The 288358-nt window shown below is 42.2% G+C and overlaps 2 protein-coding genes and 1 pseudogene across 2 annotated transcripts; 2 read left to right on the top strand and 1 right to left on the bottom strand.

The window, feature by feature from the left end:
- Positions 1–55047: 55047 nt before the first annotated feature.
- LOC127187002 (40S ribosomal protein S9-like) lies at positions 55048–55592 on the bottom strand (annotated as a pseudogene).
- A 31188-nt stretch (positions 55593–86780) lies between these two features.
- Exoc2 (exocyst complex component 2) lies at positions 86781–254027 on the top strand. The gene is made up of 28 exons (XM_051169545.1): positions 86781–86860; positions 121307–121467; positions 124003–124179; positions 127206–127332; positions 134929–135042; positions 136523–136647; positions 151136–151216; positions 157192–157337; positions 157465–157546; positions 158292–158394; positions 163144–163262; positions 178749–178874; positions 180669–180793; positions 189690–189755; positions 189905–190062; positions 190475–190596; positions 192038–192099; positions 195758–195838; positions 196479–196538; positions 197219–197280; positions 198857–198923; positions 202001–202117; positions 214066–214207; positions 243435–243490; positions 245880–246002; positions 248666–248727; positions 251288–251347; positions 253867–254027. The coding sequence occupies exons 2-28, from the start codon at positions 121350–121352 to the stop codon at positions 253958–253960; spliced, it is 2775 nt and encodes a 924-aa protein (XP_051025502.1). The 5' UTR covers positions 86781–86860; positions 121307–121349; the 3' UTR covers positions 253961–254027.
- Positions 110611–111603, top strand: Hus1b (HUS1 checkpoint clamp component B). The gene has a single exon (XM_051169497.1). It carries the CDS (start codon positions 110744–110746, stop codon positions 111572–111574), a length of 831 nt encoding a protein of 276 aa, XP_051025454.1. The 5' UTR covers positions 110611–110743; the 3' UTR covers positions 111575–111603.
- Positions 254028–288358: the final 34331 nt, after the last annotated feature.

The raw sequence follows: 288358 nt of genomic DNA, 5'->3' as shown, positions 1-288358 counted from the left end.
CGGTGCTCAGTGTGATTCAATTTTCCTTGCTGATCTTGGCAACAACAGAGTTCACCCACCTGTAAATTGCTGCCATTTGTTTTCTATTGCTTTTATTCCAATGGTTAAGAAATTCTCCCAAACATCTCTTATCTAATATTCCTTTGTAAAATGTCCCAGCTGTGGGGACTATGGCAATTCCTTTGTGTTCTGTGTGATCTACGTATGGCATTTTTGCCTCTCTGGGTTAGTTCTGGAATTTTTACTGTGTATTCAAGTTGCAGTAGACAAAATTCCACAAAATTCCACAGTTGCTGAGTCACCCGCAAGAGTATCTATCTTCTCAAGTGTTGGAGTTTTATAGGGTTGTCCCCAGCCACCATTTTCCTCCTTTCTTTCTGACATTGTCTGTGTTTTGTTTGGTTTGTTGTTGTTTGTTTGTGTTTTCCACTTGCTTTGGTTCTTGGAGACAGAGTTGTGGCATGCAGCTGGCCAGGCTGACTTTGAACTTCTGATCCTCCTATCTCAGGCTCTAGAGTACTGGGCTGTAGTCATAATGCGATGCTTTTAATGAGAATAGCCCACATAGCATCATACATATATTGACTGCTTGGTCCCTAGTTGGTGGGACTGTTTTGGGGAAGGAATCAGAGGCATGCTTTTGTTGGAGGAGGTGGGCTTTGGCGGTACAAAAGCCCAGGTCAGGCAGAATCTCTCACTCTCAATCTCCCCTTTCTTCCTCCCTCCCCAACTCCCACCCTTCCTGCTTGCAGATCTCCTATGCACTCTCAGCAAATTTTCCAGCATCATGCCTTCCCGTCTGCTGCCATGCCACAATCCATAATGCCCATGGACTCACCCTCTGAAACTGTAAGCAAGCCCCTCAATTAAACAAATTGCCTTGACCATGGTGTCTTGTCACAGCAATGGATCAGTAACTCGTAATCAGGTGGGACCATGCTCAGCTCATCTCCGCTGGCACTGAGCCATGAGTTGTACTACCAAACAGTTCAAACATCATATTCTGGGAACAAACTACTCTGTTTCTTCTTCCTTTTCTTTATTCTTTCCTTTTGATGGTGTTAGTGTTTGGCTCAAAGACCAAGAGCCTGCTAGGCAATTTTTAAAAACGTATTAATTCTTTGTGAGTTTCACTTTATGGCCCCCAGTCCCATTCATCTTCTTGTCCCCTCATATCTACCTTTGCCCTTGCAAACTACCCCCCCCAAACCCACCATACATACAAACAAACAAAAGGCACAAAGTATAAAAAAAAACCAACTCATTGTGGAAGGTGTTGTATGTCACAGTGTGTCCCACAGCATATCCTTCTGTTCACACATCTTCACTTGGAAATGTTCATTGCAATGAGTCATCAGTTTGGTTTGAGACCTCTGGCTTCTGTGACACCATTGATCTTGGATCCTCACTGGGATTCTGCCAGGTTATACTGTTGTTTTCCTGTATCATGGAGGTCCTGATGCGGGACTGGCCCTTTCACAAGTCTCAACCATTCATAGATGATACAGATTTTGGGCTGGGCCAACTCAGAGCCCTGGATCTGGACCTAGTGGTAGCTGAGCTGGTTAGCAAGCTGGCTCTCCCTTATCTGCAAAACCAGGGTGAGCTCTCCAGCACTGCTCCAGCTAGGCTGTCCAGTGCCACCATCAACAAGAGGTAGAGTCAGCTCTCCCTTCCTTACACCTTGAAGATACAGTGATGTGAACTTTCTACTTTGTTTTTCCAAGAAATACACATCTGTGTTTATGATCACTGGTTTCATGTACCTGTTTTTATATGGTACAGAACTCAACCTGCCCCTAATATTGTAGAAATAATTGGGTTAAAAAAAGCGATCATTTCATTTCATAACTTTTAAGCTTATTGAATATGAAACTTATTGTTCTTAGCATTCCTAATTTAAGATGTGTGTGCGTGTGCATGTGTGAATGTGTGTGTGTGTGTGTGTAAATCTTTTCGGTAACTTTTTAAATTTACAACTCTGCAGTTAATATGTAGGGACCATTGCCTACCTGCCTATGTTCTCTCCCTGCCCCTCCTACCAACTACTGCTTCTTTTAAAGAAAAATAAAGTGGGAACAAGTTCATATCTTAGCCAAGCCTAGATAAGGCACAGCCTTAAAACATGGAGACTAATAGAAAACAAAAACAACAACAAAAACCCAGATCTCTTTCTGTTTGTTTAGCCTGCTTAGAGATTTTCTTAAGATACAATGTAGAAAAAAAAATCGTTTGACTCAAATGCATGAGAAATTCGGTAATTTCTTACAAACAAGTTGAATGGCTATGTTCCTGCTTTTCCATATATCTCATCCCGACCCTCGCCCCCGCCCACATCTCCACTTTCCACATTAGCCAATCAGGAGTAGAGGAACGGACAAGTTCCTCCTGCTTTAAGGATAAAGACAGAGGCCACTTTGGCCATGCGTACTTACTAGCCCCGTCTGAATCCTGGCCTATCCTTTGTGCAAAAAGGAATTCCTTGCCAGGTTACTTTCACAGTGCACTTGTGTTTCTTTGTGCTGCACCAAGATTATCAATTTACAACAATGACATTAGAAATATAATGTGGATTCTGCTCTTTTTTTGCAGTGTATCAGGGATAACTTATCTCTGTGCCTTCAGTTTAAAGGGTGCTAAAGTAATTTCAGTACATGCTCAAAGTGATTAACATCTTTACTTAAAAAATGAACATCTCACCCTAAAATAGAGTAGATGAGAACAGGATAGAGACAGAAATTCTACACTTTCATCCTGCTTTTGGTTGACATGTGTATGTAAATGAGAATATCTGTCTTCTAAAAGTGCACTTGTGCGTGTGTGTGTGTGTGTTGCTGTGTTTGTGTTTGAATACAAATGCGCACGTGAACAAGAAGAGGTTCTAAGAGTCTATAATAATAAGACTTAAACCTTTAATGTCTATCTAAATGTCATCTAAATTTGTTATGAAACCATGAGACAATAGCACCATTTGCCTTATTTATAACTATCAGATATTTAATAGACAAGATAAAATAAGCTTTCTAAGTTTTATAAAGCAAAATAAGACCGAAAAATCAAGTAAGAAAAATATATAAATATAGTATAAAATGGGTTTTTTGGTAAAGAAAATTAAAGAAAGGGGATATGTTTTTTGTTAAGGAAGTATTTTTGTACTGTAAAATAAAATTTTGTCCTATGATTAAAGAATTTTTAAAATGGAAAATAAAAGATTTCCCCCATTCATAGCAAGGTGCCGTTCTTGGACTTTGTCTCATAGCATGGAAACTAGGGCAGAACTGTGTGGTGATGGCCAGGGCTATGGTGACTGTAGTGACGCCATATAGAGAGCCTCTCCGGACACCCTCCACCAAGACCTTACCTATTAGTCTCTCTCCCAACTGCAAACATCTAGGGAAATGTTGAACTATGAAGAGAGGTGAAACGTTAATTAAAAATGGGCCTGTATGAGGCAGCTTCCATGAGGCCAACATCTGTGGATGCTTCAGGCTTTCTGTACAGAGAGATGGCACACCAAGTTTCTTCCACGAGGAGCAGTTTTATTATACACGGACACAGTCTTAGCAAGAATTTTCCCAGAGGCTGAGCCCTAAATACAGTGGGGCTATGTCTTTCCTACAGTTTTGGCCTCTGTGTTTCCCATATATGGTGACATTTAATCTGTTTGGAGCATTCTAAATTATTGGGTTGTGACAGTAAGAATGTCCAGAATGAGAAGGGTGGAAATTCTCTGGAGTGTGGCACAGATGCACGGATGCACACTGACACTGGCTAGACCTCATTGCTACCAATGGCTACACAATATCGCTGGGTGTTTTTTCCTCTCTCTGTCTGCCTCCCCCGACACACACACCCAAAATCCTCACTAACTGTCACAGTGGAACTTTTCAGTGATCAGCTGTTTGGAGATCGGTTACACCCCTACAAGTAACGCTCATGTGTGCTCTGGCATGAAGCCCAATAAAATCATTGTTCGCACCAAACTGAACTTTGATGACACCTCACATGGTGTCCGTAAGATAAGACATTTGCTCCAGTCTCCCCCGAAAAGTTAACAGAAGCTTGTGAAGGTTAAAACATACAGAAGAATGATGGCATAGATAGGAGTAGGTTGGCTATGCTTTAAGGTTATTAGAAACACCTAAGGGCAGGGCTGGGAAGGTGGTTCCGTCAGTGAGAGCACTTATTTTGCAAGTATGAGGACCAAAGTTAAATTCCCAGCACCCACATTAGAAGAACAATTTGGAGTTAACTGGGACCCATCTCCAGGGTATTTGAGCCTACAGTACAACAGCATGGATACAGCCCAATTATGTCAGCGCATAACGGAAAAATAAAAGGCATATGATCAGGTTGGTTTCTTCTACTAATACTGAAAACACATCCTTGAGGAGCTCCACAATCCCTTTAATGTGCTCTAACATTCGTCTGTTTTTCTTGGGCTTAGTGGCTACTGTGATCTCCCTTCTCATCCTGACAGTCGGATGCTCTGTGCTGCACTGTACTGCCCCTGGGCTGAGCATGACGAGCCATCCTGAACATCTAGGAAACTTTAAGTACAAGTAAATGTATTAGTCACAAATAGGAGTTATAATAATGTATAGATTAGACGTGTCTTTCATGCATTTTCAGGTAAATAGATGGAAATGGGCAAATTATGCTGAGTGAGACCTCCCAGATGCACATGTTTCGTCTCATTTGGATTCTAACTCTAAATTTTTGCTTTGTATATTTAAACTGGAATACATGGAAAAGACAGGAAACTAGAAATGAGTCACTGAGGTAGGTGGCTTCATTAAAGAAAGGGATACAGTAAACAAAATATGAGTAAAATAATAACAAAGAGTGGAAATGCAGGACTAGGGATGGGGCTCTAGAAAGGATGAAATGGAGTGAGGAGACAGTGAGAAAGTGGGAAATGGAATAGTGAGTGTGCGGTGGAAGGCTTGGCTAAAATGAAGGCTGTGTGGAAAAACTAAATAGAAACCTATGATCTTCCAAACCAAGAAAAAATAATTAACCTATGTGGATAATAGAACACAGGTGACATGATATGAGGTCGGGGAGAATATTCAGGTTAAACATTTAAGTAAAGGCGGGAGGATTGGGGAGAGAAGAAAAGAGAGGGTGAGTTAATGGAACTAAGGATATATGAAGAAAGTTTATGCAAATTCACCAGTTGTAAGCTATTTAAGTATATACAGAAAAGAGTTTTAACTAAAGCATCTTGCATTGGGTGGACAATGTCCCTTCCAGAAGACATGGGTTATTAAAAGAAAATATCAGTGCAAGGCATAGAAAACCTCCCTACCAGTTATTGGTGAGTAATATAGCAAAGGCACTCAAAAGACCACACGCAATTGCCATTGTCCTTCTTTACCCACAGTAATTACATGTTAAGACCCTAGCTCACTTTGGACGAAAGACAAAGAAATCAATATCAAACTGACCAGAAAACCCTCTCCTTGTGGGCCAGCTTATATAGTACCAGAGAGTGCTATACAGGCTGCTGAGGAAGAAAAACATCAAAGGTCTCTTACCCAGAGCTGAATGCTACAGGCTGTAACACTGACTTGTCAGAAAAGATGTGCCTTCTGTTGTAATAGTGGTATAGCAGTTATGGAAGTAACCAACCATCTTCTGATTGCATGTAAAGCCTCCACCACAGGAGGAGGGATTTCAAAGCCAGTACTATAAACCTGGCCTGAAGCCCACGGATAAAGAAGTCATCGACCCTAGGGAGGAATATATTGTTTCTAAATGGGCATGCTGTTAACTTGTCTTCTAAATATTTCTGTTTATATTCCGTAGACCTAGACTGTTCTCAACTTTGGTCAGAGAAGCTTCTTTTCGTAGTTGGTAGTGGCTAATGCCCAGACTCATAAATGGTCACAGTACCAAGTAAAAGTAACTGTGAATGCTCAGCTATATAAATGGATCATGTTTATCAATCTCTCCTTGCCAAGACTTAGGGACCATCACAGAAGATGGGGTGGAAAGAACATAAGAACTGATAGACTGGGAAGAGAGGCATAAAATGCTGTCTTCTGGATGTGACACAGCTGTTACATACAACTCATTGCCCAAGATTAAGCCACCCAAAATCACAGCATAGTTAGGGAGTTCCCTAAGGTCTCACCCCAAATGGAGGAACTATTTGGCAGCTGATGGCTGCTAAGGAAGGCAAAGACACACTCCTTTGGAGATGTGGCCGCTGATAGATTGTCCATGTTTTAGTGGAAAGTCCCACACTCATGTGCATACAGGCAGCATGATTAGAGTCAAGAGGTTATTAATAACAGTATCAAAAAAGAGGCCATTGAGGGAGAGAGAGGTTGCTCAGCATTTAAGAGCATTTGGCTTTGTTCCTAGGACTCACATGGTAGCTCACAGCCATCCACAACTCCAGTTCCAAGGGATCTGAGGCCCTCTTCTGATTCCTGAGGTACATATGGTACACATGCAAAATACTCATATACACAAAATAAAACTAAAAATTTAAAGACCTTATGTTTGGAGGGAAACAAGATAGAAATTTACCACAGGGAACTGGAAGGAGGAAGTTTCAAATGAATAGTTCCCATAAATTCTTTGCATAAATGGATAAAATTTCAAAGAATAATTTTGAAAAATGTTTTTTAAAGAATTTGACATTTCTCATGAGGCTGTAGATAGAAAAATCAAACATGATGCAAAAAATTAAAAGAGAAATAATTTTAAAAACTCTAAATATCAAATAAATTTGTCATAGAAAAAAATTAACTCTAAACACAGGGCAAATGTGCAACCAACTAAGGATTATAATTTTTAGGGGTTGAAAAGATGGCTCAGTGTTTGAAAGCACTTGCTGCTCTACAGGGCCACAGGTCAGTTTTCAGCACCTATGTCAGGTGGGTTACAACTGCTTATAACACCAGCTCCAAGAGATCTGATTCTCTCTTCTTGCCTGCACAGGCACCCATACACAGGTGGTGTACATTCACACAAACAATGTGGCGGTTTGGATAGGAATGGCTTGGGCAGGAGAGGTGATGGCTTGGTGATTAATAGCACTGGCTGCTCTCCCAAAGACCCAGGTTCAATTCCTAGCACCAACATAGCAGCTCACAACCATCTGTAACTCCAGTTCTAGAGAATCTGATACCCTCACATACATGGAGGAAAAACACCTATGCACATAGAAAATAAAATAAAATAAAAAAAAGAATGGCCCCCAAAGGCTTATATTTTGAATGCTTAGTTGCCAGGAAGTGGGATTGTTTGAAAGGATTTGAAGGATAGGGGGTGTGGCCCTGTTGGAGACATGTCACTGTGGAGGGTGAGCTTTGAGGTTTCAAAAGCCCATGCCAGGTCTACTTTCTCTCTGTCTGCCTACAAATCAGGATGTAGAACTCTCAGCTCGTTTCCCAGCACCATGTCTGCCTACATGCCGCCATGCTCCCTGCCCTGATGATAATGGACTAAAGCTCTGAACCTTTACGCAAAGCCTGAATTAAATGCTTTCTTTTAGAAGAATTGCCTTTATCATGTTGTCTTTTCACAGCAGTAGAGCAGTGGCTAAGACATACATAAATAAAATAAATACAAATGTTTTTAAGAATATAAATTTTAGTTAGTTAATTTGCCTTTTTTCCTCGTCTGTTGCCTTTTCTTCTTTATAAGATAAAAGTTCTAGATTGTTTTAACTTTATATATTGTTTTAACTTTATATACTTACATATCTTTTACCAAGTATTTCTCTCCTTGAAGACTATTTCCTGTCCACCCAGCATCATTTATGCCAGGTCCTGCCAATGAGATTTCTCAGCATCCTAGGATATAAACCCCATAGTTGACATCTGCCTATGTAAAGATGTCTGTCCAGTTGGGGGGGAACTGTTGACTGAAGTCCAAGAAGAAGATGTAGCTATGTAAGGTGTCTACAGGTTGACTAATTCGAAATTCCTTGATTGCACCCAGCTACAATGTCTCTGATGCCCAACTCCAGTTACCATGTGCTATCTGCAGCCCTCTTACTAGCCGCCTGACAGGTAGTCTTGTAAATCCCTTGGAGATGTACAAGCAGACGCTTATCTTTACCAACCTAAAAGCCAAAACTGTCAACAGATAGCATCAGTGACCTATACCAGAGAGCCTCCTCCTTTGCTGTATAACTCTCTCACTTAATAGTCCCATCATTATATTTTTAAAGTCACTTGATTCATAATTTTCTCTAATACCATAAAACCTCGTAAAATTATCACCGCATTGAAATATGGTTATTTGTGAGAAGCCAAATCTGTGTTTCGAGGCTGTGGCCAATCATAATGGCATCAGAATAAACTCTTTTCGTCCCTTTGAGCTGACATCTGTATTTTTGAATCAGCAAAGGGTTAAGGAAACTGACAGTGGCTGGTGATAAGAGGAGGCTTAGGAGAACCTTCCCCCAGAAGCTAATTAAAGTAAATCTTTCCATGAAGGGGAGTGGAGGTGTCAAATATTGCTAACAGCAAAGTACTGTAAGGTTTGAATGTGGCCTGTGGCTTGGCAGCATTGGCCTTTAGTGACCTTAATAACAAGGTTGAAGTAGAAAATAGACCTTCATAGGAATACAAGGTTCTGAACCTTTTACCTCATAACCTGTCACCCACCAACACCCAGAGGAGGAAGTGGAGGCTAAAAAGAGAAAAAAAGCAAGAAAAAAAGCAATATGAAGAAGTTGGGGTAGGTAAGCATGAGTGGACCAGGATGTGAGAAGATCCACTGTACATCTTATGGTCCACTGGAGACCAGCAGACATAAATTCAAATGAGACACATCCACCTGATTGAGTGTACTCCAGCTATTGTGAGCTCAAAGGTGCATGGTATGTTGGAGTTGCTCTAGCCAGATAACGCTGCTTGAAGAATGACAAGAGGAGCAGAAGAAACATGTGAGGGATGAAGTGTGGCAAGGCACAAATTTGGTGCCATTCACTGGCTACCCTTCAGTGTGTGGGGGCGAGGGAGTGAGGGGCATGTACTTTCAGCATTACTTTCCCTTTCCTGGGAGAAAAGCCCAGACAAAGGAAGGGTAAATGAACACCAGGCAGGCTGAGGCCTCACTTCCTTAACTTCATGATAAATCCACCTCTCATTTCTAGAGGAAATGGACAAAAGGCTTGCAGAGAGAAGAGAGACCATGGGCAGGGACATCTCTATGAGAAGCTGGAGATCTAGGACAAGGTAGGCTCCTGGGAGGATATGACTCCAGCTGAGTGACTCTAGCTGAGACTCCAAGTAGCAAGGGTCATGGAGACTGAAGAAAACTCTAATTAGACAGGACTCCTAGTGGAAAGAGGGGAACACCAACCCACCCACAAAAACCTTGACCCAAAATATACCCTGCCTACAAGATGAGCAAGGATAAAGATAGAGCAGAGATTGAGGGAAGGTCTAAGCAATGCCTGGCCCAACCTGAGACCTACCCCATGGGAGAGAGACAACCCCTGACACCATTAATAATACTCTGCTATGCTTGCAGATGGGAGCCTAACATCGCTGTCTTCTTAGAGGCTTCGGACCCAGCAGCAGATGTAACAGATGCTGAGACTCAAAGCCAAAGATTGGGCAGAGTGCAAGGAGTCTTGTGGAAGAGTGAGGATAATAATTGAAGGACCTGGAGGGGACAGGAGCTCTACAGGAGGACCAACAGAGCCAACTAACCTGGGCCCTGGGGGATTTACAGAGATTGAAACACCAACCAAGGACCATGCATGGACTTGACATGGGCCCCTTACACATACATAGCCAATGAGTAGCTTGGTCTTCATTTGGGTCTCCTAGAAAAAGAAGAGGGGGCTGTCTCTGACATGGACTCTGTTGCCTGATTTTTGATCACTCCCCCCCTGGTGAGGCTGCCTCATCATGCCACAGAGGAAGAAGATGCACTCAGTCCTGATGCAACTTGATGTGCTGGTGGGTATTGGTGGGGGCGGGTGTGCTCACTTTACCTGAGAAGTAGGGGAAAGGGGAAAGAAGAAAGGAGGTGGGACCAGAAGGAAAGGGGTGAGGAGTGAAGAAAGAAAGAAAGAAAGAAAGAAAGAAAGAAAGAAAGAAGAAAGAAAGAAAGAAAGAAAGAAGCAAAGAAAAAAGAAACTATATACCAAAATTAACTAGACCCAAAGACTATACAACTCAACGAAAATTTAGAGCAGCCATTCAGATGGAAGCTGTACAAGTTCACACTGAATTTTGTATTTTCACTATTGGATATGTTTTTATATACTTGCCTACCACCAAACCAAAAAAAAAAAAAAAAAAAAAAAAAAAAAAATCCATGATGGAGTTACAACTAGAAAATCAATTAGCTTTGTTTCCTTCTTCATAACTCATGTCTGTTACCTGCATGCATTTCCTAATATTTAGCATTTCTTGTTCTTTTTCTACATATTATGCTGTACTCAATTGTGCATTCCAGTCCTTTTCATTTTATTTTGAGACGAAGTCTACCTAGGGAGCTGAGGCTGGCATCAAACTTGTAATCCTCCTGTCTCAACCTCCCAAAGCTTAGGTCCCAAGCTGTTTTGTATTTTACTATGGTGTTAGGCACCTTTACATGCATGTGCACACGTTAGTTATTTTGTACCTTCTCAGAGAACATTCTATTCAAATCCTTTGCTAATTATCAAACTGCCTTGTCTCCCCCACCCACCCCCACCTTGGATTTAGACTTTCTTATGAGTTCCAAATACTAGACTCAAAACTGTCATTTACTTTTTAAAGACTATATCTCCTTATGTTTCCAGGCTGGTCTTGAACTCACAATCTTCCAGATTCAGCCTCCCACGTTCTGGGATTATAGACATGTACCAGCAATGCCATGGCCAGCTCTCACTTGCGTGATAATGTTCTTTGAAAGTCTGTTTTCTTTACATTTTAAGGAGTCCAGGTTATCTAGGTTTGGCTCAGTTTTCTATGCTTTAACTCTTGTAGGCACCGATTAACACCAATTTCCAGTAGTGTCTAAGAAGCTAGGCTGAACTACATGATGATTACTAGGCTCCGTTTGTAAAAGGCAGAGATGCAGTACAACACACACACACACACACACACACACACACACACACACACACACACACACGCACATGCACACATGCACAAATCTTCTGAAATGGCTGAAGTACGGATATGAAAATGAAAAATGCATACTGTCGTACAGGGAAAAAGTAGAATTTATCATGGAGACATGTTCCAGTTTGATTACTGATGTTTTATTAAGTTATGAGAATCATGAATAGTTCCTTCCAAAACCCAAGCAGAAACAGAAAAACCTTCAAAAGGGAAAATTCCTTTTAGGTTCACCTATACACTGGATGTCATTTGAATGGGTCTCCAAAAGTTCGAAGCTTGGTCCTCAGCACAGCCATTCAGGGAGGTGGGGGCTTTAGGCAGCTGAGAGCAAGCTAGTTAAGTCATAAGAACACTGCTTTCAGAAGAATCCAAAGACAGTTTGGCAAGTGAGTTGGCTCTCTGGGGAGCAGATTGTTACACAAAGTAAATCCAACCTCCTTTCTCCTGTCTAGCTTACTGGAGCCATCTATGATCCACCACACCCATCCCAACACACACACATACACACACATACACACACGCACATATACAAACCCTCCTGTGATCCCCTACACCCACCCTAACACACACACATACTCCTGTGATCCACCACACCCATCCCAACACACACACACACACACACACACACACACACACACACACACACACTCCTGTGACCCACCACACCCATCCCAACACACATACACACATGCTATTTTGCTATTACAATGGAAATTTGACAAATTAGGCTTGGGCTTTTCTAAGTGACAATGTGTAGAAATACAGAAGAAAGCGTATGACACTCTGTAAGGAAGAAAATTTGACTATACATTCACACACATATATGTACAATTTATATGTGTGTATGCGTATGTAGGTATATACACACAGTCAGTCACCTTGTCGGTGAAGTTTAAAAGTGACAATAAAATGAGGCATGGAGGCTTATGCCTATAGATTGAACACTCAGGGCCCTAAGGCAAGAGGATTGCTATGATAGGCCAGTCTGGCCTGCTTGGGAAGATATTTTGTTTTTCAAAACTAGGTGGAAGAAAGGGAGTCTGGGTGAGTTCCTTCCCTCATTCCTCCCATGTGGCTTCATGAGTGGAACAGGCATCTTCTCCTCCCAAGTCTCATCCAATCTCAGATTGGGACTGAACATTGTTCTGTGAGGTCCGAGTCCCACAGTGGGGAAACGCTGGGAATCGTGTTCAGAGACTCTGTCCCATGGCTTAGAATCAGCTCTTGAAGACCAGCCACATCAATTTCATTTCCTGTCTCTTGTGGCTGTGAGAACAAAAATACCTATTTCTTGAACAGCTGAGTTTCTCATGGAAAGTCTGTCAAGTGGCACTCTCCCCTACTTCAAAGACATTCTTCCGGTCAAGTTTAACACAAACTCAAACTCAAAGCTCAAACGCAGTGCTGCCGACCCTGGCTCCATCTCATTGACTTTCCCCATGGCTTTGATACCAGCTCCACTGGAGATGTGTCTATGGCTTGGATTAGGTCATACATGGTCTTCACTGTCCCCCTCCCCTGTGGCTTCTGTGTTTATCTCTATGGCTAGCTCTTTATCTTAGATTAGCCCCTGCAGGTTGGATTCTTTGAGTCTGCAGATCCTACACAGTTCTCACCAGTGACTTGTGCAGAACCCATAAGAGAGCAATGAAGGGAGGGCTGCCACTTTCCTCATCTTGGTATATGCATGGTGTATATAAGGTGTAATCTGAAGTTAATCTTTTCCATCTATTACAGTCACTTTCTGAATTGTCAGTGATTTTATAAGTTTAAAATAATAGAAATAAAAAAGATTCTCCAATAAATATTTTGTTTTCATGGTAGATTCTTAGAATATGGGACAATTATGCCCTTTCTTGGAAAGGCATAACTTCTATCTCATGTGGAGAGGCCTATCCAATGAGAGATCTCTCTTTCTGTTTCTCCATGTACAGCTAATTAAAATTCTGACTGGGTTTAGGATCAAAGAACCCAGATCCATTGCCTTCTCACATTCTTTCTTCCTCTTTCAATGTCTTCCAAGATCTATTTTAAACTGGAAGTGTCGTGTACTTTTCAGCAGACCTTTGACCTGTTCCCATTAAATCAAAAGGGGGAAGAAGGTCTCAGCCATCACCTAACAGCCAATCAGGGTATGTCAAAGGTTTGCATAAGTTTCTCTGCATCCATGCCACATCCTGGGAAACTGTGTGCTTCCTTGCCAGGCAGGCGAAACAGTTGCTTGGTAATTCAAATCCACTTTAGCGGGTAATTTGGGGATTAAACTATTCGGGGGTGAGATGACAAAAAGAATGACATTAGCAGAGAAGTGCGAGAGGTACAGTCCCTGAGAGGTTGCTCCAAGGTGTTCACAGTGAGCTGGAAAAGCACAGAAGAAAATGCAACACCAAGGATGTTTTCCACTTCTCACCCCAGTGCACTTGGCAGCTCCCATGATACTTTGACTTTCCAAATATTGGAAAGAAAAGCAGCCAAGGATTTCTGCAAGAATGAGAAGTGCCTGGAGCACTTCAATTTCCGGGTGGTTAAACAAAAAGAGGACACACACCAAGAAAAGCCACTCTAAATGAGTGCAGAGGAGCCTGACCAAAGAGAGAGGCATTTAACTGGAGGAGAGAAAAAAAAAAAAAACAGAAATGATTATCTCATTATTTGTATATGGAAGGGTTGCTATGAGGTAGGCTTGCACAGATTCCTTGCACTTCTCATGTCGATAAGGCCCATAGTTCCTCAAAATTTTAACTACAACTTGGGAGTGATATTAATCATGAAACACCTTCACCACATAGGAAAGGTTATTTCTGTTATTTCTTTCCAGTGCTGGGACTGAATCCAGGGCCTTAAACTACTTGGTGATTTTTCTGCCACTGAGCCACATCCCAGCCCCAGGTAAAGTTATTCTTAATATACACACAGGGGCAACTCATCAGGATGTGGTCACATCTCTTGACAAAACCATAGTAACTGAAAATAATCTGACCTACCAGCCATCCCAGATGCCCAGTTTGGTGGTAAGACAGGCAGAGATGTGCTCCCTTATGAGTGATAGGTCTACAAGGAGCCCTATTCATCATTGTGAGAGAGAATCAGAGTACGCGATCATATTGTTAGCCTGAGAAATTATCCAAATACCAAATTCTAGATTCTGATTCTGCAGAATACATATCACTTTTCCACCATGTTAAGCCAAGTCTTCAAGACCAGAGACTGCAGAACATGTGTCTACTCATTGGCTTAAATAAGCATTAGCATAGGCGTGTCCTAATTCCTCAGGACACCTTGGACCTAGAACCCTGGATATGGCTTCTTCATGGGCATCCATGGCCTCAGGCAGCCCTGCCTTCACTTCAGGCAGAGCTACCAACAGATACAAACACTGTCAACAACTATTCTAAAGTAACCCAGGGTTGGAAGGAAAAAGAAATCATCTGGCCTTCCCCAATGTGCTTAGGCACCAGATTCTTTGTCCCTTTACCTACTGTGCTATCACTGTCCTGTTCATGAGTTGTCACAATTCATTGTGTCTGCTAAAATTTTGATCAAGAGCAATGGTTCTTGATTTGCGGGTTGTGACCACTTTGGGGGCCCCATATCAGTCATCCTGCAAATCAGATTTATAACAACAGCAAAATTACAGTTACGAAATAGCAATAAAATAAATTTATGGTTATGGGTCATCACGGCTGTATGAAAGGGTTGCAGCATTAGGAAGGTTGAGAAACACTGGGCTAAAATGTCCTGAGAGGGCCAAGTGCCAAAATGCTTGTCCCGGTCTTAGCACTGATAGAAGATGGTTGAAACGATGAGAGGTAGGATCTAAGCTAGGGTTGGTGACACATGATTGCAATCCCGCCACTCCAAAGGCTAAATTAGAAGACTCACAAGTTCAAGGCCAAGCTGAGCTACATGGCAAGACTCCAAATACAAGTAACCAAAACAACATGGGAAGTAGAATAGGTTTGAGAAAACTGGAGACAAGCCCTTGAAGAGAACTGTAGCCTTATCATGTCTTTCTCTTCTTATTCATTGCTCTCCAATACTTCTGCTATTCTTCCGTGCACTTCTGTCTTTTTGGCATAGACCTGAAGCAATGGGTCCAGCAGATCACGCAAGCCAAGGCAGACTTTTCCTTTAATAAAACGGTTTGTCTTGGCCTAGAGAGATAGCTCAGCCTTTTAAGAGCATTGACTGCACTTCTAGAGGATCTAGGTTCAACTCCAGCACCCACATGCTGATCTCAGTACATAATGTCAGAGTGTTAGGTCCAGAGAAAAATGTGTCTCTAAGCCCAGAGAAATTTTGATTAACAGGTCAAGGGGGCATATACACATTTGTCCTGTGGATTTTGTGGGGAAAGTGCAAGTACAAAATATATTACTTTTCAAGCGATTGGGGCTTGTTCCTAGACTAGATGGTACTGGTTACACAGCTCAACCGCAACAGGAAATCTGCCTGGAGAATAAATAGCACCACACTATGCACCCCAAGTGGAAAGACGCGGTACAAAGGGAGATTTTGCAACAGAAAGGCTTTTCTTCAAAATATTTACCTCGTTTTAGAGGCAAATGTCTCCAAGTGTTTCTTCAATTGGGTTATTATTATTATTACTATTACTACTACTACTACTGCTACTATTATTATTATTATTATTATTATATTTGTTGTTATTTTTATTGATTTTCCATCATTCTCATCAGACCTAATCCTTCCAGTTTTGATACCATAAAGGAACATCAGCTATATCCGGGCCTCTCAGCCCAGCACCACTATGGATGCTGAAGTGTCTAAGCCGAGAAACACAAGCACAAAGGAGTTTGGTGATCTTGTCAATGTTTTTTTCTTTGTTTGTTTATTTTGTTTTGCTTTAATGCCTCAGATATTTACTGAGAACAGTTTTTCAGAGAAAGCAAAATGTAATAACTGCACACACCAAAAAAAAGCTTTCAAATCCCAGCCCAATGGGACAACAGTAAGGGCCAGGCTGATGATGCAAATGGCTTGCCATGCCTCCTGAGACCATGGTGATGTCCAGCTCTGAGCTGCTGCTGAGGCCATGGTGATGTCTAGACCCGAGCTGCTGCTGACGCCACGTCTGAAGCCAAATGTCCTACTGCATCCAGTCTGTGCTGGCTTCCTAGGCCTGTATTACCACCAAAGGCCATTAGGATGTCCCACCTGAAGACATGCTGATCTCCGTGGGCCCACTGTAGTCAGCAACTACTGTGTTCGTGGTCTGTGCTGTCTCCAGAATCCATGCGGAAGCCTGTGACCCATGCTTCCGCTGACTGTAAAAAGCAAAGACGCTATTTTTACAATGATGTTGATGATTGCACAGTTGAGAAAGAAGGACGTGGAAGGCTTCTGAGACAACCTCTACCTCCACCCTCCTCAAAAAGTAGTAGGCTTTAAAAGGAAGCCGTCAAAGATGACAACTAAAAAGTATGCTAAGGATGCTGGAGTGTAGCTCTCCACAATTGATGGCTCCTGGCAGGGGTACAGGAGGGGAAGGACTCAGTTCTATTTAAGGGGCAGAGCACTGAGAGTTTGACCATGCTCCAGTCAGTATATAAATCGGACTTGGGTTTTTTTTTTTCTGGTAAGATTTTCTTACTTTTAATTTTAATTTTTGTGCGGGGTCACCAGGGTAGAAAGTAGACATGGAAGAACTGGGAAACGAGTGTGATGGGGCGCATGATGTAAAATTGGCCCCTCAAAATGAATACAAATATTATGTTTTTTAAAAGTTGGAAAAGAATAATAATTTTTAAAAAGGGAGGGAAAGTTGGAAAGGATAGGTCCAGGGCTCAGAAGCATGTCGTAGCCTAAGGCAAGACTCTAAGCCTACTTCAAACCTAAGACTAACCAACCTTAGCCTAATGCCAATCTTAATCCTAACCTTACCTTTAATTTTAACCACAGTCCTACTCCTAACACTAACCCCAAACCCAAACCCACCCCTAGCCCAAATCATAACCACAGCCCTAGCCCCCTGCCATATGGCAACCACATCCCTAGCCTAGCCCTGTCCATGGTCATCTGTGTAACCTGCATGGCAGCTAGAGTTCAGCCTCTCATGGGCTGGCATGACCATGATGTGAACATTGAAGGCTTTTCATGTAATCCTTGAACTTGGACATAAATACATCCAAGGTTAGGAAGGCTCCCAATAGGCTATAAGAGCAAAACTGGGATTTGCTTATGATAGCACCCTCAAGCTAAGCTCTGAGGGGAGCCTTCATTTTCAAATTCAGAGTCACAAGACTCAAGACTCATGGAGAAATGTTCACAAATATTTGAAACCAAGGTGGTTTTGTGAAAGCAATGAAGGGCATCAGCCTGTGAGAACTTCATAATTTAAAAAGAAAAATCTCATTTAACTTGCTGCAAATAGACCCATTCAGCTCCCCTGTAAAGAGAGTTTATGGAGCATATGGAGGTTTCTAGCTTCTAGGGATATCACAAAGATGTCCTAATGATGGAGAATGCTCTGCACTTTCCCCTAGTTCCTGCCTCAAATGTATTATTTTCTCCTTTTAAAACATTTTCTTCAGAAAGTAAATGCGGATCAAGCCAAAACCTCAATCTTTATGGATTTTACTCAAGAACATATTGTAAGTAGACACTTGAAAATAAATGTTGAAGCACTTGTTCTCTTTTAATCCATATAAAGAATTTGAAATAAACTTGCCGAGACATTTATCAATTTCAATATGTGCAAAAATAAAAGTTCTTCAAACAAATGAAATCTCACGTTAAGCAGCAGATTATTTATACGACCAAACAAAACAGGCAGTGTATTTATTGTTCAGCATTCTGGCACTTTTCAGATGAAGTGCATTTGAATCCAAAGCAAAGATCCGATCCTATTTTTAATCTGAATCAAATTTGCAATGGAAGTCCTACAAAGCATCAAAAGATGCTTGATATGTGGGAAATTGTAAATCTAGTGTACATTTTTTTTTGTAAAGATTGAGCCCATTGCTTTTAAATTTACTTGCTTTGCCTTTAAAAAGCGCCTGTAAGTTGAAGAAAAACATATTAAGTATATTACTTGACAATTTAACTAATAAACTATTTGAAATAAGTTTATCCCCTGTTTCCAGACTTTTCAGACAGCGTGTATATTATTTTGGCTCAGATAGCTTTTTACATACTAAATGGTTACATATGGGTTGCAAGAGCTGAACACATGAAGATCCCGCCTCCATGGAGGGAAAAAATAGATAAGGGGGAGGAACAGAGTCTCTCTGACCCTTCACATTAAAAACAACAACCACAACAAACCTTAAACAGAAACTACAGGCAGACCTCATTTCTAGTAGGCTCAGCTATTGAAGTCCGGGAGTGCTCACCACTGGTCTGCTTTGTGCACTCATGGCCGGACCCAAGTCAGTTATTTGTTCATCTATTCCACATATACATACTGAGTACCTATCCTGCAAACGAGTGCCTGCCTACCCTGTTGCTGAGGGCCTGCCCTGCTCCTCAGGGCCTATCCTGCTGCCAGGGGCCTGCCCTAAGGCTGAGTAACTGCTCTGATGCTACTGAGTGCTTGTCTTAATGTCTACACTGTCTCTGGGTACCTGCCCTACCTTGCCAGTTTTCCAAGCCCTGGAGAAGGCTGTTCATTGTAGGGAAGGACTTAGCCCTTGATAAAGTGGAGCTGACCTTGTTATAGTAACTTCCCCTGCTTGGGCTGAATCCTGTAGGAAAGTGTGCCCACTGGGCAGAGGAGCACGGGTTCCTCTGCAGGGCACAGGCCCCCTCCTGGTCCTTTTGAGATACCTGTGGGCAGCTTCTGTCTTTAGCTGACCTGAGACTTTGTTTTCTGTTTAGGAGGCAGATAGATGATACTGTTTGTTTCCTCCAGCTGAGAAGTAAGCCCCCAGGACAGCCACCCCACTTTTCTTAAACTGTAAATTCAAATTAAGCAGTAAGCATTCCAACATTACCCAGATTCAATTTATATTGGAGTTTAATTTCTGATTGGCTATATTGTATAAATCTGGACTTTTTTTAAAACCTAATTAGACCGTAAATGGATTCTATATCAACTTATAAATTGCCAAATATCAGCTTATTCAATTTAATATGATTTCTTCTGTAATCCTACCAAAGCACTCCAGTTCAATTTTTTTTCTACACTATATATCTTTCTGTAGCCAGGCATTAAAATTACCATTTGAATATGAATACGAAAACCTTAGGTTGTACTAACTCAAGGTCACATCTCGTTTAAATTTCTTATGTATTTTCATGGGAATTTGTGTCAAGCATTTTCCCTTGGGTTCTGTTACATTTACCTCAGACCCTGGACCCCATTCCCTGTGCCACAATCATATGCTCACTTACTGTACCCTTCCATTTTCTCACAGAAACTCTTGTCTCCGTGATATTGGTTTGTAAATACCAAACTAAGTCTAAAAACAAACCCTAGTCTGAGGATTAAATAAAATCATGAAAATTCTCATCATAGCAAAAGACCACCAATCATGGTATCCCCTGTGTGACCCACACAGGCCCGAGTCCTTCCAGCTTCAAGTTTGAATAGTATAACCAGATTAATTGTCCTTAACCTCATCATAGAATGCAGATGTAGCATTGTGGACAAAGATTCAAAAGAACAATCTGTTGTTCCATCATATAAATAGACACTAGGGGCTCAGGCTATCTGCATGCCCAAACCCACATCAGTTGAGAGGGAAGAGGTGAGAGATGGAGGGAGAAAGAAGAGAGCTCCTCCTGTGAAAATCCAAAGGGCTAGAGAGTTAATGTGCCCTGGAGCAGTCTGTACCAAGTGATGGATGCAAATGGGATGACAACACCCACGTCCCTCAGCCTCAGACAAACAGATTCACCATACTGTCTCCAGCACAGTGGAAGCCAACATTAGCCACCCTTTTTCTCTTCCTGACTCACTTCTTTCAGTCTCTGTCCTGGTTCCTCGAATCAGCCTATTAGACTAGCTGTCCTCAAAGCCCTGACTTGGTGTCTGCTTCTTAGGGAAACTGAACTCAGGCTTCTGGGGGAAAAAAAAGCAGAACTAATAGGACAGAGGGACAAAGGGAATGAGTGGGGCAGGATTAACTGTAAGGAACTGACTCCTGTGATTATAGAAGCTGCAAAGGCCTCTCTGCTATCAACAGGCTGGATGCCCAGGAGAGCCAAAGTGTTGTTATGGTCAAAGTCAGAAGGCTTACACACCAGAAGAGCTAAAGGAAAGAGTTCTAGAGTGGAAAGGCCCAAGATCGAGCCACCTCTGGGTCTCAACAATGACTGCACAGAGAGTAAACAGTTCCTTTCTTTAGTTTTTCACCCTCCCAGGCTCTCTAAGAAGTGGCTAATGCCCACCCACCTTGTGGGAGAAAGTCTTCTGGACCCCCTGCTACCAATTTGAATGTTAATCTCATCCACAAACACCCTCAGAGGAATATCTGTAGAAGAATTGTCCATATGGCTGAGTCCCTATGGTCTAGTGAAGTGGACACTGAAACCAGCCATCACTATGCTCAAACATCAATGTCTGTCCTCCCCACAACCATGGCATCCTAAACCACATGGATGCCTCCATCTCATGAGGCACATCTTGGTACCTGGTACTGAGTAGGCATTTAGGAAAGGTTGGCGAGCTGTTAGAACTGTGTCTGGTTTTTGCCTTCTGTTCTACAGTCAGTGTAGTAATTTATTTCCACACTCAAATTGCTGAGAGCCTTGTAAGGTGCATTCCAGGCAGGTACCAGCTTTGTCAAGGGCTACCTATGGTCATGCAGTGCAAAAGAGGTTTCCCATCAGGCCATTAAAGCGGCAGAAGAGTTGGCTTAAATACTTTGTCAGCTTTGTGCTAAGCTTTGTTTACTTTTCTATTAAATGAACTTGCTAATTTGCTGCTATAACATTCACAGGGAACATGAAGATCCCCAGCTCGCTGTTCTCTCAAATGTTTACCAGTCTCCACTGTACCATTTGTGGCTTCGTTTCAGCTCTATGCTGCATTTAAAGCAGCCATGATAGCCCGGAATCCGGGTCTCATCCCCGGCCTTCTCTCCTTGCCTGTGTGCCTTGGTTCTACATCCCCCATCCGGAGAGAGCAGCTTATAAAAGAGATAAATGTTTCCATGGGGCAGCGAGGTAGGAGCTGCATGCTGTTTGGATTTGCACTGTATCATTTTTGTTGTCTCCTCGGGTCATTTATAAAATTTATAAAATTTTGCAGTTGTGTGTGGGCGTGTAGGTAGAAGATTTCCAAGCATCTTGAATTCTATAAAATCCAGGGGAAACTTTGCCAAATCTATTCCCTTCTTGCTCTTTAAACTCATATACCTTTAAAAGGATATTCAATACTTTTGTTTTTGCCTCGGTTACTCATGGCCCATTAAAGTGTTGTCTTTTAAAAGCTATTTGCCATTCAAGGAGTCTCAGGAGTCCATTTACAAACCTTCTTAAATCTTTTTTTTTTCCTCTGAAACAGGAAGTTTCTTTTGCCAAGGGTAAACACAACTCTGAGCCGAGACATCAGACAGGCTCTGAGGACAGCCAGGGCACTGTGGCGACCTCAGCAGGGAAAGCTTGTGTGAGACAACGCAAGTCTAAGAGCACAAGCTTACATGCCCAACCAGGAACTGGACTTCCTTCTGCGTCTGAGACTACAGGTGACTAGAGTGTTCTCAAAATCTGAAGTATGGTCATATTCAGAACAGCTATCACAGCTATCTGTGCGCCCCAGCATTCGGGAAGTCACATAGCACACAGTCATCGCTTAACACCTGACTTTCCTACTCTGAGAATCTCACTTTGTGTCTAACTGACAAGCAAAGGTGAGACATCTCAGATACACGGGCTGAATAACTGTGTTACCCACCCCCACCCCCAGTTCTGGAGGGTAGAAATCCCAAATCAGGGTTGCTGCTGGGTCCTGCTCCCTGTTAAAAGAATGCTGCCCCGCATCATCTTCCCGATGCTGTTTGCCAGCAGTGTTTGCTGTTTTCCGGCTAGCGAATTCATTAGTTCCAACTCTGCTTTTATTATCATGTGAGCATCTTCTCCCTGAGACTCTATCCTTTTATGGGGGGGCACCAGGTATGTTAAGCTTAGTACCTACTCTAATCTGACATTACTACTAATTACAGCAGCATATTCCCCGTTTCCAAAGAGGCTTGTCTTACAAGATGTCAACAGACATGAATCTGGGGAAGAATCTCTTTCAGCATTAGCCTGTGTACTGTCAGAGGGGGGAGAAAAAGATGGACAAGGAACCAAGTGACCCCCACAACAGTACAGATTTAATGGGGGAGGGGGTATGATCTGGGTCAGGCAAGGGTGATCATAGGAGGGAAAAGAGGAGCAGATGGAAGGAGATTGAAAAGTTTTCCATTGGGGCCCATGCTTATCTGTTGCAGGGGGAAATCAATGGTTAGTAAAAGAATGTTAGGGAGGTAGGATTAAAGGCGTGCACCACCACTGCCCAACACTCAGGAGGCAGAGGCAGAGGCAGAGGCAGAGGCAGAGGCAGAGGCAGAGGCAGAGGCAGAGGCAGAAAAAGAGGCAGGCAGATCTCTGTGAGTTCGAGGCCAGCCTGGTCTACAGAGTGAGTTCTAGGACAGTCAAGGCTACACGAGAAACCCTGTCTCTAAAAATAAACAAAAAAGAAGAGGAAGAAGAGGAGGAGGAGAAAGAGAACCAGGAGAAAGAAAAGAACTTTAGATGGTTCATAAGCAACTCTCCAGGACACCTTTGTGTGTGTGTGTGTGGGGGGGGGGGGGTCCATAGGAAAGGAAGGGCAAGAATCTAGAGGAATGGGTCACTTTACTTCTAGAAACCACATGCTGTGCTTTCTTCAATGTTCTGGACTCTTCAGTGTTCAACCAAAATAGAGGGTTTTTTTTTTTTTTTAATAAAGCAGTCATCCTGCTGTCCCCATAACGCACTTTTGTCCCACATGCAATATTTACTTATCCACCCCAGCTTACACTCCCTCCTAAGTCCACCTGATGAGCCGTCAGTACCCTTGATTTCTTTGCCTTGCACAGGCTCTTCTCTACATTTAAAGTCAGCTCTAGATCTGTAAAATGTACATTTTTCAAGCCGTCAGGCATCTGCTTGTAATCCCCGCTCTCGGAGGGTGGAAGCAGGAAGAGCCAGAACTCAAAGTCAACTTGAGTTGAGTTGAGTTGAGTTGAGTTGAGTTGAAGGCCAGCCTGAGGTCATGAGACTCAACAAATAAGTAAATACATAAATGTATGTGAAAAAGCAATATGGATATGAAATTTCTGCCACGGAAGCAAGAAGTACGCTCCACTTGATGTAATTATTCTTGTGTTTTTTGGGTTTCATTAGAGTGTTCATAACTGCACACGACACATAATTTTGTCCGCAGGTCCTGCTGTTAACCTATGTCTATGATCTGATATAACTCTTCTGTATATTTTTTTATATGTGAGGCTACTATAGAAATTTTTATTACTCAATCTAATTATTTAGTTAATTTTACTGCTTCTAAGAAACAAGTTTCTTGTATCCTTACCATACAAACAATAAGAGTTAATTTTTCAACTGGCTTGGGGCTGAGAGAAAATGCAGAAGAGAACTAGTTTAAAATTTAAACAATGATAATGTTTTCTTACAACCACCATAATGATAGAAGGGTTCAGAGTTTAACCAAATAAACAGGTGATCTTAAGTAACATCATTCTGATACAAGTTAAGATTAGCACTGCTTTTTAAATGGTCAGTGTGTTTTACTTTGTTTTATGACTGAGTTTTTGCATAAAGCTTGTATCATCTTGGTTTAGTAGTATATATCTTTCTCTATGCCACCTTTAGATATGCGTAAAATTGTATGTTTATATGATTAAAATTATCCCCCTGAAAGGATTCAAACTGGGTTGTAAGTATGCATGTGAACTTAGTTCAAAGACATTTAATTCACAAGACTTAAACAAACCTAATAAATTAATGATTTAAAGTTTATTAGCAAAAAATAAATAATTAAAACACCTCCAAGACTTTCTGTTATCATTGTTAGATATTTAAGATATTGTCCATGTTTTCTGTGTTGAAAATGCAGCTTCTTGGGCTTTCAATAAAATGCCACATTAGTGATTTCTTTATGGTGATAGTTCTTGTTTCCTGCTGTTTGGCTTTTAATTCAAGAAACAAGTCATAAGAGAACCAAGATTTATTTAAAGATGCTTTGTTAAGCTTTATCTAAGTGTCTTACCTATTCTTCCAGGCTGGGGTAACTGGCCCCTGGGTACTCAGCAGCCTTGCTTGGAGGCCAAAGCCAATGAAGCCAGAGGAGGTGAGAGGACAGGCAATATGTTGGCCCCTCTCCTGGGTTGGCCAGGTACTAGGGGACAATGGACACCTCAAGCAGGGTTCTACAACTCTGGTAAGTCACCTAAACCTCTTGATCAGAAAGGGTGTAGATATCCCAGAGGCTAAAACCTATCCAACATACATTTTGAAAAGAGGAGTGTTCTTTAGCACAGGAACACATCCTCAGTGTTTGCACAGAGAAACCACATAGTGCAAGACCATCCAAGAGATGATATAAATAAGTAGAAAGTGGAAATGAAAGGAGCCAAGGGGTCCTCTAAGTCCCTGAAAGTATTCCTAAAATACTCAAGCTGACCACCTGTATGATCTTAAATGCCCAGTAGGAAAGTATAATTTAAAAGTAAAATAATTAGTAATATTACAAAGTGATTTTTTTCCAGCCCCTGACAGGATTTTCACCCTGACTGAGTTCAGCTAAGAGACCTGATGCTCTGTAGACAAAGATAAGCAGCTTTCACCAATTTAAAAAGGACTCTACCAGGCCTTATTAAATACCCCAATGGCTATCAACTCCAGGAAATTGCTAACTGGGGTCACCTTCCTCTAATACTATTTTCCAAAAAGGTTTCAAGATAAAAATATGAGAGACCCAATTAGACTCATGCATTCTCTTGAAAGGGGGCCTCAAAGGCCAATCTCAAACCAGCACTTCTGTAAACCAGGACTCACAGCCCCTGCTCCTTCTGTGGAATTTTCCTCATGGGAAATACTCTGATGACGCTCGCGTGTGTCATCTTTCCTTTCCCATGCCCCATCAGACACTTCTTTCCTGACTACTATTAAAATCCTTTCAGGCCATATTAGTCTTTCTCTAACTCTAAGTAAACACAAGGCGACTGTTTGCTACATCCTTTATTATTATTGAAGGAAAGCGTCATCTGAGCTGGGTCTGTTGTACGCATGCTCCAAGCGTCATCTGAGCTGGGTCTGTTGTGCGCATGCTCCAAGCATCATCTGAGCTGGGTCTGTTGTACGCATGCTCCAAGCGTCATCTGAGCTGGGTCTGTTGTACGCATGCTCCAGCTTGAACTACATGATCTGTACTTTAGAATATGTCCTTAATTTCTTATGCTTCTCACTACGGTGGACCTCCAGGTCGTCACCAGAGAAACTAGCCCATGCTAATTAGCCAGATCTAAACTGGTCTCCTAGCTTGATTCTCTCCAATTTCACACAGCCAAACTGCAATGGCAGAATGACATGGCAAGGGTGCTGTCAATCAAAATTAACTGCAACTGGGTACCACAGGGCTGCGCCCCTGTCAACCTGGCCACTATGTAGAATCAAAAGCTGACTGGTGAGGGCCACTTTTGTTTGTATTTCTGGAATTGTGTGCTGGACTATCCTAACTAAAAGAGGATAATAGGTCCTAAGTAAAAGCCATCACTGTCCATCATCCAGTCTAGGCAGCCTTGTTATTCTCCTGACAGTTGTACTCAACCATTACACCTTCTTCCTCTGGTCTGATGAGTGAATTCTTTCACTGCCTACCAATCCCTCGCCACAACAAGCAAGTTCAAACTCAGCTGGGCTGTTTTGACTAGGTTTCACAGCCTGAGACTAGAACTGTGTGGTTCTCCTGTGACTAACTGTAGGCTGTGGGTATCTTAGCAGATGTCTTGTCAGCATTACTGTCTGGACACATGTTTTCTTCTTGTGGGACTTTAGAAGCCTGCCAGCATTCCTTCACCTCACCCCCTCCTCACCTTCCAGCTGAGCTGGCCATGTTCAAGCTGACACACTATATTTGAAATCTTTATTGACCATCAGATCACCCAGAACAGTAGATAGAAGGAGAAACCACAAAACAACTCTACTGTATTCCTCCCTTTGCCTAGAGGGTTGAGTAGCTTTATGAGTTACAGGTCTTTTCTTCTCAACAGATGTGAGATCACCTCCAACTTCAGCCCCTTTTGAAAAGCATCCTGCGCATCTTTGGCAATATAAACAAGGTGAGAATTTTCCAGCTCATTCAATGCTAGTTTCTTCCATCTTGCTGTGCTCAGGATGGAGCCCAAGACTCACACATGCTGGACTGGCATTCTACCACTAAACCACAGCCCAGCTTCAAGAATGTTCTTTTCCTCACTTCCTTCCCTGGAATACATTTGGAGGAACACTAAGCTCTAGGTGGAGGGTTCCATGGTGAATAAGACCAGCTGAGTGCTGAACTGCTTGCATATTGCCTCGGAGAGATCCCCAACGAAATGGCATTACTTAGCCAGCATTTTCCAAGCATGTGCAATCATAGAACCAAGAGCCTTACAGCTTCAACATTTAGTGTAGAAAGCTGGTTTTGGTTTGTGCACAATGAGAAGGGCAGGGTAGAGTTTTAGCTTAATCTTTCTTTTATACTTCACTATTTTAATGGCCAATTCTTTACAATCCACTTGGTTCGTCATACAGCTTGTACTGACCTGCTATAATGACAGAAACTAGAGACAGAGGTAATCCAAAACAGCAGACTGTGGGCCACTAACAGAACTGGCTTTGGAGGGAGCCGAACTCACAGTATCATATACTAAAGTATGTCAGAACAGAGCACAAAGTAACAAACACACATCCATGCGACCTAAAGGTCTGTGAGTAAGCATGAGAGATGGATGGAAGGTGTCTTGTCATTTCATGGCCTCACATACAAGTCTGCCAGGACTCTTTATTCCAGGAATTCAAGCTGAATAGTAAAACCTTGCTATGAAGGTATCATTCAGACCAAACAGAAAAATATTCCTTCATTTCCCTACATTAAAATTTAGTACCATCATTCTTTTAATTCTGTTTTTCCTACTGGAGATGGAACTCATGGCCTGCAAAGCACTCTGCCACTGAGCTTTTAAAAGGACTGGAGTGCCCTAAGTCTGTGTGCCTTTTAAGAGAGAACCAATGCATTCCTACCATGTTCAGAAATTGCATTGACTCTCTCTCTCTCTCTTCTAAAGACCAGAGGATCTTGAGTTCAAAGCTAGCTTAGCATGGGACTAAGACTGCTTCAAACCCTGGCCTCAAAGCTGCATCTCAGCATGGTGCCTCTACAACACAGAGCGTCTCTTCTTTGCTCTTCACCACCCACAATGCCTTTCTTTCTCCTTCCCGAATAAGTATAATGGTTTCCTTTTCTGACATAATAGATCATCTTAAGCATAACAACTTATAAATATACAAGTGTATTTTCTTATAGCTCATTGAGAAAGAAATCTGGCCAAGGTCTCATTGGTTAAAGTCAAAGTATTGGCAGAGTTGCTTTTCTTTCTGAAGACTCTGGTAAAGAACTCATTTTACCATTGTTTCCAGCTTATAGGGGCCACCGACTCGTTTGGTTCATGGTTCTTTTCCTCCTTCCCAGCTGGAAATGTAGCTCTTGACCAGCCTTCTGAATGTGCCCTTCCTTCTGATTCTTTTTTTTTTTTTATTAATTTATTCATATTACATCTCAATTGTTAGCCCATCCCTTGTATCCTCCCATTCCTCCCTCCCTCCCATTTTCCCCCTACTCCTCTCCCCTATGTCTGTGACTGAGGGGGTACCTCCTCCCCCTGTGTATGCTCTTAGGGTATCGAGTCTCTTCTTGGTAACTTGCTATCCTTCCTCTGAGTGCCACTAGGCCTCCCCATCCAGGGAATGTGGTCAGAAATGGGGCAACAGAGTTCATGTGAAAGTTAGATCTCACTCTCCACTCAACGGTTGAGAATGTCCTGTCCATTGGCTCGTCTAGGTAGGGGTTCAAAGTTTACTGCCTATATTTTCCTTGGCTGGTGCCATAGTTTGAGAAGGACCCCAGGACCCAGATCCGCCTGTCATAAAGTTCCTCTTGTAGGTTTCCAGGACCCTCTGGATCCTTCTATTTCCCCATTCTCCCATGCTTCTCTCACCTAAAGTCTCAATAGAATGTCCTCACCTCTGACCCACTTTCCTGGTAAGTAAAGTATTTCATGGGACGTACCCCTTGGACTAGTGTCTCGATATAAGTGAGTATATACCATTTAACTCTTTTTGCTTCTGGGTGAACTCATTCATTATGATAATTTCTAGTTCAATCCATTTGTCCACAGATTTCGGGTATTCCTTGTTTTTAATAGCTGAGTAGTATTCCATAGTGTAAATGTACCACAGTTTCTTTATCTATTCTTCTACTGAGGGACACTTAGGCTGTTTCCATGTTCTGGCTATTATGAATAAGGCTGCTATGAACATGGTTGAGCATATGCCCCTGTTGAGCCTTCTGATTCTTTTTAATTCATTTCTCTTCTGTTTTTAAGGACTGTAATGACTGGAGCCCATCCACATAGCTGATGATAGTCTCCCTACCTTAGTGCCAATTGATTAGCAGAGTAAATTCCAGTTCCTCTTTGTCTTGTGGAAGAACACATCTACATCCAAGGATATTCCACATCCAAGATGTGTAAACCTTTGGTAGTGGACATGTTCTTGAAGTTCCTGTGCCCTCATCTCTTTTGTGTTTGCTAGCATCACACTTTTCACCACACATTGATTTATATTATTATTTGCTCATTTCATTACAAATTCATCAGGACAAGAGCTATTATTCTTTTATTCCTCCAAGGCAGATAGATGAATAATGGGACTAATGCTATAATAAGCCATATCCTATGTGATGGCTTGAACACCCAGTCACCAGGTTTATGAAGCAAGAGGGGATCAGGAACCACTCTCTATAACCACATCATTATGTCTCCTGATATCAGGCCCTGCCGTGTTTGCCACATTAGCATTTTCCTTAATATTCTCTATTATTTTCTCAGTCATTTTAGGGTCATTTGGCACTCCATAGCCAAACCAAAATGACTGATGTTCATAATGCCTTTAATGAGGAGAGCAATAAGTAACTTACATTTTCAAGAGATCAAATCATGATCCTTATACTATTTCTTCATAAAGGAAACCAATGATTTTTCCCAGGCCAATAACTTCAGACCAATTTTCTAAGTCAGGTTAACTTCAGATCCACAGTAGAATATTTTTATACTTTTTCTAAAAGTCTTTTTATAGGTATAAAGACTGACTACAATAGTACAGTGCCTGTTTAGCAAACCTAAGGTCATGTATTCAATCTGCAGGATCTCAAAGGAAAAGAAAATTATAAGTATGTGACAAAATCCAGAAATAAGCCAGATGTGGTGACGCATACCTTTAATGCCAGATTCTCAAGAGTCTGAAGCCAATCACCTGAGCCCAGAACTCATGATCAGCCTGGAAAATATATTCAAACTCTCATCTTGGAAGAAAGAAAGAAAGAAAGAAAGAAAGAAAGAAAGAAAGAAAAGGAAAGGAGAAAGATGAAAGGATCTCTGTTCTAAAACACCCAGTGGAGAAGGAAAGGTTACTGAAGAGAACACTCACAAATGTGTGGGGACCATTTTGCGAGTAGCATCAAGAGGTAAGGTGCTACTTCCTGATCTTGAGGCTAATGATAGCCAAGACTTCAGTTTCCTACCCTTCCCTCTGAAGACAATGGGAATGTGGTGGTTAATTTTGCCAACAAGAGTCATGCTCCTAGGCAGGGCTGTGCAGGCATCACCAAAAGCATGCAGACCAAATCGCAACATGTCTAAGGAAGATCAGTGTTGCTTGCTTCCCTGTCTTTATGTCTTCCTGGTGAGTCCCTCTGTCACTTCTGCTGCTGCCACTACCACTACCACCACCGCCACCACCAGCAGCCTAAAGTAATAATCAAACCCTAAATTCTTCGGGTTCCCATGAGAACTCAAGATTCGTGACTCGCCAAGAACCATCCAAGCCTTCCGTGACAGACTGGGACTACTTGTGCATCCAGCTTTGTGGTATCTATTGCTGGTCTGCCATTCAGCTAAAGTTGTGGAAGCTTGTCCCCTGGTAGTATGTACTGGATCCTATGAAGGGAGAGGAGAGGAGGTCTGAGAGCACTGAAGCAAATCATCTTCCAGGAAAGAGATTTATTAACAACAGCAGCAGTACAGTGGGGGTCTGAAATAGAATTTAAATACCCTCACCTGAGGCAAAGCAGGGTGTTGTCTTTACTAACGTTCCTTAGAAGGAGATAGGAAAAGCCTGGTTCGTGTGTCCTGTGTTACATGACAGGGGAAGAGGAGTGGGCCATAGACAGCCTGTGATGACAGTGGCCATTGTTTGGGTGGGGAAGTTGACCTTGGTTACTATGTAACTAATTTTATATGATAGGTGTCTCTTGTTCAGCCAGTAGTCAGTTGGCCACTTAGATTTACTTAGATGGAAAGCCTGTTTCTGGGAGGGGCAAGCTTCCCTGTGGCATGATGCTCACATTTCTAGCATTCCTGTCCATATAAAAGGAGAAGGAAAAGATGCAGAAGACCTACAAGTTCGGGGCACTGCAAAATTGTTATGGCTGTTCTCTGTAAAATTGGAACATTTTTAGGAGCCTCTCCTGGTTGGGTGGTGAGAACTCAGGTGGTAGTTTCTGGATCAGAGGTTAGCATCTAAATTCACACGTTAGGGGGATACTATGTAGCCTGTTGGATGGAGGTTTGGATAGATTGAGTTAGCAGACAGACCAAACTGGGACCTGTAGATGTAAAAATAAAAAAGATCATTACAGGTGTGATAACAGGTATGGGCCAGGAGGTCCAGGATAAGCTCTGAAGCCATTTGCCCCATTTTGATGTCCACTGTTAGGTGTGTTAAGTGTGGTCAGCTAGCATTTTGCTACATGTCTTATGACAACGGGCTGACAGAAGCAGCATCTCCCTTCAAGAGGCAAAGTCCCTTTTTGACATCAGGAATTCAGGCTTCGCCTAGCTTGTTGAGTGACCACTATCGAGGCTGTCATCTGAACTGAATTCTATTAAGCTTTGAGGGATTTCATCAAGGTGTGTGTGCGCGCACATGCTCGTGTGTGTGTGTGTGTGTGTGTGTGTGTGTGTGTGTGTGTGTTTTGAGACTATGAGTGGTAGGTATGAAAAACATTTAAAAGCCAGGTGGTGGTAGCACATACCTTTCATTCCAGCACTCGAGAGACAGAGGCAGGAGGATTTCTGAGTTTGAGGCCAGGCTGGTCTACAGAGAGAGTTCCCGGGCAACCAGTGATACATAGAGAAACCCTGTCTCAAAAAACAAAAACAAACAAACCAAAACAAAAAACAAGGAAGAAAGAAAGAAAGAAAGAAAGAAAGAAAGAAAGAAAGAAAGAAAGGGAGTATGTTCCTGGTGTGGCTAAGGCCCCTATCCCTATAATTAGTACTTGCTATTATCCCCAAGGCCTAAGGAGGAGTATAAGAGAGGTGATTTGGGGGAGTGTGAGGTTAGCCAACAGGACAGGAATACGGGATGACTGGCCTTAAATATTCAATTAAAGCTGAATGTGCCTCTCCTATACCCTAAAGCAATGAGGTAAGCCTACTGTACCCACAACATTTACCCTTGGTTGAGCTTTAGTGATGGTGAAAGTGATGGGAACTTCTGAATCCAGGCACCACTGGTCTTCATTGGCCAAGAAGTCATCTGAGAATCCCAACTCAGAGTTAGGACTTGGAACTCTTACCCTTTGCCCAAAGTCTTGAGAATCATTCAACTTCTAATGCCCTTTCACTTTATACAATGGGCAGAACCCCAGTGGCCATTCATGGATTGGGCAGATATTGACCCAATGCCCCTTTTGGCCACACTTCAAGCAAGGTCCTGGTGGCATTATGTCAATGGAAAAGACTTTGTTTGGCTATCCTGCATAGTAGCTGCAAAAGGCAGTTTACAAGTCCAGGACACCTTGAATGAAAAGAATGCCAAGCCTTTTCAGAAAGGACTTGCCACAATACCAAAAAATTTTATTATTGTTATTTTTCTCATATTCGCCAAAGGGGCCTGTGGTCTTTATCTGGGGTAACTGTACCCTGGGAGAAAGGAAATAATCAGACCTTTGGGGACCTAGTGGACAATTTAACTGGCTCTGAATTGACATCAATTTCAGGAGATCCCAAAGAGCACTGTAGTCTTCCAATTAAAGTAGAGGTGTACAGAAGTCATGACCAGTAAGGTTTTAGTAAAAGTCTGACTCATGGTGGGTCCAGTGGGTTTCAGAATTCATTGTGTGGTTCTGTAATGCATAGTTGAGACAGATGTACTTAAATGTTGGCAGAATCCTCACATTGGTTCCCTGAGCTGTAGAGTGAGAGCTATTGTGGTTGGAAAGTGGTTGGTGGTGATTTTAAAGAGAAAGCACACTCCTCCAGCATCTGCCTTTGCCAGAGAAAATAATGAAGCAAAACCAATATTCCTATCCCTGAAAGGACTGCAGAGCTCAGTGTCACTGTAAAGGTTCTATTTGGCCTGTGCAAAAAGAAGATGGTCAGACCATAGAGAATGACAGGTGACTGCTACAAACTTACTCTAGTAGAAGCTGTAATTGTATCTGCTGTAGTGGATGTAGTTTTCTTACTGAAACAGATTAACTCATTTCCTGGTCCTTTGTATGCACCTGTTGATCTCACAAATTCTGTTTTGTCCATACCTGCCCATAAGGGTCACTGGAAGGAATTCACTTGCAGTTAGCAAGGCCAGCTGTACACCTTTGCTGTTCTGCTTAGTGTTATGTTAATTCTCCAGTCTTTGTGTTGTAACTTAGTTCACAGGGACCTTGATTGCTTCTTCTACAAAGCATCACACTGGCCCAGTATATTAATGATATTCTATTGACTGAACCAAGGGAGCAGGAGGGTAGCAATCACTCTGAACTTACTGGTAAACCATATGCAAGTCAGAGATTATAAAATATACCCAACCAAAATTTATGTCCCTCTACCTCAGTAAAATTTCTAGGAATCCAGTGGTATGGAGCATGAAGGTATATTCCTTTTGAGTTGAAAGATAAGTTGTTGCACTTGTCCCACCCTCTCATGCTACCAAGTAATCAGTGAGTCTCCTTAAATTTTGAGGCACACATTTCTCACTTGGGCATGTTATTTTGTCCCATATACCAAGTGACTAAAAATGTTGCTAGTTGGGAGTGGGTCTCAAAACAGGATAAGACTATTGCAAAGGTCTAATCAGTGGTGAGGGCTGCTCTGCCACTTGTACCAGACGATCTATAAGATCCAATGCACTTGAGGTTTCAGTGGCAGATAGGGATACTGTTTGGAACTTTTGGCAAACTATGGCACCAGCCAAGGAAAATATAGGCAGTAAACTTCAAATCCCTACCCTGACAAGCCGATGGACAGGACATTCTCCATCATTGAGTGGAGAGTGAGATCTGACTTTCACACGAACTCTGTTGCCCCATTTCTGACCACGTCCCCTGGATGGGGAGGCCTGGTGGCACTCAGAGGAAGGATAGCAGGTTACCAAGAAGAGACTCGATACCCTATGAGCCTTTATAGGGGAAGGAGGTCCCCCTCAGTCACAGACATAGGGGAGGGGAGTAGGGAAGAAGCGGGGGGGAGGGAGGAATGGGAGGATACAAGGGATGGGCTAACAATTGAGATATAATATAAATAAATTAATAAAATAAAATTTAAAAAAATAAAGTAAATAAAGTAAAAAGAAAAAAAAAAGTAAGGCGTTTTGAGAATGGTCAATGACTGAAGATACTTGTGTCTTGTGTAAATACTCACCAAAAAGAGCAGAGAAAGACAGTCAGGAAGATAAGATGGCTCATTCTGTGGATAGTAGTTAACTTGTTTTCTTGGCCAAACAGTGCTCAATCTGGTCATTAACAAAGTGTTCAGAATGCTAAGGGTAGTGGTTATGTGTGGGCTCGACAACATGACCTTTTACCCACTAAGGATAACCTGTATATAGCCACTGATAAGTACAAAGCCTGCCAACAACAGAGAAGAAAACTGTGTCTTCAATATAGCACCATTCTCCTGGTGACCAGTGATCAACCTGGTGGCCAGTTGACTAAATTGGACCACTTTCATCATGGAAAAGGCAAATGTTGCCCTTAGTTCCATAGGTTCTTATTCTTGACATGGATTTGCCTTTCTTACATATAGTGCTTCTGCCAAAACCATGAACTTACAAAAACTGCTTTGGCCTCTATCCTGATGTTACCTACACCATTGCCTCTGACCTAGGAATTCACTTCACAACCAGAGAAATAGAACAGTGGACTCCTCCTTGAGGAAGTCACTGGTCTTATGTCTGTCACCTTGAAGCAGCTGGCTTGATAGAATTATGGAATGGCCACTTAAAGATGACCTTGAAGTGCCAACAAGGTGGCAATAAGGTAGCAACAAAGAAGCCTGAGGCAGAGTTGTCTGGAAGGTGTCTATTTTCTCAACCAGCATTCTATATGCAGTCCTCTTTCTCCCTTAGTCAGGATTCACCGATTAAAGAACCAATGGTGGAAATAGAAATAGCATCATTGATGATCATCCCTAGCAACCCACTAGCAAACTCTTTGCTTCCTGTTCCTGCAACCTTTTGCCCTATGTGTTTATTGAACTATCCATCTCCTATCGTGTGAAGCAGTCTATTAATTTTCCTTTTATAATATATATTCACTCTCTTAGTTCTGCTCCTCTAGAGAACCATGACTACTCTAGAGGAATGACTCAAGGGAGAACAACTTGCTAGAACACGAAGGATGTCTGGCAGGAGCTGTGGGAAGGACTACAAGCCTCCTTGCTGCCCATCAGTGATCATGATGCTTCCTAGGAGCTCCCAGTCAGCTGAGAAAACAAATGATACAAAGAAGTAACAGAAAGTATTAAAGCAACGGAGAAAAATTGGCGAAAACAAAGTGGATTGAGAGGCTCAGCAAAACCCATTAACCTCTAGCCAAACTGAACAAGAGAGGTTCCATGGGGAGCGAGCTAGCATGGGAAGTAGTGAGAATCCCCAAACATCCCAATGAGGCAAGTAGGACAATATGAGACTATTATGAACAATCTGCGTATGTTTGAGCATATATTCTAACAGCTTTTCCAGCTTCTCCTTTTCCCTGTCTTTGTTGTCTAGTGAAGCAGACACTGCCAACTGACAGCACAGTCCTTATTATTCTATCCAGTTTTCAAAGCAGTACTGTGACCCCATGACATGCTGTTCATAATAATGACTCTACAGTGTTAAATGACTGAGGAAGAAAATGTGTCGTCCTGAAACACACAAATCATCAAAACCCACTCCAGAGAGGGCACCTTGTCAGTCTTGTAGCTCGGGGAGGATAACTCTGTCTTCCTGGCGTGCAGAAAAGAGGGACCAGATTGAAGAAGGCAGCTGAGGATACTGTCCATGCCAGATCCAGCACAACCCTCCTGTTTCCTGGGAAGTGGAGTCTGGAAGTTCCAGTGATTTAAACCTGGAGGCTAAGTCACATGACCCTAGGCTTCACAGGCCAGCCCAGTAGACTAATGCCAAACACAACAAATTCTGTATCTTGAGTACATGCTCCCATGCAAGTACCTACACCCCAACTCATCCTTCTATCTCATTTTTACTGATACCATACACCATGTCCTACTTAGAATTACTGTTGCTGTGATGAAACACCATGAAAGAAACATGGGAGGGAAATGGTTTACCTGGCTTACATTTCCATAGCATTGTTCATCACTGAAGGAAGTCAAGACAGGAACTCAAACAGGCCAGCATCCTGGAGACACAAGCTGATGTAGAATCCATGGAGGGGTTCTGGTTATGAGCTAGCTTCTCACAGCTTGCTCATCCTGCTTTCTGGAAATCAGGACCACCAGCCCAGGGATGGCACCACCCACAATGGGCTGGGCCCTCCCCCATCAATCACTAATTAAGGAAACGCCTCACAGCTGGAGGCATTTTCTCAATTGAGGTTCCCTCCCTTCAGATAACTCTAGTGTTACGTCAAGTTGACACAAGATGAGCCAGCACACCTCATAATGCTCTCCAACTTCTGACAGATCAAATTGGTGAGACTCTATCATCCTTGCAGAAAGATTATCTCTTTTGAAATGAACTTTGTATTCATCCGTATGGGCTCTGCTGTAATGTTTCTCATCAGAGGCATGGAAGTAATTAGAGTTGGCTAGGGCTTACAGCTGAGGAGAATCAGTACCCTTCTCTGGGCAAATTTCCTGGGTATATGCCCTGAAGCACTTGTGCATCTGAGAAGCGGCGGGGGGAGGGGGGTGTCTTTGGGTATATGCATCAGAGAGTACTTACACCAGCTGGAGAGGTTACCTGGGAGCAGGAGTTTCAGGGTACCCAGGGGCCTGAGCATCTCAGGTTCTTTCATGTCTCCCCAAATCGCCTCACTTTGTATTTCAATCTCCTGCTCCTTTGCCCTCTGCCCTTTGCCTCAAAGCAAAGCTCTGTTTTCATTGGGCCTAGAACCCTACCATCCACAAGGCAGCCCTGGGCCTGAGTCTGGGCCTCATCCATATCTGCAAAGCAACAACTTCAGGAAGAGAGCATTTCTTCTAGAAATCTGGCTTTCTCACTTTATGTTTGAGTGTATGTCTAACTTACAGCCTCTCCTTTCCTGTGTGTGTGTTGCCTAGTGAAGGAGAGACAGACAGCTGACTGCACTGCCCCTATTACCCTATCCAGCTTTCAAAGAGACCCTTTGACCACATCCCTAATCTTCTCTCTCCAGGAGTGACTCATATCACCATGTGCAGCACCTCAGAGAGTCTCACTTCTTCCCGGCAAAGCCACCTATATAATCTTCTACTGCCTGAACAGCCCACAGTCAGAATTCCATAGCAACAGCTTCTTTCCTGAACTGTTTTTTGCATCCATTTCTGTGTCAATATAAAGACACACCCAAGTGAAGAAATTGAGAGAATCAATAAATAATCATTTTTAAAGATCTTAGATAAAGATAAATAGATAAGGGAAACACACACACACACACACACATACACACACACACACACACACACAGAGAGAGAGAGAGAGAGAGAGAGAGAGAGAGAGAGAGAGAGAGAGAGAGAGAGAGAGAGAGAGAATGGCAGATTTATGATATATAGAAAAGTAGAAGATAGATGATGATAGTTAGCTAGCTAGAAGATAGATATGAATAATAAAGATAATAGATGATAAATAGACAAATTACAAATAGAATGACAATTGACAGGTAATTGATAGCTGATAGCTAGATATTGATAAATGATAGAAAACAGATAAATAATAACTAGACAACAAACAGAAGATAGATGACACAAAAAGAAAAGGATGTAAATCTTTGTAAATAACAAATATGTAAGTGATATATAGATGAAAGACACATGGTAATGATACAGTAGATAGACCATTGACAGATAATAAATAAATGTTGAGAAGAGAGTCAATAGGCAGCTAGTAGGTGAACAGTGAGTAGATAAATAGACAAATGGATGTTAAATAGAACGATGATAGATACACGATTGCCAAATGGGTAGAGAACAGAAGTGTAAATGAGTAAGTAGGTAGGTGGGTATCAGGCAGATGAGAGAGGCTCACCAATCAATTAGACACCAAGCAAGTGTTAGTTAAGTGCTGTTACTGCATTGGTAAAAGCACTGATGCTAATGATAAATTCTCCCAGCACTCCTTCTGATGTTCATTGTCCTGTAAATAAGCAAAGACACTGGGAAGGGGGTGACTTGACTACCTAATTAGTGGCAGTTTAACCCTCTCTTCTGTTCCGGCTGCCTCAGACAGAAGACTCAGTTGAAGCTGTAGGTAGAGAAACACGACAAGGGAGGCAAAGAAATGGATACAAATAAGAAAGCAAGAAATCAAAATGCTCTCAATTGAAGATGGTATGATTGTGTACATAAGCAACTCTGAAGAGTCCACTAGAGGGCCTGGAGAGAGGGCCTTGGCAGTGAAGAACTCAGACTGCTCTGACAGATTGGTTCCCAGAATTCATGTGACACAGCTCACGGCCACTCTAATTCCAGTTTCTGGGAAACTCAACACCTCTGGCCTCTTTCAACATCTGCACTTATATGAATATAACACACACACACACACACACACACACACAAAATAAATAAATAAATACATAGATAAATAAATAAAATATTTTTCAAATTCCATCAGAACACTTTTATAAGTGATAAACACTTTTATCCAAGTGGCTGCATACAAAATTAACATGTAAAAAATGGCCTTTCTATAAACTGACGGAAATTACACTGAGCAAGACACAAGGAAAGTAATGTGTTATGGCTAAAGATGATCCATTTTATGCTAGACATCCATCTTGGTACCCATCAGCCGTTTGTCTCTGACTCCAGTCCCTGGAAGATATGTTCCCAGTAACCCTGACTCAGTGTTATACACTCAGAAATGTACAGCCCTGACCATCTACTTGTTATGATATGACTAACTGCTTTTTTTTTTTTTTTTTTTTTTTTTTTTTTTTTTTTGCTTCTGTAACTTACTTACATAGATCCCCAAAGATTGCTTTGAGTTGCCGTAATCACTTACTTAACTTGGCAGAACAGAACAACTTTTGCTTGCTGGCATAGATATTGGAGGTCTTGGTGTGGTTTTCCCCTTTAAAAGTCCTTCCTCATGCTGTCTCTGAAGAGGACTTTCTTGCATGCTTTTTGATCACTTCCTTCTGGCGGGACTGTCTTGCCAGGCCACTGTGAGAGAGCATGCACTCAACCCTGATGTGACTTCACATGCTGGGATGTGTAGGTGGAAGGGGGATCCCCTTTTCTGAGGAGTAGGGGATGGGGTACACAAAAAAGAGGGAGGGAGGGTAGGACCTGGAGAAGAAGGAGGAGGCTACAATTGGGATGGAAACTGAATAAATAATTAATTTAAAAATTTGGGGACAAAAAAAAGTCCTTCCCACACCACTCTTTCACAGCAATCTCAATTTTGCTCAGAGATTGTTTGCCCTGCTAGCAGCTAATCAGTATATCTTTTAATTATAATTGGACTGAGTCTATGGTCTTTTCCCAAGAGTCACAAACTCCATAACAATAAACACATCAACAATTGGCTCAAAAAATTGAGTTCATTTAAATAAACTTAATGAAGGAAGTAGAGGACTTCTACAATGAAACAGTAAGGTACTCAAGAAATAGCTGAGGACACTTGAAAATAGAAAGATATCCCATTCATGCTCAATGACTAGAAGACTAGAAGAATCACAATTGAAAACAGCCATTTACCAAAAGCAGCCTACAGACTTGATGCAACCTTCATCAAACAAAATTCTAGTGCCACTCATCATAGAAGTAAAAAAAAAAAATCTTAAAAGTAATTTCAAAATACAAAAGACCTCAAATAGGCAAAATAATTCTGAACAATAGAGAGGAGGAGGAGTGAAAAATAGAAAACAAGCAAGAGGAATCATCATTTCAAACTACGTTACAGAGCCATAGAAAAAGCATGGGACCAGCCCAAAAACAGGCATGTAGCTCTTCCAATCGCAGCAGGCGATCTGCGTGTAAACCCATGCAGCTACGGCCTCTTTAATGACGTACACTGGGGAGGGGACTAGATGTCTATGTGTTGAAGAATGAAAGTAGATCCATGCCGCTCATGCTGTACAAAAATCAACTCCAAATGGAGCAAAGGCCTTATTATATGTCCTGAATCCCTGAAGCCATAAGAGGAAAACACATCGAGTTGCAGGGAGAGAGGAGCATTGTCTGACTAGGTCTCCAGTTGCCCAGAAAAGAAGGCCAACAATCAACAAATTGGATCCAGGGAAATTAAAAGGCTTCCCATGCAGCAAAAGAAGCAGGTAACTGAGTACAGAGACAGCATGCAGAGCTGGAGAAAACTTTTACTACATCTGTATCTGACACAGGATTAGCATCTAGAACAGCGGTTCTCGGCCTGTGGGTCACAGCCCTACGGGCAAACTCCTGTCTCAAAATAAATAAATAAATAAATAAATCCACATCACGCTTCATAACAGCAGCAAATTACAGTTACGAAGTAGCACTGGAAATAATTCTATGGTTGGGGTCACCACAGCATGAGGGACTGTAGTAAAGGGTGTCAGCATCAGGAAGGTTGAGGACCATTGGTCTAGATGATGCAAAGGACTCAACAAACTACAAGAAAACAAAGAACTCATCCAAAATTGGGTATAGAACTCAACAGAGAGTTCTCAAAAAAATAAGTTCAAGTTGCCAGGATTTATCTTTAAATGTGTTTAGCATCCTTAGCAACCAAGGAAGTACAGATTAAAACTACATTGAGAGGCCATCTCAATGGAGATGTTCTCAGTGGAGAACAAAATGAGTAATGCACCAGAGTTATCATCATCCTGATTTCAATGGGACCACAGAGCCATAGTAATAAAAACAGCATGATACTGGCACAGAAAGAGACACATAGATCAAAGGTATAGAATAGAAGACCCCAACAGAAGTCCGAACAACTACAATTACTCGATCTTTGATGTATACACTGGAGAAAAGACACCATCTTCAGAAAAAAAAATAGTGCTGGGAAAACTGTATGTTTCCATGCAGATATATAAAACTAAGTTCTTATCTCTCACCTTACGTAAAACTCAACTCTAAATAGATGGGGGACCTCAGTGTAACACTGCATCCTGAAACTGGCAGAGGGAAAAATAAGGAGTATTTTTATAGGTGCAGGTAAGGAGTTTCTGGGTTATGAAACTCAGAATTTTTGTATAGCAAAGGAGAACATAAAGCGACTGAATGAACAGCGCACTGAATGGTGAGAAATCTTTGCCAGCTATTTATCCACCCTAGTTTGCTTTCTGTTTCTGTTTCTATGGAAAAAAGGACCAAAGGCAGCTTGGGAAGGAAGCGTTTATTTGGATTGTACACCTCAATCATAGTTGGTCACTGACACAAGTCAGGGCAGGAACTTGAGCTCCAACAGAGGCAACAGCCATGGGGGAAAAAAAAGCTATTTTCCAAGTTTTCTCCCAGGATCACTGTCAGCTACCTTTCTTATATCTGCCAGGACCACCTGCTCAAGGGTGGGACCACCCACTGTGAGCTGGGCCCTCCCACTTCCATCTCCAATCAAGAAAATGCTCCACAGACATGCCCACAGGCCAATATGATGGAGTGGTTCCTCGGATGAGATTTCCTCTGCCCAGATATGGCTAGGTTTGTATCAAGCTGACAAAAACTAATACACAAAGAACTCAAAAAGAGTAAACATTAAGAAAATAAACAACACAATTCTTTAAAAGATAGGCTGCGAAAAATGAACAGAAAACTCTCAAAAGAAGAAAAGCAAATGGATAGTAAAGAGTGTTTAAAGCGCCTAACATCCTATAGGGCATCAAAGAAATGCAGATTTAAATCACTTTCGTATCCCGTCTCATCCTAGTCAGATGGCCATCATCAAGAGCACAAATAACAAACGCTGGCATGGATGTGGCAATGCAGAACTCTTATGCACTGTGTGCAAGGGGGGTAAACTAGTACCACCTTGGAAATCAATCTTTAAAAAAACTAGAAACAAGAGTGCCATATGACCCAGTTTTATCATGAAAGGATTAGATCCTGATACTTAGATACTTGCACAGCACTGTTCTTTGCTGCTCTAGTCGCAATAACTAGGAAATAGAATCAACCTAGACGTTTATCAACAGGTGAATGGACATGAAAACTGCACTACCTGTATACACAGTGGAGTACTACTCAGATGTAAGGAAAAATAAATCATTAAATTTGCAGGTAAGTAGATGGAACAGGAAAAATTCAAGTGAGTGAGGTAACTCAGGCCCAGAAAGACAAAGGCCACATGCCCTTTCCCATAGGCAGATCCTAGGGTCAAATTTTTAGTTTTGAGTGATTAGCTTACAGGACAAGTAGAATCCAGGAAACCAGAAAGGGCTCTTGGGATCTATGCATTAAGGGGTGGGAGGAAGTAAATTATACTTAGAGCAAAAGGAGAAAGGTGGGATATGGGGGCAAAGTGGCTTAAGCAGAAGAGGGCACGCGAGTATGGCGAAGAAAAGGGGGCTTGGGGTGGACTCGCCTAAAGGAATGGTAGATGAAAAAACCGTATGGAAGCCTATCTCTTACCACCAATTAAAACTATATGATTGGAGAGATTGCAGAATACATGTGATATGGAACAAGAAGGAAAACTACTGAGGATTAAAGGATTGAGTGGGTATGGAGGAGTGCGAGCAGGAGGGGAAGGGGGAGTGCTGCATGACCTAACCAAATTGACAGAACAAACGAAAAGACTCAGATTTTTAAAAACGCACTATGTAGTCAGAGCGGGGGCAATAGAAGGAAGAAGCCACAGAGGACCAAATAGGAAATAGGAGGCACCCATGCCTGTTTGTAATTGCTGTGCTTCTGCTAAACATTGACAACTCCGTCTTCAAAGACCATCACAATAAAAACATCCTACAGACAGAGTAGTTGTTCAATTCCCCGTGTTCTTCACTTTTTCCTACTCTCTGCTTTTGACACAAACCACAAACTCTGATTATGATTTTCTTTTCTTTTCTTTCTTTTTTTTTTTTAAGTGCACCTCAGCTAAACCTTAAATCACCCAAGAGCTCTGAAAATGCCCAACCAATAAAATCAGAATCCTTGGAGGATCTGAAGGCTAGATCACTTCTGAGGGTAATTCTCCATAACTGGCAGATGTGCCTCTCCTGCGTCATATGATAATGAAAGGATGGTGGCAATGATAAGAATATTAACTAATGCATATGCTGTGCTTATCATGTAACAGGAGACCCACAAATAGACACTGGCTTCTTCAAATAGAGCCTCATTCTCAGCATCCTCATGTATGATCCTTCTCTTGTTGTTTGTTGGTAACATAAATCTGCTCAATAAGTAATGTTTAATTTCCAAGTCATTAAAGTCCACATGGGAAAAAGGCTTCAGTAGGGTAGAAGGCTGTCAGTGCGGTTTCTGCCAGTGGCCTGAAACCTAAATTAGGAGAACCTTCAACACAGAAAGGAAATATGTATTTTATTTTTGTTTAGTTTGAATTAACAAATACTCATTGTTTGGGTTCATGGGGTGCAGTGGGTGTTTTGATCAATTACAGGTGAGTAACACAGAAAGAAGTCAGTCAAGCTAATAAACTGATCTGGCCTAACACCTCACCAACTTGTCTTTATTTTTTTGTTTTCTTTCTAGTTCTGAGGTATACCTCAAGACCCCCAGTTAATCTTTTTTTTTTTTTAATGAAATCATTACTTTTATTGAATTTTCCTTGTTTTAACTCTAATGTGCCTTATTTAACACAGTAGATTTTTATTTATTTAATTATTTTTACTCATACATTATTTTATTACACAAATACTAAATAAACTACAAAGAGCAAGAACCGAGAAACAATCAGGAATTGTATATATGTGTGTGCGTGTGTGTGTGTGTGTGTGTGTGTGTGTGTGTGTTACATTCATAGTGTTTTGGCTATTTGTATTTGGCAACATTGAAGAAAACATTTTTCTATCTTAGTGAGTCTAAAATTCTGAATGTAAATCAGTATCTATCATATCTCATCTCTATCAACTTAAAACATCTATCTAGACCTAAAAACATCTCAACCCCTAAACAACTAAGCTTAATTGTGAAACTAACCTATTTTCTGAATACTCTACCACTGTGTTATACCTCAAGATCCCCCAGTTAATCTTTTTTTTTAATGTGGCTAGAATATTAAAATCTGGCTTTAGTTATTTTGAAATGTATAATACATTGTCATGTAACATGTTCTCCACTCAGTTCTGTGAATGCAACCCTCTAGTCCTACTGCAGCCTTAAACCTTTGCTCTACAGCTCCCTTTCCTAATCCATCCCTGCCGTAAGATGTCAAAAGACATCTTCCCTTCCATCACAGTAGCAGGGCAAGACCCTGAAGCCCATCTGCTGCATCTTTAGACTACCTGTTATCTGTGCTTATAGTATTTGAGTTTACTGTGACAAAATACCAGAGGTATATTTTATACAACTAGAGGCGGTAAAAAAGAGAGTGAGGGAGAAGACGTATTGGTTTCGTGGTTTTGGTCCATGGAGGTTGTTCCACTTCGGGGGACCTGTGGGGAGAGGAAAGTGACCAATGAATGATGCTGACCCTGTGATAGTAGGAGGGAAAGGCGGCAAGCAGAAGGCCAGTATTCCAGAGTCCCTTTCATGGGCACCGCCTCCCCCGGGGCTTAACCCCTTCCCTCTAAGGCCCACCTCCTAAATGCTCTCCCACCTCTCACTAGCATCACAGGCTGGAGACCAAGTCTTGAATTTACAAGACTTGGGCCAACACTCCAGACCCAAATGTAACTCTCTCCATGACTTACTTATGATCTGTATGAAAGCACACCCACTACTGGGCACCTTAGCCAAAATCCTATGCCAGCTTTAAACTACACTCAGACTTCTGATCTTCAAAACGACCCACTCACAACAGCCAAGAATGAACCATATTCTTCTCTGGGATTTTTGAGTAAAAGGTTACACAGCCCTCAGAAGAACAGTGAAGTCTCTCCTCACATTCTCAGTGTTAGGAGTGGACCCAGAACCCAGTGCATGCTGAGCGACAACCTTAGCCCACTTAGAGTTTCATTTAAGTCATTCCATTATTCAAGGTTTCTTTTTTTCCCTGAAACTACTTCAACTCCCCTCTTCACTGTGGCATGCAAAAATTCCTTCCAGCAAATCCATGTATCAAACATGACGCAGTCCATGGAACAGAGCCCCACTAGCAATAGCTGGAGAATCTGTTACTGTCTGTGGCCCTCTCCTCTCCCAGGACAAATGGCCTATCAGAGCACATTTCCAGTAAAAAAAAAAAAATTCCAATAGAAACAAGTCTAAATTCTGCTTCAAAGAAAGTAGAATTTCCCATTCTGTGTGCACAATGAATGACACTTGTTTCAAAAAGTTTCCTAGAAATCACATATATTCATTGCATGTATGACTCTACAACTTTCTCTCCACTTACAGGTGTAGAGGAAAGTGTACTCTAAAGAGCTGATCCATATGGAAGAGGGAATGACGGTGAAGCTCGCCCAGCCTTCCCATAAAGACAAGTAAAAACCAGCCTTCCATTAAGGCTTGCACGTGGTCCTTCATCTCTATTTTCTTATCCATAAACTAAAACTTTGCCTTATCCTCGAAAACTCAAGTGGCTTCTTCAAGGACACGTGCTATGAATGTATGCCCACTCCGTGTCCCTTAGATGAAATAGACCTAATCAGTGCGAGGTGCTATTCTAATGAAGATCTGACTTCTGACCTCAGAGATATGTCAATGTCTGATGTCATGTATTTCAAAGCGGGCTGAGGTTCGACATTGTCAGGGTAAATCAGGCATGTGAATTAACTGAGCCATAAAAATAAAATAAAATAAAATAAAATAAAAACTTTTTTGAAAGAAAGTGAAAAGGAGGAGGACTTTGGCAACTTGATTAAAATAGGGAATGACCTAAGTGCTTCAGTGTGTTGGTGCTGCTGACTGCTGACAGGCCTGGGAAGGGCTGGGGACTCTTTTGTGGATTTATAAACTTTTTTTTTTTAAAGACCTATGCATAAGACTGCTCATTATTCTCTGAAACGCTGTAAGCACCCAGAAGAGAAACTTGACTCTATCACCGGAGGCCAAGTAGATAACCCATCCCACCTCTAGTGTGTACCTATCGGCACCAAGCCGCAGTCGAAGGCATGGCCATTAAGTCATCTTCCCGTAACAAGACTGGCTCTACTCCCCAAGAGAAGGACGACATCTCAAAACACGGACGACAGTTGGCGAATGGAATGGCATTAATTTCATGCCCAGAAATCTGAATTTGAAAACACGTTTGAAATATATTTGTCTGGTACAGGGGCGAGATTGGCATTAAGGTAAACAACTAGCAAATTGTTCAGAGCGATGGATTTGTGCAGTGGCTTTTCGTTCCAAACTTTAGAAATTAGAGACTGCTCACCAGATGTTGGAATTTAAAAAAAAAAAAAAAAAAAACTAATTTAACTACTAAATTGCTAAAAGGTCCACTCTGGTAAGTCTTCTGTAAGTTTAAAATGTCTGTCTCTGGTTAAACATTTATTGAATAGTGTAATTATGTTGCTTTTGCTGTTAAATGATATTGACATTCTCAAATAAGAAAGACTTTTATTCAGACAAGATGAAATGTGAACATCTGGCAGAAACCTTACGTGTAACATGGAAACAAACAGCAAGCGTGGCCAGCGGGGTTTCTTTTTCTTTTCCTCGTTCCCAAGTCCTCTGGATGTGACTCAACATCAGAAAACACTCAAGCATGAGGACTTCGTCACTTGTCATTGAAATGTTCAAAGCAAATCCTTGGCAAAGCTGGTGGCTGCTGAATTTGAAGTCAACTTAGCCATGAAACAGCCACTCCTCAACCCCTGAGCCCGCTGCTTGATCCACTTCAAATTATTGTGATAGTAAAAGGGAGAAAGATGTTAAAATTATCATAACAACAACAATGATACCATTTGCTATTTATGTTACACAAACTGAAATTTTTGAATAGTAAGTTTTGGTGAACTGTAAGACAGCACAAATAAATAAATTGATTTCTGGACAGCCATGTCAGTTTTCTGTGTCTTTTTCCCCCTCTCTCTACACAGAATGTTTCCGTTTTAAGAATCACTTAATTTTATCTGCTGTGTGGTTGAAAGGTCGGCAAAGCGGCTGCAGTTAGCCCTCAGAAACAATCCCAGTGGGGCGGGCTTGCTGCACCCCTCCCCAGTACAATTCTTTCTTCTCCTTCCAGTTTCCCAGTGGGGAACAGGGGATGACAGACAGTTGGCACTCAGCACACTGACAACCTTTCATTAATTTAAAAGCAATAATTTGATGTGTACACACACACACACACACACACACACACACACACACACACACACACACTAGCATATATCCCTGAATGTTCCACAAAGAATCTTGGAGGTAGACTTTTGTGTTCTTTTAGGTTTCCCTGCCAAAAAGCAGAGTGAGACATCCAAGTCAATCAAATATACTCAGATTCAAATGCCTAAAAAAAAAGGGACAGTGACACACAGCAAAGCAGCAACTGACAAACCAGTGCCCCTAATTTGCATCCGCATGGGAAGGCTTTTTCTGTCTCCTCCTATATTCACATGGGTACCAGAAATGCCCAGGCTACCTCACTTCTCAGCCTCCTGTTTGCTCTAGTTACCTGTGTACCCATATCATAACCAAACCGAAACAAGTGATCTTATCCCTTCTTCTGCTCATCCATGCCACTGTAGGATGCTCCTAAGTAGAAAAAAAACTGTCTAATTGTCTCGACTGCTGTTGGGAGAGCTTGAGTTTGGCAGGAGAGGCTGGGTGTGGTGGCACACGCTTTTAATCCCAGCACTCAGGAGGCTGAGGCAGGCAAATCTCTGTGAGTTCGAGGCCAGCCTGGTCTACAAAGTGAGTCCAAGAGAGCCAAGGCTACACAGGGAAACCCTGTCTCAATAAAAACAAAAAAGAAAGAAAGAAAATGTCAAGAGAACGATAGACATGTAAGTTGGGGGAAGTTGTGAAAATATAATATCCAACAGACCCCCCACCTTAGCCAGAGTTTTTCTTTATGTAGTTGTTCTGTTACCTGGTCTGCAATCTGAAGATCCTAAATGAAAAGTTCCAGACTTAAATACTCTCCAGTGTTTAAGTTGCCCATGATTCTGAGTAGTTTGCTGACACACTGTCCTGTTCCATCCCACGCAGGACATAAACAATTCTTGTGTCAGTGAGTCCATGCTATATGCACTACCCTCCGATTACTCTCTTAGCAGCCATCTCACTTACAGACTCAACTGTCAGTTTTCACAACAGTATAGCACTTATATGAAAATAATCATTAAGTAATTGCCCCAAAGCATTAGGGTGGATATGCTAGTAATTCTATTGCAATATGTTTTTAAGTTTTTATTTTATTATTAATTATTAATTTAATCTCTTGGAATGCCTAGTCCATAAAACTCATCATGAATGTGTGTATGAATGCATATATATTCAAAATGTATATTTCATATATATACATACACACACATACATGTATGTGCACGCATGCGCGCGCGCGCGCACACACACACACACACACACACACACACACACACACACACACCATATGCTCCAAGACTCTGGTGCATATCTAAAAGTCTGGATTTGCTTTTAGGTGTGTTCAAACTGTGACCAACAGACTGCATGCATCTCAGCATAACCACAAATGTTGCCCACACATTTGCAGGTAACAGTACCAGTAACTAATCCATTGACTAAATTTTGTTTTAAAATTGTACTATAATCTGCTCCCTGCTCTCGTTTGCTAACCATACAAATCCATCACATTTCTCTGTATGCTTCAGTCATTTTTCTCTGCTGTGTGATATTTTGTTGTAACAGAGGTTTTTAAGAATGTGTTCATCCACTTTTCTAGAATGGCTATTTCTTATTCTGGACCTCAAAATTCTTCTTTGTAATAATATCTAGTTTAAATAGTCTCCCATGGAGATATATATATCACATATGTGTGTATAACATAGTAAATATATAAAAAATTTGCTTTATTGCTATGTCTTGGTCATGTCTGATTGGCCACCTCCAACACAGTGTGTTTGGGGATCATGTTCCCTCACTTCCTACTCCCAGGACATTCCTCAATAGTAATGAATGCTTGCTAAGTAAAGAAGTTAATGAAAAATTAAAGAAGAAATTGAAATGTCCATGGTTTGATGTATATATCCTAAATGATTCCTGCCAAAAATCTCAATGGAATAATTCTTAAATTTATGTGGAGTAATAAAAGACTAAGTAAAGTACTCCTGAGGAAGAAAAAGAACTAAAGGCAATTGATACACTATACATCTAAAATCAATACAGAGCTACTGAAACTAAGAAAGCATAATTTTGACATAAAGATATAAAAGTGGACAAAAAAAAGCAGAAACTAGAAACTGGGAAAGACCTGAGCATTTGTTGTGAAGGTGACACTGAAGGTTTGTCAGTGGGAAAATTAGAAGCAAATCAATAAGTGACTACAGGACAATTAGCTATCAATAAAAAAAAATGAAAATAGATTTTCCTCTAACCTGTGGTACTCAGAGAACAACTTGTAGGCCTTGGCTTTCTCCTTCCATCCCATGGGCCCAAGGCATCAAACTCATATTATACTGTCAGGCTTGCCAGCCATTCAAATGAAATATTTTAAAGAGTAATATGTCTAGAAACTAGGAAGATTATTTATTACAAACATAACTGACTAATGACTCATATGCAGAATACATAAAGCTTAAATACGAACCAAAATTTAAGGAAGTACTAATAAAACTTAAAGGCAAGTGCCTAACAGAAGAAACATTTGATGATGTTCTCAGCCTTGGAAACTACAGAACTGTGAATTAAGACCACAAGGAGACAAAAAGGGTGGCGGGAATGAAGGAATCTGACAGTTTAATGCAGGAATGCCTGCAGAAATCACAGAACTGTGCGGATCAGCACCCGCCTTGCATAAGGACCTGAGTTCATTTCCCTAAATGCTGTATGCATGCATGGTGGAATGCTCTTGGAATCTCAGCCGTAGGGAGATGAGGCACAGCAGTCTCTGGGGCTCATTGGCCAGCCAGTCTAGCCTAATTGGCTCTCTTCAGGCCAATGATAGACCCTGTCTAAAAGGAAGTGGGCAGCATTCTTGAGAATGATACTCGAGGTTGCACTCTGACACACACACACACACACACACACAGATATGCACACTCATGTACATGCAGGCACACACACATACATGCACACATTTTTTTAAAATTAAAACTTAAAACAGCCAAAATATTCAATGATAAGAAAACAGATGCACTGGTATTTTTCTATTTATACAATGGGCTATTGAACAACAATTCAAAACAAATGAATTATACATGACTGGAGAAATTTGTAGAAATATAATAATGATTATGGAAAGGAAATCCCAAATTCTTTGCTAAATTAAATTTAAAAACTGGGCTCACAAAATAAGCCAGGCCGTGGTGGCATACACCTTTAATCCCAGCATTCCAGAGGCAGAGGTAGGTGGATCTCAGTGAGTTCAAGGCCATCCTGGTCTATGGATCAAGTTCTAGGACAGTCAAGGCTATGAAGTGAAACTCTGTCTTAAAGACAGACAAATTTTAAAGAAATATATTAATGATCCTAGAAAGGACATCTCAGAGACCTTCTTCGCTAAATCAAATTAAGACTAAGGCTCACTAAATAGATTCTAACTGAATGCAGTATTTAGATCACATGTGACAGTCACCAAGCATGATGGTTCTCCAGCTGGCTCCATGGAGAAGCAATGGCCCAGCTCTGGTGAGCCCCTCCCTCTCATCCTCAGCACATGAAACAAGAGAAGAGCAGAGGGGGAAAGCAAGCCTCACTGAGATGTACAAGCTACAGATCTATTTTAAAACAATAAAGCTATTGAATTGGTAGGTTCACTAACTTGTTTTCAGAGGCAGGGTCAAACTACATTACCAGGCTAGCCTTGAACTCCTGGCCTCAAAGTGTCCTCCAGCCTCTGCCCGATGAGTAACTAGGATTCCCAACATCACCACAGCTCTGGGTTTAGACTTACTGGAGAGCTAACAGGAGGTGGAAAATTGGCACAAATAGAGAGAAAAAACATTACCACTAGAAGAGTCCGTAGACTCTATTTGTTATATCAAAAAAAAAAAAAAAAAAAAAAAAGCAAATAATTGAGTACTCTGCTTTGATGTTGTCATTAAATTGGCACCAGAAAAAAAAAAAAAAAACCACATGTTACTTTAAAATAGTTTTCTTTCAGTGTGCTTAAGCACTCTCTCTCGTTTGCCACACCCTAACATTATTAAAAGCCTCTTGTTTCTCCTCAGTACAGAACAAGAGCATAGGACTGACCCGGACGCTCTGTAGCTGCTGGCCTTCCGCTCTCCTGAAATAGCTGGAGTCATGTAGTCTAAGAAAGTATGCGCCGAATAAGAAGCCAGAGCTGTTACGAGATTTTTCTTTCAGAACTGGTTATTATTCCTAAGGCGTGTGATTTGAAAATCTAATATAAAGTAGAATAAACTAGACGGTTGGAGAAACCATTTCTGGGACGTTACAAAGGAAAATGCAGAAGGGGAGGGAAACCGAGTACCAAGTATGACTGAGCTGGCAGAAAGGGCAGAATTCCTCAGGAGCCAGAACAGGAAAGTACCTCTCCGTCCCTTAAGGAACCAGGCTCTGAGACTGAGTTTGCCAGGAACTGCACGCCCCATCCTGGAGGCCTGGTTCCTGGATTTTAAAGGAGAAAAGGCAAAGCCCAGATCTTACCGCTGTAGATCAGAGTCTGGAAACACAAGCTGGGGGGCACGGGTTACTTTCTGTCAGGAGGAATGTAATGAGGAAGAAAGGCACACGAAGCCACAGAGGTGATACTCAGACTCCCTCACTAAACTGGGTAGTGGGCACATATGGGCTCACTGTAATTTTGTGCTTTAAATTATGCATGAATTCTTTCAATAAAATTCTTTGTTTTAATATCAAATAACTGCTGATGTCAAAACTATGCTGAAATATGAAGAATAATTCCAGTCCAGAAAATAATCTTCATTTCCCATTTAAAACACACACACACACACACACACACACACACACACACACACACACACACACACACACACACTTAATGCTGTGCTGGATAGTTAATGTCAACCTGACACAAGCTAAAGCCATCTGAGAAGAGGGAATCTCAATTAAGAAAATGTCTCCATAAGATCCAGCTGTAGGCAAGCTGCTAGTGCATCTTCTTAATTAGCTGGTAGAGAGGCAGCCTATTGTGGGTGGTGCCATCCCTGGGCTGGTGGTCCTGAGTTCTATAAGAAAGCAGGCTGAGTAAGCCATGAGAAGCAACTTAGTAAGCAGCATCCCTCCATAGCCTCTGTACCAGGTCCCCAGGTTCCGGCCCTGCTTGAATTCCTGCCCTAACTTCCTCCAATGATGAGCAACGATAGGGAAGCATAAGCCAAACAAAGTCTTTCCTTTCCCCCCTCCCCCCTCCCCTTAGAGCTATTTTGGTCAATGGTGTTTCATCGCATCCATAGTAACCCTAACTAAGACATATCTGACGTAGCTGTAATTAGAAGGTCATTATGAAGGATGTGCATTAATGCCACTTCCGTGACCTCCTTCGCCTCATCACCTTTGAGGGAATAAATTAGAGAAAATGCTTAGCCACAGGTTATTGGAATAGATAAAAGGCTCTGGTCTATCGATGCACTCTGTACCCATGTCAGTTTCAACCAGTGGCTCTCTGTCACCATGGGGCCAACTGGAAACAGCTCAGGAGCTCAAATTCAAACACTCAAAGCCAAAGAATGTTGCAAAACTTTCTGTCTTTCTTTCTTCTTCCTTTCTTTTCTTTTTTTCCTTTCCTTTTCTTTTCTTTTTCTTTTTCTTTCTTTCTTTCTTTCTTTCTTCCTTCCTTCCTTTCTTTTTTTTTGTGGGGGGGAGAGGGACAGGGTTTCTTTATGTAGCCTTGGCTATACTGGAGTCACTTTGTAGACCAGGCTGGCCTGGAACTCACAGAAATCTGCCTGCCTCTGCCTCCCGAGTGCTGGGATTAAAGGTGTGGGCCACCGTGTCTGGCAAGATGCAAAACTTTTAATGTTCCAGTCTTTGAAAACAATTCCAAGCTAGGAAATTCAAAATATTTCCAGCAATAGTTCTTTACCAAAGTATGTATTTTACTTCCCCAACAACAACCCTGAAGAGATCAACAGTTATTCAAATATCAAAAGCTTGTATATTTTTTAAAGGTTGGTTTCAATTTATATTACACCCAAATGGTGCTTTATTGATGAAGAATTCTTTCTGACAACCCGCACACTGGTATGGAAAGTAACAGCTTTGAAATATGAGAGTCAGTACTTTCTCCTTCAAGTAGAGAAAACAAAATAGATGTTGCAATTTACTTGACTTAAAATGTGGTCTGTGGCTAAGCCAGATGGGTCAGCACTCGCCACCAAGCCTAAGGTGTTGACCTCCATCCCTGGGACTCACACGGTAGAAGGAAAGAATCCACTCCCACAGGTTGATTTCCAACATACACATGCACACGTGTGCACACGCGCGCACACACACACACACAGAGAGAGAGAGAGACAGACAGACAGACAGACAGACAGACAGACAGACAGACAGAGATGGGGGGCAGAGAGAGAGAGAGAGGAGGAGGAGGAAGAGGAGGAGGAGGAGGAACCCCACTTGGTGCTATTAATTAAAGCAAGAACCCCTACTCCATTATATTAGCTTTTTCTTTTTCATTAGGCATATTTCTTCCTCTGGGTCTTGGCATCTGCTGTTTCCTCTGTATTGCATACCCTGTAGCCTCGTGTCCAAATGGCAGACCCAATCAGCTCCTGGGATACACCTTTTCCAGTAAGTTTTCTCCTACTCCCATTTAACCTCCGGCCTTCCTTTTTCCTCTATTTTTCCACATATCTCTCACATCTCACTCACATAATGTACTCTTGAAAATGGAGGTTGTGGGAGATATCTACCTACTAGAATATAAGGCCTGCGGGCATAAAGATTGTGTCATTTTGTTCATTCAACGACCACTCCCAGCTATGGAGGAGCACCTGACACAAGTCTAGCATCCCTAAACACACTTGAATGAATAAACAGGTGAGCAAAAAGATGCTGCCTCCCTTCATCTACTTAAGTAACTGGAAGAAATATGTGTTCTGACTTTCCAAACCAGGCATTCAATAGCTACAATTGTCAGTGTGGTCCCAGTGCTGCAGGAATACCCTGGCCCACAACCTCCCTGTATGTAAGGTGTTCTCCATCAAACAAGCTGTATGGCCGGGTGTGGTGGCGCACGCCTTTAATCCCAGCACTCGGGAGGCAGAGGCAGGCGGATTGCTGTGAGTTCGAGGGCAGCCTGTTCTACAAAGTGAGTCTAGGATAGCCAGGGCTACACAGAGAAACCCTGTCTCGAAAAACCAAAAAACAAACAAACAAACAAACAAACAAAAACTGTATGGGTGACCGTAACTTTCAGTGAGTCTTTTCTAAACCTCCTGAAAAATAGATATTTCAACCCCAATTCCAGAAGAGCCTTACCCGGATGAGAAATTGAATTGTGATATTTTGAAGGACCCATTATCAGTGCTGGAACAACAGAGGCTGGACCAAGAATGTGTCGCTGGTAAAAAAATTACTTACTTACTTAATTAATTAAAATGCAGCTGTGCCTCATAACCAAGGCAGAGATTCCAGCCCCATGATCTGGAACAGCCTGATCGGCTCCATGGCTGTAAGGTAGCTTAGGATCTGCCCCATCCCCTCACTGAAAGAGCACACAGTTTGCTGTTTCATGTGATCTTCCTGGATAAAGTAAAACCTTGTAACATGTGTAGCCTCAAGGTGTCTCAGGGGGTAGAGATGATGGCTGGCAGCCTGTCGACCTAAGCTGAACCCTCAAGGTGGATGGAGAAAAACAACGCCCACAAATTGCCTTCTGCCTTCTGAATTCCATGTGTGTGTGCACCCCACCCCACTGTCTATGCGCAATAGTTTTATGTCGACTTGACTCAAGCCAAAGTCAGGCTGAGAGGAAGGAACCTCAATTGAGAAAATGCTTCTATTAGATCAGGCTATATAGGCTGGCCTGCAGGGCATTTTCTTTTTCTTTTTTTCCTTTTCTCTTTTTCCTTTTTCCAAGTGTTAACTTTGATTTATTAGTCAACTAGAAAACTAGACAATCCTCAGTCCAGGGCGGTGTTAATTTAGTCCTTGTCCTCATCATCACTAGCCCCAGCGTCACCATGGCCCTTCCTAACGTTCTTCCTCTTTCTGGCCTGGGTACCCAGCACCATCAGGAGAACAGAGGGAGAAGTCAATGTGCTTCTGGGAGCCCAGACAGACAATGAAGGGTGGGTGTTCACCACTTGCTTGCAGACCCTGATATGACACTTGCAAGCATGGTGAATAGATTTGGCCAGGCCCAGTTTAAAGACCTGGGTCTGCAGCTGCCCCTCCAAGAAACCCTCAGTGTTCAGGCCAAGGATGTAATCCAGTTTCGTCTTGCCCTCATCCAGCACCCCAACGCGAACAAGTAGCCTCAGAAGAGCCTTCAGAACGTCTCCTAGTGTCCTCTTCATCCAGAGTAAACACCTCCCAGGTGGCCTTGCCAGTCTTGGCCAGGATAAATCTGACTCAGCTCTGTTCCAGAGCCCTTACTCTCCGATCAGCTTCAAGTCCTGGTCAAGACACAAGTTCTCCAAGGGTCTCTGTGGGTTTTACAACAAATCCAGCTTCTGGCAACTGGCATGTTGACTTCCCTGGGACTGAGGTGCCTTTGAACTCATGCTTACGACCCAGCATTTTCTTAGTGATTGACAGGAGACGGCCCGGCCCACTGAGGGTGGTGCCATCTCTGGACTGGTGGCCCTGGGTTCTACTAGAAAGCAGGCTGAGTAAGCCAGGAGAAGCAAGCCAGTAAGCAGCACACCTCCATGGCTTCTGCATCAGTAACCGTCTCCAGGTCCCAGCCCTGCTTGAGTTCCTATCCTGACTTCCTCCAACGATGGACTGTGATGCAAAAGCATAAGCCAGGTAAATTCTTTCTTCCTCACGTTGTTTTGGTCATCGTGTTTCATCACAGCAATAGTAACCCTAACTAGGACACCACCACCCACTCCATAGACACAAATAAATAATGGATTTTTTTTAATTTAAAAAAATGATGAAAAGGTTAATTTGTATACACAGTGAAAAACACACTAGTTACCCCAGGACTGGGCAGCTGAGGCAGGAGGATCTTCAGTTCAAGACCTACCTGGATTATGCAGTAAAACTCTGCCAGGCAGGGGTGACATATACCTTTAATCCCACTCTGGTTCCAGGCCAGCCTAGTCTACAGAGTGAGTTTCAGGACAGCCAGGGCTGCAGAGAGAAACCCTATCTCCAAAGAAACAGACAGACAGACAGGATAAAGTAAGTCCACTGAGCATGTGGCTCAGTGATGCTGCGCATACCCATCATGCAGTGCCAGAACTCAATCCCCACAGGGACACAATGTTAAAAGTTAAAAACTAAGAAGGGCATGTAATCTCAGCACTCAGGGAGGCAGAGGCAGGCGGATCTCTGTGAGTTCAAGGCCAGCCTGGTCTACAAAGTGAGTCCAGGACAGCCAAGGCTGCATGGGGAAACCCTGTCTCAAAAACAAACAAACAAATAAACAAACAAAACACAAAGCAAAAAGTTAAAAACTATCATTAGCAAGCTTTCCCTGCTTGTGCAACTTTAAAAAATAAACTGTGTGGGTGGCTGTTTCATACTGAAAGTATTTCCCTGCACTCTAGCTTTAATCAAAACTCAGCCTTTATGGCTGGCTTGACCAGGAGCAGAAAGAGTACAGATGAACATGCCTTCTCTGTGGGCACACTGGCTTCACAGCTGTCCCCTCCAGCTGCTACTCCAACACAATGCCTTGAACTCATGGCAGCTGGCAGCGTGCAGGTATTGGGTGATAGACACTGCGGGGTGGGAAGATAAGGATGCTGCTGGATAACTGGAGTCAGCTGCCAAGGCAGACAGAGGCAGGAAACAACAATATCCATATGTGATGGTCAGTGTCATTTGTCCTGTAGCGCTCAGAAGACAGCATAATGCATCTAAGGCTGTAGTGACATGCAGGAACAAAGCCACAAACCGAACCCCAAGGAAAGCCCAGCATCAATAAGGGCAGGGCTTGTCTTTAAAGGACCAGGATCATTTTTTTTTTGTACAAATCTTGCTCATTGTGTAAAGTATTCAGATGATGCTATCCCTTTGCTTTTAACTATGTATGGAAAAGGGACATAGTATACAATGTATTATATGTCCACAGGAGACTTTCTTATATGCTTTTTTTTTTTTTTTTTAATTTCTGCTGGGAATTGAACTCAGGACCTTTGGAAGAACATCCAGTACTCTTAACCTCTGAGCCATCTCTCCAGCCTCATTTTTCATTTCTTTATGAGACTTTTCCATCACTTTTCTTCTATCTCAAAATTCATATTATTGTTAATTATATTACCTTATATGCAATAAAACACCACAATGTTATCCAGGCATGGTGGCACACGTCTGTAATCCTAGCACTCAGGGAGAGAGCGAAGCAGGCAGATCGCTGTCCAGACGCTAGTCCAGTAGTTCAGACTTGGACTTCGGGACTAGACGCTTGGGGTTAAGCCCAGCTTACTTAATTCATTGACGGGATAACCTTTTACAAGTTACCCCATCTTTCACAGTTTCTGGTTCTTTGTCCAGATAATGAGAGTGGTGTCTGCTCGTTCTCTCTCAGAATGAGAGAGGTGTATGCCCCAGCTAAGTGCCCAGTGGATAAGAAATAATCACTACTGTCCTAGCTAGCTGGAATTGTCAACTCAACCCAGCCTAGGGTCATCTGACAGGAAAGCCTCAGTTGAGGAATTGCTTGGATCAGATTGGCATATGTAGGGAGAATCATCTTGATGGCTAGTTGTTGCAGGAGGGCAATGCCAGACCTAGGCAGCTGGCCCTGGGCTGTGTAAGAAGGCTCCCTGAACATGGGCAGGCAAGCAACCCACAGAGTGAGATAGGAAGCAGACTTCCTCCATGCTTTCTGTTTCAGATGCCTATCTTGAGTGCCTGCCTGCCTTCCATCAGTAACAGATGATGGCCTGTGCCCTGGAAGTGTGAGCCAAATTAACCCCTTCCTTCCCAAGTTGCTTTGGTCATACTGTTATCAGCACAACAGAGGTCAAACTAAGACACAGCATGTATCTGGAGCAACAAACCTAACTGGATGGAACAGCTCCTGTTGCAGCTTTTCATGGTAGCCACACTAGCATTATGTTTACCTAGTAAGCTTTTGCTTATTTATTGACATTTATTCTCTTGGTTTTGTGCCTGGGGTTGGGGGGAGTGTTGTCTGGTGGGGGGGTGCGGAACCCATGGTTGCCTCCTGGAAGCAGTTACATGCTATAGCTCCGTTTAGTTATTGTCAGTTACTGCTGTTATTTTCCCATCTCCTCTTTTTCTTTGGAAACTCAAAGACCAGGATGAGTATAATGTTAGATTTCAGGAGCCCCGTTTTTTTTTTTTTTTTTTCATGTGCTCCCACAGGTGAAAAAACAGCAGGAACTCCTGGAGCTTGCGCGTGAAGGGCCTGCATGCAATGTGGTCAGGCTAGCCCAGGTGTCCCTGCATGCTGACCAAAGGTAAACAGAAACACATGTTGGGAAGATGCATAAGACCCTGCTTCTTAGGCTGTGACCCATGAAACCTGCCCTAGCTTTGTTTTGCAAATTGCCATAACACCTAGCTGTTGGAACCCAAGCCCCAGTGCACCTGGATTCCCTTATCTCCTTTATTATTATTATCTGCACCAAAACACCTCGTGAGGCTTAAAGGAAGGAGCAGATTGTGACCTCTCCTCAGAGTGCGGTCCCACCAGGAGACCGAATGATTTTTAAAAGTTCCTCTACTTACATGCTCTGCCTTAATTGATATTTCTCTTTTTAAAACATCTTGCCTCGGGAGGGACGCCCCAGAGAGGATATTAGGGATTATGTTGGAATAAAAACAGGAACTTGTTTTCCTATTCCTCTTTGGTCTCCCGGTCCCCCAGCTAAGGGAAAAAAAAATCTTCTTGGAATGTGGAAAAGAAATGAGTTTAAAGATGCTAATTTTAAATACCACATTGCTGCTCTTCCTCGGCCAAAAATCAGCCCAATAACAAAAACTTCTTAGTCTTGTGGTAAGAGACAGAGGGGTGGCCTGGGTGATATGGCTGTCCTGAACCAGGAAGGGCATATGAGCACATACATAGACCCTTAAGCAAACTTCTCAGAGAAGGAGACAAACTTCTTTGAGGAGGCCCGGATGACCCCTCCCACCCTCCTGACCATAGTTCTAACCCTAATAGAAGTTTCTGCCTCCCAGGGATTTCACTCAGTAGTAACAAATACAGGGGTGCCCTGAGCGCTTCTACCTGGATGCTTACTCATCGGCTATCTGAAAATGATCTCCCATGATTCTATTCCATTGTCCTCCAACCTCTGAAAGAAAGGGGAACTTCTGCAAAAAAGACAAAAGATTGGACTTCAGAACAGAGCCAAGCCACACACAGCAAGGCCTACAACTAAGTTGCCAAGCTCAACCACCTGTGACCACCTCCAATACGGTTCCTTCATTTTAGGCCAAAGGTGCATTAGTGCAAAGTGAGTGTGTACTTTCACAGTGTGTAGCCCTGCAGAGCTAGAGCAAGGCCAACCTAGACTCGTGACAGTGAAAACCCAAGGGAACTACAAGGGACAGTGAACATTGGCCCCACCTACCAGTCCACTATGCCCCAGTGGCATGAATACACCAAAAACTCAGGACCACTTTGGGGACTGGTAAAGGCTAGGCTCCTCCACCTGCAGTATTTCCTCATATAGACTCTTATACTAAGCAAATCATTCTACATATTAAAAAATGTAATATGGCCCAATTTATGAAGAACTTTATAGCCAGAATGTAAAAATAGCATATCCAGACCATTTTATGAAAGAGCCAAAAGACACAGTAAATTAAGATTGATTTGCATGAAACTTTGCAGACACCAACATAATATACTTTTTATAAAAAAGGAAACACACTTTGTTTGAACTCTGTAGTGTTGCATTAGATCGCTCCCCTGTCTGTAGTCTACTCCTGTTGCCAATTTAGCACCTGTAAACTGCCATGGAAATTGTACATAAAACGTATGTTTCATATTGAAAAAGTAGGAAGCTTGCTCTAAGTGAGGCTCGGTGTTTTATTATAAATTATTGAGCTCACACCTTGCAATCCTTTCAGGGTCTTTTTGTTTCTTGCTTGCAAAATTTGTAGTTGTCAACTGAGTCAGTCAGGGGAGCCCGGAGGCCTGAGCAGAGTCAGGGAGCGTGGCAATGAGGTTGATAGAATGAGTTTGGGACCCAGTCTTCTGATTGAAGTTCTTTAATTTCTCCTACTTACGGTTTCCCCCAATGTTTCTGTTAAACAAATGGGAAAAGCAGAGCAGACCATGGCGGTGGCAGCAGTGACTCTGAACCCTGGGGCGGCAGCTGGCTGGGCCTCATGCAGATGAGCTGGGCACATGAGTATGGGAGGTTATTGTCTGAGGCTTTCTTCTTTACCACCAATGGGGCTTACTGACTTACTGCCAAAGGATCTGAAAGCTAAGGGGCCACTAAGTCGCAGAAATACTGGCATACTGAAGTTCATGGCCACACCGTTCAAGTTAGCTAAACTATGAAGCCAACCTAAATGTCCACTGACAGAAGGCTAGATAAATAAAATGTGTCACATATGCACAGTGGAACTTTTCAGCCGTAATGTGCCGTTTTCAGGAAAACAGATGCAACTGAAGATATTAAGTGAATTAAGCCAATCTCCAAAAAGACAAATGCTGTGTGTTATCTCTCATATGTGATTTGCACGTTTTATATGGATTCATAAAAATGTGTCTGTACATGGCATTGCAGCGGAAGGGAAACTGTCTAAGAAAACAATTGGGGACCAAAGGCAGGAGAAGAGGTGAGGAAATGGAGTAGGAGAGAGCAGAAGATACGTGGACATACATGAATACATGTATATGAAACACTATACCATGTGTGATGGATATATACAGTGAAAATATTTATAAAGGAAAGAAAAAAGAAGTCATGCTTGCCAGTGCCAACTCATCTGGCACTTTGGTCTTTACTTTCAAAATCTTTTTCTGCCTTTGTCTCTGTCTCCCTCCCTATATCTGCTCCTCTGCTTCTGTCTCTCTCTCCTTTGGTTTACTTGGCATGTAAGGGGATCTAGAGTCCTTCAGAGGTCTGTCGTAGTGTGCCTAGCAGGCATGGCAGCAGAGCACTTGATGGTAGCCCCGAGCTGCTGGAGCACACACTTTAAACTTTTTTTTTTAATGTTCATTTATTGTGTATGTGCTTACATGCATATGCACACTCGATATAGAATTACAATGCATATGTGGCAGTCAGAAGACAACTTGTAGGAGTTGGTTCAGACCTTTTACTATATGGTTTTGAGGGCTCAAACTCAGATCACCAGGCTTGGCAGCAAGTGCCTTGGCTTGTTGAGTCATCTCATGGGCCCAGGAGCCCACATTTTAGCCAGCCCATGTCTGCCCACCTGTTCTTGAGTCCTGTGTCTCAGGCTCTGTGGCATAGGGAGTAACACCTGAAGAGTCACTGCCACACTCCAGAGTACACTGCCTCCATTCAATAAATGTGCCCCAATTACCCAGGATTTATACCTTGGTGAAACAGTGAGAGGGTATCTCCTAAGCACGCATGCCCGGCAAGATGTACCCTTTCCAACAGGACTCAAATTCATCTTCCACTCTGATTCCCTGGGTCTTTCTACTTGTCTCTAGAAGATTAGTGAAAAGAGTAGCATGTCATTGACAAGAGTGAGTTTTAAAGACTCTAAAGTACCCCAAAAACGTTATCACCACTACGAAAAGTTCCTGAGGGAAAAGTTACAATGCCCTTTCCCCTCAGGTATAGTCCAGGTCTGTTGCTCAGTTACTCTGATGCGCATGACATCAATAGGCAGGTGGCCGACAAGGAGTCAGATAGCTGTGTTTTTCATGAGACTCCAGATGGCCAACTTCTAGATGAAATCCTGCCCCTCAGATATGAATTTCTCATTCTTTATTTCTCACTTTAAAAAAAAAATTACTAGTTAAATAGAAAAACGCCAAGTTTAACCACTCAGGTGACTTATGAAATGAAATGAAAGTGGAAAGCCTGGCTTGCTTTTATCTTTTTCCCATTTGGGGCGGGGGAGGGGGGACTGGCACACCTCTGAATCTGTTTGAGCTCCCTAGAAGCAGCTTTCTCATGAATCAAGCCACTGTGTCTTAGCAGCTGTGGACTGGTTAAAGGCTTTTCCCACCTCACACTTCCCAGCTGGAGGATCCTAGGTGCCTGAGCATGTGTGGACTAGAACTTGGTGAAGTCACTCTGAAGCTAAAAACAAAACAAAACAAAACAAAAACAAAACAACCCCCCCCCTCACTTTTTGGCTGGGGAGATGAGTCAGTGGGCAAAACTCTTGCTGAATAATGTGGAGACCAGAGCCTTCATCCCCAGAATCCTTGGAAAACTCACAGCAGTGGGCATCTATAGGCCCACTGCTCAGTCCTGCCTCAAACACAGAAGGCAACAACTGACACTCAGGGCTGTTCTCTCGCTTCCACACACCAGCAATAGCATGCAAACACATGCAGGCACACACACACACATGACACACTTCTCCACTATTCTTCTGAGTTACTTGACCTTTCCAAGTAGCTGTAAGCGACTTGATTTGGGTGACTTCAATTTATCAGCTAAGTTTATCAATTTAACTGCGAAAGGCAGCCTGAATTCATAAATTACTTACCAAAACAAAAATCTACAAGCTAGACTGTAAGTCAGTGGCAGAGTGCTTATACAATGGCTGGAGGCTCTTGGGTTCACACCCAGTAAAGGAAAAAATAAAAAAAAAATAAAAATAAAAAGCCCAAAAGCAATGCAGACAACTAGATAAGTCCTTAGGACAAATCTTTATGCTCATCTGCCCATTTTATCACACCATCCATTAGTAGGTGGTCATTTCCAAACTCTCGTCTTTCCATGCATCTCCCCCTACAAATAGTGCAGCATGGCACAACTTCAGGACACAAAATCCAAGTGGAGCATAGACATCTACTTATAAATTATAATTTCTCCTGATGTGTGTGTAAGAAAATATTCAAGACTTATGTAATTCACATTCTCAGAAATGAAAACAACTTATTTTTTTTTTACCCCACTTTCTCAAATTGCTTGAAGGTTTAAAAAAAAAAAAAATGTTAAACGGATAATATCCTTCAACACTGCATTGATTTCCCAGCTTAATTTAAGCATAGAAATGATGTGCCAGATGGCATGGTCAACATGTCCTGCTGAAAGACTGCAATTTTATTCTTGTAAGAAAAAAACCAAAATAAGCATTTTCCTACGTGGTCTACTCGGCAGGGAAGAGCGTTTGTACAGGCTCACTCTAACAAGGCCATCTTTGACAAGGGAAGGACAATATCTCTGAAAGTAGTAACTGAACCAGTTTGAAAGCCCAAGCGCGCTTGGTTCATCCCGCCATATGTACCACATAGGCTCCATGGCTAGAGACTAGAAACAGAAATATGAATGGCCATGAATCTAGTAACAGTTATCCTTCGCACAGTTGGACAGTTACATATTTTCTGAAACACGTTTCATTTCCAAACATGAGATAGCTGTCTGCATTTCACTCAACGTCCCGAGCCATGGTGCTGTAAAAAACCTGAATATGTTCTCTGTTCCCTGCTCCCAGGGAGGTCACGAAGAGATTTATCTGTCTTGAGGGAGGTGAGAGCGGCCTGCTTTAGCAACTCATATCATTTTTATGTGACATTTGTATTCCCTGCACTTCCATAACACATTTGACAAAGAACTTCATCAGGAGTGAAATAGGAAAGCATGATGTTTACAAGAGGGAAGACGAGTCCACACAGCTAACTAATACGAGCATCTGAACACAGAGGATATCATGGAGAGAGGGAGGGGCAGGGGAAAGGAGGAAGTTATAGAGAAAGAAGCAAACCTACAAACCAAATGGGGGGGGGGAGATATTTTCCCCCAAAAGTATTGATTAGTGACCTTATTTCTGAAAAACAAAGGCGGCCTTTACTATGACAGGAGAATCTCAGACTCAGAAATTGAGAGATTTCTGATTATTATATGTGCTTTAATTGAGTATTAAGATAGACACTTCCAGTGCAATGGCATAGTCTAAAAACTTAAAACAACTCAACCTAGTAACTTTAAAAACAAAATGAGAGCAATGTTTTCTTCAGCTCGAGGTTGGAGTTATTTCCTCTTGTATTTAAAAAAAATCTGTATTTTGATTATTAGGTATTTCTAGGATAAAAATACAGCCCACTTGGCAGTAATATGTTAGAATAGATTTTTAAATATCCTTATATAGAAATATCATTAAAGATGTGTCTATTTATACTATCCAATAGAATGCGGGACAGTATTACGTGTGATTGTATGAATACTCTAAAGCTCACATCTGAAGTGTCAAACGTTCTCTCCATCATGTTTCTCATGACTAAATGCGTTTTGCTACAGTTTCCTACCCAGGATGCTGCTGTGTGCCCATCTTCCCAGCAACTTACTGAAGGTCAAACAGACCAGTCCGTATGTGGTCCAAAATGACAAGTGACACTGGCCGGCACACTGACCACATACTGTGCAGTTTAGGGATTGTAAAGAGAGAGCTATGATGCATATGTGGAATCAGGGGTGAGTTTCCTAGCTGTTATGGTTTAGGTCCAAAATACCCTCCTTACAAGCTCTTGTATTTGAACATTTGGTCCTCATCTGGTGGCACTGTTTGGGAACCATGAGAAGGTGTACCTAGCTAGCAGAGGTGATTATAAAGATCATAAGCACTTCCTGTTTAGCCCACCACCAGAATGTGACATGCTGCTGTCACGCATTGTACTCCCACCACAATGGCCAAAGCCTCTGCTGCAGCCAGTTCCTTCCCACCACAAAGGACCGAACCCTCTCAGTCGATGGACGTAGTCATCTCTACTCCTTTTAGTTGCTTCCAGCAGGTACTTTTGTCATGGGGATGAACAAACTCACACACACCAGGTGTCTCAGATCCTGGCTCTGCCCTGAAACAAATGGAATCAGCATGGGTAAGGGGATTTTATTTTTAAATGGTGTGTCTCTTGATGTTTATTTTAAAATAAGGCAACTTCAGATAAATAGCCCAGATTAGTGGGATGTGGAGTAAAAATAGTATTTATAGACAAAATGAACAGACAAACCTCAGAGGGCTTTAGCAAAAGGTTGAAGAATGGAAAAGAAGGAAGATACGAGCAACATCCTTACAGACCATGGGTTTTGCTGTCAGCCGGTATGTGTGACTAGTTGTCATCTGGCCCAGTGGTATTGCAATGATTGTGTTCAAAGTAACTCTTTTTCAACTTTGGTTCGTTTGTTGGTTTGTTTGATTGTTTGTTGTGTGTGCACCTACAGATGCCACTGGCTATGTGTCTTCTTTCCTTCTACCATCTGGGTTTCCGGGTGGAACTTGGAACTCAGTTCTCAGGTCTGATTGTAAGTGCCACCCGCTTAGCCTTCCCTCTTGTCCTCAAGTTACTTTTCCTTTACTCAGTATGGCCTCAGAGGGATGGACGTGGTGTGCATGCTCGCTAGTACAGCACTCAGGAGCCAATACAGATGGCTTACAAGCTTTCAAGAATAGCCTGGGATGAGCTGTGGGTTCCAGGCCTGCCTAATCTACATAGCGAGACCAAACCCACAAAACAAAATAAATAAAGATTACAGTTATAAAGATGGCCCCCCCAAAAAATACAAGAGTAGTTAAGACTGGAAATTCAGATATGCTAAAGAGAAACTGTGAAGTGCTTTACTGAAGACATTTTTATAAACAAAAAGTTGTTGATTTGGTGAGGAAAGGAAAGAAAAAATATGTGGGGGTTGGACTTTACCACAAGCTATTGATGACCTCTTACTATACCTAATTTATGAAGTAAGCTTCATAATAGGTTTATGAAATCATAATATCTCTAGGGCCAACACTACCCATGGTCTAAGGTATCCACTGGATGTCCTGGGATATACATGCACAGGCAAGGGGTTATCACCCTAGGCAAAGGCAGTAGACATAAAAACTCAAAGAAGGCCAAGCCCTCATTTTCACTATCTTCTTTCTCAGTGGGCATGCTTGTAAAGAATATTCATGAGCTGGGCAGGTACCAACCTTTAGTAGCATTAATAAAAACTGACCTAAGGTACTTCCAGAAAAACAGGAACATGTGCAGCACCAGATAGGAGTGACTTAAGGATCTAGATGTAAAGCATGGTGCCTACTGTGTCTCTGAATATCCCAGAGGACCCTGGCTAAACTTCTAATTGTCAGGATCAGTTTTGTGGTTCTGAAGTGACCTGTGGTTTCACATGAGAAATGCCCACAGCTGCAGAGGAAACCACAGAGGTCTGGAAGCTGCAGGCAGAAGCAAACAGGACCACGGTGTATTCTACCACAATCTTGAAAGACCACAGAAAGCCACTGGAGGGAAGGAAAACATGTTCCATAGCTGGGCGCTTACTGAGTGTTCAAAGTCAGGGGACAGACTGGTGAGAGAAAGAAGGTGACCTCCTTGGATGTATTTCTACACAGAAATGGAAGAGACTACGTACTCACTTCCCACTGTGGCTGGTTAATTACAGGAGGAAACAGAGGGGTTGAATTCATAATGTTTCATTTCATTTGAAAATTTTTATTTCATTTTTTAACCTCTACAGATTTCATAAACATATGTCTTTGTAAAACTTTTAAAATGTTCAATATTTGAGGGACTGGGGAGGTGGCTCAGTGGTTAAGAGCACTGGATGCTCTTTCAAAGGACCTGGGTTCAGTTCTCAGAACCCATAGAGCAGCCCACAACCATTTATAATTTCAGTTCCAGGGCAATCCAACACTCTCACACAGACATACGTGCAGTCAAAACACGAATGCACATTAAAAATAAAAGTAAATAGATGATTTTAGAGAAGAGAAAAATCCAATATTTCTAATCCAATGTCTTTAAAGAGAAATATTCAAATAAAGAGAAAATGTTGACTTGAGTTTTATTTATTTGTTTGTTTATTTATTGCTATAAATTCCCCCCCCCAGGAGTTAAGTAGTTACCAAGAACAATAATTGTTTTTAAAGAAAGCTTTCTTTTTAAAAAATGTTTTTAACGAGTTTCTTCTAAGGAAATTTGAAAGTTTCTCTCCCTTTTATGCAAAGGCCTTTGCAAGCTCCCTCTACTGTACAAAGCTTGAAGCTCAGGAGAAACTGGCATTCCAAACACTGCGCAGGAGTGCTGGGAGGAGCTGATTGGTAGAGCCAGTTGCTGGGCAACGTGAAAGAGTCAACCACAGGTTTAAGGGAGGCCTGGCAATGTACCTGTAATCCCAGGCCAGGGAGACTGTGGCAAACAAGTCCTGAGTTCAAGGCTAGCTGGACACACACATCTGTGTCATAGAATTTAGTGCTAAATTTCAAGCACTGAAATTGGTCTATTGCTGTTGCCTAAAGAAAAAAAAAATATATATATATATACATACATATATATATATATGTTGTCCTTTTTCTCTACCTTTCTTTTTCTCCTTTATTCTTTACTGCTTTTTTTTTCTCTCTCTCTCTTAATTTTTGACATAGGGTCTCAGTTCATTGTCCAAACTGCCTTCAAACCCCTGGACTCAAACCAACGCCCTTCTGCCTCAGCTTTCAAAGTGGCCGTGCTACAAATGTGTACTGGGGCCTTTTTATTCAGCCTGTCAGATACATACCAAATACATTGCCACTTTAGTAAATTTATAGTATAATATCTGTAGCCACAAAATTGTTCTTTTAAATTATAACTAGGATAATAATGCTTACAACCTAAGTCACTTATATTTTGTCACTTAATGGAATATATGTTTAATAGCTTACATGTATAGACAAAATAGTTTTGTTTATTTGAAATAAGGTCTCCTGCAGCCCAAGCTGTCTCAGTTTACTTATTATTTTACACACATTATGATCACTGAGGAAGGCAGGAAGGCCTCTGTCACTCAAAGACCATCATTTATTTTTGGCCATAGGCACAGGCTCCTTGGCTTTCAAGCTGCACTCACAAATGCTTTGTGCCAATGTGTGCACATATAGGCGTGTGTCAGTCAGCGTTTGTACTGTCAGAATCCCACCCTTCTCTGGAAGGCCTGGGATGACTGAGAATCCTGTGAGACTTAGTACAGCACTGACACGGAAGTAAGGGTCTGTGGAGCCCGAGTTTACCACACTGAGAAGATGGCAAGAAACTGGAGTCTAGGCTGGCAGTTACCGTTTCAGGTCCTCCCTGCACTCTTGTTGTCCTGTTTCTTCATGAGTCACCACACAGGCTTGTGGTCTCACTCAACGCTGAAACCTGCCCTCCCCCCTTCCCTCATCACATTCCACTATCCAACATCAAAACCCACTGATGGCTTCTCAGAGGATGGAGCAGAGAAGATTACACCCCCTTCTCAACAGTTCCTCAGTACTAAATCATCTTCTGGGACCCGGCTTTGAAGAACGAATTTATATCCTAGTCTTGGCTTTTCCCAGGACCTCCAGATTTTAGGCCCAGTTCAGTTCTTCAGCTTAGAAGTCTTAAAAGTCTGAAAACTAATTTTCTGATATTTTCCTTAAACTCCTGCTCTAGCCTTTCTCATCTCAAATAAATGAAACCAAATTTACCATTACTTTTTATACGTTGGCCATAATTACCAATATGCAAGTGTTTAAATACATTATACATGTGTTGTATATTGGTACATCCAATACTGATAGCATAAAGTACCTGAAGCTGAGTGTTTTATAAAGAAAAGAGGTTTATGTATCTCACAGGTTTGGAGATTCAAACTCACAATGTTGGCATCAGCTCCATTGGTGGAAGAGAAAATAACAGGAGGAACTGAGAGACCAGACAACGACCTGGGACCCAGACTCACTCTTTGTAACTAATTCTCACCAGAAGTAACTCAGGGTCCCATGAGAACCCAAACCACAGCATATGAAGACACATATCTAACCTCACCATGTCCAGTCGAAAGGCAACCCGTTGCCGTCTCCATTTTCCAAACAAGTGCAGACAGTTAAATAGTACTCCCAGTTTTATGCTAAATAGTACTCCCAGTTTTATTCAGCAAGGAAGGAGCAGAGGCAGGAATGGGGTGAATGCGCACTGGTCCCAAGCCTCCTGCAGAGCACCATACTGTGACATCTCACCATTTGCCTTCCATCCCCTTGAGCTCTTCACCAGCAAGACCCCCAGTTATCCCTGTAATAAAGCCACGTCTCCACATCCCGTCTACCCAGGCCATCATAAAGCCTTCAGATCATTGTCCCTGGTGATCCTTGGACCCTGTGATGCAAGAATTAGTATTCATAGACATGGTCCGTGGTGCCACTCTCCTTCCTTACCCCCTTCAGGTTTCCAGACTTTCTTCTGCAGACCCATCAGCAGAGCCCAGCCTGTCCCTCCATGCATGCCTCCCTGAACGAAACACACACTCTGACAAGTCTCCTGTGGTGGTTGCCATGGAGGCTGCGTTGTTCTTCTTTGGCCATGGATGGTTGTATTTCAGGGCCTTTGTAGCTCCTGCTTTCTGTTTAGACTTCTCCCTTGAAGTCCTCACAGCTCACTCACTTCATTCAGGTCTTCTCTTTAGTGTAAGTCCTTGAAGAGGTCTCTCTTATCCCTCTGTGTGAAATAGGCTCCCGTTCCCTTCCATTTTTCATCTTCTTGGCTCATTTTCAGTTATCTAAGTCAAATGGATCAGACTCAGGTCTTGTGTTAAATAGGTGCCTGTTGGTTGTGGCTACATCTCTCAGATGTTTGCACTACACGGCAAGGAAAGAATTTCGCCTTGTCTGTGGGTTTATCCATGGTCTGGAACCAAGTCAAACACATAACTAGAAGTCAAATGCTTATTACATGAATGAATGAATGAATGAATATTTGCACTCAGATAAATGGCTTACTCCTGAAGATTTCATGATTTCTTTGTGGACTTTAGTTTTTGCATTTTTTTTTTCTTAGGAAGGCTCCCTTTATTTAGTGAAGAAGCATGTTCAAGTTGAGCCCAACTGCCCACAATTCCCATCCCTCTGGGTTAAACTATGGGAGCTGGAGTGCTGTCTTGGGCCTTGCTGGTACCTTAGTTACCTTCCCCTAATGCCTACTCTGCTTTGTGTAGTGAGAACTGGCCGATGATAAACACCATGGCTATTTTACAACTAGGCCAAAGACACTGCCGTTCAACGTTATGACAGGCTAAATGAGTAACAAGTAGAACCAACCACAAGAAAGTACATTAGCCAAAAACCATAGCAAAACCCCTAAGGCAACAATGGTTCAAGCTGGCTCTACAGCGCTCCTCACTATGGCTTATGTCACTGCCTCTCAGCCACAAAAAGACACGCTGAAAGAGGCCACCCGTCCGAGCAGTCAAGAGCGCTGCAAGTGCTGTGAACATACTTTTTTGCCCCAGATGCTGGTGGCCATCGCTCGCTGAACGGCCGGGGCCTGCGGTTCCATTGCATAAGCAATCCTGGGGCTGGGTAAACATGCCTGACTGATTAATGATAACAGCTCTTAAAACACCGCAGACGTTTCCAGCGCCCAGAAATGTTTATTTTTTTATACTAAATTAAATTCATTTTCCCTCTCATTCCCTCTAAGGAGAATGGTGACAAATTTAAATTCAGAGTGGACGGCTATATTGAAGATGGCCATGTGCCACAACCTCTAAATAGGTTATGGTTTGGTGTGTATTTCATCAGGAGGGTGGTAGGTGGGAGGATATCCAGAAGTGGAAGGAGAAAAGAAAGTGCTGGATGGGGCCCCCAGTCTCTGGACAATTAGCACCGAGCCCTCTGCCTTGTGCGCAGTGAGGGGCTGCAGATCTCCTCACTTGCTAAATACGGCAATAATCCAAAGCAGCGGTGATTACCACATCGGGGAGCGCAGCAGATACTCATTTACCACGGGAAAAGAGCAGGAAACAAATGCTTAATGGAGCCTTGCTGAGTCAAGCCCCACAATGCCAGCAAGTAGAACATGCTGTGTTGGTTCCGCACAGCAGACAACAAACGCAGTGATACTGTGCATCTGCCCAGAGCGCTGCTAGCAGGGTGGGATAAACCAATATATCATCAGGGGTGGTTCCCCAGCCTGTTTGCTGTTCAGCACTGCCTCTAGTGATGAGAGCAAGAGATACCTGTTACACATAGTGTCTATTGTTTTGTTGTGGTTGTTCATGTGCCCTTTTGGGTACATTTAACCTAGAAAGTCAGGTAGCTCCTAATATAATTATCTTGGGTTAGGCAGACATGTTATCCTGAGTGATGTGTTTCCTGTGTTACCATGATGCTGGCAATTTCCTTGTGGAAAGAACTACTGAGGAGCAGGCCCCTTACTGGACAATTGTCCCCAGTGTCTAAGGGGCATAGTCCATGACTGTTGAACTTCCAAAGACCTCTGCAGGAAAGAAAGATCAAATGCATATTGTTATGGGTATCAGTGTAGAGCATAAAGCTGAAATAAGCGGTGGTTTATAAGGCAACTTCGTACTATCCACTGTTTTTATCTAATTTTTAAAATATTTAGCCATCGGTGCTCATATGGTTACATGTACAAGTGGAAGATGCATAGTCCAGCTGAGAACGATGACTTTTAAAAAGGCATTTGACTTGCTTGTCAGCAAAAGTCCTCCTTATGTCTTGGGCAAATTTTGAGAAGAATTTCCTGCCTGTTAAAAGCAAGAATATAATCCCTTCAGGATGTAAAATGGCCACATTTTCTACATATGAAGAAGGGGGAAACCCAATGATATTATTCATTTATCCATCAATAGGTATTTGTTACATGCTTGTTTGTGTTAGGAACTTGCCAGGTCTCAGGATAAGCGTGTGACCAGCAAAGCTCTCTGCCTGCCGTGGACAGTCTCCATGGTCAGGGTGGAGAACACACATAGATGCCAAGGGACCATCTTAACAGCTCCCACACACCAGCAACATTGTAAGAGATCCAACAGAAGACACTTGCAGACCACTCAGAGCTGCTTCCTCCTGCATAACATTTTGGTTAAGGTGTTGTTTTTTTTTTATTAAAGGGCATGTTCCTGGAAGGAGCCATAAGAACTCAGTGAACTTCCAGCCATTTGTAGGGCTTTTTAAAAATAGCACTGGGGACTGAACCCAGGGTCTTGCACACACAGAACAATGCTTCTAGCACCGAGTTGCTTCCTAGGCTACCATCAGGGCTTTTCCAGCACAAAGCCTCTGATCGCCACACATACACTGCAAAGGGCCATTTCCTAAGATCCAAGAATGTCCCAAGAGAGAAAACACATCTTCTTTCCATTCTTTCTGGAGACTCTGTCCCTCTTAGACATCTAACGCTGGGATGGACCCATCTGTTGAGCTGTGTCCTGTTGCAATAACCACTGTAACATCTCAGGGGGCTGTTCCAGCAGCTTCTCTCTTAATCTAGTTACATCCACTGCTGTGACTTCATCTCCTGTGTGCTCTATCACAGACGCTAGCTAGTCAGAAAAAGTAGCCTTTATCTGAGGCATTGAAATGTCCCGAAGAAGGGGAAACAATGGCAGATGGCACGGACCGTTTCTCTTCCTATTCCACTGTTGAAATAAGCCACAAATAAGCTGTCTTGGGTAGAAGGAAGGTGTAATTCTCTCAGAGGGAGAAGGCTCTGGGAGAGGACATATTTGAACGGTTTTACCTACTATCTTATACAAGGATGATTTGCATAGTGCATAATCCGGAAAGGGCTCTAGGTGGACCAGAAGGTCATGTCAATTGGCTTATCCTCAGCCTTAACTTTCACATCTATGATCCAGGGTTTGGTTTACAGGGTGTTGAGGTCTCTTCTAGCTATGATATATGGAGACCAAACATTTGCATTGTGGTTACTTGGGTGGTGGAGGAGGATTAGCACCAGTATAGTGTCTATATTTCTGAGACCTCAGCAAGCATGGTGCTTAGACACATTTGCTGGATAAATAAGTTAAATCCTATGAATAAAACTTAGACTTGTTGCTTATTTGTTAGATAACTTCCCGGAAATCAGTTCAATAATATTGGGTGATGGTGAAAAGAGACAACAGGACACACAAAGAGAGGCTGTGTGGGTAGGCAGGCCAGAGAGACAAGGCTAGGAAGGCTGCCCCTGGCAGGCTCTCAGACAGCTTTGCAGCAGAGCTCCTGGTTTAATGCAGCATACTAATCTGAGGCTCCAGACTCTACAACCTGCTTCATCTAAAGGCATGCATGTTTTGAAACTGTGTAAACGGGGAAGGCTTCCCCCCCTTCCTTATTTTGTAAAGAACACACTTTAAAAGCACTAGAATTCAATTAGAGGAAGTGCTGCCACATTGCACAAAGATGAAATTCCGGATTTTACTGTGAAAAGGAAATGATAGCCACTCTGACCTAACAAAATAGTTGACCTGCCAAGAAAAGGCCATGAACTAAAAGAAGCCAGCTAAGAAGAAATGCGCAGCGAGGCTCTTGTTTTCACCAGTCATTGTGAGGGAACACCATCTTTTCAAAGGCTCTCCTGCCATTACCACAAACTCACAGCACCGAGACTCACGTAATTACAAAAGCACAATGTGAATTTCGTACTTGACATTCAGCTGAAACGGGGCTTGTTCGTCTTCTGTGTGCTTCTTTTCTGCCCCACACAACAACGGGCACGAAATTACTAGCAGATTTTCTTTAACCGCAGGAGGGACTCAATGAGTTCATTTCTTGATTTAAAAAAGTGAGGGGGGGAACCCCAGACTGTGTTGATTCGCTCTTTGTTTATCAATTCACTACGAAAGAGGATTTTAAAAAAACCTTTAGTCTAGTTCTAGGTTTAAAAACAGTTATCCCCACATCACTGGTAGGATCCATCCGGAATACTAAGTGCCCTGTGGAAGCATCACCACATCACTGAAAATCCATCCGTTTCCCTCCTCTCCTGACCAACTCCAACTTGATGAGTTGGAAATTCCAAACTGTGGTGAAGCGCTGAGAAGCGAACAGAAAGCAGGTCTCCCCCCCCCCCCCCCGCCCCTCAACCCCCCTCACACACCCCCCCCCCCGCCACCCCGGATGGAGAAGCAGAACTCTGGAGGGCCTGGGAAGAATCCGTGCCTTCAGAGCAGAGATGTGAACATTTCAGACAAATGTCGTCAAGGAGAGGACTTCTCGCTTTTGGCATGGATGTCAAACACCCTCCATCCCCTTCTGACTGCCGAGGTCTGGAGACGCTGAGTGTTGCACCAGTCCTGCACCCGGTCCTGCACCCCTCAGCGTAAAGACAGTGGCCTCCCGGGTTGCTTGTGGCATTGGGCAAGCAGTAGCCTGCCTGCCAGGAAGAAACAACCAGATTTTAAAATCTGATACCTGGAATCAAAAGCTCTTTTACAATTTTTATCAACTGTCAGGAGCGTTGCTGTTCCAGGCAGCTAACGTGCCACGCTCGTACTCTGTTGATGCTAAGAAAGAGGAAGTTCAGGTGCCGCTTCCCAGGAAGCCAGGCAGTGCGAGCCAGGGTGAAAAGACTCTGTCACAGCCTCCCGCCCCCTCCTGTCCCCACTGCCCCTCCAACGGCCTAGGGCGCCTTGGACGGATTGCATGCCATTTCCTGCATGCGGCTGCGGCACTAATTGAAAATTTGGGTGGCCTTGCTTATTTATTTTCCTGGAATGCGGCGGGTTATATTTTCATGGCATTTTCTCAGCAGTGCAGCGGTTCAGTTTCAAACTACACCAAGAAGAAAAGTCAGTCCCTCATCAGCTACGGGCGAAGGAGGCAGGCTCTGCGTTAGTCCTGCTTCTGTTTCCGTTGAGACTAAGGAGACCTCGCTCCAGTTCGCGCAGACACCTCTCAGCCCGCCCTGGGATAAGGCAACAGGCTCCTCGCCCTGCCAAACGCCAGCCAGAGAAGGAGCTGCCACCACATAACAGCTCTTCATAAAACGCGCTGGCTCTGATTTTTCTTTTAAAATGAAAAAGCAGGGCACATTTCAGCATCTTGTCGCACTGAGGTTGGTAAAGGTCATGGCAGTGCACATGTTCTACAAGCATTTTTATTTAGGGATACGAAAGCTAACGGTGAAATTTTAATTTTCTGGAGCTGCCAAGCCACGTTGTTCTAATAATCTACCATTTTGTGGATCTTGTATTGCCTGACAGTCAAAAAGTCTCGGTGGAATTGTATAAAAACACCATTCTGGCAAAATTAAATTTACACACGTAGCTTAGAGAATTTACACTTCACAGTTGACTTTCGATTTCATCCCGTGAATGTGCACCCTTGGTTTCTAAGCTAAAACTACGAAGACAGAGTAAGCTTTAAACATTTTGCATATATCTATTAAAAGAGATCCTTAAAGTGGTTAGATTTGGTTATTGGAGGTGACTACTTTAATTCAGCTCTCCAAAAGAGTGCCGACTGAAGGGCGAGTCGGTTTCCACTGTTTTTTGTCTTCAAAAGCAAACTGGATTAGATCCCTCTCTTAATCGGGAGAGCTTCTTTCTCTGCTTGCTTCAGACCTATTTCCGACACTAGGTATTTGACTGGTTTACAACGCATGCGGATTCACCTCAAAGACGAAAATAAGATCATTCTGTGAAGCAAAGATCTCTTTGGGAGTTAAAAGTAAAGTCTTGAAAACGTTGGCTCTTTTTAATTTTGGCTGATTATGAGAGGTTAAAAAAAACTTCATCTGCATATTTTAATAAAAAAATGGTGTGAAATGAGGTACTTTTTATAGAAATAGTCCTAAACTGTCAAAAACCATACCATTAGATAAAAGAATGAAGATATAAAAATACCTGAATTGTTGACTGAAAAAGCTTATTAATGCCTTACTCTAATCCATAAATAGGATTTGCTTTAAATGTAAACTTTTTCTTTTTTCTTCTTTTGTGCTGAGCTCAAACCCTGTTTTCCTTTTCTTACAGTTAAAGAAGTTCATGAGGAGGAATCTTGGTTGTGCAAATATTGCCTAGAAAAAAAGCTCTAACTATGAATATACATATGCAGGCAGAATAATAATCAGTTTCACACAATATTAGTTATTATATATTTGAAACTCAATACCTAAAATATGCCCTTCATATAATAATGGCAATACTTTTTGTTTATATGGCTTTTCATAGACTATAAAGACCATTACCCAATATATCGCATTGAAATTCATACTTCTCTGAGGCGGATCTGCTTAAAAGATGTATTAAATTCAGTAAGGAAAAAAAAAACAGAAAGGAAAATGAGTCTATTATTTCTTGAAGGTAAATACTTTCAGAGTAGAATCAGCATGCAGCACAGGAAATGTGTATATTTAACCTTCCATGGCTATTCAAAATAGTTAATCTAGTGAAGAATAAAACCATCAAATTCCTCCACTTTTAGTAAATAATGATTTTAGGAAAAACTCATTAACCATGTAAGCATGAATGAGGTTGACTTATCAGACTTCCATTGTGATCTTTTACAGAGAAAATGTTTTTTTTTTTAAGAGTAAATATAGTTGTAAATACAGTGATTTTCCTTTCTTTCTTTCTTTTTATTAATTGCCCCTTTTCCCCCTCTCTTTGCTGTAGCGTGCTAAGCTATGGTCCATCTATATTGTTATGTCATATTGTATTTATAAAAGAAATAGCACCTAAGATGTAATCTATTTAGAAGCCTGGGCTCTTGCAGATAAGTCTGAACAGATAGGGCTTTTTACAGTGCTTACTATTTTTACAAAATGCCAAAAAGTAAAATTAGATTCTTTGTAATATTTTCTACTATAATATCTACTTTCCTATTATTAACAATAAATTTTAGAATGTCTAAGGGGGTTCTCCTGGTATCAAATAACAAATCTAAAGTGTTTTTCAAAGAAATGTATTTCAGAGCATGAATAAAAACCTTTTGTGACTTACCCTCTCCAGGGTGGGGCCCAGCGCCACCATTTCATTTTAACAGAGATGTGTTGCCTCACAGTGTGTTTTATAATTTGCAGACTCAACTCACAGCTGAATTTAGGCATTACCCAAAAGAAATTAATTCCTAGAATTTCAAAGCTCTGCCTCCTATAGACACAAGGAGGGCTTACAGGACCAAGGGTAGGCTGTCGGCTGCAATGCGCCTGGGACAGGCAGGGCTCCTGAGTGGTTCTGTGAGACAAAACAACAGAACCTAAGTATGAATCTCCCTCTAGTCTTTGCTCTCTCCTGAAACCCAATGGCTTAGGCAGAAATATTTGGAACATTCGCTCATTGTTGGATTCTACAACTACTGGATCTTTCTACATCTGACATCCAACTGTAAACGACTTACAACTCACCTGATTCGAATTAGTTTATCTAAAGTGCAAGGCAAAATAAACCAGGGTTCCTTCACAAGCCTTTTTCATAAGAGAGGAGGCAAGAGTTAAGAGAGCAGCGGGCCAGCGGGCCTACAAACTGGCCAATGCAAGTTGTCAACTCCCTTTCAGACTGAAAATGTCTGTGGCCAGGAAGCCTAAACCTTCCCAAACACAATTCTCTAGTTATGTACTCTTCAAGTGATCTGAAGAGCTGTTGAAAGCAAAACCATTGAACAATCTTCTTGTGATGAACCACAAAAAGAAGTATGCTAATTAGAGATTTAAAAAAAAAAATTGGAACCCCAGTGTCAGGATTCTTTGCACATGGGATTGTGCTGAAGAGCCAAGAACAGGAGGGAATAAATATTGAAATTATGACTGATGAGCCAGGGGGATGAAAGGTAGACTAAAACGTGGCTAAGTAAACAGAATCTAAACACCCAAAAGGCTCTGAGACACCACAGTTCCTGAACTTATTTCCAGTGGGATCTGCCTCTGTTTACCCACTGAGCTCTTCATAGGAGTTTTTATTTCCAAATTCTGCTTAAGTTTTCCTCTTTTCAAGTGCATGCACGCCGTGTGTGTGTGTGTGTGTGTGTGTGTGTGTGTGTGTGTGTACCTGAATATGTGTGTGACTGTGTATATGCATTGTGTATACCTGTGGTTATGAGTAATCCTATGTACACATGGGTCGGTTACAAGTGCACACAAGAAAGTACACATGTGCACATGAACATGGGCATATGCATGTGGGATGTGTACTTATATAGTATACATGGGTGTATGTGTGTGCATGTTGGTGTGTGTGTGCATGTGAGTATGTGTATGTGTGTGTGCCCATTCACTCACAAATGCTACGAGCAGTCACGGACGCCAGTTTCTATTTGAAAAAGAATTTCTGATCTCAGGAAAATTGGTTCTCTTTAAAATAAGAAAAGGAAGGAGGTCAGGAAAGAGGAAGAAAGGAGAAGAGAGGAGAGGAGAGGGCAGTGGAGGGGGAGAAAAGGAAAAGGGAGGGGAGGGGAGGGGGAGGAGAGGAGAGGTGAAGGAGAAAATTAAAACTTCCTTCTATGCTCACTTGCCATCTTTTCCTCCATCCCTCCTTCCCGCTCTCTTGGTAAGCAGTAATTCAAGCTTGTATACTGCCAGCTATTTTGAGTTTGTAATGGCTTTTCTCTCCCTAATATTGAAACGACAACCACTGGAAATAAAAGGCACAAGAGTAATTCTCAGTCTTTATGATGTAGAGATGAATTTCTTATGCAGAAAGAATAGGAGGTTGATGTTTCCCATCCTCCCAAAGGTCAAAATGCTTGCTTTGCCTTTGTAGAATATTCTGGTGGCCACCAGCAAGGACAGCCCCATGGGCACTCCTAGACTGGCCACTAGGGTGTGCAGTATGTTTACCAGGACCTGAAACAGACACAAGGATGCCCTATGCTGAGATTTTAACACTTGGGACTCTACACTCTGGTGTACATTGAAAAGGTATTTAGCTCTGTTTCTTGGGAACAGAAAGCCTTTGCCAATCACAACTACCAGAAGCAATGTTATAATTAGCAGCAATATTAACGATATGGTTAGAGACACTGTGGCAGCATAAGCATAAGTTCATTGTTCCCCATAGCTTTATATTTAGTTTTTTCATGCCAAACTAAGCAGGTTGTGAAAACTTTGGTGAAGAATAGTTCATTAAATGATGTGTTTTTACTTCCTAAAATGCTGCTACATTCAGAAACATTCTGATATCTATTTAAGAATGTTAAGGACTCTTGGGGCTTATGAAAGTTAATTTGATGTTTCTATTAGTTTACATGCCAAGAAAATACTGGGTAAAGGTAGAAGGTCTCACTTCTGGGAAAGAACTTGATTTCTCTAAAGAAATGTATCCTTTTATATAGGTTCTTTAAATATCATGAAGTACTTAACATTTCTGATAAATTTAAGCCAGTTAATATGAAATTCTTAATCTTTTTGTTTTGTTTCTTGAGGCAGGGTCTTACTTGGATGCCAAAACTGACCTGGAAATCTGTATCCCACACTGGCCTTGAACTCATGGTAATTCTCCTGCCTCAGTATTTCAGTTTCTCAAGTGCTAAGATTGCAAGCACAAACCAACCGACTGGACAGTTTATTAGAGTTCTAGCATCTACATGCAGTTAAAAATATATTTGAATAACTTGTTGTCATTTTACAACAATAGTCATTATAGTGTATATTTAACAGTATAATGATTTTCATGTGATGAAGGAAATTTTTTTTTTTTTTTTTTTTTTTTTTGTAGTGCTGAGACTGGAATCACAGGTATGGACTGTGCTCCCAATACTGAACAACATCTACACCTACCCCTCAAATATCTATCTTTTTTTAAATTTCAGCCTCAATAAGGAATACGCAAGCCATGTAAGTTATTATATTTTCCAATGTGAATAAATTCACGTTAAAATCTTGAAGACTGGTGGCTATGAGACATTCAACATTTTAAAGTATCAAGAGACCCACTGTAAAGAGATTACTTGTGCATGAAATAAATTCCACCTTCAAATTTTTCTTATGTAATCAAATTTTCACATGAACTTAGCCAACAGTGTAGTCCTTTGTTTGGTCTCACACAAAATTTTCTAACTTAAACATGCCTGAAAAACAAGCAGATGGTTCAGTGTTTTGGTGGCTATTATCTTAATTGTTAAAGACTTTCCTCTAAACCTTTTCATAAGGCAAACCGAATTATATCAGCCAACCCCAATTGTAAACACTGACCAAACAACAAAATCTGGTCATAAACAAACAAACAAGATTTGCCATTTGTCTTCTCCATCTCCTGATACCCCGGATTTCATTCTGGAGAACTAGTGTATTATAGTTACTGTTTGTAGTTCTCTGTCTTGATGGCAGATTGGCTTAATGTACAGAGAGTAAGAGCCAATGTACAGAAAATAAAAATGTCGTGTGTAGAAGAAGTCAAAGGGCCAGATGGTGGTGGCACACGCTTTTAATTCCAGCACTTGGGAGGCAGAGGCAGGTCCTCTGAGTTTCAGGACAGCCTGGTCTTCAGGGTTAGTTTCCAGGACAACCAGGACTACACAGAGAAGCCCTGTCTCAAAAAAAAAAAAAAAAAAAAAAAAAAAAGAAAGAAAGAAAGAAAGAAAAGAAAAGTCTAAGTCAATATTCCTGGGAGTGAGCAGAGTTCCATTTGAATCGCTGTGATGACGTGAATGTACTGAAGATCTCTCTGAATCAGCCTCTGGAAAATTGACAGTTCGTGCCAAAAGCAAATCTTTTTGGGGGGGATGGGGGGTGGGGCGGGCAGGGTGGGAGGTAAAGTGCTTCCTGGACTTGCCTCTAGAATCAGCTGGAAGCAGGTTTCTTGGACACTTTTAAAGGGAAAGATTATTGTGTTGTGAATCATTAAGGAAAATAATGTGGAAATTCTGAGAAGGTAGCCCATCAGATAAATGTGTTAAAGGTCCCCCTGTCTGTGTGACGTGCAAAGCTGACTCATCTCAGGCTGGAGAAGCAACATGCATACTTGGTATTTTATTTCTCTTAAAACATGTCAAGACCCATTTGGAGGGATGGGCAGATAGAGCACGGCACTTAGTGCCTTTTTGCCTTTGACTCATATTCTACTTGACTTACCGAGTTTCTGGCTTGAGATAATATTTACTGGAAAAAAAATCATCTCAAGCTGCCAAATGTAGAGTTAGCAGTTATCAGCCTATTTCTGTAAAGCCAGTGCCTAGGAAGCTGCATGGTGTTTGATAGTTTTTTCCTGGATATTTATCAACATGATGACTTGTTGTATCATGGCTAGTCATTTTTCCATTAGGCAGTTCAAGAGAATTGGCACTTTAAAGCAAGCCAGAAATTTCTGTTCAAACCTGATTTTCCTTAAAAAAAAAAAAAAAAATGAAAGCTTCCTTCCAAATGTGTTTTTAACAAATGCATGCTTGTGAATTGGAGCCAATTAGCAGCAGTAACAATTATATTTAAATGGATCTAAACCACAAAATATTATGATGGAGCAAGTAGCAATCATTGACATCTATTTTTTTTCCCCTAAAAAGAAGTTTTCAAAAGGCTTATCAGCTACCAAGGGTCTATCATTTGCAGATGTATAACTTTAATCATCTTTGTTCTTAAGTGACACTTTGTAAGAATGCTCACTGTCTATAGGGTCTGGGAAAGCTATTGTTTATCTGAAGGAAGCATAGCATTCATGTCTGTGCCTTCATCTACATTTCTAACCTGTCAATGGGATTGGTATGCATCACACTGGATAGAAAGAAAACATAAACACACAACCCATACATCCAGGGTCTGAAGAATGTGGTCAAGCTCAGGAAGAATACTCAATGGAAAAAGCAGAAATTCAATAAAAATAAAAAATTGAAAACACGGGGGCTGGAGAGATGGCTCAGTGGTTAAGAGCCCTGTCTGCTCTTCCAAAGGTCCCGAGTTCAATTCCCAGCAACCACATGGTGGCTCACAACCACCTACACTGAGATCTGGTGCCTTCTTCTGGTGTGCAAGCTTACAATGCAGGTACAACGCTGTATAAATAATAAATAAATAAACTTTTAAAAAGAATTGAAAGCACAGCTCACATATTTATCATTATATTATTTTCTTTTTTTTTATTACTTTACTTCACCGCCTGCAGAATGCCTTTCGATGATTGTACCTTAGCACAGTAATTACTACAGGGTGGGAGGCTAACAGGGAGGTGTGGAAGTGATTGGGGACCAGGGAGCAAATGCTTATAGAAACAGAAAGTGGAGGGAGCCGCCTCCAAGTTCTGCTTAAAATGGATTGTTTTATAGGTAAGCTAGTCACAGAACAGAGCCTTCAGGGAAAGCCCACCTTCAGTTGAACAGCAGAATAATTAGAGCGATCCACTACCATGGCATACAGAATTATTTGGAAAAACTGCACTAACACCACCCATATGCCCCATTTCACCCAGATGCCCAGACAGAGGTGCCAGATGAAAGAGTCTTGAGGCTCTGCCAAAACTCCTTCAGAGAGTTGTTGCTGAAATCTACTTATGAGATTTCAGGGCTTAAAGCACTCCAGGCTTTCTCCTATTCAACAACTTATTTCTTTTTATTTCTTTTTTATTTTTTTAATTTTTTTTATTTATTTTTATTTATTTTATTTTTTTTAACCTATTTCTTTTTTTAAAAAATTGAAATAACTAGAATTTTTCAAAGGTCAAAGACTCAGGGGTCACATCATGTAGGAACCAGAATGTTGGGTTTGGATTTTCCGTGTAATTTTTCTTTTAATCAGTAGTGCTATAGTCAGTTTTTTTGATTCTTTCAGTGTTATGGATGTGTTTGTTTCCCATAGTGATTTGCTGTTGAACACTTGGAGTGTTTCTTACTAGGAGTGAAAAATGAAGTATGTCTCCATTCTACTGGCTAAGTGTCTTTGTACAAGGGCGTGGTTAGGAAGAACAGAGGTTTCACGTGGCCAAAGTGGAAAGCATATGTGGATTGAAAGCATTCTCTACCATTTATTTGTGCTTCTAATGCCTTAAGGTCCAAGAAATGTAAGAGCACGCTGAAAATGGGCCGCTTCCAGAATATAGGATGGATACTTACGGACGAAGACATCCTGAGTGGTCAAGACTCAGCTACATTCTTACATAGTTTCTTACATGCTGAGCAACAGTGCTAGTGTCCTGCCCTTGTCTTGAGAAGCTGAGGTCAGTTCCTGTGAGAGATGCTCTTCTGAGCCTTACAGTTGAGGGGAGTCCTGCTGAACACAGACTGGAAGGACTGGGATAAAAGTTTTGTCATATTGGAATTTTAAAAAAATGCGATCTGAAGACAAATAGGCAAATTGTACGTAAGCTGACACCCTGGACAGCAGGCAGCCTTCCCAAAGGACAGAAGCAAGACTCAAGTCTTGTACACAGCATAACACCACAGCTGATACTGCTGGTCCCAGTAGAAGAATAGACTTTGGCAACTGAGTTACAAAGTGGAAGCCAGTCACTCTGGCCAGAACCTTCATCTTCACAAGGTGCCACCACACCCATGGGTAAACTGAGAAAATGATGCTATTTTCTATGTCAGTCCTATGATCACTGACACTGTACATGTTTATTTTGTTTAAACTGAACCAGGTATACCTGTTTCCAAATAGAAAAAAAATCCAAACTACCTAATGTCTCATACAGACAGACACAGACAGACTCCGACACAGACACAGACAGACTCAGACACAGACACACACACACAGACACACAGACACACAGACACACAGACAAACACACACACACACACACACACACACACACACACACACACACAGAGAGAGAGAGAGAGAGAGAGAGAGAGAGAGAGAGAGAGAGAGAGAGAGAGACCTATGCTAAATTAAAAGCTGGATGTGGCAGGACATCCCTGTAGTCTCAGCACTTGTGAGGCAGAGGAAGGGGCATTTCAAGCCAGTCTGGGCAACACAGTGAGACTCGTTCAAAAACAATAACAGCAAAAACAACAAATTAAGAACTGAAAGTAAGTAAAACTAAATCATAAATTTAGTTAGAAATCTTCTATTTAGGACACAAAGAAAACTTAATTCCTATTCACACATTTGGTTACTTCTGCTCTCTGAGGACCAAGCAGGGACTGGAGAGCACCCTCCTTGGATGGTAACTGAACCTTTTCCACATTCTGACCCAGCTCTTTTATTTCCAGGTTATGTGGCTTGCATATATCTTTGGCACAAAGAGCCTTTCCTCAATCTCTTCACTCCCTCGTGGACCACCTACGGACATAACCTACCGCCAGAGACGCCCAGATGTAAACACAGGTGTTCCGCACATCTGCACTATCGCACCGGATGGCAGTAAGAGCCATATGGTTGGGGTAACAGTAACACCATGTTTCTTCTTTAGAGGCAAGTTTATTTACAATTTTTAAATTGAAATATGCAAATTCCAAGTAAATAAAAAGCCCTCAGGGCTCCCTTTCACTGTAAAATTGATCAGAGACATATGACTTTTCACACTGAGACTTGAAGCCAGTGAGAAAGGAAGGTAACTAACCCTGTTTAAAGGCAATTGCTAGGAGCATGCATAGTTAAAATGAAGGTGAAAAGAATATGAGTCAAAGGGTTTCCTAAACCAAGAACCATGGCTAAGGAATTTTTATAATAGCTGGGTGCTATGACAACCTTGCAGGGTCTCAAATCCTCTCTGTAGCTTTAAACAGAAAGGATGTCAAAGCTGGCAGTATTTGCTAACGCATGCCAGCCATCACTATATTGTCAAGCTTTATTTATTAAGTATTGCTTTTTTTTTTCTTTTTGCATGGCCATTTAGTATTTTTTTTTTTTTTAAAGCAGCCAGCTCTGGTGTTACCGTAACGAACATGTGAACTTCAAATTTTCATCCAACATCTAGTTTCTGAAGCACACAGAATCCCTTCTCTCAAGGAGCTCAGGAGTAGGACAAGAGAGTCAACGAGACAGTACTCTGTTGACAGAACATGCTGCTGGTCTTGTGGCTGCTAGCCTGGTGGACTGAACAGCTGTCACAGCGGCTCTCTGGTATATGCTATGATGATGAATACGGCAGGAATACCCCAGCAAGGACCTTGGAGTCTGTCAGGTAGATGACTAATTGACAGCTTCTGCTAAAAACGAGCATTTGGAGACGGCACATTAGGAGCTGTGTTGAAGGTTAGGTTGGGCACTAACTATGTTCCCTTTCCAACTGACATGCCATGCAGTCCTGAGGACTTAGGGTGTTGGTGTAAGGCAAAACAGATACATAAATTACCCAAGGAGCAGAGCAATGGCATCTCCTTGTGTTTCCAATGACTATTTTGAAGAGACCAGGGAGGACTGAGTCCTTCTTTTTAGCTATAATGAAATCTGAAACAGTGTTGAAAACATAAACCCATACAATGAGTTATAATTGCCCCAGCAGCTACTATAGCAATTTTAGATTTAACAATTTTATTTTCTGTCAACTTCTGCACCAATGTTTGCTAGTTGGCTTCAGGGATAGGAGCAGAAGAGGAGGAAGGGAAGAAAGAAAATTGTACCAAGGTTCTTTATAGTAACAAAAGACTCTCTTTCCTTTGCTGAGTGTTTCTGTTTCACTAGCATGGCATATTTATTGTTATTTTTTTGATCCAGGAAAACCCTGTGAGTTCTCAAGAGCCATCATTCTGGCTTTGATGGCAGGATAGCCTAACCTGAGAAATGGCGTGTCACTGAGACTCAAAGGGTTTGGTTTCACTGTGAAAGGATGTATGAGCGCCAGAGAGTTCTTACAGTATTTCCCAGGACCTCTGCTGCCAAGTCTCTCCCACACATATAAAAAAGTGTTCCCTCGACTTCAAAATGGATGGTTCTGGAAACACTTTGACATATCGCCTCACATAAAGGAGAGAATAGCCACACTGTATCTCTTAATTCACAATATCTCGGTGGTTCTCAACCTGTGGGCCTTGAGCTTTCAGGGGCTGAATGACCTTTTCACAGGGTTGTCGAAGACCATCGGAAAACACAGCTATTTACATTACGACTCATAACAGTCGCAAAATTACAGTTACGAAATAACCAAAATAAAATAGGGTTGGGGGTGACCACGACCTGAGGAACCGTGTTCAAAGGTTGTAGCAGCATTAGGAAGGTTGAGAACCTCCGGCTTAGGCTGTTGTTGGTCTTAGACAATGGCGCTCTTGAGCAGCGCACTATAGCTATTTCTCTCCACAGCCATGGCAGCACAGCCCCAAGTAGATCTCTGATCTCTGCCTCTGCCATTGTCGTCTGCGCCGGACCACAGTCCTTCGTTGCCTGGACCTCTGCGGTGGAAGGCACAGGGGGACAGCCTGCTTCAGGTCAGCCGGCCATCTCCAGAGCTAGAGGCCAGCTCACAGGAGGACACACTCAAAGCTTAGGACTTCTGGGCTGTAGATGGAAGCCATTTCTATAATTTTGGGGTCTCATGAAGTTGCAAGTCATTTCGCCTCTCAGGCCCTTGGAACCGCAAAGCTCTGATCTGTGGGGTTCCTTAATTTTGGTGGCCACTTCTTGCTACTTGCCGTCCATTGGCTGAGGTTTGCCTCCTGCCCTGGTTGGTGCTTGACCAACATCTACTGTGACCCTAACCTACTGTACTTCCGTTACTCCTCCCCTCTTTTTCCTTTCTTAATTCAACCTTTCCGTTTTCCCTGTGTCCTTTCTGCTTCCCTTCTCCTTTTTCTACCAATTCCTCTTCTCCTTTCCACTCCGTACCCTCCTCTCCTTCACACTTCCTTTCCTCCTCTTCCCTCCCTCTCCATTTCCATCCTGTCTATCCCCCTTCCTTCCCACTTCCCTTCTCCTTCCTCCTGTCCTTTTTCTTCCCCTCTTTAAGAGGCGGTCCATCCAGGGCTCGGCGCTCGGCTAGGCGGCGGATCGACGCGCTCGGCGCTCGCGGCTTGCGGAAGTGCGGCCCTACGGCTAGCTGCATCGCCCCGGAGTTGGGGGTAGATCGGCCGGGACCTGACGCCGGCTGCTGGCAGTGGAAGCTAGAGGTGAGTGTCGCGTGCTGCCGGAGGATGCCCGGGGGCCCGCGGGGAGCTGCGCGGAATGGGACCATCGGGCCTGGGCGACCTGGGAAGGCGCGGTGAGGGACCCGGGGCGCGGTGCTGCTTGTACGGGGCGCGGGGTGAGTCTGCCGCCTGCCGCGCGCTCGCCTCCGCTCAGGCCGCCGAGCTGGACCCCGGGAGGTGCTGTCGAAATGGAGGGGTCGGTTTTCAGTTCGCTGAAGGCCTCCGTGCTGACGCTGATGCTAAGCTTGAGTTGGTATCTTTAGGACTCTGTGAGCTGAGTTAGTGAAAGCAGCAAGTGCGTGTTTCTAAGTCAGCCACACCTCCATTAGGCCATTTAGGTGCCCAGTTCTCTTTCTGCTAATGCATAGTACGACTTTGTTTATAAAGCTCAGGCTTGGTAACAGATTCTGTCGGTGGTAAGGAACTGAAAGTTAAAACAAGGATGACCTAAGTTTGAAAAATAAGCGATTCGCAAGGTGATAGGTAAAGACTCTGCGGACTGGCTCCTTACAGTGGTCTCTGGTTTTACTCAGTAGACAGTATTTTTAAGAAGGGAAACAGAATGGTTAGTCTCTCATCTGCTGGGAACAGCTCTTGCAATCATTAGAGAGCGCTTTTTTTTTCTTGTAAATCATTTAACTTTTTTTGTGCCAGACATTTTGAACTATCACCTTTCAAAAGGTGATACAAAACCTTATAGATTACGTGCAAAACATTTGTAAAGGCTGTATGCTAGTATGGGGCTTCTTCAACTTTTGCCAACTTAAAACTTTTCAAAGAATTTCCATGACCTCACCTATGTTAAGTTTATAAAATAGGTAGACAATGTATTTATTCACTATCCATAAATAACAAAGCATTTTATTTTAAAACAATTTTCTTGTATATATGTAATTTTACCATTTATTAAAGATGAAAGCATAGAGCTGGATGACTCATTACTTTTTACATAAATAACTAAGTCTCAGTTAGATATTTGATACTATAAGACACTGAGCATCTTCAAGGCTTTTTAGGATTGATTGTTATTTTAATTTTATAATCGCCAGTACTAAGAACATTGCTCCATATAAATGCATAGTACAAAATGACAGAAGTACAATCAGGAGTATTTTGGAAATTGTTGAAAATTTGCCCTTACTCCCAAGCAAAATTCACTGGTTGATCTTTTAGAACGTCAAGTCAGTAACTCAAACAGCCATTCTTCAAATTAAAATTCTCACATAACACCATTCAAAGACCCCCCTCATTTGATGATTGCATGCTGAGGCATGCCACCAGGGAAGTGTGTATAGTCTTTGCTTTGTGTAATCAAACCATTTTCCAAACACAACAGTGTGTGTGTGTGTGTGTGTGTGTGTGTGTGTGTGTGTGTGTATGTGTATTACTTTTTTCTTTGCTGTAACCAACTACCTGCTCGGCAACTGAAGAGAGGAAGGGCTTACTCTGGCCGATAGTTAGTAATTGTACAGCCTGTGCTGGTGAGGCAGCACCATGGTGACAGGGCTCCATGGTGGCCCTGGGACTCCTCACCTCTTGGTGGCACAGGAAGCAGACAGAAGTCAGGATGTGGGGCTGGCTTTCTAAAACCTCAAGTTCCCACCCCTAGTGACTCTCTTTCACATCCCAAAGCTTTCAAAACTACCCAAACCAGGCTTCAGAGACTTTGAGGCTATAGGGGATGTTTTGTATCTTTATAGTAACATACAGTGAACGCACGGCTATTTATAACATACAGTAATTTGACTTTGCATTGAAGTGTTTGAGTTTGACACTCTAGGTTAGTTCATGGCATGTCAGTATGAACTAACTAGCTAACTAACTAATTAACTAACAGCATGAGCTAACTCACTCAGGGAGAGACTTTCAGAACCACGGCTGTGATGATGAGGCTGGGCTGAGCACGGCTGGCGACACCTTGAATTCACTCTGGGGTTGATTTTTGAATTCATTTTTGATCCTGTGTGTTCCCGAAAACTTCCGTTTTTTTTCCTTTTCTTTTTTCCTTATTGCTCCCTCTGCATTCAGTTACATGACCCTATATAACCTACAGGATTGCCACCCACAGTTTAAGACTCTGCATTCTGGTAAAGGACTTTGTATTGAATATCATCTCTAAGCGTGTAGCATCAGCAGGATCTGGCCACATGGGAACTGCGAGCTGTAAACTTCTTTCTCAGTTACCCTTTCACATATTTTCTGGTTTACTCTTATTTATTTACCCCTCTTGAGATGGTCTCTCTGTGCTCAGGTTGATCTTGAACTCCTTGGTGCAAGTAATCCTCATGCCACAGTTGCCCTGGGGCTGGGGGACACACCAGTATGCCTGGCTTTTCTTTACTCACCTTCTTCAAGGCCATGTTCCTAATAGTGATTATTGTATAGTACACATAGCGTGTTTTTAAATATTCATCTCGTGGGTGGGTTTTAGGCAATTTTGAGATCAATTGGAGTGGGAAATACCATTGATTACTAAGTGGTGCGAGGAAGTGTAGAGTGATAAAATCTGGGAAGTGTATGTGTGCCCCCCCCCGCCTGCCTGTGGAGCTGCAATGGTACGGCTGGAATCACTTCACAGTGTGTTTATGTTGATTAGAGGGTGATTGCTATTGGTTCAAACAGGCAAATGTGAAATAATTATTGTGACATTGGGAAGTTTGAAGCTGTGAATATGCACATAGGCCTTTTTGGTCTCAATTTGGAAATTAGAGTCAAAATTATTTTGGTGGAGGAGTTAAAGCAACCATTCACTTCTCCATGTGCTCCCACCAGCCAGCTGCATGATAACAGCTCATTACTCAGCGTCTCTGGGCCTTAGTTTCCCTTTTGTGTATATTCAGAGACTATATAATAACTCCGCCATGTGTAGTGGTGGACCTCTGTATTCCCAGCCCTGGGGAGGCTAATGCAGGAGGATGCTGAGGAAGAGAGCAGCCTGAGCTACAAATGGTACTCTGTCTCAAAGCAAAAACAAATAGAACTTCGGTAAACAAAACAAACAAGAACAACAAGAAACATCTCCAACTAAATTATCTCAATCTTTGGACATTAACAGTTTCCACACCCATGAGTCAGGTTATCACTTAACACATGTCTTATTTCTGAGCATTAGGGGCTGCAATTATCCAGAAAACTCAACCCATATGAGGAGGGGTTCTGGTCATCCCTGCATCACCCAATTTTAGCATATGACATAGGTATTCAAAACAGCAGCCTGGATTCAGAAGGGGTATTTTTGTTCTCTGAAAAAATAGCTACCAAACTGTAGTAATGGGTGTTTGGAGAAGAAAGGGTCTGATGGGATAGAGTGGGGGCCTCTGAGGAGCCCCCAAAGACAGGGAAGGCCTGTGAGCATGAGCGTCATTTGGGCTGCCTCTGAGTGGCCAGTGAGCAAGCATGGGCAAGTGCTCTCTGGGTTACTGAGTGCCTTTGGTCAGGCATGGCGTTTGGAACAGACTTGTAAGACATCCATCTCCTCGCAGTTACATTTGGTCATTGAAAAAGCTTCCTGAACATTCTTAAACTCAATAGTGTTGGTGGTATTTAGAACTGAGGTGGAACATTCATTTTGTTTGTGTTTTTAGAGTATAATTTGTTCTTCTGGACCTAAGGAGCCTAGATTTTAATTGATAATCAAACCGGCTGCCCAGGGTGGATCTAAGAAGTACTCAGAATTATATACAATGTTGAAGGCGCTCCCTTGTGCTGCTAATGGTTCCTCTGGAAGCTTTAATGGCTTGCGCTCTCTCTCTCTCTTGCTTTCTAAAGGTCATTTTCAGTTTTAAGTTCTGTGACTTTGGAAGTTACATGATTGCACTCATTATATTATCATTTTACTGCGCGAGAAAGCCAGACAAATAGCCTGAGTTATTTGCCTGTGGTTTCATCATAATGGAAGCCCCATGTGAGTGACAAGATGTATGTGTGTGTAAGTTAGGGGCTCTGCAGGGAACAGAATCCATGCCAGATGGTTCAAATGAGACTTGAATGAAGGAACTATTTGGGAACTGTGGCTATCTAAAAGATGGTAAGGCTCAAAGAGAAGCGAAAAGCTGGAAGATACAGAGGGAGGAAGTAGATGCTGTTGAGGGTAGGAGGCAAGGAATAGTTCGGGGGGGGGGTGTCCTCTTAAATCCATCACAACTCAAACACCAGATCAGTGCCAGTAACAAAGACTTATTGAAATCAAGCCGCTACCAATCCGATCCATCATCGATCAAAGCCCTGGAGCAGACTCAGGAACTGAACTGGGACCCTGAACGGACTTTGTACAGCATATTTAAAGAATGCAACCATAAAGCGAGGGGGAGCCGGGTGGGTTGTAGCACTGTCCAGTCACAGTTTGACATAAGGGGTTGAGCAAGGGAGTTTCCATCAATCAGGATAGGAGTAGGCTCCTGGGCCTGGGAACATGAACTGGAGTGACCCTGCCAGCAAGATGGAGAAGTTGTCCTTGAAATGACTGCACTCAGACAACTGTCTCCTTACAAGTTGTCCCTGAGAAGGCTGGACTCAGACAACTGTCTCCTTACAACAGAAGCTGTTTCGCTGTTGGGAAGTCCCCAGCTCCCCTGGGGCCTGGGACCTTGAACTTAGTTTCTCCCTGTGATTAAGTGGGGGCTGCAAACTAAGTGGTAGCACTTATAGCAAGTTTCTCTTGCTTATTCCCAACAGTAGTGTCTTTCAAAGGGCCCATCAAGGGGTCTTCTAGATTATCACCCACTTCCCGACCTATGCAAAGTCTGTTGGAGCATTTTCATCCTTTTCAAATTGTTCCTCCATTCACATGTACTCATCTTGCCACCTGCTCTAGAAAAAAACAGACCTGAACAGAATCCTGTAGTCCTTGTAACAAGACAGTTTCTTCTCCAGTTTGGAATAGAGATGCATGTCTCTCTGTACCTGGCCGGGGAGCTCATCTGCTTCTGCCTCTGACGGTCATGCTTGTCTTGCTAACCCTAACAGCTCTTTTTTTTGTGTGTGTAGCTCAGAGGCAGCAGCAAGAAAGGCACCTGCAGGAATACAACCCTCTCTTGATCGCAGAATCTTTTTTGGTTTTGTGAGACAGGGTTTCTCTGTGTAGCCTTGGCTGTCCTGGACTTGCTTTGTAGACCAGGCTGGCCTCGAACTCACAGCGATCCGCCTGTCTCTGCTGTTATTTAATTTTTTTCTATACTTCTTTCCTTCCCGGTCATATTTAAAAAAAATAAATGTTGATGACTCTTCTGAAGGCAGTGGTCAGTCTTGGCCTTCTGATGTTACTCCTGTCCACTGTGACACCTGGGGACACAGCGAGCCCTTAATGAGTGCTTTGATTTGATAAATCTTTTCACAGACCTACTTAAACCTTTAGCACCCTTCCTGTTCTAGGTATTGGGGGCCAACCTGTTGAGATTCCAGGTGATCTTTTTCTTTTTAGCCTAAATTGTCTCAGTGGCCTAATCAATGGTTTTATTTGCTAGTGACCTTTTCAGTCTTTTGTAGATGGTTTGTCTTTTAGGAGTGACATCTGAACTTTTTTTCCTTGAAAAGTACAATTTCTGATACACCAAGAATTTTTGTTGTTCCATGTGGATCTACGAAGGGATTGTTGTGTATACAGGATACAATTCGCAGAATGTTTTTGAGTGAGTGATGCTGTTTTCATGCGAAGCCACCCTGCCTTTTTCCTATCCGTCAGTAGTGTGACCTCAGCACTGACAGTTTGTCAGTGTGCAGTGGGTTGAGGACCAGCCAGCTTTAGACTCCAGCCTTGGGCTGTGCGCTATGGGAAGATGGGGTCTGCTGTGATGCTAGTTCTGGGGAGTGGGGTGGGGGAGGGGGAGGGCATGGGGGGGTGGGGACTCAAAGCAGCTCTTCTTGGTGAGTCCATCCTTGTTTTATGAGGCTAGCTGCACAATCCAGGAGGTAATATAGTAGATAAATTGTGCAGGAGCATCGGAGGCCTGTTGTCAGGCTTTGTGTGCTTTCTCGGTCTGGTTAGTATTCTTCCTGATGGCCTCCAAATGCCTTCTCTTCCTCTAATCCCATTTGTCCAAGTGCACTATGAGGAGTAATTTTTTTCCTCAACCATAAACAAAGAGACATGAGATAAAATTGAAAAATAAATAGATGTTATGTGCCATTCATTTATTGTCAACTTCAATTACTATATTTTTCCTCCCAACAGACTAAAATGTAAACCTTCGTATTTTCATTAATAATCAAAGATAACATATTTCAGTTACATTTCATTTGTGGTGGTAAAGAAAGAATGGACTTTTAAAGACATGGTGGGGCAGGCCAGGCAGGAAGCTTTACCCACTCAGCTTGCTTTTCTGCCGCCCGGCCGAGACCTGCGTCTCTGAGCAGGCCCTGCTGCAGAATAGTTTGGATTCTCTGGCTTCTTTCAGGTTTGTGTTTGTTAGCTATGGTTTTGCACTGAGGCCCGAGAAAAACATTACTCACTGAGCATTATTTATTTAATGTTTATTTATTTATTCAATCCTAGAACTCCTTCTTGGCTATAATTTCACTCTCTGACTTTTCCCTAATATTATTTTTACCAGTTAATTTTAAAATGTACTTTTAACCCAATATTCTATAAAAGGCAATAGCAATTTACTTTGATTTTTTTTTCTACTAATAAATATTTTGGAAAATTTAAATTTATGACTCAGTACAATAAGGGAAAATTGTGAAATTAACTTTCTGACTTCAAGGCTGGGAAGCTGGCTTAGTGAGTCAGGTGCTTGCTGTGTTTACGTGAGGACCTGAGTTTGGGTCTCCAGCACCCTGGCATCTCTTATTCCAGGACTGAGGGCTGGAGACAGGCAGATCCCTGGAGTTAGCCCCCAGCCTGGCAGAATGGGGAGCTCCACCTGCAGTGCTGGAGAGACTGGAAGGCTGGAGAGCAATAGGAGATGATACCTGACTGACCTCTGATCCCCACATTTGTATGCATGCACACATGCACACAGGCATATAACACCTCCTTAATTCCTTGTTGATCTCTGTGGCAAAAACTCTTTAATGTATGTCATTAACGGTGAGAAGAGAGAATGTATAGCCTAATATAAATCCATAAAGAAAATGCAGTTATTATAAGAAAAGATGGCCTTTTGGCTTTATTTTAATGAGATACTTTTATAGTAGTGATTTTCTGTTTTGACCTGTGATGGATAGGAGGTTAATTGATGTTAAATGGATGCTTTGTTAATCCTTCATCAGCTGCTAAATTGGTTTCGGGGAGTCCAGGTCAAGACTGCACAGGGCCATGGCCAGATTGTTTTTTCAAGGAGGGTTATAGATTCTACCCTCCCCGTCTCCCCCAAAGCCACCACTCTCCAGCTGTCTGTGCAGGGACCTCTTCCATCTCCTTTCCTGCTCTCCTCCCCTCCCTTCTTCCCTCTAGCTGCCCCCTCTAGCCCCCCTTCTTTTGCTCCCCCCATCTGCAGAGTGACAGCTTATAGATGTTGCGTGCGAGTGAGCCGGACTGGCGCTGTGTGGTCCGAGTGTGTGGTCTCCGGCTCTGCGGAGAGGCTGCTAACAGGGTGGATGAGAGAGAGCAATACTGTTTACTTTAATTTATTTCGGATGCCGGAATTGTGCTCATGGTTTCCCCTAAGCTTGACTGCACTGCTAGCAGCTCCAGTCTCTCACAGCTGCAGTGCAGGCTGAACTGCCCTGGCCTCTCAGACAGGCACTTTCCTCAGCATCTGCCTGTTTAATCCCCTGTGGCTCAGAAATGTTAATGGCACCGCTGAGTGCTGTGATTATTTCCTTTCACTATGTCAGGATATATGGCCTTGAAGAAATTTCTTTTGAGATGGAGCTAGACAAATAAAGCAGAAATTGTAAGATAGCAACAATGTCGGTGTATTTTTAGAAATTGGGAAAGCTATTATTTAAAATTCGGATCGAATTAATCCAACTGTGGTTAAGTAAAAGGATCTGGGAGTTAACTGACATCTGCCATGTTTGACCATTTTAAAAACATAAACCAATTTAAGCTGATGGTTGATTCCTTGACCTTCTGTGGAGACGCCATGGATTTTGGCATGCCTGTTTACTGTTGTTTTGTCAGCAGGGAATATTACATTATTTCTTCTTGAATGCCTGACAAGTAGAGACAGATGAAACTTTGTTTTTGTATCGTCCTGTACACTGGGACAGTCTCTTCCCCTTATGCTTGGATTATCACTGTCTCAGGAATGTTTCTTTGGTTTTATTTCCGAACATTTTTTGTTGAGGTGCTTGAGTGCATTGTTATTTGAATAAATAGCTGTGGACTTTTAACATTCCTTGGGATTTGTGCATTGTTTAGTTTTTCTTTCCTGTCTTCCTGGCAGTCTTGCTGGGCTGGGATTGTTTTGTGGACAGTGAGGACAAGGAAGTCTAGGCCAATGGCACCCCATCCCACCTGCCTTTAGTCCTGAGTTGTAGCATGTGGGCTCACTTGGCATCTGTGAGGGGGAAACCTGCCCTTCTTCCTGTGTCTCTTCATTGGGGACATGGCTCTCCTTAGCCTCCAAGTCTACATCTGAAGACTTCAAGTATGTGGCAGTAGTGTTGGACACTTTAAAACTTTTTTTTTTTAATACTACCATCTTGATATTTCCTCTGGCATTCTGCCTTCTTGGACTTGCGTATTTATGGTGCTAATGATGTAACTCTAATGTAAGAATTATGAAGCACAGCTAGTTTGTACTCAAAATTGGATGGCTGTCACCACAGACTCCAGAATAATTTGTTTACCACAGATGAAATCCCCAGACTCATCGTCAGCTCTTTTACGTTCTTCACTCTGGTAACTACCACTAATCAATTTTATTTTCAAAATGTGTGTTTCGCTTTTACATGTATGTCGGGGGGGGGGCGCTCACGTGCCACAGACCATATTTAGGGATCAGAGGACAATTTGGAGGGGAGTCTGTTCTCTCCTTCCACTGCAGGAGGCCCCTGCTGCTGTGACTGAGCAGCTTATATAAGCCACTCGGAGTGCTATGTGTTCTTGAAGTTGCACAGTCCAGCCACTCTTCCCTGGGGGTCTGGCTGGGAGGAGGAATAGGAATTTGTATGAGCATCATAGCATGTTGCTGAGAAAACTCCATGGTCATACCTCACAGGAGAAATGAACAAGTGTAGGGCAGATTGTTCAAGGGGATGACCTCATGTAGTCATCTTCTTCCATTGTATGGGATCCAGGGATCGAACTCTGGGTGTCAGACTTGGCTGCAAGTACCCTTACCTGATGAGCCATCTGATAGGCCCCACCATTGTCCTTTCTGTTTGTTTGAGTTTACTTGTTTTGAACTTTCTGATAACGTGACTGTTAATTATGGTAAAGTAAATGAATAGTATTAGTGATGACCTGTGACATTTAGCTAAGAAGTAAACATTGTCTTTATGTAGAAAGAAAAAGAAAATACCTACAAATGATGGCTAAGTCAAACAGTGATAACCAAAATGGAACTTGTGTTTTGGGAACATGATGGTCTCAGTCTTACAGATGACTGAAGTGCGGTGGGTGTGTTGTCTGTTAGTTGCCCACCACCCACAGCAGCAGTTAGCTGTACAGGTGCCTCTTAAAAATCTTCCTTGTGCTTATTGGTTGCAGATAGGGAACTCTAAAAGGAGGTCCCTGCTTGACTGAGCCCCACTGTTTCTTATTTAGCTGTTTCTAGATTGCTCCTTGAGGAATGAACTGTCCAGGAAAGGGACCCCTGGAGCTGTCCTCAGAGCAGGCTGGCTAAGGGACATAGATGAGGTGCCTGCTGAGTGTGAAACTTGGCAGCGTGGCAGACAGCATTTCAGGCCCATTTCCGTGGAAGACAGTTCCTTTCTGAACCTAAGGAACTTACTACTTTTATTTGGATTTTTCATGATTTAGAACTGAAAGTTTGTTTGCATTTTATATAGTGTCAGCAGCATCTCTTCCTCTTTCATGTATCCATGTTTTAAATTGAAAACAAACAAACTATAGTTTTCCTTCTTTTGTGATCCTGGTGCAATCACTAGGGTCTCTGCTGTGCTGAGCAGGTGGGCTCCTGCAGAGCTGTGTCCTGGCCCTCTTTTTACTTTTTGTTTTGAGACTGGGCCATAGTAAGTTGCTCAGGGTAGTCTGGAAGTCTCTCTGTAGCCGGTGAGACCCTAAGGGACCCTCCTGCTTCAGCCTCTTGAGTAGCTGCTTGTGTCACCAGGTTGGAGTGAAACAAATTGTTTTTTGTTATCAAGATTGGTGAAGGATTCATTTCAGTAAAATAATTAAGAAAAAGTTTTAGACCTACAAATTTGAATCTTTGGTTCTTTAGATAATTCTCTATAGAAACAGTAAAATGTCAGTATTTGTACCTTTATGTCCTAGGAAAGGATGCTCAGCTCAGATCTTGCCAGCTAAGTGGAATCCATCTCATTTTCCCTGTGGCGTGTTTCTGTTTTGATGATCAAGAGCAGAGACCACAACGGGTTGATGGATCGCCAGCATAGGATGTAATTAGCAAACTCAGCCTCTATGGTAGTTTTTGGTGATTGTTCTTATGCAAAGATTTATTGGTTTAGCATTGGCAAAAGGGCTCAGTGGAAAAAGGCACTTAGCATGCAGGCCTGACAATAGAGTACAAGCCCCAGAACCTAACCTACATAAAAGTAGAAGGGAAAAGGGACTCCACAGAGTTATCCTCTGATCTACATATGCAAGTGCAGACACATATACACCATGGCTTTTTAACTCTCTAGAAACTTAATGTAATCAGGAAAATTATGATGCACACTGCAATTGAAGTATTTCTGAGTTGAAGTTAGTATTCAAGGATGCGCTCATCTGGATCGTCCCTGTCAAGGTGTGGTTCCACCCACTGTCACTGTCTGTGCTTCCCTCTCATCTTGTTAGACTGAGGGAAATCTCTCTGGAAACTAACTCCCTCTCTGGCTGATGCCTTTTCTTTCTCTCAGCATGAGATTCCCCATTTCTTTGGAGTTCCTTGTTTTTATAGTTTGATAGTCAGATTGAGAGACCCAAGTGTCTCTTTAGAATATCTTCATTTTCTAGAAGGCCTGTCACTGAGCTCTGCCCTCTAGCTGGAAAAGAATTTTAAATAAAACCTAGAGCTACTGTTATTCGTGGAAATATACCTCAGGTGCCAACTCTGTAGTAGGCATGAAGACTTCAACCTACTAATTAAGGAGTCGAGGTCTCTCATCTGCTGTGTCCCACTCACCCATTTCTCTTAGGACACAGGCAGGACTTTGGAGAAATCAGGAATCAGATATTCTGGATCTTCTACTGTCACTACTCAGTGAAGAGTTTTAAAATATATCTTCCAAATAACACAGCTGTCACCTCAAAGGGATTAAGAGAGAGTTTATTCTAAGCCAAATATGAATGACCATGGCCAAGGAATGACATGTTCCAGCATTGACATTGTCATGCCAATTTTTTGGGGGGGTGGTGTAGGGTGGGGTTTGAGACGGGGTTTCTCTGTGTGCCTTGGCAGACCTGGAACTCACTCTGTAGACCAGGCTGGCCTAGAATTCAGAGATCTACCTGTCTCTGCCTCCCAAGAGTGCTGGGATTAAAGGCGTGCACCACCATTGCCTGGCTTGTCATGTGAACTTTATACAGTCACAGAACAAAACCATGAAGGAAGGCATAGACTAAATGTAGTGGTGGGGCTGGCAGGTAGGGGTGGGAGTAAAGCAGGGGCGACTGTGTGGTAGGGTCTCAGGAGCTGTCTGATTTCTGCAGGCTCTTATTTATGCCTCTTAAGGAGTTATGCGGAAACTCATGAATAGTTATGGGAAGGAGATAGTTTAGGAGAGAGAGACAGGTGAGCTTGGAGTTGCATGTCAGGCCCGCACCTGGGTGGTCTAGCTCCAGCAGAGGAAGAGGCAGGGGCCCTTATGACCTTTTTTGATTTATTTATTATATACTGTGCAGTTTTCTGCTGTTCCTACATGGAGCCCACAGCCCAGGCTTCCAGTACCCCTTTGCTGTGCCTTCTTTTCACATGGCAGTCTCTGCACTCCCTGTCTCCACCCTCTCCTAGCTTTTTGTTGCTTGGACCTAGGTCTCTACTAACGTTTTACCTACTGATGACAAAGGTGTTAGGTTAGATCTAGAAGGGAGACAGTGAATGGCTATTAAATGGACTAAGGATAGGTATTATAATTTTGCCTTGAATTTGTAACAGTTCAGTTCACAAGAACCAGGAAGTTCTTACCGGTGAGCCTTGTAAAATCTTCAGAATACAGCATGTTTCTTTATGGGAATTTCATAATTGCTGGCTTTTTGTCCCTTTCCCTCATTTCCTCTGACTTTGAGACCCTCTGTGGTTCAGGGAAAGTATGGATGGGAACATTTTAAATGTTCATTTATTAAATGAAATACATTTATTCAAAAATTTAATGGAAAATTCATTTTATAAATGTAAGTGACCGTAGACAAATGTGATCACAGGCAAATCATATATAGGATAACCTGCTTCATTTTGGCACATTCATACATGCAAATAGAACACTCCACCATCCCTGCTCCTCTCTTTGTTCTCCTGTTTCCCTCTCCTCATTCCTGGCCCTCTTCTGTAGCCCAGCTGGCTTCTAGTGTGCTGGGTCACAGGCTTGTATCTCTGAGTCACTCAGTATAGTCTGCTGTAAGAGACTTTTCAGTGGAGGTCTTATTGTGCACATATTATGAGACCAGTGGAACAGGAGAGGGTAATTATTGCAAAGGTAGTTGATTGCTAGTGATTCCTGAGAGGAGGCAGGGCTATGCCAGTCCAGTCCACCCAGGAAGCACTTGGGTAAATCAGCAGGCAGAAGGAGCCAGGGGAAGCCCAGGCCAAAGCCTTTAACAGAGAGAATGGCGCAAGCAAGGGCAGGTCACATTAGCAAGCTTGGGATTTCGTAGTTTGCACTATTCTTGTGTGCCTCTGCCTCGTGGTGGTCTTGTTGTCTGTTACCCAGGATGCTTCAGGGAAGTTGTGTTTGTTACCCAGGATCTTCAGGGAGGTTCTAGTGTCCTGACTATGGGCTGCTGAATTAAAGGCGACTTGGACTCCAGATTGCTTTGTTTGCATATCAAAGGTGTGTTCTCAGTTGTGATGTTTTCTGTCCATAGCCTTCTGTTTAACTGCCATGAATCGCTGAAAAGAAAACATAATTCTCATACAAGGAGGACTTTAATTTATATATATATATATATATATATATATATATATATATATATAATTTTATTTTATTTTTTACAGGTGTTTTGCCTGCATGTGTATGGTGGTGCACATGAGGTCAGACAAGGGCATCAAATCCCCTGGAACTGGAGTTAAGGGTGGTTATGAACTGATGAGGAGAGATGGTTCAGGGGCTCCATCTCTCCAGACCCCATCATGCTGGGAAGACTTTGAACAGCAGCTTTAGGGTTTAGCAGCATGTAGAGAGAATGGAGGTATAGGGACCAACAAGGTGTGCCTTAGCCTGGGGGAGTGTGAGCTCAGGTGGCCTCACAGCCACTGCTGCTCCCAGTCACACCGGAAGTTTTGTTTTGTGGATTTTCTTTTCTCTTTGGGCCAGGTGCTTTAAGAAGTTTAAATATTATGCAAGGTGATTTTTTTAAAAAGTATTTTGTGAACTCTTCCAGGGAAACATGACCTAAATTCTAGTTGTTATCAAAACAAAACAACTCTCACCTCAAAGACATTAAGAGTCAGATTATTCTGGAGCCACATGAGTGACGCTGGCCTGGGAGCACAGGTTGCATGCCTCAGTGTGTTAAGAGTTTGAGGAAGTTTATAGTGACAGAGCAAAGTCCATAGATCATACATCAAGACATCCTCTCAATCACTGGTGGGAACTTTAGGTACGAGGCTTGAGTCAGCAGGGAATCTGTTGCAGGCCTCAGACTGTAGCTGAAGACATTTGCCTCCTGGTTGGTAGAAGTGTGTGGTCTATTGTGTTAATAGATTCCTAAAGTTTTACTTGTTAGGTACAAGGATGTTAAGTCTGCAAGGACTGGCTACTGTGGCGGCTGAATGTAACATGACTATGCTCTGGGCCTTCGCATTCCAGCCTGTCCCCCAGTGCTGAGCTTCCCATCAGCCACTAGACCTCGCAGGAGGCTCCATGGAAGGTTCAGTTCTAGCCAAGAACTTTTGCTCACATGGCCGTTGCCTAAGAGGATGTAATAAGCTACTTCCAAGGCTAAGCAAATGCTGTAAGAAGTTGCTTTTACAAAGTTATGGAGGGAAATGGAGTGATCACATAGAAATCTTGATTACTTATTTTGAACTGTTGTCCCACAACTGTCACAGCAGTAAAAGCTGGCTTTGTTGGAGCACAGTATTGGGACCACTGTGCAGTCTGCTCTGTACGGTGTTTGCCCTTCATTCTACAGGAAGGAGCACACATTGCTAAAGGTTTTGCTTGCTCTGAACTGATCTTAGATTGAAGTGTTATCCAGAGGATTGGTTTGGGAGGCATGAAATGTCCTTGGCACTGAGAAGTCTTTCTGCTACACAGAGGAGATTCAGAGTAACGTACCAACACCACAGATCTTAGGGGTAAGTCTAAGCACCTGACCAGAGGGACAAAACTAAACCCAAAATGATTGGCTGCCTTTGTTTCCCCTTTTTGTTTAAACTGTGACTAAAGATGAGGTGAAGAGCCATAGGATGTTAATGCACTGTCTTTTCAGGTTTCTGTCTCCCTCCATAAAACACACCTGAAAGATTCAATTTTTGTTTTTTTCTTGTGTATCTGGCAGCAGGGCAACTCATAGGTTTGATGTATGGATCCATTTAGTTAGTTTTAATGGTTCAAACTTAGCTAGTTGTGTTAAAGTAGCCTTGGGGGCCATTGCGGATATATGGGCTCTGTTGAGGTCCTTTAAAGGGAAGCTGTTTCCTCCTGGTCAAAAGAATGGCATCTATCTTACCCTGGAATGGGAATTTGACATTCTGATCTCCAAAGATTAGAATATTGCATACTATTGTCTCTTCCCTTGAGAGCTGGGTCTGTCCGTCACCTGGTCAAGAGACCACCCGAACCCAAGCCAAGGAGGTAGGAATAATTACCCCCTTCAATGGGATACTTTATTTATCCTTCCAAGAGACTTTTCCTTTTTGCGATCATTTGCATAGCTTCCATCATCTAGCATAGATGCCTGTTGAATATTTTTGTTTGCTCAGAAAAGTGTTACCTTTAACCTTTTCTTCTTTGGGTCTTTTTGTTTTCTTTAGTTTTGATTCCTTTTGGGTATTTGCCAAAGCTTGGGCACGCTTCCTGTACACTCTGTACTTTCTCATTTTCTCCTCAGCCGCCACACTCCCCCTGCCATAGCTGCTTGCTGTTCTCCATTACCCAAGCTGCCTGCTTTCGTAAGGCGTGACTTTCTTCCTTTTCTCCCTCCTCCTCCTACTGACACCTGCTGAGATTTTCAGCCTCCTGGACCTGTTATTTTCTGTCTCTCAAACTCTTAATAAAACTGGCTTTGGGCTTTCTTCCAAGTCTGTTCTAAATTCTATCATTAATGCGTCTAAGAAGTTAACGTGTGAACCTTGATTTCCCAGGAACAATTGTATGTGAATTATGACTAATTTAACATTTTTGGCTTAATTTCTTATTTAGAATTTGTTAGTTCTTTTAGGCTCTCCAATAGCAGTATAAAACTTAATTAAATGTAGATTCTGCTAGTTCTTAGTTTGCCCTTTTTGGATCATGCGAAGTATTCAACTTCCTGTTTAATTAAGTAAGTCACAAGCAATACTTTTGGGCATCATGTCTCTCTGTCAAGAGCCTAGTGGCTAAAACTGATATAGAGTAGATGTCATCACAGCAGTAGCGCTTTCCCATTGTCTCCTTGTTCCTTTTTAGACAGGGATCTGAAGGTACTCTCTATGGAGCTTAGAGTCTGGGCCTGTAGGATGATCAGGGGTAGGTTCCTTCTGCGACCAAAGAAAACATAAAGAAGATGTAATTTCAGAAAGATCATGACGTTACCATAAGGTTGGAATTTGAGTGGCAGTGCTATGCTGTGACTCTGATGGTCTGTGTCTGGATGTTTGGTCTTCAGCTGTGATTTAGTGTCGTTTTTGTTGCTGTGACAAAATACTCTGACAGAAAACAACTTAGAGGAGAAAGGTTTATTTTAGTTCACTGTTCTTTTTAAGTCTTATTGTGGGGAAGTCAAGGCAGCAGGGACTTAAAGCATATAGTTGCATTACAACTATAGCCAAGAGCAGAGAGAAGTGAATGCGGGCATGCTGCTTGCTTCTGTGTTCAGCTTGATTTCTCCCCTCTTGCACAGTCCATGCTGCTGAGCTACTGGCATAAAGCATAGAGACCAACTATGCTGCCCAACATCATGCCATACACAAAGCAGTCTTTACTACAAAGATTGATCCTGCCCACACTTTGATTATTGCTAAAGTAGAGGGCTCTGGTCTGGGATGAGAAGCACAAGGTACTCTGGGTCTTCTGACCTGAGAGAGGCCTAAGAGACATTTGAGCATCATAAACATCATCAGAGCTCCCATCCTGGACTGGAGAGAATGGCCATCAGGCAGGGAGTGCAGAAGTTTAGAGATTTGGAAGTAGTTGACTGGTACCCTGGTTTTAATAATCAGTAAGAGTCTGACAGACATCAAGTAAGACTATAAAAAACAAGCTTATTAAACACTGCAGTCTGAAGCAGTAATCTAGGAACATGCCCAGAACAGTCATTAATGTTCATGGTAACTAAAAAATTATGGTAACTTCTGTGATGATTTTTTATTTCTTGCTGTGCTGGAGATTAAAACCAGGGCTTTGCCTCTGGTAGACAAATACTCTACTACTGAGCCACATTTCCAGCCTAGAATTATTAAAGGTGCATTCTCTCCCATGTAATACTGGAAAGGCAAATGCAGAGTAGAAACATCTTGGCCAAAATACTTGAAAATTACACATACATTTTTAAAGTATAAAGCCTTTATGGAGAACATTTCATTATTAATGACCTGTAGTAAGTGAAACCTTGTTAACATTTTCAAAAATCCTCATTATTATTGACCTCTTGTAAGCCTATAAGTCTTATTATATCATACTTTATGTTTGAAAACAGTTTCAAAAACTATTAAAAAGTTTCTGTTTCTCCTCATCCCAGGGGTTTGTGGTCTTAGACTCTTTTCTACTAGATAGGAAAAGAACTTCATTTTCCATTATTACTGTGTGTGTGTGTGTGTGTGTGTGTGTGTGTGTGTGTGTGTGTGTGTATGCCCTAGAGTTGACATCACACACCTTTCTTTTGTTTCCACCTTTACTTTCTGAGACAGCTTCCACTCCAAGGCCATGTTACAAGACACTACCATGGCCTGCCTTTTACAAGGGTCTAAGTATCAGGACTCAGGCCTCATGCTAAGCCGAGCCGTCTCCCACTCCTCGACTCTTACTTGCTTTTCATTTGTTATGAAAAAACACCATGACCAAGGCAACATAGAGAAGAAAGAGTTTATTGATGATTATAGCTTAAAGGGTGAGCTGGGAGCATGTGGGCAAGCAGGCAGGCATAGCACTGGAGCAGACACAGCCATGAGATAGGGAGGAAGACAGGCCGGGAGGAAGAGCACACACTAAACTGGGGGTGGTGTGGGCTTTTGAAACCTCAAAGCTTAGCCCCATTAACACATCTTCTTCAAGGTCGCACTTACCAGTCCTTCCCAAATAGTTCACCAACTGGGGACCAAGTATTCAAATAGATGGGTCTGCAGAGGCCATTCTCACTCAAACCACTGTACCTCATCTGTAATTTTTGAATAGCTGAAAATATTACCATACAACCCTGTAATTTACAGCTTACTTGCTGTGTTGGCCAAAGCTTCACTTGATGGTACTGCTTTAAATGGAACTTACCAACAAAAATACATGCAGAAGTATGGTATTTCTTTCTAACCTTTCTTTCATAAATATGAATTTTAAAACAGTGCATATACTTATGGTTTCACCTTTAATTTAGTGCATATATATTCCATTGATATACACTGTTTTTAAAAAATAGCTCCAACAACAACAACAACAACAATCTTTAGATTTAAAAGTTTTTTACTATGAAAATCCCCAATTTATCTCCTTCATATATTTTCCATAGGGCGGACTGCTGCCCTATTTGTACTGAGACAAATGGGCAGATACAGCTGTCAGCATAGCAGTCTCTTCTCTGGCTGCTCAGTGTTGGCTTAATGAGCATACCACATGCAGCCATTTGGAGAAAAAAGAAACATTACAATCATACTTAGGTATGGGATGGGTATGAGAATTAACAGCTTACAACACTACACACACACACACACACACACACACACACACACACACACACACCAAGGGCTTTAATGGAAATAGTCTTAATAAGTAATGTAACTAGACAGATGGGACAGTTAGGAAAAGTAGTAGAGATAAACACTGACAAATGGAGCATGCCTTTGATGCTCTCATCAATAGATTGACTTTGTCTGAGAAAAGCATCCATGAACCTCAAATCTCAATACAAACATAAACTATACTGGAAAGAGGAAAATCACCACAGAATATGGAATAGGATATCCAAGAATTGTGAAAAAAGCGTCATATATGCATGATAGGAATTCTAGAAAGAGAAGACAAGGAACATTGACTGAGAGTTGTTCAACATTAGTGTTAGATAGCACACCCCAGACCCAGTAAGCTTGGGTAACAGGAACAGGCATTACCCAGAATTATACAAAGGTACATTCAAACTACAGACAGATCAAAAGCAGTGACAGCCTAGAGAGAAGCGATGATCTAGAGAGAAGCCGAGGGTCCAGGGAACAGCTTACAGGAAGGAACACTGCATAAGGCTTTCCTTTAGGGACCATTTAAGTAGGTAAAGAGCAAACCCACCAATCTGGAGTTCCCTAGTGGAGGTGCCAGGCATGGCAGGATGGAGGCCCAGCTCCACACTCACCTGCAGCCTCTTAAAGATCTTCCTTAACCCTTTAGGTTCTCCTGCTGTGGTGAAATAGAATGCTTTGCTTTGCTACAAGAACAGAGTTTCAGAAAGAGCTGCTGTGAAGCTGAGTTGGACTTTATTAACTATACACTCTGATGCCTATCTTAATTAGTTCCAAGCATTAAGAGGAATAGAGGCACTCGGGGAAAGTAAGGCTCACACCAAGAGCATGACTATGGATTTGTCAAGCAAGGGTCCCACTTTCTTGTCTCAGTGGTGACTATCTAGGAATTTGGAAGATTTCGAAATTTTGTTTTGCCAGCTTTCAAGGCACGGTCCCCTCCTCTGTCACTATCGTCTTAGTTACTTCTCTATTTCTGTGAAGAGCCACCATGACCAAAACAACCCAGAAAAGAAAACACCGAATTGACAGCAGACGGATATCATAGGCTGCGGGCTCACATATCCACAGGTATCAGGTAGAGAAAACTGACTAGGAGTGACATGGCCTTTGGAAACCTCAAAGCCCGCTCCCAGTGGCACATTGCATCCAACAAGGCCACACCTCCTAATCCTTCCCAAACAGTTCCACCATTGGGGCCAATATGACCCGATGGGGCCATTCTCATTCAAACACCTATTACATCTGTTCCCCCTTTATTTTATTAATTGGGATTATGAGATGATGCTGGAGACATGGATGGGTTTACAATCTGATTTGATAAAACTAGTGTTGTACAAGGGAATTAGGACACATCCATTTACTGTAAAAGGGATTTTTGATGTGGTTTCTAGGAATTGCAGGTTTATAGCTGGGAGGGGAGAAAAAATTGTGCTGGAATTTTTGGTTGTCTGCTGTTATGAGGCTTCGGCCTGCAAGTTTTCATGTCTGTCTTTTCCACCTCTTTAAACGTGAATAAGACATTATTTCTTAGGTTACCAGGGAATTTGCTGCCAGTAGAAGCATTTTAAATGTTAAAAAGTTAAGATTTACCAAATGCTTCAAGTTCTTTGATGGTAAGAGAAAGATACTGGCTAGAAACTTGGTTCTACCTGTTGCCGTTTGTTGTTGTTGTTAGTTTGTTGTTCTTGTGCCATGTGAGGTGTAAGTGACTGGCATCCTAATTCCTACTGCTGAGGAAGTGGCATGCTTGCAACCCAGGACTCATTTTATGGAATAATATGAACTGCATCTTAATTGATGTTGACTTTTCAAAAAAAAAAAAAAAAAAATGAAGCTCAGATGTGGCTGCCCTGTAATCCTAGCATGGGAGAAGCAGAGGCTAGAGGGATTACAAACTTGGGCCAGCTTGGGCTATGTAACCAGACCTTGTCTCAAAACAAAAACAAAAACAAAAAATAAACAACAAAACAAAACAAATACCCCTCCCCAAACAATAACAACAACAAAAAACCCAGCAAAACAACAACAAACCCCAACACCAGAAAAAGAAGACTTAACTTTCTTAGGCCAAGGCTGTGACATCTGTGTTTAAAGATGCCATAATGGATATAGTGAGTTTCTGTTTCACACAAGGGAACAGTCTACTCCCAACAGTACCCAACTGTAAATAAGAAATCAAAACGCGGTCACGGTTACAGCTGTATCTCTCCCTGCTTTATAAATGTTGATAATGTCTTGTGTATCTTATGTAACATTTTCTTACAGCATTGTAATGTCAATTAAGTTGTGGAAGCATTTTGAGAAAATCAGTTAGATGTTAAAAAGACGTGAATATTTTAAGTGTACATCATGAATTCTTTAAAAGCCAAAAATTGTTAAAATTTCAAATTGTAAGTTAAAAGGCTACTACAAGATCTTAGAGGTTTACCGTTTTACTTCAGACATTGATTATTTTACTCTACACAGATAGAGAGCCCTTTGGGTCCCCTTCCTTTAAAAGAGGGTGGGATTGATGCTGAGGTCTGGAATATTAATAAGTCCGGTGAGAGAAATGGTCTGGGTCAGCATGTGACTTCCGGCCTGAGTGTGGTGGGGCTTTGTCACTCTAGGGAACAGTTACTCTAATTGTCTCCCATTTGATTGCAGTATCCCATCCATCACATCTGGTCCCATTACAGTGTTGCTTCCCATGTCATCCTGACATTCCATCTTATGTAATTCTATCCCATTATTTCATCTATCTTATCCCACCCATCCCTTCCTGCCTTCCCACCTCAACATCCCATCCTACTCCATCTTGGTCCTTTCTATCTCATTCTGTCACTCAATTTCATTCCAGTGCTGCAGCTCATCCCTTTACTTTCCATGCCATCCCATCTTATTTATCCTGTTCCGTCCCACATTTCATTCCATTGCATCCCTACATCCCATTCCACCCCAGCATTCTGTATCATCCCATCCTAGTCCATAGTCCATCCTAAAGTTCTATCCTATTCCAAAAGTCCTTTTCATACCATCAACCTGTCCTTTCATCTGTGTTGGTTAGCTTCTGTCACTATAATGATATATCTGAGACAATTATAAAGATGACAGGTTTATTTTAGGCAACATGCTATTGCAGGTGTATATGGAGAAGCAACACCACTGCTCTCATGTTCCAGGGAGTAGAGAGAAATAGAACAGAGGCAAGGACCCACATTCTCTTTGAAAGCATACCCCAATGGCCTGAGGGCTAGGCCCACATTCTCAAGGTTCACTGCATCTCCCAGTAGCACCATTGTGGAATGAAACATTTAACTTGTTGACTTTTGTGGAACACTTTATGTCCAAGCTATAGTAGATGCTAACCTGAATATCCATCTCAGACTGACATCTGCAGTGAGCTCAGTTCTAGAAACAGGATAGGTACCATATTCTGTAGTCCCCCTCCTCAGGGACCAAAAGTACAAGGGCCTCATGGTAGACATGGCAGGTCTGGGAGTCATCCCCTATATGGTGATCACTGAGTCCCTGTTTTTTAATGGATAGAACACTGTATAAGTACAGAAGCAGACAGAGGATTGTAATATATTCCTTTGTGTCTGTGGCATATGAGAACTTGAAATAGCCGATCCCCAACAATCTGATCATCAGAGAGATGGGCATGTTAGAGGAACTCCTGAGGGTATCCATTGGCAAATGCAGCTTATGAAGAGTGTGATGGTTTGAATGAGAGTGGCCCCCATAGGCTCATGTACGTATGCTTAATTTTTACTTAATGAACTGTTTGGGAAGGATTAGGAGATATAGCCTAGTTGGCGTGGGGTGTGTCAGTGCTGGTAGGCTTTGAGGTTTAAAAAGCCCCTGCCAGGCCCAGTGTTCCTCTATCTGCTGCCTGTGGATTAAGGATGTAAAGCTCTTAGCCTACTGCCTTACCACCATGTCTGTCTGCTTCTCACCATGAAGTAAATGAACTAACCCTCAAACTGTTAGCAAGCACCCAATAAATGCTTCCTTTTAAAAGAGTTGCCTTGGTCATATTGTCTCTTCACAGCAATGGAGCAGTAACTAAGACAAAGAAGAACTGAAAGTTGACATAGAGCCACTAATTGCTGTGACCTCCTAGCTGAGATACTGCTGTTTATGGGCTAAGAATGGGATGAGATTCAGGACTTATTTTGGGTCAGGAGTAAGATGAAGCAGCAGCCAGTCAGATCTCAGTCTCTGCAACACCTTATGGTACCCCTTCCTAGTTGAAAGGACAGGAACTGAGCAAACATTCTGCTGTAATAGAATGGAATAGAAGGTTGAGCTGCCTACTCTGTATTTCACATGATCAGGACTCTAGGAGGTACAGAGGAAAGACAAATACATTTAACAAAGGAAGATTCATTGTTTTATCACATGCAGAGAGTACCGTAAACAGTATGGAAGCCAAAGACTAATCTGAGCAATGTTCACAGGGACAGAGATTTTATTCTTTTGTTACTCATTTATTTATTTGAAATAAAATCTTGCTATATAGCTTAGACTGGCCTTGGAATGTAACCCTAGCTTTCCTTAAACTTGTGATCCTTTCTTCTTGCCTTGGCTCCCAGTGTTGGAATTATTGGCATGTGTCACCAGCCTGGCCTTACTAGAGATCTTAAAAGTCAAGCAGCAAACTCCATAAAAAGTCATGAATGTAAAATTCACGTATATACATTGCAAGTTGAAGCCATTTTATTCTACCTATCACATCACAATAGATTATTATACGATGCTGCTGATAGGAAGGTATATTGATAGATTTTTCTCTGGGACAATTTGGTAACACAGATTTTTATATGTACGTGCTATGACCAAGAGTTCCCCTTTAAATTTAATGCAAGTAAATATTGACAAAAGTAAAAGTATTTTGTATAACAGATGTTCATTTTTGTCCTAGTAACAGGTAAAAATTGGATCATATGAATTCCTCTTGTGGAATAATTATTTTATCAATATAATGAAAAACCAAGCAGCCATGAAAATGATATAGACTTGTTAGAGTTTAATAGTATGGAATGATGCCCATTATCTATGTATTTTAGGTGCAAATACCAGGTTGTAAAATGCAAGTCTACTATATCACATTGTTTGTAAGTCACGTGTAGTGACATCTGCAAGCAATGTCTGGATTGAACAAGACTGTATATATTTTATGTATGTACCCAAATGTTTTAATGGTTAGTTATCTCAGTGGTTCTTTTAATTGTGGTCACACTATGTAAAGTGTTTTTCTTATGAGCAGACCAGAATCAGTGACACATTGAAATAGGGCAGGAAGGTGAGGATGGGTCCAGAGACGGCTCTTAGTGCCCTCCCATAGCGTCTGCCCTAGGTTGCCTCAGGTGGAAGTAAGGCATACAGGCATATGGAACCCAAGTGCAGGCAGTGCTGGGGTTGGAGGGACGGGCGGGCGGCAGGGTACACTCCAGCCTGGGTAGGTGAGCCGGCTGTGCCCCAGGCCGGATGGGTAAGCAGGCTGCACTTCACGCCGGAAAGGTGAACCAACTGTCTTCCCTGGCTGCGTTCTTCTCACAGAACCATGAAGTTTCGGGCTAGGATCTCCAGCAAGCGTTTTCTAGAGCTCTTTATCCAGGTCAGCGGCACCGTAGCAAGGCTGGCAAAGGTCTGTGTCCTCCGCGTGTGCCCTGACAGGCTGTGCTTCTGCCCCACTGGGCTGCTGGGGGAGGCCCAGCTGTGGGGTGAGGTGAGGCAGGAAGCCTTCCACCGCTTCTGCATGGAGGGTGTTTCGGAGGAGTTCAATGAGATCTATCTAGAGCTCATGGCTGAGCATCTGGCCAGAGCGGTGAGGAATGCAGGCAACGCTTCATCCCTGAAGCTCCAGCTCACCAACAAGCAGCGCCCCTGCCTGACTGTGGCGGTGGAGCTGGCGTCCTGCCCCGGCCACACCCGCGCCATGGTCCACGATCTGCCTGTGAGGGTGCTTCCCCGGAGGTGGTGGAAAGCGTGCACCGCGCCCCGGGTTCGGGCCTCTGATGTGAGTGTTTATCTGCCAGCCTTGAAGACCCTGAAGAACATCGTGGAGAAGATGGCAAACGTGGGAGATCGTGTGCTGGTGGAAGCAAATCTAAACGGCAAAATGAACTTGAGCGTAGAAACTGATACAGTGACTATTAAAAGCTATTTTAAAAATCTTGGAATTCCTCCCAAATCCGTTCTGGGTCTGTCTCAAGGCAAAGACCCGGAGAACATGGTGCAAGTGCGGGTAAATAACAGGAAGCTCCTACAGTTTTTCGACGGACAGCAGATAAACCCCACAGTGGCCTTGTGTAATATTTTGAGCAATACTCTGCTTCATCTTGTTTTGGTTCATGAAGACACCTCTCTTCAGTATTTTATTCCTGCTTCATAAATACTCAAGCAGCCCCGATTTTCATTTTTAAAGAAATTTTAATTTCAGATCTTTCTAGAACTGAGACTCTTTGAGTTATTTGCGTTAAAAGCCCGCACCCCCATGGATTATATAGGGTGTTTATTTTGTTGAGTGCTTCCTTTTATTATGTTAAGAAATAATTGGATTGTTCATGTGTTTGCTTTTTGGCTTTGACAGTTAAATTGTATTCAACTTAGTAGTTTTGGAAAAAAAGGATTGTAATAAAGTAAAATAACTGAATCTTGAAACAGTTGAATTATTTTCTTATGAAATGCTATTGTGAAGAATGAGAAATTTTTCCTTTTAGAATAAACATACATTATTTTGAGAGACTTAATTTAATGAGCTCAATCTCTCTGAAAGGAATACGATGGATTTTGTGCTTGGGTGTATATCACATATTTGTTAAAATGTGTTTGGTCTGGGTTCCAGTTTTGAGGGACCATTTTGAGAAAATTCCAAGATCTTCAGGTTTTTGCTGTCCTGTTACAGTATACATTTGGCTATTGAACAACATGGATTTTAATTGCTTTGGTCCACTGATAGGCATATTGTTATTTGTGTGTGCACATTCCTAACAATTTTTTTTTAATCCAGAGGAGCCCTGCAGCATAAAATATTTTTAAATTAATAAAAATATATAAATATATGTAGATGATAGTATTGACATTCAGTACTATAAAATATATAAATTTAAATAGTTAAAATTTATCACCTAGTGGTGGTGGCACACGGCTTTGATCCTAGCACTTGGGAGGGAGAGGCAGGTGGATATCTTTGAGTTCAAGGCCAGTCTGGTCTGTAGACAGCCAGGGCTATATATTAGAGCTTAAGTATACAGACTAAACATGGTGCCATTCACAATGGAGATAAAAGTAAAGGTGTAATATGGCCACATAGCTATGGTACATACTGTACTGCTGTAAATTAATAGCCACCTTCTTTTGGTGTTGTGGGAAGTGAGGTTATTTGCAAACTTCGTGCTTCATAAAGTTGGTACCCATAACCTCTAGCTGTTCAAGGTAAACTGTACGGCTTTGGATTGATCATATACAAAGGTTGAGTTGGCTGTTTTTCTTGTATTTACTTAAGGGGCTGTTATGACTTTACTTGAGGAGACATAATTATCTGCTTGCTACAGATAGAGAGGATATCTAAAAGCCTAAGGAGAGTCAATCCAAGTATAGCTTAGAGAACCTGTGAGTATTTTGGGGTCTTAGAAGCATGATGATGATACAAAGGCATCTGTATCACTTAAAAGCCCACTCTATTATGGTTGCTAACTCAAGAAAGCTGAATCCCTGGAGCTCCCTGCTCATCTTAAGCCATGACATTGCTTATGAGTAATTTTTGAGTAAACCAAGCTTCCATTTTTAAAACACTTTTCCTTTTGCCCATGGTGTTCTACATGTACATATACATATACATATACATATGGGTGTGTGTGTGTGTGCACATGCATGTTCCTACGTAGTGTGTGCTGAGACCAGAGGGTATGTCCCTCAGGAGCTTGTCTTTAGAGCCATGGTCTCTCATGGCCCTGGAGCTTGTCAAGTAGGCTAGGCTGATTAGCTGATGATCTCCAAGAATCTACCTGCCTTTGCCTCCCCATTACAAGTGTGTGCCACCACACTCTTGTTTGCTTTATTGTTTTTCAACATTGGTTCTGCAGGCTGAATTGGATCCTCATGCTTGAGCAATAAGCACTTGAGTATTTGCTGCCCTAAAAGTCATTGCATATCTTTGGGGTACAGTTTGTTCAGATGAGGGACTTGATGGTATTCATCAGATCGATCAAATTTCTTCTTTTTTAACTTTGTCAATATCAGCACATCCCTTTCTGCTGACCAAAGTCACCATTCTCAAGACTACCAACAGGAACTTCTGTTAGCCATTTTTCCCCTGTAATGTCAATGGTACTTACTTTCATTATGTTGTCATGCTACTGTTTTTCTGGCAACAAGGAGAGCAGAGCACTTGTACTTTCAAATCTAGTTTATTATGTGAACTAGACTAGATTCTGAAAGTAGTTCAAAGAAGCTACATCCTTACCCAATTTAGGCTGTAATTTCACGGTTATAGCTCAATAGTGTTGGTAAGATACCTCAGGATACCCAATTTTCCATGCCAATTAAAGGAAGGTTTACCTTTGTCAAGAATCGGTTACTGGATATTGATCCATGAGACAAATCAATTATTTAACCTTTCCTTTTCTATTTTCCATGCAATAAATGTTGTAGCATCCTTGAGACAACATTATTTGCTAAAAGAATTGTTAACCCCCCACCCACAGTATATGTCTTTGTAGGTCCTTAAATTTTTATTAATACATTACCAGGCTAAATTCCATGTTATAGTTTCTGGGCATATACATATGTATTTGAGACACTATTACATCTTCTAGAGGACCAGCCAAAGAAAGCTATAGTTATCCCTTTAAAAGAATAATTATTTGTAAAATGCTATTTTTATATAAAATTAACTATTTACTATTAGCCTACTGATTATCTCTATTATTTAAAATCAGTTTATTGGTTGCTTAATTTTGCATTTTATCAATGTTAGGTATATATACATATCATGTTTTTTAATTAGTGAGCTGAATGGGATGTTAATCTGTTGCATTTGTGTTTTAATTAAAAATGATATCAAAACGTTATTTTTGATAACTTTGAGATAATTTCAAAATTAAAAAAAACTTTTAAGGCCAGGTGGTGCGCTCCTTTAATCCCAGCACCCTGGGAGGCAGAGGCAGGTGTATCTCTGAGGCCAGCCTGGTCTATAAAACAAGTCCAGGATAGCCAAGGCTACACAGAGAAACCCTGTCTCAAACAAACAAAAACCCCAAACCAAAACTTTGAAGAATATTAAAAATGCCGGGTGGTGGTGGTGCACGCCTTTAATCCCAGCACTTGAGAGGCAGAGGCCAGTGGGTCACTGTGAGTTCAAGGGCAGCCAAAGCTAGTCCAGGATAGTCAAGGCTAAACAGAGAAACCCTGTCTCAAAAAAAAAAGGAAATAACAGTTCCTGCCAAGTCCCGTAGCCAGATCATCAAATACATTTTGGCCCATTTTCTTTATCCTTTCCATTTACCTGTTGACTTTGTCTGATTATATTTGAAAAATAAAGAACAGCACTTCCTAAAATCTTGAATATCCAGTTGCTAAGCATAGGGCTCCTATGCACAGTGCAGTTATATCAAGTACACTACTTCTAAATATTTCAGTATATAGTTGCTACTCACAGAGTTCATATTGTCACAGTGCTGTTATCCTCTGTAGAAAATTTACCAGTGACACTATACACTTAATCCCGAGTCCAAATGGCGATCTTTCCAGTATGTGGTTGATAGAAAAAAATGTCCTGTTCTGGGATCCCATCCAGTAGCCCTTCCTGGATGTAATGGATATTTAAGCCTAATCTGTAAATGTCCACCAACAGGGGTGCATATTCAGTCTTTTAATTTTTTTCTTGATCCAGACACTTTCAGAGTGTCATTATAGGGTTATCTAATACTCTTATAAATTTGGCTTGGATAATACACTGATTTCCCTTTGAAGTTCATAAACAGGGAGATGATTAAATACTATGTGTCTATCCATTTTAAAAATCATATGCTTATTAGTTTAGTGTTCTCTAAGTGAGTTTTCTTTTTAATTACGTATGAATTAGTGTTCATAGGATAGTAAAGGTCTTTCTGCAGTAATTATTCTATGTATCTGTTCACTGATTATATTACTACAATAGAGTTATATATTTTTAAAAACATAGACAACCTATTGTGATCAGTTTTGCTTTATATTTCCTCAATGTGCACTATTAAAAGCAGGCAAGGGGTACAGCGACACCCAAGAGAGACCTTTCCTTTATTGGGTTTAATACTGTAACATCAAGGACATAGGACAGGAGAGCCACCTGGACAGTTTTGGGTTTTTTTTTTTTTTGGATGCTAAATTTTCTCAAGTTTGGACACTAGTTGTCTTCTAGTTAGGCCCCTACACTCTTGACACATCTCCTTTGTTCACTTCTTTACTGGAGCATGCAGTGTCAGAGCATTTCTTGTATGTGTCCTCTTTTCTATGTGAGGGCCATCTTTCTGGAGAAAATAGTTTGTGGTACATAAGGAGCTTCAGAGCAGGCGGCCTTTCTGAAGATACTGTTCCTCTGGTGATTGCAGCTTGAAATAGTCACTATGGCAAGTTCCTAAGTACTTCTATCAACTGTATACATTATATATATACTTATTTATATAGCATGCATTGTATGTGTATGTATTCATATATTATATCTGCATACCCATGTTTTATTCATATAAAACTTATTTTGAAGCAGGGTCTCACTCTGTAGCAGACTATTTTCAATTTATGGTCCTCCTCAGCTTGCTGAGTACTGAGATCACAGATGTGTGCCATCAGATCCCAAACTGAATTTATTGATTTTCTGTGAAGTGTTTTCAAATCTTTTACTTGTTACAAAATATTTTGCTACTAAGTTGCACATTTTTAAAAATATAAGCTTAGTTACATATATCTGATAACATCAGGCACATGCAGGGTGGTGGAGCTGTAGAGCTATATATGTCTATTCTGCAATATTTTTTCCAGGATACGTCTCTGATTGAGCAGAAGCTTTTAATTTTGGTGAAGTTAAAAACCAATCAGTTTAAAGAAATGTATGGTTATTCTTTGTTAAATTAAAAATAGCTTTACTTATACATGTAGGCAATGTTGGTAGGTTTTTTTTTTTTTTTTTTTTTTATTAAAAATAGCTTTATCTATCCCTGCAAGCAATGTTGATAGTTTCTTATGGCATCATCTTTGTAGTTTATAATTTTTGTTTTCACGTCTGAGTCTAACCTACTTTGAAGTGACTTTTGTAAGGGTGTGGGACTATAGTTAAAGCTTTTCTTTATTATTCTGAATACATATTCAATTGTTTAAACACTTTGGTAAAATTGCCTATTTTCTTCATTGATCTGCTTTGGAACCTTTGTTAGAAGTCAAGTGAGTGTACATGAGCTTTTCCACCATCTATCTGCCCAGCGTAATGGCAATAATACATTGTCTTCACTAGTGTACACTTGTAGTATTTTGAGTTTATGTACTTTTTTCTTTTTAAAATTGATTTCACTATTCTAAGTTGCTTGACTATATTTAGAAATTTTTGAGTTATTTTGCCAAAATTATTGTTTAAACTTGCATGAATTTATAGATCATGTGTGTGATCTGTTTTAATAGCATCCAGTCTTCTGATCCATGATTGTGATATAGATCTTCACTTATTTAGGTCTTTACCATCCCTGTTTGTAGTTTGTATGTGTGTATTTTTGTATATTTCATTGTTCATACTGATGTTTTCAATCAAAAAATTTTTGAGACAAGTTCTTATTCATACTAAGCTATCCTAGAAATCATTATATAGCCGAGGATGACCTTGAACTTCTGATCATCTTGCCTGTATCTCCTAAGTTCTGGACTTATAGGCAAGGGCTGCCACCTCAGTGTTGAAGATCCAGCCCAGGTCTTCATGCATGCTAGCTAGGCAAGTGTTACCAGCTGAGCTGTAGCTTGCAAATAGAATTTGAAAGCTTTTACTTTCTATTTGTTTCCTTCTAGAATATTTTAAATAGTTGAAATTTTAAATTATGTGTGTGTGCATGTGAGTACAGGTACCCACAGAGGCTAGAGACACCAAATCGAATCATTCTGGAGCTGGAGTACAGGTGGTTGTAAGCTGTTCAGTGTTGTGCTTGGAACCAAACTTGTGTCCTCTGCAAAAGAAGTATGTCCTTTTAACTGCTGAGCCATTTCTCCAGCCCTAAACAACCAATTTATTACTGCTGAGTTGATTTAGTAGTTGAGTTTCGCACTTTTTCCTCCTTGTGACCTCTTTACTGAGATGTTTTAGGCATATAAAGTTGAGATACAAACACTTGCTGATAATAAAGCATAAAGAAATTTTCTTTGAAACAGTCTTTTGGTGTAGAATTTTGCCAGTTACTAAGGATGAATGCAGATTTGCAATGAAATGGATGAGCTTGTTAATGTTTAAGGAAAGGACTAAGTCTTGGCTAATGACTTGATGCTGTAGGATGTGGCGTTTTCAGTAGTCTGGGTTTGAATGAAGTGGCTGAAGGTGAAGGAGGAGAGAGAGGTACAAGAGTCTAGTTCTGACAAGTTTTACACACAGCACTAAGTATTTTGTGAACTGTGGGTATCCTACGAAGGCTTTTTTTTTTTTTTTTTTTTTTTTTTTTTTTTTTGATGGAGAAGAGTTTATTCAGAGAAAAGGTTCAAAACGGACATTACATGTCAAGTGTGTGTTTGTCTATGTTTGAAAGATAATGGTGACTGGAGTTGAACTTTATTTTTTTTTATTTTTATTTTTTATTAATTTATTCTTGTTACATCTCAATGTTTATCCCATCCCTTGTATCCTCCCATTCCTCCCCCCCCCATTTTCCCATTATTCCCCTCCCCTATGACTGTTCCTGAGGGGGATTACGTCCCCCTATATATTCTCATAGGGTATCAAGTCTCTTCTTGGCTACTTGCTGTCCTTCCTCTGAGTGCCACCAGGTCTCCCCCTCCAGGGGACATGGTCAAATGTGAGGCACCAGAGTATGTGAGAAAGTCGTATCACACTCTCCACTCAACTGTGGAGAATATTCTGACCATTGGCTAGATCTGGGAAGGGGTTTAAAGTTTACCTCCTGTATTGTCCTTGGCTGGTGCCTTAGTTTGAGCTTTTAAAAGCAAGGATGACATTGATTAGAGGCTTATTTTGGACAACTAGTGGATAGTTGCTGAGAGTGGAGGGATACTGGAAAGAGTAATCAGAAAAGAGCGAAAGTCCGAACCAGACAAGAAGAGAGACTGACCTTTAGATTCTGACAGGAAGCTTCTGACCGCTTATTTGATAGGGGAAGGTGCTGCATAAAAGGCGAGGACTCAGGACAGCCTTAAATCACCTTGTTTGGATGAGTGATGATCTCCTTTTAGCTTTTAAAAAAAGTGATATTAGGGAATTTTGTTTGAATTAAAGAATTTACATAGGTGTCATCATGTCATTGGGTATGTTACTGAACTCAGTTCCATAGCCTTCCCCGTAGGTGGGTGTGTGGCTGTCCGCTCTGCCCAAAACCTCAATCTTTGAATCATGGCCATCTGACGGGACACAGTCATCTTGTTGGACTCAGCTCAAGTATGATTTGAGGGGCCCGATAATGCCAAACACAGTCTAATCCATTATTTGGGAAGTTCTAACGATTAACACTTCCCTTCACGAAACCAAGGGGGAAGGCCAGTCAAATCTTTGATTTTACAGCCCAGCCAGACTTCACACTTCTGCCTGCCTCTCTCCTGGCACTCAGCTCTGCATGCCTCTTCCTCTCTTCTGCCATTTCTTGACAGTAAATTTTAGACATTAGCTGTCAGTTTCCTGTTGCAGAAGTTTAAACAATAGCCCCTCCTCCTTTCCACTTTGTTTCCCAAATACACATCTGTCTCTTGTAGACTCAGTACATCTTTGGGTGACAGTACTGAACATTTCCTGCATTATTAGTACTCTACAAATCTTGCTGCTTTTGTTTTTTTTTTTTTGCTAAGGTTTTAAGAGCTCTGTGTGTGTGTGTGTGTGTGTGCGCGCACATGTGCATTGGTTCCTTTTCATGGCATGCTTTCCTTTCAGGGTTGAAAGCTTTCTTTGCAGATACTAATTTGTTTACACATTTTTAAATTCTTTTGTTGCATGCTATATTCTTTTGCTATGGCTGCCAACACATTTCTATAGACAGGTGTTTTAGCCAAACAAATGCATTTGTTTATCATTCCGGAGGCTGGAAGTCCAAAATCAAGACGTGGCCAGGGCTTGTTTCCCTTAAGTCTCTTCGTTACCTTGCATGTAGTATCTTTTTGTAGCCCTGCATGGTCTTCTCTCTGGGTGCATTTCCTAATTGCTTCTTTTAGGGCACTGGTCATATTGGATTGCTGTCCCGTAATGACCTCATTTTATCCTTCTGACTCCTTCAGAGTCTCTGTTTTCTAGGTTGAAATCTGAGGTTCAGCGTCTGTGGTTGTTTGAATAGGTTTGGCCCCCAAAGACTCATGTGGGTGAATACTTGGCTCATGGGGAGTGGCACTAGTTGAGGTGTGGCCTTGATGGAGGAAGTGTGTCACTGTAGGGGTGAGCCTTGAGGTCTCTTAAGTGTTCCATCTGCACTCACGGTGGAATAGTCACCTCCTTGCTGCCTACAGATCAAGATGTAGAACTCTTGGCTCCTGCACCACCATGTCTGCCTAGGCTTCCTGCTACGAAATAATGGACTGAGCCTCTGAAACCGAAAGCTATCCTCAATTTAAATGTTTGTCTTTATGAGAGTTGCCTTGGTCATGGTGTCTCTTCATAGCTATAAAACCCTAACTAAGTGATTAGTTTGGATGAACGACATCATGGGAAGGACATGTTTTGTCTGCCTTCCATCTCTTCCATAGTTTTCTTGATTTGTTGATCATTCTGTATTTTAGAATGAGACTGTGGACAACTGACTGAATTTAGTTTATGTGTAATAGTTTGCCTATCTGTTACTTTACCATCTTGTGATAGCTGGGGACATGTACATGCAGGCTCTTTGGGTCTTTTTTTCCTACACAAGAGTAGACTATGTTCTCATATCAGGATCCATGCCGTAAGAACAGGTGGTGGGGATCCCACTTTACTCCTCAGGTTCCTTTTGACCCCTGACCCCCACTCCCCACCCATCCTGTGACTTCCTAAGAAAGTAAGCTTCTAATCTGCCTGACTGTGTAGGATGAAAGAAGGAGGACCGAAGGTCCAGCTTCCTGGTGTATAATCACGCAGATAACCAGCAAGCTCTCGCTGTTTGCCTGTGAGCCTGGTCCCCACCTCCTGAAGCAGCTAAATCCCTGGAATACTGGGGAATGCAGGGTTTATTAGTTGTCTCCCATATGCCATGTTCTGTTTCTAAGGATTATCTCCATAATATGCATAATAATCTTATGGAATGTGTTCTACCACTAGCTTCATTTTGTACAAAAAAAGGCCACTAAATTAGAGTGGAATTAGCAAATGAGAGTACAGTATTTGAGCCCAGCTCTAATTGACATCCCAATGTGTATTTTTATCCATGCTCCTTGTTCTTGTTAGTAAGCAAATATGTGCTTCTGCCTGTAAATCTATGCCATAGGTTTTCAGAAAGCATCAGTAATTCCTATGAGGACATTTGTATAATGAGTTGTAGGTAAATGTAACTACTGCATGGTAGAAAATATATATAATAATTCAAAATGAAGTGAATTTCTACACTTAAGGGAATATAAATGTATTTTAATTACAAGTAGAGAATGTTTCTTAGAAAACTCGGAGAGTAGAACAATACGATGATTTCATGTATCTATTTGTGATTCAGTTGTGTAGGCCTAGAGTACACAGTGGCAATACGATGAAAATGTTTGGAACCCAGGACTTAGCTATTTATTTCTTTGGAGTATTTCTCACAGTGCTAACAAGTGTCCATTATAAACTTCATCTTTGGTAAATGTTGATGATATACTGAATGACCAAACCAATCAAAACTCTAGAACTGTAGTGAGTGAATACTTTTCATGTGTTGGTATCAACTGTCAAGCATGCATATGCTTGTAGTCAGTGTCGTCTCAACCAGTACCAATCCTTCTTTCTTTCTTTTAACAGGTTGCTTCTATAACTGGGTCACGTGTTTGCTATACACAGCACAATGTCTCGATCCCGGCAGCCCCCGCTTGTGACAGGCATCTCTCCAAATGAAGGGATTCCTTGGACCAAGGTCATAATTAGAGGGGAGAACCTGGGTACTGGTCCCACTGACCTCATAGGTAAGGGCATGCTCTGATACATTGTGGCAAGCTGGGTTTTATTTTCAGTTCTTAAGGGAAAATATGTAGTTTTGAAGTAGTGATCTCTATAAAATGACCTGAACTAAAATGAGTTATTTTCTTTTTCTTTTTTTGTATGAAAGTAATTATTTATCAAATTACATCAATGCTGTCTTTCTACAAATCCTTTAGAAAATTTGCCATTGCTGAGACTTATTCCTATCTCTTTAGCTTGGAGTGTCCTGCTTATTTTGCTAATGATGAAACCTTAAAACTTTTTAAAAATAGAAGTGAATGTTGGTTAGCTGGGCTAGAGTGTAAATTTTAACTATAACTTTTTGATAGATTATATGAGCTGTAAATGAGGGTGTAGAGTTGAATTCGAAGTACATGCTGTTGGATATTGTTCTAATCTTTCCCGTGAGTTCATTTTAGACTCAGCATTCTCTCGACTGGTTTCATAACTGACAGAGACCCAGTGCTGAGTTCTAGAGTCTGAGCTGGAACTGTGTTCCCTGTGTTAACTACTAGTTGACTACCCAGAAAATGTTTCCCTTTTAGAGAAAGAAAATTGAAGTTTAGCACTGTAGTTAACCAGATAACCATTGTTACTAGTGTTATTTAACTATATTGTGTGTGATTTTGTTTTTGGTAGTTTCATAAACAGCTCTTAAATTTATTCTTACAAAGATAGGTGAGTGAAGAGGATGACGTTGAACTTCTGGTCTTTTTGCCTCTTACCAGTTCTTGGGATTGGAGGCATGCACAAGCATGCTTAATGTATGCTGTGCTGGGGATCCGGCCCAGGGCTCTGTGCATGCTCGGCAAGCGCTCCACCAAAGACGCCACATTCCAGCCCAAGCGTTGTTGGGCCTTATCCAGTGTCTTGACTTTTGACATAGTTCAGTCCAGTTGTTTATTTATCCGTGGTGTTAAAAAAAAATCCCTGCAAAGCGTGAAAACGTGCCATATAGATGTGATTTGTTTCTAAAATTGTAACCCGTCGTGTCAAAATATTAGCACTTTAGTAGTCTTTGTCCATTTTAATCTCCCTTTAGCTTTGGACAATGCTATTTTTATTTGACCAAGTGCATATGACTTTCATAACCTTGCTAGTTTAGCTTTTGACATCTGTTGCCAAGAAATCATTTTTAAAAGGAGTAAACACAACTTGATAAATAGTTTAAGTGCTTTTTTTAAAACTGAAATGACGCCTATATTAATTAAGTCAAACACTATAAAAACCACTTTACTTGGAATCTCTGTTACATTTTAAAAACTGAGGCTAAATCAGCCATGGTGGTATGCTCCTTTCAGTCCATCCATTGGGGGTCAGAGGAGGTAGATCTCTGTGAGGCTGAACCCAGGGTAGTTGACTTAAGAGTTCCAGGCCTGTCAGTATAACATAGTGAGGCCTTGTTTCAACGTATAAACAATAGAAATAAAAAGCATTCAGTGCCCCAGAACGATAAATAATTGATGCTCTTAGATTTCATGAAGTAGACTTGTTAGTTTTTAGAAAGCAAAAAAAGCAAAAAAAAAAAAAAAAAGTTCACATGATCTTATTTTTATTTTGTGATATTCAAAATAATTGTTTGATTCTATATCTAAATTATATACTGATTATTAATCTTTGGATTAAAATGCAGAACAAATACCAAATCGGAAGAACCTTGAAAACAGGTATGAGCAGATGAATAGCCTTATTCTTGGGTAGTTAATGCCAGCTGTGCCTTCCTGGATCTTGATCCTATTTACTCATATGGAGTGTATCTGAAATCTGCCGCATTCCTCAGTTTGCTTATAGCACTGTTACGTGCAGGGTAATTATCTAATGAAGGCCTCACAATACTGTGGTTTTATGCTATGCCTTGCCTGGCCATTGCCTTCAGTCACTGTTGGTGTGTGATGGGCCTGAGTTGGGATGCTAGTTTACTGGGAAGCTGGATGATGGAAGGCTAGTATAGTGAGTTTTGGTAGGAGACCACTAAAGCAGATAAACTGCCACTGAGAAGCTCTGTGGAGATGTAAGAACTGAGAGCAATGTAGTGTTCCCACGAGCGTTCTGTGAGCCACTGTGCTCTAGCCTGTGCTTGAACTAGGTAAAATACCCAATTTAGTCCACTCAATAAGACTGTGTAACTCAACACCGGACACAGCACACACAGACTAGTTTTAGAAGATGGGTAAGTTTAGAGTCCTTTAGGAAATGATTGCTAAGTGTATTTATGTATTTTACCACCCTGTGTCAATAATAGCAATGCGTTCTGAAACAATTTTAAGTCTCATAGTCTAACTAATCTGAGTGCCTGGACATAGCTGTAGCCCCATGGTTGTTGTGATACTGCTGATAGTGGAGGCTGTGACAGAAATCTTAGTGTCAGAGAGAAAACCAGGAAGGTCAGAGGAGTGCTGGTGCATCAGCAAATCTCACTGCCTGTGCCAGGCACTGCCGTCGGCATCTGTTGAAACAGGAGATGCTGCGTCTTTTAACTTTTAATTTTTAATTTGTTGTATACATGCTTTTACTTTCAGGCTTGACAATTTGTGGGCATAATTGCCTCCTCACAGCAGAATGGATGTCTGCGAGCAAAATTGTGTGTAGAGTGGGACAAGCCAAAAATGACAAAGGAGACATTATTGTCACAACCAAGTCAGGGGGCAAAGGAACGTCAACAGTCTCTTTTAAACTACTCAAACCTGAAAAAATAGGTAAGATTCTTAGTTACTTTATACTTAAGAAAAAGTATTGCCCTTTAGCTCTTAAAACTGGTAAACTTTGTATAAAAACATTAGATGTAGTGTGTTTATTTTGACCACACCATATGCATCTCAGAGTTTGTGTTACCTTCTTTTGTTCATGACTTTTTCTCTCATGATAGAGTCTCAGAGCTGGCCCTGACCTCACCATGCAGCGTTCCCTTCTGAAAAGCACTTTATTAAGCTGAAGTTTACACACTGTCAGCGTGAAGGCAGCACTGAGAACTGTCTTTCTAAGTTCCTGACAAATTCTGTCCCCTGGGCAGTTTGGAATACTGGTTTTGCTTCTTGATCTTGAGCATATGCCATTGCTTTAATGCTGTCATACAGCTAAGATTCTAAGTGAAATAGCTTCTGCTTTGGCCAAAGTTTCGGTGGTCTTATGTAATAGTACCCCTCTTTACTGTTCTGTGCCGTCCAGGGCCAGGAGGCATGCAACGCTCTAGCTTTCCACGCTTGTCTTTGTCCCTCTGGAGCTGCGCTTCCTCTTTTCCCGTGTACTTACTCCTGCTACCTTGCAGCTGTGAAGATTTGGGTTGGAGAAACCAGACTCTTCCAATTTCTAAAGAGGCTCTTACAGCCAACAACAATGTAGCTCTAATGCCTGTTTCCTGGGAGTAAAAGCAGAATGTACCGTTATCAGCCTCATAGGAGTGGATAAGTTAGAATGCAAATGTAAAGTGTGTAGCACTTTAAAGAACAAATCGTACTTTTAAAAACATTCCATGGATACGTTTATCTCTCTGAATAAAATATTGCTAAATTCCTCATTTTAATCTTGTAAGATCATTTATAAATATACGAATATAAAATTTTTGTGTATATAAGATCATCAATCCTAATTAAATTCAGGCAGTGTTTCTCTTAAAGTGAAAAAGAAAGTTTTTTTTTTTTTTTTTTTTTTTAGTCCATCACAGTGCATAGCAGTTTTTTTCTATATTGCTTATCTCCACAAATCCTTATATATACTTTTGAAGTGAAAAATGTAAGGAATAGAGGAAAACTAAAATTTGAATTAGTATGTGATGTATATGTTTATATACAGAAATATAACCCCATTAAGTATATATTTAATGTATATTACATTCAGAAAATGAACGGAAATAAATGCATGAGCCTGTTTTGTAGGAAGTTTCAACATTTTGATAAAATTCATCATTTTATAATATTTGTTTATATATAGTACATGAAGAAATCTTAGGTGAAAGTATAACTTTATTTTGAATACCCAGCCCAGAGAATTTAGAATGGCTCATTGAAGATGGGGGCCAGATTTAATGATAGGCCTTGTAGGCTTCGACCTTTTCCTAACCTACTTTATTTGATGTTCTCTCATGCTTACACCTCCCTTCCAACCCACCTACCCTAGATAGGAGAGAAAAGAGGTTAATGGGAACAGGAGAAGTAGACCTTTTTGGACTCAGTTCCTGGGAACAATTCCCCTGGCATAGTCGGCAGGATTTCAGCAGACCAGCAGTTCAACCAAAGTTGCTGCTGAAACCTGGAACAGCAGCCGGAACCTGGAGCCCTGAAGTGTTCTCTGGAGCGGTTCTTCCTAGGAGTGTGTTGATGTGGAGCAATGAACAGCCAAGCAATACCACAACCCCAAAAGCCCCTGTTCTGTGTTCATATGTCTATACCTATACCTATACCTATATCTCCTCTCAGAGTCTGTGCTAAGATGTGTTTCAGCTGGCAAAAACCCAGTCCCCTCACGAGGTGGTTCATCTTCTAGTGGATAAACATCACCTGTTCTCTCACAAGTCTGTTTTCCATCCCACACTTGGCATCAAAACAAGAACATGTGTACTCCACTACAAGGCCTAGAATGTCAGACTTCTACATTGGCTTGTCCAGCCCTTGTTAATGTCCACTGTGGCCGCTGAAGTAGTCTGTTTGCACAGGCTCCTGATGCTGCCTGGTACTCAGACAGGCATCTTCTGGGAAGCCTCAGCATCCGCCACTCCAGCCCATCCAGCTGAGCACACTTGCTCGGAGTTCCTGATCATCCAGCACTGCTCTGTTCCAGCTCAGAGGCTGCGCAGTGCTAACAGGCATGTGCTGTTCTGACTAGGGCAGTGCGGAGCTTAGTCCCATGAAAGAGAGTGCTGTCTCAGAGCTGTGTCTTGTTTTCAGGTCTGCACCGAGTCAGTTCCTCCCAAATAATCTGGCTATTTCTGTTCTGCCAGCTATGCATTCTTTAGCTAATTTAATTGTGTGAGATCCTGTTGGATTTACCAAATTGATATTAGCTTAAGATTTTTTTTCTTTAAATCATGTAGGACATTTCCAGCATTTGGCATAATGAAGAGAATGAGAAATAACAAGGACTATGCTATTTTTGCGTAACTATCCATGAATACATGTTAATGCTTGGAGAGAGAGAGTTTTTAAAAACAATTTTCAAAACATTTGTCTTGCACCTGTAGTAAAATAACTTTAGATTATTGAAGTCAAGAAAAGAACTTTGATGTTAAATACAAGTCATATGTATGTGGTGGGTTCTCAGCAGTCACATGCAAGAAGCTTCCTATGGAATTAATGCTTAACTTGAATGGCTTGTGACTTGAGATTTCTCAGCTATTTTTTTTCTCCAAAAGTTCATATGAGTTCAGAGCATTTTCTTGAATAAAGAGACATTGTAAGTCATATTATATCTTATAATTTATTTTCCAAATGTTATTATCAACTTAATCATTACTATGTAACAGTGTCCAAATAATTTTATGTTATTTAGACTGTCTTGTGAGTGGTTTGAAATTACCTCCATTGAATAACGTATAGTGAAGCCATAATCCAAGAAGTTTTACTTTTGCCGTTCTATAGATTCTCAGCATTTTTTAAAAATAAAATATCCAGATGTGAAAGAATTGAGCTGTAGTGCCCTTAAATCTTTTAAAAGATAAAATAGTGTGGTGAGTTATAAAGGTGTCTGGAGTGTCCTTATCTTACTGTGTGCATAATTCTAACTTTTACAGGCATTTTAGATCAGTCTGCAGTGTGGGTGGATGAAATGAACTATTACGACATGCGGACTGACAGGAATAAAGGGATTCCTCCCTTGTCCCTTCGTCCTGCGAATCCTCTGGGCATTGAGATTGAGAAGTGAGTACTGTCTGGTTCTTCAACTTCAGCTTCTAGGACCTTTATGTTCCTGTGGTGGAGGAGTTCATATTCGGGGAGGCAAGGCAGCCTTATGTATTATTTACTATTACTATTTATTTTGATTATTAATTTTTTATTTTTATGGTAATCTTTGTAAAGCTTGGTGAGTTTTGCTTAAGTCAGTACTTTCATTAGATAAAATCTTTGACAAATTATTTTAGTTTTGGGGGGAGATTACATTTTGTGATTAAAAACATTTTGAAATTTTAATAACCACTACTTTTTTGGTTTTGGGGTTCGGCTGTGGAATGTGGGACCCTTACATGCAAAGCCAGCATTCTACTATGGACGTGCTCCCAGTTCCCACCACGCTTAACTAATAACATGAGCACTGGTATACTTTACTATGTTTAGATGATATTTGGAATCAGCAGAATCATAATCTATTCATCTGATTCACTTTCCTAGATACATTTTAGAATAGTTAGGGATCTTTTGTTTTTGGTATGTCCTGCTTAAATTGTTACTTAACCCAGACTCATTTAAGCTCATTTATGAGAATTGTGCCATTTGAGGATACCTTGTTTCATAAGTGAGTCACCTGATGGGTGTTACCACAAGAATAGTCACGAAAGGTAGCAAGTTCGTTCTGTGAGTGTCTTAACCATATCTGCATTATAGGTTTTCTAAGAATGAGCAATATTTTTTGATTAATCTTTAAATACTGAACCTCATGCCTAACTTGAAGATCATTAATGCTTTTGAGGGCAAACTGCAGTAGTGACCCTGCTCAAGAGAATGCAGGGGCTCCAGTTTGGGCAGAAATTGTTTGTTGGAAAGCCATAGAGTTTAGCAGCTTTCAGTGAGCTTGGGGTGTCTAGGTACCATATGGAAAGCAGACGGTATTCTAAAACTATTTCAAGGGTTTCAATAGCCTATAAACTAAGATTGAGACAGTTCAAAATAGAAAGGTAAAAGGCAGGAATGTTTGAGCACGCTGTCAAGTATGGGTAGGTAGGCTTGCAGTTGACAGAAAAGCCATGAAGGGCCTGCATCAAAACTCCTGCAGGTCATCTCTTCCCGGGCTGCTGTGAAGTGTAGTAAGGAAGGGTTATTCTGACTGCTCCGCCTGACCCAAAAGGCAGCTTTGCAGGTGAAGCTGACCAAGGGGATACGCATGCTCTGCAGGAGAGTCTTAGTGAGGGTGCCTGTGGCTGGGATAAAGCACCATGGCCAAAAGCAACTTGGGGAGGAGAGGGCTTATTTCATTTTACTACCCAGTTCACAGTCCATCACTGCGGGAAGTCAGGGCAGGAAACTGTGAGGCAAAACTGTGAGGCAGGAACTAATGACGGGAAGGCCTTAGAGGAGTGCTGTTTACCGGCTTGGTGTATAGTTTGCTCAGCCTGTTTTCCTTTAGCACCTAGGACCTCCAGCTGTTGTGTGCAGAACATTTTGGGGGGAGACACAACTCACATATGTATCCACCCCAGATAGGAATCCCACGACAGACCAAAGTATGGATACCATAAAGTCCAATTGGCAAACCAATAGGTTTTATAGTGGGGTTACTTACAGGAACATAAGTGACTCCCAGACAGCTGCATCACCAAAGTCTGCCCCAGCATGGGTGACAACTCAGAAAGCTGGGAACCTGGAGCCCACGGCACAGCTTGCAGGCAGCTCAACAGATTGGAGAGTATTCTAGGTGCCACACTTTGCTTAAACCTCTTCTAGGCAGCTTGGTGATTTCTGCTTCTTCCAGGCTGCTGTTCTGGTCTCGCAGTCGTCTTTGCAGCTCAGCCTCTCTTTGTCTGAGAGAGACTCTCAGCTTTTATTGCTTACTCTGCTTCATAGGGGCCTTGAGAATCTGGTCAGTTTCAGGGACTTCCTGTAGCTATTTTTCCGTTGTTTACCTTCCTGCTTAAGGAGCTTCGGGGTGGATTGTTCTTGGAGGAAACTGTTATAACACCAGCCTAGGGCAGTACCATCCATAATAGGTGGGGCCCTCCCACATCAGTCACTAATTTAGAAAATGCACTACAGGCCAGTGTTATAAAGGCATTTTCTCATTGGGGAAATGTGCCAGGGCCGGTGGCTCATGCTTGTAATTCCAACATTAAGAGAGGCAGAGGCAGGTGAGCTTGAGGCCAGCTTGGTCTACAAAGTGAGTTCCAGGACAGCCAGGACTACACAGAATAGCCCTGTCTTGAAAAACAAAACAAACAAACAAAAAAAGATAGTTATTACTTATTCAAATAGGTTTTCTCCTCTTGCCTGTCTTCTCTGTGGCTCCCTCTCTCCCATCTAAGAAAACTACATGGGCTCTCCTGAGTTCTGTTTCATGAGGATTTGATTGTCCTTTTGGTGTGTGAATGGGGGGAAGGAGAGGCAGAATGCCAGACACTAGTGGGGCCTGTTTTCTTACCCACTTTTTTTTTTTTTTATTCAAGAAAGATTTCTCTGTGTATCCTTGGCTTGTCCTGGAACTCTGTGGACCAGCCTGGCCTCAAACTCTCCACCTGCCTCTGCCTCCCGAGTGCTGGGATTAAAGGTGTGCACTACCATGCCCGGCCCCCACTTAATATTTTTTAGTAAAACCTTTTTGTCCCCATAGAGAATGATGTTGTATTCTGGTTATAATCCTTACTGCCTGTGGTTTTACTAATGTCCTAAATCATGAAAAAAATTTAGATCACTGAATGAGGAACATGGGGATTTTAATATTATTTGCTAGTGGAAAAGTAGCAATTAACAAGGTTTGAAGTATAAATGTGTACTATAAACTAATCACTGTGGTGCTGGTGACTTCACAGACTAGTGGGAGACCGGTCTTGGGAAGATGAGTTGGTGCTTGGTAACTGCCGTGGGATCCGCTGTGGCTGACTTAGAGGAAGGCCAAGGAGCCCCGTGGTGCTGTGAGCCTCTAGGTTCTTTGACTATGAAAAAGCAAGTGAGAATAACTTAATATAGGCTCCTTGCTGCTTTTGGTATGAGCCAGGTTTTAATATACTTTATTGGTGGACCCAGCATGCATGTCGTCATCTTTCAGCCCACAAGTTTTTAACAACTGGCATTTATTGGTGCCTTTGACTAGTAAAGTCCTTCATGTCCCTAAATTTTTAACTGATGTTTTTGCACACATGGTGCCATGGTACTTATAAAAACGTTACTAATTGCTCTGAAAAGGTAACTTCGCTTTGACTGAGACTAGGCTTCGCTTGTAAAAGGTCTGTATTTCTGATTTACTGTGCTGAGTGTCACAAATACATATGTTCTTGCCTGGTTCCAGTTATAATGGATACAAACTATTTAAGCTGTAAAAGAAGATAAAAATAGGCTCACATTAAGTGGAAGTCCTCACTAGATTTTGTTTCTTAAAAGTCCTGTTCGCCTAAGGAGAATGTTTATCAAGAAAGTCTTGGCAGTGTGCTGTATGAAGTGTAGGCAGGGAAATGGAGCTTGGCTCCTGCTTTCAATCACTTCCCACTTTTTGAGTGAGCTGTTACTGGGGGTGGTATCTAGGGTACTCAGTTGATGCATAGGTATTATCTGTTTTATTTCTACATGGATTTGGGGCAATGTGCATCTGACTGTATTCTTACTGGGTCAGATTCCCAACAGAAAGAAACAGTGACCAGTTTCCCCAGTGTATTTAGAAAGTTGCCTTTACAAGAAAGACAAGGTGACAGCAGAGTCATTTCTGGGGACATCATAGAAGTGTCTTGAATTTACATTTTTTGTGGGCTGTGGTATAGGGCCTACGTCCAGAAGTATGCCAGTTTTTAAAATAAAACTTTTCCCATAATATTTAATGTACCATTGTAAATTATGTTGTTGAAATTTAAAGTTGAAAGATATGAGTATAGCGTATGCCTTCAAAGACCAGCACCAGTCCATTAACTGTCAGCAGCCCTCTTGCCCACATTGCCACATCAAGGAAGCATGCAGGCTCACAGCATGTTTCCTAGTGTGTGTTTTACAAACTTCCCTGTTGTGTATCTGTCTGCTTGGTCAAATGCCTGAGGCCGACTCTTTAGAAGGGAAAGTCTGAGTTTACACTGCCATCTAATGGAAAACATTTTTAGGGGCAGCAGGTGTGGTTAGGGAGTAAACTAATTTGATTAAATATCTTGTGAATGTTGACGGTGCCTCCCAGTGGCTTCCTCCCAGCTTGCGGGGGACAGTGTAGATGAAGTATGAATAATCACCTTGCGCTCTCTCACAGGCTTGTTGAGCTGTCCCTCAACTTGGAAGGCTGCTCTGGGCTGGCTTCTATCTGTCTGTGTGCCCATGGGTTAGCCTAGCACCCTGCTCCTTCCTGTTGCTAGCAGGAAGGTCATGGACATTTTATGTCTTCATAGCTCTTAGCTGTGGTTCTTTATTTAGCAGAAGGACCAGGCTAAACCATGACTAATGACATGTAACCCTTAAGCATGTTTTATTTGCTTGTAAAAATGGTATTTAATTTACTTGTTATGTTGAGGTAAAATACAGTGGTACTTAAGAAAATAATGTGTGAAATCTGAAAAGCTAGATATAAAGGATGTAATAGCAGTTTTGAGCAGCTTTCCAGAATTGCCATCAACTTTAATCAAGCTATTGCCAAGCAGAAGCTGCTGCCATCCTCAGGGTAGATGGGAGCTGGGGAGGTGAGCTGCTTTCCCAGCTGTGCATACAGGTGGGGATCCTGGGGCCCGTGCTCTTCTAGGTCCCTGGTCTGTGCCTACAGCCCGGGAGTGCTGGGTGAGTCAGCTGCATTTTGCAGCCCTTGTTTCTATTTCACATTTTCTAGGTATACATGTTTTGACCAGTCTATTTTAGCTTACTTTTAAGGCTAGAATATTAAATCAACATGCTCTCAGCTATAGGTAACGGAAAATGCCAATTCTTTCTCATACTGTACAAAATCCAGAGGTGACACTCTCTTAGTCATGTCACTGAGGTTTGAGGAACTCAGGTTTGCTCTTCTGATAAGTGAGTTTCCTTCATAATTACAAAATGTTTTTCAAAATTCTTGGTGTTGAATCTTGGCACAATTATGTGTAGGGGCAGAAGGACTCTTTTGAGTTCTCTTTAAAGTGTAGAGACCTTTTTCAGGAAGACTCCCATCAATTCTTCTCAGACATGGTCACCGAAGGAAAGGTAAGAAGACAGCAGCATAGGCTTGGCTTGCAGCTGTTGTCACTGTCCTCAGTGCAAATGCTAGTGCCGTATGGATAGTGACCTAGGAGTGACAACCCAGTGTAAGTGAATGTAAGGAGGAAGCGAATACATCTAAAGGCCATGGATGGAGGTCCCCAAAAGTCACCTTCAGGGAACATATGGAAATGTACACATAGCTCATATAGGGTTCAGTAAGCAGAGTACAGGACTCCCGGTGTACTGGTGAGGGCTTAGCAGTGTCTCATCTTACCTCTCCTTTCATCCTGCCCTGTCCCTGGACCTGGGTCTTTAGAACAAAAGTACAAGGGCCTCTATGCAGCAGGAAGTCTTGGCTACCAACCCCAGTAAGTAACCCTTTAAAGATAATAGCATCAGAAGCCGCCCTACTGGCACGCATGGCTGTTGTAAAGAAAGTGGCATGCCCCTCTCTCTTAGAAAAGCCCATATCATTCTCTCTCAGATGCCTTATGCTCTTCCTGGTCCTTTTTGCCTCTGTCAACTATGAGTGTAGAATCTGTTGTAGGTGTCATTTAGTAAAACCAGCTCAGCGTCATAGTGGCTCATCCTGAATTCTTTTCTGTGTTCACGCCCAGGATCCAGTTTTACCTGGGTTAAGGTCTTTAACACTGTCAGGGAGTTCCTCAGGCAGGTGCCGGTGCCTCAGTTCCTGTTGCCACTGACATGACCCCATTAGGAAGGACAGATGAAGGGTTCCATTGGTCTCAAGTCCATTTTCAGGTTACTGGCATGAACCCGAGGCTTAGAAGGAGGCAGAGTTGGGGTAAGGGGCAGTAGCTGTGCACGGCGTATCAGGCCTGGCCACGGTGTGCTCTGAATGGCCACCGTCTCAGGTTACGTTCTGCAAGGTTGTTGTCCTGTATGGTGGTTTGAATAGATCTGGCCTCCATAAACTCATCAGTTTGAGTGCTTGGTCTGTAGGGAGTGGCACTATTAAAAGGTATGGCCTTGTTGGAGGAAGTGTGCCTCTGTGGAGTTGGGCTTTGAGGTCTCATATGCTTAAGCCAGGCCTAGTGTGGCAGTCTCCCGTTCTGCTGCCTGTGGACCAAAATAAAGCACTCTCAGCTCCTTCTCCAGCACCATGGCTGCCTGCACACTGCCATACTGCCCTCCATGATGATAATGGACTAAACCTCTGAAACTGTAAGCCAGCCCCAAATAAATGTTTTCTTTTATAAGAGTGGCAGTGGTCATGATGTCTCTTCAGAGCAATAAAACCCTAAGATATCCTGTGAGTGCATCAGTCTGGTTCTTATAAGGTGATGGCTTTTGCTTCAGTGTGCAGCCTTGCTGCCATGGAGAACTGCACTTGTCTGGGGTCGTCTGGCCAAGGTAACTACAGACTTAGAATAAGAACTCCTGTGCCTTCTGTTATCTTGTGGGCCTCAGTAAGGAGTCAGTGCTAAGCTAGTTTCTGAGTGCCCGTTAGAACCTATAGTGTGGTACAGTAACTAACAGAGGAGGGATAAAAAGCCTGTCTCCACTTACCCCTGTAACGGTCAACCCATCAACTCTGGATCATGGCTGGGAGAAGGACGCAAAAGTATTACCTCAGGTGAAGATGAAGCATTAGCCGTGGTGAGGCTCCTCAGCGTGTGTGTGTGTGGGGGGGCACTCTAGACACTCTGGATGCTCTAGACATGAGCACGTAGAAACAACTGCCTGTGTTCTCTTGTAGCATAGGGGTGTTTCTCATTGAATAAAATGTAAAGGTATCAGTCTTAAAGTGGCATTCTGTTTATATTGTGTAATTTGGTTTGAGAAGTTTATCAGGGCCAGGGAAACATATTTGATAAAAGTTTCAGCAAGTCAGAGGACTAGGGCAAACACAAACATGTATAGCAGAGGGTGTGGTATGTTTGAGGCTCTGAAGCTTCTAGTGTGTGAATTAAAGTTGCAGAAATGAGTCCTAAGAGAGAAGCAGGTTCAGTACAGGAAAACCCTTAAACATGGAGCTGAGAACTTGGACATCATCCTGCGAACAGGGATGCAGCAAAGTCTGCAAGGTTCTGTGCCTAGAGACAAGGTCTGATCAGTGTAGATGCACTGTGAACTTTTCCTGAGGAATAGCAAACATCTGATCACCTCAGATAGCTCAATGACAAGCTGATGTTCACTTCAGTTAGTACAATGAGAGGCCGGCATTCACCTCAGTTAGGCCAATGACAGGTTAAAGAAATTATTCTATCTGTGCTGGTTAATTTTAAATGTCAAGTTTGCCACAACAAAGTTTACATGGTAGGAAATCACCCGTAATATAGAGAGTATATTCTATACATATGTTCAGATATGTTCTTGATAGCTTGTTGAATGTAAACACACAGGCTTGCATGTTAGTTTATTGTATATTACTTGATGATATCAGTAGCTAGTACAGTATCAGTTGTATGTGTTTTACCTTTTTCTCTTCAGAAGTAAACTTCCTCAGAAGGACTTGGAAGTCCTGTTCCATGGCATGAGTGCTGATTTTACAAGTGAGAATTTTTCAGCAGCCTGGTATCTCATAGAAAATCACTCCACCACCAGGTGAGTGGGCGTCAGACCCTGCACTCTGAGGGCTTCAGACAGTGGGCTGACGCAGCAACGCTGCCTCAAGTCTGCCCTTGCGGAGGGTAGCGTAGCTGGAGGCCTGTGAGTTCTCTGACTTGGTGAGTCCCCGACAGTGCTTCTATCTGTTTCCTTGTTTGTAAAATGACATTCTTAGAAGACTTATTCCTGACCCTATCTGTAGAGTCTTAGTAGGGGACCTAGACTGACTCATGTAAGTGTAAAGTATTTCCTTATCAGTCACACAAACATGGTAAGTTCTGTGTGAAACGTAGAACATCCTACCTTTCCTGACCACAGAGCACAAAAACCTGAGCCAGTTTATCATTCTGTGATGATAAGGAGATGATGGTTGAATCTCCAAGTTCACGTCTTCCTTTAGTATTTTCCCTGTGCCATAAAGAGCACATTTGTAATTTTTTGCCTGATTGATTGAAAACAGCAATATTAATGAAAACATTTAGATAGAGGAGTTGATTGTTACTTAAGATTTATGTTCTTTGTAAGTCAGTGAGTTAAAGTATATATTAATATAATTTAGTCACTTACAGAGGTGAAAACTATTATTAGAAAACATGAGAAAAACTTGGTATTTTAGTATATAAATAAATTTGGTCTGATAATGTTTTAAAGCAAATACTATAAGAGTCAGTCTATAATTGTAGAAGATAGCTTTAATTTTTCATTATGGACATGCCTTTTCTGTCATAACTCAGAATTGATGTGTTTTGTGTATGGAGTTACTATGATACTTAAAACAACATTGCAGATTTTATTAACAGATTTTTGTCAGTTTAAGTAGAAATAAAGTTTCTACAATACAGAAGCCTACCTTTTCTCCCTCTCCACTTTTGGTAGAGATAAAATGGTATGTTTGTTGCTTTATTGAAACATTTTAAACTAGCGTTCCAAGGAGCGGGCTTCGTCCTGGCAGTTCACACGTGCAGCTCATGTGCTTTGCTTCTTGGCTCTTACTTAAACTGTATGGTGCCCACAGGCTTTGTGTGGTTTTTGTCATTGTGGACAGAGGACTGTGTATTAAGTGGTGAGATGAGCAGTATGCTCAGTGTTCCAGGATACTTGTGTGTGAGAGTGGAAAAATTTGCCTTTGAACTACTGCCCCTCAACTGGGCCAGCTGGGTCTCCCTGTCAGTAGAAGATACTCAGAGCCTCTATCTGACAAATCATGTATATTATAATATCTACATTTGTACTTACTTCTTAGAGACTTGACACACTTGGAATGCCATCTGACACTATAAGACTTGTTTTGTATCTGTCAAGCATCACAATAAATAAAAGCTTTGTATCTAGATATGAATTTGAAAATATTTTTTTAAAATGCCGTTATTGTAGTATTGTGTATGCTTCCCAGAAGCCTCACCATTCCTAATGTTTTACCCTTAATGGATCATCTTGTCAGGAACTCAGACAGTTGATTTCTTATAATTCATTTCAGTTTTGAACAGCTCAAGATGGCAGTCACCAACCTCAAAAGGCAGGCCAACAAGAAGAGCGAGGGTAGTTTGGCATACGTGAAGGGTGGCCTCAGCACCTTCTTTGAAGCTCAAGATGCTCTGTCAGGTAAGGCAACCCTTAGAACCATCTGCTGGGCTTCCACTGTGGAAACCTAACCCTGTGCTCCCTCAAGTTTATGGGGTGTGACATTCGGTCTGTATTTATAAAAGTAGAGGTTTAAAATGTACCATAAATATTTGTTGCAGAGTAGGCTGGAATCTCTTTGAAGGCCCAGTACTGTAAATATTTGTCTCTAGGGCTCTGTTGACCCATCTTACATGTGAAACAGGAGACTCCTATACTGCTCTATGATGCTCAGTCTCTGAGGGTGATAAGAAATTGAATACCAATGGGCAAAGGTCTAAAATTCTTCAAATCCTTTTACAGACATCACATCTTACTCATGTGCCTAATTCTAAAAATGTTCCCCATTATGTGTTTGATTTGGGAAGGACTGATGATAATGTGGCGTTGTTTTAGCTTTTATCCCAGTGGCCCCTGACATACACACAGCCAACTACCCACCTGACATCACAATTACAAGCAAGAAAAATTGTATCATGAGTGTTTCAGAAACTGCAGTGAGTGACATTGACTGTTTTTTAAAAACTGCCTTTAGTTTACTTATATGTAATAAAAATATATAATATGTATTTTATATATTATTAGTATATATAAATATATATTAATAAAATTTACCACAATTACTTATGAAAATTAAAGTCTCTGTAACTAAGTACTTGCATGTTGCCAGTAATCTGTTTGTTTGTTTATTTTGTGTGGAAGATTGTTTTGTGTATATATAGCAGCTGTCAATAAAGATAAATAAATTGTGTGTGTGTGTGTGTGTGTGTGTGTGTGTGTACACATCATAGCACTATTGTGGAGGTCAGAGGACAACTCATGGAAATCAATTCTTTTTTTCCATCATACAGGTTCCCAGGGACAGAACTCAGGTTGTCAGGCTTGGTGGCAAGCACTTTTGTTCACTGAGCCGTCTTACCCCTTCATAACTATTCAGCTCTCTTAACTATATATTAAAGGACTACACCTTCTTCAGAAAGACAGATTTTTAATATTTAACATGTATTAAAAAAAAACTCTTACTGTTAAAAAAAAAAAAAGAAACGAATTTCCTGTATTCACTAAGTGTGTATCCCATATTTCCTTGAAGGTGGAGGTTAGGACTTTGGTTGAGTGAAATGTGCACATTGGGAGGGAATAGAGTAAGGAGAATCTCTTCTTTGGTGACTTCTGGTGCCTGTGGTTGCGGATGTATATTCTCTCTCCCCCCCCCCCCCCCCGCTGTCTCTCCCTCTCTCTTCCTCCTCCCCCCCCCTCCATTACCAGTAGTTGTTCTTATGGCAGCAAGAGAGACCTGTGAACAGTTTAGTGTTGTAAGGTACGTAGAGTATTTACCAGACGTTTACTCCATCTAGAACAGTGGTTCTTAACCTGCGGATCACGACTCATTTTGGGGGCAGGGGATCTGCAGTGCGACTCTGGAATTTTGTTTTCTTTAAAAAACACAGAAATATATGAATATGTTTTCATGTTAATCCCAGGTGTGGCAATATGTGGCTGCTTTGCAGCAGCTGACTGTGATTTGCTCTAGCAGAGGTGTGATTTTGCCAGCTGCAGATAGTTTCTATGATTGTGTGATGTTTGGAATTCTGGGAAGTTTTCAGAGGGTATGTAACTGTTAGAGCCCTGATAGATGGGGTTGGTTGGTGGTTGGTGGTCATTCATGGGGGGGTTGGTTGTGGTTTGTTAGTAGAACAATTAGAGTCAGAGTTCTCTATTTCTCTCTCTCCTTTATTTTTTGTTCTCTCCTATCTAGTGATAGGGGGTGAAATTGGGGGTGGGGTGGGGATAAAGGGTGGGAAAACGAAGAACCCACAAAGTAGCAAAGGCAGCTACAAGCAAAGAAGAAATTAAATTCAAGGGTCTCTCTCCTCCCTCTAGCTTTTCTTTCTTGCCTATCTAGAGATAGGGGGTGAAACTAGGGACATAAAGGGTGGGGAAAAGAAGAACCCACAAAGTAGCAAAGAGAAGCCACAGGGGTTGCCTAAGACCATTAGAAAAAGACAGGTATTTATGTTAACATTCATAACAGTACCAAAATTACAGTTATGAAGTAGCAACAACAATAATTTTATGTTGGTGGGTCATCACAACCTGAGGAACTGTGTGTATTAAAGGGTCAGAGCATTAGGAAGGTTGAGAACCACTGCTCAAGAAGTACGTTGGGAACTTCAGGTTGAACAAAGACCATGCTGAGTAGCTGCTAGTAATTTAATGACTATAGCATATGCAAAATAATTTTCCTAGTCAGTTTGAAGTCAATTAGAAAATGTTAGCAACATGCCATAAATTTGGCTTCTCTGTTTTTGATATTGTTGAAAAACAGAAATAATAAATGGGTTATTTGTTGGTGGAGGTAATCATATTAACACTGTGATATATTTTCTTGTGGTCTGTTTTTCTTTGCTATGGCTTCTGGCATTGTGTTTCGCCCCACCCCCCAACTCCCACCTCCATTGTAGGGTAACTCCACTGCATTAACCATACGTGTGTGTGTGTGTATACATATATGCCTACGTGTAGATGAATATATTTTATGAAGGCTCTACAATAGTAGGTGTCCATACTGCATTGTCAAAGGTCTTGTGTCATCTCTTCTTCCCTGCCCTCCTATTCACACCCTATTTAACTTGTCCCATCCTCTTTACCCTTCTGTACTACCTGTTTTCTATCCTCCTTCCTAAGAAACCTCACCTTCCCACCATGGTCTCGTACACATCTCCTACCCAGTATGGGTAATCCAGACATAACATACATGTTTGAGGATTCAGAGCTAGCATCCACATATGCAAGTAACCAGGCAGCATTTATATTTCTTGATCTGGGTTGCCTCATTCAGAGTGATTATCTCTAGCTCTATCCATTTCCTTGGGGATCTCTTTTCTTTATAGCTAGATAATATCCCGATGAATATGAATACCCCATTTTCATTATCTGTCCATCAATCGAAGGCCATCTATGCTGTTTCTGTTTTCTGGCTGCTGTGAAGATGTGACTTTTCTGGTAGCAATGAATATGGATAAACAAATAGTTCTGTAGTAGGGTATAGAGTCCTTTGGATACATGTCCAAGAATCACATAGCAGATCATGTGGTAAATCTTTTTGTATATTTTTGAAGAACTTTCACACTGATTTCTATTGTGAAATCAGTTTGTACTCTCACAAACAATAAATAAGTGTTTAAAAAATTGTTTCCCAGCCATCTGTCTTGTTTTGAGAACTCTTTTTAGTTCCATGCCTCAGTTTTTACTCTGCTTGTTTCTTTTCTTGGTATTTAGGTTTTTTTTTTTTCTAGTTCCTTGTATAATCTAGATACCAAGCCTGTCAAATGTATACTTGGTAAAGAATTTGTCCCATTCTCTATAGACTACCTCGTTCCTTTAATGACAGTGTTCTTCCCTGCACAGAAGCGTTTTTGTTTCATGAAATCTCATTTATTAGCCACTGGTCTTAATGCCTGTGCTACCTGGATGCTGTTCAGAAAGTGCTTTCTCTTACATATATAATGTATTGTGTCTTGTGTTGAAGTCTTTGGTCACTGAAATTTAGTTTTATTCAAGGTGAAAGATAAGGATCTACTTACATTTTTCTATATGTAGCTATTCAGTTTGAGCAGCACCCTTTTTTGAAGATACTTTATTTTTTTCCAGTGTATATATTTTGACTCCTCTGTCAAAAGTATAGATAGATACATAAACATATCCGGGGTCTCAGTTCTGTTCCATTGATCAGTGTTTCTGCTTTCTGTCAGTACCACGTTATTTTCAATACTCCAGCTCTGTAGTAGAGCTTAAAATGAGGGACAGTTATACCCTTATATTATTCTTATATTGTTCTTACATTGTTCACTATTATTTTGACTACTCTGAATTTTTTTTGTGGTTGTTTGTTTTTAGATGGAATATAAGATTTTTTTCTTCAACTTCTGTGAAGAATTATGTTAGAATTTTGATAGGAATTGAATTGAATCTGTAGGTTGCTTTTAATATGATGGCTATTTTCATAGATCTTTCTTTTTTAAAGATTTATTTATTTAATTTATGTATATAAGTGCTCGCTTTCTTTTCTTTCTTTCTTCCTTTCTTTTTTTTCTTTCTTTCTTTTTTGTGCTCTGTTTTCATGCACACCAGATTCCATTACAGATGGTTGTGAGCCACCGTGTGGTTGCTGGGAATTGAACTCTGGACCCCTGGAAGAGCAGCCAATGCTCTTAATCACCAAGGTATCTTTCTAGCCCTCATAGATCTTTCCATCTTCTGGTATCTTCTTCAATTTTCTTTTCTTCGGTGTCTTAAGGCTTTATTATGTAAGTCTTTCATTTCATTGCATTTATTCCAAGATTTTGTTTTTGTTTTGCTGCTGGTGTGTGTGTGGTGTATAATTGTCTGTTGTGAATGAGATTGTTTCTCTGATTTCTTAGTAATTTTGTTGTTAATATAACAGTATACCAGTATACTAGACTTTCTCAGTTAGTAGTATTTTTCTATATTTGGTTATTAGTATATTAGATTTATTTTTGATATTGGCTAGTTTGCATTCTATGGTACATTTTAAAAGCAACTCTCAAGTAGCATGTTTTTTCCTTTATGTCCTTCATAGGAACATTTGGTTTTTAACTATAGTACTGTAGAACAACAAACAAAATTAGCAAGAAGTGTTCATTTTCAATTCAATCATAAGTCATGTTCAGATTCTCCAACCATCCCCAAACTTTCCTGTAGTCAGTGTTTTCAAATCAAGATATAAAGTCCTGGGGTTTTATTTTATATTAACTTTTAAGCATCTTTTAAACTAGAATGGTTCCTCTTATTTCTTAACCTTTTAATTTTTCATGTCATTGAAGAAACAAGATCGCCAACCTTGTATAGATTCCATGCTGGGGATTTCGCTGGTTTCCACCCCAGTGTCATTTAACATTGTTGTATTTCTGGATTCAGGTTCAGTATTTTGGTGTGAGATGATGTTCTTGTTACAGCAGAAGTCTTTTAGTGTGTGGCAGGGCTGCTGCTGCTTAGGTTTCATTAGTCACACACATACACAGAGTTTCTGTTGTCCACATTTTATTTATTTTAATTTGGGAAATACAGAATTTCCTAGAAAAAAAATTTATTATTTTTTTTAGCATTGCATTATAATTTTTAAATTACTTATTATCTGGGTTATAGGCCTTGTCATGATCTTTTTACTTTATTTGTATATCTTATTTTATTTTTTCCTTTTTTGAAAATACATTATGTTCTCATAAATATAAATGTGTCCTGATTACAGTTTTCCTTCCCTTAACTCCCTCCCACCTCCTTCTCACTCTAGATGCACTTCCTTTCTGTCTCTCATTGGAAAAGAACAGGCTTCTAAGAGATAGTAATCAAACATGACAAAATAAAATATAGTAAGATGAAACAAGGCCAAGCAAGGCAACCCAACAGAAGGAAAAAATCCCCAAGAACAGACAGTGGAATTAGAGACCTTCAGGGCATGGTAGCTCATGGGTTTAATCCCAGCACTCGGGAAGCAGAGGCAGGCAGATCATCCTGAGTTCAAGGCCAGCCTGGTCTACAAATTGAGTCCAGGATAGCCAGGGCTATTAACACAGAGAAACCCTGTATTGAAAAACCAACTTAAACAAAACAAAACAAAAACCCGAGACCAACTCATTTACATACTCAGGAGTCCATGAAAATACTAAGCTGAAAGCTGTAATATGTACAGAAAAGGCCTAGTGTAGACCGTGTTAGCTCTGTGCTTGCTGCTCCAGTCTCTGTGAGTTCATATGAGCCTTGCTTAGTGGATTCAGAGGACCTTGTTCTTCTAGTGTTCTCTGTCACCTCTGGCTCTTACACTCTTTCCTGCCTCTTCTGAGGGATTGTTTGAGTTTGGGGGTGGGGTATTTGGGGGGGTATTTGATGAGAGGCATCACATTTAGAGCTGTGCATTGTAAGGACTCTTCTGCATAATGTCTGCCTCTGCAGATCTCTGCTTCTGTTTCCTTCTGCTCCAGGAGGGAGCTTCTCTGATGATGACCGAATAAGGCACTGACCTATGAGTGTAGCAAAAATATCATTAGGAGTCAATTTTGTTCCTCCACTCTTTTAGTAGAACAGTATTATCTGGTTTTACCCTACATTCCTGGGCTGTCTGGTTTCAGGTTCTTTGTTGCTCAAGGAGTGTCTGTTATGGGTTTCATCTCATGGAGCGGGCCTTAAGTCATATAAGACAAACTTCGTGCCCCCGTTGAGCTAGCATACCTTGTAGGCAGAACACCATTGTAGATCAGTGGGTTTGTAGGTATGTTTTCTCCTTTGGTAGTATGCAGAGTACTTTTTAGGCTTCGACTTTTTTCAGACCTAATTTATTTGAGGTTCTTTAATGCTTATACATCCCTTCCAACTCACCTATCGTAAATAGGAGAGAAAAGAGGTTAATGGGAACAGGAGAAGTAGACCTTTTTGGACTCAGTTCCTGGGAACGATCCCCTGGCATAGTTGGCAGGATTTCAGCAGACCAGCAGTTCAACCAAAGTTGCTGCTGGAACCTGGAGCCCTGAAGTGTTCTGTGGAGCGGTTCTCCCTAGGAGTGTCTCAAAGTGGAGCAATGAACAGCCAAACAATACAAAGACCCAAAACGCCCCTGTTTTTGGCTCATATATACATCTCCTCTCAGAGTCTGTGCTAAGGTGTGTTTCAGCTGGCAAAAAACCCAAGCCCCCACACAAGGTGGTTCATCTTCTAGTGGATCAACATCACCTGTTCTCTCACAAGTCTGTTCCCCATCTTACACTTGGGATCAAAACAAAAACATGTTTACCTCCACTACCTAGCCCACTCTTGCGATCGAAACAAAAACATGTGTCCATCTACTACAATACTTTCCTGTAGCAAAGATGCTAGCATGAAGAGGGTAAAGACTTGACTTCCCCCATGAACAATGAGTTGTGTAGGTGTTGTCTTCAGCAGCTGGGCCTCTGCTGTCAGTTTGTAGAGAGCAACCCACTGTCTTTGCAATAGTGTGGTTGGTTGGGGATTTCCATGGGATCCCCTTGACCAACAACTCAATTCAATACAACCTAGTGTCACCAAAGACCAGTTTGGTGACAAAAGATGGCCAGTTGGGACTCCATCTCCTCCATTATTAGGAGACTTCATTTGGATCACCTTCATATATTTTAGGAAGTTTCTCCTGCACTAGGTTTCCATATCATCGTGAAATGCCCCTCAGTTCCAGCTTTGTTTCCCCACGTTCCTTTTTTTTAACCCTTTCTCCCCCTTTTCTCTTCATCTGATTCTCCCATCCCACCCCCATCAATCAAAAAGAAATGTATTTCCTCTTCCTACAGAGGTCTGTGTGCTCCACTCCCCATCCCCCATCCCTTCCTTTATACCTAACATCCCTGGGTCTATGGATTATAGGTTGGTTATTTTTTTATTTAATGGCTTTTATATCCACATGTAAGTGAATGCACCATATTTTATTTTTTGCCTGCTTTTAAAATTTGTAGTAGTTGCATTTAGACCTAGTAGTTTGTAGTCAATTATTAAAAAGTGTTTTTCTGACTAACTTTACTCTCAACAGGGTAATTTTCTTACATATGTCAATTTTCCAAAGCTGTATAAAAAATAAGAACAAGGAAGGCCTTGAGGATATATTGCCTATTAGATATTTTTTGTAGACCCCTATGCTCTGGCTTTGATCCGCATTACCGTTTTACTCCACTGCACTCCTCATGAAAAAGAAGGTAGAAAGAGAGGTGTGTGTGTGTGTGTGTGGAGGGGGGAGCTAGTCCCTTTTTATGGCTGATTAGTATCACCAATGGCCAGATTAATGACACTACTTAAATCCACATTATCTGTAATAACTTGATCAGCTTTTGTTTGTTTGTAGAACTTATTGTTTGTTTGTTTGTTTTGTTTTTTTTTTTGACACAGGGTCTCTCTATATTAGCTTTGGCTGTCCTGGACTCGCTTTGTAGACCAGGCTGGCCTCGAACTCACAGCAATCCACCTGCCTCTGCCTCCCGAGTGCTGGGATTAAAGGCATGCACCACCACGCCTGGCTGTTTGTAGAACTTATATACATTTATTTTGCAAATTTGGTGCCTGTTTTCTTGATGCTAATATTATCATTATAGCAATTGCAAAGGTAAGGATAGCCTCTGGGTGACTTTCCTGCTTGGCCACTTGCTAGTGTAACTCAGAGCTCATTCAAAGCTCCTGTTGTTTGTGGATGGGGTTTGGGGAACTTCTGTGGGTGGAGCTTTCTGATCTGTCACCTGAGGACTCAGGATTAGCATTGGCTTCAGGTACAGGGAGGGACTGCCAGCTAAGGACTCTACCCATGCCTTGTGTTCAGGCTTTACCCTTGATGTTGTCAGTGGCCTTTATGACTGACCTTAGGCCCCAGCTCCTTGCCAGGTCAATCTGGTAGCCAGTGACCCAAAGCCTTCATCATAAATCACACTCTTAGACTATACGGTCTGACCCTCAGCAGCCAGCTTAAAAAAACAAAACAAAACAAAACAAAAACCCCAACCAACCAACCAACCACCACCAACAGCAACGAAAACAGGGCTAGAGTGATAGTGCAGCGTTAAGAACACTTGTTCTTGCAGAAGACCCAGATTGAGTTCCCATCACCTATAGGTGGCTCACAGCCATCTATAACTCCAGGTCTAAGGGATCCAGTATAGCCTTTTGGCCTCCAGGACATGTGGTACACACAGTGCATGTGGTGCAAAGCCATGCATGCACACAAAATAATTAAACAAAGCAAAACAAAACTTTTTGGTGCTGGGAATTAAACACAAAGCCTTACACATGCTAGACAAATACTCTACTGATTATATGCATCCTAGCCCTATCCATAATACCTTGTATAAACCGTGGAAAGTTTTGTTTTTATTATTGTCATACAAGCAAGTATGATAATAGTCATGTCTTTAAAACTATTCTGAGAGCCATTGCCTCTTAATAAAATAATTAAGTAATTTACCTTTAACATTTCTAAATCTTTTCTTGCCTTGTTTTGTTATTTTTTTTTTTTATTTTTCTTTTTCTCTTATGAATCATATTGCATTCAGATTTGATAAAATGTTTTAAACTTCTGTTGAAGATTGCCTTTTGATTTGTTATATTAGACAATAGTTAATCATATGTTTCTTTTCTGTGCATGTTCCTGTTAATTAAATTTGAGGTTTTATACTCACCTTTTTATTTTGATTTTTAAATTTTGAGTAGTGAAATATATTTTTGTTCTCTGTCTTATAAATTTTTGAATGTCTGGAAATGCCTCTTACATATGCATATACATATACATATACATACACACACACACAAACACCCAAACACACACACACACACACACACACACACACACACACACACACACACACACACACACACATCTCCAGTCACTGGACTACAAGGTAGTCCAGGAGGCATTGATTCCAGTGATGGTGTTAATGAGAAGAAATCCTAAGTCAACATGGTACTTTTATTTGTATATGCATTAGTTGTTCATCTCCACCAACGTGATTAAAAGGTATACTTGTTTAGCCTTGAATTACAAAGGAGGAGGGCAGGAGGAAGCGGCAGGAGGACACATGCCCTACAGGACATACGGAAATGCCTCCTTTTCATTTACTTATCCCAGTGCTTGAGAGACTGTGGAGGCTGCCAACCAATGTCTTCAGTTCTCAAAAATGGGTTTTCAAATGGCATAAATCATAGCTTGTCTTGACATAGTCTTATATAAAACACAGTCTTGTCCTTCTACATGCATTGTGCCCAGCCCTTGTCTTGTTCAGCAGTCTGTCGTTTTCTTGCCGTGCTGTGTACGGAGCTGGTCTTGGAATGTCTGTAGAAGGCAAAGATTGCTGGAGGGGAGCGAGTAGGGAGCAGGACTGAGATAGCTCTGGAGATTTGATGCTGCTGGTTTGTGATGTCCTGCATTTGTAGGAATATACAGGGTCAGGGTGATAAAACCAAAGCCTACTCCTCTTGAAGATGTCCTCCATGGGTGGTTGTCATTGTTTTCCTGTTGTTATAAGGACAGTTTAAGACTCAGTCCATGTCTGTTTTCTCAGTCGATCCCAACCAAGTATACAGTCTGAAATCTTTATTGACTTTCCCTTCCTTCCTTTCTGTTTTCCTTCCTTCCTTCCTCCTTTCTTTTTTCTTTTATTTTTTGCATTTATTAGGTTTATTGCCCCTGTGTATGCACACCAACATTTTAGTCAGAACTTGACAACCATTGTGTCTGGCATCACTTCTTTTTTTTTAACCATAGCCTTCAAAAGCATTTCCAGCACCAAGTTTCTCTTCTCCTGGCTTCCGCTTTGCTGTCTTCTCTTATTCTTTGGAAGTGTTGATGTGCCTGAGGGTCTCAGGCTACTATTCAGGCCAGCCCCTAACAAGCCTGTAGCTTGAGAGATGTTTCTGCTGCATACACTGATGTAAGAGGCCCTTCTGAGCTCCTGGCACCACTGGACCAGCTCCTCTGTTCCTGAATGCCCTTGAAGCTCATACATTTAGATCTGAGTACTTAGTTTTGGTGGCAGCCTCAAAACTGTGACTGTTTTGCTGCTTTTGAGAACTACAGCTAAACTGCATGAATGTTCTTGGCGGTACACAAAGAGATCAAAGCAAGATTCATACTCAGGCAGCTCAGTACACAGCTTGTGTGTTGCAGCTACCCCAGAAAGCTTGAAGCGGAGCTGGGGGTTTGGTATTTTCTGTTGTTAGTGTCTGTTGATGTATAAATGTAGTCTAGGCAGCATGTTAGTCCTCGGTTATCTAAATGTGTCATTCCTACCTTTGTCTTTATGTGGCAGCTGAGATTGTTTTATTATTCTTTATTTGCGATATAATTAGGGAAGAGAAGTAAAACCAGGTTACATAGCCAATTTAAAAAGTAATATATATGATTTTACCATTGTGTATTAGCTTTCTGTTATTGTAATGAAATATTTGTGACATTTGACTTACAAGAAAAAAGGTTCATTTTGGATTTTGGTTTCAGGTATTTTGTTCTGTGTTGCCTAGGTTTTGGTGTGCATGTTGCCCTAGTCCTCTAATGAGGTGACATATTATGGTGGAGTACTTGGCAGAGCACACTGATCAGAAAGCAAAAAGGAGCCAGAGGCAGGGGCCCAAAGCAACTGCATGCCCTTTAAGGGCATGCCCAAACGAACCACAACATCTCCCAGTACCACCATGTGTAATCAAACCTTTCACTTGTGGGTCCTTGAGGACAGTCAACACCTACACTGTTGCACTGACAGAAGTGTTTGTTTGTGTGTGTGTGTGTGTGTGTGTGTGTGTGTGTGTGTGTGTGTGTGTGTGAGATAGTTATTGGAACTAATTGTTTGAGGGGATTTTTAATGAATTTGAATTAACAGAATACCCTTCCATCTCTTATTTACTAAGTATTACCTCAGAGTTTGGGACATTAATATGACTAAGCTACAGCCTAGGCCTGGAACTAACTGTGGCTATGCTTTTAAGGGTGACTGTAAGAAAAAAAACATGATGGTAATGACTACAGGATAGAGGCTGTCACATCTTTATTCTGTGGTTGTTTGTGCTCTGGCTTTAATGTTCTTTCTCATTCAGATTAGCAGCAAGCACAGCGACTAGGGCATATATTTTTGGCCCTGCCTAGCAATGCATTCTATAGATAGTGACACACACACACACACACACACACACACACACACACACACACACCATTCTTAGTGGCTTATTTAGCAATGTATGTAAGCATCTATGTAAGTGCATGCTTAGGTATTTTGAATTTTTTGATTGAAGTTGCAATTTCATATTTTACTCTTGTGTATTTTACTTAAGTTAAATGAAACAATGGTGTAGTTAAAAAAAAATAATAGACACTTTGCTAGAACTTCGGTTTTTCTTTGACTAGTGCTTTTATAATACCTTTTTGTTTCCTAAGTGTAAGCTTATGATGTTCAACTACTGCACATATTTAAGTTTTTAATAGATTAGAAACAATAACAAACCTGTGATCATGTACCCAGTTGCTTATTGAGTTATTCTATTTAAAAATGTTTTCAGAGAAAATAAAAGGCCAAATGAAGCAGACACTGGGTTATTTGGTTTAATTTTCTGGAAAATAGGATTGCTTTTTATCAGATCCCAGTGTCTCTTAGTGCTCATGCTTGGCTGACAGCTTGACAGTGACTCTGCGGTGGCAGAGATGGGCTGGAGGAAGTCGCTCTGTCAGCAGAAAGGCCTGTAAGCTGAGCTCAGGGAACCGGGTCACCCTGTCTTGACCTGCTGATCAGTGATGGCTTATGTCAGCATCAGAAAATGTGGCCACACAGTTTCCTTTAATGTTGCTTTTCACATAGAGAATAACATTCTCAGTGAGGCTGTGTAAAATGTGCTCCCTTCCTACTTAGGACAGTGAGCTAGCTGCACATGTGCCAGCTCTGCTTTTGCAGCCAAGCTTGTCAGAGCATTGCAGCAGCATTAAATGTGGTGTGGACAGATCCACTCCCTGGAGCAGTCTTTCTAGTTTAGCTTTTAATGCTTAGACGTAGGGACATTCTCTTCCATTTAACTTTACAAGTTGAATGTAAGTTTAAGCTTTGATGTGGGGAAATATGCTGGGTCATTTCCACCATATAATTTAAGTTTGAGACAGTAAAGAATTCACTTTTTCTTTACTCTGAATCAACAAACACAATTTTAAAAATGTAGTGACTATTCTACCCCATGTATTTGTTTTCTTTTTATGAACGTGTTTATTCAATTCAACACAAGAACAGTCTGTGTGTTTTAGGATTTAAAGCAAAATTGATGTAACGTTATAGGAAAATGTAATAGTAAGAACAAAATTAGGATTAAAAACTAATTATAAGAAACAGAAAAATAAATGTTCTCTGGGGTTGAGAACATATTCATAAGCATTTGAACACTGAGTTTAAATAAAAAAAAAAAAAAACCAAACAACTCTTGAGTTTTTTAAAAGACCAGTGGGTCACATTGAGTTACATAGGTCTCATAAAAGAAATAAACACATCCACATTTGCATAAAGCAAGCTTGTTTGATTGCTTGTGCAGCATAAATCTGGCACCTGCGTCTAGGTAACCAAGCAGACTCTGTAATAGATTTACCATTTGAATGTTAGTGAGTATAATTAATATTCAAGAGTGCTATACATTTCACTGTTAATTCTGAAAGACTAGAGTGAAACATCTTGAATTTGGGTTGTCATTTGAGCAAATTGTGTAAAAAAGAAATCCAGGCCGCTTCTGCCACTGTTTTGAGGTGGAGCTCCTTTAGTACAAGGGAGTACAGTTCCCTAAAGACACAGTAAGTTTTCTGCTCTCACTTTACAGCCATGAAAACAGAACGCTCGGTAGTGTGAGCCTCTACTGCTCTGTGCGGTGTAGGCAGCCTACGATGAGCTTTTAAGGACTGGAACCAGGCTGTCTGCGTTCACATTCCAAGTTTGGCTTTGTGACCTTCTCAAGCATGTTTCATTGTGTGTTGCCACAGTTTCCTCATCCTTCAAGTAGAATTACTGGGCTGTGCATCACTGTCAGTGGGTGACTACATGCACCTCAGAATTGCAGTGCTTAGTGTACAGTCACTGTTTAACCAGTGTTTGCTGTACTGGCTTCATGTCACAGCTTTAAAATGTGAAATTACAGTTTTCATTGCTTACCAAACAAGCCTGTGAGCTGTTTTAAACCTTCCCTCTTCTCTAGGTAACAGCTTTAAATATATATTACTAAGTGATTCATTCTCCAACGTTCTTCAGCAGCAGCAAGGAATGTCCCCCCCCGCCCCATCCCAACATTATCCATCCAGAGTTGGTACATTGATGGGTGTTGTGAAATGTTTCCATGGGACCTCCAGGGAATTAGTGTGAAGTTAATTTTTTCAAGGTTGGTAGAATCCAGATAGTAGGGGTGGGTAGGTAAGGGGGGCAATAGAGGAAACAGGAAAGGAGGGTAGGACTGGGAGGAGAGGTGGGAGGGAGTATGACCAAGATGTAAAGTGAATAAATTAATCATCATCATCATCGTCATTGTTGTTGTCTTCGTCTTCATCATCGTCGTCGTTGTCGTCGTCATCATCATCATCATCCACATAGTAATACTTCTGTTTTGCAAAGTAAAGTTGAGGAATAAGAGTGTTTTTCCTTTGGCCACATTCAGAGACTGTGCTGAAGACCCACAGTGCCTCAAGTCCTACTTCCTCTTTTTTACCTTTCTTGAAGACTAGATGAATGTGACCTACTTGAATAAAGTTAAGCTCTGAGCAGTGTAAATGGTATAATCTGTTTTTTCCCAGAATATTGCATATATATCTCCCTCTTGAATGGTGAAAATAATAGAACAATTTGTAAAAATTGTTTTACGATGGCTTTGAAAGGTTATTTTAATGAAATATCCTTCTATCTATTCAAGTGACCCACATTTTAACTAGGTTTGTTTGTTTTTTCAGCTATCCATCAAAAACTAGAAGCAGATGGAACTGAAAAAGTAGAAGGGTCCATGACACAGAAATTGGAGAATGTCCTCAACAGTAAGTTTGCTCTACTACCCAAGACTGCAAATGGCCTTTCTAAGAGGATCCAGTGCAGTCCTGAGGAAAAGGGCAAAGTCATGAGTTGTGTTTTAGCATTCACTTCTAAATAACAACTTAAGAAACCCAAAGGACAATAAAAAGAGTGAAATGAATCTGCAATTTACTTATGAGAAACCATAATCTGAAGTTATATTTTTTAAGAATTGTAATTTGCTACCTGGACACAGACGGGTACTGAGACAGTAGCCAGGGTTGCCCCTGAGCAGACAGGATACCTAACTCTCCATCATCAGATCTGCCAGTGCACAATGCAGACAGCCTCAGCTCCTGCACAGAAGATGCCTGGGCGTTGTCTGTTTATTTCTCCAAATGAATATACTCTGGAATGTTCTATAAAAGTTGTAGGTCCAATAGACCCCATGTTTGGTGCTTCCTCCATTTCCTCTTTTGTTCCTTTTCTGACATTTCAAGCTATTTACCCTAATAACTTAGAAGTAATTCATCAGATAAATTAAAATTTATTGTAATATACATTTAAAAATTATGTTTCACACATGTAGTAAATGTACAGTATGAAGTAATGATGCCCATAAGAATCTCCTTGAATATATGATTGCCTTATAAAGAAGGGCTTAAAAAATAGGCAACCTCACATAGATGCTTAGAGATTTTATGAATGCAGGATTATGATACATAGTTAATTATGCATTTATAGCTCTGTGTAGTCCCATGAGTAGAATGTTCTGGACCTTTATGTAGCCATATCTTCATAGACTTAGTGATGTCAGTAGGAAAATATTTTGTAGAAAGAATGTTAACTTTGTTGTAGGCCTTCCTTGGTGTTAGAATTTGAATACTTGAAAATTTCATTCTAAGTTTGTGGATTTAACAGGACTTAAAACTTTTCCATTTGTTTATCACTCCTGTGGTTATTTCTTGCCTTGGGGTTTCTTGTACTTTTGCGTCTGAGCACCAAGTCATAAGCATTGTTGAAATGAATATATTCTGAATTTTACCCAAACAAAATATTTACCAAAGTCTTTTCTGTATCAGTGCAGACAGACATGTTCAAGCCGTAGAAGGGTATTTTCTCTCAGGGGGTGTTATTTGCACCATTGAAGTTATCATTGTGCCACGGCATTTGTACAAAAGAGTGAGATTACTTGAGTAACTTTTAAAAAAGTGACAGCACAGTCACTGACAAAATGCCTACTGATTACTAAAATCACTTTTCTGGGTTTCAGCCTGTATACCTGTTGCCAGGTGCCTCATAAGGCCTTTCTGTATTGAGCTGTGCGTCTTTGGGTAGAAAGGATACGTGTCATTGATGCCAATCCTGGCTTTAGCCCTTGGCTCTAAAGCATTTAATGAGCTCTCTTTACTATATATCACATGGATGTAAAGATAGAACCTGTGCTTTATGTCTAAGTGTGTAACTGCATGGAAAATATAGACATGCACACAGGCTATGGAATCATGCTGTGTTAATATTGGCAGCAGTGCATGCTTTGCTGGTGTAATCCAGGCATATGTCTAATACCCACACAGAGAGCACCTAACTGAAATGTGAAGAATCCCAGGGTGGAGTGTCGCAGGAGAGACACACTTGCCTAGCACAAGTGAGTCTTTGGATTCCATCCCCAGCACACTGACCACTTATTTCCCCCTAGCCTCAAAGTAGAGACTATGACAATGGTCACATACATCTTAACAGAGAATTAGGATGCATCCAGATAGATAAGCAGAGATGGGCAGGTAGCGGTGAGATAGGTGGGTACAGGTGTGTCTCCTGACAGCTCTCTGGCAGCATGAAGGGGAGGCAGTGGCTCTTCAAAGGAGATGGTTACAGGCCAGGGAGTCAGGAGTGATACAGATCCCTACTGTGCCCGACAAAGTTCTCCTGAGAGTAGAATTAGTCTTGAAGATAGTGAGCGCCTAAAGGAGGTCAGTTAGGAAGCTGTGTGATGGAGTGTTAAGGAGAGGAGCCTGGTGGACCCACTGTAGATTCAGTAGGAGACCAGATAAAGGGCAGCAATTGTAGTGAGCTCAGTAGCTGAAACAGACCAGGAGCCCCTGGGAGGGCAGAAATAAAGATGGCAGTATTGTTTCACTGGTTGTACATATACAATGGAAAAAGGAAAATGATTTGTGAGATGTTTATATTGTTAGCCTCATGGAGGAAAGGGAGCCAGTTTAGGACACAAGGATAGAATAGAGGAGAAAATTCTGTCCAGTTTATGTGTAATCTGACTCTGGGATTCCTAGGAGTTGATCACTGAGTATCTTCCTGGCTTTTACTACTTACTTGTATTAAATTTGGCAAATGAGCTTTACATGCTTTTAGAATAGAAAATATATCAATATAGTCTTACCTAGAACTGGACCCAGCATGCTATCAGTCTGACCTGCCAGGCACAATATATGCACCAGTGCGATAGTGGCATGACTAGCGTGGGGACAACCAACCTCTGAATTTTTTATTTTTTATTTTTTTCTTTTTAGGTTCATGCCTGGTACTGTAAACCTGGTCTGAAACCTATAGCTGGAAAGCTTTTAAGCCCTACTGGGAAACTTACTCTTTCTGTTTTGTTAAATGGTTCTGTTGTCAAGCTGTCTTCCGTGTGTGTGTGTGTGTGTGTGTGTGTGTGTGTGTGTGTGTGTGTGTGTGTGTAAATATTCAGATTATTTACTCTTAAGTTCACAGACACATCCTGAAATACAGAATTGAGGGTCAGCAGTGTACAGATGGTAGTTGAAGCAGTGAGACTTAGTGATTTGATTTAAGTGGCATGTATAAAATTAAAGGGACCAGGTTAGAGGCTTTGAACACTAGTAGTATCAATAAAAATAAAGTCTGAGAAAGAAACTGAGTTCTACTAATTGATTGGCTGGTAACTAGTAAGTTGCATTCAAAAAGGAAAAGATGAGCCAGCCCTAATTTTAGCCTTTTCCAAACTTGTGTTGAAACAGATTGGTTCATGAGAGCCAACAGTTCAGCTCTCTCATTCCTGATGAGCCCCCCCACCCCTCCCCCGTGTGTGCATGTGTGCGTGCATGTGCGTGTGTGCGTGTGTGTGTGTGTGTGTGTGTGTGTGCGCATGCGCGCACGTGCACCATGTGGATCCATAAGGCCCGGCGTATGAGTAAACTGTGCACACTGTCTCAGGCACTCTGTTCTAGCACTCAGTTACAGAAAGCAGCTAGCTAGTTATTCTGGTACCTGTTGAAACAGAGACACTCAAAGCAGGTTTGGTCTTTGGGGGGCCCTGCCTTTTTCAAGCGTCAGTATGCATGTTTTGAGGTACTTTGCTCTCCAGCTGCTTTCACATTTGCTTTTCTACTCTCACATAGCTTGTCTTTTCCTGGAACAAACGATAAACTACGTGATGATTGGGAAGTCCTATATTGTTCTGGCCCCTATAGTCCCATGAGGTACAGCATATCCAAAGACACACACACACACACACACACACACACACACACACACACACACACACACCCTCACCTCTGTGATCTCCCATCTCAATTTGTCAGTACAAAGAAAGAGACCAGTGTGGTCGTTATGAAATAGGAGACAGGATAGTGTCTACTTTAAATAAACATGCCTGAAATTGTAAGATACCATTAGAATGACAAAGCTCGATTTTCTAGGTGGCTATCAGGCAGATATGAGTGTACTGGATTAGTGTGTAGTGTGGCAGGAACGTCTCCCCTTGCTACCCTTGGGCACATTGTATTGTGTTGTAGGCCCAGCCACTGTAGCAACCAACCATAGTAGGCATAATGGTTTTGTTGTTAGTTCCTGGGGACCATGTGTAACTGAGACAGTGATAGTCATTGTCCAAATTAACTGCTGAGGAGGCCATTCTTGGACAAGGCAAAAGGATGTGTGAGGCTTAGCATCAGGGTCCGTTAAGCAGCATCTGAGGGCAAAGTCTGCATGCATGTCCATCCAACCCACATATGGTTGTTCTATGTTCACTCAGTGAACATCCAACATCCTGTCAGTTTCCTTAAAATTGGGCATTCCTGGTGTGAGGGTGGAGCAAGGTGTGTGAGGATTAGCACACAGGGAGGATGTCCGTCAGATGATTTTGTGAACATCCAGCTGATGTCTTTGTCTGCACCATTATCCCTACATGTGATGAGGACCCCACTCTTTTGTACGGGACTTCCATCTCCTTACAGTCATAGCAAAGAAAGGTACTCAAGCATTTTGTTACTGCTGGTGATGATCATGTCTGATGTGTAGATAGATAGATCTTGGTCTCATTGCTCTCATATTTTATCATTTACTATCTCTCCCAGTTCACAATAGCCGTATTTTATTGTGAACACAGTACAAATCACAGCAGAATCATAATTTATTGACCAAAGTTGTATATATTACTTTTATCCTGTCTAAATTCAAATTCTCAATTCACAAATTTTGGCACAGATTAAATTTTAATTTCAGTTCATAATTTCTTCCTATAAAAGTATCTCTAGAAAATGCATGTATTTTATTTAACAGTAAGTATGCTTTCTACTTAATCTTGTTTTCATATTTTTGGAGTTAAAATTATTAGTCAGAAATGTCTTTTTACTTTAAAATGATGAGAATAATTCAATTTTGAACTGAGACTGTTTACTCTGAATCTTTCATTGCATAGAAAAAGGAATTTGCTGGTGTAAGACCCAAACTTCACATATAAATAGGCAGCCTTTAAAAAGGTTCTGTTCCATGTGAGCTTAAGTTACAATGCCTAAACTCATGAAGTTTATATTTTTAGATTGATAAGCAAATGCTTTAAGATAGTTTTTCTTGAAGAAAGTTTTTAAATTCTAATCAGATTTCAATACTCACTCAAGCTTTCGTTACGTGGCTTAGTGGCAAGAAGGAAATGTATTTCTCATCCCACAGCAGAGGTTTAGAATGCACATTAAATAGCGTGTGGGAAAAACGGCTCTCTTGACCAAATGAAGTTTTTATATCAGGCCTTTAAAATTTCAACAGAATTTAAACATTATTTAGATAAAACAATCATGTTACAAAGACGACTTTTAACAGGACCAGGCCACCCACAGTGTGGCTGTGGTGTGCAAGCCACCCAGCGAGGCGAGGTGCGCTTTTCCTCTTTGCTTAAAGTGTAGTCACTAGACCAGATAATGCAGAAACATTTTACAAGCAGGTCAGACAGCTGAAAGCAGTTTATTCCTGCTCTCTCTTTTCCTTGTAGCTAATTAAAAATAATTCACATTTTGCAAAATTTAAACTATTTTTGTACATAGCAAATTTTGCCTTAGAAAAACAGTGTTCATTAAAGTGATACATGTAATTCGTACTTTTTAAAAGAAAGAATGTTATGAAATGTCCTGTTCATCCATGATTTTGTAAGATTTAGCTGATTTAAGAAACAATAATGATGTTGTGTTAAGATTTTGTCATTTAAGTTTATATAATTCTCTGTACTTGTAGAGGAATAATTCTGTCAAAAGGTAGGGTTAGCTGCAATGTCTTTTTTTTTTTTTTTATTGAAAACAGTTTCTCGTATCTCATTTATTACCTGATTGTTTGGTACAGAATTAATAGAATTTAACTGGTGTGTGTTCCCCCCCCCCACATACACTCTGTGTGTGTGTGTGTGTGTGTGTGTGTGTGTGTGTGTTTTTCGTTGTCCAAAGTAATGAAATAGCCCAAGTACTCACAATTGTTATAAAATTTAGAAGAGTAACTAAAATAAATATAGATTCACATTGGAGAAAATTATTTGGGCTCAGTAAATGTTGTTGCTTTTAATTAGGCACCATTCTTAACATATGAAAAGATTTTAAAAAACATAAATTTTATTTTTGAAACATGTAAAAGATCTCTGTAAAGGTAGCTTTTTAAAATGAATTTCATGCAAAGATACAGTAGTGATTTAGCATTTGTTTTTAGTGTCAAATTTAGGTCACTGTCACCTATGTTCTCTTTTCTCTGTTTAAAACAGGAGCAAGTAATACCGCTGACACGTTATTTCAAGAAGTGTTAGGTCGAAAAGACAAGGCAGATTCCACTAGGAATGCACTCAACGTGCTTCAGCGATTTAAATTTCTCTTCAACCTTCCTCTCAATATTAAACGGAATATTCAAAAGGTAGAGCATATGTATGTGTGCAGTTATAGATGCTGCCAATCTTAGAGATGCACTAAGATATTTCATACTAACCAGTGTGCTCACTCTTCTTTCCTGATGATCTCACAATGCGTTTCTTATTTTCAAGGGAGATTATGATGTGGTTATTAATGATTATGAAAAAGCCAAGTCGCTCTTTGGGAAAACGGAGGTGCAAGTTTTCAAGAAATGTAAGATTGTTACTTTTAGACCTTTCTTTCCTTTTGCAGTAAGAACATGGAGTGTGTATTCTACAAAGAGTGCCACATGCATCTTAGATCTTGTTTATATGGTGCTTTCTTTAAAATGTAAAACAATTAGTTCAGCGGCTTCACGAGCCTTCTTACTGCTCTGTGTTGGGAATGAGCGCTCACGGAGAGGGCTGGTCCCAGGAACTCTCTGCTGGTTATTAAGCACAATGCTGTTAAAAGCTTTCATATTTGAAAGAAGCAGGAACAAGCTTTTTACAGACGTAAAAACCCTGCATTTCAGTCTTGCCTCTTCAAGCTAAGACAGTGTATTTATGAATTCTAATCTTACTCAAAAGCAAACTCAATACTTTTAAAAATTACTCCTAATACCAGGTTTACAGAAAAAAAAAAGCTTAAATATCTTATGCTTAAAATCTTATTAGCTAGGAGAAATACCATTGGTCTTATTAAATTTAAAAGAATGAAACCCATAAGGATTCAAAAAGCAGAATTTATTTCTTTTCTGTGGTGAAATGTACATGCAGTGAAATGCACAGACCTTACATGTTACAGGTCACTGCACTCTGACGAACGCGCGTGTTGTCCTATACACTTGAGCTGCTGTGTTTTGATCCGTCTACAAAGGTCCCTTGTGTCTCTTCTCAGTCAAAAAACAAGCAGTATTCTGCCTTCTGAAATTTGATTTTAAATTCAGTTCTATAAATTTTGCATCTTTTAAAAATAGATTATGCTGAAGTAGAAGCAGGAATTGAAGATCTAAGAGAATTGCTTCTAAAGAAATTGCTCGAGACGCCATCCACCTTACATGACCAAAAGCGATACATAAGGTAAAACTTGTGCAAGAATTCTGATAGATTGTGTGTATGTATGGAATATATTGTAAAACCCGCAAAGCTTATTTGGGGGAGTCAGAATACTAATGAAATGGTGAAAGGAAAGACAGTAGAAATTTAGAGGTATCTGTTATAGGACATGAATATTCTTTGAATATAAATAAATTGGGGGCAGTTATAGAGAGCCCACCCCTTACCCCTGTCACCCTTTGAAGGAAAGGTAGCTGCCAGCTTAGCCAAAGGAAAAACAGCCTCTTTGCTCAGTCACCTGTTTCTTCTGCTGGGCAGTGGCTACCACCTGACTCCCCAGGTGGACTGGGTGCTGCACCCTGCAAATGCTGTGCTCCTCTGTAAGGTAGGCGCTCTGCTCAGTTTTAGTGCAGCACACTGCTGGGTGGGAAGTGTGCCATGGCTGACAGTGAAGGCTATGGAAGGCTTTCCCTTGGATATATGTATAATTTACATGCCTGTAGTGATCATGAGAGAATGACTGGGGAATATTTTTAATTGGCAGTACATTCAGAAATACTCAGCAGCATTAGAAGAGGGCAGTGGAGAAGCTGAGGAGGAGGAGGAGGAGCAGTAGTTCTACAGGAGTGAGCCTTTCATTCTGGGCAGCTCTCAGAGCCCTGCTCTTCAGTCTCCTCATCTGCAGTGAACATAGCAGGCAGTGTGGCTGCATCTCAGAGTAGCGGGGAAGATAGTTCACTTAGGGAGTTAGCCCAGGGACTGGCACATAAGGAGCAGGTTCACGTTTTTATCTGTTCATAGCTAACACCGCCTTTGGAGATGAAACATAAATCATCAGACTTTTGTATCTGAGATTTAAAACCACTGACTTATTTTCTGCTTGGCTGTCTTAGTGTGGTCTGATTTCAGAATAGAGTGCTGTTTCCCAAACTGAGTGACTTATTTAATTAGTAAAGGTTATTAAAAATTCAGCAGTTCTAAAATGATGATAAACTTCATATACGTTTACATTTGCTTGTGGGCGTCTGTGGGTGTAGAAAGATGGCCTGCCCAAACACTGCTGTATATGCATTTAAAGAGGGACCAAGGACCTGTACTGAAGTGTCTTCTAGATGTAGGAATGGTGGGAGCAGATGGAGGATGGAGGATGGAACCAGAGTTAGTGGAGCTGCTTGCTGCTGCGGGGAAGTGCAGGCCCTGTGCCCACACTGGGCTAGGTGCTAGTATGTCTCCTCTTTGGCTAAAGGGAGCGAGTAGGCTGAGGGACCCGAGCTTGTGCAGCATACACACAGCCACACAGCTGCTTATCTGGTGGCAGAGCCCACCTGTGCCTTTCTCTGCCTTTCGGAGGAAATGTTGTATTTGAGGAACTTTGCTGGCTTGCAGAACTGTGCAATATAAAATGGAAATAAACCTGGCAAGAGTTACCCAGGCACCTCGGGGAAGCTTTGCTGCTTGTATTGTTAGAGGGTTAGCTCCCTTGCTCATGTGGGGGTGAGCTAAATTTGCTTCAGAAGTACACTAGACTTGAAATTGAAAAGGCACTGAGCAATCTGGTGATTAACTTTTAAAATTACATTTCTAGTTATTAATGAATAAAAAAAATAAGATCAGAACCAGGTCAAGTCTGTTTGACTTTAACGTCCTTGGTGATAGATGTGAACACCAAATACAGCCAGAGACAGCCTGTGCACAGCTGTGTGTGTTGGGTTGACTGTGCCATGCACAGTGGGAGTGACAGTTCACCGCCGTGCTGCCAGCTCTCCCAGGTATATCTGAAGGCACCTTCCTCTGTGCGGCTTAGCAAGAAGCAGAGCTTAGCTGTCATTCTGTTCAGCCAAGTGACGCTGCTCCTGGAGTGCTGAGAATTCCACAGAGAGGGTGGCTGCAAATGCTTTTGGGTTTCCTTTGTTTTGTTTTCTTTTCCTGAGAATTGACCCCAGGGCCTCATTCTAAATGTTCTCCTCAAATTCTAAAGTCTGATTTTGTGCTCGTCAGAATTGAGATCCCTTACCTCCTGACCCTTCCAAAAACACTTTTTCCAAATGTTCTCTAGTTTGTCATTTAAAATGAGAGGTGGGCTGGAGAGCTGGCTCAGAGGTTAAGGGCACTGGCTGCTCTTCCAGAGGTCCTGAGTTCAATTCACAGCAACCACATGGTGGCTCACAACCATCTATAATGTGATCCGATGCCCTGTGAGTGTACATTCAGAAAGAGCACTGTATTCATAATAATAAATAAATCTTTAAACAAACAAACAAAACAAAAACAAAAGGCAGTATCCAGTACCATCTAAACACAGGCCCTTGTAGGGAAGCTGCAAGTTTTAAGCTTGGTACTTGAAAGAAAAGAAACCTACTGAAGTCCAACAAACATTGTATTTTCTAGAGTTTTTGAGACAGTAATTTTATCTTTCTTCATAAAATGTTTCTAAGCTCCTTCACCTTTTATATATTAAGATGGTAGAGGATTATTAAAAAATTCAGAGACATAATGTATGTGCTAAAGAGATTTACAATTTTAAGAGATATAAAGCAAGTTTGCTGGGCTCATGCTAAAGAGCCCAAGCGATGCATTGCCTGCATTCCTAACCAGGAACTTCACAACAAAGAGGAAGCCGCTTCTGTAAAAGAACATTGTTGCTCTTTGCTGTGGACAGCGGATCTAGGGCTGAATGCAAGTGTTAGGAGTCAGTACCCAGATGCAAAGCAGCCACATAGGGAGCCTGCTGCAACAGGTTAGCCTCATCAGGAAAGAACAGGAAGCATGTTCTTAGGGAAGGAAAGACACAAGCTACTCTGTTGTATTTATATCCCAGAAAATAAAAGAGAAAAACTCTGCCTGTGGGAGAGGAAAAACTTAGATTGGATTTGGGGAGCTTCGTTTGCATTGAATTCCTCATGCTAAGCTAAATGTTATTTGTTGGAATGTGGTTTTCATCTGAGGCTAGTGTCCTCATAAATGAGGAAGGTCTCATGGGTGCCTTCTTTATATGGGTAAAATTCTTTAAGTTGGCTTCCTACTTTTCAGCACATAAACATAGCTGTTTGCAGCCTGTCTCAGGGAGGGCAAACAGCCATCATAGTGCTTGGTGGTTGGGCAGGGCGGAGTTGCAGCTCTCTGGGGAGTCAGGCCTCTGAGCTATTAGCTCCTGAAGGTCAGGGTTGGTATGGGGCATTCCTTAATGCATGTCAGGTTTCTACTCAACATTTTGTTTGTTGTGAACTTATTACAAAATGGATTTGTTTCTCCTCTAATTAGCTGCTAATTGAGATGTCTGAGTAATGAGTACCCACTACTGAAGAACTGTGGGCATGCCCCACAGTGATTAGGACATGGCCAAGGTCACAGCTTGTAACCATCAATGAGCATTTATCACGGACCACAAAGTTTTAACCTCAAGACAAAGGATAGCTGAGGCTTAGAAACTTTTTTAGTGCATTAAGTTCATTGGAACAAACTTCTAGAGTTGATACATGTGTGTATTATATAAGAGCCCAGGGCCAAACGAGTAATGTTTGACAGAAAATTTTCAGTTGAAATATATTTAAATTGTCTACATGGATTTGGATATTTCTGTATAAAGAAAACTTTAAATATTTTAAGAACTATTGAAAGTTAAGAAAGCATCCATCTGCACTACATTTTATAGAGACATGGTTCCTCAATTGTGAATTAATTAACCCCCTAGAGGTAAGTGCATGTTGTCAAAGAGACCTTAAATTTCAGTAGGCTTACTTAAGCCCTTGTAGAACAGTGTCACATTGCCATCCAGTGGCCACATTGCACACCAGCAGTGGAGGGGAGGGGAGCGGGCGGAGGTGTTCACCCAATTTCCTCTGCTGGCTCCCACCCACGGTTAATGAAATGACTTTCCAGTAATAGAAAAACTTGAGAGAAGTGACTGTATATGGATATAAAGTTAGTATTTCCCTCTTCCTCAAACACAAGACAAAACAAAGAGAACCCACCCCAGGGTTAGGTTCAACAGTTTTGCATTACACAGCTGTGATGAATACTTACTCGGCTGTGGTTCGCTACTTTGGCCTTCACAGGAGTATGGTAGCTGTGATGGGTAAACGGGAAATACTATTCTTCTGATCACTGTTGGTCAGCTGTTTTTCCTCCCCCCACTGTCCCCATCTGTCTCTCTTTCTCTCTACCTACCTCTATGTTTTTTCTTTATTGTTTTTCTTTAAATAAGAAAATAAAAAAGTTTAAATGTAAAGAACTATTCTCACCAAATCGTTACAATCTTTGGCCTTTTCAAATTGTTTTTGTCCTTCTTGTTGACTCTTAGGCGAAGAGATAAAATAAAAATCTACAGCTGGGTCTGCAGAGATGGCTCAGTGGTTAAGAGCACTAGGTGCTCTTCCAGAGGACCTGGGTTCAATTCCTAGGACCCAGATGGCAGCGTAGAACTGCCTATGTATAGCTCTCATTCCAGGAAATCCAGTGCCATCTTCTGACTTCCACAGGCACCAGGGACTCACATGGCACACAACCATAATATAGGCAAAACACAGACACATGAAGTTTCTTTTTAAAAAACTAAAAAGAATAAAAAACCCCAACAGCTTTGTCATTTGCTAGTGAATGAAAACCATTTAATATACTTCATTATGAACAGAGTATTAAGGACAAATATTGGCAAGTGTTTTACTAGTTGGTTAAGTTTTAGCTTTACTTTTAAAAATTGGTAGTGATGCTATAACGTAGCAGCCTTTGCTTTTGCTGTTGTAACAGGAGGGGCCTTGCACTTTGCCTTTTCAGGTATCTCTCTGACCTCCATGCACCTGGTGACCCTGCTTGGCAGTGTATCGGAGCTCAGCACAAGTGGACCCTCAAACTCATGCAAGACTGCAAAGAAGGCCACATGAAGAGCCTAAAAGGCAAGAGATTCTCTTCTGATTTACTTGCTTGTTAATGCTTAGTAGTTAAGAGGATGATGACGAGATATTCTTGGTATTGGTACCTGTCTTTACTGTTTAGCATTGTAACAGTCGGTGCCAAAAGTAAGGGAGAACACTCTTTTAATAAATCTGTGTTTTTTGGTTAACTAGCAATATTGATAAAACTTTACTGTATTTTATGGAAGCATTACATTTTACCAGGGGTGGACATGATTCTGTAAAGCTGTATTAGTCCTTGATAAGTTCCACTCTTCATCAGACATATCTGGAGTCCTTGTGAATCAGGCAAGTATCCCATGCTAGTAGATTGTGGTGAATGAAAGAGAAGCAGGCCCTGGCCCTGCAGTGACTGGTAAAGGAAGGGAAACGTATTAAACATGCAGCTAGGCAATTAAAATATTGAGACCAGTGATAAAAAGAAAACTAACAAAGACTTTCAAGGGTGGTAACTGAGAAGAGTATTTCACGCAGTCAGTTTGAGGAGCTAGCTTCCAGAGGCTCCAGATTAGCTAGGAGCTGGAAGAAGCTGCCAGGCAACCTCTAGCTTGAGAAGGGATTGCTCTCCAGGAACCTCTGACAGCCACTGTTGTCAGAGCAGCCACAAAGCTCTGATTTGTACATGCTTCCAGCACGGTGACCGTGACTGGCAGGTAACTGACTATTGGAATGCTGGGTAATAGGTCACTTCCTAAGACAAGAGGAGTTCTGAGTGGTGTGGCAGCTCACAGGAGCAAGTTCTGATCCATGCTCCGAGGGTCAGGGCAGGAGTGTTGTGAGATCTGTATTGGAACAAAAAAAGAAAGATTGGAGAAAAATTGAAATAGGAAAAAAAGAATTGGAGGGGAAAAATCTATTCCAGGAAGAACATAAGGGAGCCAGAGGCTGCCTTGCATTCTCTGTGGCTGGAGCTGAGCGTGTGATAAAGAAAGCTGGAAGGGTTAGGGTATAGTTAAGATGATCAAATAATGGACCTTGTTAGCTGCTTGGAGGAGTTTGGAGGTTGTCCAGAGCAGTGAGGGAGGTATGGAGTGGCCACAAGCAGGGTAACAGCCTGTCTTTGTTTCCATGTGGAGAATGGCTAAGGAGGAGGAATTCTAGCACAGGGTTGGGGAGGTTGGCCACTAACTGACCTAGCGTAGGGTGGGGAATGTGAGGTACAGGGAGGGAGTCAGGGCTGTGTAGGAAGTAGAACGTACAGGGGTAGGGTTGGATGTAGGAACAGTAGGAAGAGGTAGAGGGACAGAACCTCCTAGAAGTCTACATCTGCCTGACATAGCTCATTAGCATGGTGGTGCTGTTGAGAACTAGTGTTTGCCCCAGCTTGAATTTGTCAGGTGAGTTTGGAATCATCTGTCATGAAAGAAGACAGATCTATTCAAGAGGTAGCTGGAGCTGAAGATTCAGAGACGTGGAGGTGGTTTGTGCCCACCAAGGAATGAGGGCCCTTAGTGCATGACTGGGCGGAGAAGAGAAGCCTGCTATGGTGACGGGGACGAGGTGCTCACAGGGACAGTGTGGCAACATGACAGCATAGTTTCAGAAATGAAAGATGAGTACTCCTGAAGTTTGAAAATTGAGGTAGAAGAACAGAGAGCTTCATGGATTGAGCACCAAGGCTCTGCTGGTGAGTGCAGCTTCAGTGCCTTGGTCCCCTCGGAAGAGAACATTGATAGCAACCAGCTCCCAGGAATGTGGAGGAACAAACAACGTGAAGTCGACATGGCAGTACCATCTAGAGATACTGGGAAGATGCCAGCCTTCATTTGTAGTATAGTTGTTATTAATGAGCTGTCTTTAGTTTTTTGTAATTTTTCAGTCCCAATTCTGTTTCTACGTTTGATACCCATGTGTTATGAACTGATTTCTAATTTCAATTGTCAAATTGTTTGTATTTGTTGCAAGGGAAAATGACAGCATGTGATATGGACAGCAGTTGGAAATCTTAAGAGTGCTTTTACATACATGTCAACCATTCATTTTTGAGTCCACTCTGTCCTGTTGACTGACCATTAGAATCCCAGGTGGTTTTAACATCTGCCATTTACCACCCTCCACTCGTAGGGCATAGCCTTTTTGACTTTGTGATAGAAACTTGTGGTCTATAAAGTTCAAGTTCCCAAGCTTGAAAGTTTACAAAACAAACAAACAAACAAGCCCAACCAACTGTCAGACAAAACCAACGTCCCCAATCTGGTTTTATGTAAATTTATGGTAATGTGCTAGGCTGCATTCTTGGCTATCATGTGGCTCATGCAGCCCACCGGTTAAAGGCTGGATTATTCCTGCTACCTTCTCTGCAGAGTGCAGGCCACATGCAGCCAGGCTGCATCATCAGTGTGCTAGGTTTTGTGCTAGAGGTACAAGATGGTGAGCAGACCTCCTGGAGCTTTGGGTCTATGGAACATATAATTTTTTCAAATGCCATAAGTGTGTGATTACAGTTGTGATGGGAAATGCAGAGTGCAGATGTTTATAAAGTCAGATTGCCGGAGGACCTAGCCTGCTGGCAAAAGACGAGGAAGGTGTCTGGAGATGTGGTCCTGGTGCTCACCACTGTCAGTGTTTGCTTGCTACACAGAGGGTGTGTTCTGATAGTGGATTTTCTTACCTACGCTTGTTAGAAACGGTTTGAAGAGATAGATATTTTACTATGGAAAATATACACATTTCTGGGGCGTTTCAGCATGCTCAGTTGAAAACAGCATCCCTGAAAAGTTCATGCCACCGCTGCCTAAGAATGCTGTACACCAATATTCCTTCACTGAAAAGTCGGAGTCTTGTTTTTCCTCTGCACTAGGGGTGGAAGCTGTGCTGGGCAAGTTCTTTATCACCTACCCGCATGCCCAGCCCTCCGCCTACCCCATGTTATGTATTCATATGTGTGTGAGTATTAATGTAAAAGTCAAAATTTCAAAAGGAAAGGTGAAAAAGTGTACATGGGTAATCAGATTCCTCTAGTTGTTTTTTTTTTTTTTTCCTGAAAATTTGTGTAGAGCTTCCTCGTTACTTGAGAGGGTGTTGTTACAAGATTTACCTAGTTCATGTCATAGGTTGCTTTTCTTAATCAAAAGTAAATATGGTCCCTTCCAGCTCTTAAAACTCACTCCGTATACTTCTCGACGGTAACATTTAATTTCTTAAACTCACTAGGCAAATTTAAGTGGGTTATTGTTGAATTTAATTTTTCCTTTAGTTTTCTGAATATACTTAGGTATACATTTGTTTTGTTGCTAATAAATACTAATATGAACTAAATAATTTTAAGTAATAGCTTTTCTTTTCTGAAAGTTCCTAACACTATATTCAACCAGCATTACCCTTCCTCCAGCCCCCCAGTGCCCTGGCCCATCTCCCTCTCAACTTTATGTCTTCCTTTTATTTTTTCTTTTTGTTATTAATAACCGCAAGTCTAGTTAGTGCTGGATTTTAAAATCTAACATTTAATTGAAAGATGATGATGGGGTCTTTTGAAGAAACAGTTTTTATTAGTTCATTTTTGAAAGCCACATGCATGTACATGCACACATATAGTGCTGGGGACTGAATTCAGGGCCTTACACATGCTTCCAGTCACCAGTCATATTTGAGAGCAAGATATACACATACACACATGCATGCATGCATGTACCCACACATCAGCCCCCCCATATGTGTACACACACACACGCACACACACACACACACACACTTCCTCATATACCTAGCTTACTTTAATCAGTTGTTAGCAAATAGCTTCCCTTTCCTCTGCCACTTCCTTGTCATTCTGTATTATTTGAAGTAGACCGTCATTATCTATGTATTTTTTAGAGGTAAGGGCTATTTAAAATTTTTGAATTGAAATACCAATGTCAGTAATTGAAATATCAGTAATTTATTTCTATTTGGGGATTTCTTATTTATTTTTTGGCTTTTGTTTGTTTGTTTTGAGACAAGACTTATGTAGCCCAAGATGGTCTAGAATTTGCAATGATCTTCTGGTTTCATCCTTCTGAGTCCTGGAATTGCAGGCGTATGCCACCATGCCTGATCCTGATGACTCATTAACAACAATTATCTGTTAATTTTCACGTTCAATTTAATTTTCTCCAGTGTCCTTCTTAGGTGCGTATGCCATCCTTTTTGTACTTGACCTTAGCCAAAAGCCGAGAGCAATGATACCATCACTTTTAACAGCTACTTCTGTAGACGTCTTAGCAGATGTGCCATGTGTACAAGCAGAGTTTGTTTCCTAGCGCAGAAAAACTGGTTACTGGGAAAATCATTGGCTTTGGCCCTTTTGCACATGGATGCTTTCATTTTAGCTTTATCTGTGCATAAGCCATTGGCTATGCTACTCTTTAACACACTTACCGTTTGACAGGCAATGTGATGATGGTGTGCACGTCTGTGTAGGGGCGAGTCTTTATCTAAAACATGTGCCTTAAGTATATGTTTGTATGGAATAAACAGTTGTTCATTCATGTAATCTGTAGTTGTTGATGAACTCCTAACAGATACTTGTAATTTTCTTAATTAAGTATGCTATAGTGTAAGGCAGAGTGGAAGAAGGTCCACTAAGTATGTGGGCCCTCCACCAGTCATACTTTCCTAATGGTGATAGGTTGGGTTTGGAGGAAAGTAGAAGAAAGTGTAGCAGTTGACTGCAGATCCATTGTCTTTGTGAGGAGGAATCACAGGAACCAATGACAGACACACCTTCTCCGAACACTGAAGATAGGAAGGAGTGCACGTCCAGGTACCTTTTTGGTCGCACCATCCTCTTCTCCCCAGGCCTGTGAATCACTGCATGGGCTGCACTACTGCAGCGAGTACTTCATTAGGCTGCCTGTCTGTGGCAGGAAGGCAGGCTGACCACAGGCCACCTAGGAAGACCTGTGCAGAAATTTCCCAGGCTGGATGAGCCACTTTCACATGCTGTGTTTTTATGCTCATTTTATGCCACAGGTGGAGTTTATTAAGGAAAGGTTTACAGTGCTAATTAGTAATGTCTGAAGTGACAGCCTCAGTGTAAGTAAGTGCCCTGAGTTGACACTTTGAGAGTGACTGCTAGAAGGGGCCCAGCAGTTATGGTTGGATCTGACCACGATACCGCTAATTTTCCTTTTAAAGCTGTAGGACTCAGAGGTGGCAGGGATGGAAGGCAGCACCAGCAGCTTATCTGATGGTACGTGTGGCTTGATTTGATTGGCCCCTGTGTTCAGCGACAGAGTACCTAATTGCCTAGCAGGTGCAAGCTTGGTGGTTTTGATCATAGCTGTCTGTTGAAGGCACCTGCATTCGAGAAGGTGACTAATATTCCAGCTGTCGGATGTTGTGTAGAAGTGGTGTGTGAGTGCTCTGAAGCAGTGATGCTCGTGTTTCCTCTGGAATTCTGTTGTCAGGGTGCTGTGGTTCTCACAGGGGATTCTCGGGAGCCTCATTTCAGAGAGGAAGCAGCTTGTCCTTCCGACCTAAGCGCAGTGTGTGAAGGCGGTCTTCTCCAGCCACTGCACCTAGACTAGTGGCTCAGGAGAAGAGGGCGTGCAGTTGCTGAAACCCAGACAAAACAGTGGCTAAGAACAGGGACAGTGTGTGAAATAAAGCCCCATTTAAATGGGCAGACTATAAATAGTAAGAGCAGGGAAAGAATTCTAGGTGTGCCTTAAAAAGCAGCACTGCTCTTTATACATGGCCTGTGCTGAGGACTGGGGTAGGCCCTCCTGAGGACTTCAGTTGTTACAGTATTAGTGGACAGTCACCCACTGCTCGCCACCTTCCTCACAGCTGGTACCCCGATATCCACCCCACTCCCTGGGCCCTGACCCGGAAGCCCAAGTGTGATCTTTGGGATTTTCTACGTTGAGGAAAGGTATCGGGATAAAACCAGTGTTTATTGTTGGAGAAACATATGTATTTTTAGCTTTTTTCTAAATTTGGTGATTTACGTACATTATAAAACCCAATTTTGAAAGTTTGAATCTGGATGGAGGATTTGAGTACTGTGTTTTTCCAGCCTGAACTGGGTGACCACCCTGCTTCCGGCGCCCTTTGTGCAAAGCACCCTGAGCTCTGAACCGTTGCACATGTTGAATTTTTTCCACTGCCTGAGGATTGGTCTCTGGGAATTCCTATGAAACAGGTCCAAAATTAGAGTACGCCTTAAGGTTTCCTGGCAGGAAAGGCCTTTGGTTAACCCCTGCTGGGATGCTCAAACAGGACTTTGAAAGGTGGCCTTCAAAGGTGTCGTCTTCTTTGTTCCTAAAATGGCCTGAGTTTACCTTTCGGCCCAGCTGGCTGTCTGGTAAACTGGGGGAAAGGGCATCAGCTGGCTCTGCATCTTGGGATCTGTGCTCTAATCAGGACTTAAGGAAAGACTTCCTAGACTTAGATAGAGCTCAGTGCGGGACATTTCGAAGAGAAGCCAGAGCTTCTACAAGCAACGAGTTTTTACAAATAGACACAACAGAAGGAAGGAGCAGTCATATCCAGCTCAGGTTGTCTTTGAAGACTTGCGGACATGTCACACCTGAGTGGCCTTTTCTCAGCATTCACAATGGTGAGTGGGCTGCAGGCAGTGGGCTGCTCAGAAGTGGCTCACAACTCCACATGCTCAAAACCCTGGGTTTGAGGCACTATAAACCAACCACCAGCAGAAGAAGGCTTTCCAACATGTAGCAGATTGTTAAATACTCACTGAAGAAACTAAAAATATTTATGTTTGTCCAAGGACCTTAAGATATAAAAGGTTCTGTTTTCAGTTGATGCTTATTCAGGTGTATATACACTGTTTGGTTACATTTATACAGTATAACTAAACTGTTTTTATTGACATTTATCTAAAATATAGCAATTTATGTACATATTTTATACATAAACCTTTTAAATAATAGGTTTACTAATATAATTCTCATAATTAGGAAGGCAGTAGACATATGTTATACACATATTAAATATTTTTAAATTATATTTTTTATTTTAAGGTTGTAGTTTGGCTATACATTAGGAAGGTTTCATTATGGAATTCATTTCCTAGAGAAGAAAGAACGTAGTTTTTCTCCTCGGTGTTTGTCGTAGCATGCCCTGAAGGATAGCACTTGGAATGAGAAGACGTTGCAGCAAGTACAGATAGATTCAAGTTGGTCTCCATCTTTTTCCTGCTGCTAAGTCTCCTCCGTTATTGGGAGCATCACCTATGGGCATCACTCCTGGGAGGGAGCCCTTCACCTGGACCCTTGTTCTTTCGCATGCTGTGATGCCAGTGTGCTCAAGGGATAATGTTTGGCAGGATTTGCCTGTGTTAAGTCTGGGAGCTCTACAGGGATTCACAGGATAAAGTAGATGCAGGAGAGGGAAGCGTGGGGTAAGAGTTGAGCCCAAAGCATTCTTCTCAGTGAGGGCAAGCCTTTCCATTCTCCTCTGCCCATGTATTCAGAAGGGGGAAGCACATGAATCGGATTCAGAGTGCCCGTACTAGAAATTGCCACTGGTTGGCACTGGAAGTGGCATAGGTGTATATAAACGGTTATATTTGCCAGAATACAGATTGGCACATTTTAACACAGTTGGTTGTAGATTGTAAAGTGCATATATAATTTGATGACTGTCTTAGTTTATTTTTCTGTTGCTGTGATAAAACCCTGACCCAGAGCAGCTTGGGGGTAAAGGGAAAGCTTTATGTCAGCTTGTGAATTATAGTCCGTCCCTGAGAAGTGAGGCAGGAACTCAGCAGGGGCAGGACCATGGCACTGGGGCATGAAAGCAGAAGCCATAGAGGAACGCTGGCTCACTCAGCTTGCTTTCTTACGCCACCCTAGACCACCTGCCCCGGGGTGGCATCCCGCACAGGCCCTCTCACATCAACCATTAATCAAGAAACTGCTTCATAAGTTTGCCTACAGGCCAATGCGATGGAGTCATTTTCTCAACCGAGGTTCCTCTTCTCAGATAATTGTAACTTGTGTCAAGTTGAAAACAAACAAGCAAACAAAGCCCACCCCAAACCTAAGGAGCACAATGACAGTTTTACCTTTCAAATAAAAACTAAGACCAATAATTAGTACCAGCGATTTAGGCACTTTTTCAAAGAGCAGTTACGACTTGAAGAGTTTGGTTTGCCTTTGGAATGGCCTTTCGGTTCTGCACAGTAGAGCAAGAACTGCTATGAGCCATGGGGAAGAACTGGATGTTGTTCTCCTGTTGCATGGGATCTCGTCACCTGTGTGTTTTACACAGACAGGCGACAGGCTTCGTGGGAGGACCTCTTCTGTGGGTTGCCCCGCAGCTAGTTCTCTGCAGACTTCTTGCAGTGAGAGCCACTTCATGCCTAACTAATCCTGTCCTTCCTTCTTAATAGAGACTAAGCTTTAACACTAAATGTCAAAGTACACGTCAGTTCAAAACATGTACAAGGTAATTTTTAAGTGGTATCTGTTACAAGTATTTTTATTGTATATTCTGTGATTTTCATACCTCTTTGACTTGCATAATGTAAGTTTCTTTTCCTCTATGTCATCTGCTTATAACTGCTGTGAAGTGTGAGACCTTAGTGAAAGCACCGGCTGTCCCTTGTGGTTGCTCCTGTACCCACCTTACGACAAACTGCTTCATTGGCTGTACTGCTAGCATCTTGAAAGTTCATGTGTAATCTTGTTTTTAAATGCATTTCCTTTTCTAAGCTGCTGTTTTGAATGATGTTGAAACACATACCGGAAATATGGCCTAGAACCCAATCAGGAAGCTCCAATGTGAGCTAAACTGTGGTGACTGTGACTCACTTGGGTCAATTTGGATTAAATTATTCCCTTTAAATTGAGGAAATCTCTCTGTTGGAGCTTCAAATCTATATAGTCAGAAGATCAAAGAGCATTTTTTTTATCTGTTGACACAGGTCTAATTCGTGAGGAATTTGTAATTCTGCCTTGATACACCCACCCCCACCCCAGCCTTGGCATTGAAATTCCTGTGTGGTGCTTGAAAGGAATCCTATCCTGCCTCTGCCTGGAGGCTCCTGGCCCTACATGTTTGGTCAACAAGCAACAGTGGGTGGTCGGGCTGCAGCACAGGACAAGGGCACCGCTGTGCACAGGAAAATGTGTTCAAAGGTGTTTAAGGGTGGTGAGGAAGTAGGCTGCCCTCCCGAGTCTGGGGCCCTGGATCAGGGTTCCCCCACTTTTGTAGATTGTGAGAAATTTGCCACAGGAGGCAGGAGGAAAAATACAGTGAAGGTATTCACCTGGCTCCACATCTGCAGGCTTGCCTTAGGACTCTTCTGCCCTTTCTGCTGTTTATATAGCATCTGTTAAACAAATTTTAACAACTAGATGCATTTAAAATAGGAAAATCCTTGCTTTTTTATTTGATGCATTATATTCTGGCTATATGTATGATAATTAGGATTTCATTTTTATAGTCCATGTCACTATTTGAAACTGATTGTTCCAAGTTTACCCATTAAGTTTGTGAGCCTCACAAGAGCACTTTCTGAAACAATTAAAAGCTAAAGAGCTTTTATCTAGTAGAAATCCCACAGTTTTCAGAAAGAAAATCAGAATTGTTTCAAATTCGTAGCCTATGGTAACAAATGGTGGTCTGACTAGGATTGCATGCCTTTTGTGTTCCTGTCAAATGACTTATGCTACTTCCAAACCAAATTTTCAACTGGTTTTCTTTTAATAAAACAAATTTCTGTTCTGTGTTTATATTAATTCAAAAATAACTTCCAGACTTAATGTTTATTTTAATTTGTTCATATCTATATACTTCAAGTTAGAAGAAAGAACAAATAAGGAAAACATTACTTTTTAAGAATGTTACTTCCATGGGCTACAGAAAATTAAACTGGAGAAATAAGACTAACTTTTGGTTGTCACCAATGAAGAAATGTCATTGTGTGGTGTGTGTGTGTGTGTGTGTGTGTGTGTGTGTGTGCGCGCGCGCGCGCGTTTGTGTATGTTCAACATAAAGTGTCTTGTGAACTCTTTCTTTCAGACATTTGGTAAACTTATAAATGGAGGCAGCTGTATGCTGCAGTTTCCTTCTAGAATTGTCTTGCTATTGTATTCTGTACTGCATGGACTTTCAGAAGGACCTGTGCTGCGGGGCTCTGTGCTGAGGACGTGTGCTGCGGGGCTCTGTGCTGAGGACCTGTGCTGCGGGGCTCCGTGCCTCCTTGAGATTTGTCTCCAGAGTCATCTCTACATGGTAGTTAATCAGCACGTAGCTCGCACAGATCGCAGTGAAGGAGTTTCAGTCAGATGTTTGTTCACCATCATCCCTTCAACGCACAGTGTGCAGGGTGCTCAGGGTGAAGCGGCAAACTTTATATCTTTAATTAAATAACACTGCCTATCAAAATGTGTGCTTTCCATTCTGTTCACACGAACGATGCAAAATTTCAGATTAAAACTCGGAATCATAAAATCATAATTTTAGAGCTAGAACAGTTTCATGGCTGCATTGATTAAAGAATAATCTTTGTAGTTCTGTTTTCAACAATGAGCTGGTACCGCTAGCCGTGGGACTTCCTCTTTGTAGGAGTTCCTACCACTGTTCCTAATATGGGGGACAGTTAGTAAATGTCGCAGCCTCACCATTGACAGTAAAGTTTTTAGTGTTTTCCATGTGCTGGAGATGTAGCCCTAAGGTAAAGTAGAGCCTTACTGATTCCTAATCCCCCAAATTCTACTCAGCAATAATCACAAGAGTTTGGTTTTTTTGACAATATTTACACTGAAGAAAATAATTGGTTTGTCAGAAGTCTTGCTAATTTAGTAGTTGTTTAAAAAAGAATGGCCTTAAAAACTTGGTTCACTGTCACTATAGAAAAGGGTCCAATGCAGACACTAACTAAAGCCTAAAACTCTGTTGTGATGGAGAATGTTGTCCTCAGCTGATTCCCCGTGGCCAGGTCTTTGAGCTTTCAAAGAAAATATACAAAGTGACATCATCTTCAACTGTATATGTTTTTTAAACAAAGATGATTTCACTGTAAATTATGTGTATGTATGTGAGTCTGTGTGTGGGTATGTTCACATGGGTCCCAGTGTCCACTGTAAATTATGTGTATGTATGTGAATCTGTGTGTGGGTATGTGCACATGGGTCCCAGTATCCACTGTAAATTATGTGTATGTATGTAGTCTGTGTGTGGGTATGTGCACATGGGTCCCAGTGTCCACTGTAAATTATGTGTATGTATGTGAATCTGTGTGTGGGTATGTGCACATGGGTCCCAGTGTCCACTGTAAATTATGTGTATGTATGTGAATCTGTGTGTGGGTATGTGCACATGGGTCCCAGTATCCACTGTAAATTATGTGTATGTATGTGAATCTGTGTGTGGGTATGTGCACATGGGTCCAGTGTCCACTGTAAATTATGTGTATGTATGTGAATCTGTGTGTGGGTATGTGCACATGGGTCCCAGTGTCCACTGTAAATTATGTCTATGTATGTGAATCTGTGTGTGGGTATGTGCACATGGGTCCAGTGTCCACTGTAAATTATGTGTATGTATGTAGTCTGTGTGTGGGTATGTGCACATGGGTCCAGTATCCACTGTAAATTATGTGTATGTATGTAGTCTGTGTGTGGGTATGTGCACATGGGTCCCAGTATCCACTGTAAATTATGTGTATGTATGTGAGTCTGTGTGTGGGTATGTGCACACGGGTCCCAGTATCCACTGTAAATTATGTGTATGTTTGTGAGTTTGTGTGTGGGTATGTGCACATGGGTCCCAGGGTCCAGGCGGCCAAGAGAAGGCACAGAATCCCGTGGAGCTGGTTCTCTGTGGGCGCTGGAAACTGAGCCTGGGTCCTCTGCAGGAGCAGCGAGTGTGCTTAGTCACCCAGTCCTCGCTTCAGTTCCAGTTGTATGTGCTCTGTATAGCGAACAGACTCTTCCAAGCTACTTGTATACCAGCGTGAGGTAAAGACAATCAACAAGAAAAGGTTGACTTTTTGCAAAGTATTTTAAAATTTTACTGATTGTATAGTTGACAAAAAGTGTTTCCTTTTCTTCATTGTCTTATAGAAATACTCACCATCAAAACAACTTAACTGTAATCATCTTGAGAAATAAAAGTATTGAGTGACATAATTGAAGCTTTAGAAGAATAATCAGAATCCACAAGGCTTTCCGATTTTTGATTTGTGATAAATGGTTTGTCTTTTTGACATAATGATTTGTGATAAATGGTTTGTCTTAAATAAATTGAATAAATTTTCTTTTAAATGCATAATACTTCTAGATTCCTGTAACACACTGTGAGAGCTTCCATGAGAAGAAACTAAATTAAACCTTTGGGAGAGAAACTCTAGATTAGTGCTCACCGCTTAGCTGGAGGGTTTAAAAAGTGGTTCTCAACCTTCCTAATAGTGCTGTGATGACGTAATACAATTTCTCATGTGTGGGGATGCAAACCATAAAATTGTTCTTTTTTGTTTTTGTATCATAACTGTAATTTTGCTACTGTTATGAAGTGTACCATAAATATTTTTGAAAATAATTGGCAAAGGAGTCATGACCCACAGGTTGAGAACCACATTTTTTAAACGTGCATAGCTCTGCAGCGCCACCTTCTGGTCATTTAACTCACATACTGCTTACAAGGATGTTTCCAGCGCCAGTTAGAGCTGCCCAGCACCTGCTGTTTCAGCCACCCGTGAGTTATCCTTGATGGTACTGCTCATTACCAGCTAAGGAATTCTTCCAGGTGTAGCCAGCAGAACATGATGAAGTCCCTTCTGATTGGACTGAACATATGTAACGATAAACCAATCTTTCAAGTTTCAAAATTCAAGTCTTTTAAGACTCCAAAATACCAGCTATGAAGAAAAAACTTTTCTGAGGATCCACTGAAGCAATAGTAATTGCAGTATTTGTAGAAATATAGATAGTATATTTTCATGAGGCTAGAAAATCTTTCCTTCTTAGTCATAAATGTGTAGCCTCAGGTCCTGTGAAAGTACTGTGAAGCATGCATTCATAAAGTAAAAGCATGTTGTGAAGTTTTAAATATCCATATTTATATATATTTTGAATTTTCAAATAACTTTTAACATGTTTCTTAGTGTAAGTCCCTTTATCTTTCTGGCACAGCAGAAAATGAATGTTTTGAGATAAATTTCTTGAATTCTGTAATTAGTAACAGTGAAGTCTGTATAAACTACAATGTAAAATGTCATATATAAATCATGAAGATTTCCTCACAGATCTTCTATTTAATTTGGAAAGAAATCAATTACAAAAGCTTTATCGTACCTGCCTTACTTATTTTGGCTGTCCCTGTTATGACAGTGACAGACTCTGTGCAGGGGCAGCTGTTATGACAGTGACAGACGCTGTGCAGAGGCAGCTGTAGGACAAGGCTTTGCTCCTGCTCAGTTGTATTTACAGTCCATCATGGCAGCGAGGTCCAGGCAGCAGACCTGTCCACAGCCAGGGAGAGAGAGAGAGCAAAGGGCCTGTGCTCGGCCAGCGTCCTCCTCCTCCTCCTGTAAGCTCGGACACAAGTTCAGAGAACTTTAGCAGGGGTCTTCCCACCTCAGCCCAGTCAATGTAATCCCTCAGGGTGTGGGAGACTTACCCACACGTCCACTAATATCAGCTGTCTCACTTACTGTTGGCAGTTTTAAACTCTACATCATATGCCACTTATTTTACATTTCGGATTATAGAAGTCTTGCTTTATATGAAATATATTCCTAAGTAGGACTAAATGAGCAGTAGTTAGCACAATCATCAAAACAGTCCTCAAATATTGTATTCCACTTAGAAAGAGAAAGAGAGAAAGAAAGAAAAAAAGGTAAATCTGTCCAGTTTGCTATGTGTAAAACCCATTGGTAGAATGTAGCCAGTATTGCTCTGAGTTTGGTGCCACATAGTATCGGGCCCGTGAAGAAAGATCCCATTCCTTCTCACTCTGTATTACCTGAATAGCAACTTAAATTATATTTGTTTGTTGGTTTATTTTTCTGCCTCCACTCAACCAGAATCTAAACTCCTCAGAAGGGCGCACAGAGGATTGGCCAGTAAATGCTTGTTAGATGCTTCTGAATATCTATCTGCCATTTGTGTTGCTATTTAAATACCGCTTTATTCTCCCGAAAGTATTAAATTATTTTAATTTGTAAATGTTTCTTTTCTTTAGAATTTGAAAGTATTCATGTTTTTTAACTTAAATGAGAAACTATAAGGAATACAGTTTTTAGTAACTTGAAATCAGCCATTCTTTTTTAATTTTTGAAAAGTTTTTATTTTTAATTTGCTCATTTTAAAATTTTTATTTATTTATTTTTATTTTTAAAATTTTCTATTTTTAATTTGTTCAAGTCACGCTTACCTTAAGGGAGTTGTTTGTGTTAGGCCCAGTGACAATAGAGATAAAATACTCAGTTCTTGTTTCCCAAGAGGACAGTGAGCTAGCTTGGAGGCAGACAGCACAAAACTGTTGATAGACAACAGGAAGTTGTCAGAGTGGTACACGTTCTGATTGCTCTTGGAGGCAGTGGAAGTGGAAAGCATGTTTCATTGGGCCAGCAGCTGGCCAGGCAGTAGCTGTGATAATTGCATCTTTAAGGATAGAAGTTTAACTGGATGAAGGAAAGTGATGAGTGAGGCCTGCTGGTGGAGAAAATAGTAAATAAAGCAAGAGAGCAGAGGAGGCCTCCTTCCCTCTGCGTTTCCCACTCAGCCAGCACAAAAAGAAAAAAAAAATCCACATTTGTTTGCATTTTAAGATAGTGTCTCCTGTAGCCCAGGCTGGCCTGAACTTGCTGTGTAGCTAGGGCTGGCATTAAAGTACTGGTCCTCATGGTACCACTTTCTAAGTGCTTCGGTGACAGCTGTGGAGTTTCTTGACAGAAGTAGAATGTTCAGCTTCTACAATATGAGCAGTTTCAGGTTAGAAAGATTCCGATTTGGTGCCTGGCACCAGCAGCGAACGGAGGGAATCACATCCATATCCCAAAGAGAGAGACAGTGAAAGCGAGGGAGCAAGTGTGAGTCGTGGCATTTATGTGCGCAGCAGCGTGAGAGACCGGCTCGGAAGCCCGTGCTTTCCTCTCTAAGCCTGGGTCTTGTTTTGCAGCAGGCGACTTCTCACTGTCTGCGTTTGTAGCGTCGCCACACCTCATCTTGCTGCACGCGTTCTCAAACTACGCACTCGCGCCACCACGCTGTCTCTTAGACCTTTGCTTTCAGCCAGAATGGCAGGTTGAGTTCTCCACATGCGCCCTAACGGAAATGACTTCACGGCTACATGTAAGCTGGTGGCAGAACTCTTCCATGAGGGCCTGGATTCAAGCCTCAGCGCCACAAGAAATGTAAAACAAACAAACAAACAAACAAACAAAAAACCCAAAAGCTGTTTGAAGACATTTTTACTTAAATTCTTTATTTAAAAGAGTGGATGACTGAGCAAGAAATAGCCTTGAAGAAGCACTCCATTAGATCCAGCTACACAGAAGTACTGCCTCTCTTCCAGGTAACCCTGGCCCGCACAGTCCCATGCCGGACCTGGATAGTGATGTGCGCCCCTCCGTGTTGGGTCATCTCAGCCAGGCAGCGTCACTGAAGAGGGGCAGCAGCTTTCAGTCTGGTCGCGATGACAGTAAGTTAGCACCTCTACCTCCTCGTGATCTTTCAGATCTGGATACTTTGAAGGGATGGGGTAAAAAGACCCCATTTCATACTTGAGAAAATTGGCAGGTGCCAAAAGATGAAAGAGAATATGACACTCCTCCCCTTGCTCCGTGGAGTGGGCCCTGGAACCATACTGGTTTGCACAGGCCGGGATGACCAAGCAACCGTGTGTTAAGTACCAGGGGCCTTGGACAACTGAGCAACAGTATGCTAAGTACTTGCAGCACATCCAGCACTACAGAGTCTGTCTGACGGCACTGTCCAGCAGTGTGTAAGCCTTTTCCACTGCTGTGAATTGGGACAAAGTAATCTACCCACTCATCTGCCTTAAGAGATTTGGTGAATTAAGCTTTTGGAATCAGTTTGATAGTTAAAAAAAAAAATCATTGTTAAGTAATTTTCTCATCATAAAATGGTTTCAGTTATAATACGTATTACTAGATTTAAGAAGGGAGCTGAATCAAGAGGAGACTTGATACCCTAGGATCATATACAGGGGGAGGAGGTCCCCTTCAGTCACAGTCATAGGGGAGGGGAATAGGGTGAAAGTGGGAGGGAGGGAGGAATGGGAGGATACAAGGGGTGGGATAACCATTGAGATGCAATATGAATATTATCAAAAAAAAAAAAAAAGAAGGAAGCTGAGTTACTTTTTGCTCCTGTTGGGGCTTTTCAAGTAATATTGTTTGTTTTTAAGTCAGTGATCGGTCAGGATTCCATCTTTTTCACTGGTGCTGGAGAACGAATTTTGTTATCAGTTGCTTTGAGGTTCTTAGGTGGCACAGGTAGGAATCTGGGTGATGAGACCTGCACTGTTAACTGTATGTATGCATGGGACGAGTGCACAGTCAGACCACTCAGAGCTCTGCCTGCCTCCGGAACCACAGGCCCTTAGGCTCTGTCCATGTTGCTTTCACTTATTTCCCAGCAAAGAATACATGAATAGGGATATACCTTACCTAGGTAAAACCTAGGGTGTTCACTGGTAAATTCCAACAGGCTTAGATTTGTCACTATTCATTATTGGCTGCACAACAGGCCTTAACTTGGCCTTTTCTTTGCCAGCTGAAGGTTTGGCTTTTATTATTTATTTTAAAATGTTTTATTTTTAGAAAATTTTCAAGTCTTTGTGTCCTGAGACCCAAAGGAGAAAAACCAGTTCCACAATTTTGAGCCAAATTTGAGGCAGGCTTTAATTAAATACTGACCAGGATGGACTTTGGTCAGAACCACCCCTGGTTTACCAGTGAGTGCCTCCCTCCAGACATGTGTTATAGGGGTTTTTAAGGACAAAACCATATGGCCACCATATTTTCCCATGTGGCAATGTTATTTTCCAAGAACTACAACTACCAGAATTTCAGGAAGTTACCTGGTCCTTGAGTAGGTGGGGCTTACAAATGCCCAGTGCCCCTGTAGGTCAGAAGAGGGTGCTAGATCCCCTGGAAGTGGAGTTACAGTCAGTTCTAAACACCATGTGAGTACTGGGAATTGAACCCTGGCCCTCTGCAGGAGCAAGTGCTCTCGACCTCTAAGCCATTCTTCAGTCCCCAGGTTTGGTTTTTAAAAGAGAAACTAAGAATCCTGAGGATATGGGTAAAGCACTGTTTCCTGAGGCCTTGGCAGCTGCTCTACCCTTGCCCCTGCCTGGCATTGCCAGTATAATGCCTCCTCATCAGAAAAAGGGAAGGGGCAGGGGCACTGTGTTCTAGTGGATTTATCTTTTTGATTCAAATATCTATTTTATTCTTTTACTCTTTAGCATGGAGATACAAAACTCCCCACAGAGTGGCATTTGTTGAAAAGTTAACCAAGCTTGTGTTAAGTCAGTTGCCTAACTTCTGGAAGCTCTGGATTTCCTATGTTAATGGAAGTCTTTTCAGTGAGGTATGTATGCACTGATGGCTACAGGTGGAGATGCGACACTAGATTTCTGATCTTAACACTTAAGGTTTTGAGTTTCTTCTTTAAAGTCTTAGATGTAGAAATCCTTTATCCATTTTCACATAATATTGAAAATTTATAAGCTTTATTATAAAAAGATCGCATACTAATATTAACCATTTTCACCATTTTTAGATTAATAAAAACATTGTGAATACCTGTGACTTTGAGCTCATTATGTGATTGTCTGAGACTTAGTTTTCTTATCTGTAAACAGGGAATAGCAAGGTTCTCCTGCTGCACAAGTGGTTCTTAGGGTTAAGTGGATGCACAGCTAAAGAAAAAGGACAAGGAAGTCAATTCAGAGAATCAGAATCAAGTGGAAGGCGAGCCAGGTCAAATTGTGTGGACCAAACAGTGATAGACAAGGAAGGGCCCTGGAGCTGGGACACAGTCATCTGGCCCCTGGCTGTGTTTGTACATTTTGTAAACTGTTGTTCTTTTCGATTCAACATTTAGTGAGTATATCCTTAATATAATATTTTCAATTTTTTCTTTGAGAATTTCACATATGTATACAATGTATTTTGATCATATCTATTTTCTTTCTTCCTCTAACTCACTCTGGTTGCCCACAACAGCCCCCCTCCCAACTTCGTCAAGTAGCCCTGATTGTCTGTCTCCCACCACTACCCACAGATGTCTATACATACGGGCATGGGGCATCCACTAGGGGCAGTTACAGCCTTCCAGAGGACATACCCCATCCCTCACAACCAACATCTGCCAGTTGCTCCTCAGCTAGGGCTGGCTCCTCATGAGCCGTCCTTGCTCCTACTTGAATTTTGTGGGCTTGATGTTATAAATGGTATTGGTCAAATAACCACAGCTGCTGTGAGCTCACGAGGGCAACAGACATGACATGTCCAGAAGGCTGCATTTCACAGCACTCTTTCTTGTCCTCTGACTCTTAATTCATTCTGCATCTTCTTCTGTAGGTATCCCACTTAGGGCCGAGCAGTCAATCACTTCTTCATGGCACTTTGACCAATGATGAGTCTTTGCCCATGGCAGAAAGAAGCTTTTGTGATCAAGGTTGAGAGCAACACAGTTGCCGGCCTGTTTCCTGAGCAACTGAAGTCATATACAGAAAGACTTTACCTATGCTTTTATCTTGAGTGTGCTCCTTATTGTTTCCTCCAGCAGTTTTGGAGTGTCAGGTTTTATGTTGAGGTCCTTGAGCCATGTGGCATTGAGTTTTATGCAGGTGAGATATAAGGCTCTAGTTTCATCTACCTGTAGACATTGAATTTTCTCAGTGCTATTTGTTGAGATGTTGTCCTTTCTCCTTGTCAAAAATCAAGTGACTACAGGTATGTAAGTTTATATCTGGGTCACCTATTATTTTTCCATTGACCTATACATCTGCTTTTGTGCCAGCATTGTACTGTTTTTTATGACTATGGCTTTATAGTATAGTTTGAAACCGTACCTCCAGCAGTATTGTTTTTGCTTAGGATTACTTTGGCTCTCTGGGAACTTTTTTACTTCCATATGAATTTTAACATTTTGTTTTTCTGCCAAAGAATGTCACTGGGATTTTTAAGACTTTTATTTATTTATTTTATGTATATGAGTGCTCTATCTGTATGTGCACTTGCAGGCCAGAAGAGAGCATCCAGTCACATTATAGATAGTTGTGAGCCACCATGTGGTTGCTGACAGTTGAACTCAGAACCTCTGGAAGAGCAGACGTTGCTCTTAACCACTGAGTCATCTCCCCAGCCCCAATTTTTAGGACTTTTAACAGGAAGGGATGCTGGGTTTTTAAAACCTTTTCCATGTCTATCCAGATGACCGTGTGGTTTCTATCCTTGAGACCATTATATAATTTATAGCATTGGTTGATTAATGCATATTTAATACTCTATAGATATCTGGAGTAAAACCAACTTGTTCATGATGAATAATCTTTTGAATGTGTCCTTTAATGGGTTGGTGAGTATTTTGATGATAATTTTTGGGTCAATGTTCATCAGAGAGATGGATCTGTAATTTTTGGTTTTTCTTTCATCTTTGTCTCATTTTGAATATCAGGGTAATACTACCTTAGCTAGAAGAGTTTAGTAATGTCCCCTTCTATTTATGTCATAATTTGAGAAAGCATTGGTATTAGTCCTATGGCATGATATAGATCTTTAAAATTATCTCACCTTGGTTAATTTTGGTAGGTCATATATATCCAAGAATTTATACATGTCTTATATTTATTTCTAGTTTAGTAGAGCATTTTTTTGGTAATACAAAAGATAACACTGAAATTCAGAAAATTGTTTTGTATCACCTAAAAGCAGTACTAAGTTGGTATCAACTGAGTGATAGCTGCTTGTTTCCTAGGTTCTTTGCTTGAATGTGCATCTCCGTCCTTTATCTGAAGATATTGTCTATCTTTTGCGAGGAGGTGCATTCCTTGGAGGCAACAAAAAATAGCCCTTGCTTTTTGATTCAGTATACTAGCTTGTGCCTTTTGAATGGGGTACTGACACCATCAGCATTCTGAATTTTGATTAAAAGATGTATACTGCTTCCTGCCAACCTGTAGATCTTGTCCGGTTTTGCTTCTTCCCTTCTCTTGCTTAGCTATAGTTTTGGTGTGGCTTGTTCCTTCTGGTTGCCTTGTGAATGGACTTCCCTCCAAGTATCTTATGTAGAGCTTAGTGTCATAAATTCCTTTAGTCTGTTTTTATCCTGAAAAGTTGACTAAGTTATGACAGGTTGCTTTATTGATTTTGTAATCTGGGTAGACACTTGTTGTCTAAACCAACTTGGCTTCTAAGGTTTCAAACTAATAACTACTGTATTCTAGTGTTTCCCATTGGCCTGGTGTTTCTCTCCTGTTGCTCTCCATATGTTTTCTTTCTGTTCTGTGTAGTTAGTGTTTTTATCATGACCTCAGGTAGGAGGCTCTTTCATGGAATAGTTCATCTTGTATCCTAAATGCCTCCAGTGTCTAGAGTGGCATCTCTTTTCCTAACTCTGGGTATTTTCTGTTATGATCTCTTGAAAATGTTTCTTATGCCTTTAGGACAAGGTTTTTCTCCTTCTGTGCCCATCATCTTTAAGTTTAGGATTTTCAGAGTGTCAAATGTATCTTCAGATGCCCATTAGTACCTTCTTAATGTCTTAGTCCTTGTTGGATTGTTCAAGCTCCTACACGTTGCCCTCAACTCCAGATACTCTGTTTTCTCCTTCCCTCACTTACTGTATTACTAAGACTCTACAGATTTTTTTTTTTGAACTTACTTATTTTGTTTCAACATTTAAGTAATTTTCTCTTTGTTGAATTCCTCCTTCATGTCTTGTATCACCTTCCCCCCCCCCTTTTTTTTTCAGCTGTTTTCTTGTGTCTTTAAACATACCTCAAATTATTTTGAGTTCTCTGTCTGGGATTTCATTTACCTTACTCTCATTCTCACTCTCATTACTGTAGGGTTAATAATCTTTGGAAGAGCTATGTTGTCTTGTCTTATTCTATTTCTTTTGTTACTGCATTGGAATTTATGCATCTGGTGTTATTTTGCTTTTTATATTTAACTTTATCAGCTATTCAAGTATTTTCAATGTTCATGTGGGACTTGAGTATGGTGGAATTGAGGGTATAGTTTAGAAGATAATTCTTTGGTCTAAGAGAATAATTCTTGAGTCTAGGAGTTCATGGTGTCTGCTGAGAACTCTATTATTCCCCGAGTAGGCAATTAAATGGAGAGCAGCCACATCTGTTTACTATTAGCACTGCGTAAAAGTCATATTAGCCAATTAATAACAGTGGCCCCTTTGACTCCAGTGGCTCCTGAAAGATAAACAACCAAGCATGCTATGGAGTAGACTTGGATTTTAGTTAATAAGATTAGGAGTGGGGGCGGGGAGAAGAATAAGGATAAGAATGAAGGATTAGGTCAACTTAAAAAAAAAAACTGAAGTGGATAAAGTAGCTGGGATACTGTTGGGTCTACAGATCATACGGTTAAATATGTGGAAGGTTACAATCAAGAAGTAAAAAGATGGGAGGGGTAAGTATGAGAGAAAGAAGAAAAATGTAGGAATGAGTGAATTACGTGAGGCGTGGCTGAAGAGTATGGTAATGCCTTAGTAAGCTGGGTGGAGAAAATAAGGAGCAGTCCTAAGACCTCACTGAGCAGTGTACAAGCAAAAGCAAAACCCTCGAGGCAGACAGTCAGGGGTGTAATAGAAAGTACGCAGTAAAAAGAGAACTTAGGAGTGGATTGCTGGCAGCACAGCTGCTCTGAGTTAAAGGGTGAGGTTCTCAGCTCTCAGACTCTAGCAGCTTCCTTAGGGCTGTGTGTAGAGAACAGAATGGGAGCCTTGGGTCTCTGCAGACTCAGCAGTCTTACAATTCTAGTGTGTAGGAAGGGGAGGTTGTAAGTCCTTTTCTGTAATTCCTTCGGACCTCTGCACTCCACCTTGGCCTCCTGGTCCTGCAGGTGTTGTGTATGTGAGGAACAGCACTTCCCTTGCAGCTTTTCACATTTACCGAGCATCTTAATCACAATATACACCTGTCCCCAGTTGTGGGGGTGTGAAAACTATGCACATCTAAAAGAAATGCACTTTGAATTTTGATTACTTCATGGGCTAGTGAAAAGTGGCGTTGTCATCTTTTCAAGTACAGATCTAGAGACATAACTGGTACTCTGATAAGTTGTGTTTCTAAGTTAATAAGAACACACCCCAGTGGTAGAGTCTTGTCTAAAATGCAGTAGACACAGTTTGATTCCTTGTGTCATGTGCCCCATAAGAATTATTCCAGTATTTGAAGTGAGGTTGGCCTGCACATACAGGTGCAAAAAAGATTTAATAGCATTGGAAAGTAGTAGATTGATGAACTTCTATAGAAGCACAAAAGGATGTGAAGGTAAATTAGTCCCCTAGAAAATGGATTTTAAGCCATGTTACTTTTTTCCACCCTAGTGTTTTTTGATTATTGTTGTTGTTTTTCTGGTCATTTCAACCAACCTTCACTCACTCACTCACTCACTCACTCTCTGTCTGTTTGTTTGTTTTTCAAGATCAGGTTTCTCTGTGTTGTCCTGGCTGTCTGGGGAACTCACTCTGTAGACCAGGCTGGCCTTGAATTTAGAGATTTGGAGATCCACCTGCCTCTGCCTCCCAAATGCTGGGATTAAGATGCACCACTACTGCCCGGCTGGATCTTTTCTTGCATGTAGCACATCCCAAGTGCTGAGTAGTTGCCTTGTATCTTTCTAGAGTCATAAAGTTGACAAATGGTTCCGATCTTCCCTATTAAGTTAAAAGAGAATATACTTCCTTGTAGGTCTCACCTAATTAAAATAAATATAATAAATATTTGGTTGTAGATGAAAACTGTGACTTCATGACAACATATTGTTGCAATGAAAACAAATGTATTTTAATTAGGCTACTGAATTGGCTATGCCTATAATGTTTCTATTTATTTATGTCCATAAATTTTCTTTATAAGTTTATAGTAACAAGTGTGATTCTTTCCAAAAACTCCACCTGGTTTTAGAGAATTTACTCTTGGAAGCTTGGAAGCCACAATAGGAAAGTAGCAAGAAGCAGAGTTGGAAAGTGTACCTACTCAGTCAGTCTATGAGTGAAACCAGAAACTTCATTAAGTGAGCATTGAGAGGAGGTCTGACAATTTAGATAATTGATATTCTCTTATATAAGAGCTTTAAACGCAGCTCACTGTAAATGTCCTTATTTTTCTTACTGTGGAACTGTCTTGGCTTATTAAGAGCTCATTTGTTACAAGTTTCTAGCAGTTTAAACAGTAGTCCCATGTGGGCCCATGTGAATCAGAACAGTGAAATCTGCCGTTGGGCTCACCACAAACTGGTTTTGGTCTGTGTGTGCAGGAAAGAGCTGAGGCTTTACTTAACGAAATAGTTAACAGTGCTCTCTCACCTGTGGCTGCTTCAAATGTCGTGTATTTTAAAGCATCAAGTAATTGTTAAACATCAAAACCCAACATTTTAAAAGTTCCAGAACTTAAAGCAAATTTAAATATTATTCAAATATGTACCCCTATATTGATTGCTCATTTCTGTAATATTAAAATGACCAGAAACTGTTGCCATCACACAAAACTCTCAGCCCTCTGCTCTTCATTTTGTTGACAGTTAGGTCTCCAGAAAAGAACTGAGTCCACCAAGCTTGTCGGAAGCCATTGCATAACATATAAGATAGCCATGCCATAGCTGTGCCGTAGGCATAACAGAGCATCGTAGTGTAGCATATCATGGCACAGCACAGCACAGCACAGCACAGCGCAGCGCAGCGCAGCTCAGCACAGCACAGCACAGCACAGCAAAACAAAACAAATACAGCATGCTGTACCCTGGTAGCTGGCCAGTCTGTCACAACAAGACCTGATACTAGGTGATTTTGGAAGGCATTTAGATCAGCACAGATTGAAGGTAGAGATGCTTTTGAAAGCATGTTCAGAACAGGATCCTAACCACGGTGTGCCAAGTACAGATACATACACATGTATGTACATGTTATACATTTGCATACAGATAGTGTACTTTCGTAAATCCATTCCAAAATAGTCAGATATCAGGTAAATGAAACAATGACTGTGATGAACTTTACTCTCTTCCCCTCGTGAAGAGGTGAATTAAAAGTTAGTTTTTAATAACTCATCCTAATTCTGTGACTACGTATCAAAGGAACAAAGCCGACCTTGTAATGCAGGTGGGCAGTCATGGGATGCAGAGGAAAAGAAGGACTCAGAAGACATATCTTTCAGCTGAGCCTTAGCACGTGAATCAGACAAAGGCGCTTACACAGCACATGTGTCACCAAGGGGAGGCTCCAAGGAGAAACCTTGCATGCACAGGCCCTAGCAGGCTTAGGTGTCCGTGGGGTGGGGTGGGCTGGAAGCACAGGGGGTCAGCTGCCTTTTAGACAGAATCATGGGAAGAAACCGTAGGGCTGTGTGTGCAGGAAGAATGGGAGTGAGAGAGGTGTTGTCAGTGGAGGTGGAGAGAAGGTAGTGGTGGTTTGCATTCAGAGGTGGTGTGCAGGTCTTGCTGGTGGATCCTGGGGGAGATGAAGGCAAGCGTTCAGATACAGCACTGAAACAGGCTTCTGGCTACGCAGTTGCCACTCACAGAGACTCTTTCTTGGAGGACTCCTGGTAGGTTCCTGAGAACTATTCAAGAGATAGTAGATAATTTGAGAACCCCGTGTGAGTTTAGAGAATTTGAGGTACAGATGCCCATATAGGAGATATTATTTAAAACTATAGGCAACATTAGTGGAGAGGATAGAAGAGAGAAATATGTCTCAAACTAAGATCTGACAAACGGCAGAGGGTGTCACTTCACTCTGTGGGTGTGTGGGAGTGGGACAAAGCAGAAGGCAGGGCAGTAGAGCCTTGTGGTTTGGCTGGGAGGAAGAGAAACAGTTTTGATGTGGTACCTTCTTGTCTGTGGTAGCATCTCACCTGTGCTCACCTGCACTCTTGCAACCCTCAGGCTGGCCCAGAGCTCGCTCATCATTACTGGACACCTAATCTTGACACTTCCCTGCTTACTACACTTTGGGTATTTCTCATTTGTACTAAAAATAAAGAGATGGATGATCCATCTCATGCATATATAATTTGGAGTGCAAAGAAATTAGCTCAGGAGTTAGCTTTTTCAGTGATTATGAGCTAAGCTTAGAATTAACATTTTTAAGTTTCAAAGTAAAAGTATATTTTTACAAAGAAAAAAATGATAAAAGCTTCATAGCTTAATGTGAAACTTTAGACACATGTGAGTTAAAGGGTGGTAATGCTATGTGTATGTTGATTACTGGGTCTTAATCAGCACAACAGCCTAAGCCTTTTTTACTCCACATCACTGATGTTCATTCTATAAACCGGCTCCACACGCTGTGTCCCTAACATGTGTAATGCAGACACAGGTAAAAAGCATTACTTACATTCTCACAATGACGTCAAGCTAATATTGTAATTATTTATGATATGCCTACTCTTAACTTGAAAGGTCTCTTGACACATCTTTAAACATAACCAACAATACCTGAAGAATTTAACCTCAATAGATGTTTTGTATTGTGTCAGCGAAGTGTCAGAATTTGTTCTACGCTGCTTAACTTTGTCAGTGCTTCTTTATCTGAAAAGGACATAAGCTTGTCCTTTCAGGGCATTTTATGTAGTAGTATTTGGTTGTCAGAACATTTGTTAATAAGAAACTAGCAGAAATCCAGTAAGATTTCTCTTAAGTATGAAAACAGTTTTCCACACATTACACTAAGTAAAGAAAAGCATAGGCTTTATGAGTAAACAGAAATAAATATTTCCAGAATGGTAGAATGCATTCCCTCCTAAGGTACACTGTAAAGAAGACAATGATTTATAAATAAAGATAAAGTGACAGATGTAGTACTGTTTATAGTAAATGCTTACCAAAGGGATGAAATGGATAATCTGAGATCGCTCCATTAGCTCAGAGTTTACCCCTCCTTTGTACCCTGCCAGACAGTAAAACATGACGGGAAGAACCTATCATGGGCGGGATGCACTGTACTTCAATTGTATCGATTGTTGGGAAACAAACAAAAAAACAAACAGCACAGCCAGCCATTTGACCTATAAAATGTGTAGTTTCAACTTGATGCTTGAGTTTGTGCATAGGTATATACCCTCATCTTAGAATAAGGGTTTTGGAATAAGGGGTTTTTTTGGCGGGAGGTATATATTAACATTTCGTTTAATCAGGTTTAGTTTCATGTCTTCATGTCTAGATGTTAAAGCATCTCCTAAATTTTCTAAGTTATTTCTAAAAGAGAGCTAATATTTTTCTTTTTTTCAATTCCTAAGACTGCTGAGAAATCAGGCCAGATTGAAAGATCAAAGACCGTAAGGCAGAGACAAAATGATTTCAAGGTAAGTGAGGGTGAGAATGTCAGCTTTTCAGGGCACTGGCCTCTCTCTGCCAGCGTTAGTGAAGACTTTACAGTTGAGAGACGTTTATCATTCGGTACAATCTTTATCACACTGATGATCATAATGCAGTTTTGGTTTTCATCGTCTAGAAAATGATTCAGGAAGTAATGCAGTCCCTGGTGAAGCTGATCCGAGGAGCCCTGCTCCCTCTCAGCCTCCGAGAGGGCGACGGGAGGCAGTATGGAGGCTGGGAGGTGCAGGCGGAGCTCTCAGGGCAGTGGCTCGCACACGTTATCCAGACCATAAGGTAAGCATGGACACATGGGAGCCATGCTCATTGAAAGGGCTCAGTGAGTTTGTGTATATTTGTTTACTTAGTGCCTTTTGAAAACAGTCAACCCCTAGGGTCGTATGTGCTGCTTAACATGTCAGGGGAGAATCTATTTTCCAACTCTCTGTCCTGCTGCTTCTATTTCTCACTTATAATCTAACCTGGCAGCTCATAAGCATCCCTGGTGTGTGTGCTGGGTGAGTGTTATGCCTTATGTGCATCCCTCTATTGCATAGACCTGGTACAGCCCCTGCTGTGCACTCTACTTTCAGCCTAATGCTGTTGCTCATAACCTCCACGCAGCCTATTACAGGACAGTCCAAGCAGTGATAGGGATTGCGTGGTACCCCGTTTACTCACTTGTGTTGTGTTGTGTTGTGTTTGCCAGGCTGACTTATGAGTCATTGACTGCCCTGGAAATTCCCAATGACATGTTACAGATTATCCAGGACCTAATTTTGGATCTCCGCATACGTTGCATAATGGTAACACTGCAACACACAGCAGAAGGTATGTTAGGAAATAACTTTTACTGGGCAAAGTTACCTGAGCTGGCTTCCTTCCAGTTTCCAAAGCCTTGAAAATAAACCAGTGTTAGGGAATTTAGCATGTATTTATTCATTTCTTGCTACAGAATAGAATGTTTTCTCTTTTTTTAAAGTATCTTTTCAAAATAATTTAGTTGTTTTAAGACACTGTAGAAATTAAAGTAGATGCACTTGAAACTAAGAATATAAGAATATCTTTATAGTAAATTTTAAACAAACTGCTGGATATAAAAGTCTATGTAAAATATGGACCTAGTTTTAAAACATGTCGACATTTTCTAATTTTAAAATTCACATGAAATCAGAACACCATTAGTAGTGCTTCTATGGATTGTAGGAATTATACATGCATTTTGTTATACTTTAAATTTTTTCCAGAATTTTTTATCTTGAACCACTGACTTAGGATTTTATTGCTATGAAGAGACACCATAGCCATGGCAACTTTTAAAAGGAAAACATTTCACTGTGGCTGGCTTACAGCCTCAGAGGATTAGTCCATTATTATTATGGCAGGAAACATGGCAGCATATAGGCAGACATGGGGCTGGAGAAGGAGCTGAGAGTTCCACATCCTGATCCACAAGCGGCAGGAAGCGAACTGAGCCAAGAGGCCCAGCTTGAGCACATGAGCCCACCCCCAGTAACTCACTTCTAACAGCAAAGCTACACCTATTCCAGCAAGGCTGTACCTCCTACTAGTGCAGTTCTCTGAGCCTTTGGAGGCCATTTTCTTTTAAATCACTACAGCAACCAAATGGTCACCAAGTTTTTTTTTTTTTTTTTTATAAAATGACCTTTGAGGTTTTAAGTGTTTTAAAAAACAAGAACATTGTTATAACAACATAAGCCATTATATTCTGTCACCAAGATTTTAAGTGGGGAGGGCCCTGCACTGTAGAATTTGCAGTTAATACAATGTGTCAAAAGAGAGTGGAATCCAGTTTAAGAATGCACCTAAGCAAGCCTGGCCTGCTGAAAGTTTGGGCAAGTGTCATTCCTCAAGTGAGAGCTAGCTACCATTCAGGAATGATATAAACTCCACTGCTATGCACATGTCTGCCACTGCTGGGGACAATACTGAGTATATAGTCACTGTTGTGAGGTATCTTTGCTCCTAGTCTAGAAGGCTCCAGATTAGGCTGTGTTGTTAAAAACAAAACAAAAGCCCACAAATATTTACGTGAATATTTTGTTAGAAAGTGTGCAGAGAAAAGAGAGAAAAAAAAAAGTGTGCAGAATACATTACTATTTCTTAAATCTGCCAATAGGTTGGTAGATTTTCTATGTTTTACAGACTTATATAAAATAATTAAAAGCCACAACTCATTGCTATTTTGGTCTCTGTTGATGTTCAGTGAGACAATTATAATAGAAAGTCTTGTGTTCTTGTTTCTACATAGAAATAAAGAGGTTAGCTGAAAAGGAAGACTGGATTGTTGATAATGAAGGACTAACTTCCCTAGTAAGTTTGAATTATTTTTTGTTAATTGTCATTAGTGTTTCTTATACAAAATAAATGCTTTTTGTTAATAAGGATCATATTCATTTTATATTATACTCAAGTTTCTTGACACTGTAAAATAATCCTAAAATACTCTTTCTCAAAGTTAGTTTTGCTTACTGCTGATCATAGAAATTTTAAATGAGTGAAAGCAGTGGATTTATTTTAGTTAGAGTCATGTCAGCCTGTATCACTATTGTATTGCTACTTTAGTTTACATTACTTTTCAATTAGATTGTGCTTAATTCCACACTATTAGCAACTTGAAGTCTTCAGAAAAGCAAGACAGGAGAATGATGTTTCTGTCCACAAAGCTAAAAGTAAACAAGCCAAGAAGCAGAAGCCACTGCAGGTAGATGCCCAGGTCAGGCAGCAAACACCCATGATGTGTTCAGTCTAGAAACATTCTCTTTCTGGGTGAGTTTAGAATTCAAGTACCTTTGAAAATACTTCTCATGATCTTTCCTGTTTTCATGTCTGTCTGAGGGATGCTCCTAACAGTCTGATAGGGACTGACTCGCTAGTAAAATACAGAGGACACAGGACAGGGGTTGCCATTTTCCCTTACGCTGGCCAGACAGCCTGTCCTGCATCCAGCCAGGGTCACTGTTTGCCTTTGTGACCCTCTGCACTGGTTTTTGTGTGGCTGTCCTGGAGGTTCCATCAAGCCTTGACCCTGTTAGGAAGAAAGTAAAGCAATCTCCAAGCAGCCACAGCCAGTCTCAAGAGGCTGTTGGACAGAAAGCATCCCCATGCCCCAGAAAAATAGCTGCTCAGCAGACCATATGGCCACTGCCAAATTCTTTCATGTCCTCTTTTGCAAGGGGGAGAAAATTAATTCTGAGGATGGAACTTCTGGTTTCTGCCAAGAATAAAGTGGCTTTGGCCCTACAAGTTATAAGCCAGCCCTACGTCAGGAACAGAGATCCCACATGGCATCTCCCTTTCCCCGGGATCCTTGCATGGGGGTCTGGTTAGGCTGAGGTTGGAAGCTGGGACTTCCTCTGAAGGCCAAGGCATTGCTCCAAGTCAGTGTGAATTCATTCAAGTAGACTTCAGGGTTAGAAAAGACATGCCTACTTCCAGTGTCATGCAAGACATGGGTTGGGAAAGTTCATTATTTTTAATAAATCAGTTATGATTTTATTTGGCTGGATTTGTTCTGTTGATTAAATTATTTGCATGTAAATAAGTATTCTTTGGTTAGTTCTTTCTCACATTAAATTCTTAGAGAAAGGGTCTATGTATTATTTAGCTCATCTCTCTCTGAGATACATAGAAAATTACAAAATAGCTTTTGTATTGATGATATATTGAAGCCATTTGAATATTCTAGGTTCATTTCTGTTGCTGTGTTAAAATACTCTGACTAAACACAGCTTAGGGAAAGAAAGGGATTCTTCAGTTTACACAGGTCCAGGTCACAGTCCGTCATGAGGGAAGTTAGGCTGTTCTATACAGCATTGCCTTCAGTCAAAGAATTCACTTCACAGTCTGTGGAGTAAAGTAGGAACCGTGGGAGAGGTTCTCAGTGACTGGAAGTGGACTCAATTCCCACTGGCTTTCTTGTACAGTTCAGAACAATTTGTCTAGGCTGTGCTGCCCACAGCGGGCTGCGCCCTCCTGTATCAGTTAACAAGACAACCATCCACAGACATGCACAGGCTGATCTGATGTAGACAGCTGCTGAGCTGAGGCTCTCTTCTCAGATGACTCTACTGTGTCAAGGTGACTGTTCGATAGCCAAAAAAGAGATGCTGTCCTAAACCAGTTGTATTAAAATTTCTTCTTAAGCTGCCTAACATGGTTCCTGGGATATCTCACATTTTTTCTGTGGCTTATATGCACAGCACACGCCACTCTTCTGAAGGATGCTGACATGGAAGCAACTGTACTGTACTCCACTTTAAGACCTGCCCTAGGGAAAACCTGGAATCTGTTTGGCCTGAGTCCCCATTTGTATGGCAGGAGCAGGACGTCTTCATAGTGTGGGCTTAGAAGTAACCATGGGCTTGGCTTGGTGGTACACACCTGTAATCCCAGCACTCAGGGAGGCAGAGGCAGGCCGATCTCTGTGAGTTTGAGGCCAGCCTGCTCTACAAAGTGAGTCCAGAACAGCCAAGGCGACACAGAAACCCTGTCTTAGGGCTTGGGGGGAGGAATTAAACAGTTCTGTACCCTAAAGCATGTTGTATACTGTGTTATGTCCAGTTTGAGAATGTTAAAGTGTATGTTTCATTAAACAAGAGAAACTGACCAATAGCAGCCCTCTGTGCATAGCAGCTGTTGCCTTTAGATCCTTCCTGCTCAGTAAGGCAGCATGCACAGCCTCCTGTGGCCTGCCCCGGAGGCAGGCAGCATTCTGCCAGGTAGTGTGGTTACTGTAGCGGGGTCCTGGGAAAATGACTGGACTTATTAGGAGGGAAACATGGCTATAGTCTGCTTTTAAATTTGGATTTCCTTAGTGCCGTTATAATCATAAGATATTAATTTTGTGTTTGACGCCGTCCTCCCCACCAACCACATGAGTACACATGGTTAAGAACTACTAAACCCAGTGGGTCATGCGGAAAAACAACGGAAATGGTATATCTGGAGTCAGCCAAAGCATCCTCCAGTCAAATGCGGATGAAGAAGGAAGCTATCTTGGTTTGATAGCTTGATGTGGATAGCCCTTGTAGCTGTTCAGGACAGAGCAAGAGGAAAGGAGTATGAGCTTGCATCCCAGCTCTGGGCAGCTCTACCCGGTCCTCTGGGCAGCTCTACCCAGTCCTCTGGGCCTCTGAAAGGGACAGCAGAATTTACATGTCCTTAACCTTTTTCTAACTCCTGGGAGGAGACTGCTTCTTCCTTCACGGAAACCATGCTGGCAATCCCCTGACCTCCCTGTGCCCTCAGCTCCTGTGGTTTCCTGCCACCACATATGCCATGCTGTCCTCACACCCACTTCTCCTGTTCTCGGCTACTCTGACCATCCTATTTAGAGAGAAGCTCCCCCAGCACCATTCTCCTATGCATTCCAGTATGCTATCATGATGTTTATTGATTAAATTACAGTTTCATTCTTACACAGTAAATGAATGAATAAATAAACGGGTGGATGGGTGAGTGTTCCGCAATTCGGAAAAGCATGTGATGAGAATTCTGCCTGTCAGATCCACTCCTGGGAACTTCACGTGAACACAGAACACAGGCACTAGGGTGTTGAGGTCTCTTCCCTCTTTCCTTGGAGTGTCTTTGCTTAAACATATTTGCAAGTGTCATCTTTTGACTTCGTATATGTAGAAAATGAGTAACAAGGCTTAGTTGACTGTTAAGGACTTGCACCCGTCTAGGTGGTTGTCAGCGCGTTAGGTTTCACTGAGCATACAAGAGGCCATGTGCTCCTTGTCAATTTGCTATGAAAAGATGATTTAGATAAGCCTTAGTCTCAAAATTTATCTGTTTAAAACATGCTGCTCTCAGCCTCCATGAGTATAGGTCTCTGGTCGGATTGTGTCCTTGTTATTTGCTGTAAGTGTGGACACTTGAGCTTTCTGCATGTCCAGCTCCATAACTACACCTTCCCAGCCAGTGCTGTGTCTGTGTTTAAGGAGGTCCTTTTTTTTTTTTCCCCCAGCCATGTCAGTTTGAACAGAGCATCGTGCACTCCCTGCAGTCGCTGAAGGGTGTTGTGGATTGCAAGCCTGGAGAAGCCAGCGTGAGTTTCCATTCTGTTCTACCTGCTTTGTAAGGTCTTAAGACATCCCAGCCGAGTATGGTGGCCACGCCTGTAATCCCAGAACTCAGGGAGGCAGAGGCAGGCGGATCACTGTGAGTTTGAGGCCAGCCTGGTCTACAAAGCAAGTCCAGGACAGCTAAGGCTACATAGAGAAACTCTGTCTCAAAACAACAACAACAACAACAACAACAACAACAACAACCAAAAAACCAAAATAAATAAATAAATAAATAGATCCCTACTTGGGGATCACAGTAAACAGTAAAGCCATCAATGACGTCCAAGAGCTATTCTCTTACTAAATGCATTCCTTTAGTACCTATGTAACTAAAGGAATTATTTCCAGGGCAGGCTGAGCAGTTAAACTATGAGTCCAGCAGCCACAAGCAGACCAGGGTCCTTGTGGACTGATTGACTGACTGACTTGGATATTGTCAGCCACTTGGGGATCAGAGCCACAATAGGTAGGAAGCCACCTAAAGCTAGCGCATCAGAGTAACGATGCCAACACCTGGGATGGTTTTCCATGCATTAGCTTTTATATCGAACTTATCAAGCAAAATGTTTTGTTTTCTTAGCAAAATCAAAACTGTTTTTTAATCTAAATTATTCTTCTTAGGTCTTTCAACAGCCTAAAACGCAGGAGGAGGTTTGCCAACTAAGCATCAATATCATGCAGGTAACTGAAAGCAGTGATATAGGCTCTGAAGCCGTGCATTGATTTGTCATTCCCAGTTGGTAATGTTCATGTCACTATTAAATACAGGTGCTTTTAAAATCCCATCTGTATACGTAAGAGTTTGGAGCAAGACAACAGATACAAGTGAAAATTAGTGGAGGATCTGTTCCTTTTTTGTTTTGACGGTACCTGTGTGCTTCATCTATATTGTATATTCTTGTGTGTGTCCTCCTGGTACTTTGTATTCAGTTCCTTTAGAGAGCAGAGTAAATTAAATGAAAATTAGTTGCTTGTGATTTACCTGGAGTTGTAGAGTTGTTTGACTGGGACCAGTGCATAAATGAAGTTGAGTATTTGTGAATGAGTAAGGAGAAGTAAAAGTATCTTTTTCCTAAAATATTTTCAAGAACATAATAATCAATTCAAACAAGGTTCCTTTAATATTCTATCACTTATATAGTTAGACATTGATAGGTTATATATTGGTACCACTTAGCATGTGTAATCACATGTACACTCTCCCTCTCTCTCTCTCTCTCTCTTATTAGACACATTTCTCCCGCTATTTTGTTTTTTATGGCCAGACAGTTCTGTTTTGGTTTATGTAAAATTGTTTTCATATTCAAATACATTGATAACCTGAGAATTCATATCACTAAAACTTACTATTTTTAATCCAGGTTTTTATATACTGCCTGGAACAGCTGAGCACCAAGCCTGATGCAGACATAGATACTACTCAGTAAGTAAAAATGTAATGGATCTTGTTGATGTATTTAAGAGTAATAAAATGTAAGCACATGCAGCCCAGGTTGGCGTACACTTCCTGTGTGCTTGGCTGCCCTCCCTCTCTGCAGTCCCCAGCCTTCCTGGTCCATGCCCAACCCTGACTCCTGACAGACGCTTGCTCTCTCCCAGCTGTCTCTCTCTCCATGCTCTACACAGAGCAGCAACACAGAGTGCTCGTGTGCTCATTTTCTGACTTAGCATTTTCTGGATGACACTTGGCATGTGACACTCCTGTGCACCTAAGCTTCCAACATTAACACAGATAGTATCAAAAGAAGTCTTTGAATCTGATTGGCAATTTGAGGATTTTTCTGTTTCCTGGCATTAACTTTTGCTCTTTGGGATATAAAACTGTCATCTCTACTGGCCAAATACATTGTTTTAATTTGTGTGTGTATGTACATGCCCAGTGTGCTTGCATGCATGTGTATGCATGTTTGTGTGTGTGTGAGTGTGTGGGCATTTTATGGCCAGAAGTAGATGATGATGTTTTTCTCACATATGCCTCTGCCACATATTTAGGCAGAGTCTTTGATTTGAACCCAGAGCTCACTGACTCAGCTTGTCAAGTCAGCTCATTTTTACTTCCCATGTACAGGTGAGCTCTTGTACTCACTGGTACTTACAAAGGTGCTAGAGGTCTGACTCTGCTCCTCACAATTGGTACCCACGATAGTCTCTCCAGCCCCACATTTTTAATGCTTGTGGGTCTTCTACAACCTTTAAGTATATGGCTCATTATCCCACTAGAACGCTGTGTTACTACTCACAGCCTTGATCTCACAGGTTAAACCAATCAATCTTTTCTGGTTACTTTGTTCAAATTCTTGTTTCATACACAGCTGGATTTTTAATGTGTATTGCAACATTTCTGAACTCGATGTTCTGCTGTATTCATTCAAATATATTTCATATCAGTTGGTGCTATTTTGATTACCATTTGTTTATATTTCAACTCTTTACATATTGACATCTTTTTATTTTATTTCTATTTTAAAGTATTATCCAATATTCCATCATGTTAGACTTCCATATAAATTTAAGTCAGTCAAGGTTAAATAAAAATTCTGTTAAGGTGTTTCTTACAATTCTGTTAAATAATAAGTTAATTAATGGGTTAGTTGCCCTGCTCTCCCTTTTCATCTTTTTATGTTTTTGATTGCTTTTGAGTTGTCAACTAAAGTTTTTAGCTCATCAATAAATAGGTCACTGTGAGACTAGGCTTCAAGTCTTCCCCTGGAAACTCTTATAGTCAAAAAATTTTAATTATATGAGTATTATTTTATATTTTCTGTTTCAGTAATTTGCTTTTAAATTTAATGAAGTCACTTGAGTATTGAGAATGCTCCCAACAAGTATTATATGGCCCAGAGTAAGAGATAGTCCTTAGTACTTCCTTATGGTACTAGTAATTAAATACAAGGAAATCTACAGAAAGTTGCACAGCCATTTTCATCAAAACATTTGAAGTCATTGTACGTTTCAGCCAGTTTTAATTGTGACTATTCTCTTGCCTCTTCTGCATTTAGCCTTTCTGTTGATGTTTCTTCTCCTGATTTGTTTGGAAGCATCCATGAAGACTTCAGTTTGACTTCAGTAAGTAAAATGGCAAACACAGAAGTAAAGTGTGTCGTGTTACATTCACTTGAATGGGAAACATCATCTCATGTAAGATGGGCACTGTGGGTACTGCAATACACTTTGGGACTATATTACATTGTATGGATATTTGTGTATATTTCACACTGAAAAAAAACCTTTAACCAGAGTTATATAAACAGATCCAACACAGCCTCTGCATCTTGAGTGCTAATAGCTGCCTCAGTTGTCCCCTAGTGCTGCAAAGTTGCCTGGACGGACCGGGAGGAGGCAGAAGGCAAGGCCTCTTTAGCCCGACACACTCCACTTTTCTCTGCCTTAGTTCTACAAGTCTCCTGTTTTATTTGGACATAGGTTACATGCCTAAGCCAAAATCAAATCCCTACAAGCAATCTGATGGAGGCATTTTCTCAACTGAGATTCCTCTTTGCAGATAACTCCAGCTTGTGTTAAATAAAAATAAAACAAAACAAACAATAACAACAGCAAAATTAGCAAGAAAAGTGACAAGAGCTAAGAGAAACCATGACGTGGATTGAAATCAGCTATTGCATGTAAATCTAGGGAGACAGTAAGGTAGAGGGGGGGAGCTGAGGGAAAGAGCCCTTGACACTAAGACCTTACTCTAGCCATCTGCCCTACCTGTGCTTTTGTTTCTATTGTCTTTCTAAAGGAGTCTAAATGGTACACAGTGATATTTCTCACCTTAACACTTTGTGACCCATCAGCCATTTCCCCACTGATTTGTGTGCACCTCAATTAGGAGTGCTACTCTGAGCCTCCCGTCCCTCTTTAGGAATAGAGAGGAGAGCAGGATAGTTCCCTGTGACCAATTTCGAGGAGGTGCAGAGCTGCCACCAGGCTCTCTGCACTGCCCAGAGTTTTCACTTACTTTTGCTCTTCCCAGCATCTTACCTGTCCACTTCCCAAGGTGCATTCATTGTTTTCCAAAATTTGTTCCTGTGTTCTTCCCCAGTGAAGGGGTCTCATCAGATCTCACTCATCATCTCAGAAGACTGAGATCTTCTCAGGGCTGTGCTATCCAGAAGGAAATGGGTAGCATTGGATAGCACTCCTTATTGATTTGATTTAAAAAAAAAAATCTAGATTTAGAGTCCAAGGATTCTTAGTCACAACCTCGGGCACTCTGAGTATTCATTGCTAGTGCTCTCTGGGAGTACAGAGAAGTGATATATAAGACCTGTTCCTTCACATTCAGGGATTCCTTCATATGGGTCAACTGAACTGTTAGGGTCAAAGGCATGTCCTCTATACCAGGCTCAAGCGAGCTTCAGATTAACCATCCAAGTATAAAGATTAGATTGTTGTTATTCTTTCGTTCTTCCCACTTTGATTTCATATGATGTTTCACATAACATATAGGAATAAAATATACTTGCTAAGAGTTAGTCTTTACATCTCTGAAGTGTTTTTTTCTTGTCACTTTGGAAAGGTTCCATAAATGCTGTAGTGAGGGAAAAGTAAGTCAAGACAATTGGGGGACAGGTTAGGAAGGACTTGCAGGCTCAATCAACTGGAATGGAAGTTTGAGTTCTAAATGAAAGAGTGGTAAAGGATGGGCTTGAAGCCAGTTGAGGCAATTGTGGGGTTCAGCATATTTGGAGTGGCTGTTGGAAAGTTATTTATTTCACGTACTATAAAAGGGATATGTTATGATAAAGCCTCACTATACCCAGGTTGCTTATTTTCTTATATGGTTCTGCCATGCATTCACTATAGCAAAACAATGTCATAGAGCATGACCTCCTCTGGCCTTTTTATATTCCATTTCCTATCTAAAAGTTAATTCAGGGCCAGCAGCAGCAGCCTTTAGTTTGTCTGGGCTATTTAATGGCTCTCTAGCCTTTGATGTATGTCTGTTGATAACCAAAACTGGCAGTAAGTGGGCTAAGAAATAACAATAGGAAATTGTGATGAAGAATTGAGAAGATGTTGGGCACTTGACTGAGCTCAGAATTACCAGAAGATAGATTTGCTTGGTTATTGACTTTAGAGACTCTAGCTCATCCTTTGCTCCACGTGCCTCAAAGAACGAGAACCTGTGCTTGTCTGCTTTTTCTCCCCTGCAGTACTTAACTGTAAGTTACTCTGATTCTGCACAGACAGTAACCAAGTGTGGGTGAGAACTGTTCCTGGAAAGTGATTTTGCCTTAGTTTTAGTCAAGGATCTCCACTGAAGGCCTGGATGAGTCACCATTCCAAAGAATGCCTCCCACCTGTGGGAACACAGACTCAGGGTGCCCTGAAGTGAACCGCAGCCTCAGCAGAGCAGGGGCCATTCCTAGAACCTTATTTACAGATATGGTTCTTTGAACTGTGAAAAGCCCACTGTATTCATTAGCATTGCAATCGCAGTCTAATGATAAGCAATGGTTTAGGTGGGAAGAGCATTCAAGAATGTAACAGGAGAGGCACTTTCCCCTCTCTTTATCTTCTTGTAGGGATGTGGGGAAATGGGGCTATTGGGAGACAGGATGGCAGGTGGGATGAGACTTGGCCTCAGGACATGCACTCCCCACTAGAAGGAATGCATAACAGGAAGCATTCCCACAGGCCTTCACAGGCAGGAACTTTTTGAAGGAACAAGGAGCCCTTCAGATAGACAGTATGACATTAAAATGTTCTGTCAAGTTGTAGAAGATTCACAAACCATTTTCTAATAGTTCCTACATTTATATAGTTATTCCTAATATCAATGTGTGTGGCCTTTTGTGTATGTAAAATAGTAAGTGAAACATTTGACTCTTCTTTGGGGGATATTGAGGGTAGAACCCAGAGCCTTGGGCTTTCCAGAGAGGGATCATTATTGCTGAGCTGTATCCCAAGCTCTGCTTAACTCTTCAGTGTAAATGGAATAAGTCAGTGGAATTGTAATATGTTCCTCTGTGTGTTAATTTTAGGAAATAAACAGCCAAGAAAATCAAGGTGTTGGATATTGATGTTAAAGGGCAGAAGCCTCTAATTAAACTCAGTATAAAATGCAAGATCAGGGTTGTCTCTGCCATTGGCCAGTACTATCTATGTCAACTTCTAATGGCTTGTTTGACTTGTAGGAGCAGCGGCTTTTGATAGTCCTGAGCAATTGCTGCTATTTAGAACGTCACACCTTCCTAAATATAACAGAACATTTTGAAAAGCACAACTTCCAAGGAATAGAAAAAATAGCACAGGTAAGTGCTTTGATATTATTCAGTAGGCAAGCTCTTTTCTCCGCAGCTCCCTGGCTCCCCTGCACTCCGGTTCCCCAGGCCCCACACCCATTCTTCTCACCTCACCTATGTGGGAACGATTTTCTTCCTCACCTTAAATTGTTAATGTAACACTGCTTTTCTCAGGAGCAAAGCTTTCTTATGGTTGAACTGGTTTACTTAACTGGATCTAGGCTGTTTAAAAGTCAGACAAGAGTCAGGAGAGAAGCATCAAACCTAAATCTTTAAGAGTTTCCTCATCTGACTTCTGCTGGGAGTGCCTGCAAGCACTAGAGCAACCCAGATCCTGATTGTATGAGATGCTTCCTGCCTGTGCACTGTTCTCCCTGTGGCTGTGGCCTTGCCTTTGTGAGGCTGCTTAAGCCTGCGCACGCGCACATCCTGCTCTCTAGCTGCTGGCCCCTTCCTTCCTGGCTCAACCAGAAAGAACTTCTGCATGCTTTGCACCCCGCCTGCTGGATGTAGGCAAAAATGTACATGTACGTGCAAGTTAGTGAAGCCAGTTTCCTGCCTTAGGATGTTCGTTCTCTTGTTTATAGTTTTTCAAATCATCAGAAAAGGGGGGAAAAATGAAGTATCTTGTTAAAGGTCAGCTAGTTCCTGAGCAAAGTTTATCAGATTTCTAGGTAAAACTGTGCCAACCCCACTGCCTAATACTCAGTGAAGAAAACAAGAAAGATAATCATCTTGTTAATCATATATCAGAGTTTACTCTAAGTGGACGATCTACTTTTTATAAATGATGCTTCCAGTTTATAAACTAGGTTGGTTTGTTTGGTTTCTTTTCTTTTTTTTTTTTTTTAAGAATGAAAAAATGAAAATGTCAGAGTGGGTGGCTCTGTCTTGTTTTCCTGCCTTTTCGTAAAGCTTAATCATCCTGCTGATAAATGTTATGACTTAAGGCGTTGAGGCTAAATGACTAGTTTATTTCCAGAAATTTTCATGTTCATAATTGCAAGATCTGTGCAACTGTTTTTTTTTTCAATAAAATAGTAATATGACTATACATACATATGAAGAACTTTATCATTAAAATGTGTCATTAAAAATTGCATGTGAAAGAAATGACATTTGATTTTTTTCTAAGTTTTTATGAAGTAATAAGTAGAAATTACGTTCCTCAGTTTATACTATTGAGAAGCAAGCAGAATGAAACCGACATAAAGGAAGGCTTGGTCTCTTTTCCTGTCTTTGTCTGAATCACAGAGAAAAGTAACACGAAGACCTGGGGACAGCTTGCAATAAGCAGTAGGCTTTTTGTCCAGTCAGCATTATGAGTTTTAAAAATGATTTCTAGACTGTCCTGAACTTATACAGCCGTGGCTGAAGTGAATGGAGTAACGTACCTCAGACCACAGCGCACCTGCTTACTGTACTGTGTGCCAAAGAAGCTCTTGTTTCTATTTCATCAAGAAAGTTAAACCTCCTCTTTAAACCAGCCTGGCCTTGAACTCACAAAGATTCACCTACCTCTGCCTCCCCAAGTGCTGGGATAGGTGGCATAGTTTCCTTGTGGGTCCCCTAATATGGGGATCAGGGGCTACTTCTGACATGGGCTCTGGTGTCCACTCATTGATCACATCCCCCTGGTGGGGCAGCCTTGCCAGGCCACAGAGGAAGAGGATACAGGCAGTCCAGATGAGACTTGATACGCTGAGGTCAGATGGTAGGGGAGGAGGGCTTCCCCTTTCTGAGGACAAGGGGAGGGGGAGGCAGGATGAGAGAAGGGGGTGGGACCAGGAGACAATGAGGGAGGAGAGATATAATCAGCATGTAAAGTGAACAAATTAAAATTTTAAAAAATATTTAAAAACAAATATACTTTCAAATAATAAAGAAAGTCAAACCCACTTGCCCTGAAGGAAAACAAAGGTCACTCATAGCCTTATTTTCCACAGTTTTTCTCCTATGACACAACCTAGAAGCCTGCCAGCAAAGTCATAGGGCAGGTCACAGTGGACAGCGTCTTCTCTGTTTCTGTGTTTGCCCTGTCAGGTCATGCTGTCTCAGCGGACTCCTCTCACAGTGTCAATAGATGCCAGGCTTTCTCTCCATCCGTGCTGTGGGGGTGCTGGCTGGTGGGACAGGGCAAGAGGCCTTTCCACTCAGATTCCTTCCTCCTTGCCCTTCCTTCCCCCCACCTTTCCTTTTCCCTTCTCATTTTTTTTTTTTCTTATTGGTGTTCTCATAGTAGAAGCCTGAAAGCAACCGTTTCTAAAATGCCTTTCATCTTCTTTCTTTTCTAAAATTAATTATTTAGTTTTCTTGTTTCAATTTTAAAATTTTATCATGCTGCACATGCCATGGCATTCATGTGGAGGTCAGAGGACAACTCGTGGCACTTGATTCTCTCCCTCTACCATGTGGGTCCCAGGATTGAACTCAGCTCATCGGGCTCAGCAGCCAGCGCCTTTACCAGCTGGACCATCTCTCTAGCACCTTCATCTTGTTTTTTTATTCAAAATAGAATTGAATTACTATAGAAATAGTATATACATAATCATTCTTTGTAGGACTTTATCCAAATGTGACAATCAATGCCATTTAAGGATGGAATGATTTCATAGATGTACTTTTATTTATTTTTATGGTTTGATGTGTATTGTATTCATATGTATGTGTTGATGTGTGTACATCTGTCTCTCTCTCTGTGTGTGTGTGTGTGTGTGTGTGCGCGCGTGTGTATGTGTGTGTGTGTGTGTGTGTGTTTGCAGGGGTGGTTCTATGTAGGCCAGAGGCCAGCATCATCAGGTGTCTACATCTATTTTCTCTCTAATTTTTTGAGGCAGGCTCTCTCACTGAACCTAGCCCTCACCTATTTGGCAAGACTCGTCAGCCATCAAATCCTGGATTATATGTACACACCACCACAGTCAGGATTCGGGCTTAGGTCCTCATGCTTATGCAGGGAGTTCTGACCTACCTAGCCATCTCCCCAGCCCCACGTATATAATATTATCTCTTGAGAAGTAAATGAGGATGATATTTTAGTCCTGTGATTTTCATAGGGGCTGAGGTGTAGAGTGTATAGACTTTGCTTAAAAGTAGTGTGGACTTGAAAATGAGTCTGTTGATTCCAAGTCCTGAGTGCTTCCAGCCTCGCACCATAGCCCAAGATCAAGAATGGAGCCAGTCTCATGAGTGCCCCAGGGAAAGGAAAAGTAGGCTTGAAGCTAATATGATGGATGTCATTTTAACCTTGAGAGACACTGAGCACTGATTCATTAGATCAGAATATACAAGTGCTCTTACCCAGTAAGGTTCCACCTTCTAGTGAGCCCCTTGAGGGACACACAGGCCTCTGTACCTCCTGGGTGTCACACACACACACACACACACACACACACACACACACACACACACACACACAGACACATATATTTGTTAGTGATTCTTTGTGAGTTTCACATCATGCACCCCAGTCCCACTCACCTCCTCATCCCTGCCTATCTACCTTTTGCTCTGGTAACCTTACTCCCAAAATGAAAATACACACACAAACGAAAATAAAGCATAGAAAAATATCTCATTGTGGAAGCTGTAGTCTGTCACATTGTATCCCACAGTATAGCCCTCTGTCCACATACTTGCAAATGTTTATTGTAATGACAACTATATTTTTGAAAAGGAGAAATAAAAATAAATACCATCTGTAACATGTTTATTGTTAATAAGAGGTGATTACCTCCGACTTGTCTAGTTACCCCCTACAGTTAACCTAGACCTTTCCCTAGTCACCGTCCCCCGCCCCCATACACATCAATGTCACTTCACTACCTGACATGGATCCAGTCCCTGTCACTGACTTCTTTTGGGACCTCAAGAATTGTAATAAATAGCCACGTTGTTTTGGGGGAGGTGATTACATTATGTTTAGACCATGATGTCCCAACATGTTTTTAAATTTTTATACGTAAAAATATCCATTTATGTGTTTTAATTTGCATGCCTTTTCTTTTGGGAAATGAGTGCTTTTGCGTTTTTATTGCCTGTGTTGTAGAAGAGATAGCTTGGAAGCATTTAGAGACCATGAGAGACGCAGAGCTTTGTTCTGAGGATGGAGACCAGATATAACAGAGATCAAATTCCTCAGGAGCATTTGGTGGGAACATCAGAGCTGTATGGCTGATAAGCCTTAGTATTATTTTATTGTGGCAACTATAATGATGTAATTCCGAGGACATTTTGTTTATTTGGTCAGTTGTTTTTGTTTTTGTATTTTGGCATATGGCAGCTGATATTTAACCTGCATCAGTCATAAGGAAACAAACAGCTCTACAATTGATTTAGCATGCGCATAATTGCTGATTCTTCCTGACTTGAGAGTATGGGCACTGATCAAGTCTGGTATTAAATGCATTGCTGAACTTTTATTTAAGCTCCTAAGTTCAGAAACTCCACTCAGAAGGGTGAGGGGACAGTTTCTTTTCATCACAAATCCAGGAAAATCTGTTATATCTAGCAACCAATTTAAAGTATTTCTTATTGCTTGAGCTCTTCATAGTACATATAATATGAAGTTCATTAGTTTTAGCGTAACTGAGTGTACTTCTTAGATATCGAGTCCATTTGAATTTGTTGATGGGAATGAATGCAGTTTTCTTTCCTTCCTGCTGTGTTTTCTGTGTCTATGCTTGTTTTATCTTCCTCATTTCTTCGTGAGAGTATATTAACTAAATTTTGTTAAGGTTTTTTTTTTTGTTTTGTTTTTTTGTTTTTTAACTCATTGATTCTTTGTGAGGTTCACATCATGCACTCCAATCCAACTCATCTCTGTATAGCTGATGCTTTGGCTACTTTGTGGGTTCTTTTATCTCTCTTCTACCTTTCTCCACCCTTATTAGCCCCCTAACACCAGGTAAGAGAGAAAAGGATAGAGGGGAAAGGAGGGTGATTATTGGTAGACTACTTCCTGCTGAGTAGGGGTGTTAAATTCCTCGGGGCAAGTTTGGTCTTCGAGGTTAGGATATCATTTTTCTTCTTCTAGTTTCTTTGCACATGGCCTCTTAACAAATGCAACTGACTGCATCCAACCACCAACCAGTCAACATCAGTAACAGCAGCAACTCTGCCTCTTAGGGCCCTACCATATATATATCCTCCGAAACGTTCCCAGAATTCCAAATGTCACACACTTACAGAAACTATCTGTAGCTGGCAAACTCATGTCCCTGCTAGAGCATGAGGCAAATCATAGTCACCTGCTATGAAACAGCTTCTAACCCTCACACCTAAGATTAAAACGAAAGCACATTCCCATTATGGAAAACATTTCTGTGGGTGTTTGTTTGTTTGTTTGCATTTCTGTTTTTAAAAGAAACCAAAATTACAAAATTCTCACTACATCTCCATGTTCCTTCCTATCCACCCCCCACCCGCACAACCTCCCGCTGCCCCAGCCAAAAAAATAAAAAACCCAAACCAACCAAACAAACAAACAAAAAACCCATCTTCTTGTGGAAGTTAGTGTGTGTCACAGTATGCCACACAGTATACCATTTTGTCCAAACATTTTTACTTGCAAATGTTCATTGCAGTGAGTTATTGGTCTGGTCCAAGGCCCCTGGCTTCTGATACACCATCAATACTGGATCCTCACCACTACTCTCCTGTTGTTACCCTGTGCCATGGAGAGTCTGCAGCTTTGGATCTGCATGACCAGCCCTATCATGCACTCCAGCAGTTCATTGATGGGGTAGATGTTGAGGTGGGCCAACTCAAAGTGCTGGATCTGGGCCTGGGTGGTAGCTGAGTTGGTCAGCCCACCAGCAAGTCTGCACCTGCAGCACCAGCTTGAACTCTCGCATGCTGCCCAGGTGAGGAGTGGGGCTAGCTCAACACAGTGTTTGGATATCAACATGGCCTCCAGTGGCAGCCCAGCCCAGAGACATCTGCATGGCCTTTGGTGCTAACATGGCCTCAGACAAAAGCACAGACCCTGGTTGCAATAGGACTGTGAACCCAGACATGGCCCCTGACAGCAGCATGGGCCCGGAAGTCACCATGGCCTCAGATGGCAGCACAGGCCACTCAGATCAGTATGGTTGCCTTAGCAGCACTGACCTCAGATAACCACATGGTCTTGGAAGCAGCCCAGACCATTGACATCTGGGTGGCCTTTAGCATCACAGGCCACAGATATCAGCACAGACCATGGATGATATGACCCTTGGTGCCAACCAGGGTCCAGGCATCAGCATGGCCGCAGATGTTTGCACAAGCTCCTCACATATGCCTGTTCCTCACCACCATCAAGTCTCTAGTTCTACCTTTCTCCATGGTGTATGAAACCTTCTGCTTTGCTTTCTCTCCCATCTCGCCACTGTGTACTCCCATCTTTCTCTTCTGTCCATCACACATTCACTCATTGTAGTGACACCAATGGTGGGTGCTTAGGTGTCTTTCTTCCAGTCACCCTGGGCTGGTGGGGCCAGAATGGGTACTTGGGTATCTTTCTTAAGAAGCTATTTTTGTATAACAAATTACTTGTAAATTAATTCATTTAGAGTTTAAATTTCTAAAGAAATATAATTTGAGCAAATGTGTTCTCTCTTACCAAATTCTAAGCTAAATTTTGACCTTATTTAGGTTCCTTACATTTCTTCTATATATGGGAAAGGCAAAGGCACATGGATAAATATACAGTGAGGGCTGAAGTTGTAGCCTAGCAGCAGAGTAGGCTTGCTTGCCTAGTGGTTCATCCACAGTACCACAGAGTGGGAAGGGGAAAAGGGAGGGGAAGGGAGGGAAGGAAACCTGGGAGACCGGAGATAGGAGACAGGAGGAGGACGAGGAGGGAGGAGGAGAGTGAGGGTTGGTGGTGGGATAGAATATACATTAGTCATTGACTGCATGCATGTTCTCCAGTGCAGACTTAAGAAAAGGAGATGTAAATTTCAGGCACAGGACATGGTTTCAGAGGTAAGAGTGACTGGACTGCCTTGTGTGTCTTTAGAAAGATAGGAAAAGATAGAAACAAGTGAGTGAAATGTATGATTCTCCAGGGTAGGGTACGAGGGTCTCCCAAGTTAGAAACCCTGAGTCTGAGCCTTAAAAGCACCTATCTCTCACCATCTCCACAGTGCTTGTGCGCTCTGACCTCGTGCTTTTTGCTTCCTAATCATCCTGGCAGTTTCCTTTGGTGATCATATAGCTTTAATCTATCACTAAAGCCTGTGCTGCCCAAATTCTTGAATGCTACACCTCATCACTAGCCTTGGTATCCATTTCCTACCACACAGTTTCACTAGAAACTTCCAATGGGATTTTAAACCATCTGACCAGCATTTATAAACAAAATCACCTTCCCTTTTGTTTTGATATCTTTCCTATCATAGTCAGTCACCATTGAGTCAGTTAGCTAGCCAACCAGAACCTATGAATTGTACCCACTTCCTTATTGATTCATTTAGCTGTTTTAAGTGACAAGTGCTAATTATGTATATGTGTAGAGCACAATGTGCTGTTTTGATCTGTGTATACATGGTTGAAAGATTCAATTAATTGGCATCTCCCGCCTCTCACTAGCCATGTTTTGTGGTGAATACATTTAAAATGTATTCTCTGAGTAATTTTGGAAGCTAAATAAATTGTTAGGTACTCTATACAGTTGTTCCCTGGATCAAATGTCTCCAGTCTGTGAAACGCCGTGCCTTTTATGAAACTACTCCTTTTCTCATACCCTCACCCCATCGCTTCTGGACTGCTGTCTGTTTCGTGTCTATGAAACCGACTTTAGAAGACACCTAGTGTGCCTACAGATGAGACCACACAGTATTTGTCTTCCTGTGCCTGGCTTATTTCACCAAGTACAGGGTCTTCTATTTTCATTCATATTATTGCAACTGACAGATTTTTATTCTCTACAGCTGTCTAGTAGTCCACTGTGTATATTTCCTCTATTTATTCATTTGTTTTTTATGTTTTTTTTTTTTTTAAAGCAAGGTCCTATATTTTAGTTTGGCCTCAAACTCAGTATGTAGTTGCAGATGGCTTTGAACCTTATGGTCTTTCTGCCTTCACTTCCCAAGTGTTGAGATTATAACCTACATAAATATAGCCAGTTTTATGCAGTGCTGAGATCTGAACCCAGTGCATGCTAGGTAAGCATCCTGCCAACTGAGTCAATCCCCAATGCATACGTATTTATTCTTCCGCTAATGGGAATTGTTCTTGACTGTATCCCTTGTGACAATTTATGCTACACACTTGTCATCTTAAGCCCTGGACCTTCTAGATCATCTTCTAGTCCTTTAAATTGCAGTTCCTGTCTGGAGTCTGTCCTTTCTCCTCATCTGACCTGTGGCATCTCAAGAACCTGCTTTGCAGATGTATTATTCCACCTTTTATTATTATTATTATTTCTTTAATTCAGTATCCAACTCATCCTTCACAGAGTATCCAGAGAGCTTCCAGAAAGAAATCTGACTTTACGGTCCTTCCTCTTTCCCGTATTTCTGATACTGTCCTTGCTTGAAGAACAAAGCGTACATGTCCCTGACTGATGTTTGCGGGGGCGCTGGTCCACCCCCTGCCTTTAGAGTGCTACCCTTTAGCTCATTTGATGCGTCCATCTTTTCCACTCATTTGTTCTTTCAACCACTCATTCAGCACCAGCTTTCTGTGCTCTGTTGGAGGACCATTTGCCTGTGGCGTGCCCTGTCTGTGTAGAACACCCTGTTTTCATCCAGCCTCAGCTTGACAGAGTCTTGTTGCCCTCTGAGCCATTGCAGATGTAGATGTCACATCCTGTATCTAGCTTCTCGTGCCTTCTTCTCTCTGTTCCTCAGAGCAGGAAACAGATCATGGCCTTTTCATCACACGGTGTCTCCTTCCCACCCCTGGATGGCACCTGACCTGTTCTGATTAGCTCAGCAACCGTGAAACTTCCTTGTTCAGGCGCCGCAGCGCCTCAGCTGCTGTCACTGTCATTGAGCCTTATCCCTAACACTCAGTGCTAGTCAGGGATAGTTCTTTAGCTTTCTCATTTGTTTTATCTTCACTTGCGTCTAATCTTGCTGAAATTTGCTGTTCATTGGAATTATATTTCAGTTAATTCTCATATCTAGAAACTTGGGTATTTTTAGGGGGAGGGGTTGGAAGAGAGGGATAACAACTACTTTACTGTGGAATAATCCAAACACCAGTGGAGGAGGCAATTGGCAGTAAAGTTCTTTATAGTATCCTTCAGATGGGTGTGAGAGGCCAAATCATAGTCTAAGGAGGTATGTGTTTATGCCATTAAGGGGGAGATTGGAGCAAAGGAGTAGAGCCTAATCCTCAGGGTACTGGCCTATAAACCAGTCACGGAAAGTGAATACACTATTTGGAGTGTAGGTGTATTTACCACCCAGGTTTAGTAAGTCACTGAGACCCACTGCAAGGGAAGGCCAGTGGCCAATCCTTAGACTGCCATGTATGGGCACCCTGCTTCCTCCACAGTTCGTGGTTTCTGTTAATAGTGACTCCTCTTCCTATCAATTAGCTTCTTGTCCCAAATTAATTTCTGAAGATTTATTTCACTGATGTATGTGTGTTTGTGTAAGTATATGTCGTGTATGTTAGGTGCCCACAGAAGCCAGAAGATAGCTAATGATCTCCTGGGTTTAGAGTTCAAAGGATTGTAAGCCAACCAATGCAAGTCCTGGGGACTTAACACTGGTCCTCTGCAGGAACAGCAAGTGCAAAGGTCTTTAACATAATGGCCTTAGTTGGGTGTGGTGGTGCACGCCTTTAATCCCAACACTCAGAGAGGCAGAGATCTCAGTTTGAGTTTGAGGCCAGCCTGGTCTACAAAGCATGTCCAGGACACCTAAGGCTACATAGAGAAGAAGGAGGATTAATTTTCTATTTTGTTTGCTGCTTGAAGGAATTTAAAACATTAATTTTAAGCCATTCTTGTAAAGTTCTTTTAAACATCTGTAGCTCAAAGTTTCTTTACTCACTGCCTTATTTCCACATACATTTAGATATCTTGCATTTTTCCTCTCAGCCTCTTTTTTTTACTTAAGGATTTCTTGTTGTGAGGTGGGGTGGAACCTAGTAAGGGTCATCCAAGCCCTCAGGTATGCTAAGCACATGCTCTTCCCCTGAACCCTCCCCTCTTCTAAGAATACTTAAAAGGATCTTTCAAACTGGAGAGTGGTTAAGGACACTTGGTTTTCTTACAGAGGAAGAAAACCCACATGGCAGCTCGCCCCCGTCTGTAGCGGTGGTTCCAGGAGATCTGCTGTCCTCTTCTAGGCTCCACAGGCAGCTCCATACAAGTGGTGCACATACATACATGCAGGCAAAACACATAAAACAAAACAACAAAAAAAGACTTTTTGAAAAGAATACTTATTTAGAATGTTTATTTCACATTTCCAAGGTGGTTCTAATCTGTTAGGTTTACGTTTTAGGTATAAGTCATGAAGTAATTTGGGGAGGAACTTGGATTTGATTTTCTCCCACTGTCTTCCTCAGCTGTTCATCTTTCACAGTCTGACTTGTTTTCTTTAGGTTAGTGTCTCTTTCATCAGTGTATGTGATCAGGACTGACATGGTTCTGAGGTTCAGTTCTTTTACTCCTGTAGATACAATTGCAGTGGTCTCAGGTTTGGGGGTGGCATTTCAGAACCTCCACTGATCTTTAATTCTCTGTAGGTTTTCCTACTTTCTTCTGAAAAAGTGAAGTCTCACTCCCACCCCTATATTTAACTTAGAAACTGCTAACTCGTATAGTATGCCCCTTTTGGGGATGTATGATGTCATCAGTCTAGCTTGTGCTCAGAAACCTACTGTAGTTCAAACTCTGGGTCAGATCTAGTTAAATTGTCTTCTTTTGCTTGTCTACTTGTTGGTTCTTCTCTCGTTGCTCATGTGCGTCCATGTGAATCTCTGTGCGTTCGTGTTCTAAGGCCTTCTGGAACTACTCTCGCTTCCCTGTTTCTAGCTTCAGCTTTAGATTTCTGCACAGGATACTTTGTGCTGTGAAGGACAGCTTGCTTTTCACTTCAGTGTCTCTGGAAAGTGTGTGTCCTGTCTCTGTGAAACCATGTGCTATGGTCTGCTCAAAGCCTCTTCTAAAGGATTCCCGTTGTGTCCTGTTCCTGCTGTCGCGTTCATCACTGCCTGCTGGGTACGTCACTTCCCAGTAGGTGCACTCCTTAAATGCACATTCCACTTTCTTGTCAGCTTGTTGAAATTCAGGTCTAATGTTCAAGAAGCCTGTGTCTTTCAAGTAAATGATATGAAAGAAGATTGCCTGTGCTCCCTTGGTCAGCATGCTGGCCCTGTCAAATGGCATCTTAGTCACGTGAGTGCTGTTGAGACCAAACCCACTCCTACAAGGCTGATGCCAGCCTCTCTGTCTGTTTTGTCCCTACTGCCAGTAGCAGCCACTGTTGTCGTTTGCTGAACTGCACCTAGGTGTGTGCCTCTCTGTAGTACTCACACCAGGACTGTCTCGTAGCATCTTTGGTATATTGTTTGAACCCCGAGGGAACAAGACCTGGTGTTTCCATGGAGTGACTGTAGGACAACTGAGACTGCTCAGCACTAAGACACATCTCAGTCATGCAAACATGTGATTGGAGGAAGCCTGGGCAGCCACAGGCAGGTTGTTAGGACAGGATGCCTTCAAAGGATGTCACTAACGTGGAACACTGCAGCCGATGTCCTTTGTTTTGAAGGTCACTGGCTGTTCAGTATTTATACTGCCAGTTTGGTCTGCCTACCAGAATTAAAGTTTAAAGTATTCTCTAAGACAACCGGTAGTCCATAGGTGGGAATTATTCTTAATGTGTAAGATAAGATAGAAACCTGAACTGTATAGAAAAATTCTTTTAAAAATATTTTGGATATTTACTTGTACTATTTTATTTTCCCTTCATTCTTAAATTGGCATATTTATATTATTTGTCTTATAGGTTAGCATGACATCACTGAAAGAACTAGACCAACGACTCTTTGAAAATTACATTGAGCTAAAAGCAGATCCTATTGTTGGATCCCTGGAACCTGGGATATATGCTGGCTATTTTGACTGGAAAGACTGTCTGCCTCCAACAGGTAAGTCTAGAAGCATTCTTGGCCTCTCTGAATGCTAGCTAGGGTAGTAGGTGTAGAAAGGCTTCTGTCAACCAAGATGTAGTTAAACTGTTCTTCTTTATATTCATTATTTCCTGTTCTTACCAAAGACAAGACCATTTATTATTTTTACTTATGGTTCAAATAATTTTTAAAAATATTCTTCCTTTTTAGAAATGTATTCCTCTCTTATATAGTATTGCATCCTGATTGTAGTTTCCCACCCTTTCTTCTCCCAGTCTTTTCCCCTCACCTTCCCTTTCCCACATATTCACACCTTGTCCCCTGCTTCTCCTCAGAAAGGAGTGGGCCTTGCAACGACATCAACCAGACAGGGCATGACAAGCTACAGTAAGACTAGGCACATACCCTCATATCAAGGCTGGACGAGGCAACACAGTGGGAGGAAAAGGGTCCCAAAAGTGGACAAAAGAGAGACAGTTCCTGCTCCCACTGTTAGGAATCCCACAGGAACACCAAGCTACCTAACCGTAATATATATCAGAGGGCCTAGATCAGACCCATATAGGCTCCCTGATCACTGCTAGCCCCATGAGTCCTGGTCACTTGATTCTGTGGGCTGTGTTCTTATGATGTTCTTGATCCCTCTGATTCCTTCAGTTCTTCCTCCTCTTCCTCTGTTGGACTCTCTGAATTCCACCTAATGTTTAGCTAGGGGGTTCTGCATCTGCTCCCATCAAGGGCTGGATGAAAACTCACTGGTCTCTCTAATGACGATTCTGCTAGGCTCTAATGACATTCTGCAGGCAGCACCAACTCGTAGGTTGAAGGTTTTGTGGCTGGGTTGATATCCTAGTTGAGGCCTAGCCTGGTTGAGGAGGCAGTTGGTAAAGGTACCTTGTCCTCTATTGCTAGGAGTCTTTGCTAGGGTCACACTCAGATTCCACGGAGTTATCTTAGTACCCCTTAGATGTCCCTGCCCTCAATTCCAGTCATCTCACCCTGTATTCTCTCCCTCCATCTGCCCCCACCTCATCTCTCCTGTTCCCATCCTCACCCTGCCTTCCTACCCTGAGTCTATCACAAAATCTATACTGTTTCCTCTTCCCAGGGAGATCCTTGCATTGCTTCTTAAGCTCTCCTTATTATTTAGCCTCTCTGGATTGTAGCATGATTATCCTTTACATTTAACATACACTATAACTGAGTACATGCTATGTTTGTCTTTCTGGTCTGGGTTACCTCACTCAGGATGATGATTTCTAGTTCCATTCATTTGCCTGCAAATTTCATGATGTCATTTTTTTAATAGCTGAGTAAATACTTCATTGTGTAAGTGTACCCCATTTTCTTTATTTTTTCAGTTGAGGGTCATCTAGGTTGTTTCCAATTTCAGGCTATTATAAATAAAGCCTCAGTGAGCATGATTGAGCATATGTCCCTATGGTAGGATGGAGTGTCCTTGGGTATGTATATGCCCAGGAGTGGAATAGCTTGGTCTTGAGGTAGATTGACTCCTAATTTTCTAAGGAACCTCTATATTGATTTCCATAGTGGCAGTACATGTTTGTACTCCCACTAGCAAGGGAGGGCTGTTCCCCTTGCTCTGCATCTTTGCCAGCATAAGCTGTTATTTGTGTTACTGATCTTAACCATTCTGATAGGTGTAAGATGGAATCTCAGAGTCATTTTGATTTGCATATCCCTGGTGGCTAAGGATGTTGAACATTTCTTTAAGTGTTCCTAGGTCATTTGAGATTCCTCTATTGAGAATTCTCTGTTTAGATCTCTATGCCATATTTTTTAGTTTATCGAGTTTTTTATGTATAGTTTCTTGGTTTCTTTCTGTAGTTTGTATATTAGACTTCTATTGAATATAGAGTTGGTCAAATATAATCTTTTCCCATTCTGTAGGCTGCCGCTTTGTCCTGTAAATGGTGCCCTTTGCCTTATAAAAGCTTTTCAGTTTCATGAGGTCCCATTTATTAATTGTTGATCTCAGTGCCTGAGCTATCAGTGTTGTGTTGCAGAACGTTGTCTCCTGTGCCAATTCAACCAAGGCCATCCACAGTTTTTCTTCTATCAGGTTTAGTATATTTGGTTTTATATTGAGATCTTTGACCACTTGGACGAGTTTTGTACACCATGATAAAAAATGGACCTAACAGATATTTACAGAACACTTTACTTAAACACAAAAGAATATACTTTCTTCTCAGCACCTCATGAACTTTCTCCAAAACTGACCACATACTCAGACACAAAGCAAGTCTCAACAGATACAAGGAAACTGAAATGGCTCTCCGAATCCTTCATCAGACTAAAACTAGATGTCAACAACAGAAAGCTTACAAAGTCATGGAAGCTGAACAACTTTCTACTGAATGAAAAATGGGTCAAGAAAGAAAGAAAGAAAATAAAAACTTTCTAAAATTCAATGAAAGTAAATATACTCAGCATATCCAAACATATGTGATATAATGAAAGTGGTATTAACTCTAAGTGCCTACATAAAAGAAATAGGAGAGATGTCTTAACAGCACACTTGAACTAGAACAAAAAGAAACAAACACATCCGAGAGCAGTAAATGTCAGGAAATAATCAAATTGATGGCTATAGACAGCAAGAAGTAATCAAACTAAGGGCTGAAATCAATAAAATAGAAACAAAGAGAACAGTACAAAGAATCAAAGAGAGTTGGTTCTTGGAGAAAATCAAAATAGACAAACCTTTATGGAAGCTAACTAAAAGATAAAAAGAAAATATCCAAATTAATAAAATTGAAATACCAAGGAAATTCAGAGAATCATAAAGACATACTTTAAAAACCTATACACTACCAAGTTTGAAAATCTGAAGAAAATGGATTGTTTTCTCCCTAGGTACAACTTAAACAATTTAGATAGACCTATAACCCCTAGTAAAGTAGAGCAGTCATTAAAAGTCTCCCAACCAAAACAAAAAACAAAAAGCCCAAGGCCAGATGATGTTGCCACAGAGTTCTACCAGACTTTCAAAGAAGAGTTAATGCCAGTACTTCTCAAATTATTTCACAAAATAGAAGCAGAAGGAACATTGCCCAATTCATTATATGAGGCCACAGTTACCCCGATACTCAAGCCACATAAAGACTCAACAAAGAAAGAGAATTACAGACCAATAACTCTTATGAACATACATGCAAAAATACTCAATAAAATACTCGCAAACTGAATATAGGAACACACACAAAAAAATCATCTGCAATGATCAAGTAGGCTCCATCCCAGAGATGCAAGGATGACTCAACATATGGAAACCAATAGATAAACAAACTGAAAGAAAAAAAAACATAATCATCTCAATAGATGCAGAAAAGGCCTTTGACAAAAACACAGTATCCTTCATGATAAAAGCCCTGGAGAGATTAGAGATGCAAGAGACATACCTAAACGTAATAAAGGCAATATATAGCAAGCTGATAGCTAGCATCAATTAATGAAGAAAAACTCAAAGCAGTTCCACTAAAATCAGGAACAAGACAAGGTAGTCCACTCTCTCTGTATCTATTCAATATAGTACTTGAAGTTTTAGCTTTAGCAGTAAGACATTTGAAGAAGATCAAAGGGATACAAATTGGAAAAGAAAAAAGAAGTCAAACTCTCATTATATAATAATATACGTAACTCAAACTATGGCACTAGCCAAGGACAATATAGGCAGTAAACTTCAAACCCCTACCCAGACCTAGCCAATGGACAGGACATTCTCCACTGTTGAGTGGAGAGTTAAGGTCTGACTTTCATACAAACTCTGGTGCCCTATTTTTGACCACGTCTCCTTGATGGGGAGGCCTGGTGGCACTCAGAGGAAGGATAACAGGTCACCAAGAAGAGACTTGATACCCTATGAACATATATAGGGGGAAGAGGTCCCCCTCAGTCACAGTCATAGGGGAGGGGAGTGGGGGGAAGCGGGAGGGAGGGAGGAATGGGAGGATACAAGGGATGGGCTAACAATTGAGATGTAATATGAATAAATTATAAAATATTAAAAATAATATACATAAATCACCCTAAAAATTCTACCAGGGAGCTCCAACAACTGATAAGTACTTTCAGTGAAGTGACAGGATACAAGATTAACTAAAAACAAACAAACTAGAATTCTTCCTATTTACAAATGACTAATAGACTGAAAAGAAATCAAGGAAACAATACCCTTCATAGTAGCCACAAATTATATAAAATATATTGGGGTAACTAACCATACAAGTGAAAGGCTTGTATGACAGAATCTTCAAGTCTTTGAATTTAAAAAAATTGAAAAAGATGTCAGACAATAGGAAGATCTCCCATGCTCTTGGATCTGTAGGATTAATATAGTTAAAAAAAAAAAAAAAAGTCCATCTATCAAAAGCAATTTTCAGATTCATTGCATTCCCCATCTAAGACCTTGAAAGGACAATACTCAACTTGATATGAGAAAACAAAAACAAAAACAAAAAAACAGCAAACACCTCAGAATAACTAAAACAATCCTGAACAATAAAAGAACTCCCAGAAGTATCACTATCACTGATCTCAAGTAGTACAGAGCAATAGTAATAAAACTCCTTGGCCCAAAACCAGACACATTGGTCAGTAGAATCTAATTGAAGATCCAGACATAAATCTATATGCCTGTGAGCACCTGGGTTTTGATAAAGAAGCCAGTAATACACACTGAAAAAGAAAGCATCTTCAACAAAAACTTGACTTTATCTCTCTTATAGTCGCATAGGCTGATCCTATAACTTGAATTGTATAAAAATAGTTCCACAATAAATGTGGCTATGTAGACATATGTGTTGAATATAATTAGATTCCTTAGATGTGTACCCAGGAGTAGAATAGCTGTATGGGTCACACAGCAGTACTTGTAGTTTTCAAGGACCCTCTGTACTGATTTCTATATACCCAAGCTCTATATACCCAACTCTCTTCCCAACCCACTCTAACATCTGTTAATGTTATTTCTTGAAAATGTCGTTTTCTTAGCTGTGGTGAAATGAAATCTCAATACTGCATTTATTTGCATTTCCCTAATAACAATATATTGAATATGCTTTCATATATTTGCTGGGTATTTGACTTCCTTTGAGAATTTCTATTCGTTGCCCATTTATTTATTGGGTAATTGAGGACCATGGGATCCAGTTTGCTATGGATAAAAATTGACATAACCATTCAAAAATATTTTGACCAACAATCTTAATGGTATTTTTAGAGTTTTCACCTCCAGGAAGTGATTGTACAAATCACCTAGGAAACTAATTACTAATTACAGGTGTTAGCAGTAAGTTGTGTTTCAAGTGCTACGTGCAGTAATTTTAGCGGCAGTGGCAGCTGGCCATTTTCATGTGGTATGAACCCTGTGGCACCACTTGAGGTAATTAATCAAAGGGACAGAGGTGTGGGAATGGCAGTGCTGGGGCAGGTCCTGGCCGTCCTTGTAGGTCGCAGGACTGCACAGTTCCTCGTCCTCTACTGTGTATAGTGCAGGGAACCAAAGTCTGACTTCTCTCTCTTCTTCATGACACTTCTGGCTTAGGGTTAGAGTGTTAAATACCTAGTCATAAGATTTATCTTAATAATAATAGCTTTGAAGCTGGGTGCGGTGGCACACGCCTTTAATCCCAGCACTCACGGAGGCAGAGGCAGGTGGATCTCTGTGAGTTTGAGGCAGCCTGGTCTATAAATCGAGTCCAAGATTTGGGTACACAGAGAAACCTTGTCTTGAAAAACTTGGTGGTGGCGGCGGCGGCGGCGGCGGCGGCGGCGGTGGTAATTGGTAGTAGTAGTAATAGCAGCCTCAAACTTTTCAGCATCAAGGTTTGCTGGCTCTGTGGCATGTACACTTTTTACCTAGTTTAATCTTAATTGTAAGATTCCTTTCATAAACAAATGGCGCTGACAACAATTTGCATTTCTCACATTGCAAATACACTAGGAAGGTCTGCATCTATTTCACTTGTCAACCTGATTTAGTTCTGTTCTTTGTGTAGTTTTGACTTGATGACATCTGACTCCTCAGCCTTGCATAGTCATTTAGCGAGTGTTAGTTTGTTAAAAACGCGGCCCTCTTGTCAAGTGATGGGTCAAAATTGACATAACCGTTCTAATATATTTGGTTCATATTGTTGGTCTCTCATTGTCACATACACATGCAAGGTCTTTGAATCATATCGAGAAAAACTTTCTTTAATTTTTCTCTTAAATAGTAGTGGTGTGTAGATTTCTGACGTGCACGGAGAGATTGACGGGTATCATGACATGAAATGTCTAGCGCTGCTCCGGAATCACACCTCAGTGACAGTCTTGAGTAGGTCATGTCTGTGGTCCAGAGCAGCGTGATTCCAACTCCTCGTGCTGGGTCAGACACAGCCTATAGTGCCCTGAATCATGACCAAGCCATTAGTTATTAGATGTCTGCTGCCAGGGTGATTCATACGTCTCACACAGAACATACGTGCACTACTCGTGTGACATAGTAAGTGCGTAGTTCTTCCATGTGTGTGTTTGCTTTCCTCAGAGCAGCTTCATCTTTATCTTCACATCTCTACCTTTGGGGTCTGTCTGGTGTATTTCACTGTGTGAGAGACGTAATGCAGTTCAGCTGTCATGTAGTACATCTTATAACATGAATCATTTGGAACACAAGCCCGCTTAGAATTTCTAGAAAAAAAAAAAAAAGATGCTAGAAGGATGAAGATAAGGAAAAGTTTGATTTTTCAATTGATAAGACAAAACAAAACAAAAACAAAAAACAAAAACCAAAAAGTTGACCACCAAAGCCAACCTAACTATTGCTCCAACCAGATAGTTTATAAAGAATAAGGATGAGAGTCTAAGATCAAGGTGTTGTGAATTCAGTGGTACTATGGCTGTATCCTTCAGAGAGGACAAAGCCTGTATCCTTGCACAGGGAAGGATGTGGGACAAGAGACTAACTTACTCACTATCCTTTATAAGGCATCATCCATTGACTTTTCCAAATTGTGTTTGTGTAAGTTAATATTATTTGTAATTGTCTATACGCTGTATTGTTGTATTAATTGCAAGCAATAAACATAATGAGCGTATGACTAATATCTCTGGGTATACAAAAAAGAGAAAGGTATGATTAATGTAGGCAAATAAAATTGTGCCACCCCATTAACAAAGCATTTATTTCAGCTAAATGTTTCCATATTAATTCCTATACAAGTGAAATACTTCTGCTAACACTTCAAAAAAAAAAAATCACTTGTAAAAATCACTTGTAAACTATAATTGAACTTTGAAGTTTTTCTTCCTAAATACCTCCTGGATTTTTAGGCAATGGATTCCAGCAGTCAGTTGCCACCCATGTATGCCCCTCTGTCCCTCCCTCCCTCCCACTAGCCTGTAGAGAGGCTATGCTCAAACTCACTATACCCATTCCCAGGCCTCTCACCCTTTGAGACTCCATTGGAGAAACCAGTTTTCTCCTTTGCAAGTTGATGTTAATTGGAGATAGCTTACTGGATAAGGGTGGGAGCCCATGTTCACTTCCCCGCCTTAGCACTGGGACACAGTCTGGTTGAACCTGTCCAGGTCCTGTGCATGCTGCTACAATCTGTGAATTCATATGTGCATCAGTCTTGTTGTGTCTGGAAGACACTGTTTCCTTGGAATCACTCATCCCTTCTGGTTCCAATAATCTTTCCATCTCCTCTTCCACATAGCTCCCTGAGCCCTGAGGGGAGAGGTTTGATTACAACATCCCATTTAGGACTGAGTGTTCCAAAAACTCTTAGTCTCTGCACATTGTACAGTTGCAAGGTCTCTGTATTGCCATCCCCTGCAAGAGGAAGCTTTTCTGATGATGGCTGAGCAAGGCACTGACCTATGGATATAGCAGAATGTCCTTAGGAGTTATCTTATTGCTTTGTTCCTTTAGCAGAAAAATAGTATTTGTTTTGTTTCCCTGTGCCCATTGTCTTTCCAGTATTCGGTTCTTGGTTACTTGAGCAGTGTCAGGCGTGGATCCCATCTCATGGAGTGGTCCTTAAATCATAGAGTGGTTGGTTGCTCCCATGTTTGTGCCATTGTTATATCAGCAAATCACCAATGTAGATTGAAGGCTTTGTAGTTGGGTTGGTGTTTACCTTTTCCATCTGGTAGCATGCAGAGTACTTTCCAATATCAGGAACACTAGTCAGTAGGAGTGAAGGCTCTAGTCAGACACCAGCTTGACTTCTCTGTGTTCAGTGAGACGTGGAAGTGTGGAAGTATTATCATCCACAATAGGGTTTTACTATCAGGTTATGGAGAGCAACCAACAGCTTTGGCAATAGCCTGAGATGCTTTGAGGTTTCCAGAGAGGCCTATTTGTCTCAGGGACATACACAGTTTTAGCACTGGTCATGAGCTGACCCAGTGTCCCTCTTTAGTCTCATTGCTCAATATAAGCTATTCTTGTAACCAGCACCTAGCTGTGCAGTTATTGCCGTTCCTAGTGCATGGCATTGTTTCCCTGAGACCCCTGCACACAGTGCTCCCTCCACTGGACTTGCCATCACCTTGCCAGCTCCTGTTGAGGCCTCTAGATGGACACAGAGTGCAGCTTGAACCTGGTCCAGGACTTCTCTCCTGGTATTCCCCGGGCTCTTTGCCCTGCCCGAGCTTATTTTATTCTGTGCTGTGCCTGCCCTCCATAAGATCCAACTCACAGCATGCATTGTCTGACAGACTCTTACAGCAAGTAGTAGGTTGATTCATGAGAGACACCCTGACAAGGTTCCTAAAGCAATGTACACTGTGAAAATAACAGCAATTAAAATATAGTTTACAGTTTAGTTTTTAGATGAATAGATATTTTCAACAGAATTCCAGATTAAATCATCTATTCTTACTTAGTGAATGTCAAAGAAGGAGCTTTGTTGATTAAATAACATAGCAGTTCAGTTGCAAAAATAATGGGCAGCCACGTAGAAGGATCAGAGTATTTACAATGCGCTCGCTTTGCACTAAGGGTCCCTTAAAGGAAGTGCCACTTGTCTAGAGCCTTTCTCACAATTCCTTGAGCCACACAATATACCTGGGTACTTCTCAAAACTGTTTCTTCTTTGGATGTGGGATGTGCGCTTGTGCTGCGTGCAGTCCTCCTTGGCTCCTGGACTCCTACTGTGAGCAGCTGAGCTCAGCATCAGTGCTGCTTTAGATGAAAACATGCCAGCTGAGTGGACCTCGTCCCTGAGTGCCCTGGTCCTTCATCCTTTTCTGCTCTGACCTATGAAGGAAAAGTTTTCAAAACCCCTAGGAATATTCTTTATTTCACTTGAGAAGTTTTATGAGGACATCCTAATGATCCTATATTTAATCTGCTCATAAGCAGAAAAGCAGTTTTCCATTTTCTGAAGGAGGATAAGCCTGGTTGTTCATCCATTTTTCTAAGTCACAGTTTCATTATGTAAGCTTGCTTTGTTTTTCAGACCTTGTCTCCTTTTTTACAAACAGTTTAATATATTATAGTCAATGCCATAAAACCATTTGTACAATGCTTTGGACATTTGGTTATAATTTCTTTGTCTGCCAAGCATTTTTCAATAAAGCTTAATTTTGGCTTTACTCGTCTTCAATGTGAAATTGATTAACCTTGAGATGGACTGTGGCTTGCATATTTCTTTTTCGAATGTCTTATCTACTAAAGCATTTATTATGTATTAAATTGATAGCTGTAAACTATCTGCTTGGCATCAGGATAAACTAATAGCCTATTGTGCAAACCTCACTTATTTTTTAAGTTTTATTATAGAAAATTTCAAACACTTATCAGAATAGAATAACCAGTTTTGGCCCTATGTGTTTCATCTACACTCCTGAACTCCTTCTGCTTCTTGGACGTATTATTTTGAAGTAAATCCTAGACATTAGAGCGTGTCATCTGTATGCAGATCACATGGCTACTTTTTCCTACAGAAACATAACCAATCATAATACCATTGTAAGACTTGGAAGATAGTAATAATTCCTTAATTTCACCAAAAATCCTGTCACTGTTCAAACTCCCAAATGCTTATTGCCCAGAAACTTTGCTTAGGGTCCTCAGGTCTCTGCACTGCTTTGGTTGATTTAACCCTTGTTTTTTTCTTTGTTGATTGATTAGTTTTGTTTAACTCTGTAGGGTCTCCTTTTCCAGTTTACTTGTTGAATAAATTAGGTTCTTTGTTGTGTGGATTTTCTGAAGTCCTGGGTTTTAGGATTGTTTCCCTATGCTGTTTTCTGTCCATTGCATTTCCCATGAGTCAATAAAAAGGTGTTAGGTGTTAGGTTACACTCTGTTTCCATGGAAGTTCACTTACAACAGACGCTCCATGGTACTCGCGGTTGTTATTCCTCCAGTTTGTGATGTTAGAATTGAAACTTGAATTCAAGTGTTATTTGGACCATCCTTTTAATGGTTCATAGTGAACTTACATCTAATGATTTATCACCACTGATTCGTGCGAAGATCTCTCTCTTTCTTCCTGTTTTAGTCTGTGTCCATCTGAGTGGAGAGTGCACATGTCCTGACACACATGTGGAAGTCAGCAGACTTTCTTCCAACTTGGTTTTTTAAGGCAGGGTCTTGCGTGTTTCTGCCACACTGCATACTCCAGGCTAGCTGGCCCAGTAGCTTCCTCCTGTCTCCGCCTCCCATCTCACTGTAAGTGTTAGGATTACGCATGAGTAGCACCTCATCTGACTTTTCTACTTGGGTTCTGCGGCTTGAATGTAGGTCATCAGCAAGTCCCTTTCCTTTCCCCACTGAGCTGCCTCATCCACTGCTCTGTTTGTTCTTTGTCTCTTTAATCTCATTGTCAATACTTGATAAGATATAACTCACAATGTGAAGTGTCTCTCTCCCTCCTTTTCCCTGCCTTCCTTCTGCCGGATGCCAACCCCGGGGCCTGCATGTGGGGCAAGTTGTCCACCACACAGCTACATCCCAGCCCACTGCTACAGTGTGAACAGACATTAAAATGAAAAGGGATGTGCAGGTTAAAACATCTGGGCCAGGAACCCTGAGGATGGTAAACAAGGAGGGCTTTCATCTGAGTATAAGATAGCCAAGCTGCGAGGCGAGAGGAAGGCAGGCAGGTCATGCTGGCTGGCTCCCACAAAGCACCCGCACCCCGCAAGCAACATAAACAAGGTGCTGTATCCCTTCCCATGCTCCTGCTTCTAATGCTGCTAATAATACAGTTTACAGTTGAGTAAGCCGCAAGTAAGAATGGCTTAGAACATTTATTTCCCACCTATTCAAGGAAGACTGCTCCATAGACAAGGGGGCAGACATGAGGTAGCCAAGAAAAGCTACATCTACATCTTGTAACTGTGATAAGAGTTAACTGCCCATTGACAATAAAGAAAAAAGATCTGTGATAAACCACAAGCTGATCAAAAGATGCAAATGTGAGAACAGAGGCAGCACAACAGACCCGACATTGTCGAAGAGCAGCAGCACCTGTAAGGTTGAGCTCTACAGTGCAAGCCTGGCCTAATGACTAGCAGGCAGTCAAAGTTAGCAGCTAGTAAAGCAAGTCAGAGATAGACAGAATGGAGCAGAGGGTGGGAAGGCTTTCCCCCTGAGTGAGTGAGCAGCTCAGAAACTGGTGTGGCCGGGGAAATTACAAAGGGCAGGGCTGCCTTAATTGGTTTGGTGTGTAATTAGCCCAGAGAAACTAGCCAGTCTCAATAGAAATCATCTCAGTCTTTGTCTGATTTCTCTTCTAAGCCCTATAAGGCACCCCCAGGAAAACTTCCCACTGGGTGTTTCCCTCTCATGGGTCCCTTTCCACATGGGAGCTAATCTCCTTTCTGAGGACCCTCTCTTGGAACCTCTGCAGTTTCACTTGCTTTCTGGAGCTCTGCTTTCTGCTATAGCTTTAAGCTTTCTTCGTTAAACATTCTCTCTGTAGTAAAAACTCCTTGAAAACTGATCTCTCTGGTGCTGTAGACTTCAGTCTACAGTGGGTGAGACAACAGCAAGGAGCAGAACCACCAACTCAGTTGAAGTTCTGGGTGACGGGGAGTGTCCAGCACCCTAACTCCCGAGTTACAGCCACCTGAGACAGGAATGCTTCCCTGCCCTCAGTTCCACCCAGAGAAGCTATTTCTTATTAAGGGTTACAAAAATATTTTCCCTATTGACTATTTGGTTCCTTCATAGGAAAGGGCTGGACAGCATGTCCTTTGCTTAGCCATTTCCAAACAAGTTGGTTCCTAGCATTTTTCAAGGACTATCAACAAGATAGTTCTAGCTATAAAGTTTTATGGACTCATTATGATATGTGATAAATTTCAGTTCATGATAGTAGTTGTTTTTATTGTTGACTAAGGCTAGCCCTAAACTTGTTTACTGCCAACCCCTGGAGTGAACTTCTGGACCTGGATGCTGTTGCTGCTGTCATCTTGTGTTCTGGTGTAGTGACGCACGTCACATTCAGTTCAATATCTTTGTCCCAGAGGGACCGGCCACTGACAGGCAGGAAGATGTGAAAAAAGGAGCTCTTCCTCTCTGTTCTCCTTCTCTCCCTGCACGGTGTCCTGCCCACCTCACCTTGCCCAGGTTTCTTGGTTTCCATCAGTAAATCTCATCCAGAAATCTGTTCTGTAGTTGGCTGAGCAGTGTTAGGACTTAGTGCCTCTTACGTTGCAAGGTTACCATGGTTCTGTTTGAAGCTTGCACCTGTGAGTGCTTGCAGAGTACCACTATTCCTGTCTGACCAGAGGCAGAGGTGGTGTTCCTGCTCTCTGCAGCAGCCCCTTCCAGGTAGCGAGGCACTGGAAAAAATATACATGTTATTCTGTAATTCTGTATCTTATTGAACTTGTGGAACTTAAGCTTCTGCAGTACTATGGAAAGTGTTAGGGGTTTCCCCCCCCCTCACTCTACCCCATTTTGTTTGTCTAACTATAAATCTAAAAGGCTCTTTCCAAAATTAATTTTCTTACTTTACAGCCTGTTGCCCAGCAGTAAGCAGTATGGCAAAAAGAAGAGGTACCGTAGAGCTCTGGCTTGGCATGCTCTTCTCCATGTTTCTGTTTAGTTCTTGTGTGTGACCCATTACACTAGGGTTGTGCTAGCCCTGAACTTACTGTGTCTCTTCAACAGTTCTGTCTCTAAGTGTTCATAGGGCATTTGAGGACCTGCCCTGTGGTGTTTTCACACTCAGTCTGCCAAGAGCCACCTTTGTCTGTTGAGTAAACTGATTGCTTGGATGGCCAGCTGTCTGCACAGGGGCACAAGCTCCATGTTTGAGAACATTGAAAGTTTACAGTAATGTTAAAATTTGGATTGTCGGTTTCATATGTTTAGCCTAAGAGTTGCCATGATGTTACCCTGACACCTGTTCAAAACAATAAATAGCCTTGCTTAGTAGTCAGATCCCAGTCTAGTAAGTAAAGCATGTGGCTTTACTAGACTCTGGGTAGAAAACCCACTAGACTTATAGTGCCATCTTCACTGGGGATTGAAAAGTGAGGCTGGATAACACTTGAGGGTTGCCATGAGATTTGGATGGGTGGAGCACTGCCCTCCATGACATAAGCAGGTCCATGTCATTAAGTTGAACTGGGAAAAGGATCAGTGCTGTGATTTATAGCGCACATCACAATAGAAAGCCAAAGTCCAGATGGGTTCCAAATGTTAAATTTGGACCACTTCCTGGGTCTAAGTCACCATCAAAGGTGCCTTGATAGTGTAACCCATTTCCTAGGATCTGAGTGATCTGAGTCGTAGTAGTGAAGCTGAGGACAGACAAGTCATCTGTAAAGAAACCCAGAGGTCATTTTGTGCTTGGCTCAGGTACTCAAGGTCACTTGTGTGTGTACATTCGTGCATGGAGGAGGGGCATTTTTAATGGAAAACGATTGTGTAACAGAAATTATTGTTGCTAGCTCTGTCCTCTCCAGGAGCAGGGTGTCTCTTCCCAGTTAACACACCGAGGTGTGAGTGACTGCAGTCAGCTTTGAAGCTGTTGGTGGCCTTTAGATGTATTGTGTAACATGGGAATTTTGCAACCACAGAGGTACACATTGGGGGTGGAGGTGAGTTCCGTGTGCTTTAGTGTGGATGTGTGCACCTGCGCATGCTGGGGTTGTCAGACACCTTTTCTGGATTCCTTTCTATCTATATTGTTCTGCCACGGGATCTCTCACAGAACCCGAAGCCCACTGTTCTTGCTAGGCTGACTAGCCAATGAGCTTCTGGGAGCCCCTGTCTCTACTCCCCCACTGCTGGGGTTGGAGGCATGCACTGCCACCTTCAGCTTTTCCACAGAGGCCCTAGTGCTTGGGCAGTAGGTAACTTAGTGAGCGCGAAAGATGACAGATCAGCGGGGGATGCTTAGGAGACAAGGAGCTGGGAGGATGGGGCTTTTCTTCATTCTCTTCTGCTACCCACATTGCTTAGCCTGCCTTTCAGGGATTTGGTTGCTTTCAAATTTCTTTTTTCTTTCTGCTCCAGAGGTAGAGGGTAAAATGGATTATAATTCCTAGCTCCTAATTTTGAGCAATTAAAATAATTCTGAGAGTTGAGTTGAAAAGTCTGTATTTCAAGGATTCTCTCCTTTACATACAACCATTCTGAATTTATTGGGGGTTTGATGAAAAACAGCCTCACTCATATGTCTTTTGTATGGCTGGAACTAAAAGACAGTTTGGTTTGGTTTTATTTTTAATTTTTTTGAAAGTTTCCTGCAGATGTGTTGTATTCACACCATTTCTTCCCCTCTCTCTGTTCTTCCAACTCTTCCTGTGTCCCTTCAACTCCTCCTGTGTCCCTACCACTCCCTCTCAAGTTCATGACCTCTTCTTTAATTATTATCTAATATATGTTCCATTTAGTACAAATGTGTTTTGGGCTCACTGCTTGGGTAACTTTCCAGGAGGCTCATACATGAAGAAGACTGACTGTTCTTCTCCTGGCAGCTGTAAATGTCCTGTAGCTCTTACGCAACTCCCGCCATTCATGTTGGCGTGTCAGCTAGTATTATAAACATGAAGGTGTGTCAGGCAGACACACTGCTGAGCCCTCATAGGGACAGCTTCCTTGTCATGTCTAAATGACACTCTAGCAGCAGGCATCTTAGTCCTCTGCTTCTCACAGCCTTTCAACCCCACTTCTACCATGTGCTCTGAGCCTTAGGTGAAGGTGAGCATGGTAGCTGTATCAGGTGGGGCTGGGCCTCACTCTTTGCATTTTGACTAGTTTTAGATTTCTGTAATAGTCTTCATCTGTTGCAAAAAGTTTTGTACATGTGTGTGCACACTGGGGGATGCACCTTACCTGTGGGTGTAAGTATTTAGAAAGCAGTTAGAAATTGTATTGGTTTAGAAAAACGGCCATTTCCCTCCTAGAGTCTATGTCCCCTCCAGCCACTGGTAGTTGGTTAGGTTTACAGTACCAGGCATGAGTGCACATTATGTGTGATTAGACAGCTGTTGGTTACACCCAAGACAAAAGCACTTCTATTTCATGATTAGGGCTGGCTTGCTGTGCTGGTCATTGTAGGCTTTACCACTGTACAGGACTACTGATTACTTTTCTCTCTCGGCAGCTTCCATAGCACCTTCTGGTACTATGAGAGTTAGTCTTCAGGGAGCAGCCTATCAGGTTAGTTCCTCCTCAGTTTCTCCAAGTCCTGTGTTTGAAATGTCGGTGTCTTGCCAATAGGAGTTTACCTTCAAGTTCTGGGAAGCAACCAAGAGCTACATTAATAGGCTACATTGTTTTAGGAGTCTCTTCAGTTCCCCTGACCAACACCTCTGTGTGTGTGTGTGTGTGTGTGTGTGTGTGTGTGTTAATATATTTTCCATTTATTCCTTGAGACTTTCATGTGCATGTACAATATATTTTAGTGATATTTCCCCCTGAGACTCCCCGCGGACTCCCTCCCCATTGTGTTCCCCTCGCACATGTACAATATATTTTAGTGATATTTCCCCCTGAGACTCCCTGCAGACTCCCTCCCCATTGTGTTCCCCTCGCAACTTCTTGTCCTCTTTGGTTTGTGGTTTTTTTTTTTTTTTTAATTGACTTATTTATTCACTTTACATCCTGATTGCAGCTCCTGCTCCTCTCCTCTCGGTCCTCCCCCTTACATACTCCTTCCTCCCATTTTCCCCTCTCTTCCTCAGAGGTCCTCCACGGGTACTAACCCACCCTGGCACATTAAGTCGCTATAGAACTAGATGCATCCTTTCCTACTGAGACCAGACAAGGCAGCCTGGGAAAAAGAACAGGATCCAAAGGAAAGCATCAGATTCAGAGAGGGCCCCCACTCCAGTTGTTGGGGACCCACATGAAGAACAAGCTGTGCATCTGTTATATGTGCAGGGGGCCTAGAACCAGTCCATTTATGCTCTTTGGTGGTTCAGCCCCCATGGGTCCAGGCTAGTTAACTCCATAGGTGTGCTCATGGAGCCCTTGACCCCTCCAGCTCCCTCCATAGTTTCTCCAACTCTTTCATGGGACTCCCTGACTGCTGTCTAAGGATTGGCTGTGGGTCTCTGTCTGTTTCCATCAGCTGCTGGGTGAAGTCTCTGAGAGGCGTAATACTAGGCTGCTGTCTGCAAGTATAGCAGAGTAACATTAATAGTGCCAGAGATTGGCTCTCTGTCATGGGATGGGTCCCAAGTAGGCCAAGTCTTTGGTTTGCCATTCCTTCAGTCTTTGCTCTATCTTTGTCCCTGCACGTCTTGTGTGGCCAACTACTTTTAAGGGAGGATTTCCATGGCTATCACAGGGGTGTTTTTAGATAGTCTATGGCTCTTGGAGAGAGCACTATCACCCCAAGTGGCATAAATTCTTATATGTATATGAGTGTATTTACATTATATATGTATTTCTAAATAAAAAAATATGATTCCCTATTGCTTTTTCAAACATCCTTGAAACTGTTTATCTGTCCTCTCTCCCTCTCCCTCTCGACTGCCCCCCTCCCCAATTAAAGCTGCCCATTTTCCCCATTCTTTGTAGTAACTATTATCCTCCTCTCTAGAGCTCCCCCTCCCCGTGGTCCCCTTTAAGGAGGATTAATTCAGAATGGAGCTTCCATTGCTTAACTTCTTTGTTTTGTTTGTTTGTTTTTTAAGATACAACTATTGGTTCCCATCACTTCCCCTTCAAAATACCTTTAAAGATTCTTTTTTTACCCTCTGCTTCTCTCTGCCTTTCTTGTACAATCCATCTTGAATCTCGGACCCTATGGGTCTGGCACAGGACTCTCCTGAAATTTTTCTTCAGTGTCAGCTTCCTGAGAGCCCTGAGGTATGAAAATGCAGGGAGGGGGGTGAGGGGCAAGGTGCTCTGGTAAACCACTAGTTGCATATCTGTGAATGGCCTGTTCTTGGATAGAAGACCCAGAGACTTAGTCCTCTTTTTGAAAGTGAGCAACTGATAGGATTTTTTAAGCGTGTTAAACTGCAGAGCAGTCCCTACTCAGGTTAGAGTTGCCTTTGCATATGTGTCCTCTAACACCACAGATAACGGTGCTTCATATGAAGTAGTCACTTGGAGAATTCTTCTGCTCTCTCCAGCTAAGCACCACAAGCCACCTGCATAGCACAGTAATTAGCCGGCATGATTCTGAAGAGTGGGGTGCCAACTTCTGCACCTTTCAAAACAAGATCTTGAATATTTCCTAGAAATCCACTGAAGGAAAAAGTTAGAGGTCTGAGATGGCAGAAAAACCTTGGACACCCCTCCTTTCATAGTTGAGATGTTCTCTAGACCAGGGTTTCCTGGAATTTCCATCTTTTGACTTCTCCAAAAATACCATTATCAGCAAGCTAGTTAGTGTGCCTAAGAGGCAGGAAGATGGCTTAGCCTGACAGCCTGACTTCAGTCCCCAGGCCCAAGTGACAGAGGGAGAGGACCACTCCTACAATTTGTCCTTTGATCTCCACATTCTCTGGAACACACACACACACACACACACACACACACACACACACACACAAAAGTAGACACATAAAGTGCTTTTTAAAATTTGTCTGAACACTGCATTGTATAAGCAGTAAGAAAGGAAGAAAGAAAGAGAAAGAAAAGATATTTAAAATAAAAAACTCAGCAAGTGGCTATGTCTTAAGCATTTGGAACAAAATGAAGCAGTTTGTGTCTATCAGGGCAAGTTAAAGAATGTTAGTACAACGTCTATTGTGCAGGGTGCTCAGATGTGCCTTTTTTTTTTTAATCAATTGACTTCAATTTTCTGATAACACCGTACACTAATAATCGAATTTTTGAGTGACAATCACAGTAAATTCATAAATATGATATATTGAAAACCCATTCTTGCTTTTTGAAGTTGCTGTCATTTCTGGTTGCAAATGGTTCGACAACCTGTGATTATGGTGACAAGGACTTTTAGGGATTTTCTGAAGACTGCATATCATGGTAGCAAGTTTGTGTGTTAATAATAGGTTTTATAAAATCACAAAAACTGTCTTCACAAACTTTAAATATGATGGAGATGAAAAAATGTAATATCGTGTACTCTGTTCTTGGGTAGTGTTAAAGAAATGAAAAATGGTTTGTATTCTTGGGCTTTTATTTCTCTTCTTTGTTGCTTGGTACTATGACTTATGTTTTTATATTATGCTGGGAAGGGTATACCAAAAAAAAGAAGGTCTGGCAATTCTGTTTTGTTTTCATTAGAGGCAGTGCTACTTGTATATATGAGAGCCCACATGGAACAGCCTTGAAAGTAAACAATTTAATGAAGCTGTGCTTCAGGTGGGACTGTAGCCCTGCTGCCCAGCTGCTTACCAGCAACTGGCTACACAGCCTCCAGAATGGCATGTGCAGTGGCCATGTGAACAAGCAAGCTTGTGAACAATGACTACCCACTACAGATCAGCCTGTGTGCGTGTGTGCAGGTGTGCAGTGACTGTGTGTGTGTGTGTGTGTGTGTGTGTGTGTGTGTGTGTGTGTGTGTGCAGTGACCACCCACTACAGATCAACCTGTGTGTGTGCAGTGACCCTGCCCTACAGGTCAGCATGTGAGTATGCAGTGACCACTCACTCACTACACATCAGCATGTGCGTGTTCACGCATGTATGTGAGTATGTGTGCATGTTTACAGAGATAGGTGTCAGGAAAGGGCTGCTCCAGTCTACTGGAAATCCTGTTTGCCTTCTTTATCTTGCCAGTACATGTGGGCTGTATGTTGTGTATGCATGTGAAAAATCAAATGGTATACAAAGGAATCACATAGTTCATTATGTAGTAGTTATACTTTACTTTAAGACAGACGGAAAAACTCCTCTGAAAGACCCTAACAGCCAGGGATAGTGATTTAATGAGAGGTAAAAGTACCTCTAGCAAATACACATGCATTTCTTAGTGGGATAGTTTCTCAGTTATGAAAGCCACTAAATCTAGGCAGCAAAATAAAGTGGACTTAATCAGACCTTCAGATGATTTACACACTAACTTTGGAATACTTCTCATGCTGTGTAAGTATGGAGCCATCTGATGCTGTTGACTGAATGCCTGCTCCCTCCTGGGGGAGGGCTCTGCTGGATCTGCCTGTGTCTGTTGTCATGGAAGTTTGTGTTGCAGTGGAGCTTCCTGAATCTAGACCAGAGCCACTACAATGACTGGACCCCGTTACCAGTCTTGGACATATCATATGACACATTTTTATAAAATAAATGTTTTCTATTTAGATCATGTTATAGCTTTAGATGTAAATATATGTATATTAAGAGGGTTAAATTTTGTTTGCCTTTGATTTGAACAATCCTATAGATTTCAAAAACGTTTCTTAGATTATGTCTCCTGCTGGTAGATATAATGTCTTAAATCACCTTGGGGTGCTGCCACAAGTCCCTCATAGGAATGGCAAAATACCAGGGACAGTAAAGGCATTGCACTCTTTGGCATTAAAAATCTGCATTGAGTTATTGCAGGACACTCGGGATGCATTCGGCAGAGTGACAGGAGCACCAGGCCGTGTATGAGGACAGGAAGCAGCTCAGTGGTTGCAGTGAAATGGCCATTTGAATTCTTACGTGTGAAGGAAGATTGCATTTTAAGGAATCAGAAACAAAGTCCTATGAATGAAATGAGGAGCTGACCCTTCTTGTGTCTTGAAAAATCCCTTGCTGCCCTTGGGCTGTGTGACTTGTGTTCAGTCAGAACCATCTCTGAGACCTGTTATCGTGGCTCTGTAAGTACAGACTCGGGCAGGCAGGCAGCTCGTGGGAGCTGGAGGCACACACTCAAACCCACCATCCTGTTCTTCCTAGTCAGCCTCCTGCTTGTGCCATTGGATTCGACAGGGTGCAAAGCCAGCACTTCGTGGCTTTAATACTCTGATCAGACAAGTGGCTTGTACAAAACATTAGAACTCTAGAGCCGGTCACTTCTACTTGGATGTATATATATATACACACACACACATACACACACACACATATGGATATAAAGTAAACCATGAACTCGTTAGCATTTTCATTGCAGATAGTACTTTGTGTTTTCTAAATGGTTTCAACTTCTCCTATGAAACCCGCCATAATGATCAGTAGGACAGCATATTGATAGGAGGAAAAAATTCTGGAATAGAAAATAGAGCACTGTAGAGGCAGGAGTTATTCACACCCTCACAGGAAGGCTGCCTTGCCCGTGGGCACACATTTAAACACATTTCAGTATGGGAATGTGCACTAGGACAGGAAGAGCCGTACTTCCAACAGAAACTCGCTTTCTCTATGCCAACAGAAGCTTAATGTATTATGTAATATTTAGGCTCTTTTGTCTGTTATGCTAAATATTGATACTGTTTCTGACTACCTTTTTTTTTTTTTTTTAACAAAGAACAGGCGGTGATCTTTATGTCTTTAAAGTATAATTGAATAGATAATTTACTTGAAAAAAATGCCCCAGGCATTTCATGTATTGTTTCAGTTTGACAATTTTAAAAAGTACATTGTGGGATATTTATAGTATTTTTCGATCTATTTTTATCAGTAGACAAGGAGTGCTAACTGATTTAGGGCACAGGGGTTAAAAACAGGAAATGTGGTATATGAAGTAGGTTGTCTCCAGACTTTCCAATTCGCTTTCTTGAAGCACTGCTGGGGAGTGCCGGGTTTCAAAACAACATTAGGCAGAGTACCTTGAGTGAGCTGTCTGTAGAGAAGTGGTGTCAGTTGTGCCAGGAAGTGCTTCCTGGGAAGGGAGATCTGCGTTCTTGGTATAGGCTCACATGGTACAGCGTGCTTTCTGTAACTCCTTCCGAGACTTCATACAGGCAGAGGTGTCTGCGTGTCTTTGACATATCTTTTTTGACCTTTAAATTTTGCTCAAAATCCTACTTGATTGTTTCAATGAAAAGTTTTGTCAAGTAGCTATTTAAGAAGTACTCCGAATACTGAGGCAGGAGGATTACTGCAAGTTCAGGGCCATCTGGTCTACAAAGACTACATAGTGTATGACCCCAAATTATTACATTCTGGAAAGGGCAGAACAGTGGAAGGAGAGAAAGCTTAGTGGCTTTAGGGTTACTGGAGAGGGCAACGTGAAGGAGAGAGGCAGCAGTGACATTTCAGGCAGTAAAGACTGTCCACATCACTGTGTAGCAGTAAGTATACGCCACTAAACCAACAAAATGTGCACCTCCAACAATGTCCCTGATGCAGACCATGGCCTCTGGGTCTAGGGTGTGGTGCTAGGGCCATCAGTGTGTCAGCTGTACCCTCTAGAGGGTCAGTGCCTGGAAAGCTGCCGTTCTTAGTGGGAGCAGGAGTGCATGGGAGGCCATATTCTTCCTGACATTGCTGAAGATCCAGCTCTGTTATGATGAGCAGACTGTTTTTATGGTTTTTTTTTTGTTTATTAATTTATTCTTGTTACATCTCAATGGTTATCCCATCCCTTGTATCCTCCCATTCCTCCCCCCCCCCCCCATTTTCCCATTATTCCCCTCCCCTATGACTGTTCCTGAGGGGGATTACGTCCCCCTATATATTCTCATAGGGTATCAAGTCTCTTCCTGGCTACTTGCTGTCCTTCCTCTGAGTGCCACCAGGTCTCCCCCTCCAGGGGACATGGTCAAATGTGAGGCACCAGAGTATGTGAGAAAGTCGTATCTCACTCTCCATTCAACTGTGGAGAATATTCTGATCATTGGCTAGATCTGGGAAGGGGTTTAAAGTTTACCTCCTGTATTGTCCTTGGCTGGTGCCTTAGTTTGAGCAGGACCCCTGGGCCCAAATCTACCTATCATATTGTTCTACTTGTAGATTTCTAGGACCCTCTGTATCCTTTTCTTTTGCTGTTCTCCCATGTGTCTCTCATTTAGAGTCCCAATAGGATGCCTTCCCCTCTGTCCCAGTTTCCTGCTAAGTGAAGGCTTTCGTGGGACATGCCCCTTGGGCTAGTATGCAGATATAAGTGAGTATATACCATTTGAGTCTTTCTGCTTCTGGGTTAACTCACTCATTATGATCATTTCTAGCTCAATCCATTTATCCACAAATTTCGGGAATTCCTTGTTTTTATGGTTTTTAAGAGTGTTATATAATGAAGTTTTAACAAGAGAATGGTAACATAGCCTCTTTCTTTTTAAAAAAATGTTCCTGGGCAAAAGTCTGAAGACTATATTAAATTGTCAGGTGTCATTCTCCTGGGGAAAGTGGTGAACACAACATTTAGTTGTTATTAAATAAACCTATATTTTTACATTTATTTTTTCCAATAGGCATTTAATTTTTAAAATTTCAAAATTAAAAAAAAGAAGAAAGCCTTGATCATTCAGTAGTCTGTTCTCCCACGGAGTACATCCTCAGCAGTTCGCCTAGCAGCTTGTTCATATTGTTAATGAAAAGAATCAAATCTGTCTGTGTAACACTGTGAGCATGCCCTGTGCATCAAGAACTCAAACCTCAGATGAACTGCCTGACTTTCAGCTGCCCTTTAAACACTTTCCATTGCAGTACACATTGCAGTATCACATTGTGGGCAGGAAGCATTCTTGTGAAATGGACACAGGAACACCAGGTCCCTTCAACAAGGAATGGGGTCATTTGTCACAGTGATGCCCTTCTCATGCAGAGCAGTCTTGTCTTTGCCAATCGAGGCTTTACTGTTCGCCTGAGTAGTGTTATGTCGTATAGCTGTTTTCTTGTCTAAGAATACTTTACTTTGCTCTTTTTCTTATATGTAAGAGAGATAATATAAGTTATTATATTGAACCTGGGTGTTGCCTCTCTCAGCTCTGGAGAAGGTCTCTCGTGTTTTCCTCAGGACCTGAAATGGTGCTTCGCACAGAATACTAATATTAGGCTCCCACTATGTATTTTAAATAATAGTGTGCCTATCCCCAAAGTCATGTGACCTTTCTGCTCAAAAAAGAAGAAACTGACAAGCTGACCAGAACTGAAGTGTGCAAACACTGTCTCCCTTGTGGGGGATGTCAGATCACAAAGACTCTCTAACCGGAAGCCCACCATGCAAGCAGCAGCCTACGGGACCTTGCTCAGAGGAGAGGCAAACTCTGTGTTCTCCTTGGGGAATTTCCACACTAGGCTTCTAGATTAATTGCTAAGTGATCGTCTGGGTTCATACTGTGTGGGTGGGGACACTTTGCTGGTCAAATATCATGACACATTCTAATTTCATATTCAGAGCAGAGAAGGTCGATATTATGAATGCTCAGAAATGGCTTCTCAATCCTTCACTTAAATAACATGGAAAGTTGTGGGGGTTTATCTAAGTAGAGCTCTTTTAAAAACAACACTCACGGCTACATCATAATAACCTGGCACTTTCCTGCAACTCCAAGAAGCAAGTCAGTCCCCATGACCCCCCCCCCCCCACCTTGTACACTGTCAACGCTGCTGCCTCCTTTCCTAATCAGGACTGTACTGTACACTTCATGGCTTACTGCCATTGGGGTGCAGACCAAAACCCAGGTCTTCCGACACACACAAGGTGCACCCACTGTGTTCTTATCTTCCTGAGCATTGCCATGGTGGCTCGTACGTTATAGGCTCTGAGCAAAACAGTACTTATTGCTTGGGACAAGCTGTCACCAGAAGAGCAAAGCTTGTTTGGAAAGCAAGTTGGTTGAGCCTCAGCAGCATTGCATTCTGCTCTACTTTCTCTAACTGTACGTCTAAGTGGAGCCTGCTGCTTAATCAGAAAGACTGTCCTTGCTTTCCTGTCTCCTATGAAAAGGAAGGTACCTGCCAGAAGACAGCTCTCCATAACAGACACGCAGGTCTCTAGTTAGCCCTGGTGAAAGCTGAGCATCTTGGACTGTGGGTCATATAAAGCTTACAAGTGGTTCAGTTTTCCTCTAATTACTGATGCATTCCACTCACTTAACAGTTTATTTAGACGGTTTAACCCTAAAAATCTAGTGGTGAAGCCAGGTGAATGCACAGAGCAGCCTTGGTGTGAGACTGTCACAGACAGAGCCCTGTCAGACCCCACTGCAGCCACACTGCACAGCATGGCAACTACCTGTTGCCACCATATATTACTAACAAGTTTTCAATGGTTAACTGATTCCTGTCTGCTTGCTCAGAAGAACCTCATGTGCAGCTGGATGGCAGTCACAGTGTGTTATAGTTTGCACGTGTCCACCTGGAGTTTCAGAAGACACAGCTGTAGTTAGTGCGTTTTATACTCAGTGCTTGTTAGCCAGCTGTCTATGTCTTATCTAAGGCTGTATCCTTGCCATGTATGTCCTTGTTGAGACCCACAAAAGTCTGATCTCTCTTGGGGCTGCAAGCTGTGTCTGCTCTGCCCACTTCCTACACCACACTGGTGGTGTTCACACAGGGTATGGACACTATTGAAGAATGAGAGAATAAACAGCATTTTAAAAATGGCTTTGTTAGCAAAGGACGCACTATAATTGCTGCCTTTCAGAATTGGCAGTCACTTGAGAGGCAAACTGAGTTGTCATCTGAGGTCATGTAGTTACTGATTGACAAACCAGAATTTGGATCTTAGATGATGTACTTTTTGTCACTTAAAGGAACATAAAAAGTAATTAGCAACTGTCATTGTTAATAATGTTAAAATAAAATAAAATGTGACAAGAGAAAACAACATTTGCCACCAGAGTAGATGACAGTGTGGTTTCACCCTCATAGTCACCTACCCTGTAGAAATAGCCTCTTCATCAAAAATCAAATTCTGGTCCTGTCCGCTGGCATCAAAGCCAGGGACTTTTGAAATCCATCCTAGCATTTGTTTTAGGCAGTGTGTATCTGTACAGTTTCCCTGGGATCTTCCTCAGGTGACATCTTCCTCAGCTTCTGCCTTCCTTTCCTTGTACCACTCCTCAATGAAGGGAGAGATGGCAGGCTTAGATCCCTGAGGCCATAGGTGAGGGCTAGCCCCTCATTCCAAACTCCATCTGCCACAGCTTCCCTAGTGCAGACACAAGGGCCTCAGAATCTTGGACCATTCTGCGAAAAGGCACAGAACTACACAGAACTCTGAATGTCCTCCCTCAGCTGTAAGTCATTGCTAGATTCCTAATGCTGACAAACACGGATAATTGTTAAAGGCCTTTACTTCAGGAATAATGATGGGGAAATATGCTTGTATTGATGCTTTCCATATTCTACACTTGCGATGGGTTGAATCTGTCTCTGGGCGAGCAGTCTCTGGACTTGGAAGCCTAGTTGTACGTTTTCTTTGCCCAGCCAGCAAAAAGCACGTTTGCCAGCTGCTCGCCACCAGTGAGGGGTCAGGCCAAGTGGCCATCTCCAAACATAGATGATCCCTGGGCTGACACTTTGGGTTGCCTTTTACCTCAGTACTAGTGTTCAACCAGCTGAGAGTGACACCAAAAGAAGAGAGCAACTAAACACACCTACAAATTATTTTAAACTGCCTTTCTTTGCCACACAAAACCCTTTCATATAACTGTCATGTATAAATTTGCTATATGTAATTATAGACGCAAACCAACTTCAGTAAATTGTGATGACACTTGTAGTAACTATTTGGTCTTCTTTATGGGACCATCAGCATGTTCCACTAAAAAGGCCCAATGCTGGGCATGTACCTACTAGTCCACCGCATAAGAGAACCCTAGGAAATCTGTGTTAACAAATGAGGGATTATGTGTAGCCACTTCCTTAAAATGAATATATTAATTCACTTGGCAGTAAAAGACTCTTGGTTAATGTAGTGAGTTGCTCTTTGGGAAGAGAAAGCCTGCGGTTCAGTATTTTCAGCACTTTTTCTTTTATTGAAAAGAGGTTCTTTCCTCAGTATATTCTGATTATAGTTTCCCCTTGCTTCATTCCTCCCAATTTCTCACCACCTCCCCTTCCCTCCGGAACCACTCCCATTCTGTCTCTCATTAGAAGTGAATATTTTCTATAGCATTACCAGAAAAGCTTTTGACTTATGACCTTATAAAAAAATACTAATGAATAAACATATAACTTAAAATAAAAAAGAGGAAAGAACAAGCTTCTAAAAGATAACAACTAAACATGACAAAATATAAGATGAAGCAAAAGCTATCCTATCGAAGTTGGATATGGTAACCCAACAGGAGGAAGAACTCAGATCCTTCTGCCTCAGCTGCCTGGGTTCTAGGATTATGGGCGTGCCCCATCCTAACCAGCTTAGCTTGGTAATTGCTGTTTAATACTGTAGAGTATGTGTTGCTTTGAGAGGTTAACGCTTTGCTTTAGCAAGATCCAGCTCAGGCTGGTTGCCCTTTGCAGAGCTGATCAACATCAGCCTGTCCCTTCCCCCCTCACTGGCCTGACACCTTGCTTAACCTTAGAGTTGTTTGCATCCATCCTTGGCTATCACCCCTTCTCTCTTCCAGCATGCCCCGTAGCCCCACAGCTAAGGTTAATTCTGCTATTTATGGAAAACCTGCAGTCAGGCTAACAGGGGAAGCATGTTTTTTCAGTTTCTGTTGGAAATATTCTCTTGGATGAAATATCCCTTACGGGTATCCTTACTGTTCACTGTCACAGCTGCGTCTGTAGAATTGTGTTGACTAATCCAGGGCTGTCTCTGCTGTGGGGTACTTTGTTGGTGACTCTTAGTGTAAAGTTACTGCCAGGGTCAGAGGGGGAGTTGAGTTCCTAGTACACGGTCACTGGGCATGTGACTGCCCTGCTTGAGTCTAAGTTTAATTTTTGTCTTAGTAGTCAGCACTGCAGCCCACTCTGACTTTGCGTGAGTGTTTTACATTGTGAAGCTGCCCTTACATTTTCAGTCATCACTGTCATAGCTGCACTGCAGTGGCACCAGCAGAGCCTGGTTTCACATGACAGAGGCTGCTGAGGCTTAACTCCTGCTTCATCAGAGCATCACTGTTCTCATTCTGGCCTGGGATCTCAGTATCTGTGCATGTTAGGTGCACAGAGATAATCATGCATGAGCTGCTCCCTCACAGACTGCCCTGGGCCCCAGGTTTTGAGTGGTGCACATGCATGTGCCCTGCTCTAACACCCAGAGTCATGCTCAAGGCGCTGTCTAGAGAAGCAGGCCCGGCTCCCAGTTCCCTAGCCTCCGTGGCATGGCTGGACTTCCACTGGAAGCAGCTGCTGTGTTCTACTGCTTAGTGCATTGCACTTTCATACATCCCTTGTGTTCTGCTGTCCTGACCCTCCCCGGGTGGTACAGCTGTAACCCCAGCACTTGGGGAGGGGAATCAGAGGGATCAGGAATTCAAGGTCCTCCTCAACTGCATAGTGAGTTCAGGACCAGCTTGGACCGCACAAAATTTTGTCTCAAAAAAAAAAAAAAAAAAAACAGAAAAAAAATGATTACAGTTAATGGTTCCTGGTTCAAGCTATGGATGACATCCTGAGAGAATACTGTCCTTCACTTTGTAGTTAATTCTAGAGGACAGTCTAGACGATTTCACTCCAGAAGACAGCAGTCATTTTGGAGTTATAGGAAAACAACACTGCTGCATGTTCTTCCTACACCACGGCAATGATGGTCTCTTTAAGAGGATGGTGAGCACTAGGGTGTGTGCATGGGGTCACCGTTAATCCTCACTGCAGCCTGGCTAAAGAGGTGCAAAATCTACACTTGCTCGATATGTGGGAAGGCCTTCTCAGCAAAAGTCACAGCTAGGAGGTGGTTGGTTCAGAAAGCTGTGACCGCACACTCAGCAGCGTGACCTGGTTGCTGCTGCTAACTCAGGCTCTGCTCATTAATTCTGGCCCACAGTCTGATATCTATTTTGTCCAATCTTAAACTTTTTTTTTTTTTTAAGTAGAATCAGGTCTAACTAATTTCATGACAGCTTTTATTTGTGTGTGTAGTAGGGTATATGGACACATGGGGGCGCACACCTATGCGTCCTGCTCTATCACACTCTGTCTTATCCCCTTAAGGCAGGGTCTGTCACTGAACCTGCAGCTGGGCTGGCATCCAAGTAATCATCCTGTCTCTACCTCCATCCCCCCATGGAACTGGGGTTAAAGCACAAACAGCCTTGACCAGCCTAGCATTTTCACATGGGTACTTGGGTTTCAAGCATGGGTCTTCATGTTGGCACAGGAAGCACTCTTGCCAACTGAATGGTCTCTAAGACCTTAAGGTTTTTTCTTTGAAAGCCATTCATGGCTGAAGAGATGGCTCAACAGTTTAGGGCACTTACTGGTCTTACAGAAGACTGTTTTGGTTCCCAGTACCCATGCCATGCAGCTTACAACTACTTATGACTTCAGTTCCAATGGATTTGATGCCCTCTAGCCTCAGCAGGCACCTGTTCATCAATGTACACATAAACACACACATGCCTGCACATGTACACACACACACACACACACACACACACACACACACACACACACACACACAAAATAAATTAAAGTTATTTCTTAGGATCAAAACTTCTTTCTCTATAATGCTGTGGTGTCTAACGTCTTCAACACCCTCTTTTTGTCCTCTGTACTTTGTCTACTATGCATCTGAAATAGAAGGACATTTTAAAGTTTGGATTTTGAGGCCAACTGATAGTAAATTCAGGGCAAATCGAGATATGAATGAAAAAGAGTGAAAGAAAATTTCTCATTTAAGCTCTTTTGGTTTTAACCTCTCTGTAAATAGTCCTTTCACCATTTGATCTCAAAAGGAAATGGACAGCAATGGTGTTATTTTCAGTCTCACCTCAGACCACTCTGGCAGTTGCCTGCTGATGCTGCAGAGAGAGAGCTGGCTGAGGATGTCACTGAGTGCCTGTCCCTCCCCCATCTTGATTTCAGGTGTCAGAAACTATTTAAAAGAAGCATTGGTGAATATAATTGCTGTGCATGCAGAGGTAAGCTGTCATTATCTGTTCCTTTGAAAGTAGGTAATTGAAGGGGAAGAAAGAAAGAGAAGCAAATTGGATTATTTTTACCAAGGAGGGGGTCTCTTTTCCCCTTCAGAATGTATCTTGGGCATATTAGTAAAATAGAGCTCAGCGTGTGTGTGTGTGTGTGTGTGTGTGTGTGTGTGTGTGTGTGTGTGTTTGCATATATGTCTGTGTGTCTTGCATATGTATCTTTGCATGTGTGTCTGTGTGCATGCATGTGTGTGTGCATGAATCTATGTCGGTGTGCATTTGTGTCTCTGTGTACATATGCTTGTGTTTGTGTCTGTATATGCTTGCATCTTTGCGTGTGAGTGTGTGAGTGTGTCTGCTTGTGTGAAAATATACATATCTTCTGTGATCCTTACAGCAACACTGAAGTCAGTGTAAATTAGTTTTGTTGCTTCGGTGTATAGATGCTGCTGCCCAGGGTTCACACAAGCTGTCCCCACAGTTATGATGGGAGGTGTCATGCTGGCATCCTTACTGGACATCCTGGCACTGGGAGTCACTCTTCTGAGGCACACTGGAAAACAAGCTGCCACCTTTGGTGCCTCAGCCACCACTGCTGCCTGCATTTTCATGCAGCGATCGATCTCAAGGTCCAGCACTCTCAGGGTGGCTCACAGAAGGATGAGAAACTGGCAAACAAAGCAAGGCCAAAACAGTTACTACAGTTGATCAGATGCCTCCTCAGCTTAGCTCTAGGCATCCAGGCAGTTGCTTATGTGGCCTTCTCTTCTAGAAGATTTGGAGGCCATCATGGTATCTTTAAAAATATGCATGAGGACAAGAAAAGCAGAAGGGCAGGGCAGCCAGAGAAAACAGGTGACACCTCCTCCTCTTACACTGTCCCCTTTGTAGCAAAGGAGCTCATGAGCTCCTCTTTGAAAGATTTTATGTGACTTAACTCTGATTTTATTTAAAATTAGGAGATAATTCTTGTGTCCATTTCTTTTAAGATTAAAGCATAAGTGAAGTCGGTGGTGGGTAGGAGCATCCTGTATGCAGAGAACTGAGGAACTGCAGACTTCAGGGCTCTAAGGGTCACTCTGGTTCTGTCCTGAAGGCTGGCTATTAGCCATATCCACAGCTGTGAGAACAGTCTAAGTATCAGCCTCTCAAATCCCCTTTAGTTTAGCCCAATAACCTTGTGACAAAATTTTAAATTGCCCAAATAATTGTTGAGTGCTCAACAATTTAATTAACACTAGAACCTCAAACTGGGAACAAGCAAAGCTAAAAAGAAAACATACTTTAATGTGTTAATTAGCAAGGTAAAGCTTTTTACTAAACCTTCAAATATAACTTTGTTAAAATTTGAAATAGGGCCTCCAAGATGGCTCAGTAGATAAAGCATGTGTAGCCAGCCTTTATGAACTGAGTTTGATCGGCAAAACCCACATAGTGGAAGAGAGAGCTAATTCCTGTAAGTTGTCCCTTGACTTCTATTTGTATGACAAGGTATATGTGCCTGTGTGTGCACAAAGACACACACACGGTGTGGGGAGGTATAAATACACAAATTAAGAAAGAAATTGTTTATCAAATAAAAGTAATAATGTATGGATAGTACACAATAAAACTGGAAAGCTTATCCAATACGAAATAATGAAACTCATGTTTATTTATAAGACATAGGTTCTCACTGTGTTGCCCAAGCTGGACTCAAACTCCTCCTGAGTCGAAGCGCTCTTCCTACTCATCTCTTTGAGTAGCCAGGATAGCAGGTGCACACCACTACACCAGTACCATAGTTCACTTAATCCTTTTTGAATTGTGGCAAATACTTATCCAGAGGCTTTTTCCCTTTTAGAGATTTTGTTTCTTAACAAGGACACATTAAAAACACAAAATTTTTGAAACAATTTTTAGTCTACATCTGCAATACATTTATAAAAAAGAAGTTGTTTTGTCATTAGTCAGTAAGTACAACTAAAGTATACCTCTGGGGACTGGCGGGATGGCTCAGTAGTTAAGAGCACTTGATGTTCTTGCAGAAGATATAGGTTTGCTCCCAGCACCACATGGTATCTCATAACCACTCCAGTTCCAGGGCATCTGATGCCTTCTTCTGACCTCTACAGGTGCCAGGCCTGCATGTGATACGCACACATATGTGTAGGCAAAGCACTCACACATACAGAATAAAATAAATCTTAAAAACAAAAGCTTATGCATAATTGTGTATCTTTCATTCATAAGTTTGGTTTTTTAAAATTGTGGCTTAGAAAAACCTAAGAAATGTGGTTTTTTCATTTATTTATTTACTTATTTATTTATTTATGTTACTGACAGGCACAAGTTAGGAAAAGCGTAGGTAACAGCCTTCTTTTTATTCTAAACCTCCCATCAGGTGTTCACTATTTCTAAAGAACTGGTGCCACGAGTCCTGGCCAGGGTGGTAGAAGCAGTCTCTGAAGAGCTGAGCCGGCTGATGCAGTGTGTCTCATCCTTCAGCAGAAATGGAGCACTGCAGGTACCAAAATCATCTACCTCTGTGCTAACTACCAGCCTTAGAGACACAGCGGGTGTTTTTGATGCCCTTGCTAATTGCACAGGTGTACACATACACAAACACAAGCATACACACAGCATGTGCATACATACAAACATACAAGCTATACCCACTGTACAACACACATACATATGCCCACTGTGCATGCACACATGCAGGTGTACACACACACACACACACACACACACACACACTCAGTCACATTGTGTATTGTCTGCAATTCCCAGAGGTTCTGTTTTAGGCATTAAAAACAGACAAGTCCTTCAAGAAGTTTATAAAACTATTTGAATGCAGATACATAGAGTCCTCATGTGTTTCCAAAGCATTCAGGCAAGTTACCTTGGTGAGGTAACTGTTATGATGCAGGTACACAGGTAGAGGGGACAATGGCTTGCTTGTGAGCTTTCTGAGTATTGAGACATTTGTTGTGCATTTACAGAAGGGCTTGGGTAGCTTAGTGGTATAGGCTATGCTTGGCTTATATGGGACCCTGGAGGCTCACACATGCATGTGTACACACCCACACTAAAACAATGACAGTTCTTCAGCTGATAGGAAGCTCTTTCAGGCCTGCCTGCTGCATCCAATACTTGCAAACTTGACATCTTTATTAAATAAACATCTCAATTGATGATGCCAACGAGCAAGCTGGAATTGACTTAGAAGAAATACACTTCAGTAAATTTCCCACTTTCCCTGCCTTTAGCCTGAAGGTCATCTCACTTCAATTCAAGCCTTCTCATCTTTGTGGCTAGATTTTTGGGCCAACCCAGACACAAGCAAGTACCCCAGAGAGCAGCATCATAGCCCTGTGCGTGCGGCCCAGATTCCCCTTGAACATGTGTGCTTGGTCAGATTCCATCCACTCTGACCAACTGTCCTGAGACTAGGAAACTTTAAGTGAAAATGCATCTGCTGCTGGACATGGTGGTCCATGCCTGGAATCCCAGCTCCTCAAGAGGCTAAGACAGGAAGATGGCAAATTCAGGCCAGCTCTCCTGTGCTCTTGCCCTCAGGGCTGGCTCACCTGCACTCTCACCATCAGGGTCAACACTACTGTACTGCCCAGATGAGATGGTAGGGCCCACTCTCCTGAGTGTTGCAGCCAGTGAGGGGCAGGAACAGCTCACTTCTCATGACCCTGGGACCAGCTCTTCTGAGCTGGGGTTGGGGGGAGGGCATCACCTCCACACCCATGACACCTCCCAGCAGATGAATGGTGTGGCCAGCTCAACCACGCCCCTCAACCAGGGCCAACTGCGCTGTACTGTCTGGGCAAAGTGCAGGGCCTACTCTCCAGAGTGCTGTCTCTGGTGAGCGGTGGGGCAAGCAAGCTCTCCAGAATGATGACAGCAGGGGCAAGTCCCACACAACCCCTGGACATCAGTACCACATTCTCTAGTGATAATATGAGCCATGGACATCAACACCAATCCCTGCAGCTACATAGCCACAGACCCAGGCATGGCCCTCAGCTGAGCCCTCACCATGGTTCCAGATAGCGGGCCTGGCCACTCCTCTCTACCCCTGAGTCTCCAGTTCCATCTCTTCTCATAATGGTCCAGCTGCTCCACTTCTCTTTCTCTCACATCTGTCCGCCACATATTCTGTACATACGCTCCCATCTGTGCACCACATGCACATTGTGGTGGCTGCCACTGCAGGCTGACCACATGGCTCGTGGGCCCTGGGTGACATCCTCCGGCTAGTGGGTCTCTATGGTTCACCTGTGCCAAGGTCTGGAGGGCAGGTCTTTGGGTGACATAGTGGTCCACAGGTCTCTGTTTAACTTCCTTCTCCCACACTATGTTGCCTGAATTTGATTTGATTCGATTTTTACGTGTCCTAGGCATAAAACAACTTTGGCCACCAAAGCCAGGCATCAAGCTAGGATAGTTTTTGTTTTTACATTTATTTTCTGTTAAGGGAGTTTGAGCTTCACTTTCTCCATATGTGGGTCCAGTTGTGCTGTTTCTGTTTTCCAGATGGGTGCTTTCTCCACCGCATTGGGGCTCTCATCTGCACCACTGAGCTCCTTGCCTGTCCTCATCTGGTGCCATGCCGCTGTGATTTAGTGTGGCCTGCTGTGAGGGTGCTGGAAATTAGAAAATGTGAGGCTTCCAAATGTGTGGTTGTTTCCCTTCATCATTTTAACTTTTCTGGGGCCTTTACATTTCCATTTTAGTTTTAGGATTAACTTGTCAATTTTCATTTTTTCAAAGTTCATTCATGAATTTAACAGAGATTGCATTGACTTTATAGAGCTTGGCTGTATTGGAGAGGAGACAGTATATCTGAAAGGATGCAGGTACCAGGACTCAAGCCCAGCCACTTGGGCTGATGTGTTAGTTTCCTCCCTCTTACAACCAGGCGAAAAGGCAAATACTAGTCAGTGATGATTTTCATGGTGATATGTCTGTCCCTCCCACAGTCCTGTTTGACAGCAGGGTTAAAGGAGACACTGGTATGTTAGTTCTGTTCTTTGGATCTTTTCACAGCAAACTGTCATTGTGGTGGTGTTCTGACTAGCCTCACTACAGTAAGCAGGCTTCAGACTGTGTCCAAAGTACTTGTTCTCATTTGGTAACTGACGTTTGTCACTCTTGCATTTTTCTCCTCTTTAGGCCAGACTTGAAATTTGTGCCCTCAGGGACACTGTAGCCATTTACCTGACCCAGGAAAGTAGGTAAGGTGCCAAGTGTTTCCGTTCAGTTTTTTCTGTGATCAAAATTGCTTTGCTCATGTGTTGTGTCCTCTGTTAGATACTTACAAAGTAAATACTCATAAATTTGTGTTTCAATAAAGTTGATGTTTCATCAGAATTTTTTACTAAAAAGCACAAGCTTACAGCAAGATGGTGATTCTCAAGGCCACTTCTTTAGAGCACATTATAAATTTAATATAATTTTATTTTTTTCATTCATTATTTATAAATCTTAGTCTCATAAGTAATATGACCAAGTATGACATACTCCTTTTATTAAAAAGAGACCAAAAAAGTTACATCTCATCAAATTTGAAGGACAGTTTGAGTGTTGTAAATATCAGTGTAAGAGGAAGCCTTGTGGTTTCTTTGCAAAGTTTGTAGTGGAAATTTGATGGTAACTTTGCTGTTTTGAATGAAAGTCAGGATTTCCTTCTATTGAGACATCAGTAGTTGAAATGAGAGAGCTACAACCCATGTGCACAGAACTGTTCACCACAGACACAGCTTTGCCCAGGAAGTCTGAGCTATGCAGTGAACACGAGGTCCCTGCTGGGACCATTCATTTCATTTCCAGATTTTGGTAACATGGCTGTGCCATCACCCTTACTGTCACCAGTACAACTGAAAACTTTCTTTCTTTTCTTAACAGATAAAATTAGCTTCTTCCTGCTTGCCATGGTGTACCACAAGCCGTTTATAGATGGTTCCTATGTTCATTGTTTAAAAACACACTTTCCCAACCACACTTTTTGTTGTTGTTGCTGTTGTTGTTGAAAATGATACAGACAATAGGAAGTACCCAGTCCCTATTGCTCAATAGGAATGCCTACCTGACCCTTTAAACTTAACCTTTTGTGAATTAGGTTCCTTGTTTATAAAAGCAAGATAATAGCAAAAGTGTGTTCAATTTTTGATTTTATGTGGTGTGTGTGAGTGTGTGGGTGTGGGTGTTTCTGTGTTGGATGAAAAGTTATCTTGAAGGTGGAACTCATTTATGTTTTATTGCACCCATACACATGACTAAAGATAATTTGATCATTTATCATTTAATGCTTGAAGGCCCGGAAGGATGGCTCAGTAGTTAAGAGATCTGGAAGACCTGCTACAGGACCTGGGTTTGAGTCCCAGTACTTACCTGGTGGCTCACAACCATCTGCAACTCAGTACCAGGGGACTCAACACCCTGTCCTACCCACCCTCCATGCCCATCAGTCATGCCTGTGTACACAGACATGCATGCAGTCAGCATACGCATGCACATGAAATAAATGAACATGAAAAAATGAGTGCTTGATATGGAACTTTCCATTTTATTGCCCAAAACATTTCAAATCTTGTAGTACATTGAATTTCACATTGGAGATACTCAAGCTGTGAACTCCTAGACAGACTTGTGAGGTCGAGGACATGTCAGCTCACCTAAGCTGTTGGTGTCCTACAAAAAATTGAACGCCTTCATCTTCATCACCATTATTTTGTTCTGGCAACAAAGAGCAATTGAGCACCATGTTTGTTGCAGTTAATCAGGCTGTGGGGAATGAGATGTTAGCATAATAGGAAGTGACATCCCTCTCCCCGAGGAAAGAAGAGAGCCCACTGAGCATGGAAAGACAGCTGAGTCTGCCAACAGACACTGTCCCCACCCACACCCTGCCTCAGCAAGGGAGAATGGAGGAGTCCCAGAGGCATTTTTGTAACTCTGTGGGGACTTTCATTCACCTTACATGTCCTTAGTTTAGGATGCATTCATATCCTGGGCAGTTGAAGAGGTTAAGTTTACTTCTAGAGGAAAGACCTCCTTGCTCTGTGGTGATTACATTTATTTCTTCAGCTCCACTAGAACAATAGAAGACATGAAAAGCTCAGCTGTTCTTAGGGACAATAGTTATCACCAAATTAGCTGTCCAGTGTGGTCCTTACTCCACTCAGTAACTCTTTTGGTACTGTCTATTTCCAAAAAACTAAACAGGTAGTCTTTCAATTCCTTCATTTTACCTTCACATGTAAGGATATTATATTGTTTAAAATTATATGTAAATACTTCCCTTTCCTGCCCATGTTAATTCTAATAAGAACTAGATACTGTAAAGCAGGCCCTGTGACTGTCCGAGTTCTGTTCCGCATACCACCCCATCTCTACTTTTTCTCTTCCCATCTTCACAATTGCTTTACCTATAGTTTTGTCTTAAAAAGAAAGTTCCCTTTCCTCCCCTTCCTCCTTTTCCCCCTACACCGCCCCCCCCCCCCCCCCCATCTGCACAGTCACACCAGCCTCACCTCTCCTGAGCAGCATCACTTGGGGTCAGGTTCCACTTCCTGGCTGCATCTCTCTGGCCCTGCCGGTCTGCTCACCGTAGCCTTACTTTTACTTTTTCTTTTTCTGTCATTTCTCACTTTTACTTTTCTAACACATCTGCACTCCCTTCACTGGCCTCTGTCCGTTTCTTTATATTTAAGATGTGCTTCCAGGTGTTGACAGTGACCCCCTATGATCCACTGAGACCGTGGACCTTCTGAGCCATGGGCTTTTCTGTTGCAGGTCTAGCTTCAAACAGGCCCTGGAAGCCCTGCCTCAGCTTGCAAGTGGCGCAGACAAAAAGTAAGTCCCCACGTGCTGTCCTCAGCCCACTGGCCGAGCTGAATGTGAGCTCTGGGAGCCAGGGACCCTCTGGGAGCCAGGGACCCTCTAGAAGGACTGAGAGGGGCCCAGGTGCAAGGAGAGCTTGGGCTCCCTGTAATGCGGTGTGCTGGCTTACCTGTGTCTCATTTATCCTCAAGTGACAGAATGAATTTTGTCTTTTACGCTTGACTTTAAAGGTGATCTCTATTATAGTTTTACATAACAAGTACGGAGGATGTAAGACAATCATTTAGCTTCGTGATCAGCTGCAGCTTTGGCTACTGTATTGAGGAGAGCGCGGACCTCAGCCATTTCTCCTGTCTGCTGCTTTAGACACACTTTGGCTTCTATAAAACATGGAGATTTAGACAAGTGTCACTGCCACATTAATGAGCTCGACCTGCATTTAAACTTTACTCTTCATATAACAGGAAACTGTGGCCTGAGGGGAAGTCTAGGCCAGCTGTCTCTCATAAATGCTTCAGCATAGGCAGTGGAGACCCTGTAGCTCTCTGTTTTCTCGCCCCTCCTAGTTACTCTACCTGCCTTTCATTGGATAAAACGCACAGTGCTGGCCACTGTGGCCAAGCCTAGTGGAACAATGGTCAGAGAAGGTGCCTGGACCAAGCGTCACTGGGCCTAGGATGAAAGGAGCAGACTAGCTTTCCTACTTGTGTGACCCCAAGCGCAGAGCCTTGTGAATGTCTCCACATGGTCAGGCAAGCCGCAAATCAATGCTCCTCAACCCAGAAACCTTGCTTTGTTTTTGTCTTGAATTCATTCCAAGCCCTTTTCACTGCTTTAAAATAAAAAATAAAAATAGCCATCACTATTCTTAATACATGGAACATGTTTCAAAAGTCATTTGAGCATCAAGAAAAGCCAGTAATAGACTGTTTAAACTGATACACTGCTGTGTTTGGGGTCTGTTGTGCACATAGTGCCAGCACTCAGGAGCTGGCAGATTGGAAGGTCTAGGCCAGGACAGATTCAGTGGGTAAAATACCTACTGGGGAAGTCTGAAGACCTAAGCTCTGTTCCTCGTGTAACGATGGAGGAGAACCAGCTCCATAGCTTGTCCTCTGACCTACATGCCTGTTCATGTGCCCACCCCTTCCACATACCATGCACACATTTTTCACATAAAATAATAATAAATATAGGTATTTATTTAAATTCCTAGAGCTGCCTGGGCTACAAACTAGGACCTCCATATGTATGCCTTGGCATGCAGGCCAGCACCCCCAACACACATACACACACACACACACACACACACATAATGATAAATAAAAAGAAATTAACAATTTAATGAGTAGGATTAAAAGAAAATCCTGTCTCCTGGAGTGGGTTACTACTATGTATGCTTGACAGCAGTGATAGAAGTAGAAATCAAAGAGTGAGTTTTTTGTTTTTCTTGATTGTTTGAGTAACTTTAAGAGAGGAGACCTAAGTACTGTTCTGTTTTAGGAAGGATTCTAGAGAAGGAACGTAAAGAGAATAGCTAAAGATAAATATAGACCTACTTATTAATGTGTTATTTGACTAGCCTCTTTTCCTTTGGTTGTCAACCAAAGGAAATATTTTTATTATTTATATACAGTGGCTTTTTTGGTTTTCTTCTAAACACAGCATGGCAGTCAGACCTTGGCCACCAGCTCTGCCTTGCTAAGCTATTGAGGTAGCTAATCTTGGTTGTCAATTTGACAGCCTGGGCAAAGGGAACCTCTTTTGAGGAATTGCCTCCATCACATTGGCCTGTAACATGTCTAAGGGACATTTTCTTGATTGCTAATTGACATAAGAAGACCCTGTCCACTGTGCATTGTACCATCCCTAGGCAGGTGGCCTGTGTAAGAAAGACGGCTTGTTGTGAGACTGATGACAAGCCAGTAAACAACCTTCCCTCTAGGATTTCTGCTCCAAGATCCTGCCTTGAGTTTCTGCTTTGGGTTCCCCAGATGATGGATGGACTGTATTGTAATCTAAATGCATCATTCTGAGTTGCTTTTGGTCATGGTGTTGTATCACAACAACAGAAAAGCAACTAAGACAACCACCTTGTCAGAGTTACTATTACTTATGAGACACCGTGACTTTGAGCAACGTGGGGGGAAAAGGGTTGTCTTAGGCTTTTACAGCACTGTTTATCATTGATCAGGGTAGGAATTCAAACAGGGCAGGAACCTGGAGTCAGGAGCTGATGCAAAGGCCATGGAGGAGTGCTGCTTACTGGCTTGCTCAACATGCTTTGCTCGGCCTGCTTTCTTATAGAACTTAGGACCACCAGCCCAGGGATGGCACCACCCCCTACAATGGGCTGGGACCTCCTCCATCAATCATTAAGTAAGAAAACAACCTCCAAGCTTACCTACTTATAAAAGCATTTTCTCAATTGAAGCTCCCTCTTCTCTGATGATAAGTTTATGTCAAGTTGGCATACAGCTTGCCAGCACAGACCTTTACTGTCAGAATATAAAATTATGTCCTCCCTTCAGGTTGCTGGAAGAGCTGCTCAACAAGTTCAAGAGTAGCATGCATCTGCAGCTCGCCTGCTTCCAAGCTGCATCTCCAACCATGATGAAAACCTAGGCGCCGGTGGAAGAAGAGCATCCAGGTATAGCAAGTGTGAGACTGTCCTCTTCCTGCACCAGAGAGATGTCCCCCGTGTCCAAGCACTACATCTACCTTCTGCCTTTTCCCCAGCATGGGGGTGCAGAAAGATGTTGGTGGATATTTAATTTCAACCTATTTAAACAACCCTACTTTAAATGTCCAACTAGCATTGTTCCTGCAAGTCTACATAGTGTACTCTTCAAAATGTTTTTTCTAAGCTAAATGCTGCATGGTGTGAGCTTCGGGGGCTTCTCCAGAGTGTTCTAAAGCAGCCCATGGTGTATGTGAATGCGGTTCTCAGCAGCCCTTTACCAGGCTTCAGTGTTGGCAGTTTCCGACCCAGTGAGGCATTTGAGAAGAGATTTGAAGTCATAGCTTTGGAGCTTTGTCCTAACTTTAAAACCACCATTCCATGCAAGTGGTTCTAAGCTCCTAATATACAGTCTACATTTAAAAGTGTTTCAGTTTGGATAATTTGTGACCCAGATGTCCATAAATGAACTCTGAATTACATAATCTGGCTTAATCTTTCCCAGTGCTAAACATTGAAGCTTCTGGTTCTCACTCACACTGAAGCTGGTGTGTCGCTGTGCAGCGCTGTGGTGAGGGTTCACAGGACCTGTGTGTGGAGGCCTTGTTAACCCACAGCCCTGTGGAAGCCTTGTGGTCTTCAATGCAACCTAAAGACGAAGCTGGGCTCCTGGGCAAGGCAGCACTCCTTCCCCTCTCGCACGTCACTCCCCTCTGCCACTTCTCACCCTTTGAAGTGTCTTGCTCCATAGCTGGAAAGATGCCGCTTTGGCACAGGCCGTGTTTTGTAAAGATTCGAGGTGCCCGGGTCACCAGGCATTGAGTGGTGACTCATTGCTGACTGGCCTGTGTAGTAGAATCAGGTCACTGTGACCTGCACGCAGCTCTTCCACCTCTCTCCATCCTACCCTGGCTTCAGCTGTAGTTCACTTTTCAAAATGATCTATGGACAATGCAGACTCCTCTCTTTCAGTTGACAAAATCCATGTCCCTCTTAATTCAAGTAACTCCATAGCACAGTATGTACACTTAGTAAATGTATAGTTGTAGTAACTGAAGTACAAATTTAATCTTTTACAAATGTGTTGACAAAGCTGATAAGTATGTGTACCATTGTCTCTCTTGTGTACTGGTATTATATTTAAGATAACCAAACTAAATTCCAAAGCAGAAGTGCGGACTGATTTGTTATTCAAATACCTAATAAATACAGTACACAAAGCCAGTAGCCTCCCTTCACTGTAAGATACTATTAAGTTAATAAAAACAGGGCACAAAGCCAGTAGGCTTCTTTCTCTATAAAATGCTACTTAGTTGACATGTTACCTCTAAGTGTCTTTATTGCAACATTTTTATTAGCTCTGTAACTGTTTATATTTCTAATTTTAATATCCAAAATAAATAACTGAGTTCTCTGTTGTATCCTGTGCTTGTGTCTTCCTTGTTAGACATCATTTATCAAGTGTCTTATAAATTGAATTAGAAATGTGCCACAGATACTAAATTACTTCATTCCAGACACTTGTTAGGGCAACCTCCTAGGAGCCTAGAGAGAGCTGAGTTACATCTGAGACTTTGAGGCTGGGATGTGGCTGAAGACCCATGCTTGCACTCACAACTTTCTGGTTTGCTGGCCCTGAACTGCACCACAACCCACTTCTTCCTCCCAGTTCAACACAGTCTTTGTCATCCTTCCACTGGGGCCACAGCTCAGGGAGAGCACATAAGCAGAGGGCTGAAAAACTAGCAACTCAGAACATGTAAGCACTTTTATGGCTCAAAGAATGGAGGGGAGCGGCATGAAAACCCCATACCCAAACGAGGGAGTTGAAAGACAACTTCCAACAAGTCATGGGGACTTCTTGGAAGAAGGGGATTTCAAAAGCTTGAGTTACAGAAGATGAATGGGGGGTTTGGGGTGAAGAGGTGAGAGCAACACAACAAAGTAGAAGAAAGTTGAGAGGCAGACCAGGCTTGTGACGGGTGACAACAAGGACGCGAGGAAGAATGGAAATGCTCCAAGGCTTGTTCTTCCTTGGGGGAACTTCTGGCTTTAGCAAGGCCACGCCTGTGTGGCTCAGCATGGCTTCATGAAAGTTAACACATTGGTCTCACCTTTAGAAAGGACTACTAGAAATAATTTTGTTTTCCTAAGACTTTCTATATCAGTGTACCATGAAAGTGGTGTGTTCTAGAAATGATTTGGGCATTGCAAAACAATCGCCACTGGCACAGGCAGAGCTCACATGCTTGCCCTCCTCTTTGTATCAGCCTTGCATGCAGTTCCTTAAAGAAAATGCATGGACTGCATTACATTACAGCTCTGGTTTGAGTACAACATGGTGGTATATATTTATATTTGGAACGTATGCTGTAGAATACTCTACTATTAGTTGTGTTATTATTAATTTTTAATTAAACTTTAAAGATTAATAGATTTTTTTTTTAGAATATGATTTTTTTAACTGTGTCCTTTTGATTCTCTTGAGTTTCCTCAGTGTCTGTTGTATCATCTCCCTTTTCATCTCTGATTTTGTTAATTTGGCTAGGAGTTTGTCAATCTTATTTATCTTTTCAAAGAACCAAGTCTTTATCTCATTAACTCTTTGTGTTGGTATTTTCTTTTTTTTTATTTCATTAATGTAACCCCTTATTTTTTGATACCTCTTCCTAATACTATTTTATGTGTGTTATTTGTTCTTGTTTTTCCAGAGCCTTCAAGTTCATCATTAAACTATGTATTTGAGATCTCTAATTTTTTTGTTTGTTTTTTTCAATACAGGATTTCTCTGTGTAGCCCTGGTTGTCCTGGACTTACCTTGTAGACCAGGTTGGCCTCGAACTCACAGAGATCTGCCTGCCTTGGCCTCCTGAGTGCTGGTATATTGTATTTTTATTTTCATTCAATTCTAGGAATTTTTAAATTTCCTTCTTGATTTCTTTTTGCCCCAATTATTATCTAGTAGTGTGTTGCTCATTTTCCATAGGTTTGTGTACTTTCTGTAGTCCCCTTCACTTTTGAGGTCTAGCTTTATTCCATTATAAGTCAGGTAGAATGCAGGATGATTTCTATTTTCCTATGTTTGTTGAGACTTTTTATCTTAATATGTGATCAATTTCAGAGAAAGTTACATGAACTGCTAAGAAGAATGTATATTCTTTAGTGTTTGTGTAGCATTTCCTATAGATGTCTGCTAGGTTCATTTGATTGATAATGCCATTTGATGTCAATGTTTTCCTGTTTAGTTTTGTCCAGATGACCTCCCCCAGGTATGAGGGTGAAATGTCAGTGTCACCCACTATCACTATGTTGAGTTATTTTGTAATTTTATATCTAATAGCATAAAATTGGTTGTACTTGTGTTTCGTGGGTGTCCTAGTTTGCTTTCTGTTGCTGTGATAGATGTCATAACCAAAAAACAACTTAGGGAGGGAAAGGTTTGTCTTTTACTGGAGAAAATCAGCGTAGGAAGTCAAGGCAGAAACCTAGAGCCGGGAGCTGAAGCAGAACCAGGCAGGAACTGTGCTCACTGCCTTATTCCCCTTGGCTTGCTCAGCCTGTTACCCACCCAGGACCACCTGCCCAGGAGTGGCACCTTGTGTCATGAACTGGCACATCAATCATTAATCAAGAAAAATGCTCCCCAGGCAAGCCCACAGGACAGTCTGATGGAGGCAGCTCCCCTGTGAAGAATTCCTCTTTCAAGCTATAGTTAGCTTTGTGTAAGTTTACATGAACTAACTGACACAGTGAGTATATGTTTATTGTAGCACCCTCTTGGTGGCTTGTCCTTAGTGAGGTTGAAGTGGCCTTCCCTGTCTCTTCTGACCACTTTTGCTTTGAAGTCCATTTTACCAATATTGGAGTAGCTGCGCTTGCTTGTGTCTTAGGTCTGTCTGCTTAGAGTGCCTTTCTCCATCCTTTTACCCTCAGGTAAATTCTTATAAAACAATTAGATATCAATTATGTATTTTTACACTCGGTGAAATTATGCATACCTGTTAACCAGAAATTGTATGCCTTTCATTAAGCATGTATCAATAGTATTGTAACAAACCATCCTTTTACACCAGCTCAGGTGGTGTTTATAAGAATCTTCTTGCCAGGCAGTGGTGGCTCACACCTTTAAACCTAGCACTCGGGAGGCAGAAGCAGGTGGATTGTTGTGAGCTCGAGGCCAGACTGATCTACAAAGTGAGTCCAGGACAGCCAAGGCTACACCAAGAGACTCCGTTTCAAAAAAACAAAACAAAACAAAACAAAATCTTCTTACAGTAAATGCTAATTACTACAGACATCGTGTAGAGAATGAGAGGCCAGAGTGCTCCGCTCTAAAAGAGGCGTTTATATCATACCCCCTTTCCCCCGAGGTTTAGGGTTGTAAGAGCCATAGGTAGTGGGCAGTGGACATCTGCAGCATCATGTGCTGGACATGACAGGGCCATTGCCTACATTGACTGCATGCACAAGACCTGTACAAGGTCAAGCCTGGTAAAACCGCAGCATGGATGGGAAGGGGTTCATGAAAACCCGCGCCCCGACTGAGCAGCTCTTGGCAGCTGATGCCTACTGTGGAGAGAGAATAAGTTGTCTTCAGGGATGGGGGCACTTGAAAGGCCTCCCATGCTCCAATAGATGGTTTTGCACCTGTGCACATGCAGGCAGCCATCAGTGCACTCAGTGTTTTAAAACAGCACACATTAAGTTCAGGGAGGGAAGTAGTAGGGGAGGAATAGGGGAAAAATTGGAGGGGATGGAATAGGAGGGGGGTGGTCTAACACTCATTAAAAATAAGGATTCAGTCACTAAAATAATTCAGTATATTAAAACAATTAGATTTTAAGTATATATTTTTATACTTGATAAAATTATGTGCACCTGTCAACTGAAAATTATACACCTTTCATTAAATATCAGTAGTGGTGTAATGATCTTCATACAGATTTATTAGCTGGTCTGAAAATCTAAAGATAATACTGAATATTAGATGTTGTCCCTCAGTGTAAGAAGCAGCCACACTGAGCCCTACCTTGTTCTCACAAATAGTTGTATAGTGTATTTGAGGATCATTTCTATTAACCAACCTTTTTAAGTTTTAGGATACGTGTCACGAGCCAGGCTTTTTCTGCTTGGTGGGATTATAAACACATAGCAGTAAATATGCTTCTGAACAGGACCCAAGCCTTTAGAGTACCTGTTTTCACCTCAGAGGTAAAGCCGATAGGAAGGTAACATATCTTTTTTTTTTTTTTTTTTTTTTTTTTTTTTTTTTGCCTCTAGTCAAGACCAATCCTGAAGTGGGGAGGGAATGCACATGTGGAGGCTGGAAGTCGACATCAGTTATCTTCCCCAATCACTGCCTGCCTTATTTCTGAGATCAGCTGCAATGGCCAGCAAAGGCAGGCTGCATGTCTGACTCCACGGTGCTGGGGTTATGGGTGTGAGCCAGGACACTGGCTTTTACATGGGGACTGGGCAGGACTCACGTTGGTGCGGTAGGCTCTGTTGCTGCCAGCCATCTCTCCAGTCCTTATCTTTTAACCATGCTAATGCTGTGATTGATCACTGCTAATATTGTCACAGCTATCACTGCTGTCGTCACATTTTTGAAGCAGTACTCCTGATCTATTTACCTACATACCTCTAGGTCAGTGGTTCTCTACCTCCTAATGCTGTGACCCGCATCATGTGGGGACATCCAGTGATAAAATTACTTAGTTGCTATTTATAGCTGTAATTTTGCTACCTACAAATCGTAATGTAAGTATCTGATACGCAGCATATCTCTATGCCCCCCCCCCAAGGGCATTGCGACCCCCAGGTTGAGAACCGCTGCTCCAGGTAGCTAGGAATCGCTGAGAGGCATGACCACTACCTGACTTCAAACTGTCCCCAAAGGACCCTGAAGCTCTCCAGTGGCTAAGAAGATAGAAAGCTAAGGAAGCATGAGGTCCCAAAGAATGAATTACAGCAGAAAGAGACTGTAGGCAAAGTCAAGCACAGACGTCAAAGGAATGAGTCCTGAGAAATGGCTAAGTCTAGAATTTAGAGGGATCATAAATAAAGGAACCAGGATATGGCTCAGTTGGCAGTTTTTGCCAGGATGCATGAAGCCCTGGCATCCATGTCCAGCCCTGTATAAACTGTATGAAGCATTGTGGCATGTGCCTCTACCCAGCACTCAGGAGGTGGGGCCAGCGTGATCAGAAATGTAAGGTCCTGTTTTTCTACATCATGGCTTCAAGGCCACTTTGGACTACATAAGACCTTGTCTAACAAAACAAAAAGAGGAACCAGAGGAATATGCTGTGTGGATTGTGTCCCTAAACTCAAGTAGGTGATCTTAGGACAGCTGCTGTTTCCTTGAGCAGAGAATGCCCTGCCCCTCCATCCATATCTCTCTCTCTCTCTCTCTCTCTCTCTCTCTCTCTCTCTCTCTCTCTCTCTCACACACACACACACACACACACAGTCTCTCTCTCTCTCTCTCTCTCTCTCTCTCTCTCTCTCTCTCTCTCTCACACACACACACACACACACACACACACACACACACACACACACACACACAGTCTTGGAGGCTCTTTCCTCAGTTCCCTCTTCTAGGAATCTGATTGTGTCCTGTTGCCCCTGCTTCTGTCTCCACCATGATGCTCATGTCTACTGGATCTCTACAGTCATGACAGGTACAGATGCCCAGTGGCAGTGGGTGGTTTTCTGTACTGCCATGTTCTCTACACTTGAGCTGCCTCAAAGACCTTCTGTACTGCAGCCAGGGTTCCCTGTCTTCTCTGCATGGCCCACACCCAGGCCAGGGACATAAGGTCCCAGCACTACAGCTAGTGTTGAGTAACCCTTTGGGGAATAGTCGTGCAGTGTTATTGATGAAATCGTGTTGGCAGGTGTGTCCAGTTTTTTGTAATTTTAGTTAAATAAATAACTAGTCAGATCCTTATCCTCCTTCCCCACTTAGTTCCCCCAAAGTAAATCAACTTATTATTATTAGTAGTATTAGTATTAGTATTAATATGTTATTTTTTGCCTGTCCTTAATCATTTGGTAATGACCTCTATATCACTTCCTAACAGCTTTAAGTTGTTCTTTCTTTAATACTTCAGTTTGGGTCACTATGGTTTCTGTACAATTGCATGGAAGAATTTAGCTCTCTCCTCTTCTTATAACTTCTCTTCATGTCCTCTGGCACTTTTGCTTTGCTTAGGTAGATATTCACTCTCTACATTATTAAGCCTGTGGATATGGTGCCCAGGCCTTGACTGTAATAAACTGATGCTTTTCTGATGTGCTTTTGTATTTTCTGTGTATCCTGTGTTGTTTTCCCTTTCTCAGAATCCACCTCCATCCTGAATTTTCAAATGTCCTTGTGGAAGTTCTTGACAGCTTGGCCAGCAGGTCCACACGTGTACTGAGCTGGTCCACATGTATACAGAGAAGTCCTCCCAGCAAGGACTTCCTACCAGTCAGCAGCCTGAATTCACCTTTGCTCTTCTGTGGGAGATCAGCCGCTTCGTGTCACTTCTGTTTGCTCCCTCAAATGGCAGGATCCAGCCTCCGGTAACTTCCTGTAGAAGAAATACCCTGGAAATAAAAATTTTGAGGCCTTCACATCTGAAAAAAAAAAAAAAACTGTATTGGTCCCTTGGATGGAAGTAGAATTCTAGACTGAAAATCACTTGCCCTCGGAATTCAGAAGCCTCCACCCAGCTGTCCTCTGGTATCTGCCCCTCGCCATGCTTGCAATGTCTCTCCTCTGCCTAGGTTTTCTGAAATCCGTGATGTTGTTCTGTGTTGATGCTCTTTGGTTCCTACTAGGGAGTAGAATGTTGCAAATTCTGGGAAATTCTCTTGAATTGTTTCCATAAGTCTTCAGCAGCCCTGGATGGTTGGTTAGTTCTGTTGGTTGTTTTCCTTTATCTTGGGTTTTGGATTTCCTAGCTGAGTCCTTTCATTTTAAAAATCTTTTCCTTCTTATTTTCTCTGTGTTCATCCTACTTTCTGAGAATTGTTTTAACATTAAGTTTTGGTCCCCTGACTATTCTCTTAGGAGCTACTTATTTATTTTTCCTGGAAATGAGCATAATGCTCTGTTGAAGGATTTTGTTTTATTTCTGTTTTCATCTGTCGGTAGTGGAGGTAAATGCTGTGGAAACATAGTAGTATTTATGAGTGGGGTTCTCCAAAGCTGATGGAGATTGCGGTACTATATAGTAGGCGGGACCAGTCAACTGACCAGTCGGTCATACTGGGATGGGCACTCAGTAGGGAGTCTTCAGTTTTCTCATATTTGGGTCATTTCTCTAGGGCTGCTTAGATTCCAAGGGAAAGATGTTAGAGTCTCATGCCTCCGGGAGCCACGTGAGGAGGAAATCTCTGAGGTCATTAGTTACAGGCCTGTTCGTGGTGATTCCTAAGCTCTTTGCATCTTCTTCCAAGAAAAAGTAAAGCCCTGTCCTTGGGGACAAGATGTCAAGATATTTGACCAGCTGTGTGGGCAAGAAGGGGACCCTGGGTACCAGGCTGTTTACTAAAATGCCCTCAGACTGACCAGTGGGTTTAGAGCCTAAAATAATCCTTGCTCCTGGATCTGTACTAGGAATTTTGCACTGGGAATTCCAACTTTGTACATCTTATTTGAAACCCTGCTAGCGTGCAACCTAACTTGTGTGGATACTGAATCGGGACACGTACACATGTGCAGTATGCGCAATGGAAGCTCCCCATCCCCACAGGCTGGTCTGGCATTTGCCTTGGGTGACACTGAGGCACACGTACTTCCAATCTGTATGTAGCTGAAAGTTCAGGTTAAATTTGATTATGATAACTGTCCTTGTGTACACTGCTTGGCGTTGTCCTGAGATGTGAACGAATATTAACAGAAGAAGGCCATGGGCTGTCTATTCTATGAATTCACTCTCTCGATCCCTGATCGCTAACAGTATTGCCAAAACAGGGTCAGCATGCAGGAAATGGTCTTTTGAACATTAGTTAGAAACAAGGATTAGAACTCACCAGTAAAGTAGTCTCCTTAACAATTCAGAAAACTTAAGGAAGAGAAACATCCTGGGGGCCACATGACACAGTCAGCATTTCTGGAAATAAAAGCAAACAGCCACATTTCCTCAAGAAGGAAATACAAGGCAAGAGAGATACTACACAGTAGCAGAGAGTTCCAAGATCCTTCACCCAGAGGCATTGTGCAGACCAAGAAATGCTTCACTAATTATTAAAACATGTTAAATGCTGCCTAAGGAGCTGGAGAGATGGCTCAACAGTTAAGTGCACTGGCTGCTCTTCCAGAAGACCAGGGTTCAATTCTCAGCACCTACATTGCAACTCACAGCTGACTGTGACTCGAGTCCCAAGGGATATGCAAGCAACCTGCATGACCTTTTGTGGGTAGCTGGATAAACAAATGGTTCATCCAGACAGCACACAAAACACTCAGCAGTAAGACACATACATCAGGCTTTGAAGGCAGGGCACAACCCTCAGTGCTTATATTGACAAGTCATTATGAGACAGCTCTGTGCTGTGTGATTCTGACCACTGACATTTGAGGAGGGAAACACTATGAAGCCCTCGAGGAAACTGATGTTTTCCAGAACTGCAGGGGAGGGAGGATTAGACAGAGCACAGTTTTTCAGGCAGTGGAACTATCTCACGTGGTCATACAGTAATGGATATCCTCCTTGGACCTGTCTCAAAACCCATAGCAAGTGCATACCTAGTCTGAACCCTATGCTGCAGGGCGAATGACAATGAGGTGTCAGGAGAGGGTAATTTTAGCAAATGTGTCATATGGCAGGTAATGCTGCTTGGGTGGCGCTAAGGGTCTGAGAGGCCAGTGCGTATCATGGGAACTGTATTTCCCACTCAGTTTTTATGTGAACTTACAACCGGGAGTAGGGACTACTTCTGACATGGACTCTGCCTCTTACCCCCTCCTTGATCACTTTCCCTTGGCAGGGCAGCCTTGGCAGGCCACAGAAAAGAGGTTACAGGTAGTACAGGTGAGACTTGACAGTCTGAGGTCAGCTGTTACTGGAGGAGGGCTCCCCTTTCTGAGGACTAGAGGAGGGAGTGAGAGGGTATGAGGGAGGGAGGGTGGGATCAAGAGGTGATGAGGGAGGGGGGCTAAAATGGGGATGTAAAGAGAACGAATTAAAAAATTAAAAATTAAAGAAATATTTTTAAAAGCGTCTCTGAAAAAAAAAAAAAAAAGAAGAAGCCCTGGAAGAGATATAGAGTGGGGGTCCCTCTGTGTCTGCTAACTCCACACTCAGAGTCAACCAATGGCAGACTGAAAGTATTCACCATGAGAAACCTCTTAAGAGGTTTCAAAACCAGAGCTTGAATTTGATGTGTCCCAAGCCCTGTGCTAAGTGCACACTGAAGAGGAGTGTGTCGGGTCCCTGTAGCCCTGCTGCTGCTTCTGCTGCCTGTCTCTCCACAGTGTTCCTGTGAATGTCAGCCAAAGCTGGTCTGCCTGCTGCTAGGCCATGATGGTCCCTTCTGTGCAAGGCTTGTACAGACGACAACTACTTGCATGGCATTGCTATAGGATTACGTAGTACATGTACTTTGGAAATGGTTCAAGCACACAGCATGTGTGCAGGTTATACGCAAATGATAGACCATTTTATATAAGAGACTTGAACACCTGTAAATTTAGATATCCATGGAGGCCTTGGAGCCAATATCACCAGGGGTCCTGAGGGACAGCTGTGTATTTCTATGTCTGGGGTTTGCTTCAAACACACAAGTGAGTGGAAACAGAGTAGACTCTAGATAAGGGAAGAGTGAAGAGAGAATGTAAAGTCAGGGTGAGTGTAAGGCCCAGAGTGAACCACTGTGGAGTCTCGAGTCTCACGCTACAGTGACATGGATTACACTTTTAGATTATTCTAAAGTGTGATCAGTTACACAGGGGCGGTCTCAAAATCCTTTCTTACTTGGAAAAGATGAGTGGAGAGCCACTAGGTATTGGGCGCCAGCAAGAGGCAATGGGGTGCAGAGCCGTGTTTAGGCAGATGCGTGGGAATAGCAGCTCGTCAGGGTTGATCTTTGTTGTCACGTTGGCAGGACTTGACATCACCTCGGAGACACCGCTGGCCATGCTGTGAGGGCGTTTCTAGAAAAGTTTGACTGAAGAGAAAGGAGCCTCCCCTGAATGTGGGTGGCACCACCTATCGTCAGAGATTGCTGACTGAATAAAGACCCACTTTGAAGGCGGGTGCTACTGTCCTATGGCCTGAGAGGCCAGAGTGAACCAAAAAAGGGAAAAGGAAAAGGCTAGTTAGACGCCAGCATTGTCTCTCTGCTTTGTGACTAAGGACACTGGGTGACCGGCTAGTTCATCCACCTACTGTTAGGCCTTCCTGGTGTAACGGACCGGGTCCCTTCTTAAACAGGAGCCAAAGTAAAAATTTCTTCCCTGAAGTCACTTCTTACCAGGTATTTGGTCACAGCCACAAGAAAAGTGACTAATCCCGGGTGTTTTAAGAGCAAATGTTCATTGATCACTTTATGGGAACTCACGTCTGTGGTCTTGGGTTGGCAGATGAAACATTTGCTCCCTTCCATGCTATTGCCAGTGACCTGTACAATCAAGAATCAGAAAAGATAGTTCTCCTTACAAAAAAAATAGTTTTGTATGGAGAAAAGTTATCTCCCTTCTATCATGACTGCTAGGAGTATCGGTGTATTTATTTGTTCATTCATTCATTCATTCATTCACTCATTCAGCACCCCTGAGGTCAAATACAGGGAACAAGCACCCCATCACTGAGTTCCATCTCCAAACCAGGATTAGCATTTTAATGACTATTATCAGAGTCAGAATAAAACTTAATAACAGTTCAGAAAGAACTGCATTGTAATTCTCTTTACTGGCTAAAATCCCTTAACCTTTATATTCCGTGAGGCGACAGCCATGCACTCTGACTGTAGCACATTAAAAAAAAAAGAAGCCTACCTGCAGGCACAGAAATGAATAGTGTACCCAGACTGGCAGTAATCCAGATGTGCAGAGTGGTTTCCCGCTTGCATGGCTTTAGCATGAAACCACTACAAGGAACCCAGCGCTGAAGGTGCCAGAGGCACCAGGGAGGAAATTGCTCTTCCTGGTCGCAGGACCCAGAAAACTGAATACAGCAAATACCAGCTACTGGAGTGAAGTGGGAGATGGTTTTCAGAAAAGAGAAAAGATCTCCCAAGACCACTGACGTCTCGGAACACCTGAAAGAAAGAAAGCCTGCATGCTGCAGACTCAGAACAGGTCAGCTGAAGTCACGTGCTTGGCTGAGATGAAAAGAAGCATCTGAGAAAAGGAGTGACAGTCCCGGTCCACAAAAGATGACTGCTAAGGAAGTCAAAAGAAGGCAGGAGCCAGAGCAGCCATCACTTGCCATTTGTAGTGTGGAGGACCAACTCCAAAACTACCTGACACATGCAGAACAAAGGAAAAACCTGGGACACGTTTTCAGGAGAATCCCAAGTCAACTGACACTAAAGTGATCCAGATGTTGTAATTAGCATGGGATTTTAAAACTATTTTTGTTTTTGAGATTATACTATGATTATATCATTTTCTCCCTTCTCTCGCCCCCTCCGGACCCTCCCACTCATCCCTCCATACTCTTCCTCTCTTTCAAATCTGTGACTTCGTTTTTCATCAGTTCTTGTCACATGCATATATGTATATATATATATATATATGCATATACATGTATAAACGTATAAATACAGCCTGCTTAGTTAGCCTGTATAATGTTACTTGTGTGAGTGTTCTTAGGGCTGGCCATGTGGAAAGCCAATTGGTGGTTAGCACAGAATGTCGGTGCACAAGTTGTAACCTCCCACAGTGAAGTCAAATAAAACATTCCAGCAACCAGTGAGTAGGAAATCTCAACAGAAAGTGGAAGTATCATGAAAAGTTTGGAACTGAAAAATCGTTTACAAGATAAACAGTTTGTGCGGAGTTAAGTGGTTGTGGGAACCCCTGTCCTCTGGGCGTAAGGTGGCTGTTGTATCTCTGCACTGTCAGCAACTGTAATTACTCAAGGGAGACCTGACAAAACTGTCCCCATTAACTTTCCATCATGGCTAAGGGAAGAGGCTAAGGGTGCACCCCTCACTCTGGATGTTTGGATAGCTCTCAGTTTTTGCTTCCACAGGCTAGCTATCCAAACGCTGCCTGTGTTCCTGTGAATAACTCTAATCAAGTTTGCTGTTCCACTCCGCTAGAGTTGAGTAGAAGTCTTTCTTTGGCCTGTGGTTAGCGACCTAACTGAGGTAAATAAATATTTGTTCATCTTCCTAGGAAAAGTTCATCATAGAACTTGGCACTCATACGTGAGACATGACAAAATCAACGCTGAGTTTGGGAGGGGCACCTCTGCTGTGGGTGATGAGACATGCCACGGAAGCTATCTGCACTGCAGCCTCTGCAGGGGCGATCCCAACATGGCCATTTCTGGTATGCTGTGGGACTGGCATGCGTGTGTGCTGTGGTGGCAGCTGTCTTTGTCCCTTCCAAAGGTGAAAGGACAAGCAGCTGAGCCTGCCTTGGCTCTGAAGGGGGAGTGTCGAGGCTGGGAATCCTAGGGTGACCGACTGCTTCTATGTGGAGTGAGGGAGCCAGACATCTTGATGAATGGAGCATACTCCTCAAACTGTACGCGGACTAGAGAATCTAGTACAGCCCCGTAGAGACACTTTAAGGCTGTACACAGGGTGTGACATCAGCCCTGTGGCCCTCACTATGGGCAATAAAGTGTGTGTCTGGGGCTCAGCTGCCTTCCCCAAAAGAACGTTCCCTCAAAAAAGGAGGAATTAGAATGAGAAAAAGACAGGCAGGTGCCATTGTAAGCATTAGCTTCTGTAGGGACAGGAAACTGAAAAGCAGAGAAAAATGAGACGAGGTGTGCTCACTGTTTGCCATGGCCGAGGCAGGGGAAACATGAGGCAAACATGAGAAATTATATCCGTGCTAGATCGCCCCTCCCGGGATCCAAAACCTTGAAAGTCCTTCAAAGAAAAGGCTGTGGAGGGGCAGACTGAGACTGAGGCAACAGAAGATACCCCTTGTGTGACCTTCAGTATGGAGGAAGGGAAATCCATGGCGCAGCAGGCAGAGGGGCCCTTAATAATAGCCCAGGAAACTGACAGTGGAGGGATAGTTCCTAGCTAGCCTAGAGCTCACTATGTAGACCAAATAGGCTGGCCTGGAACTCTAGAGATCCTCCTGCTGCCATTGCCAAAATTCTGGGATTAAAGTCATGTGCCTCCAAACCTGGTGTGGAATTGGGAAATACTTTAAAACCAGAAATGAGTGAGGGTCTCACAACCTAGTTCATGAGGGTTTAGGACAAGGACCAGATGTGACCAGAGTGTTGTAGGAGCAAAGAAACCAAGTAACACAACTACACATCCTCATGAAAAACTGCGCATCTGAGGCCATAGGAGGGAAATCCTTGGCAGATGTGCTGGCCCACCAGGGCCCTTCGGGGCCACTTTGTTATTGCCTGCTGTGATCCAATGAATATCAAGGACATTCCTGAAAAGAGAGCTAAGAATCAACAAGGCACAAAGACATTTGAAAGCAAAATTAGGAGTAAAATCTACACAGAGATAAAAACAATACTTTTATAAGAAAATAAATATATATATATAACCTTCATATATATATAATTTTAAAGTTTCTGGAATTTGCAATTAATATTTGTATTAGTGAGTTTTTAACAAAATTTCTTCAGGGTTGGTAAGTTAAATTGGTAAAAAAAAAATAACCATCTAATTGGAAAGAAAATTTGAACAGCAGTTAGCAAGTTAATGTGGCTGAAGCGTCAAGTGACTACACAACAGGCACACAGCAAGTCTTGAGGAGAGAGAAGAACTCTTCCACCATGGTGACAGCACTCGATACATCAGCAACAGAAAGGAACCTGACGTGTGTCGCATGTGTGGCGGCTCTGGAGCACACTTCTAGTTAGCACATGACCCAAAAAAGAAACCATCCAAAATTTAGAAAAATCAAAAGCGGGCCTAAAGAGATGGCTCAGTGGTTAAAAGCACTGCCTGCTCTTCTGGAAGATCTGGGTTTGAGTCCCAGCACCCACATGGTGGCTCACAACCATCTGTAACTCCAGTTCCAGGGAGTCTGATGCAGCTTTGGCCTCCCTGGGCACCAGGCACAGATATGGTGGTATAGACATGCATGCAGGCAAACCAACGTAAAGTTGACAAAAAGGAAAAGCCAAGCACTGGACAATAGTAAACATGTTCCCATCCAGACGCGTAATTCACGTGACTGAGTCAGGGACGGTGCACCTTTCATTGGGAACATTTCATTACAAGTGAACTTAAAAAAAAAAACAAAAACAAAAACAAAAAAAAACTTTTTAAAAGAATGGTTACAAAGAAAGTAGAGGGGAGGAAATTAAAGACAGCAGTGGAAAAAAAAAAGATGAAGCATTGATGGTCAAATTAAATATTTTTTAGTTAAAGGAGCCCAGGGACCAAATTAGGCAAGGAGAGCCAAAGGGGAAAAAGAAGAGGTTGGAGCCAAATGTCTGGAATGAGGAAAGAAATGACATATGAAGCTCTTCTTAAATATGACATTTTCCAAGTGAACAGGCCTTCATCAGAGCAAGCTGCAGCCCTGGACTGGGTCAGCGGGGCAGGAAGTACAGATACCAGTTAGCCAAGCTCTCTCCACATCTCTCTCCTAGCCTTCCTGCCATCCTACAGAACAGGAAACCCAGCTGCTCCACCAGCCAGCCCCTCCCCTACCCCAGTGCAAGCAGCCACCTAGAGCTTAGCAGATCCTCACTGCAAGAGGGTCCCTTTGAGAGTAGGAAGCTGCCATGTGGGATTTTTTTAACTTTATTGTCCTGTGTTTGGCAGTACCGAGTCACATCAGGAAATTCTGTTATGTGTGAGCTGAGGGGTAAGGGATCATCAAGGTGGCATTCTGAATAACAGATGGCTCTTGAAAAACGTAGGTTCCTAGCCATATCCTTAGAAAAACAGTGCCATGTATAAGAATATGGCCCATCCTCTCCCTCAGCATGCACATGATGACGTGCCTGGATGCATGGAGCTGAACTGACATCCCCACTCACCCTCCTTATGATGCAGCCTCTCCACAGACACAGGCTGATGAGCAAAAAGTGGGGGAGGAGAGGAGAGCCTGGTTATTCCTCCTGATTTACTTTTCAAGGGAAGGAAAACAATCCAGAAGTATGGTCTAAGAACATAGACACCAACTGTTGGAATCACCCAGGAGACACAATCAAGTCTTGGTTACTTGGAGAAGCCCCAGCTTCCATGTTCTTGAAAAAAAAATCCTCAGGGCATCTGAGTTGTGCACAGCAGAGAGTTTCAGCACCTACACTTTCCAGCGTCTGTAGCATGTCACCTTAGGTGTCCCTTGGTCCCTGGCTGACATTAAGCCCTCACTATCTGGCAAGCATTGTTGTAAGTTGACACACATGAGCATTTCCAGGTCTGCAGTATCATCCCCAGTTTACACATGGTGACAAAAGTACACTGAAGTCGAATAATGTGTTCATAGCTACTAGGAGGGAAGGAACAAAGGCCAGTGCAAAACAAAGACAGCATTTGAGGAGGCTTGCTGTAGTGCCCGGGCACTTTGCAGCCACCTACTCTGGCTTGAAGTGACTTTAAGCAGCAGAGCTTTGCTGAGTAGGAAGCTGTCTCTCAAGCTAGTGAAGGGCCCGCATGGAGTATGCTCATTGGGCTTGATGGAGTCCTGGTCAGAGTGAGAAGCAGCCCTGGGCTGATGGGTGGATCTGGCTCCAGAGGTTTGGAGACATCTGATCTACCCATAAGCAGTGCAGAAAGCCCTAAAAGGACAGAGACATGACCGCTGTGCGCCACACCAGGGAGCCCTCCTAGGAAGCAAAGGGATCTCTTCTTGGTCCTTGGGTCGGTTGCCGTTGGCAAGCCCATTATTCTAAAGGAAGGAAATGATTTAACCAGAAAGTGAGGCTGTTGGAAACTCAAGTGATTTCCTCAGCTTTCTGAACTTCTTGTTGAGGTTTGAAGACGTTGTTAAGACTACTCAGAGATGTTGGGGGACCATGGAGAATGAACGTGATTGTACTTGTTGATGAGGCCTAGAAAGACAGACTGGAACGGGACTCCAGCCAGCCCAGCCTGAAGGGGCAGATCACAGAGGCAAGGGTGCTGGATGGTCTTATGTCAACTTGACATTAAGCTAAAGTCATCAGAGAAGAGTGAGCCTCAATTAAGAAAATGCTTCCATAAGACCAGGCTGTAGACAAACCTCTATGATGTTTTCTTAATTAGTAATTGATAGGAGAGGGCCCAGCCCATTGTGGGAGATGCCATCCCTGCTGGTGGTCCTACCAACGTTCTATAAGAGAGCTGGCCCTGCTTGAGTTCCTGACCTGACTCCCTTTGATGGTGAATAATTAAACCCTTTCCTCTCCAATTTTCTCTGACCATTTATTTCGTCAGAGCAATATAAACCCTAATAAGACAGCAAGTGACAAAATCGGTGCAGAGACAGAGGAAACACACTCTGTCACAGTCCACCATTTTGAAATGGGCTCGAACAGCCACTGAGCAGATTTTGGAGGGAAAATCTGGCCAAGCCAACCTTTCCACAACATGCCGCGTTAGCCTCAGCAGTGCAGCCAGCCCCTGGTACTCGCAGGAGAGCCAGGGTGCAATTGAGGATGCCAGTGATGTTCTTATGTGACGAGCTAATTACTCAGCTATGCAGGTCCCGCCACAGATACCATCACCACTGACACCCCAGAGCCACTCCTGGCCCACATGTCTGCGCAGGTGTACCTATATTTACCACAGCTTCTGGCTGGGACAGCACCTCATAGGTGTAGTATGTGGCTCTTTTTCAAGAACCTCCAGGTACTGAATTTCATCAGAATATTTTTAACATCTGCATTTTTGAACAGAGGAAGTAGGCCAGGAGAGTTTAATGACTCATCGAAAATCACTAATTCATTTGAGAAAAGGATGAGAGAAAAACCAAGACCCATGGACTGCTGTCGTTAACTTTGCTGGCACCCTTCTTGCCATGGGGGATAAAGCTTGATTGAAGAAGACAAGAGAGAGCTCCCACTGACTTTCTCCTTGGGATTAACCACTTGCCCTCGGCTCTTGAGCAAACCTCAAGTAGAGAGAGGCATGTGCGTGTGAGTGTGTTTGCGTGCTTGGTGGCATACGTGTCTACATGAGTGAATGTGCGTGCTTGTATGAGTGTGTGGGTGCATGCCTGGGTGTGTACATGCATGTCATCGTGTGGTTGCATGGTTGCATTCATGTGTGTGTGTGTGTGTGTGTGTGTGTGTGTGTGTGTGTGTGTGTGAACATGCCAGGGTGCAGGCTAGACCTTGGAGGACAGCCTTAGATATGAGTGTTTGCCTGCTGTTTTATTTGAGACAGGGTTTTTGTTGCTCTCTGCTGAGTTTACCAGTCTAGCTTGCCCACAGCTTCCAAGAATTCTGTCCCTGTCTCCCATCTTGTTGTAGGAGTACTGAGATCACAGATGCACACTACCTCACCCAGCTTTTATGTGGCTTCTGGGGATGTAAACTCAGGTCCTCTCATGCAGCAAGCACTTTGCCCACTGAGTCATTTCTCCAGCCTCCAAGAGGACTGGCTGCACCCATATCAGAACTCACAATCTGAATGGATTGTGCCTTTACTGTTGTGTACTTCTATATGACAAAAACTGTCAAGAAAAAGCATACCATGAGGTTTGGAATGTAATCACAGAGAGCTTAAACATGGTCTGCAGGCTGATGATTTGTAGAAGTCAGCTCAAGTGAGTGCCATTGAGTGTCATAGTGGTATTGGCCCATATGGGAATGTGGCCTTATTCTCTGTGTATGTACTGCATGTATGCAGGTACGAAATGACAGGTGTTCAGGCTTTTTGACAGTGACACTGTACCAGCATGAAGCCTGTGGAGATAAATTACACATCCTTAGTAGAAGACAACTTTGCTTCTTGAATATCAGTTTTGTTTATTTTGATTTATAGAAAGTCCATAAAAATCGATTTGAATTATAAGCCTGTAAACAATTCTTCTGGGCTGGGAGCACACAGCTTTTCCGTTGCTCCTCACCCTAAGGTGCCACTGGCATGGAAGGACTTTGTCTCTGACAGACCAGCAGTCCTGGCAGCCAGGGTTGCTATTTGAAGAGCTTCCTTAACTTGCTTTTCTGAATCCCATGATCAAGGCGAAAAGCAGATGCTCCATCATTCCCAGAGTCCACCGTGTGGGACCGTGATGGGTGCCCTAGTCACAGAATGACACAGAGAATGGAGAGTCTCCTTGGGGGTGGGTGACAAGGACAGCTGATCATCAGAAACTGATTGTGTCTCTGAAATGATGGCTTCATCTTGTTTCCAGAGATTGGAGTGAACCAGCTATCAAGGGGCTTCCTGTGAAGAAAGAGGAAGAGGTGTCCCTAGGCCACCATAGCTTCTGGTGACTTGGACCTTACCCAGAACATCCAGCGAGTTCTAACAGGCATTAAGCCACCAGTTGTCCCTCACAAGCACCCTCCACTTTTAAAGAAAAGTGAGACATTTGCTACTAAGAGACACCGCTTTTTCTGTTTTCACTTTTCAGGAAAACTCAACTCAGAGAAAATTAAAAGTATGCCTTCCTTTTAAGAGCATCGCAAAGCCATCCCAAGTGGCAGGAGGAGCCGCTTTACCACATGTAAGGAGTCAGCCCAGGGGTCTGCCGACCCACCTGCACACTTTCCACTTGGAAGACGTGTCTATCCTTTTTTTTTCTTTTTTTCTTTTTTCTTTTTTATTAATTTATTCTTGTTACATCTCAATGGTTATCCCATCCCTTGTATCCTCCCATTCTTCCCTCCCTCCCATTTTCCCCTTACTCCCCTCCCCTATGACTGTGACTGAGGGGGACTTCCTCCCCCTTTATATGCTCATAGGGTATCAAGTCTCTTCTTGGTAGCCTGCTAGCCTTCCTCTGAGTGCCACCAGGTCTCCCCCTCCAGGAGACATGGTCAAATATCCTTAAGGGTTATAATTCAGTACAAGCCATCTGACTTGTCTTCGTCAGCAATACTTCCTCTAGTTAATCCCCTGCAGTAGAAAAGTCACTCTGGCCATTAGCTATCAAGCTTGTTCATGTGTAGCCGATGTGTGTGACAAGCCTGGCCTCTACAACCCCGAATACACACCTGCTCCCAAGCTGTGAGGTCCTCCCACCTGATGGAGACAGTGAGGTTCAGGTTGAGGGATAATGCTGTTTGGTACCCAAAGCGAATGATTCTGCCACTATTGCAATGGGTTCCAAAGCTCTACCTACACAGAGCAGACCATGACTGCTTTATTTAGGGTGACCTCAGTGTCCTTTTGTCTGAAGAAAATGCCATAAGTACTTTTCTATGCCCCTAAAAAGTGCTTGCTTATTAAATAAAAACACAATGCCCCACAAACAAAACTCAAGTAGTTCTGAATAGTTTGAAAGCACGAAGATACTCATTTAAAAAACAGACAGAACAAACAAACACAAACAAACAAAATAAAGCCACGGAGTGTTAAGTCATTAAACATAAAAATGTTCTGAGTCAAAACAGAATTTCTGTCAGCATCTCTGAGTACAAACCCCCAGGAAAAAGTGAAAAAGAATTGAAATTTCATATTCCCAAACTAGGGATTCCCTAAGCCTTCCTTGACTCCAGCAGAATTTCTGCTTCTTGGGCTGGTAGGCTTGGGATGGTCTGGGCTTAACATCTGCCGTCCTGAAGTGCCTTCGCCTTTACTCAACATCAGAAGTACAGCGGAGGGTGGCTGTCTTATTTCTGTCTTAGCTGGGAGTTTCACCACAGAAGCCAGTGCTCTGGAGCTATGGTTGAAAATGTTTAGCAAAACAACACTGGCATCTCAGATGTCCAAGCAGGCTTTCCCTGCTCAGCTCTAATCTGGAAGAAGCCACTCTCAGCACCAAAGTTTTGTCTCCGTGCCTGGTGGAGATGGACCAGGTCATTGCCAAAGCCCTTTCTCTCTCTCTCTCTCTGGGAGTCACCTATGGTGAGTCATGCTCGGATTCTGGACACCCTTTAGTCATTTTGCGAGGAACTCTGTAAACTGTAAAGTACCCCACAACCATTATCTCCTTCTCTATCAGGTAGCTGGTCTCTCCCCACAACAACCCACAACAGAATTGTTTTGCTAACACTTTCACCCTCAGAGGGCCATCAAGACACAAAGCAGAGGTGACAGCGCATGCTTCTCACCTGACTCCGTTCACCCCTCCATCTCACTCAGCGGTGCCTGCAGGTCCAAGATGTAGCAAATGCGTTGGGATTTGGAGACAGTGAGAACAGGTCTCCTGCTGGTTAGCTGCCCTGGAACTTGGCCCACTGCAAATGGCATAATTGCATAAGTGTCATACAGATCTGAATACAAATTCTGTGTCTTTAGTAACACTAATTCCAGTTTGCATGGTTCTACAATGCTTGTGGGGGGGAAAAACATGAGCTTTAAAGGAAATCAAAAGTATGTGGTCATCTTCTGAGATATTCATACTGCTGTCATCTGAAGTGACTTCAAAATAAAGTGCTGGGAAGAACGCGAGGCCATTTAAGCATGTTAAAAGTTAAAGTGATGCTTAAGCATTTCTCCCCCTAAGGAGTTTAGAGTGCAGGTCCTGACAGCAAGAAAGGAGGTTTGGAAAAGTGCCTAGAGATGAGCAGGTGATCACCTGGTTTCCAGGGAGTCCTTTACCCCTCAGCAGCCCAGCACCCTCTAGAGCAGTGGTTCTCTACCTTTGGGTCACTACCCCTTTGGGTATCAGATCTCCTACATATCAAATATTTACATTATAATTCATAACAGTAGCAAAATTAGTGCTATGAAGTAGTAATTTTATGGTGGGGGGGGCGGGTCATCATAACAGGAGGCACTGCATTAAAGGGCCATAGCATTAGGAAGGTTGAGAGCCACACTGCTGTAGAGGCAGTGACTGCGTGTGACATGAAATTAACCTCCCCACTTCTAATGACAAGGGCTTTGTCTCCACTACCAAAGAGAATGCCATGTTTCCGAATGTCAAAGCCAAGCTTTTCAAACCAGATCTCATTTCTCCCTTTCTCGTTTTCCTTTTCCTTCAAGATCTCCGTTAGCCAAAAGGTCCTCATGCTCCCAGTGCTCTTAAACGCTGGCACCGTCTCCCTTGCCCTCCGAAGCCTCTCCTGCCAGCCCAGGATACAGAGTACGTTAGATACTATGTATCTATTGTGACCTACTGTGTGAGATCCTATCTCAAAGAAGAAGAATTGGATAACCCAAACTGTTAAAATTGGGTTTACAGTTATCATTTCTCTCACAAGGAAACTTCTAGGCCTAGATGTCTTCCTTCACAAATTTTAAATATTGAAAGAAAATTTTTAATTATTTTGAAGCGTAAATCACAAAGGTCCATGTGCTAGAGAGTAGTACCCAAGGAGGTAGTGTACTCTTAAATGGAAGGGCTTATGGTCAGGTTTTAGGTCATTGAGGTGTCCTTGGACTAGATTAAAGCACTCCTAGTCTGTCTCTGACTCTGTGCCCACCCCCAACCATGAGAAAAAATGGTTTTCCTCTACCATGTGCCAGGCTCTTATAGGTGCTCACTGCAACGGAAATCAGCTCGTCACAGGCTGAGCCCTCCAAGGACAGCCGCGGAAAACCTCTCTTCTTAATAAGCTGGTGGCTTTTCCCAAGTATTTATTGATGTCATGCGATACTATCAGCTCTCTTTCAGAACTTCACTCTCCAGTTTTAAGATCAGAGGCATTACAAGAAAGAAAAGAAAGCTACTGACCCATGTGGGTTCACAGTCTCACCTAATGAGAGGCTAGGGTTTGGTCTCCAGTGGCCAGTGACACCAAGTGTCCAATGCACTGTCATGTTCTGCTTGCTTTTGTTTTAAAATGACCTCCTTATTATCCCAAAGTAGGAGCCAGGCATGGATGCACGCCTTTAATCCCAGCATTGGGGAGGCAGAGGCAGGCAGATTGCTGTGAATTCGAGGCCAGCCTGGTCTACAAAGCAAGTCTAGGATAGCCAAGGCTACACAGAGAAACCCTGTCTCAGAAAGAGGGAGAGAGAGAGAGAGAGAGAGGGAGGGAGGGAGAGAGAGAGAGAGAGAGAGAGAGAGAGAGAGAGAGAGAGAGAGAGAGAGAGAGAGAGAGAGAGAGAGATCCCTAAGTAGTCACAGCAAGTAATGTCTAAGTCCAGGGCCAGGAGAAAGAAGGCCATATCCCTGCAGTGTCTCTACTCATAGGAGGGTGAGTCCCCTCCAGGACCCACTCCGTCTGCCAGTAAGTGTCACATCCCTATTTGGTGAGAACTCAATCACTTTAGGGGCCTTCCCTAAGTGGTGTGGCTTCTTGGAAGGAGAACAGAATTGGGTCTTCTTAGTGGTGAAACAGTGGCAGGTGGCCCTTGGCCCATCGCAGTCCCTCCGGGCTGTTAGCTAGCCTGTGGTCCTGCCAGCTCCCTGACAGTAGCAGATATTCTCTGTACAGCATCATTCTCACAGGCATGCAAGCCTCACTGGGTCCCCTAAAAAGCATTCTCCCCTCTCAGGGCATCCCGACATTTGCTGAATCTCTCAGTTCCCCTCTATATAGTCACTCCTTGAGTCACCCAAACTCATTCTGACAATTCATCTTCTTTCACTGACTTTCGTCTGTCATCCCCAAACTGCAGCTGCCAAGACCACCAACTCCGGGGGGCGGGGGTTGGCCTGGTAGCATTCCATGAATAACAGCCCTCTCCAGCTTCCTGGTCACTTCTTTCAACCTGTGCTTCTCCTCCTCACCCCCGTCCTGGCCTCTCCTTTTCTCCCTGGTCCTGTTCTTGGCAGTCCTCAGATCGCTACTGCCCTTGCCCAGTGAAGGTTTGCGGATGACCTCAGGCATTGCAGCCATGCCTTGGCTCTTAATGGTGTTTGCAGTGCAGCTCCTTTGGCAAGCCTTCAGTCATCTGATGAACAGCCACACATCTCCACACTCAGGAGCTTTCCTGATCCTCTCTCCTCTGTCTTGTATCCACAGCTAACCTTGTCACAGGTAGCACAATCCCTTCCCTTAAGTCAGGGTCAGCCAGAGCTCTCCTGTGCCTCTCATCCCATCCTCACTGGCACTGGCATAGCGCTCACTGCTCCCTTTCTTACCATGGCCTCCTGACCATGGCCTCCACAGTGGAGGTTGGATCTCTGCGCCCTAGCAGCCCATCCTCTCTCCTTTGCCTCTGCTGCCTTCCTGGGCTCCAGCTGCAGCACCTCTGTACTTTCCCGGCCCCCACTTGAACCATTTAGACCACATACTTTTCCTATACTTCTGGTTTGTTCCTCCCATCACGCACTTACAGGACACTCGGGAAACACGACTGGTTCCTGTTGGGCATGAGGACCCAATTACAGGACCTCAATTTCCTCAGCTGTAAAATGAGGGTTCCGTTCAATAGGTTCTGGGCTCCTCTGCAGGAAACAGACTCTAGGAAAATGCTGCACTGCTGCAAGACACACCACACTGCACAAACTGCAGACTATTTTCTCATAACCCTGAAGGCTGACACAAGATCCATCACAGACAGTGCTGGCACTCCAGAGGACTCTCTAGCTTGGAGATGATGTTTGTTTCCTTGTCTCACATTGTGCTCCTCAGTGTGTGCCTGTGTTCTTCTGTGTGTGTGTGTGTGTGTGTGTGTGTGTGTGTGTGTGTGTCTTCTCGGCCTAGGACTCAGTGATTAGGCTGGCCTGGCTGTCCATCTAAAATTCGGTGCTAGAGAGCTAGGCAGCATGTCAGCCCCCTGCCTGTCCCTCTGCCCTCGGGTTTCCCCAGTGTCTCCAGCCTGCCTCAGCCTGCCTTCCACTGCGGGCTTCTTGGTTTCTCGTAAAAGACAAGATTAGAGTAACCCTGACTTTATTCCCACCTTGTTTCATAAACAAGACAGGGAAATGCCAACGACACGCAGGCCGTTCCTCAAACCACCTTGTTTTTGAGCTCAGCGATGGAAACACACCACTTCCTTCCACTGAGTCAGGCCAGCCGCGCCTCTTTTTCGCAGAGCCGGGGCAGCTGCCTGTGCCAGCTAAACAGGACCGAGCACTGCATCACTGTTTCCACCAAGAAAGTTGACTTTCCCGGTGGAACTCAGTCACTGAATCTGTGGCTTGCGTTTCTGTTGTTGTTTAGTTTGGTGTTTTTTTTTTTTTTTTTTTTTCAATTGCATAAGTCATTCACTAAGTAGGTTAAAGGGTTGAGGATGGTGTGCTGGCTGCTGGTCTCAACCTGAGGCAGCCTAGGACGGCTCATCAGGTTCACACTTAGGAGACCACTGGGTCCCGCTACTTTAATCCAAGGTTGGGAACTGAAAGCTCAAGGATATGAAGGGTAGACAAGGGCACAAGCCAGCAGGGCAGAGCCAAGGAGCAGAGAAAATGCCTGCAGGATGCCCACAACATCTTGTTGTTAAGTGTTCCTCTTGCCAGCCACCCTTTGTATACTGAATTCTGTCTACACTAGAACTATTTGGATGCTTCAGGGAGAAGGGGTTCCCATGCCAGCCCCTGCTCTGCACCCTTCACCGTCTCCCCACTGCAGATGGAGAGTGACATCTACTTGAAGCTTCCTCAACAGAAGCTTCTCTGCCTCAAGCCCCGTCTCCCCTCCAAGACATGCTTTCCCAGTCTCCATCTGTCCTCCTGTAGGGAGCCAGGCAAGTCATGAGAGTTGTGTTGGAGGATTCTGGAAGCCCTAACCCAGAAACGCAGGAAGTTGCAAGACAGAATATGGGGCAGGAGGTTAAGAGACAGGCTCAACACATTTCCATGAGAAAAACGCAGCAGCACTGAGCCTGGCAGACTCTCAGTCCCCGCCAAAGCCCAGCACAGGTACCATGGCTATGCTGAATTGGTTAGGGTGGTACTACCTGGGGCCTTATCAAGATGGCTGCAGAGCCCAGTCCTGTTTCCTATTGTTCATCCCTCCACCCAGGCAGCCGTCCCTATCTTTATCCACAGGCTCAGTCCTTGTACTGGAATTTGCTGAAGGCCCAAAGGAACCCCAGGAGCCCACATGACCAGCCCATTCAGCAAACTTCTGTGTGTGAACCTCGCTGGCCCCTCCTTGAGGGCTGGATTCCCTGAAGACAACCCCAGCTGGGGCATGAATGCCATCAAGCACCCACTGCCTTGACTATCTAAAGTGCTGTGGAGCTGGGGACAGGGCCCTGGAGCATTAAGGCAACTGTCCTATTCTTGATTAGTACAGATCTCCCTATGGCTCATCACCAGGACCCCATGTTTGGGCTTCTGATCCCCACACCCCCACTACCTTGCCATATTGCCTGACCTGAATTTTAAAGACTAGTAGTGTCACATTTTATTATAGGTGACATATTTCTGGCATGGTCCATCTGTATTTCCAGGCCTCTGTGGGCCTGTGATAGCTTCTGGAGCTTCTCCAGGCTGCAGAAACCACCCCTGGGCATGAGGCACAGCCCTTTTAGCCTTCCACTTGTGTGTGTGTGTGTGTGTGTGTGTGTGTGTGTGTGTGTGTGTGTGTGTTGTGTTTCTTCTGATCTTCCACTGTTGAAACAGCAGAGACAAAGTGACCAGTGAGCAGGCCAGCTCAGGCAGGGTGAGCTCATCGACAGGGATTCTAATGAACACTGCTACTTCTAACTCTGAAAAACCAGAGGAAGAAAAAAACCAAAACAAAACACATTCGTTATAGTCATCTGAAAAGGAAAATCAAGCAGCACGAGTCAGGTTTCTGAGCCCGGGGATGGGTGGCTGCTTTTCCACTGTCTGCCACACTCTGCAAGCCTCGTTCTCTCTAGAACCATCTCTTGTTTCCTCCTCACGAGTTGTGGTTTACCCTTTGATTTCAAACTCATTCAACGTCCATTCAGCAAAAATCTCAATGAGCTTGTTGCCAGCTCCATGAACCAACTGCACCCTGGCAGTCTGCCTTGCTGTGGAGCCCAGTCGTGTCTTAAAGGATACCACACTGCACCTCACCTAAGGCTAGAGCCATAGCAGAGGAGTGAAGGGCTGGACCTGTGTGGATACTGTACCTTTCTTGTTCTCATGAAGAGTCTCTGTGAGACCCAAAAAAGGCATTTAGGAATTTCACAAGCTTGGTGAGCTGTGTTGAAACAGCAACTGTATAATTATTATTATTTTATTATTATTACTACTAGTAGTAGCAGCAGCAGTAGTAATAGTAGTAGTATTGTTATTTTTAATTGCTTAGAAAATGGAAGGCAAATAGTCTAAGACTAAAAGATGTTAAGAGCCATGCAACCCCTATAAATGGAGTGTGTTTATAAGGTAAAGTCCCAGCAAAGATAGACAGAGCAATTGTTTATTACTCGGTCCCAGAGGCAGGCTTACACATTCTAGCCACAGCCCGTCACTGGAGGAAGTCAGAGCAGGGACTCAAGCTAGAACTGAAGCAGAGTTCAGAGAGAGTCGGCTTCCTGCCTGCTCCTCCATGGCTTGTTCAGCTTCCTTTTCTACAACCCATGACCACCAGTCCAGAGGTGGCATCACCCACAACAGGCAGGGCCCTCCCACATCAATCATTAACCGAGAAAATGTCCCCACAGATTTGCCCTACAGGCCAGTCTGATGGAGGTGCTGTCTCAGGTAAGGCTCCATCTTCCCACATAGCTCTAGCATGTGTCAGGCTGACAAAAACTGGCGTAAGCTGGATGCTTGTGACTTAAGGCCTGGTTTCCGGGCTAGGGCCATTTGCAAATGATAGGACTTTCAGGAATTAGGATCCAGTGTGAAGTTTTTACATCAAGGGCACAGGCCCCTGAAGGCACTGTGGGGCCTCATCTGCTCTCTAACTTCCTGTGGGAGCACTCAGCTTCCCACACACAGGCTCAAGTGCCTCCAACCTGATGTGACTGTCATAGCAGCTTTATTGCCAAATGTGAGCTGATGCAGGTGCCACAGCCCCACCCTGCCAAGACTGAGCAAAATCAACTGCCCTGGATGTTTTGTTGCAGGTCTGAAAGCTGACCAATGAAACCAACTTAAATGTCAGCAGCGGGGAATCCAGAAACAAAGCACGGTGCTCAGTAACATGCCTCACGGTCACACAGCCGTGGAAGACCTTTTATTTTACAAGAGAACAACAACATTGCGTTTATACTGTAATTGCAGCCAGCGGGATGTGCACAGGCATCGGATGGGAACAAAGAAGCTACAAATGTGGGATGTTAAAGAGCCCTTCCGAAGATGGGTGGTGCTGAGGAGGCCCTCAAAAGACACGCACTCTGCGGCCCTGATTTGCTCATAGGGGTCTAAAAATATGACCGTGCACAAAGGCTTCATTGAGCAGTACTGGATTACTCTGTGGTGATGGCTCCTCATCCATGGTTGTCCCTGTTGTGAGTGTGTGTCTGGTGGGGGATGACAACAATCAAGGTCACTGTGTTTCCTGAGAGATTAGACAAAAGTCCATAACCAAACTCAGGATCCCCTCAGAGTGAGGATTTTTTTTTTTCACCTCACTCCCTGGAGCCCAGGACTATGCCACTCACATTGGTGGACTTGTGGCTCTGGCCCAGGGGTAGGACGTATGATGTGTCACTGAGTGCTGACATCACAGGAAGTAACCCTGGGTCTTCAGAAGGACATGAAGAGCAGGGGCACTTTCTACAAGGCCAGGCTAGCAAAGTGGGACCAGGAGACACGACGGCAGAAACAGCATGCTGCCCATGGAGGGTACTCTACCACCTCCCTCCATACTGTAGCTTCCTGGTGAGAAGGAAGTACCTCTCTGGACATGGCACACCAGAAGAGAGCTGTAATAACCTGTCACAGTGAATCAGTAAAGGGAAAATTAGAAACAGCTGCTCTTTCCCGCCCAGCACATGTCCCAGGCCTGGGCCACTCCCAGGAGTGGGCTGGGTACATGTGGCACCTGCATCCTGGCTGCTCCCACACAGGCTGTGACTCATCCCCCCAGCCCATCCAGAGAGGTCACCCAGAATTTCCCTGTAGAGCGTGGAAGAGGCCACATTTCTTAAAATTGGAGGCACACAAGGGTCTTAGGAGGAGGCAGAATATGGGTGGGGAGGCCCTCAGTTGGTGCCAGGCAAACCAAGAACAATGGCCACCCTACCCCTGTGCTAGAGCCCTCTTGTCCCACCTGCAGCAAGATGGGAGGTGCTGGAATGTTCCTGACATCCCACCTTCCAAGTCACACCATCAGTGTACTAAGCAGAGAACATGGCAGCGTTGGATTGGGAGGCTTGAGGTGTGGGTGGGTAGGCTGGGTCAGCTGAGTGGGCTGGGTGAAGAAGGAAAGAGGCAGGAACTGAACTGTGAGCTGGTAACAGGCAGGCTCCGCCAGCATGTAACACATGTATGTGTGCTTGGCAAGGGAAAGTAGACACTGGCACCCCATGCACCCACTCTTAAAGTATTCATGCGAGATGACACAAGTCATTTCCTCTCACATCCTATCTGTCAAAGTAGGTGACAGAGGTGAGCTATAGTTCAAAACCATTAATTCAATAGCATATGCAATTCAATAGCAGAACATAGGAATAGAAGAAATGGAATAGGGTGTGCCCGGAAGGAATGGGAAAGAAAGGTGCAGCTGTGTAAGGATGGTGTTATAATTTGAATCTGGAATGGCCTCCAACACGTGCAGGCTCATATTTGATATACTTGCTCGTCTGCTGGTGACATTATTTTTGGAATAATTGTAAGGAGTGGGGTCTGGTTAGATCGAATAGCTTGCTGAAGTGGGCTTCTGAAGTCTGGACTCAGGCCCTGGTTTTGTCCTTCTCTTTGTTTCCTTGTCCACCCTGAAGTGAAAAGCACTTATTTCACACTCCCGCCATTATCACTCCACTGTGCCTTCTCCGCCTTGAGGACTCAGAGCCCTCCCCTCCCCTGGGTTGTTCTGTAAAATACTGTGGTCACAGCCATACATGGCGACCAATGCATCTGTGAGGAGATGGCACGAGATAAGATGAGATGAGACAGCAGGGCATGGTGCTGTGGTCTGGCTGTCTCCCAAAGGCCCACATGTGCAAGGCGTGGTCATTGTGGTGGCATAGTTAGGGAACGGTGGGATCTTAGCAGGTGAGAACTTGGCAAAGATTCAGAGCAGTTAAGGACTTGTCTGTGTAGATTGTAGGACCTGTCTCTTCCTCCTTTCCCCTCTGCTTTCTGGTTGATAAACTGGTTTTGCTCTACCTTTGCATGGTGTGCTGCCTTCCCCGGGCCCAAAGCAATGCACTCAATCAGTCATGAACTAAAGCTCCCAAAACTGTGGGCCAAAATTAAGGTTTCTGCTTTAAAATGGAACTGCCTTAGTTATTCGTTATAGTGATGGACACCTCAGGTGGGAGGGAAAAGGTTGGAATACCTGCTCCTTGGGCTCAGGCAGGCCCATCAAGATCCCAGCCTAGGAGTGACATGCCAGGCAAGACTATTCCCTTCCAAGGCCACAGTGACATGCCTGACCCTCAGCTCAACCAATAGAACATGAAGGGCACCCTTTGGCTGCCCCAGAGTTTGAAGTAAAAACTGTTCACTAGGAAGCTGCAAGAAGAAGCAAAAATCTCAGCAGGCAGAACAGAACCCCAAGAAGGGAAGTCCGGTCCCAAATGTGCCCACAGTACTGACCCTGATGTGGTTTGCACCCTAAGATTCCTTCTGTGAACCGCAGATAACGCATGGGAACTGATATGCATGTGAGATGCTGTGAGGGAAAGTTTTTTTGGCTGACTGAAAAGTGCTGGACAGATGGCAGATACCTGAGGTCCCAGAAGGGTGCTTATCGCAAAGCCACCGACCAATGCCATGTCTCCACGTGGCTGCAGTGATCTGATCTTTCCCAACTGATTTCAACAAGGTGATTTGTGAGAACAGCTTCCACAACACCCTCTCCTTAGGCTCCACAGCTTCCATGTCCCAGTCTAGCAGGAGTGACCTACCTACACCCAGTCAGCCTATCAACTGGGCTCTCCTGGGAAATTTTCATTTCATTGTGTTTCCCAATACTCTAAGATATTCTTTAAGGCAATTGCATGAGTGTGATGCATATGCACAAGAGAAAAACATCTTATGATCAGTGCAAGTGGACTGGTAAAATGTGTTTGGTACTTTATTTCAGGAAATAGGAAGCAGGTTTTTTTTTTTTTCCTGCTCAGGCAGATAAGCCCAAACCAAAAAGATGATAGATATCAGGATAGTGTAATTGCTTAGTAAATGTCTCTTAAATAAGAAGTAGGCTGAGATCTATGAACTTTAAAGCAGGCTTGCCATGTGGCATGACATCTAGCATGTGTTTCCATGCAGTCCCAGGGGAGGAAGGGGGAACAGTCGAGAACTCTGGCCATAAGTAGAAAGTGATTGGATCTGTGGATGGATGGCCCAAGTGTTGTTCCCTCTAGATTAGTTAGAGTTGTGGGTGGGGCATAGGGAATGTGACCAGAGGTTTAAAAGTATCTGTGAGATCTGCAGATGATTGTAAGGACTGTAAAACACAAGGCGTGTGAGGCATCCCTGGGATAGCCACTGTGAAGGTTAAAAACTGGCTAGCAGCCTCAGGACCGTTTTCACAAAAAGTCAAAGTCTATAGCTTACCATCTCAATAAGCTGCTAGATGCTGACAGCCATAAAGAAGAGGAGGCCAAGGTGTGGATCTCTTCTTCTCTCTCTCTCTCTCTCTCTCTCTCTCTCTCTCTCTCTCTCTCTCTCTCTCTCTCTCACACACACACACACACACACACACACACACACACACACACACACACACACACAAACACACACACCAACCCAGGTAATGAGTATGCGAGCTTGAGTGTGTCTAGGGGACTTCAATGGGCCTTATTAACTCCTGTACAAAGAACGTGCACAACCGATGTGCCACTTCACACGTATGTGTATGTGTGCATTTTTTATCTGTACCCTCAACTCCATTTCATGCAGTAAAATGCTATGCAGCCATGAAAGGAAGGAAATTCTTGCCTATGCTACAGCATGGATGAAACTTGAGTTCCCTATGACCTAAGTAATAGGATGGTCACATGAAAAGGAAAAACACGCATGAGGTTCCTAGAGGAGTAAAACCCATGGAAATGCAGGGCAGAACGGAGGTCACCAAGAGGTCAGAGTGGGAGGATGAGGAATTGTAGAGCTTTAGTTTGGCAAGAGGAAAAGGTTCTGATGGTGGATGGAAGTGATGACGTCACCACCACACGGTTGGATTTATTTTATTTTTGTTTCTGTTTTGTTTTGTTTTGCTTGTTCGTTTGTTTGTTTGTTGTGGTTTTTCGAGACAGGGTTTCCCTGCGTAGCTTTGACTGCCTTGGACTCACTTTGTAGACCAGGCTGGCCTTGAACTCACGGCGATCCACCTGCCTCTGCCTTCCGAGTGCTGGGATTAAAGGCGCACGTCACCATGCCTGGCCCCACATGGTTGGATTTAATGCTACTAAACTGAGTAACTAAAAATGGCTAACATGACACATTTTAATGCATATGCATCTTTTGAAAAATTGGAGTGCACATTTCCTTAGTCTTTTATTCAGTACACACAGCTCAGAGCCCAAAGCTGCCTCTTCTTTTTCTAGAGACAATGCCATGTGTTCTCTTGACCTTCACAACAGTTGCTGCGGAGCTCAGCCAAATACCACACAGGGGCAAGTCAGGAGTTGGCGAGTGGCTCAGGTTTGATTACGACGCCCAGGATGGATAGTCCTCTGTACAGCCACACAAAACCTCCATAGCATAGCTGGTGTCTTACAGTCAGAGCTGAGGCCAGAGGCAGGCTACCAGGGCTACCAGAGGTCACTGGCTCTACTTGGAGGGTTCCCCCATCTGCGAGTAGGACGGAGCCTAGGCTGTCCCTCTAAGAGACCGTTCTGAAGTGCAACCGCAGGTTCTGACTGAGATTGCAGGTGGCAGTGCCAGTGAAGAGGTTGCAAACCTGGGAGTATCGCCTGACCATCTGCGTTCTAGCCCTGGGCCCCAGATGCAGCTTCTGTTGAAACGCCAGCATCCACCCATCAGTGCTCGGGCTGACAGAGATTTGTGTTTCTCCTCTCCTCACTCATCCTAATCAAAACCAAATGAGGCTGCTAGCATGGAAATAGCCTCTATGTTTCAGTTCATGCCAGTAGCTATGGCCAAGGATCCGGGGAACCACAGAGCAGTTCTAATAACTGAAGAACTGAGCGTGACCTGGGCGTTTTCTCCTTACAAGCTGACAGTTGATCAGCAAAGAATGAAAACGCACATCATAGAAATGAGTCACAGCTCAGCCTCCTTTCCACTCGGCCACTCTGCCTCTGTCTGACCCCAGGATCACAGCCTCTTCATGTGTGTCTTCCCTGCCCTGCCCAGTCATAGGGCTTCTCAGGCCAAGGTATGTATTGTTACCAAACTTCGTGAGGAAGAGACATGCAAGTGAGCTCAGTGTATCCTTGCTGGACTGAAGTGGCCGTTTCTAACAATGCAGCTCTTATTGTGATGATACACTGTTTGTTCTCTGGGCACAGTCTGAGGTCTACACAAATAATACTTCTAGGACCAGCTGACTTCTCCCCACCCCTAAAATACACCGCTCATATATATGCCTGGTGATTCTGCCCCTCCCTTTGAGACGCAGAGTTGTGGACAACACAAGCTGGCCTCTTTCTCATTTTAGTGACTCACCAGTGAAGTTCATCTCTAGTCAGATGGTGATCCCTGGAGTATCACACAGCCTGTTGCAGCACACACCTCCAGGGAGGGCAGGGGCCAGCTGCCCAGTACTCATGTGGTTTTGTGGCTGCTAGACACCCAGGCAGTTGTTACAAAGGCATCTGGAAGCCAGATTTGTCATGAGGGATGAAGCAGAGACGTGAGTGAAGGGCTTTGTCTGGCCCATGGTGACCATGCTGCAGGGACTGTCCTGGTGCTGTCATACAGAATCCCCATGGATATTTTGTGCATTCCCTATGTCAGAGGTATCCATACATATCAGTGCTCAGGAAAGAGGATGCTTGGGGTGAGTATTTAGTGGAACTGGAACTGGCCACCTATTTAAGGCTCAGCCTTCAGCATCACTTCTCCTATTATTTTCTTCAGGCTGGACAAGGCTGAGTTGCTCTTTGGACTGGGTCTTTCTCCCATGATTTCCATTTTGCAGGCTCTGCTGAGGAGATCTTAAACTCTGGTGGATACAATCATGTACACTGTCTCTTATCCTTTGAAGAGCTCTGTCTGCCTCTATGAGCATGTGGTTTGTAGCAACACT

Source organism: Acomys russatus, chromosome 3, assembly GCF_903995435.1.
Source record: "Acomys russatus chromosome 3, mAcoRus1.1, whole genome shotgun sequence".
Taxonomy (NCBI): Eukaryota; Metazoa; Chordata; class Mammalia; order Rodentia; family Muridae; genus Acomys; species Acomys russatus.
The sequence above is the reverse complement of the archived record's forward strand: the minus strand, read 5'-3'. Positions and strand labels throughout refer to the sequence as shown.

What these genes read in the sequence shown, in the direction of transcription:
- Hus1b (XM_051169497.1), top strand. Translation starts at nt 110,744, where the DNA reads ATGAAGTTTCGGGCTAGGATCTCCAGCAAGCGTTTTCTAGAGCTCTTT.
- Exoc2 (XM_051169545.1), top strand. Translation starts at nt 121,350, where the DNA reads ATGTCTCGATCCCGGCAGCCCCCGCTTGTGACAGGCATCTCTCCAAAT. An exon ending in AGCTCAAGATGCTCTGTCAG is followed by an intron (nt 136,648 to 151,135) that starts GTAAGGCAACCC and finishes TTGTTTTTTCAG; the next exon opens with CTATCCATCAAAAACTAGAA. An exon ending in ATGGAAGTCTTTTCAGTGAG is followed by an intron (nt 180,794 to 189,689) that starts GTATGTATGCAC and finishes TCAATTCCTAAG; the next exon opens with ACTGCTGAGAAATCAGGCCA.